Source organism: Oreochromis niloticus, linkage group LG17, assembly GCF_001858045.2.
Source record: "Oreochromis niloticus isolate F11D_XX linkage group LG17, O_niloticus_UMD_NMBU, whole genome shotgun sequence".
NCBI classification, from domain to species: Eukaryota; Metazoa; Chordata; class Actinopteri; order Cichliformes; family Cichlidae; genus Oreochromis; species Oreochromis niloticus.
This window is the reverse complement of record NC_031981.2, coordinates 33,964,468-34,169,686: the sequence shown is the minus strand read 5'-3', so window position 1 is coordinate 34,169,686 and position 205,219 is coordinate 33,964,468. Positions and strand designations below refer to the sequence as shown.

Genomic DNA, 205,219 nt, shown 5'->3' with positions numbered 1-205,219 from the left:
CCGATCTGTGTCGAGAAATGAGCCAAAGCTATTAAGAAGGATCTTTGCCATTTTGGAGACACTGACTGTTTAGATGGGAAAGGGATTTAGATTGAAGCCTGAGTGAACAGGTTTGGAAGAGATATGAGCTTTTGCAGGTGAGCTATAGTGTTGTGCTAAACTGTAAGAGTGTTTTGCCAAATGATCTTAGAGTTTTGAGAATGTAATTTCTGTTTCAAGAAATGAGCCAAACCAATGGAGAAAAACTGTAATAGGTAGCTAAGCAACTGCTGAATGCTAATGGCAAACCTAATGTCAATAAACATATCCAGGGCCATTTTTACTGAATACATGACATTAAAGTCTTTATCAATTCAAATTAAACTGGAAAGCCAGGCTATCAGTAAGTGTAAATGATACTCACTCTGTGCTGCTGATTTTGTGTGTGGCAAGCCTCCCGTAAAACAGCAGCTTTAGATTGGATATAAAACTGGAATAGACTATTGAAAAGGTAAAAGCCAATAAAAATAAATAAAGAAAAACACTCTCTTCCTTTTGCACTCCACATAAGCACTGGAATCTGCTCCACAGTTATCATAAAACTATAAGTACTTATAGGAAATTAAAGTTTGAAACAGTTAAACCGGGGTGAGGAGCTCAGGTAAATGCAGACGTGCTGGAGTTTGTTTTATATCAATGAATCAGTATCTTGGGTTTACCAACAGTTTGGCAGTTTAATGTCCACAATACCCCCAGTTTTTCACAGTTGCCTGTATGTGAGTTGCTTTTTCATGCTCAAGGTACTCGTGTTAAATCAGTCAGCTGTCAAGCGGCAGGCAATAACATCCATGTGGGTTTCTGTTTTGAGTAATGCCTTAATGTCTCACTGCATCCGTTGAGCAGCACTGAGAGCATCAGTTTGGTCGTTATAACGCCTTGCAGGGACGAATCATTTGAGGTGTAAACTTTCTTCCAGTGCCGTCCTGAATGAATGCTCTGTAGCTGTTCTTTCAAATCAAATTCTCCTGGCGCAGGTCATAGAATCACCTTTTTTATTCCAGTGTTTTCCAAGCAAAATGGCTTATTGAACCTCAAGTTATATTTGCAGCCTGAAGCTGTAAACCATTGAGGCTATCGGTTCAGTTTCAAGCTCATTGTCATTATAATCAAGCTTTCCTCCAGGCTTAGAGTGACATTTAAAACATAAAAATTGTGTAAATAATCATTTTTAATAAGAGCAAAACACTTACTGCAACTTACTGGAACTGGAACACTTAATGGAAGGAACAAAACTTCTAACCAACGTATTTGTTCACCTTTTGGAGTATAGCTTGACCTTTCCTATGGCGTTCAGCAGTGACTAAGCAGAGCTTGGTAGAAATCGGTATGTGCACGTGTAACTGCATATGGGTTTGTGTGTGTTATCAGAAAACAGATTATCAGAAAAATAAACGAACTATGTCACATAACAGCCTTAATAGAAAATGTGGCTGAATTAGTGTTCGAGAAAGGGGAACAGTGTATGGGTGCCTGTAAATGGCATATAAATGAACGAGCAAACAAAACGAGGACTGCGATAATGGCAGAAAATGGAAAAAGTGAAGCCAAAGCAACACAGAGAATGAAGCAAAGCACAGAAACTCATTTCATTATATTTATCTACTTGGAAAAATATATATATTTTCCAATAAGTGAATACTGGGTCATGCCTTCCTTCCTAGAATATTTGCACCTACATAGCTAAAAGCATTAGCATCATATCACACTGACATAAACTGATATAAACTCATAAACAGGTGGGATGAAGTATTTTGTTGTGGGACGCGCAGAACTGGAACATTTGGTGATCATATACTTCAAGCTGGTGATTCACAGAAGAGAAGGAAGACAAGCAGACACACTGAGGCATGGGAACATCAGAATGGTACGCTTCAAATTAGCCTCCTGATGAATGCCAGGACCAAAGGTTTCCCAGCAGAGCAATGCAATGTAACAAGATGATCAAAGGTATTCACATCATCCATCGGGGGTTTATCTGATCGGGGTGCTCCAAAAGAAGTAAAAGTTCTTTTCTTGTTTTTTTTAATTTAACTTAAATTTGCTGCATATATGTCAAATTTTATCTTCCCGTATCCTTTTCAGACAGGAAGGATTTGTATTTCAAATAATGCTTCCTAGGTTACTTTCTTTTTTTCCATCTAATCTCTTGCTCATCCTTTGCATCTGTCAGCTTTCAGACTAAACAGAGCTGTGTGTATCCACACAGAACTCCCTCACACACACACAAAGTTTATCTTAATGTTTACACCAAGGTAGACAGATACACAGATAGATACACAGATAGATACACAGATAGATAACACAGTGCATTATGTGTCTAGTCTAGTGTATTGTGTAGTATACTGTGAATGCAAGATCATTGCATTGAGAAATTATTTAGACGACTGAGTTTCAAGTGAGCAAACAGCATCACCATGGAGATGTCCGTAACCATTACCTCACCTTTTGCACTCAAAGTTTAAAGAACAGAGTTTGTCCAGCTGGCTTCATTCTGCATCCAGCAGAATAGCCACAGCTCTTATTGCTAACACAGACTGAAAAACTAGTGGCTCCTTCTCCAAACGCCAGCTACTAAAGTGTCGATCGAAGCCAGACTAAGCAGTTTTTTGCCTCAGGCTTGTCTGAAATGGTTGTGTGACATGGGCACCTGATCACAGCCTGAAAAGCACAAGTATAAACATGTTAGTGTTTTCACTGCTGAAGACACAATGCTCCTCTTTTGAATAATCTGCAGAACTGTGGTAAGTATTAGAAAAGATATTGTTTAGACAAGACAGAGGAAGCTTAGAAGAAGAAAACTAAGTTTAGTCAAAATTAGATAAGAGCACATTTTACTCTGAAACAGAGGGAAAACAACAATATCAGTGTCCTCAGAAAGCACACAAAAGTGCAATCAAAGCATGTGGCTCAGCCACAACCCAGCAGATCAGCTGATTTCCAAAAATATCAGCTGATAGCTTAGCTGATGTGGATCTCCACGCACATTGTTTTACATAAATGTGTTTGCCATCCAACTAGCAACAGAGCCATGCTTCCAAATTTAATACACTCCAGACAGAAATAAGTCTCCTTTCCAAACTAGTAGCCTGACTGAAATATATTATTTATTTGCTTTTTTGACAGCAATATCTGCACAATATAGTATTGTGAAAATATCCTGAATCACCCCTCATCACTTTATATTTTTCTAGGAAAATGGGAAATGGGTGCAGTGATTTATTGACACATGCAAACATACATGCACAGAGAGTATATGAGGAAAATTTAAAAAAATTCAACTTTCTGCTCATTGCTCCATAAGACCTGTGTCCACTGTGGCAAGTAACAAAGTCTCTAAAGATACAATTTCACATTTAGTTTTTCCTAAATTTTCTGTTATATGTAAACCAAACTATGTTTTCATACTTGAATGACTCATATTAAGTGACTTAACAAAAAACATTCCTCTGAAAATGGCCAGGTGCACAGACTGACTGAAAATGAGTGAAAAAGCAAAGAAAAACTTTGAAAGCCCTTCAAATAGCCAGTAATATTCATACTTACTATTCAAGACCACTTTTTAAAAAATGTCTCCTTGGAGATATAAAGAAATAAAGGATGCTTCAAGACTTTTGCATAGTGAAAACTTAGTTTGGTTTAGGTTTGGTTAGAAAAAATCAAACAAAAAAGCCAAAAAATTTTGCTGCTGATCCTAATTTGGAAACATAACTGTACAAAATCATCATCAATAGTCAATAGTCTTAATCTAGAAAGCATGTTTTGCATTTTTGTTTTGGATTCCTGTCATGACTGATATCCCATCATTTCCTGTTTTATTTTGTAATCCTTGGTTCTCATGCATCCTAGCTAGTTTAACTTCGGTACTTTGCTCTTATACCAACAGGTTTATACCCCATCTGTCCCCTGTTCCTAATTACTCCTCCTAGTGCAGCTCCCAGATGGTCATTACCCTCTGCAGTCTACTTTTCCCAGTCTCTTTTGTTTGGTTTCCTTGGGTTTTTGCAATTGATCTATTCAAATATTTTTCTTTTCATTCAAATACCAACTCACTGGCCTCCTAAAGCGAACAGTTATGCACTTTTGCTTGTGTCAATGCACGGATTGAAAATCGTTCAATCCCACTTGATTTCTGGCCACAGGTGTAACTGTGTCACTAAAATTTGGAGAGAAAATAAGTAAGAACACAGCGGATCTCTGACATTTTACCAAGACAGAAAGTTTGTAGTGATTAATTAAATTAAAGTGAACCAGGATGAAAGAAAGTGAGAAACTGTACATATAACGACCGAGGGAGGGGAATGTACTGTTTCAGTATAACAAAAGGAGTGCAGAGTGATGAGAAACACAAGGGCGATCAACCATGTATGACAGTTGTCTGTGAAGGTTCTCAGTCATCCAGGTCATCGTAGTCAAAGGAGTTTGCAAAGAAAAGCGTCTGGACTTCTTTGAGTTGCTTGAAGACGTTTCACCTCTCATCCGAGAAGCTTCTTCAGTTCTAAGGTCAAATGGCCGAGAGTCCCAGATTTAAACCCAGTGGGAGTATCCCCCCAAAGAGGGACAAAGGACCCCCTGGTGATCCTCTAATCACATGCGACAAGGTGTGAAAGCGGGTGTGGTACCTAATCAGCCAGGGTTTCGGGTGAGCTCATTGTGAAACCTGGCCCCACCCTATCATGTGATTTCCTGAGGTCAGATGGCCCAGGATGTGAGTGGGCGTTAAGGCGTCTGGGGAGGGAACTCAAAACTGGATTATAGATGGCAGACAGTTGGTGTCGTAAACCACCGCCTCTGTTCAAAGATGGTCGCTCACAGTGGACATAGATGGCCTCTTTCACTCCTCTTTCAAACCATCTGTCCTCTCTGTCCAATATGTGAACATTGGCATCCTCGAAAGAGTGACCTTTATCCTTAAGATGCAGGTGGACTGCTGAGTCTTGTCCTGTGGAGGTGGCTCTTCTATGTTGTGCCATGCGCTTGTGAAGTGGCTGTTTGGTCTCTCCAATGTAGAGGTCCGGGCATTCCTCACTGCACTGTACAGCATACACCACGTTGTTCAGTCTGTGTTTTGGAGTTTTGTCTTTCGGGTGAACCAGTTTGTGTCTGAGTGTGTTGCTGGGTCTGAAGTACACTGGGATGTCGTGCTTGGAGAAAACTCTCCTGAGTTTCTCTGATACACCGGCTACATAGGGGATGACAATGTTGTTGCGTCTGTCTTTCTTATCCTCCCTCGCTGGTGTCTGATCTTCTTTTCTGTGCCTCTTTGCTGACTTTATGAACGCCCAGTTAGGATAACCACATGTTTTCAGTGCTTCCTTTACATGTGTGTGTTCCTTCTTTTTCCCTTCAGGCTTAGAGGGAACAAGTTCTGCCCGGTGGTGTAGGGTCCTAATTACTCCAAGTTTGTGTTCCAGAGGGTGATGGGAGTCAAAGAGGAGGTACTGGTCCGTGTGTGTGGGCTTCCGGTAAACTTCAATGTTGAGGTTGCCATTCTCTTCAATGTGCACAGCGCAGTCCAGGAAAGGCAAACAGTTATCCTTAGTGTCTTCCCTGGTGAACTTGATGTTTTTATCCACGGCGTTAATGTGCGCAGTGAAGGATTCCACTTCTTGTGTCTTGATTTTGACCCAGGTGTCGTCTACATATCTGTACCAGTGGCTGGGTACTCTCCCTTTAAAAGAGCCAAGAGCCTTTCTTTCCACTTCCTCCATGTAAAGGTTGGCTACAATAGGTGACACAGGGGAGCCCATGGCACAGCCATGTTTTTGTCTGTAGAAGCCTTCGTTGTATTTGAAGTATGTTGTGGTAAGGCAGAGGTCTAACAGTGTGCAGATCTGATCGGGTGTGAAGTTGGTCCTGTCTTCCAAGGAGCTGTCTTCTTGTAGTCGTTTTCTGACAGTCTCCACTGCTTCCGTGGTGGGTATGCAAGTGAAGAGAGAGACTACATCAAAGGACACCATGGTTTCATCTGGATCCAGGGTAAGTTTCTGGACCTTGTCGGTGAAGTCGGTGGAGTTCTTGATGTGGTGTGGGGTGTTCCCCACGAGAGGTGCCAGGATGGTAGCAAGGTGTTTCGCAATGTTATAAGTGGCTGAGTTTATGCTACTGACTATGGGTCTGAGTGGGACCCCTTCCTTGTGGATCTTAGGAAGTCCATAAATGCAGGGTATGGCATCCCCTGGATAAAGCCGGTGATATTTGAGGCGGTCAATGATTTTGTCCTTTTCAAGGTCTTGAAGGCAAGCTATAACTTTCTTTTTGTAGCTGCTTGTGGGGTCTCGTTTTAAAGCTTCGTAGGTGTTGTTGTCACTGAGGAGAGTAGTGATCTTCGTGTGGTAATCTGTTGTGTTTAGGACCACGGTGCACCTTCCCTTATCCGCTGGTAATATAGTGATGTTGTGGTCTTTGCTCAGGGAAGCGACGGCCTTCTTTTCTTGTAGTGTGAGGTTAGACGGAGGGACTTTGGCACTGGAGAGGGTGGCTGAGACTTTCATCCTGATTTGCTCTGCTTCGGTCTGTGATAATTTATTAATCCGTATGGCGGTTTCTGTGGCTGTGATGAGGTCCACTATGGGCAACTGTTGCGGAGAAATGGCGAAATTGAGTCCTTTGGCTAAAACCTTCTTTTCAGGTTCAGTGAGATTCCGGTCTGAAAAGTATCAAATATCACCGGCTTTATCCAGGGGATGCCATACCCTGCATTTATGGACTTCCTAAGATCCACAAGGAAGGGGTCCCACTCAGACCCATAGTCAGTAGCATAAACTCAGCCACTTATAACATTGCGAAACACCTTGCTACCATCCTGGCACCTCTCGTGGGGAACACCCCACACCACATCAAGAACTCCACCGACTTCACCGACAAGGTCCAGAAACTTACCCTGGATCCAGATGAAACCATGGTGTCCTTTGATGTAGTCTCTCTCTTCACTTGCATACCCACCACGGAAGCAGTGGAGACTGTCAGAAAACGACTACAAGAAGACAGCTCCTTGGAAGACAGGACCAACTTCACACCCGATCAGATCTGCACACTGTTAGACCTCTGCCTTACCACAACATACTTCAAATACAACGAAGGCTTCTACAGACAAAAACATGGCTGTGCCATGGGCTCCCCTGTGTCACCTATTGTAGCCAACCTTTACATGGAGGAAGTGGAAAGAAAGGCTCTTGGCTCTTTTAAAGGGAGAGTACCCAGCCACTGGTACAGATATGTAGACGACACCTGGGTCAAAATCAAGACACAAGAAGTGGAATCCTTCACTGCGCACATTAACGCCGTGGATAAAAACATCAAGTTCACCAGGGAAGACACTAAGGATAACTGTTTGCCTTTCCTGGACTGCGCTGTGCACATTGAAGAGAATGGCAACCTCAACATTGAAGTTTACCGGAAGCCCACACACACGGACCAGTACCTCCTCTTTGACTCCCATCACCCTCTGGAACACAAACTTGGAGTAATTAGGACCCTACACCACCGGGCAGAACTTGTTCCCTCTAAGCCTGAAGGGAAAAAGAAGGAACACACACATGTAAAGGAAGCACTGAAAACATGTGGTTATCCTAACTGGGCGTTCATAAAGTCAGCAAAGAGGCACAGAAAAGAAGATCAGACACCAGCGAGGGAGGATAAGAAAGACAGACGCAACAACATTGTCATCCCCTATGTAGCCGGTGTATCAGAGAAACTCAGGAGAGTTTTCTCCAAGCACGACATCCCAGTGTACTTCAGACCCAGCAACACACTCAGACACAAACTGGTTCACCCGAAAGACAAAACTCCAAAACACAGACTGAACAACGTGGTGTATGCTGTACAGTGCAGTGAGGAATGCCCGGACCTCTACATTGGAGAGACCAAACAGCCACTTCACAAGCGCATGGCACAACATAGAAGAGCCACCTCCACAGGACAAGACTCAGCAGTCCACCTGCATCTTAAGGATAAAGGTCACTCTTTCGAGGATGCCAATGTTCACATATTGGACAGAGAGGACAGATGGTTTGAAAGAGGAGTGAAAGAGGCCATCTATGTCCACTGTGAGCGACCATCTTTGAACAGAGGCGGTGGTTTACGACACCAACTGTCTGCCATCTATAATCCAGTTTTGAGTTCCCTCCCCAGACGCCTTAACGCCCACTCACATCCTGGGCCATCTGACCTCAGGAAATCACATGATAGGGTGGGGCCAGGTTTCACAATGAGCTCACCCGAAACCCTGGCTGATTAGGTACCACACCCGCTTTCACACCTTGTCGCATGTGATTAGAGGATCACCAGGGGGTCCTTTGTCCCTCTTTGGGGGGATACTCCCACTGGGTTTAAATCTGGGACTCTCGGCCATTTGACCTTAGAACTGAAGAAGCTTCTCGGATGAGAGGTGAAACGTCTTCAAGCAACTCAAAGAAGTCCAGACGCTTTTCTTTGCAAACTCCTTTGACCATGTATGACAGTTACTTCTCCAAACAACCAACCAACGAACCGTCAACACAAAATCAACTTCAGTGACACAGGCGGCCTTTGCAGTCCGTCAGGCTTCATGCAAGATTATGTTCAGAGACTTATGAAACGTTGCAGTGTTTACAGTTACTCACCAGCAGCCCCACACCACCAGATATCCAGAAGTGAAAGATAAAAAAGTTTGTCCTCCAGCTGATATGGCCAACATTTGAAGTTGCACACGAGGAAGGGACATTTTAATGGCCCACACGGAGAGAGCGCTTTATGCGGAGCAACGTGTCTCTAGGCATCAGGTGCTATTTCTGATACAGGCTATCAGAATACACACCAATCCCTCACAACACCACACACAGGACAGGGTGTAAATACACGAGACAATCATCCATGTATCTGTTGGAGTGTGTGCTACTCAAGTGTAGATGGCATGGGGGAATCGAATACTTCTGGATAAAAGCCATCTCTATTTTTGTGTACATGTAAATGGACTGGATGTGTAAGCCTCTAGCTGTGGGCACAAAGAGATCTCAGTGACAAGCCTACCTTCTGTGAAGGGCCTCCTCAAATTTTCCCCTCTGCCTAAGCTACTGTGGGCTTTGTGTCTGTGTGTGTGCATGCAGTCCAGTGAGTGATATTTGATACCATAAATCTTCTGACGCACAGCCAAGAGCTGGCTTTGGGTTGTGAGCCATTTGCAGCAGCCCTCCCCTCACTGACCCATACTGATCCTGACAAGGCCAAACAAACCTAAGGATATGACCCTGCTTTATTTACTTGTAAGATGGGGGGAAAAACCTCTTACATGATATTCTTGTAAGTCTAAAAATACTTCCTGTTTGTGTGAAAGGGAATGTTCACTAAGCTGCTGTACTACATTCTTGCATTATACTATATTCTTATATATCATTCATACGTGATAAACAATGGTGTCTAATCCAGAAGTTCCTTAAATCTACATGTTTTCTACTGGCCAGATTGGGTCATCTCCACTGGTTACAGGAAGAAGTCTGAGTTTGTTGAATCCTAAGCTAAACTGGCTCTACTTTTTATTTTTGTGAGCTCAGTAAGCATTTTTTAAATGCGTTTATTGGTTTTGAGTCTTTTTCAGTTCAACAGCAAGAGAGAAACTGAAAATTATTTGCTGTAAAAAGGACAGAAATCAGGGCATGTGGACCCTGTGGTTGACTGGTCGCTCACACAGAATAACACATCCAGTATCCTTGAGTTTCTTACAGTCCAAGTTTGCTTGTGCAGAGTTTGGTAAGATTCAAAGATACTTTTAGGAGTTGGCCATTTATATACTTCTCCATTATGTTTTGTTTTTAGTCTGTTTTTCATTTCATCACATAAAAATCAAATAGATGATCTTTCCTGACCAAGCTGGCTAGCTAGTTCTAGCATCGCCAACTATCTCTACCATCTTATTCAAACATGGTTACAACTCCAACACGCCAAACGTATAAATGGAAGTCCAAAAACGAATGGACGACATCATCATAGCTGGGTTTACTGTTTATCTATGTTGCAGATCAAAGGTTCATTGTCCCAAGGAACCACATAAGAAACAGAGTGTTGTGAAGGACCACATCTGTAAATTGATAAAGAGATAAAATCATCCTAAAGCCTAGATCTAATAATCTAACAATAAAACAAAGGAAACTGTCCATTTAAACTCAAAGTTAAACATACATAAGACTGTCCAAAAAATCTTTGTGCACCTGCTACAAAACCTTAAGAAGTGGGAAAGCAAAATGTCAGGGTCAAGTGGCAACAAACCCCAACAACAGCTGTACTATTTTAAAGGAGATTTTAAATGCCTGTAAAAGTTATTATTATAGTTCAATTGATTTCCATCACAGCTGCAGCTGGCAGCAGAGCCAAAGAGGGGAGAGAAGTGTTATTTTTAAACTTCCAGTAAGACAACAAAACTCTGCTGAGCCCAGCAGCATTATGGGGTCGACCTCTATGACACCTGGAGTGTTTAAAACAGCCTAAAATCTTGACAACTGTTGCGCTACGATGGCTTGACTTCCTGTAACCAGCTATGATCAGTAAAAAAAAACGCACACAAGATTTATCTTTGAGTTTTCTGCTGATATGTTTTCAGAGATAAAGCTGACGTTTGGCACAGTATGTGTAAGTAAGTTAGTTGATCAGTCTCCAGTTGTCGTACATAAGGATGGTGTTCGTAATTGGTCGGTAATAATAGAGGAGAAAAGACATAAAAAAACACAAGACTGAAATAAAGAAGATATTCTGTTTCTCGTTGATGTATGAAATTAACACCCAGGCAGCAATATCTCAATGTTTTGGTATGCAAACCAGACATTCCTATTCATCTCTCACGCACATGCACATTGTATGTGTGAGTGAGAGACTAATAGGCCCACACACACACACACGCACACACACACGCACACACACACACACGCACACACACACACACACACACACACACATACTCCCTCTCTCTCCCTCTCTTTCTACAGTCTTATTGCATCAGACAGGATGTGTTGCAAAATGTTCCTTTCATTCAAGTCGATGCTTGTAGCACGGGGATTTCAGATAACCATTTATGAAAGGAAAATATGAGGGAAGAGTGATAACGAACTTCAGGGTTTAAGAGAAACGTAAAAAAACAGCTTTTAATCTGTCAGAACTGTCACCTACTGTAACAAGTGAAGAATAACTCACCAAATCATTCCACACATGCCTCTTGGCTACACACTTGCTCCACTAACAAAGAAACTTGAGGACAGTTCATTGAGGACATGGAACAAAGGGTCAAAGTTCACAGAAGTCAAAGAACTCTCAAAAACATGGACGAGCTGAACTTTCTCACCTCCTTGATGAAAATTATTTTTGGCTACAAGAAACAGAAACACTGGGGTTTACATTAGACTGATGTACATTGATCGGACACTCATGGCATCTTGAGGTTGTTATTTTTGCTTTTTAATGACTTGACTACTTGGAATTTAGTCTCACTATAATGACTCTAGTGATTCATTAAATATCAACAGAATAAATCTGGCAGTGGACAACAAGCTAAAAATCTATATTCTGGTGCTATCTGTACTCATACAGCTGTGGTCACACATTTACAGACATTTAATTTGGGGCTTTTAATTTTTTCTTTGAATTGTTCTTTTTCGTGGGTGAAATATTTGTAAAGCATACACCTTTAATAACTTAAAAAACAACAACTGGTTGGACAAGTTTGACTTTATTTTGTATTTTTATCAAATCCACACAGGATCAAAAATATACATAGACCCTCAAGTATATACACATACTCACTTAAATGTGTCTCTTAGCCAGTATAAAAAGGATGCTGTTGATCTGATGTGAGGTTAAAGATTTTGGAGGTAGTGTAAGAAGTAAGGAGCAGTAATTCGAAAGCTACAGCCTACCATTAACTTGAAACAACTACAACACCAACATCACTGTCCACAGTGATTTGAATTTTATACCACCTTGAAATGAGAAGGTGCTGACCAAGTAAGAGGTCCCTGTTCCAAGTTCGGCATCTTTAAGCTTGACTGAAATTTGACGCTGTCCAGATGAACAAGGCAAATACCATATGGAGAAAAGTGTCTTGATGCATGCTCAATCATCCAGGTAAGTAAATCCCCAAAAGTTGATTCTGTTCATCTGGACGTAACGTTTTCAGTATGAGAAACGTTTCGTTTCGTTCGCAGGTTTCCCTAATCTTATAAACAGTACATTTGCACAATGACTGAAACCAGCACCACTGAATGAACAATGGGCTGTGAGGTCAGTTCCTGCAAATTGTTGTGACCATTGATGAACAACCACTGATCAAAGACCAGCAGTATTTCTGTTGGGGACAGGAAGAGACTGAACAGGCTGATCAGAAGGGCCAGCTCTGTTCTAGGATGCCCTCTGAAACCAGTGGAGGTGGTGAGTGACAGAAGAATGGTGGCTAAGCTGTCATCCCTGTTGGACAACATCTCCCACCCCATGCAGGACACTCTGACAGCACTGAGCAGCTCCTTCAGTGGCAGGCTACGGCACCCACGATATGGGACGGAGAGATTTCGCAGGTCTTTCCTCCCCACTGCTGTCAGACTCCACAACAAAGACTTCAACTGACCAAACACACACATCCACACATGTGCAATAGCAACAACACTAAGTGCACTACTCTTTTCTGGCATCGCTGTATTATACACAATTGTATATAGCATTTGTATTCTATTTTATTCTATTTTATTCAATTGTATATAGTATTTTATTTTATTCTATTCTATTGTGTACAATATCTTATTGATATCTTATTCCAGTGTTTTTCTCTAATTTTTCTGTGTAACTTTGCACTGTCCACTGCTGTAACAAAACAAATTTCCCACGCGTGGGACTAATGAAGGTTATCTTATCTTATTGGTCATTGATCAAAGACCGTTCTGGAGAAAAGTTTTATAGTCAAATGAGATAAAAGTTCTGTACGAGCTGTTAAGCACGGCAGTGGCAGCATCATGCTCTGGGGCTGTTTTGCCGCCAGTGTTATTGATACAATGTACAAAGTCGATAAAATAATGAAGAACGACAACTTCCAAATTCTTCGGCATCACTTCAGATCAGATGGTTAAAACTTGAACACAACTTGGTTTTCCGACAAGACAGTGATCTCAAACACGCATCAAAACTGTTTGTTTGTTTTTTTAACTTAACCAGGCTAATATAAGCTGCTGGAAACCAGTACATTTAAATGAACTCTGCCAATTCTGCCAAGAGGCACATCAAAGAAGTGGTCAAATATCCAGCCAGAATTATGTCAAAAGCTTGTCGATGGCTTGCTGAGGGACATTTAGCCAAATATTAGTGGGGATGTATTCATATATTTGATCATGTATGTATACTTTTGACTCCGTTTAAATTCGAGAAAATCCTAAATAAATTCAAACTCTTGCACCCATTCCTTTGTTTTTTTAAAGTCATTAAAGATGTAGGCTGTACAGCTGCGCCTATTGATGTCCATGATGTGTACGTAAGCTACTGTTCACAACCGTATTTAAAAATATGTCTACATTAACATGAAAATCATATTTACAGCAATTTATCTCAAGACTTAAATATAAACCATTCACATTTTATTCATATTTTTTCTGTAATAATTGATTTTATGATCCTTTTCCACTATATTTTTTGATAGAATCAATTTTACTAAATGAGAATACTTATTGCATGTTGTCTTGAGTATAATATTGTTAAATACAGGGTGGGCCATTTATATGGATACACCGTAATAAAATGGGAATGGTTGGTGATATTAAAGTCCTGTTTGTGGCACATTAGTATATGTGAGGGGGCAAACTCCTCAAGATGGGTGGTGACCATGGTGGCCATTTAGAAGTCGGCCATCTTGGATACAACTTTTGTTTTTTTAATAGGAAGAGGGCCATGTGACACATCAAACTTATTGGTAATGTCACAAGAAAAACAATGGTGTGCTTGGTTTCAACGTAACTTTATTCTTCCATGAGTTATTTACAAGTTTCTCTTTGTTCACAGCCATTGACATGTCAAAGAGGTTAACACGTGAGGAGCGGATCGAAATTGTGTTGATATCTGGTGAACGCAGTAACTGGGTCATTGCAGCAGATTCCAATGCAAGACACCCTACAAGACCACCCATCTCCCATGCTACAGTTAGCAAACTGCTTGCTAAGTTTCATGAAACTGGTTCAGTGTTGGATTTGCCAACATGTGGACGCAAGAAAACTGTCACTAATGAAGAAACATCAGTGGCTGTCCTAGCTTCATTCAGCAAGAGCCCACAGCGTAGCACTCGCCACATGTCACTGGAGAGTGGCATTAGTCGAACATCCCTTCGGCAGATATTAGCTACTCACAAATGGCACCCTTACAAACTCCAGCTACTGCAGCATCTCAACGAGGATGACCCAGATCGGCGCACAGAATTTGCAGAATGGGCAAAACAAAAATTGGAACAGGACCCTCAGTTCACGCAGAAGATTTTGTTCAGTGATGAGGCAAACTTTTATGTGAATGGTGAAGTTAACAAACAAAACCACTGCTATTGGTCTGACACTAACCCACATTGGATGGATCCCTCCAAGACTGTTGGAACAACAAAAGTGATGGTTTGGTGTGGTATATGGGGTACAACGATAATAGGTCCATTCTTCATCAATGGAAACCTCAAGGCCACTGGATATTTGAAATTGCTACATGATGATGTGTTTCCCTCTTTATGCACTGAAGCTGGCACGTTCCCTGAGTTTTTCCAGCAAGATGATGCACCACCACATTATGGGTGCCAGGTCCGAGCATTCCTAGATGAACAGTTTCCTGGAAAGTGGATTGGTCGTCGTGGGCCAGTTGAATGGCCCCCAAGGTCTCCCAATCTGACCCCCTTAGACTTTTATCTTTGGGGTCATCTGAAGGCAATTGTCTATGGTGTGAAGATACGAGATGTGCAGCACCTGAAACTACGGATACTGGATGCCTGTGCTGGCATTTCTCCTGCGGTGTTGCTATCAGTGTTTGAAGAGTGGGAGAAGAGGGTTGCATTGACAATCCAACACAATGGGCAGCACATTGAACACATTTTATAAGTGGTCAGAAACTTGTAAATAACTCATGAAAGAATAAAGTTACGTTGAAACCAAGCACACCATTGTTTTTCTTGTGACATTACCAATAAGTTTGATGTGTCACATGGCCCTCTTCCTATTGAAAAAACAAAAGTTGTATCCAAGATGGCCGACTTCTAAATGGCCACCATGGTCACCACCCATCTTGAGGAGTTTGCCCCCTCACATATACTAATGTGCCACAAACAGGACTTTAATATCACCAACCATTCCCATTTTATAAGAGTGTATCCATATAAATGGCCCACCCTGTATAATAAATATAGTACTAATTGTTAAATATAATATTGTGTTAAATATGATATAATATTGTTAACAGTATATGGTGTAAATGTAAATCCACTAATCAGCTCAATAAAAAAAGGACTCTACCAGTTCTAAGCTCCTAGTATTTTTGTTAGTTGACCACTGAATGGAAAGGCCATGTGAAAAGATATTTTTATGTACTTCTAATGTTCCCACACTGAAGGAATAGCATCTCTAGAGACATTTTCCCAGGAAGCGGCAGTCGGATCACTATAAGATAACAACAGTTCGTACTGTGCTCGTGCAATTCCGAAGTTGTCTTAAATACATTTAAGACAATATTTAGTTACACAAAGCAGCACACGCACTGTTTTTCCAGCCATTCCTGACATCACAGGAGTTTCCAGCATAAATAAGTTTTATCCTTTAAACTGACGACAGTGCTTGGCACAGACCAATCTACTTTTTTTTTTCATCGTTGATGCAGAAAAACAATGTTCCCTTGTTATCATCAGTCTCTTTGTGAGAGCAATTTGTGGCCAGTCCAGGTTTATGTTGGTTATATTAAAAAGATGATTAAGACCCCCTTTTTGGGAACTGCACGTCAGTGTTTACCTTGGCTTTATATTTCATTTCATTTCTAAAATCTAGATAATCTGATTGTGCGAGTCAGGCTCAGCAAACAGCGGATCTTTTGGCCTCTTTATATATAGAGTGAATTACACGGTGCATTAAACACTGAACATGGAAATGTTCACATTGTTCACAAAAAGATGAGTAAATAATGAACTCCAATAAAAAAATAAAAACAGAGAGATTAGACTCGCTTCAGCAGCAGGTGAGCTGTGATGAAACCAAGCTGGCTTTTCTGTGGGCAGAAAAATTGGATTTACATTAATTAACTGTAATAAAAGACAACACTTTTATTAAAACCCAGAGCAAGACTGTCTTCTTACTCTGGGGGCTACTTTATTTTCCATACATAGTGGGAAACCTCTCTCAGAGCTCCATTCATTAAATTTATATCAATTTTAAGCAGAGGGCTAACAAACAAAACTATTTTGGTGGTGCCCAGGCTCAGTGACAGGATTGGCACCTCTTTCCACAGATTGGTGCAAACAGTCCAACCGTATTATAGAAAAAGGGCAAATGGATTACATTTCAAAACAACTTCAACTTGTAAGATTATGAAGCGACTCATACAGTCGATTTGCTTGCAATAATGATTTCCTATAAATTAAAAACATTTCTTCTCAGTGATCATTTTGTGGTGCAAACATGCTTACTCATTTCTAATTTCATCCATGTCCCCTCTGCTCATAGCTTTTTTTCTTTCTTTTTTTCAAACTCTGTGTGTGTCACACAGCTTGACACCCAAATGCGGCTGGTGTTTAATGGTGTAGGATATCATGAAAATAAAACATCGGCCTGTGCTGATGGTAAACATCCATCAGCACTGGAGTCTCTCGAGAAGTGCGTCAGCACTGTCAGCAGAGCAAGTTGGAAGAAGGAAAAACTGAAGTGTCCAGCAGTAACTTTGTTTTACAGTGAATCACTGATTGGGGGGGATTATATTCAATTACCCTAAATTTCCTTCTGGATAATCTAACGCTGGCACCGCAGCCATGTTTTCCCGAAACTGGGCCCCAAGGGGAGAACTATCAGCCCCAGATGGTAACAAAGCCGGAGAGGCTGGAGCATGAGTAGCAAATAGCAGCATTGTGCCACAGCTTATACTGTGATGGCTCATTAGCATCAGAGTAGTCGTGCACTGCCACAAGTTGACATTGATGATCTGATTAACGTGATTTTTCCAATAAACAGAAACAAAAACGTTGCTGCCATTGTGAGTCTGTATGTTAAGGGCCTTTCAAGAAACCCAAGAAGGTCGCTTTCTGGTCAAAAGTCAAAGCCCAAAAGCCTGTGTGAACAGGTGACATCTCAGAGGGCGGGGGATGGGGGCATGAAAGGCTGTGTCCTCGAAAGATTGGAGTTTGGTGTAGAGGGATGCAGAGTATCTGTATCTTTATCTGTGGAAAGCAGAATCCAGGATGGAGTGCAGGGGAAAAGATCAGATAAACACTGGGGAACAAGATCACGTAGGGATTTAGAGGTGAGGAGAAGGATTTTACTGGAGATTCGGGACCTGACTGTGAGCCAGTGCATGATGGTGATAAGGTTGCTGAGGAGAAAAGCCTTTTTAAAGTGGCAGTACACCATCATATTATTTAATATTCTTCTAAATGCTTATAGGATGGAAAAGGCAGCTCAGTTAACTTGGGTTCCTTTCTTTGCACTTTTCACTCTGACAGGTTTTCTTTCAGATTTAAATTAAAAGAATAAATATAAAAATAAATTCGTCTTGTTTTTAGATGTTTACAACTTGCTGCACCTGCAGCCTGTGACAGCTGCACAGGTAGTTCAGCTGTCAAAAGAAGTTTTGCCGTGTCTCGAGGCACAGTATCAAGAGTGTGGAGGGAGACCAGAAGATACGCCGTTATAAGAGACTCGGACTGCAGCAAGACTCCTTTGTGCAAGGAATATGAGGAGCACATCACCACCAGCAGGGTCCTCATGTGCATGTTTCTGGCCAAACTCTCAGAAACAGACCCCATGAGGGTGGCACCACGTCCTTTTACTGGGACTCTCAGCTCAACTGATCATGACATGTGCTGTACAATGCAGCCCTCTAGTGGTTACAAAGACAAAAGCCAAGTGAGACAGAAAAACTGAGAAATGCCGCTCACCCTCCTCCGGTTTCTGTTTACTGTTTATTTCTGTGCGCTGCACTTGATCATTATGTACATCCTGTAACCGTAAACAGAACTGAAAAGAACAACATGAACAGAATTTTTACACAGCTTAAGTAATATTTGAACAGGAGACAGGCAAACACATAACTTACAGTACTCTGTATCCAAATCTGAGCTCCTCCATACATACCACAAGTTCAAACAACACACATCCACTGACTACAATATAGAGGTTAGCTTTTTAACATAGCTGTAAGATCGCAGATTCAGTCAGCGAGGGAGCCTATGAGGGTTATTTCACATGTAGGTCCTCAGTGTAAATAAAGCATAGACACATACTACACACTTCTCATATCTTGTAAAACGACAAAGAAAGCAGTCGCCTCCAGATTAAAGTTCAGTATTTTCAGCCTGAGACCCGGAGTCTTGTTCGACGACCCAGTCAACACTTGTTTTGGGATCCTTTCGGGGTCCTCAGCCAGCTAATGAAACCACACCTCACACGATTCTCTTACGCTGCTCAGAAGTCAGTCAGCATCCTTAATGCAGATGAACAAACTGGACGAATGAAATCCAGTGAAGGGAAAAGACAGTATGATGCCAACAGAAAATCACCTTTGACCTTACTATACAAATCAGAGATCATGAAGACAGTTAACAGTTTCAGGATCTTTAACTGAGCATGAGCATGAGAAGGTAAACACTTGGCTCAATTTGCGTGTGAAGAATAAACAACAGGGTGAAACAGTTTAAGCGGATAGCTGGGGATCGTGTAGGAACATATTACTGTTTTGTGAAAACTTCATGTGCTTGAAAGAAATTGATCATTGCCTCTCTAGTTATTGCATATTTTATCATTTTCCCCACTTAGCACTAAGAACTGATTTTGTGAATCATTGCACATAAAAAGGGACCAAATGCATCAAAAATGAACAAATGTTTCTGTTAGGTTAGTACACATCAGCTGCAGCATCTACTGCTGTTCACTACTTCTAATGCATACCCCATTCCTTTATGCTGTTTATGAATAAAAGTGTAGCAAATGAAGTAAAAAGTAAACAAAACAAATCAATGAAAAGTAAATTGTTGTAAATCAGTGTTTTGATGAAAGAGAGTACGATCTGCCTGATATGAAACACTGATATACAGTAAACAGAACTCTTATTGCGTTCTTGATGGTTTGTGTTTAAGCACATTAGTGTCACTTCTGTGGTTCTGAGATTACACCACCCAGTCTCAACCTTACAACCACCTCCCTAATTTAATGCAGGCTCCCCTCTAGAACAGCTGTGACTCATCAGAGCATCAAGATGGGATGTTTTGGGGTGTCTTACAAACTCTGGCACTGGGACAGAGGCAAATTTTTTGAGTCCTCTGGTTGTGTGGAGGCGTCTGTTAGAGTGCATCCCATGGATCTTTGATCAGACGTGGGGGATCTGGGGAGTCTGAAGGATAGGTGTGATGTTAAGGGCGTCACATTCTCATGAACTGCCTTATGTTTCCCAGCAGAGAGCTGCACTGTGATCAGATTTGCTTTAACTGCCAGTGGTTTTTACTGTTTTGGCTGACGACTGTGTTTGACAGACGTTAAAAGTCTTTAAGACGACAGCCTGAAAGTCCTGAACTCTTTCTCACAAGCAGATTGATTTTGAACCAATATTTTTAAGACAAACAAAGTGATTTAATAAATTAATTCATGAATTGCCTTCCTTGAGAGCTGCACCGATTCGATTCATCAGTTTGTGCTTTCACAGAGATGTAAAGCAAAAATATATTAGTATATGAGTGAGTGTACGCGAGGCCTCAAGGTGCTTCATGTAAGGAACTGTACATGTGCTAATGCTAAAACATACAATCCCCAGTTCCCCACAAGGCTTCAAGATGTCAGACACACCAATTCTTATTAACTCTCTTCATAACAAAACCATTCCACATGATATCATATATGTCACATACCAAGTCAAGTTATTGTGTTACTGTTTTTAAAAAAAAATCTAATTTAGTTTCCTCAGCTACACTCAGCAAACGACATCTTCAGGCTAAGGTGAAACTCGACCTGTGATCAAGCTTTTCTAATCCAATCACCTCCAAACAGCCTATTTTAACTTGACGCTGCTGTTTGTGTTTGTTATTTATAGGAACATTAAATAGCGTGAAAACTGTGGATTTGATATGACGGAACTGATCTTGAATTCAGTGTTTGCTCACAGTATAAAAAAAAATGGCTTGAATGCTGTTAAATGCTTGTTGTGCCTCACAGACTTCTTCATGCTCCAAGAGCAGTCTGACAAATGCTTGCTCAGTTTATTCTCTGGCGTTTCTTTTTCCAGATCAAGAGCTCTCACTTTGTTTTGATCCGTCTCTTTGACGTCCCAGTGATTTTTAATTTTTTTGAATGGGTTGGTTCATACATACAGCATGGATATTAGAGCTACAGAGAGTCAGCCGTTCGTCTGAGCTTCTAGTCCGGGCACGGGAGGCTGTTCTATAGCCTGTCATCACTCAAGTTCTGCGTTTTTGTGGCAAGAAGAAAGACACGAGTTAAAGCATGGGTATAAAGGCAGATGTTGCAGGGTGTGGCTGCAGTACGCGGACAAGAGGTGGTAACACTTTAAGGGTTAGATGATGGAATCAGCAGGGACATCATCTCCTCCTCCTTAAGTCCCCTTACGCTTTATTCAGTAGAGAGGCTTTTGTCCTTGGGTCTCAAATTCTGACCAGGCATCATTTAGTTCCATGAAAATCATCTTGGCATATTGTTCGTATGGTTGTCCTGTCGCCTACGAAGTAGGAGAGAAAAAACACAACAGTTATGAACCCATAAGTAAAGCATATTTGGGACATGTTGGCCTTTTGAGATTCCCAGTTCATTTGTCTCTCATTTACAGCTTGCTTTACTCAAGCATTATGTTAACATTTTATTATTCACTGTGACAGACAATTCAGGTAAGACACTACCTTGTCTTTCAGTGCTGAGAGTCAGGAAGTACACGGTACCCCAGTCTTTCTATAATACACACACACTGCATCCCTGCATGGATGGATGTTTACAGGTATAATTTGAATCACATGTTTAATTCTGATAAGAGTCCATGTTAAGCCAAGCTGCGGTGTTTTAGTAGGTGCAGTGGGAAAGGCCCGCCCTGCTTCAGCTGACCACATGGTAGCTGCTGTACCGCATAGCCGTATCTTTAAGTGGATTACAAGGGAAGCTGTGGCCTGGCTTGGCTTGGCTTGAGAGTCTGAGAGTGACGCACTCTGTGCTAACAGACTCTTCACTTCACACAGTAAGGTGCAGTGTTTCAGATATCTTTGTATTTCATTATATTGTTCACACGCTCACACAAACTTTTAGTTTGGTTTGCTTGTTTTCTTGTTGCAACATCATATATGCAAAAACTTCATCCTCCAGCACTTTGAACACACAGACACTACTGTGTGTGTCTACATTTATGTGATCGGTCTATTCATTTTAAATTTGCATGTCTGTGTTTGTCTTGTATCCGGGTTCTCTTGCTGACTACAGCTACTACCTGCTCTGAATACAAAACAAAACACAACCCTTATTGATAATGCTTGTATGCTGCGTTGTATCAATGCAAATCCAATGCTCACACTCTTTTAGATCCGTTTCCCTAAGGAAATATCTGGTCCTTCACCTCTAAGCAATTCACCAACTGTGAGCTAAACCTGTCTTTCTGCAATGTGGTACAGGCAGATAAACCAGGGTTGTTTTATTAAGGATTACTTTGACCCAGGACTACAACTGGCTGTTCAGCAAACTGAAGCCAGAGCTAGAAGTGAATCAATAAATGAAAGAATAGAAAAACTGAGTAAAAAGATGCTAAAAAGTAAAAAGAAGTTTACTAAAGGGGAAAATGGTGAAACTGTGTGATGATCATACAGTCATGAAAAAACCTTGACACTTCTCTTTTTCAGCTATTGTGTTGTAGATTTGCTGTTGTGCTTGGGATCATTATTATGTTGCATGACTCAGTAATGGCCAAACTTTAGCTATTAGATAGATGTCCTCAAATTTGACCCTAGAATACTTTTGCATATTGAGGAGTGTACACTCGACTAAATGATTTAAAGGTTCCTAAGTCATGTTGCTGCAAAACAACCCAAAGCATCACCCCTCCACCACCGTGCTTGCCAGTTGCTATGAGTATGAGCTGTTTGTGCTGATACACTGTGTTTGATTTTTGCCAAATATTGTGTTGTACTTTAAATATCTCTACATTGGTCCCGTCTGTCCAAAGGAGTCTTCTGGTTCATTCAAGTTTTCTGATACAGAATTTCTCTGACCACTGCATGGTCAGAGTTTGGGATGAAGTTGGTTGGGTGTCCCCTTCTGTGAAGACTGTGGCATTGTGTTAAAATACAAGGATGACTCAGACCAGCAAACTGCCAGAACTTCTTGTTTCACATAGGTGCTCAAACTTGTTGATGACCACTTACTCAAGCACATGATTATCAGCATCTGGCTGCTACTTACCTCCTTAATTCTTATAGAAGCAATAGGGTTGTACTTAGTTTTTTACAGAACGGTACAAAGTGTTGTCAAATCTTTCCTTTTCCATCCCTGTATACGCATGCTTGTGAGGAATTATGTTTTTTCAAACCAGTTTTTATTGTCATTATCGTTTTTATATCACAATATGGCCACATCATATCCAGAATTGCTTATAAGCCTGATACAAGGAGAAGGAAGTGAAAATAAAGACAGTCACTATTTTTTCATCTGACTTTACCTTCAGTTGCTTTTAAGTAAAGAATGTCCCGTTATTGCAGCTGATTTATTCTGTATATACGGATTAGATGTAAAGTCAGCCAAGCTTCTCTCCTATTACTGCATCCATCCATACAGAATGCATAAAGATCCCATTCATCAGAAATTCTGTCTCACCTTATCTGGGTGAACAACCAGGACTGCTTTGCGATAGACCTTCTTGACCTGCTCTGGAGTAACCAGGTCAGCCATGCCCACAGGCTTCCAGCGTGTCTCTCCTTCCCAAAGCACAGTGTGCATGGTGGAGAGCAGAGCACGGATGTTACGCTCCTTCCCCTCAATCCAGTCCAGAATCTAGGGCACAGAAGAGGGAGGCAGAGGAGGGGAGCCAATAACCAGTGAGGACCTGATTTGAAACAATTATTAGCATAACTGCTTTCAGTAGTTCTGGCTCTGGTTTTATTTAAAAAAAAAGCTTTTAAAGGAGCAATTAGATGAACCAAAATTTGGTCATGGAAGACCTACATTGGACGCTTCATTAACTCCGAAATAAACAGAAAAAGTTTAACAGCCAAAGGTTTTCGAGTACACTCTCCTACTTTTGGGAATCACTGAACTGCTTCTGTTGAGCTACACTGGATAAACAGGCGACCACAATGCAGCGAAATGTCATCAAAAACTAATTGTAATCAGACACAATGAACCAAAAATCATTAGTTCAACTTCATTAGTTTCAAACAAACAGCCCATGCCTTTAGTTTCTCAGGGTCCATTTCTTTGGCCATCTCCTCCTTCCTCATCTCTGCTATAGTCCTGGGCCCTTTCTTCTCTTTGGTCCCCGCAAAGCCCTGAGCAGACAGCAGGTCGTCAAAGTTGGCATCCGAGGGTTTGGGCTTCGAACCTGACAAAGAGGCAGTCAAACACAAAGACAGAATACATACTTGTTAAGCAACAAATGCAGTAATTATAATACGGTGAGCTGAAGAACAATATATGTGTGCACAGCATGAAAATTTTAATGGATTAAAAATGCGGCGCTGTCTCTAAATGTTTGCAGCTATTTTGTTAAATAATAACAAAAGTAATAAAATATTTGGATTTAGTGGCATAAAGTGTTGAAAGTGTTTTCTGCTCCAAGAGTGCTATGCAAAGGTGAAATACCTTTTTCTGAATCACTTCAGAGTTAAGTGCAATCTATATTTTGTTTTAAAAGAAAAATGTCCTTTGATGTGAAATATACCCCAACTGACCAGCCACAACATTTGGAGCGTAACAATGAGCCTCTCGAGCTTACCCATCCCAGCCTGTGATTTTCCCCCTGCGCTGGGTGAGCCTCCTCCCATTGCGGAGAAGCTAACATTGTAGTTGGGTCGATTCTGGGGCGATGTGTGCGGCATGGAAGTGTGGCTGGGGCTGGGCTTTGGCTGCGGAGCAGGACCCTGTCCTTGTGGTTGCCACCCTCCACCACTTCCACCAGCCTGCCACGAGGGGAAAGTGCCTCCTGCGTGGGGCTGCCAGGGTCCTGTGTGCTGGGGAGATGGTGGAGGCCTCGATGGGGAGCCCATTGGAGGCAAGGAAGGGGCCGTTCCAGTAGGGGTGGTGGGCTTGCTCGAGAAGCCAGAGCCTCCTGATCAAAAGGACAGAGATTACGGCATGCTAGGTAGTAGCAAAAATACCAAAAACTTAGGAACATTTCCAGCGTCTCACCTCCAAGGCTTCCCCCCAAGTTGCCAATATCAGCGAATGGGTCCAGAGTGTTTGGCTTGGTTTGGTGGGTGGGGGTGCTGTGGACTGAGCCAGTGGGACTGGTAGTGGCTGACCGACTACCCATACCAAAACCTCCTGAATGAATTGGCAAACAGCAAAGAGGGAAAAATGAACGACACTGATGCCAATGAGTTTTACAAACAGTGTGGTATCTGTTTGTATGTGTGGCTGTGTGCTTGGGAGAACCTGTGCTTGTGGTAGCAGGTCTGTTCCAGTCCCATCCTCCCATGGCGTTTTGTTGCTGAATATTGACAGTAGGGGTGGCGGGAGGGACGGGGGAACTCCGACCTGTTGAAGCACATAACCATCGGTCACGGGCGGAGCACACGGAAAATGGGAATTGAGGCACACAAACACATTAAGCCAAATAAAATATCAACAGGACTGAGCTTCAGAGAGCTGTTGTTTCGTAGATGAGGAAACTAAATTTATAGTTGCTAACTAAAAATTGTCCACAGAAGCCAGAAGGCTCTTCTTCATGCAGACATCATGCCCTAAATCCTCAATGTATAAAAAAGTGTAAACCTGGAGTTAAGAAAAACTGTTTTGCCATGTTTAAAGTTGAAAATACTGACTGTGAGGTGAGGAAAAAAATACTAGTAGGAGCTTGTGCTGGAGTTGAAAAATCAAGCTGCGCAATCTCTATGGAGTAGCAATGAGATGACCTGCAAACACTTCACATACAGCACGCAAACTCGTGAATTACAAGCATACATGAGCAATACAACAAAAATGTGTGAGTAAGCACAGAGAAAAGCTAAAAATGGATATATACTCAGCAGTCGGGTTCGGGTGTCAGTTTAAATAGAAGCACAGATGAAGGGAAATTATCCTAGTGGCATCTTGCAAATATCTGAAAACATGCCTTACCCTAATTTGGTTCAGGCACTTGAAATGCTTTAAGTGCACCCAAAACGATGGTGTGGGAAAATGTTCAGCAGAGCAGCAAGGAGCATGCCTTACCGAGGCTTGTAGGCTGCAGGGTGGGTGATGGTGAGCGAGCAGCATGCAGGAAAGGGTCTGGCTGCCCCACTTTACCTGGTCCGAGGAATGAACCCATCATGTCCTGAGGCTTAGGCATCGGGCCCGTCCCGAAAGGATCAAATGCTGAGGAGAACCATCCACCAGTGTTATTGTCTTATGCTAAATTGCAACAGTAATTGTGCCTATTTGAAGTCTAGCTTTAGGTTGAACCTAAAGGGAAATGCTTTTTCAAACTTCTCACCTGGTGGGGCAGGTGAGGGGCATGGTGAGGCAGTGTTGGGGGCGACTTTGTGTGGAGTGGACTGGGCAGATGAAGGCCCGCTGGTTGACTGAGGTGGGCCCCCAAACAAGTCCCCTAGGAGGTCAGTGGTTGCAGCTGATGTAGATGGGGGCTTAGATGACGGACGGTTGACCTCGTCCCCATCGAGGCCGAGAAGATCGACTTCCTCAGCGGGAGCAGGGGCAGCAGAAGTGGGAGCCGGGAGGTCGGGTTTCTGATGGGCTGCACTGGCATTGCTTTGCTGGCTGGAGAGAGAAAGCATTTCATCATCCGACGGCTCGCTCTCCTCGCCACGTACCCGACCGTCTGGACCTCCGTGGGACCGACTTGGCTCTGAAAATGATGAGATGGGAAAGGCAGAAAAGAGAGTCATAAGAAAGACACATCAATCACAAACAAAGCAATGACTGAAGAGATAACAAAGCAGACAAAGGGAATTAATTTGAGGTTCAGATATAAAGGGACAAGACTGAAGCAGAGGATGATGGTAAACTACGCAGGTCATTGCTTCTACAGCCAGTACAGCTATTTGTGCTACGAGGCTGCAAACATACACAGTCTGCAAATAAATTCTAGCTAGTAGTTGCTAGTTGGAGAAAACGTCTTAAATGTGATAAATTCCAATATAAGAGAATATGATAAAAAAAAAAAGAAGAAGCTTGTACAGCATGGGATTAAACAGCTGTATAAATCAAAAGCAATATTTCACTTTGGTAGAACATTTTAACGTTGGATTTGTTTACTCCCCAGACACGTTTTCCCTTTATTTCCTTTTGGGACTATGAGTTTTCCCCTCTAGTTCTCCATATTCATAAAAAAAACCCTTAAAAACATGTTTCTGTATGGCCAGGAAAAAAAAATGCTGGTATACATATTATGAAAATTGTGTTAAAAGACTGGTGTTTATACAAGAGACAGGACAAAATACTTCTACCAAAATGATACATCATGGGCTACAAGAATGGGCTAAATTTCAATTCAATCAATGCAAATCACAGTTGGAAACCACCAAATGGATTTTCCAATAACCGAAATCCTTCCTGGGTAGAGCATGATTGAATTGAAGCAAACCCTGAGTAACTACGCTCACTGTATAGTTCCTCTAGCAGGTCTGTGATCTCCTCTACCGTCTTACCCTCAAGATCCAAGCCCTCCATCTCATCTTGCAGGGACAAAAATGAATCACATTAGTTTTTATGACTATGTGTTAATGTAAATTTATTAGCCACAACAATAAAACCACACTGATACTGGAAATATTTCCAAACATCCATATGATGAGGTGAGGGAGATCATCACAATATTAGGGAAATGGCTTTAATGTTGTGCTGGCTGGTTCGTAAAAATTAAAATATTAAAAGTAGTAAAAAAAACTAGTAGCAAGTTCTTTTTGTCTAACTTTTATTTTGGTACCAGGTAAACTTATGTAAAGTCAATCCAGGTTTGGGGTTAGAGTTTGTTATTAAGGTTAATGTAGCATTATGATTGGTTTTATGTAAGGGTACAATTACAAACTGTAAAGGCTAACAAAACAAGCAAGCAAAACTGCTTACTAAAAACATTTTCAATACAAAATTCCACATTGCTTGTTAGTCAAGCTAACTGCTAATTTGCTAGCAGCTAACCCATTTTGCTTTAGCATTCTCATCTCTTAGCTAAAGATTTTTAGTTTAATTATGTTGGTAGTAAAATCTGACAATAGATTAAACAAAGCAGTAAATGTTTGATCCTAAAGTTAACATCTGATTTGAGTTTTTAAAAAAAGTAAAACTTAATGTGTCGTATTTTATAGACTGAACACCAGTGGTTGCCCCAGTGAAACCCTCCCATTTTTACCAGCAATCGCCAGTGCATCCTGATGTTCCTGGTGGCCAGAGAAGAGCACATTTGGGCTCAAGTCTTTACAAGGAAACTGCTCCCATGGTGGTGTCAAGTCTTTCTGTTTGTCCACCCCTTCCACCTCCACGTCCAATATCACATGGAAAAGCTGGGGATATTTCTCTGGAGAGTCACAGGCATCGAGCTCTGGTCTGAGAGGAAAATCAATATGTGTGAGAAAGAAAATTGAGAAGATAAAACAGTCAACAGAGTGGAAGTCTCGCAATATTATTTTTTATACTGAGAAACCAGAATTCCCCGATTTTTGTAAGAGATTTTCCTTACTTGTTAAACTTTAACATAGTGGTTCCAGGAGCAATGAAGCCAGTGTGGAACTGAATCTGGAAGATCTGTGTGTTGGATACCTAACACAAGCAGGAACAAAGATAAATGTTAAATACATTATATTTCATCAGCACTCAGCTACCCCTTACCTGTTGTTCTGTAATGTTTTTAGGTGTTGTGTTCAAGTTTTGCATCTGATAAATCTTTGTCATGTAATAAAATAAAAGCAGGTGAGATAAGAAAATCCAGTAAAAGAAACAAAATAAAAGCAAAAATGTTCAGGAAAAAAAACAAGCCCACTTTAACCATTTTAACTGAATGGATCTTTAATTATTTTGTACTATTCATCTAGGTTTTAAAACTAATGCACTATATAGCAAGATTATGAAGAGATTAAGTTATATATGCACATATTATTATAATGCAACACATGGTGATGTACACCTATGTGCCAATAATCTGTCATAAGATTATTGAAAGACAATAATACCCAGATAAATCACGTGGACCAAACTAAACCAAGAATAGCATAAATAGTGCATAAATGCTTCTTGCAGCAGTAATGAGTGAGTAAGTAATATTTCTATAGATGAAGTAAATCATCAAGTCAAAAACCTTCATCCAGCTTCTTCTTGTCTTAAACAATGTAACAATGAGACACAACGAGCTGTTGAGGCTACCTGAAACTCTGCAGTGGCTGATACTTTAGTTCAATTCAATTCAGTTTCATTTATATAGCGCCAAATCACAACAACAGTCGCCTCAAGGTGCTTTATATTGTATAGTAGATTCTACAATAATACATACAGAGAAAAACCCAACAATCATATAACCCTCTATGAGCATGATCTCATCACCAATCGTTCTAATACTGTCACTCTGACTTAGTTGGAGTTTGCTGCTTGCTAGTTTGATTGAGATGTTGATTTTATCAAGTCTATTCAAGTATAAAGCAGATTAAGCAGAAGCGTACCTTGGCCTGCAGTCGTCCTCCAATGGTTGACCTCATGTGGTAGACTGAAACCACAACATCTCCTTGCACGCTTACACCCAGAGGGAAAACTACCTTGCCGTCCTGGACCCTGTGCTCTCTAAGCGTGCAGATAAGGTGCAGCAAAGTGTAATTGATGGAAAGTGTTACAGAGCGAGAGAATGGGGGGGGGGTAATAATGATGCTTTGATTATACTTTCATTCATATCATACTCAGCATAAAATCTCTGAGACATTTGTAGTTATTCTATTCCAATACAGAACTGCAACGCTACCATGCTCTCTGTAGTTAGACGCTGTCACATTTTTATTAATCTCCCCAGTGTTACTTACTTCATCCTTTCATACTCCTGTGCAGTGGTGAAGATCTTAGTCTCTCCGATGAGAACGTCACAGAAAGGTCGACAGCCACTACGCTGCTTGTTGAAACAGGGGATGGGACTCATAGTGAGGGCCTTGATCACCAAGGGCTTGGAGTGGGGTAGGCTAGGCTTCTCTGATACCATGCTACATACATAACCTATGTACCTGCAGGCAGAGAAAACAAAAACAGCAGTTTTCAATTTTCAGGGCTCTGAATGATGCAATAAATGTCAGTTATGAGGAGACGCTTGCACAACCATGGACTGTTAACTTCTACAAGTATGGCAGGCGGACTCGTGGTTCTTCTTGCCCAGCTGTTTAAGCTGACACAACTAATTACTGTTGGCTTCAGTGATGGCTGTATGTATATTTCAACATGTTATGCCTGTAACAGCATATGATCTGAAACTGTGCTCTTCTTCTTAAGTGTGAATGTGTTTTGACCTCATTTAATATGCGATTCTTTATTAGAAGTGGTAAATGTTCATTATCTATGAAAAATACCCTGCAGATTTATTAGACATTAAAGAATGTAACATCAGCAGAAGTGAAGAAGACAACTGAGCACAAGGCATATCTCCCACTTTTCTTCTTCTCTTTCTGTCACATTCACATCCCCATGTTCACTGATGCAAACCTGCGGTGTGAAGGCCAGAGGCCAGAACCTGGTCTTTTGGCGCTGAGCAGCTGCATGGCAGGAACTGGATTATTGAAGAGGTGGCAGAAGCAGAACATGGCACAGACCAAAACACCTGAAGGAGCGCGACCATCCTGAAAACCCAAAACAAAGATAAAATTACATGTACATCTTATCATGAGCGCAATTTGAGCCATTGGGGATTTTTTCTCTTAAATTAACACATGTGTTATTTTTCAATGAGTCTATTCATACATATGAACTCACTCTGAGTTCATTTCAGGTTACATGGATACTGTGACACTGTTGTTAACTGAGGTAAAAACACCGCTTTTTTAAAAAGGAAGTGTTTCGTGAAGATTATGCAAGAAGAAGCAGTTTGCCAAGGTAAAGCCAAACCCACAATGACTTGGTAATAACATGCCCCAGCACATGCCAGTCTATAGTAGTCAAGTCACTGAATTCCAATACACAGAAACCCAGTTTCTATTGAAAAAGTCAGAGATGGTTGAATTCCCAAATGTGTCTAATGCAAGTGACTGATATTGCTAAAGTGTTATGATCCGTGCACTAAAAGTGCCTAAATAGGACACCAAAGAATACACCATTCTACAATAAGCATAATAAAATGACTTGTATCTATCATTTTTACTGAACATCACAGACCAAGATGCAAAAATGAAATATTCCTATCCTTAGCTTTTCATTTTCTTTTCAGTACCACCTGCTAAGTAAAGTAGTGAAGAAGTTCACACGGCTGATTAATAGAGACCACAGGAGCAGTCTGAAGAGCTCCAAGCTGGAATTTATTTGGAGAAAAAAAAACTGTTACTCCAGCGTCAAAGATTGGCCACAGCCGTTGAAGAGGAAGAGCAGATTCCTAATCTGGGTGGTAACATAGCCTTTATCTGAAAGAATGATCCCTTTTGCAAAACTAGTTTGATTTATGTAGACGTGGAAAAAGAAGGTGAGTCATGTTTGGAAAGCTGTTGAGCAGTAGTTGTAGCATTTAACAACTTCAGACTTTAGAGATCAGTGTTTTGGAAGCACTTCATTTGATGTGAAAGCAAAGTTGACATTTAATCAATGTTGCCAATATCATTGTTGAGCAAAATGTTTTGGAGGGGGAACAAAAAGGCTCTGACACTAAATATGCTTTGGTCTATTTCAGACTCTTGGCTTCGATTCAAAAGTGGGTCACAGGACATCAAACAGCTCAAAAAATTAACGGATGTGTCGTGGGACCAACAAAAACAAGTCCCTTTACATAAAAATCAAAAGTACCTCACTATGTACTTGTTTTTCATGGTAGAATGATTAGTAATGATTTCATATGAATCCTTAATAAATTCAACTATACAAAGGAGGATGAAGAATGTAATATAGGGCTAATGTATGTGCATCTCCTTACCGAGCACGTGATTACACAGACGTTCTTGGGATTCTGTTTCAGCCAGTTGTACATGTTTTTGCACACAGCAAACAGGTTGTGGAGGCTGGGCGCTTGGCGTGAAGGCCAATTACACTCTGAAACCTGTATTGAAGAAGATGCCAGGAATAAAAGGAGGGAGAAGGAAAGGGATTCCAGTAAAAAGAAACAAAGGAGGCAGATCAGAGAGATAAGAGGGCAGGAAAGGGTTGGGGAAATAAGGAATAGAGGAGAGGAAACGGGAGTGGTGGAAGTTAGTAACAGCACTGCAGCAGCAGAGCAACACAACAGACCAGTTGCCATGATGAGTCATCTGCTAAAGATACAGTGACTTCACAATGCAGACAGGGGGCCAACTTCACCATGTTAACAACAAAGCCTGACTCCTAACAAGCCTGACTCCTCAGCTCCCACATGTGCCTTCTATGCAGGAAACCTAGCTGTGAAAATGTCCCGATGCTGAAAGATATGCATATACATAAAACAAAATAAGATACAATAAACTGAGTGTTTGAAGTTTTATATTTCCAAATGTGGTCATTTAGCCGTAACACTGGAATTGGAAGCCCACAAATTAAATTCTGAATAATGAAACGAGTGCTGAAATACCAAAAACTGCAGTTTCAGGAACAGCCAGATGAGGTTAGTCGCTGCTAGCTGCTTATTGGGATTTGCATCAGCTAATTTGCATCATCACACTGGATTTCTCAAAGGTGTTTGAAGTTTTGTTGTGTTTTGTGAGATTTTGAATAATTATTCGACTTGCTGCAGGGTTAATTGTATATTTAAAAAAATATCCAAGACGTCTTTGGTCCCGTTTTTGTTTTTTTGGTAAGAGTAAAATTCTACCATTTATTTATGTGTTAGCATACATTAGCAAGTACTGATGTCATGTGTGATGCAGCCATGCTCTGGTTTTGTTAGCCATCTAGCTTGTAGAAACTAGCAACTTTCCACCCTCTTGTCGAAATGTAGTCGGTTCTGGCTTCTAAAAAACCAAATGGTGACTGCCAAATTGACGGGTTATACACAAACCAGCTGATGACACTGGATACTTCATATACTGTTTGAACAACAATTTTATGGTTTGAAACTCAAAAAATTATTCTCAAGTTTAAAAAAAAGAAAGAAAAAATATCCTTTTTTAGCATTAGGCTAACGACTAGGAATAGGACTCAAGTACCGGCTATTGTAGAGAACTGGTTCCCAGTAGTTCAATGAAATTGTTTATCTACTTATGCCTATTGATTCTGCTTATCGGTTCCTCTTGCACTTGTGCTGATATCAGTTTTTGTGCTGGAGGAGAAAAACTGCGGTGCAGTCTAAAGCATTGATATGGACATTAATTTTTATTTTTATCACACAAAAGGACGAGAGCTCGATGGTAATGGCAAACTGCATTCAGGACAGGAACATCTGATCTATGGTGCTAAAACAACTTCAGCTCTTTTTAAGTACCTACACAGACAGCATGTTAACACTAAGCTAGCTAAGAATCCAGGCTGATGCTAAAAGTGAGCAACTGCTGACCCCAGCCCAGTAGCCAGACCCTGAACTTCCACAGGTAACAAACTGATGGCCTGTCATGCTGCAGTCTTCATTTCTACCTGTTCATGTTTCTAAAGTAAAATCATGAGACAATGCACTTTAGGTCATTTTACTGAAAACCTTGAAATATTTAAGTAACGTACTGCATTACTTTTATGCAAAATATTCTATGTAATATTGTGTGATAATTACCATACAATTAACACTGATTACAACAAAGAGAGAAAATACCTGCAATGCGCACAAACATTTGACAACACAGCATGTAATTAATTTGCCTGAATGTAATGCGTTTGATATCCTGCTTAGTGATGGTGGTAACTCTCAAAGCAGAGCCAGTGAGAACCCAATGAGAACCTATAAGAGATTCAATAAGGAATCGAATGAATAATACATAAAATTAGTGATCCGGTAATGAAATCAGAATCCTTAGCAATTACAGACGTGATAAATAAAGCAAAATGAAACTTTTCTCTGGGTGCTCTGAGTCTATCAAGGAACAATCACGCCTAAAACTGTAAATAAGCCCTCCTATTTCCCTCCTATGTTCATAAAATGAAGACTACAGTCACACTCACCCTGTTGGAGAATTTGGCCCCACGGTAGTTACGCTGTGATAGGTTGAAAACAGTGTAGTGGTCCGCATGCCGACTGTCAAGAAAAGAGCGGATGTCTTCGACATGGTTCTGGTAGCCAATCTGCACCGACTCAGCTGGATAGGTCATCACTGAAAAACAAACCCAAAGTTTGACATGTTCACATGTACAGTGTAATTAAGACAAACCCCGTCATGACAGACTAAAGTCTTAACTCTAAAACGTCTTGTTCAAAACTAAGCACAGCCTATAACTCAGCAGCTTGTAGAACCTCCTTTAGCAGCAATAACATTACAGCCATAATTTTGTGGATTTGCTTGTGTACGAAGGAACATTGCTTTTCCTGTTGTATGACCCAATTTCAACCAAGCATTAACTGTCAGAGATGGCCTCACACTTGACTCTAGAATACTTTTACCAAATTCACCACCATTCCTGACAGTCGCACATGTAGATCTCTACTGTGAAAGAAAAGATTCTTTTTCATTCCCTAAACTCAAAAAAGTGAAATTTGGTGGCTATTACATTTATAAGAGTCTAACTTGCAATTTAAACAAAATACTTTTATGTTTTTAAATCGTGTACAACCTGCATGAGATTTAAAAAACTTAACACTAGTTAAATTTGTTCTTGTTGAGAAGACGTGATGCGATCTAGTAAGAGTGGTTAGTTATCTGGATTCACGAGATCACGCGATCACACAAGATTTCCACAGGAAAATCCCTGGGGTTAGAAGAGGCAGAAAAGCACACACCATGTGCATGCTATTGCTATTTACTGTGGTTTAAGCTGTCAAAGACAAAAACATGAAGAAAATTCTGTATCAAACCTTGTAATCATACCTTTTCTACTTTTTCTTGACTCCTTGAATTTGAAATAATCATGGAAAGGATTTCCACGTTAATAAATATCTTTCTATTAGCATTAAGTACTTTTGTTGGACTAACATAATTTGCATGGATTGGATCAGCTCAATGAAATTATGATGGACTCAACTTAAGTTGATTCATCATTAATTAATTAAGTTGGTCCAACTCAAGTACGTTACACATTGGAATAACAGAATTGCATGATGCTAAAATAAAGCAATTTAATCACGCGGAAATCCTTTCCATGATTTTTTTTATGTTCATTCAAATAGTTTTTTTATTGAGTGTCAGTCTTCTTATAATTGTCATGAGCTTTAACATGGTAACCGAGACTTGTAGAATCGAAAATCTAACTCTGAGAATTGTACAGTCTGAGCCTGGGGTGAATTTTTTGTGACCCCCACTCCTGGGAATATTGTAGTTTTGTGTTATAAGCACAGCTGACCAGCAAACTGATCACAAATTCCACTTTCACAGAGGTGCTCACACCTGCTGATGTTCAGTTAATTACTGGCTGCTACTTACTCTCTTAATTCCTATGGAAGCAGTAAGAGTGTGCTTAGTTTTTCACAGGACAACAGAGGGTTTCTGTGAAAACTTTTCATTTCTACATAACTGTATTTTTACCCACTGTGGAGTACAGGATTGCAAAAAGGTGAGCTGAGTAGCTCTACACTCCAGCATGACTACCATTGGAGACATGATGGGATATAAAGCCCTCGAGTGACAAATGTCTGACTGACTTTGTCTTTTAAAGGGCGCATTGCTGCTCACTCAAAAAACTGGAAAACAGTCCAAGTAACATTGTTGAGGTTCATCTATCTACACACATGTGTATATACAATGCCCATTCACTAGAAATACATTTACCTATGATCCGTGATGTTATGTAGGCAATGTCCAGCTCCCCTTTGGTATAACTGTAATGAAAAAACAAATCTTTGAAAACACATTTTATTACAGTCATATATGTAAAACCAACGTGCACTGTCCACGAGCATCTCAATAAATATTTAAAATATAAGTTGTGGTAGGCTTTACAAAATCACCTTGCTTTTGTATTTCTGTGATTTAGATATGAAATGTTAGAGATTCATAATGACTGTTTCTGTGCATTTAGCTACCAAGACAAAATGATGCATATATAAAAACTTAGTATAAGAATATCCAGCATCCAAAAAGGTTGATCCACCTTTCCGTCATTCACAGGTTGAACTGCATTACAGGCATATCCAAGTGATTAACTTCAACAGGCTTTAGAGCTGAAGCATCCATGTGTCAGGAAGTGGGGAAGTTATCTTGTTCAGGCTCACCACTCTAGGCTGAACTGCCTGGGATCAAAGAAATACCATATGTGAATTCTTAAATTGAGCAGCACTGCCTTTCATTGCCAAATGTAGCTCTGCCATATGGACCTTTTTTTCGACTGTGGGAGCAGCTGTGGTGCACTCACATACAAGCAGTCCACTAGTGCTCCAGCACAGCAGTGGTGGAAACACGTGCTAATGAAACACTGCCAAAAAGGCTCAGGGTGGGGTTAGAGTGAGAGCTTAAATTTGTTTTCGGACAAATGACTCACAAAACGAAAATCTCACAACTGACAGCAGCAGAGGAAGGCTCAGCTCACTGTACTTGCATTTCTCTTTCAAGACAGGTTTGTAGGCTAATGCGAATCAAATTGAGTTGACTTGTTGCCTACTGTGAAAATCCTGCAAGCTAGGCCTAGCTGGGACCGTCATCTCCGTGTGATCATGGAGGAGTGCCATATGGGCCTGCTGCAGTCCTAGACCTGGTTATGTAATGCAGTCCTTCTCAGCTAGACTGCTAAATGAGTCTTGGGATTTTCTGTAAACAAACCAAGTGTACCATATCACGTGAATGTGTGCTTTGATGAGAACGTTTGTGTAGTTTAGCCTTAAAAAAGTAGGTAACTGCTAATATATTACAATATAGCAGACAAACAACCTTAATTAAATCCAACAGTGAGGGCGGTGCATGTAAGTCCTACATAATGAGGTAATTGGACCACAATTCAAGCTTCTATTTTGATCCCAGAGTGGAAAAGCAGACTCAACATTTGACCAATTTAACATGGAAAAAAAGATCAGGTTTATCCTTACATTACACTTTTATTAGTAAATGGGATCTGGGAGATCAGAAAGGTGACATTTCTGCTGGATATTAACACTCCTGTGTGTAAACATGTGTGGTTTTACCTGTTTCTATCCTGAATAATACATCTATTACCATGGAAACAGGTACACAATTATGAGCCAACTAAACTGTGTGTAATAGTGAAACCCATCTCCAGTATGAAAAATGAAAAATATATTAATGTGCAATCTGAACACCCACCAACTAACTAATAACAATAACACCACTAGCAACACCTAGCAAGACCAATTTAAAAACGGTAACAACCAGCTGATCCCAGCTGTGCTGGAGCATTGATCTAATTGCTGTGGTGATGCTAAATGCCAGCAGATGTTTTTTCAGACTGCTATAAAAAGTTTCTTGTCAGTCCTTTGTGTTGCACAAAGACATTTGATAAAAGCTGTTGATTTGCAGTCGATATCAATGCGCACAATGAGAAGCAAGCCCACGTCTAACAGACAGGAAGTTAAAAGATAATGACGAGACTGGTGCAATTTCCTCTTGCTGGAAAATGATTAGATACATTTTGATGTAAATTGCACATAAATAGTCAGAAGGTTTGATTTTGGACTCAGCCTTTGTTTAATCTGCCACTGAATCCCTTTTCTTTCCCACCAAGTGGGCAATTTATCTAAAGGTAGTCAGTCTAGCAACTGTGTGACTAATAATTTGAAGGACTCACTTCTAAAATTATCAGTTTGTGGTTTGCCAAGATACCAATCATGCTAGCTCATTAAGATAACGTAATGCTTATTCATTATTAACTTATCATCCCTGTTTGCATGTTAGTATTTCATACCATTAATATATCATTGCAAATCTTAATTTTCTGTCATAGGTATACTGTTACAAAGGGTGATGTTCCAATTAAACATAGTCAGAGTTTCAAATAAAGAGGTCATTTATGCAGTGTCCAAATAAGCCCTGTGAGCCACATTTGAGACTGCTTGGTTTCAGACATAGACAGTGTTAAACATGGAGGTAGCCTTGGTGACGTCACCCACTGGTTTTGGACTCTACATTCTGGCTAAAGCTCAGACATTTTGGTTCAGCTATGAACACTGCCCCTTAAGGCAGCGGTCCCCAACCAATATTTTCACAGACCGGACTTTAATGTGTCGCGGATAAATACAACAAATAAAACCAGTACTGGAACCCAAAAAAAGAAGATTTATTCATAACACATGGGAAAAGACCCAGAGAAACCGAGTTAACGATAAAAACAATTAAAAAAATAATGCTGAAAACCGATAAAAACTCTGAAAACCATAAATTTCACACCTAAGCCTCAACTCTTGTGGCCCAGTACCAAACAACGGCCCAGGGGTTGGGGACCGCTGCCTTAAGGCACACAGTGGTGGATGTAAGCACAGAAGCCCCACCCATCTGCTGTTCAAACCTTCTGTTTGTGAGTATCATCCAATAAGAAGAAACATGTCTACAAAGGGAGGCAAAGGAGAACTAAAACACTTTGTACTACTGTACTGTACTAATACTGATGGCAGCAACAGATATCTAAAAGCTTGGGAAAGGGGGACAGAAGGCTGGAATGGTTTGTGGTACTAATAAGAAACAGTTGGAGAAACATTTTGCAACTAATTAGGTTATTTGGTAACACGTTGGTAATAAGACTGGGTATAAAAAGATCATATTACCAAGGCAGAGTTTCTGAGAAGTAAAGATAGACAGATGTTTACCAATCTGCAAAGAAATGTCTCTAATTGTAAAATATTTTCGGAAACATATCCTTGATGTAAAAGTACTTTATCTCATTTTTTTCAGAACACAATAGCTGAACATCTGAATCAAAAAGATTCAGAGAATCCCAACAAATCTCTTTAAATGACAAGGCTGAAAATCAATTCTCAAGGCCGATGATTTTTCTCTGGGTCAGAGGTTGTTTGAAATGGACTGAAAGTGGAAAACTGTTCTGTGAATATGAAATACATTGTTGATAGATCTCCCAGACTGAAAAGGAGAGAGACAATCTGGCTTGCTATCAGCTCTCAGTTCAAAAGTCTGCATCTCTGATGGGATGTTGGTGCATTAGTGCCTATGAAAATGGCTGCTTGAACAGTCACCTTCAATGCTGAAAGGTATATACAGGCTTTAGAGCAACATACGTTCCCATTCAGACAATGTCTTTTTCAGCAATACAATGCCAAACCACATACTGCATCTATAACAACGGCACAACTTCATAGTAGAAGACTCCAGGTGCTAAAGTGGCACAACAAACACAACAGAGAAGACACAACGGTAAACACACTTCTGTCCCAACTTTCTTTAGATGAGTTACTGCCATCAAATTCAAAATGGGCCAATGGTTTCTTTAAAGTGGTACATTTTCTCATTCCAAAACATTTTATCTATGTTTTTTACATTCTATTGGTCTATGACACTTCCAAATGATTGCATTCTGTTTATATTTACAGTTTGCACTCTTTTTTTCTTTTATCTGACCTGAGAGACAAAACAACAATTTTTAGCAGTTAGTAATTTTTATGTGACTTTCTTATTGCTGCACTACTTCAGTCATCTTGATATTGGTATTAACTCTTGATGTAATAACTCACATTTTGTGATAAAAAAAAAAAACAGTAAAAAAACCCCAAAAGGTAAACTTGCCTGGCTTGGTGTATAGATGTACCGGTATGTTATAAAACCCATTCTGAGCAGTACAGGACCTCATGTTCATGTTTTCCTCCTAGAAAGTAAACACCCTGAGCTTATAAGACATTTTAGGCTGAATACATGAGAAGTGAGGTGCTCTATTAAAACCTCTCGAGGCTACATAAACATAGTCTCAATCAAACCAATGTAAGTGGGTTAGATCCCGCTGGATATTAGAGTCGGGCTCTCTGCATTTCCCCTATGGTCTTCTCTAAAATTCACTTGTCTTCATTTTGTTTAAGCAGGATTTTTATAGCATGTCTGCTTCATAGCTTAAACCAATTTAAGCGGCTACATAGTGTTTGCACTGCAATCATCTATCCTCAGGGCCTGATTTAGCTTCATTCACTCTTCAAAATCACAGTTTTTTTTAAATTCACCAGAGTTTCTTATTTTTGTAGATAAGATGTGTTGTAGGTTTGTGTTCCGTATGTTTTGGTATCTGAAGAATGACATGGATAATGAAATTCGGAAAACTGGAATTTTAGATGCAGGTTAAAGCTTGAAAACTTAAGAGAAAAGGCAAATTAATGTGTGTCTGATAGGGAGGTCGGTGGAGGGGGTTACAGCCTGGTGCAGACCGTGTTATTCACCAGCACAGCCATCAAGGCTCCATATTCATTGCGCTTCTCACAGACACAAGCACATTGTTGCCTCAAGTCGCCTGCTCTGCAAATTTTTTTCTTTAGCTACGTAAAGAAACACAGGTTGGTTTGAATAATTCAGCAGCTCTTTCCCTCGACTACGCATGAGAAAAGAAGCAGAGAGGAACGGACCAAACCCTGTCGGGGCATTCAAAGAAGGCCCGTTTAACAGCAGGGGTGTCACGTTATACCGAGGAAGCACAAGGGAATTTTTTTCCCTTGGTTGACATTTTTGTATCTCATTTAAACCTGCTTTAACACTTTGTCCATGTCAGTAGACATGGTTCGATATTGGCAGTCACATTTGAGATAAAGTCCAAAATTTACTCAAATTCTATTTACTCAAATCTTCTGTTAACCAACAACTTAACCAAAAGACTACGTAACAAGAAAATATGGAATGTTTTGCTGGGATAATGATATATTAATTGAAACACCTCCCTCTACAGAAATGTTTGGAAGTGGTCTGAATGCATACTGTTTAAGAAAGTGAGAGGTATGAGCTAGCCTACTTCTCCTCCCTCCATTAGCCCTTCCATTTATTCACACATGCATATACAGTCCCCACAAACACACTTCACATCGCATCACACAGGTTCCTAATGAAATTAATCCTTCTGTATCAGCAGTGCTCTGGCCATTTGGCACAATGAACCGCCATGAATAATTCAGCCAGAAGTGGGGCAATAGACACCAAAGAGAGAGGGAGAGAGGAGAGGAGAGGAAGAAAGGTGGAGCCGAGCGGGCAGTCGATCAACCGAAAAACACAAGGGGAACGAGGGGACAGGAGAGTGGGGGTTTGCCAAGATGTGAGCGACAGAAAGGGAGAGACCCTGGAGAGGAAATTTCACAATCAGACTTGCTGAGTCAATAGTGAGGGGAGCAACGTAGGGGTGTGTGTTTGTGTGTGTGTGTGTTTGATAATACAGAGGCCCCTTTGTGCCGCCCTGTGCAGATGCCTGTGCACAAACACACTGGGACGACCGAGCCGTGCCAGACTCTGAAACCTCGCTCTTTCCTCCCTCCATCCCAACCGCTCTGCTGCTTCACTTCTAAAGCTAGTCGGAGACGCTTGTGATCAACATCTGAAACAGCATTCAGTTGACCAGTTCGCTCGCTACAGAACAAGCGCAAAGCATAGATTTAAGCTGGACTTGTGTACAGTCCTCATCTTTGGCTGTACAACCCTCATAATCGTTGTTAGAAAAATATCTAGAGCGGGGATGTCAAACTCATTTTAAATTGTTTGCCAAATACAGCCCACTTTGATCTGAAGAGGGCCGAACTAGTGATGGTTCCTTTTTTATCAGGGTAAAGAAGTTTAATTACACATTTAATTTCATATAACATAAGTAAAAGAAGCACAATTTCAGCATTTTTCTACATGGTAAAGAAATGCTGCGGCAGTAAATGAAATTATGGATTATTGTTTATTACTTTGGTGTGCTTTGAATGACAATAGGGTCAAAAAGAAAATACAGTTAAAAGTCCAAAATCTGCCCTCCTTCACATTTTCCACAGCCATCCAGTGGACCTGATTGGAGTCTTTGGCGTTCCAATTCTGACCCCTGGGCCTTATGTTTGACTATACAGTGTATTTAATTCAGTGTCACATGGTGATACACTCAAGATAAACTAGATGTGATCAAATTTACTAAAAATCATATCTGTAAAAATCAAAAGCACGGAATGACCTTATACTCAAGGTCATCATCTTGAGCACTTCTGGGCCATTTTTGTTCTTTTTTCTTTTCTTTTTGTCTCTCGGTCCCACTTTGTCTCTTCAATGGCTGATCTCCCCCAGAGTGTGAAAATTACGATCCTTTAACTTGTTTTTGGGGGATTGAACAAAGTTGCAGAGAGCTGATCACTCTTGTGAGTGATCCAGGTATTGGGCAAGGACTGGATTAGTTTGGCCAAAAAATGCTCTGATGAATGAGACATGCTGGTAGCACCAGAGTTCGGATTGCTTCCTGAACACTCGCCCTCAGGTCCATCAGAATGTTCCAGCAAAGCTCTGCATTGACCGTCTGACCCAGTGAAGCACGCTCCTGGTTTTGCTCCTCACTGGATGTGCTCCCTTCAGGTTTATAAACCTCAGACTCTTCACCTGAAACTGCTGGAAAGCATCAACAGTGATGATCCTTGTTGATATTCAGGTCAGTTTGAAATAGACGTTGATGTGTGGCTAAAAGTCGCTGTCTGGACATAAACAACACAACGACCTTGAACATAAGATCAGCCAAATTTTAATCAGCTAAGAGGTTTTTTTATTTTTAATCATCATCTCTATACAGTTGCAGTAGCCGACCAAGTCTCCATTGCTTATGTTGCTCAAGTCTCTCGAAAAACAATCTTTGCTTATTAGTAAAACATCTGAGCAAAACTGCATTCATTCGTGTAATGTGAAACCATATGAATGCGGTGGTCACTTACGTAGCAACTTGATGCATGACCTTGGTGGAGGTGTCCTTCAGTGTGTCTTTCAGGTTGTCCTTAAAGTTGCTGAAGAACTTGCCAGCTCCTCCCTTGACCATATCCAGCAGTCCTCCGCCATAGCCTGCGTCCATATCTGAGAACAAAGGAGCAAGAAGCTTTTCAAGATCTGATGTCACTGATTTTCTACAAATTCCTACTTCATTTTGCTTTAGGGCACTCACTGTAGCTGATGCCACCTTTGTGGCGCAGGGAAAGTGACAAAAATTACACGTGAGAGGAGGACAGCCTTCCGCTGAAACATCCCGTCATACATTTTTGCGCAAAAGCCCTAACTCAGAGGTTTTTCATTTGACTTTGGTGATGAACATGAGTCACTGCTCTACACACCGAGTAAACATGTGTGTAGGTGTGAAGGAATGATGGAGAAGGACACATGAGACAAGACACACATTAAAATGCACACCAGCTCATGCGCATGTGTGTGTGTGTTTGCATATATTCTTAACATTGGATGAGACCCATGTGCTTAATCTGAGTCACTCAGACCCTCCCTCCTCTGTCTCCCCTCTTCACCTACCATGCATAGAAACCACCATGTCATTACTTTATATCATCTGGCAGTGCTGACTAATCTACCGACATTAAATATGATGCCGCAGAAAAACACCCACAACCGGATTTTAGGCAGTCTCCTCTTAGCATCATGCTTCATGCACAACCTGTCTTGTCTGCGGTAATGTGCGCTCGCTGACAGCATTCGGTCAGTGCTTGAGTTTATGATCTGTGAGGAGTGAAGAGCCTCTCCCAACCAAACCTGTCAGTGGGGATCATTAAGCTAGAATCATACTACCAAATTTTAGATCGGGCCCAGAGTAGGGTTGTTTTAGGGTTTGGTGATCCTCATCTATAATTCATCTTCACGTATGTGCAAGTGGGTTTTTCCCAATGATTAAAAACAAAGAAAGCTTAGTTTATATGTTGCACTAGCCTGGATAAACTAATGGAAGTCTTGCAAAATATTTTTAACAGGCAACTTCTTCTTCTACTTCAAAAAGAAAAGTCCCAGTGATCCAGGAGAAGGAACACTGCGCACTTATGCAAAAACAGACTGAGTCTATACAAAGTTTTTCTTTGGTTTTATTAGTTGGAAATGTCAGATTCACACTCTTAAAGATGTTATGGGTTTATCGGTGACCTTCATCTGGACAGTACTGGGGAAAAGGTTTATTGAGGTTACACAGATGGTTCATTATGATGAGAAACTACTGTACCACTAGTTAGTAGTTTGTGGGATGTTTCTAACACTGAAAATGGAATATGATAGGAATAGCTCATAGGAATAGCTAATGGGCTATGCAAGGACGTATTTGTTTTCATGCTGGTTGGCTGCCGTGCCTTTAATGTCAGCCATCCAGCATGTCAGACTGTCAGGCCAAGCTCAGAGCCAAACAAAAACTTTCACTTTTATCTTGAACATCTACCCACATACTTTTGCTATGTTATTAAAATGTCAAAACTTGACATTTTGCTAAATATTTTCTTTGCAACTGGATCAGAAGCTTAAAAGCATCCACTCCATCCTTATTTTAGGAGCTTGGAAAGACGCAAAGACATTACAAACAACGTCTAGGAGAAAATCTGCGTGCAAAGTTTGATATACAACCACAGAAGGCAGCTGCTTCAAACTCTTTCAAAAGAGATTCTGTCGCCACATGCATGATGTATTTGCAGCGATTCTTCACTAAGTTCCAAAATTAGACTTTTGGTCTCTGACTGCTGAGGCATGACGTGCGTGACGGGGATTTATTTTTACTGAGAAATAAAACTCTTGCAGCCTGTGACACACCAAAATTCCCCCATGCTAAAAAAAAATGAATTGAACTTTGCAAACAGCAAAGATTACCAGCGTTAAGTCAAGTTTTTATACAATGTAACTGCATAAACATGTCTTTAAGATAGCCTTTAGCTGATCGCACGCCAGATGTTCTTTCTTTAGCTTTCTTGCTGAAGTGTCTTTTTCCTTGGAACATTTCATCCTTTTTTTCTCTCTAATGTGTCAACATTTTTAAAGACAACAAAGACCCCAGAAAACATTTTTTAAAAGCAAAGCGATAGACAGGTTGGTAGTTGGCTAGTTTGTTTGATTAGTTTTGATTTCTGTGTCTTGTTTGTATTTAAGGTTCGTGTCGACTACTCTTTGCAATCCAAAAAGAATCTCAAGGATAATAAAGATTAAACAATCCAGTCCATATTTTTTTTCACCTATCTCAGAAATATAGTTGCATCATTGGGCGTGTCTACACTGAACAATAAAAGCTAAAGTCCTCTTTCCTTTTTTTAGGCAAGGCTGTGATTTCAGTAGTATGTTTTGACCCATTTTAAGCTCCTTGGCAGACACATCTGCCAGTCAGTGACCTTGACAGGATTTATGAAATTCTTTCTCTGACAAAGTTGTACTTTTGTATTTTCTTACTCAGTTGTATATAGTATTTGTATTCTATTTTATTCTATTGTATATATTATTCTATTTTTATTCTATTGTATACAGTATTTTTATTTTATTTTATTTTATTTTATTGCATTCCAGTGTTTTCTAATTTCTGCTATATAACTTTGCACTTTTGCTGTAACAAAACAAATTTCCCACCTGTGGGACTAATAAAGGTCATCTTTATCTTTATCTTTATGAAGAAAACCAGGATCCTACAGTCTACCCTGACATCAAGAACTAAGTGTATGCGTCAGTCATGTTTGATACCTGCACAGATGGAGAAGCAGCAGTGATGCTGAACGAGCAAACATTCATAAAGAAATGCCACAGCCAAAAGAGCTGTTCCACTTAAAGAAGACCAGCCCGATAGCCCACATCGCCCCTCCTCAGCTGCCTGGTATCACATTCACTAAGCTGACCAATAGAAAAAGGAGGGGAAAACAGAGGTGACTGAAGTGAGAGGAAAAAAGACAAGGCAGTTCTATTCATGTCCAGAGGGATCTGTTGGCTGTCAGCATATGTCTCCCGCCTCCTACAGCCTCAAACCTTACTCCCTCAATATCCAGCCTAACGACACAGATAGATGCACAGGGACAACAGTAAAGCTCGAAAGGCAAAAACCCTGGACTCAACCTCAGGGGTACCATAATCATGGGCCTTGTTTCTTCCTGAATTTGAACAACTGCAGTGTCAACCCGGCACTAATCTGCTTAATTATAGATGCTGCTGATAAGACGAGGAGTCTGTGATTAATCATCTACTACACAACTTAACCAGAAGTGTATTCCACTCCTTTGAATGACAAGCAAGCCTTTACATGCTGCTCAAAGCATGACACGCTGGTATTACAGCTCTGACTAAGTGTAGGAGGAAGCTGACAGAGAATTAGGCAAACTGATTCTTTTATAAAAGTTCTGAAATTCATAATTTAAAAAAAATAGTCACGACCGCTGAACCTTCAGATGCTTAATGCTGCTTGGGATAGTTAAAAACAAGCCCGACTAATCTGTGTCATCTATGTTTTAAACCTAAACATCAGTACATACAGTCTTGTCAAAAACTTTTCACCAGACCTAAAGGAAACCAGAAGCTTTGCTCAGTTCACTGGAACGGAGCATTCAAGTGTGTGTTAACACAGTGCCACAATATTCAGCACAAGGTTGGACTGTGCAATGCGCAGGAAAACAGCAAAAACCACAAGAGCTACATCTCAGATAATACAGGCCTCAGTTAGCATGCTAAATGTTAAAGTATATAACAGTACAATTAGAAATAAGTGCATAATAAGTGCAGGTTGTTTGGATGGATTTCCCTTCTCCGTAGCAGCACAGTACGTGTTGGCAAAGTTGCATCTGAGCAAACCACAAGACTTCTGGAACAATGTCCTTCAAACAGATGAGACAACATTTGGTGAAAACCAATCACAGCATATCAGCACATACACCTCATACCAACTGTCAAGCATGAAGGTGGAGGGGTGATAATCTGGGCTTGTTTTGAAACCACACAACCTGAGCACTTTGCAGGCACTGAGTCAAACCTTAAGTCCTCTATATTCCAAACTCTTCTAGCATCAAATGTTAGCTTTAGCTAACATTTAGCTAACCCTCTTAGGGACACTCCCAATAGGGTTTAAAAATCTGGGACTCTCCACCAGTTGCTCTTAGAACTGAAAAAGCTCCTCGGATGAGAGGTTAAATGTCTTCAAGAAACTTAAAGAAGTCCAGATGCTTCTCTTTTCATCCTCCTTAGCTTTAGCTAACGCTCGTCCAAACTGGATCATGCATTAAGACAACAATCCCAAACATATCAGCAAATCTACAACCGAATGGTTGAAAAAGAAAAGAGTCAAGGTGTTGCGATGGGCCAGTCCAAGTCCAGACCTCAACCTGACTGAAATGCTGCAGCGAGACCTTAACAGAGCTGTGTATACACAAATGCCCACAAACCTCAATAAGCTGAAGCAACGCTATAATGAAGAGTGGAAAAGTTTCTATGGGCACTGCAGTGTCCACAGAAACTACTTATTGTCACATGTAACACGTTTGATAAACATACAATGATAATATCAAACAGCTGAGTTATTTAAACAGATGTAAAACTGTGGTGGGGTTATGCCATGCTCTGTATAAATTAACCCCAGTAAATGGCAGAAAGTGTTGTAGTAAGATCTAACAGGGCAGATCTTACTACTTGGTTGGTTTTTTTATCCCTTCACTCAAAACAATTCCTTATTTTGGGGGGAAGTACTAAGACCCTGCTGAAGACTGAAACCAAACTGGAAAGTGAACTTGGACCAATGATCTACCATTTATCTGTTCACTCATCTATATTTTTTCCATATTCTAATTATCCTAAGTGGTTCCCTTTTTGGACAGTTTAATTGCACAGTGTCAGCTGTATCGGCTACTTTACACCAAATGACTTTTTATAAAGCTGATGCAGTGATTCTCAAACTTACTGGCTGTTAAACTGAAGCAGCATCTGCTTACAACAACAAATTGTTTCACAGGCCTGAAGATGTGAACATTTCAGACAGACTGTGAAATGCCAAACTCCACAGGACTCACAAAAAACAGGCAATGAAATCTATATTTAAGAAGAAAAATTGTATTTAACATGATTTCAATGGCCCATTAATCATCCTGTGTGACTGTAGAGTTTAGAAACACCGATCTAGATATCATCTAGATAAAATAAGACAATAAAAATCTAAGCTAGCTACATGATAACAAGCATTTAGCTGTGGTGAAAGAAAAGTACAGATTGGTGTGTTCAGCAAGATCATTGGGGCCTTTAGTTTTATTGTATTGCTGAAATATTACAATCTAAATGATACCAGTGCTTAATTAAGCAAGTTATATTTTTTTTTTTATTGTGCAGGCTTACTTTATTTTCTATATATTTCCTAGGTTGTTTTTATCTATATTTATTAGAGTGTGGTTACCTTGTAGTCATACACCCTCAATGTGACCCCCACCTTTGCTTCAGCACATTTTGTCTGTCTCTGTTTTTTTCAGTCATTATCCCCCTGCAGATCTGTTAGAATCTGCCTGTTTGCTTTCCTGTTGGTCTGGTAGCTCGTCCATGTGCCTCTGTGTCCGTGTCCAGATGGATGTGGGAGTCTGCTGGCTAGTGAGCCAGCTACAGTGACAAACCCTGCTAATGGAGACACCAGAGGAGGCTCTGATACAGGCTCTATCAGGTAATAGAGCAGCGGTTAGCCTGGCCACTCAGAGGAAGAGAGCACAGGAAATCAGCAGCACAGAGGGCCCTTGGCTTTGTGAGAAAGATCAATAGCCTGTTTGAATATGGTTCCCTCCTCCTAGAGTGCCAACCTTTACCCCTCCGCATCCAGCATTGTGGGGAAAAACAGATGGATACATAGACACACACATGCACACACACGCAGATCAAAAAGGTTGCCTATACACACTGGCAGGCCAGGCAGACATCTGACACAGGAGTGCCCCCCCAACTCCCCATTCTCCACCCACAATCCCCTTTCCTCATTGACCCTCCCACCCTCCTCATCCAGCTTCTTTTGTTTCACACAAATGTTCATCTCTGGAGACTGGCTGACTCCACAGAGTACTGCAGTGTGGTGAACACACATTCTACAAACAGGCTTCACAATCCACACACGCCTATCAGCCTTATTTTATTTTATTTTTTGCATATGCTTTAATTGTTGTTATTATTCTGTAATATAGGTATTAATAACTGTGGTGCTAATATTTTTAGATAACTGTGCCGTCATTTCAATTTTTTAAAACTGGAAATTATCTAGGGAAATTATTATTAAGTTTGAGTTGGTTGTTTACACTTGAAATGTTCAAATTATTACTTTAGGAAAAGAAAGACATTTATAAGACAAGGAAGCCTGATCAGCATTCATATTCACATTCATCACATGAGCCTATATAGAGGTGCATATGATGTTATGCTAATGTTTTGCTATTATTAAAAGTGGCAGAGTCCATGGAAAGAGCCAAATGTCTGGCATGTGACATAAATTGATATTTGTATCATGAGCCAGGTATTTGGGTCTTATCATGGAGTCTGCTATTTTAGTAATAGTAAGTATGGAAGGAGCACAGGCAACAGAAACTATCCCAAAACTATACCACCCTATAGGATTTATTTTTAAACAAAAAACTGAATCTGTCAAAACCAATGAATTCAAACAGCTGGATTAAATTACAGCACTTTGGTGGATTGGAGTACTAACATCCACCTTTATGTTTTTTGGGGGGGCGGGGTTGGTTTTTGTTTTTCTTATAGATCAGATATGTGGGACTAATAATCTGTCATCAACAACTACCAGATTAAAACCTAAACAGAGAGGATTTGTGCTTCTACAAACTAAGCAAGATTTATCCTCTCAACTGTTGACATATGATATTTCTGCTACAGTTGTGGTATAATTTTGGTCTTAAAGCCCATGTGCAAAGTAAATAAACCATGAAATGTGGTCTACTTGACAGATAGGACTCAAATTTAGCAATAAAATGACTTTGCACAGACTTTTTTCGTAATTTTTAATAGAAAAAAATGATAAGTGTTTAAAAAATTTCAGAACATAATTTTGGATACATTAACCATCTGCATCTATAGTAGCCCGTTTGAAGTTGGTAGAAATAGCTCATGCAAGAAGAGTATTTATAAATTTATATATGGCATTTATGTTTACATGTATTTTACAGTAGCAGCTCAGTACAGTCTCTTAGGTGGGGTCTGGGATTTTAGGATTCCTCTGTAGGCTACTTTCACTTATGTTAGCCATTATGTTGTCCACTGCTACCAAGACAATTACAGGCCGCGGTAACACTGAGTAAAGTCAAAACACCTTCATTAAAGCCCTCTCCGCGTCCACGAAGGCTCCAAACGCCATTCGTAAAGCAGCCGGAGGCGGTAGGGGCTCTTACCTGAGCTGTCCATGGTGCTGCAGTCCTCCTCTCTCAGCGGGCCCGCCTTCGGTCCGAGGGTGGCCGCTATGGAGCCTCCGAGTGTGCCGCCGCTGCTCCCTCTGCCGATGCTGAAGCTATCCCCTCCGCTCTCGACCAGCTGCAAAGATTCATATCCATCGTAACTGCTCTTTTTCTTGTAGGCCCCCAGCAAGCTCATTACCAAAGGACACAAGACAAGGGAAATTAAACACAAAAGAAGCCCCGAAGACGTAGAAAGCGACGCCGTCACCGCCGCTGCTGCCCGAGCTGCTGCTGCTGCTAGTGCCTCCTCCTCTGCTGCTGCTGCTGCTGGGTGCACCACATGTCCGGGGATGAGAGGGTGACCGCTCTCCTCTGTTTGTGATAGAAAACCGGGTGGTCTCTCTCTCTCTCTCTCTCTCTCTCCTCTATTGCATCCTCCTTTTCTCAGCAGCGCATTCTACTACGACGCCTGTGCTACTGCTGTAGTCCCCGACTGAGTACAAGGGAAATCCACCCCAACTCACTCACAGTCCTCCTGCGTTAAAGCTGCACTCACACTCTCTAGTAGGCTGGTTGAGACTGGAAGCATTCGTTTAAATCTGGTAAGTAATATCCCAGATCTTTCACTTGTTATATCATTAATGCAAATCATTAGGACAATTGTAAAGAACTGGGACGACTGCAGTTACTTCCAGTGTTTATGCTGGATTAAAACATATTAAATGTCCCAAAATAGTTCAAAATGCATGTCACAGTGTAACAGAGTCCATGTCTTTAAGTGGCTTGTCTTGGTCAAAACTAATAAAGAACCCAAAGGTATTAAAATTTACAATAAGACAGCAAAATATGGACTTAAAATAGACTCACATAATCAACAGATGATTTGAACAGTGGCTTCTTTTCTCCCAGTAAATCAGTTCATTTTTAAGTGATCAAGGGAACTAAACTGTTGGATTTCCACACTCGAGTCAAATGATGAATCGTGCCCGCAGTTAACAATGACATGTGCATAGTTGAGGCAGAGATTTGAATAGTCTGAGATGAATTATTGATTTAAATGAAAATAGTCCCTCACCTGAATTTATTTAACGCTGCCTTTGTTTGTGTAAATAAGGTCCAGATTAGAAGTCTGGGACCATAACTGAGAACATTTTTCATTTGACTCCTGCACTAAAAATGAACAAGGACTCCCGGCTTTGTCAGAATGAATAAGAGCAGGGGCACAACAGTGCCATGCGTTGCCACAAAAAGGAAACTCTTCCTCACAAAGAATTTCTTTTTTTTTTTCTTTTTTTTTGGACTAACTTGGATTTTAATAGCCATTAAAATTAGGCGGATCTGTCTCTTAGATCCAAATTTGTCTGTTTCATTTTTGTGTTATGACCCCAAGTCCGTGTAGGACAAAGCACTGACCAGTGATGGCATGCTTCCTTCCTAGGCCTTGTCCCCTGGCAACAAAAACCCTGCATGGTTCTGAAAAGAGGACATGAGCCTGGGAAACCCTTTTAGGAAAACAGACGGGAGCTCAAAGCACAGCGGGAACGGAATGTCCAAAAGGGAAGAATGATACCCCGGCCATAACCGGATGCAACGTGCTGCTCCTGCATTGTTGCAAAGGAGCTTCCAGTCTAGTTCCGAACCGTGCCTTCCAGTATTTAGCCAGTGATGCTCTGCATGTTGAGCACACAGCAAGCAGGTGCAGTATGAGCTCTTTGCTGTGTCATTACACATGAACTTAAATACATATTTGTAGCATGTAATGTGCTTTCATTTATCTCTTTGTGTTTGTCTTTTTGTCTGTTCTGTATCCAAATCTGTATTTTATAATATATATAATATAATCTGGAAAAAAAAGTTTTTTGGCTTTTTTTAAACTCAATTAAATTCAAATTTTAAACTGATAAAATAAATACATATGCATGTGTATGTACATGTTTAGATAGACACCTTTGTGAGGACAGAAAAATGACATGCTACTATATTTGTGGGGACCAACAGTCACTTATGGGGACTAAATGTCCGTTCCCACGATTTTGAAGGCATTTTTCAGACTCAAAATTTTGTTTTAATGTCAAGGTTACAATTAGGCAAAAAATTATGACCACCCCTCTAATATTATGTTGGTCTCCCTTTCCTGCCCAAACAGCCCTGACCCGTTGACTCTACTAGACCGCTGAAGGTGGGGTATCTGGCCCCAAGATGTTAGCAACAGATCCTTTAAGTCCAATAAGTTGTGTCAAGGGGCTTCCATTGATCAAACTTGTTTGTCCAGCACATCCCAAAGATGCTCGACTGGATTGAGATCTGGGGAATTTGGAGGCCAAGTCAACACCTCAAACTCCTCAAACCATTCCTGAACCATTTTTTCCTTTGTGGGAAGGCAGACTATCATGCTGAAAGCTGTCCATGACTGTTTCCATGACAGTTTAAAGAGTAGTACATGGTAGTACATGTCAAAGTAGCATCCAGGTAGATGGCAGGACCCAAGGTTTCCCAGCAGAACATTGGCCAAATCATCACACTGCCTCCATCAACTTACCTTCTTCCCATAGTGCATCCTGGTGCTAGGTGTTCCCCAGGTAAGCAGCAAGCACAAACCCAGCCATCTACATGATGTAATAGAAAATATGATTCATAAGACCAGTCCACTTTCTTCCATTGCTCTGTTTTCCAATTCTGATGCTCACGTGTCCATATTACAGTGGTGTACAGGGGTCAGCATGGTTACCCTGACTGATCTGCAGCTATGCACCCCATACACAACAAACTGTGATGCACTGAGTACTCTGACACTAAAGTGAGCTACAGTAGCTCATCTGTTGAATACATGGGTCAGCCTTTGCTCTACGGGCGAGCCTTAGCCCCCCCATAAGCCTGTGGTTCACCACTCTACCTTCCTTGGATCTCTTTTGATAGATACTGACCACTGCAGACCAGAAACACCACAAAGAGCTGCAGCTTTGGAGATGCTCTGACCCCGTCGTATAGCCATCACAATTTGCCTTTTTCACAGATATATCAAATCCCATTCAGAGATCTTTCTTTTATCCTAAAGGTATTAACATCATTAGGTACCATATTATGGACCCTAAATTTAAATGTTTTTGCATATGAGACATGTGCTACATAAATACAGGAGACTGGCTCACAACAAAAAGTAAATGCCAGCAATAAACCTTCAGCAGCTCTTCCCTTATTGATCCACAATATTGATATCAGGGTCATTGCAGGGCAGGGTTTTTGAACAAACAAAAAAAAATTTTAACACCTGCCTTAAGCTCTTGTATTGTCCATCCACCCATTTTCTTCTGCCTTTCTATTTCAGGCTCACTTATCCCAACTGTCATTGTGTGAGAGGCCAGGAAAGATCGCAGGGCCAACACAAACAGAAAAACGACGATTCATGTTCACATTCATACCTACGTTCATCTTTGAATGACCAATTAACCTAACCCCGTGGATGTTTCTGGACTGTGGGAGGAAGCTGGAGTGCCCAGAGAGAACTGATGCCAACACAGAGAAAACATGCAAACTCCACACAGAAAGGCCCCAACTAGGATTGAAACCCAGGACCTTTTTGCTGTGAGGTGACAGTGCTAACCACCTCACCACCATGCCGCACCACTTATATTGTTTTCCATTAAATTTTAAATGACACGGGAGAAGCCGCTATTATGACCTTCTGGGAATTCATTTCCATTTCCACTGTACTGCTATATGGCAGCTGCTGTAATGTGAAAAGAAGCCGTATCACTGTTTTTAATGGTTTTACCATTATCCTCATAGGTAGTTTGAAGATTAATCATTATCCCTATAACAGTTAAAGCAGAATCCAGGAATCTGCTGCATCAGCTGCACAACTCTGCTGATAAATCAGGTAGTAGACCTGAATCAACTGCTGAGCAGGTGTTGCATCAGTTCTTACATGTCTGAGTAAATATTGTCGCTGCTGGAGTGTGCACTGCTGTAGCTTTCATCAGCACTGTCATGAAAAGCTACAGAATGATGCAGCCTGTTTATCTGAGAATCTCTTCACTTAACCATAAAAAGCCTTAAAGCCCTTGTGCACACAGTTTTTACTGAGCCATAATGAAACCATTTACGCCTGTTTGCATTAAACAAGTCATCAAGTTATCTAAATCCTGATGGATGACTATAACATCCTGGTGCGAAAGGTGAGGCAGTGGTTAAACATCAATCCATGCCAAGTCCTGTAAGCCGCTCACGTGGTGTGCGTGACGTTTGGTGATGTAAAGGTACGCTATTGGATCAAAACGGAGGAGCCTTCCTCTCAACAAGAGCGAGCCCTGGGTAATAAATATGGTGCATGTGATGGACAACACATAGCACCCTTTCCTCCTACAGCATTATTTAACATCGGTGCTCTGACTAAACTGTTTCTGTTTCTTGAAATTTGTCCTGCGAGACTGAATTGAGGACGGGACATACAGGATGTGCTTTTAACTGATTTCCGGAAATGCAATTATGGTCGAAATCACATGCTAATAGAAAAATCTAAATACTACTAAAAAACTAAAAGTGCCAGTCCTCGTGATGCGAGCCAGTCACCTCAGGTCGATGCCAGTACGAGTAAAGTAACAATAGCTGTGATTTTCTTGCAGAAGGGACACGATGTCTTATATGCAAAGGGGGGAGGGAAAAATCGTTGCCCCTGACAGAAATAACCCAAATGATGTCATTTATATTCATCGTGAGCGCATCTTGCAAAATATAGGCCAACTGCACAGAAACAAGTGTCTTTTAATATGTTAAACTCTAATCAATCTTTCTCTTATGCTAACTGGGAGGAAACATTTCTCCTTGGAAGCGAAATTTGTCCACCGAGCAGGGATGAACTGTCGGGGAAGTGGCCACAATCTCCGGAGGTAGATATTATGTAACATCCACACACGGATCGTGATGCTCTCCGCTTCTCTTCCTGCTTTGAGGCCAAAGCAGAGCCCGAGATGATAAATTGTAATTCTCATAAACTCAATCAAAGAGTGCGAACAGAAAATCCAGCTGATGCCTTTACCTTTCTGAGCGCCTTCTACCATCCTCCCGGGAGCGCCGTCTTGTGCCGAGGTAGAGATGCGCTTTGCGCTCCGCTCACAGACACCGACCTTTGATTTGTCATTCGCTGCCAGTCAAAGGTCAGTGTGTTAACAACGCCCTGTGAGACCTTCTGTCATGTAACAACTCCCCGGTAACTCCAGGTTAACCCGTAAAAAAATGACAGAAACAACAGGAGGCTACAGCATCATCATATAATCACATTTTGGAACATGATCAACAAACAAAGTCCCGCGATGGCGATTGGTAGATCTGTAGAAGATGTGGATGAGTTAAAGGCGAGGCGGTGGTGGGAGCGTGGATGTTCGTGAATTTGTACAGTAGAAACTGCGCCGCTCAGCGCAACCTGCCTGAACTGAAGGGGGAAAACCCGGAATGGACTGCACGGAGACGCGAAGAGCAAGGAGAATGTGTGGAAATAAAGATGCGTTCAATAACTGGAAAAATCAGCCCTGGTGACCGGAAATTAATAAAGCAGATTTTAAAAAACGCAATAATCACGAGACAACTAAACGACACTAAAATGCAATACATGCTTCAGGTTTGGCACACATTGCGATAAATAATAATAATAATAATAATAATAATAATCCTCGTGTTTTGTTTGGTTTGTTGCAGGTGAGAACATTGTGCATCATCCAAATCTGAATAAGGTGTGCACAGTTGGCCCTGCTGCGCCTCCCGTCGAAGGTAAACACAGCAGATGAGACGGTAATCCGCGACGGTGGAGAAGGTCTTTCACCCAAGCTCTAATTCACGTGGGGTTGATTTACAGATCAGAGAGGATTAGACACGATGGGAGGACAGAGATAGTATTCCTAAGCATGCTCGTGTGGTTTTAGTGTGTGTTAGCGTTGCCCTGCAGCTGGCACACGTTTAGATTTTGGGTTTTTGCTTTCCTCTGAGGATTTGAGAGATAAAGAGTCACACATTTATATTTTCAAGAAAGAAAGACAGAAAGGAAGGAAGAGAAACTGCCATCGTATAAACAGAAGCATGCACTGTATATTTAGAGTCCTAGGAGTAACTATTGCATAAGTTGTTGTGGTCACACTGCCCTCTTTATTAAGTAGAGAAACAGTTTAAAGAACGCACTGTACACACAAGGTGTGTGTTTGTACACCCATTATTATCATTCATTTAATTATCTCCTATCTCTCTTACACAATATTGTGTGATCTTAAGACACTTATCTAGGTGTGCACAAGTGCATGTTGCTAAGCAAGTATCGCAGAATAACAATGAAAGCTGACATGGGAAAACAGATTTAACATGCCTAACATGTTTTGACAGCACTTTATGAACACGGGGCAAAAAACTAATTGCCACACCGATTCATTTAAGAAGCATTCAGTCCTACACAGCACAATGTAAACCCACTTCCCTCTAAGAGTCTGGATTTGTCCTACATTAACAAACATGTATCAGTTTATTTCGCTCCTTCCCCAGGCTCTGTTGCACTCTCATGTGTACTTCCTCATGGTCTTCTAGTTACAATATGAGAGTCAACTCATTGTACTTTTAAATCAAATGTACAACATACCCATACCCTCAAAACACAGATAATGAAAAAAAAACTCATTACAAACCTGGGATGTAAAACAAAGAGAAGCTTGTGGGAAATATGCTGCAGGGAATAAAACAGATGCTAATTTACATACAAGTTTTTAAAATGGTTGGATAGCACTGACAGAGTTACACCAAATATTTTAAAAATGTTTTTGATGATGGAGGTGTTGGTTACTCTCTTAGTCAGCATTTCATAAGCTATTCTGTATTGTGAATAATCATTGTGACTTTCAAACAATTACATGAAACAAAAAAAGCTACAAAGCAAAGTCTGCAAAGGCCGCAAAGGCCTACTACATTTTGTTCACCCTGCAGCACTGATTTATACATTCAAACAATCCAGAAACGAGAACATCTTTGCATCTATGACCATATCAGAATCATAAAAGTATTTAGCTGAACAACCACTGCAAAGTCATTGCAGCATATCAAAAATATCACATTTTGGAGATCAGAATCTCAAGGCAACCTCATGGCATGTTTTAAGGAATGTAACAACACTGAAGGCACTAATCTTCATCCCAGTGCTGCTGAGTCACTGTACGGGATTCTTGTACAAGTCCAAAGACGACTAACCAAAGTTAACAGCATTTCTGCAAAAGATTAGCTGTTTGATACAGCTTGCACTGTCTGTGTAACTGATGGATATAGTGTACAATCACAGATACATTTAAAGAAAACACAGTTTTGTATGTAACAGATGACTTCACATGTAGCACACAGGCTTTAAAGGTTTCTAGTGTATAAGAAAAAAATAACTCAAATGATGTTTTCATATAAGAGGCGATGATGAACATTACTATTGCTCAGTTAAGGCAATTGCATAAGAAGATTTACTCTTTGTGTGTGTGTTTTCTAGGCAATAATGTGATAATATTTTATGCTGTGATTTATATTTTAAAAACTGTAAGTGTTTTTAATCATGTGACTATTATTTTCCCCACCGTTTTTTGGATTTACTATAAAATAAAATCACACATTAGTGTTTACTTTTTCCATATTGGCTTATTCAGTGGTTGGATTGGAGCAACTGAAGATCAAAATTCATGTGTGATAAACTGATTAATGAAAATGTTGTGCAAAATTTGGATGTTTAAGCATTTTGGTTTTTAGCAGGCTTGAATGATCTTGAATGTTTGACTGTCAGGATTCTGAATCAGAATTTGTCACAATCTTCATTCTATAAGTCTTTGGAAATTTTCATACAACCTTTCGTTTGGAAAACTGGACAGTTAATGAGAAACATGTGTGTCAGTGACCTGGTCCATTGTTCCAAAGCTCATTCTTAATAACAAAACCGAAAGCTGACACCAGGCCAGTACGTAAAGGCACCACTGCACTTCCTCCCCCCCTTCCCCTTTGTTTTTTGTTCATTCGGGGTAGACTCATGGTGTCTGAGCCTGGCAGGTATCTGATGGCTGTGTGTGCATCTTGGTGCTGAGGAGAGAATTGATATAAGGCCAAATCCGGTCTGTCTCTGTACCGGAAAATGAGTGCAGGATTCCTTGTGACCTGAGTGAAGAAATATGAGAACAAATGAGAGGGAAAGCAGGTTGTGGGTACAGTTCTTACATTATCTGGAGGCTATACCACAAAATGGACAATTTAGAACGGATGCATCAAGTGTATTGACTTTTCTATTAGAGGCTCAAAGCTTATTTCCTACAGTCCCCACATTTCAACTGAACTGACAATAATTTGAGAGTCAGGCGTGCCATGCTAACTGTGACTAATGCAAACTTGACAATGCAAAGATGAAGTAGGGTAATAAGAAGTCACTTATTTGTAGCTCTGTGACCAAACATTTACACACATACAACTGTAATGTTTAAACCCAAGCTGTATTACTTATATTAAATTATCATACTTTATACTTCCTTTAGAAGCTATTTAAATATGACTATGATTAAACAAATGTAAAAAATAACAAAATATAAAGTAAGATCAAATGAAGTGCAATTATTTACTGACTTGTACAAATCAATTACGGGTTTTGCCACATCTTTGTAATGTCTCAGTCTGGCCATCAGAGCCTCCGGCTTGTCGTCATCGTGCTGAATCAGTGGCTCTCCTGTGATGTCATCCTTACCCTGAGGAAGGCAATGCAAGGTTACAACAGTGCAGCAAAGGCAAACACAACACAAATCACTGAAATGACATTTGCAAATGGGATTGAAGCACAGCACAATACACTAAATTAGCAAACAACAGTGCATTTGCCTGCGTATGCTGCATTAAGTCCACAATATGCAGTCAGCATGATAGCCATATATTGATCTTAAGGAGCTCACATATTAAGAATATATGAGGTGATAATGGGTTTCATCCACCCACTCTAACAGCTTTCAGGAATATTATAGTCAACATAAGATACTAATATGGCAATCTGATTCCATTGTAATTAGTTCATGCTTACAATTTGCAGTTAATTTTAAGAACACTTTAACCATAAGAAATACTCCCTAAAAACAACAATGTCATATTTGTGAATCGCTAATGTGCGCTGGAGTCTTCATATCTTCACGTCACACTACTATGAGTCACACAATGTTAAATATTGCATATTTAAGATAATGATAAGTCAGTTATATATAAGATAAGATAGCTATGATTATGTGCTAACTGGGACTTTGGAAACTTAAAAAAAAAACTGAAGAAAACTAATCACAAAGTTGTGGTGGTGGTGGTGGTGGTGCGGGAGGGTGGAGTGGCAACAATCCTCCCCCTCATCTGGTTTCAGCGTTTCATTTTGGCAGGTTTCCACCCTGTAGAAGGAAAGCACTATATCCCTACCAGCTTTAAAAAACCCCGCAATGACACAAAACCCGTCAGGAAGAAACATCCACACAAAAAATAAAAATCTAAATTCCATATTTCAACTTTGTGGCTATGTTGCCACTTCCAAACCGCTGACACCTGCACTTGGGGAGGGTTGAAGCCCATGTTGTAGACTCTGCCACTGGCTGGATGGATCCAGCGGTCGCTCAGTCTCTCCTTGAGAGTCTCATAGGGGATGTTAAGGCTGATAACCAAGTCTAGCTGATACAAATTGTTGAGGGCCAAAGCCTGTCCGAGTGTGCGGGGGAAACCTAGGCACAGTCAGGGAGAGGGAAGGAAAAACATGAGTCATTGAGTGGTCAACCAGGAAAAAAGCAATGTTACACACACTGAGTTACCTAAAAGACTAAAAAGTGTACGTGCACTTTTGAAGGTATGATCACAGCTCAGTCAATAGCATGAGGAAGAAACACTATACACATGAAATATTCTGTTTCACAGTTTCAGACGCTGTTATTTCCTCTCGCTAATATCACCAGCTGGCAGAACGTGTTTCCAGTTTTCCTGTGGAATGGCTTGCAGTCATGATATTATATCAGGATTTTGCACTTGTGAATGAATGGGGTGAAACAAAAACCCAAAGCTTTCAGTTACACTGCTTTTATCAAGCACCAGCAGAAACGACAAGTCAGCACCTTACATTCATGCTGGAGGCAGTTGTGAAGCCGTATTTACAGGAATACACTGCTAACATAAACAAGCTAACGTGTTCAGATCCGCAAGAGTAACTTCTTGATGTTTTGTGGTTTTAGTACATTTTATAGTTTAGTTTGTTAGTGTTTTAATATTGAATAACTATGTGACAGCAAACGCTCTGATGGGATTGTCAGTTTTGAAGATCATAAAAGAATCACTGTGGAAATTTGTTCATGTGACGGCGTTTAAACGAAGTCAGAGGATATACCACCTGCTCGTGATCGCCAAGTATTCTCTGTGGGGCACAAACATCTCTACAAAATGTCACGACAATCTGTCAATAAGTTAATGAGATATTTAACTATGAAAGTAAAAAAATGCTTCCTAACACTGCCAATCCAACTGCTGCACCTACAATCACCATGCTTCAAACTTCTGATGTTTGCAGACAACATGACCCTTATTAGGGTCATCTCAGGTGGGGATGAGTCTGCCGATAGGGGGGAACTGACAGGCTGACAGCCTGATGTAGAGACAACAACCTGGAGCTAAACGGTGTCAAAGCAGTGGAGACAACTGTGGACTTCAGGAGGGGCGCAGCCCCTATTATATGCCATGTTTTTGTTATGACACTTGCACATTAAACGTTTGTTTTGGGTGCTTTGATCTTTATCTGGACACTTCTTCCTTTCTCTTTTTTTACTCAGAAACCCTAAGCCAAGAAAGTCAATACAAAATTTTTCAAGGACGTACGATGGCAGAAGTGAAATCTACAAATGGATTCTGTATTTCTAGTTCTGTTGGCTATGACAACGCACTTTTTTCCAGTTGACCTTAAATGTTACATTACACAGTGTCCCCGGTTTGTGCCTTTCCTCTGTGTCCAAGAATTGACAGTTCTCGAACACTCCTGTTCTTTTGTTTGGTTAGTAAGGCACCGTTAAAACTCTAACCACCACGGTTAGAGCTGCCATGCCGGAGCCCACAAATGAATCACAGAAAAGCACTAAATCAAAGTTTGCAACACAGAAAGAGACACAAAATAGTGAAGACATGCCAAAGACTTTGGGAGTCTATAGTGCACGTATGTAGCTAGGTAAATAAAAGCATGACACTAACTTTGAATGGTAAAAACCAAACACGCCATTCAAACAAATATCCAGTTGGCACCAGCAACACAGATTATCAAAGGCATGATAGAGGCATGATCGAGGAAATGCAGGCATGTCTGTGTGTGTGTGTGTGTGTGTGTGTGTGTGTGTGTGTGCGTGTGTGTGTGTGCGTGTGTGCATGTGTGTGTGTGTGTGTAACCTTGATTTGCTTTCCCTCTTGCTCAATTATTTGTTTACTGATCATGCTTCAAGGTTTGAATCGGTTTAACACCCACTAGCTTGTTTCATCAATGTTTTGCATTTCTCTTGATGGCAGTGGCTAATATTCAACCTTGAAAAAGACATGGTAACCTGCAAAGTCAGCGCTTTATTCATGTAACAAGTTCCTCCAAAAGTATGAGTATCCTGTATAAAGACTGCTATTAATGACTGGCTGATGAAAAGTATATGATTATTAGCATATGATTAGAATATCATAAAAAAGTGATCTTTTTGGAGGGGTTGTGAGGGTGAAACGTAACCGAACAATGTTATTGCCTGTAAATGCTTAAATAAGCAGGGGAAAGTGTTTTTTACATTTTATTTTACCAGTGAAGCGTGTACACACACCTGCAAAATCAGTACCTTCAGTAACTTTATTACTCACACATTTAGAATAGTGAGGAGAGTATTTTTTAATCCCCTCAGATTTAAGTAAAGCCAAAGCATATGACTCTTTGTGGTAAATTTCTGAAAATGCAGAAGTGTGTCTTTGCTTTCTTTCTTTCTTTCTTTTTCTCTAACTTTCAGAGTCAGGATTTGAGGGGTGGCACCGAGTGGTGGCCAATCAGATTTGAAAGATAGCTGGCAGTTCCTAATACTGCCATGAGGCTGCATCATGAAAACATCCCTCCCAACCTCACTACAAACAATAAAGACAGAGTAGTGGAGGAGGGTGCTATATGTAAGTGTTAATAAAAAAGAAAAGAAAAGAAGAGCAAAGAAAAGAAAGAAGCATTCATTGTAACAAAAAACAACAACCCAGTTCTTCTTACCATCCAGCAGCCAGCTGTGACCGCTCAGCTGTTCCAGTCTGGGCAGCATCAGTCTGGTCATCACATGGTCAGGCACCAGCATGCTTCTCTCTACATAGGTCTTCACCAGCAAGCCTGCCTCTGATACACAACAGACAGGTGAAAACAGACAACGGGTGTCCGTTTGTGATTCCTGATTCTGAAGTTCATAAACAAAACAGGACAGGGCCGGTTGTGCCAGTGTGGAGGTCTCACCAGACACTCTACAAACCTGGAGCCTTATCCATTTGAAATTACAGTGTAAACTCTTACTCTTTCTTAAAGCACATGTGCTTTTACTTAAGCCCTTCATAGTGAACTCAACCTTATTGTCACAATGAGGAAGTGCAGAGGTACACACGCACGCAAAAAAAAAACGGTTTTAGGCTGCTTGAAGAAAGTGCTGGAGTTAGTGCTCTGGGTGAATTTGACTGAAATCAGATACAGTTGGAAATAACAATAAACGTCATGCGCGGTGCAGTTGGGATAAAGGGCTCCAGGTTTGCAGTGAAACAACTGTGGACACAGACAAATGCGCACAACTTCCTCCTGCAACCTTAGCAGGATTGGTATTTTTGCGATATTTGCAGTCACGGGAGAAAGGGGATCGTGAAGTTAAGATATGCAGCGAAGAAAATTAAGAGTTTCATCAACTTTTCCCTCTGCGCACGGTTTCTTCCTGTTTACACCACAGTATTGCCGTTTGGGTTGCTGTGCATATCCTACCTGTTTTTGCCGCTATGCCCTCTCGTAGAAAATGACCACTGGACAGATACTGCAGGCCAAAACTTTGCGCAATCCTCTTGGATATCGTTCCTTTCCCTGATCCCGGTGGACCCATGATAGCAGCTCGGAATAACTTGGCCATGTCTTAAAAGCTACAGTGAAAATAAAAACTCTAAGATGCTCAGATGTCACTTCTGCCAGTTGTGCGCAAGAGACAGAGACAGGCTCACTTTTTAATTAAATTCCTCATCAGTTGCAAGCATGAGCAATCAAACAGATCTAAGGTTAGGACGGTTAAAAAAAAGTAGCTCTGCCAATGTAAATTTCAGCCTGTCTCTGGAGTCTGTGGATCTTTACGCAGACAGAGCCCACTTTCTGCGCGCGGTGGGACTATCCTGGTCTCAGACTCGGATCAAGTCGAAACACCCTCTTTTCTTTTTTCTTCAGGCTCTCTTATGCATACGTTACGCTACGCCTACGTCTTTAAGAATAGCGATTTGTCTGCAAATGAATGAGGGAGTCTCCAGAACGCCCTATTTTACTGCGCACATTCATCCAGAAAAAATGCGGATGGGAGAACGTCGCAGGGTAAACTGGTTACTGTAGTTTTTTTTCAATATACAGCCCACAAACATATGTAGGCTAATGGGTCACTCTAAGACAGAGGGGGGGGAAGTTTACTTTTTTAAAAAATTATATTTAACAAGGGCATGAGTGTAGAAAAGAAATACTGCTGTTCTATCCATCCATCTATCTGCCAATCTATCATAGACACGTGTTAAAATATTAATATTTACCTCACGTAGGCGCGTCCAAATACATCGAAATAAAGCAAAAAAAAAAAAAAAAAAGTTAAAAAGTAAAAAGATAATTTAAAAAATAAAATAATTATTGTCGGTCTTAAAGTACATAAGATGTCCCACCAATGTAAAAAATAATAATAATAATAACATTTTAAAAAGTGGGTTTATTTATATTACACAGTTGATTGCTTCGCAGTGGGAAGGTCACTTTAAAAAAATGAAATTAAATATTTACCAATGGTAAGAGTTCTGCGTTAAAATCGTGCTCGTTCCCCTAATCATTAAAAGTAGTGGGTCATGCTTGGATTTCACCACTTGTTGACAGCATTTTCAGCCGATCGGAGCCTTTTCAACGCCGCTTAATTTCTCACGCTTTCGCACTGCTGGCATGAGGCGCAGAAACAAGCAAACGAGACGCCGTCATTCCGCGAAACATTTGCGCACGGGTGGAATCTAGGGAGTACTTGTTGCGAGCCATACGGCGGCGGCAGCGTCCCGGAGCTGTCAAATACTGCGCACAACCTTCAGTCCTCAGTCAGTGGAGTAACCAGACTAATCCATCAGACCAGCAGCTCAGAAGATTAACCTTTTTTTTTTTCTTCATTTTATTTTTCTTCTATTTTATTATTTTTATTTTTTAGCTTCGGAAAACTAGTTTTTGTCCGCGAAACCGGAAACCTGATTTTAAAATCACGATCTTTTTTTCTCTCTTTTTTTGTCACATGGCTTTGGAGAATTCAATAACAACAAAAAATGGCGACAATCACGTTGCTCTGTGTGGTCTTGCTGCGTCATTAAAAATATTCATGTAAACACGGGGCGTTAAACAGGGGGATTGCAGGTAAGCGAGCTCGTTGTTCGTCACACGTTAAATGCGAGTTGGATGCAATTAAAAAGAAATGATTATATTTAGATTCCACAGCATGCTGATTGTTTTTTCCCAGAAAAGGGGTGTGTGTGCAACGCTGGGCGTTAACGTTTGGCTGCACAATATTCACTGCGAACGTTGCACTTATGTATAAATATATATGTGTGTTTTTGCATGAAGTCGCTTTTTTCACGTGCACATTTATGCTAGTGAAAACAAGCGTGCATGTTTGCGTGAGCTGACGTAAATAACAGTGTTGTTTCTGTTTGGACAACTTTTTAATTTTTTTTCTTCTTTGAGGGGGGAAAGCAACGACAAGCTTCGACAGTGCTTATTCCTCTTTAGCTCGCTTTGCTGTCTTTACTCCTGGTCTCAATGCCTCCCTGCTGCCTTCCCTGTTAGTGGGTTATAAGCCATTCCTCGACTATTTACATTAGGGCTTTACGCAATATGGACGCGCTTTCATCACAGGGGCTGTTTTTATAGTCACTACCGACAGCAGACGTCGCTCCGAGCCTGACACCGCTGCTCTGTGTAGTTGTTACACATGTTGCTTTGCTGTCCACGTCTGACACGTCCATTTTTTTTTTTTTTTTTTTTTTTTTTTTTGCTAGTGCCCCTGTGCAGCGGGGCTAATGGAGTTGTTTACATGAAGTACAGAGGGCGGGCAGACGACGAGGAGGAGGAGGAGCAGCTACGGCCAGCGACGCGACCGGACTGCTCGAGAGGCTTCTCGCGCGGCGCGCGCGGGAAGGGAGGGGGAAGGGGAGGAACCCGCGAGGAGAATCATAACAAGTCTGACATCACTCGGCCTTGTGGCTGGTATGAATAGCCTGTGTACAGTAGTTAGTTTGTGTCGAAGAAGTCATGGCGGGAAGGCGGTGAGGGAGTGCAATGTTGTTGTTTCAAGATGGGAAACGTTAGCCAGCCTTTGTGTGCGGCAGCAAAATGGAAACAAAGATGAGAAACCTGAGTGGTTTTTGTTTTGGGTATTTTTTTATGTGGAACGAGGACTCTGACTAACTAAGCGGGTCAAACCGCATGCGCAGTCTTGCCCCCGGCCCCTTTTCAAGACAGGTAAAACCCCTGTAAAAAAAAATTAAATCGTGTTTCCTTATGAAAACCGCTTTGCTTCACGTTTCACAGCTCTCCACCGAGGCACCTGTGACTCTCACTGTGCAGCTCTCATACCTGAGCAAGGAAAAAAGGGTGTAGAAACATTATTAGGATATAGCTTAATGCATAGCAGAGTCTGCCTTTTAAAAACATTGATAACTGTAGGGCATTAGTTTGATTGTGCAGGTGGTAAAAACCTCATAAGCCTGAATAAACTGACACACTACTGTAGCATCACCTTGCTCTCAGATGGATTTGAGACAGTAGACGCCTGGATGAGGAGGATCCTGTGACTGTAACTGTCTGCAACTTTACACATGGTCCAGACATTTGTTTCTCTAATCAGCTGTAAAATATAGTTTGTTTTGTTTGCTTTTTTCCCCCTCCCTCTGTCTGCTTTATTATTTTACCAGTTTTCTCATGTTTAGAGAGCTGAAGACCATTGGTGTAAAGGACACTTTATAAATATCACATGTTACGTTACATGGCTGTTAGTGTGTAAATGAAAGGTTATTTCAAATTATTCATATCTAAGTAAGTAAAAGAAATTTGCAAAACTTGTTTTGCATGAGGAGAAAACAAGCTGCAAAAGAAAAATGCAAATGGAATGTTGTCTTTGCACCTGCTGACCTACAGCAAGGATTTTATTGGTGGATGACAAAGTGGAGTGAAGTCTTGGACTGCTAGATTTGACAGGCTGCCCTGGTTCAGTTATCACAGTGCTGATGCTGTCCCCATCGAAGGTACAGTACTGTGATAACTGAAGGATGGCTGCCAACTTGACACTAGTGCAGTGGTCAAAGTGGCACAGTCGGCTAACGAGGCAGAAGAACCAAAGAGAAGGTGGACAAGTGTGGGTATGTAAACGGCATTTGTTGTGATATGCTGAATAATAAAGTTTGTAAAGGATGTCCAAGTGTCTGTCTGTGTGTTTTCATTTCCAAAATAACGTCCCGATGTTGAATCTAACAGCACATTTATGACAGTATTCAGCACTTCAGTGAAAAGCCACGGAGCCAAAATCCGTAGTTTAGGATCATCTTCAGTGAGTTACTTTCCCCAGCAGTACAATATTTATAATATGCCTCAGATTTTCAAAGGTCAGTAAATATTTTATCTTTATATCGAACAACACAAAAGCAGTTGAGTTCAGATGGATGATTTTTTTTTTCTTTATAGGTTTTTCATCTCTTGCGTGAGAGTCGACTGAACATTAGTATCAAATATTGAAAAGCACATTAGATAAGAATGCAAGCATCGTCGACCCAAGCCAACTTCAGAGTTTGTTTTTTGTTTAGTTCTTTTATTAATTTGTTAACAATTTTTGGCCCTTCTTGCTCGTCATTGGCAGAATCAGCGCTGTTTTCTCTCAAAGTTCTTCTAAGATAAAAGTAAAGGTAATCTTAAAGGAAGAAAAGAAAAATTTACAAAAATATGAGGGCAGAACCACCCCAGGAATGTGACGCAGTGAATTCCTTAGAAGCAAACAGACGCATTGTACTTACTTAACACACCCAAAACCAATGAATCCTGCAGTTTAGCCTTCTTCTGGAATTCATAAGCACAAACTCAGTTTATGGAGCTCCTCCTGACTATGACCATATAGGTCTAATAAGCATTTAAAACACTGGAAACATGAAGCCCTCTCATTCATCACCTTAAAATAAATGAGCTTTGCATTGCTTGATCATTTGAGAGTGATTAAAAATAACAGCTCAAGTAGAAGAAGCTGTATTTGGTCCCGATGGAAACGCTGGCGGCAACTAGTTTCACATTGCTACCAACAGGGGTCGCTACAGATCCATTATTATTAGTCTTATTACTAGTATTATTATAGCGCTTTGTGGTGGGGTTGAAGCAGAAGCACACAAATGTTTCTGTGTTGTGTAATCCGTTTGTGAACCCTTATAAAGTAATGAACTGCTGCTGAATTCCTCTTAACTAAAGCAGGGTTCACTTACAGTGACTCATGTAAAACGTGAAAGGACATGAAACTGTGGGTTTTTGTTGTTGTTGTTGTTTTTGCTCAGTCATCCGGTTTTACTAATAGAGGGACACTACTCATTCCTTCCATTATACTGCGTGAACAACAACACAACGGCTTTGAGTGAGTCTCCATTTTAGTACGAACTACCGAGTTGTTGTTTTGGTGACTCAGTTTGCTAATCTGCGATCTATCGATGCCAGTTCACTCCAAAAAATGAATCGCACTTCTTTTTTTTTTCGGAACATACTATTTTGAATAATGCAAGCACTGTTTGAGTCATGTCTGATAAACCGCGGGGTCACTCTGCACCTGTCCTTCGTATGTAAAGGGTATATGCTGCCGCTGAAAGCTGCGGAAAGCCCCTGAAGAGTCATGATACTTATTTTGTTTTTCTCTCACGTTAACCTCAATCTGCTAAATCCCGCCTCGAGTCGCGTGTTTTTCTCACTCGGAGCTATACATGCTGTATTGTGGCAAGGCTGTGTTTTGATAACAAAATACGCAAAAGCAAAAAACATTTAAAGTCGCTTTCGAGACGAGGACAGCCTCTTCCCATGACCCTCCACCATGGGGAATTTTTCTCATACTTCCTTTAATGTGTGGCAGTAATTGAGCTTGCTTGGATGTGCCAAGGGAATTCCCTCCCCTTGATATGAGCCAGCCACTTTAAAAAATGTCTTTCAGGACCTTTCCTTTCCTCCTTTTTTGTTGCAGGGAGAAATGTTTTTCTTCTTCTTCTTTCTTCTTTTTATCAACTCTGATCCCCATCTCAGACAGTGTTGCATCAGTAGTTCAGGTGGCTCAAAGCTGATAACTGCTGCTGTGTTGCCAACTCTCACCGTTTCATTCATGTGAGAGGAAAAGGTTGAGATAAGCTCACTTTGGCTACGCTTTCTGCTGCTGCATTTTTAGCATTCATTTGCACTAGATCAACATTTTGATGTCCTGTAAATGCAATTGCATTGTAGCCACACAAGTCGAGCTTTGTGCTGTGAATAAACCATAAAAATGTGTCTCCATAGGACAAACACTATAGCATTACTCACTTAAAGTCTCCTTATAGATGCAAATGCATTTCTACATTTGTGTTTGTGTGGTCTAAACCTGTTACAAGTGGTACACAGAGGGGCTTAAAGTCAGTGTCTGTGTTTACAAGGACACTCGTGACAGTGCAGTTTAAAAATTCTGAAACACATAGCAGTATCTGCACACAATCACCCAGCATCACTGTTTGATCCTTTGTCTGCACTCAGCAGGGAAACTCCATTTTTCTCTGAGCGCTGATATCACCCAGAGACGATGACTCGCTGATTCTTAGCTCTAAGAAAACAGTTAGTCACACATTTCTGCACACTTCCTGGATTCTGTACCTTCCAAGGAAGCCTCTCTCACTGGTTACAATTGTAGGACACATGGTTTTAGGTGTAAACCGTGTTTGAGTTACTCTTTGTGTAATCACAGAGCTGGCGCAAATGTGGGCTGCCAGTCAGATGATTGCAACAGCCTTACAGCTATACTTGAAGGAAAACAGAGAAGGGGAAGTGCTTGCAAAGGGAATGAAGTGACATTCATAGCTCGCAGGTATTTCTTTGGTATGGGAATGCACTGACAGAGAGGCTGTGGACAAACCACAATCAAAAGAACACAGCGTCGGGCCCCTTGGTGTTAGTTACAAGAAAAAACTGGGATATTAACGCATGCAATATTCTGGAAACACAATCTGAAAATAGCGGTCTAGAAGAAACTGCCACCTACAGAAAGGCTAAGATGGAACGATAAGCCTCGCCGTCTGTACCACAGCAGTTGGTGAACTTGTACTTTACATAGCTTACTGTACATCTCAGCTTTTCTGCTGAAGTCAGGATGTTCTCCAGTGCTCACATCAAGTTTCGGCTAAAGATGACTAAACTCAAATATAGCTAATCACAAGCAATGCAGACGAGAAGTCTGGCAATATGAGTAGCAGGAGTGGATGGAAACTAAGCCTCTGGCACATGCACTGAAAGTGGGCTTTACAGTGAAATGAATGAATTCAAGAGATCAGTGGTTCTAAGAACGCCAAGCTTTTGATTTTCTTTTTTCTATTTTCTTTGTTGTTGTTGAGGGATTTAACTCTAAAATGAACACTGAGTGCTCATCATGGACCTTGAATTGGGGACTCAGCGAAGGGGATTGGGGCAGTCTCCTTATTGTGTTCTTAAGGGTTTATTATTATTATTATTATAGTGTCATTTATAGTATTTAAGTTCAGAGTTGAATTGAGAATATTAAGGGGGTATAATAAAGTCTTTTTTTTCTTTTTTTTTTCCGCCTGTCCTGTTTGGTTCTTTTGCCATCAGAATTATTGTCTAAAGGCAAAGAAACATGCCCAACGGATTTACTTTACCAAATGGACCATCCCAGCCTTGCCATATTGGTCTATTTGATTCACCTTTGCTTTTATTGTTTATTTAATTTTATTTTTATTTATTTTATTTATTATTATTATTATTATTATTATTATTAAATAAAATAATAATGCCTTTTTGAGCAAAGTGTCATCAACTGGGTTATGAAATCAAAAACATCAATGTTGATACACTTCTATTAATTCTCCTCCTCTTCGTCCTCCTCTTTCTTCTTCTTCTCTTTCTTTCAGCTGTTCCTGTAATGGCTGCCACAGCAGAATGTCTGTCTCCATCTTAGCCTTCATCCTTTTATCACACCAACTGTCTGCATGTCCTCCTTCCTTGTACATCCACAAATCTTCTCTGTGATGCCTTTTTCTTTAACTCCTGCCCGGCAAATCAATCTTCTGCACATCCCGAAATCATCTCAGCCTTGCCTCTCTAACATCCTTGTAATGTATTCATTTCTTATCCATCTTGCTCACTCCCCATGAAAATCTTAACATCTTCATCATTGCCACTGCCTCCACACATTATATCACTGCAGGGTCCCACAACCATCTTGTAAACCTTCCTTTTTTTTCTCTTGCTGCTATCCTTCTTTTTGCATATCACCCAGCACTCATCTCCACTGGCTTCACCTCTCCTGTGCACTCTGTTCCTTTGAATGGTCGACCTCAGTTATTTAATCTTATCCACCTTCACTTCCTCCACATCATACATGTTTACTGTTACACCTTTCTCCTTCTCATTCACTACATTTCACAAATAAATAATTTATGAATTTACTCTGCTTCTACTCGTACTTTTTGCCCCATTACGTGTTTTTGTAGTAACTTCATATAAGAACTTATATTGTTGTTTCATTGGAGACCAAAAACTAGAGTTTTTCATACAAAACAGACTGTTGAATATTAAACCAGTGTTTTCCAGTCTTTTGGTTTGTGATTGACCTTATTATTTAGGGGGTTGAAGAAGCTGAAGAAAAAGTATTTTGAAATATTTCCTTTTTTTCACTATTTTATAGGTAGTTCCATCTGTTCTAATTGCTGGAGCACAGCAGTTACAAGTAATGAATAAATTAATATATTTCCCAATCTTTCTTTTTTATATACATTTGGGCTCATCTATAAGATCAATCTATAAGAAGCTTTAAACGCAGGGCTTGTAATGGTATAATTTTACAGTGTTGTATTGGTTCTTAGGTGGAGAATCAAAATTCGTCCTCCATAGTTTTAAGCGGATAAGAAAGTGGATGAGTGAAAGCTGGGTTTTACTTTTGCATAGTCACTTACATTACTGACATTCTTTGGCATTTTCTGCATCGAAGATATCAAATGCAGTAAATAAATACATCAGATCATTGTTTAATTTTACTTGAGTTTTTTTTCTTTCTGTATCATCATCATCATCATCATCATCAAGTCATTTAAGCTAAACCTGAGGCTGGAAGTAACGCAAAACGCTCAGAAAATAGGAACAACAGTTTATGTTTATGGCCGCTCAAGGACTTGTGTCGTCATCTCCACTGAAAGGTCTCACAGCCAATCAGCTGCCAGCTTTTACCGCCAGCCACTGCGTCGTTTTCGGGAAGGGGACGGTTCTTGTCAGGAAGGGTTAGAGCTAGAGTAGAGGAAGGCTGTTTTCTCCTCCGTTAAAAAATACGGTATACTAACGGGAGAAAACCGTGGAATTAACTTCGCACCGCTTTTCTTCGGGATATTTATACTTTCTTGGGACGTTTTGGAATTAATATACGGCAGCTGATACTTACAAAGCTTTTAGAGAAGGCGCGCCGACTTGGTCGACGCGTCTAATGTACAAAACGAAACGGAAGTAACTTGCCAGCTGTCTGGCCAAGCTTGATAGGTGAGTAAATAACCATTTATTAAATATTTCCGTCGAACACGGAGCGCGTCTTCTGGTCTGTTAAACACATCCTGTCGTTTGTCATCATTCTCCGATGCTGCCAAGAGTAAAGATGTTGGTGTTGGGCTTTTCTTTGGCTATCTAAGTTAACTTACTAGCTAGCATGCTCACGTTAACCAACGTCAATGCACTTGATAGGAATGGCACCGCCTCCATTATCACTGTCACAATACAGGAAGATGGGTTAAACTATAATTATATTATTTAAACGATACAGAAGTACGGTGAAGGATGAGTAGGCTTAAGGAAAGCGAGGACGAATTATTAGCATATGTATTACACAATTTATGTAATCCGATTTACCGTAATATACAAAAAGAATCTGATTATGTTCCATTAAAACATTTAACAACATGTCAAGGCAAATCGTGGATTAGATTCACATGAATATTCTGTGTTTAGGATTGTTATAAAGGATTTGGTAATAATGGCTAAGCTCAAGTTTTGTATCTGACAAAGTGGACCCAGAGGTGACTAACACAGAAAAGGCAGAATTACATAACATGATTGGCTTCGGCATTTTTATGAATTTTGTTCATTAAAAGAGAACAAACACATGCGGGATTAATTTGGTATCCTCCACATGAAATTAGTACACTACAGTCGACTGGTCAGTTTATTGCCTTTAAAAATCAAATCTGTACGTTTAAAAAACCGTTTCGTTTTTTACAGCAAAAATGACAAAGCCTCTAGTTTCATCTTTTCAAATGTGATTATTTCTCTTTTTTTGTCTGTGATTCATGCTACTGCCGTTGTTTGTTTGTTTATTTGTTTTTTCATTGTTGTAAACAAGACATTTAGCTTGGATTCTGGGAACTCGTGATGGGTCTTTCCCACGATTTTTGACGTTTTGTATAACCCACACAGTAGACCAGACAATTAATTGACGCAGAAGCCTTTGGTCCAGTGACAGTAAGTGAAAATAAACGCCTGTTTCAGGCTGGAAATGTCACATTAAGTAAAATAAAAAGCCAAGCAGTGAAAGGTAAGTGGCTTTGAGGCTGACAGAGGTGGGCACATTTTTTTTTGATCCACAGCACACACAAAAACACATGAACAGAGAGGCAGAAAAAGGTTTCCGACGTTATCACGACTTCCTAAAATTTTATGTTGAACATTAATTAGAATATAGTTCCTAGAGCTTTTCCCCAGCTGTACTTTTGGTCGAAAATTTATTGATCTGATTGAACAAGTCACAGATTTATCTACAATGATAACCAGAAATGATTAACAGATTAGTGTAATTCAAAAAGATTGTTGATGACATTTTTTTAATGTGCATACATATGGAAACGTGATCATAGTTGAACTTTACTTTGATCTCGTTGATCTCGGTATGCCCACCTTTTGGTATTCACCCTGATATTTGACATCAAAGAGCACGTTATGATGACTTTTTCTCCTGATAGCTAAGTGGCACTTTTGATGGTAATGCTTGACCATATTTGAGTTTTTCTGTATTGTTATTTAAGTGAGACACTTATGTAACACATTATTGATTCTTTTTGTTTTAAGTTTACTTTCAGTGATTACCTACTTCTTTTCTGTTTTAAAGTCTTATTATTAGTTTCTTCTGAAATCTTAAGTGCAGGTACTGTATGATAAAGATTTAATTCCAGTAATTACATATGGATAAATGTTTTAAAAATATGGTCTGGAATGTATTTTTTTTTTCACCTTCTAAACTGCATAACATGGGATTCAAAAATAATAACTAACCTATAATAAAAACAAAGTCTTTATCCCTTGCCATCCAATCACTTAGTCATGCTTCCATAAGTTAACAGAAAATAAAACAGAGCCAGGTTAATGAACAGTCTATGAAAATACTTTTATCTTTTGACTCATTGTGTTGTGGCTTAGACACAAGTCATATGATTATGACAAAAGTAACGGATTGAATGTGAATCATCTGAAACAGAAAGTAAAATGTAAGTCTTTTGTAGGATTCGGCGCTAGTTAAATGATCTTTTAATTGCTTGACTTTCCTTAGACCCTTATAATGGATTAATACTGCTGTCACAACCCAGTACTTATTGGTCTTACAGCATTAATAATTAAACTGTAATTGAGCTATAGCTGAAACGTCTGGCCAAGTTGTTGATCAGTAGACCAATTATTTGAGAACTGATTAATCATTTGAGCTGATTATAAACCCATAATGAAATGGGTGAGAAGCTAAAAAGTTTTTTTTTCTGACAGGATGAACTGAGGGGATCCCCAAAATAAGATGGATATTATTATCATTATTTTGAACTATGAAGCAAAGCTACTTTGTAGACCCAACTGTAAACTGCAAATAAGCTGAATAGGTTCCTTTCTTGGGCACTGAATGTACTTGACGTTTGAATAGAATTCAACTGAAGTAAAAAAAAAAAAAAATTAAAAAAAGAACGAAAAGGTAATGAGATGGTGAGAGAAACCACATCATCCGGTGGGGTGTGAGGCCCAGACTAGGGAAGGCAATTGTGTGGCCTGTGTACTCAGTCACAGGTAGGGCCATGGGACTTCCTTTTGTTTGATTCTGAGATAATAGGTTGGTTCCACCAGTCAACTGGCAAACACATGTTTACAAAATTTGTCCCATGCAGGACTTTGGATTTTGGTGTTAGTCTACATTGTCAGTGTTTGCAACATTCTTATTTGCATGTGTAGCACTGGAGTTACATCTGATAATCCAAGTAACATTTTAATTGCACTCCATAAAACTCATAAACACCTGTTCTTGCTTGAATGTAGCTATAATATGTGTGCAACAGCAGGATGTCATGGGGGAAAAAAGCTCCTTTTTTTCCATTTTCATTTTCTTGATATTCACATGAATTTGTTCCCATGGTGCTTTTAATCCATATTTAAATACATTTTAAATCGGACTGTCTTAGTTTTCAGTCATTAGGGAAAAGTGACCTCATCATTTTGAATTCATTGTGGATGGTTAATGCATGTACTGTAAGTTATACAGTAATGTAAAGTGTGCATTTACCACCCTACTCTGCGTAAGTCATCCACAAAGCATTTCAAATGTAATGTAATAAAAAGTTTATAGGGACGTAAGTAGAGCTGGGCGATAGAACGATAACGATATGTATCGCGAAATAACTTTTTCTCAATAGAAAAATGAAACTATTGCGATAGACCTCATCTCTCTCTCTTCCTGTCTTAAAAAAAAAAGAACAGCCAATCCAAATTAAGTAGCGCATAGCCGAACCAATCACAGCTGCAGCGTCACGTCACGTGACTTGTTACGTACAGCACAAGTGCCAAGGCGCACATGTATATTTGTTTGGGAAGCAGCCAGCCGCCGTGCCGGCCGGTTAATGGAGAAAATGAGTTTGCCCGCTAGAGAAAAATCAACCGAGAGCTTGGGTGACCAGGTTACCGAAGAGAACACAGATGACGGTTCCAATGCCGGAGAGATTGTCGTAAGGAAGGGCCAGAGAAGTTCCGTAGACTAAAAGCACTAATTCGTCATCGAAAACAACCAGGAGAATCCCTGCGAAGCAACAACAGTCAATTGAGTCGGCTTTCTCCAGCGTCTTACCATATGACAAAAAAGCTAAGAGACATAGCGACATAACGAATGCCATAGCCTACCGTCTTGCTAAAGACATGCTACAAATAAACATGGTCGAAAATGAAGGATTCAAGCAGCTAATTGAGGTAATAGCTAAGCTATACAACAAGGAGAGATTGAAAATTTCCTTTTAGTTCTCAGCTTATTTGATATTGACAAAAGTTAGTCAATTTTGTCTGTTCTTCTGTAAAACAAACTAAGATTTATTTTTAGAATTAATATTTTGTTTCTAAGTGGAATTGACAATTTAGTGGTCTGTGTTGTTTGTTCTATTTTGAAACTTAAATGCTTTAGCGGCTGCCTTTTGTGTAGTTTGCAATATTTGCCTTTATTTATCTGAAACTGAAGTCTCATGTTCTTTAAGTACATCTGCCCTGTTGAACTTATTATGGGAAATAAATATTTAAATCAAAACAAGCTGCTGATTATTTCACATTTTACTTGTGAGCAACGGCACATTTAAATCTTACAAATATAGTTAGATATAAGCCAAAGCCAAATATCATATTATATCGTTATCGCCTGAAATGAAAAAAACATATCGTGATATGAAAAAATCTTATATCGCCCAGCTCTAGACGTAAGTAAAAAAAATGCGTACCCTGTATAATAGCCTGTGTTATGTTGACCTGTGTGGACATATCACAGACATAAGGATGTGGGTGGGACAAATATATGTGAGGAAATCAGGAAACGGTTTCATCCCATAGTTTGTCCACCTCCAACTCTGTTGTTTGTAATACTTTGAGCACAGGTAGCAAAGTATGCATCACATGCTGAGCCTGTCTTCACGTTATTTTTTGTAACAAATATCTGAACTACATTGCCTCATCATTTTCCGCATTCAATAGAACTCGTCAATAGTGATACGACGTAAATAAAACTCACTTCTGACACTTCTCCAATTGAATAAGAACCCGAATTGTAGTTAGAGGAGTCCTGTCAAGCAGTTTGCAGATATATTGCTAGTGGTTTTCACACATGAATCATATCAGGGCATTGCTCAAAGTTTTTCTTTCTCAGTGTAGTAAACAATGTAGTTTCCTTTAAATGTGTTACTATTAGAAATGCTGGAAAAAACAACTTTATTGTTGCTTTATTGTTACACTTGGACACACACTCACAATTGGACTTTGTATTTGCGAGTTGGGAGATTAATGACAGTTTAATGGGACTTGGTTTGACTTTTGCATTGTCACATATAGTTCTGCTGGATAATGGTGAGAAAAGTTCAGGGCTACAGTGCTTTCGTCAAGTATGACTCCTGTCTGCAGAACATCACACAGGAACATTAGCAACAAGGCTGGTGGTGACTAATGCATCCACTGTTACAGCTTTAAGGCAACACATTTTGTCTTTTTTTCTGTGAAAAATGTGGGCACAGGTAGAGGCATTCTTTGTTCTGATTTTTGTGAAGACTTAATTTTACCTACATTTTAGAAAATTCAGCTTTTACTGCCAGACAATAGTAACATTATAAACTCTTCCAAAGTCTTGTTTTGTTTGGCTCCAGACATAATGTAGACATGAAGTTACCAAGGGAATCAGCTCTTAACAATTTGTTTTTTCAACTGCTGTGGAAAGTAGTGGCGTAATCATTGCACAAGTCTCATCGAACTGGTGTCACAAGTTTGCTGCCACGTCATTTGTGTTTGCTTTATGATAAACTTTGTGATAAACTGTGTTTATCATTAGGATAAACTTTGTTTATTAGAAAATGTATTTCTCATAAATACATTTTATGCATTTTTACATTTTAATATGAAACCAAAAAGCGATAGTGACTTTCTTAAGTACTGATGATAAATGAAGTGCGCAGAGGAACACTGACTGAGTAACAAAAAAAGAATGAGTCATTGAAAATCTCTTCTTAAGAAATTCAGCTGTAACATTGATGAAAAGTGATGAGAAATGATAAGTGCTAGATGAAAGCTGGTGTAGGGAAACAAGCTTAATGTGGGGGATATGGCATTGAGTGGAATTATTAAACACCACCACCAATAATAATAACAATAACAATAGTAATATATACGGAAATTAGCTTGATGGGGATATATAGCATTAGGGGTTTAGCGTTGTGAAGTGTAGCCATAGAACGATGAATAAATGGAAGTTTTTCTCTTTTAAGTAGCTCAAAGAAACTTTAGAAGGGAAATGTTCTCTAAATAGAGGCAATAAGGAGACTGAGACGTAAATAGATAAACAGATGCAATTACCTATGTAAAATATTTGTTTTTAATGCTACAATAAAAAAAACAAAGAAATACGATTAACGAATGACTTTGAAACCAGAGCATGCAGGGAAAAATGTGCAGCATAGTTGATAAATGCAATAATACAGTAATTTTTTAATTGTATCTATACAGAAAACGGAGTTAACTGAGAACAAGGCACTGGTGGTGCTGGTGTGTGCCTAAGCTGGGTGCTGAGTTGTGGTGAGGTGGGATTGCTGGAATGTCAGCTTCTTGCAGGATGTTGATAGCTCTTTGTAAACAAAAGAACTCAAAGTTGCCCAAGCTCATCATGGCGCCAGTATATGTGAAGTATTGGCAGCAAATTCTGGAAACCAAATATTATTATGCGTTTTTCCCCTGATGACTTCTTTGTTGTTAATTTGTCGAGTGAGGTTTAATTCAATCTTTAAGGTTAAATTCAAGTTTGTTTGTCTTTTTTCCAATAATTGTTTTTTCCAATAATTGTTGATCCCTTGCCTTGGCTTTTATGCAATATTTTACTTAGGAGTGTGCTGTATTCTATGTGGAATAATAGTTAATTGTTTTGTTAAGTTGAGTGTATGTTGGGAGCAGAAGTTCTTTAGGTGAAAAACTGAGAATCAGAATACTTTAATAATCCCTAAGGAAATTATGTAGACAAAGACACTAAGTACTAAGTTAAAGTAAAGAGAAAAAGCAGGCAGAACTGAAACAGGCTGCATGCTGGTCGATGCATGCGCACTTGACTTGAGCATTGCATGGTTAAAGCCTTTCCCCACTTGCTGTACGGGAATCTGCTATAGATAGAAAGTGCTGTGATTTCACATCTCGTGGCTCTCTGGGGTCTTAAAACACATACTTTCTTGGTTTGTTGGTCTGCTTCTGTAGTGAGAGCGAGAAAGTGTTGTCCCTTTTGAAGGTATAAAGAACATGTCATAATAATGGTTCTCCTGGACTCTGCCAACATTAAATAATCTATATAGCACATAGACCATGTTGTTCAAAAAAGAATTGGTGAAAATGTGACACTTTACATTTTAAATCCTAAACCTAACCTATTCTGTTCAGCACATCTTATTGTGATAGACATGATTTCAACAAGGTGTTAGAAAAATTCCTCAGAGGTGTTTGTTCTTATTGACATGATTGCATCACACCACTATTGGAGAACAGTTGACTGCAAATCTTCCATTCCACCACATCCCCAAAATGCTCTATTGGGTTGAGATCTAGTAGCTGTAAATGGCATTTGTGTACAGAGATCTCATTTTCATGTTTGGGAAATCTGATTGAATTGCATACATAGTGATATAAAAAGGAATGGACAGCAACAATACTCAGGTAGACTGTGGTATTTGAACAACGGTCAGTTGGTACCAATGACCCCTAAGTGCACTAAGAAAATATTCCCCACACCACCACCAGCAGCAGCCTGAATCTTTGGTTTAAGGCAGAATGGAAGGTTTTCCAAATTATGACCCAACCATCTGAAAGTTGCAGAAGAAATAAAGACTCATAAAACCAGGAGGCATTTTTCCAATTTCCTATTGTCCAAGTTTGGTGAGCCCTTGTGAATTGTTGCCTCAATTTCCTGTTTTTAGCTTACAGGAGTGGTGCCCATTATGGTCTTCTGCTGCTTTAGCCTGTCAGCTTCAAGGTTTCCTGTGTTGCTCTTCAGAGTATGCTCTTCTACATACCTTGGTTGTAACGTGTTTTTATTTTAGTTACCGTTGCCTTCCCATCAAATCGAAGCAGTCTGGCCAATCAACACTGACAACAACAAGACACTTCTGCAGAACTGCCACTCAATGGATATTTTTTCTATAAACTGTAGACATGGTTAAGTAATTGTCAGCCCAGCCTATGTGATACCAACATCCATGCCACTTAAATCACCTTTTTTCCATATTCTGATGCTCACTTTGAACTTGAGCGGCTCGTCTTGACCGGCTGACTTTAAGGCCAGGTCGCTGTTGTGGCGTTCAGTAACATTATATAATTACTTATGCTGTAATGGGAATGACTGTTAAGCAACTACAGAGTTAGTTCTTGTGCTCTCAAGCTTATAATGGTTTTATTTAGTAATTAGTTTAAGATCGTGAACTTCCTTTAAGCCACCACAACCAAGTAGGAAGAACTAAAGTTTGAAACCCTGTGACCATTAGTGGAATATTGAATATAATTGAAGTTTTCAGTGAGTTATCATGTGACTGTGGTCACAATGTTATAGCATTAGAGCTGCCAGAGAATAAAATGTCTATTAAAATATCTACAGAGTAACACATTACAAGATAACTAAAAATATTAATTAGATTAAATGTTATAGTTTGAATATGTGATCCCTGGCAGTGGCAGAGGATGAGAAATATGTGTTCCTCAACTAGATACAGGAAGTAATCATTAGGAACCTGCGGTACATGAAGCTTGTATGAGTTGCCTGTTCTTCATTCTATCAGCACAGTAAATTTTCACAGTTTTGCTCTCTACAGACCAAAATTTGAAGAATTTCCAAATGTGATTCTAACATTCCCACTCCCCCCCCCCCCCTTTTTTTTCTGTTTTTTTTTATTTCACTTGTCTAGGGTCTGAATGCCAACTTTGTACATGATGGAGTTGGGCAGGCAACTCTGTTTGAAGATGAGGAAACCTAGGAAACCCCAGACTTCTTCCTCACCTGCTTCCATTAAAGGCCTGGAAATCCACTTTTACAGACCCGACATTGACCCACTGAAATACCCAAAAGGCCACTATACTGCCGAGAACCTCTGTGTGGAAGCTGCCAAGAAATGCTGTAAGTGGCTAACTTGTTTACAGAATCATCTTTTGCCAGTTCTTTGATTTAATCTATTCCTGTTGCAGTAATTAAGAGTGTATTTTACTTTTTTTTGTAACTGAATGTAGTGTATAGTAAAATGGGAGATCCAGATTCAGAAGACAAAAGCATACAGTTATTAATAATGATTAGCTTTAATCTTATACCTGTTGGCTGTGCAATCTTAAATATGCTGACTGTCAAGTTTTAGATTTTGCCAAGAACAGAATTATTAAGCAAAAGTACACTTATTTTTGTCTCTGTTTAAAAATGGATTGTATTCCACGTCTCTTAAACACTCATTGCCTTTACATGTATGCACATTTATTTCTCTAACTAACCAATAATACTCCTAGCTACCTAGCTTTCCTTATCACAATGGTGGGATTTCAAACTTGATACCAAAAAACAGGAACATACATGATTTTATGGAACTTTGGTATTAAAAGGTACCAGAAGCTTCAGTTTTGGTGACAGCCAGACAACGCACACACAGAGATATGTAAACAAATGTGAACAATATATAAATTTGAGGCTGCAAGAGGGAGTAAGAAAGATATCAATATCGTCATTTCAGCTTTTTACCTGCATCAACTCACTTTAACCCACGTTTGAGGTGAAAATAAAAACATATGAAACATACAAAATAAAAGCTGTTGTTGGTGCTGTGCAAATGTAGCTCTGTAGTGTGAAATGTCTCCCAGCTGCTGTCCTTTTACTGCCAGCTTCCTCCATGCTATGTTAGCACTCTGGCTAACAGCCAGTACCCTGCTGCTGTTGCATGGTGTAGTTAACTGAATAGAACTGCTGTAGATCAGTGCATTTTCTCCAGTATCCTATCCAGCTAGTCAGGATCCAACCAGTATCTGATCCAGCTAGTTGGGATCCAACCAGTATCTGATCCAGATATCAGACTGGCGCATCCTGAGTCAGAACAACAGATGGACAGAGTGGAGCCTTTTCTACGAGTCATAAAACATTTAATTTTTTGCACAGACATAGTGGGATCATTGCTGTCTATGTGTCTGTTTAGAAGCAGATTGTATTCCACATCTCTTAAACACTCTCTTTAAACAGGCTGTAATCTTCTTCCAATGTCATTATTCTAATAGCCTGAATATTGATCCCCCTCTGCTCTTCTGTCTCTCAGCTATCTCTCCCTTGTGCCATAACCTATTTGCCCTGTACGATGAGCTCACTGACACTTGGTATCCCCCAAACTACGAGTTCGAGGTCACAGATGAAACCAGTATCAAGTTGCACTATCGCATGAGGTAAGAATGATGTCACGGCAGCAAATGACCGCTCTGGAGTTGAATACTATAATTTTCCATCATTTGTGAATTATTTCCTGTGTTGTATCAGAGGGTGTACATTTTGGTGATACCAGAAGAGAATATTGCAAATAAAGTTAAACACTGCCAGGCTTTCTTTGCTTTAGTTGACTTGATAAACCTAAAACCCCAGCAAGAAGCAACGGGTTTCACGTTATAAACCTTCTCTGTAAGGCAGCGCAATTTGCTTCAGGCTCTGTGCGTACTCACATAAAAAGGGGCATTTCATGGGTCATTCAAGTTAATTATTTTATTGCTGAAAGTGCTCTCGGTGCTATTGTTTTTTGTTTTTTTCCCTAAGGTGGTGACTGCACATTAGAGCTCTGAAATGGAGACATTTAAACATTAAATATTATTGCCCCCCATAACCTGACAAACAAGATATGGAAATTGCTTTTGCTTGTAGGCAAATCAAAGACAAATTAATTTTATTGACTGAACAGGTATTCTTGGCATGTGTTCTGTATTATGCAATGCAACACACAGTTTGTAATCAATTCTATGGTTCTGTTAAGGTACAGCTTAACAGTTTTCACATATAAAACATATTTCCCCTATAGCGACTCAACTGTATTTAAAACAAGCCGTAAATCAAAGAATCAGCTTGTGCTTTCAGCTGATTTTAAACTGTAACTGGTCATGGGCAGGTTAATGTGGTCTTTCGTGACACATAATACTCTGAATTTAAGCTCGACATAGTTTGCTAAGCTGTAATCCCACGTAGCTAGGAACACTGGCAACTAGGTGTTCCTAGCTAGGAGGAGGCAAGTGAAGGTTTCCGTCTTTAACTTCTGCCTAAGTTGCAATGCCCAGATTCCAGCACCTAATACTCTGTCTGGCCTGTAAAGACTTGGTTGGACCAGCTAGGACAAGTTGCATACTGCATGATGCTCCAAGATATAACCTGTAATCTCAATCTCGCTTTGTAGCCCATCCCTCTTCAGTCAGGCTTTGTCGGGCTCGGAGCATCATTAGGTGTGGAATCTCTCCTCACTTGTTGGGATAGAGCAGTGGTTCAAACTGTATTAAACCAACCATGTCCCAAAAACCAAAAGACACTATTAAGACTAAGTTATTTTGTTTCACTTTAGTTTAGCACAAGCTAAGAATCCAGACTTCTTCATAGGGCAGAATTGCTTCCTTATATGGTTTTTTGTGTACTTGTAAGCCATTCTGTGTGTTCTGATTTAAAACAAAAACTTGTCAGCATCAGACATTTTTTCATAAATAAGAGTGCTCTTTAAGTAAGATGATAGGATAACATATTTCACAATAATAGAATAGAATAAAAATGTCTGGACCAAATGATCTATTTGTGATTTATTGGGGAGTTTGGTCATCTCTGGCTTACAGCTTTAGTTTTTGCAGCGAGAATTTGTTGTTACTGTGGCGTGTTTTGAACCCCAAATTGAAATGAAACATTTGTTAGACCTTATTTTAAAAAAGACAAAGGAAAGCCAACACAGAACTCAGCCAAAGGTCAAGGTTAATGAGGGAGTTGTTTTGCTGCTCATAAAATAATATAATCTTACAATAGCTATAAAAGGAACTAAAAATAGGAACAGAAAGCAGTTTGTTCTACCGTTTCGCATGATAACAGCAAAGTATTGCAACAGACTTGACCCAGTGAAGAATGCTTCAGTGAAGAGTTTGTTTATTTTGCCAGTTTTTAAAACCAGTAAAATAATGCCATATTTGTACTCTACTACCCCACTGTACAACTTCAGTAGCATGTCGTGCAAAGAGGAAAAAAAAAACACTACTGTGGTGTCAATTACACTTCCTCTTTATCTGTGCTCTGTTTTGACAATAGCTAGTAGAGGGAAAATCTAGTGTACATAGAGCCTAACTGTGGTGCATATTTTGTGTATGAGCTTCTTGTATCAAAGTGTAGCCAGCTAAAAAAAAGTGAATTATTATGATCATATCATGATATGAACATGGTCTTTTGCATAAACAAAGCACTCAGAGTTAAAAATACCATCAGGATAGATTGACATAAATTCAGAAAGTGGCAAAACAGAGCGTAGATACAGATATTTAAAAAAGTTGCAATATTAGAGAATATCTGATGGCATATTTGAGAGTATTAATATATCAGGTTGATCAGGTTTTATTAAATTCATGAGCTTTTATTGAGCCTTCATTATTTGTTTTTATTACTTTTTACTCTTTTTTTCATTCATTTTTCAGTGTTACTTTGATTTAGGTTACTACTTTTTTGTGCATTGCCCTTTGTCTATTGTTGTTCTTTGGAGGATGTAGACAGATACATGTTGTACACGTATTTCCTCTGAAAAGCACAGGCTAGCTTTAAAATTGCTTCGTTTCAGAGAAAACAGGAAAATGGGTCAAAAAGTAAAAGGAAGAAAAAAACCAAACCAAAACCTCAAAACCTGAGATGGTGGTGTCACTGCCCAGCACTGAAACGCTAACTGGAAAGTCAAATGGAGATGACAGATTGAGTAAAGGTCAGCACGGACAAAACTGTCCGTGCTGACCTTTACTCAGTCACTCATCATCACTAATGTGTTTCAGACCCACATAAAAAGAAAAACGAAGAAACCAGAGCCATAAATTCCCTCATGTGTATTTATGCTGTGCTGTTAACCGGTCCTCTGTCTCTCTGCTGTCAGGTTTTATTTCAGAAACTGGCATAGCTCCATTGAAGGAGAGCCATATGTCTGGAGGCACTGCATCAGTAAACTCAAAGGAAACAGCCCACAGAAAATACCAGAGGGAACACCGTTACTGGATGCTGACTCCTTGACTTACCTGTTTACTCAGGTTTGTGCTTGCAAGGTTTAGTTTAGACCCTGAATTATTCAACTGGTTTTTATATACACGCTTTTACCCGTTCATTGTTGCATATATCAAGAATATATTATCTCAGATCACAGAAAGATCTGCTTTGACTCCACTTAACACTTTGAATGTTTTTGGTGTATTATTTTCTTCTTAGTTTTACTTTAAAATCCCATGAAAACACATTATCAATGACGCTCATTTTAAAACAACATCAGCTGATACTCATGTTTTTTTACAGTGTATACAGTCCCTTTTCCATTAGAGTTCTGTTATGCTCAGATGCGTTTGCTGTTTGTCTGATTATCTGCTAAGGATAAATGTATATTTGTTGCACAGAGCCAAAATGACTTTCAGACTGGCGTAGTTCCACTCAGGAGCCCCCAGTCAGAGGCAGAGCAACATGAGATAGAAAATGAGTGTTTGGGCATGGCTGTGCTTGCAATCACTCACTACGCCATGAACGAGAAAATGCCTCTGTCCACTGCTTCCCATGAAATCAGGTAATGCATAAATTAACAACAGCTTTTTGATTATTGCCAAAAAACGACACCTACTACTAAAATCCAGAGAGCAGCACAGTGTTTTATTGTATTGACAAAAATGTTTATGCATTCTGTCTTGATCCCCTCCTCCCCCCATTTCCCAGCTACAAACGTTTCATCCCAGATTCGCTGAACCGCAACATTAAGCAGCGTAACATTCTGACACGGATCCGCATCAACAACGTGTTCAAGAAATTCCTCACTGAATTCAACAGTCGCACAGTGAAAGATAGCAACATCACGACATACGACCTGAAGATCAAGTACCTGGCCACATTGGAGGGCCTGGTCAGCAGCATGGGCAGTGAGGTTTTTGAGCCTTCTTCACTTAGTGTAATTCAGGAGGGAGACTTATGCAATGGAAGTTACTACGGTAAGTAACTGGAGTGGTGAGAAGGTGCTAATCGTGATCTTAGTTTCCAAGGGAGCGTTCCCAGATTTGTGATATACAACAGCTCAGGTTGTTATTTGAGATGTAGAACATTTCCATCCATCACAACAAAATGCTAATCAGGTGTTGTATACATCAGGATAGGGCAGTTTACTTCATTCGTCCAATTGTCCTGTCTGTCGCTCCCCTCATGGCATTTCCTATGGCAGATAGCATCACCGCCACAGAGGAGAGCAGCTTACCGCTATGGTGCCGCTATCCACCCTCTGTAACGTACAATGTGTGGCCCAGACATGCGCAAAAATGGCCCACAGATGAAAGAGAAAAAAGCACCCTGGGATTTTATTTTTTCACTTCCAGCATGACCAAAATTTTCAGAAGATTTTCTGTGACGAAAGATTCAAACAGTTACTGAGTTAATCCCTGTTAGAGTTTGAGACCAGTCAGAGAATAATACGTATAATGAGGAAAACTCTTAACTGCTACTCTACCACAAAAATGAGATAACTGCTTGCCTTTACTGTCCTCTGACAGTAGTTTAATTAGCTGCACTGATCTATAGTTGGCAGTGGTTTGGTATGTTTACATGTAGGGTACCTGTGGTGTCCCACTAGCAGATCTGCAAGAGAGAGAAAAAAAGGTTTGCACCTTGTTGACATCCAAATATACCCAAGACACAGTGAGAAATTTTGCAATGGCTAAAAAAACAAAAGTGAAAGAAGATGTTTACACATTGTAACATTAACCCACTTATTACTTAGTAGACCACACCCCGTACTTTTCTAAATAACATGTGAAGATTACAAACTCTATAGGGCTGATTACTGAAAGTAATCTGGGGATCTGAGTTTGTTTGTTTGTATGTTTGTTTTTCCCTTTCAAACATAAAGTCACCATAGTTAATAAGAGATTATTTTGTAAACAATCTTTGTGTAAAATGTTATGTTTCTATGCAACTACTGCAATATATGTTTGCTATGTTTACCTGTTTCCAGGATATTATAATCAGAGTCTAGGACACGCTCAGAGTCAGAACATGGAGGTAAGCCGTGACATGCAGGTCCTGGTTACCGGCACCACTGGTATTTCCTGGAGGAAGAAGCCCGCTACAGTGAGTAAAAACCTCAAGGGCCTTTAGTTTCACAATGGTAAACTGAGTAGCAAGCAAGTAGCAGACAAGTCTCTAACCTGTTATTTAAGAATCCCAGAGACAGGACACACATTTAATCTGGCCTTAATTTATAAACAAATGAGGAAAACATCGGTCACTAACTGTTGGGTGTTAACAAGTTCATACAAGCTTCAGTAAGTTAGGAAGTGTGTGCAAAATTGATAAATGTAATCAGTTGCTTTAATAGAATTATTAAATATAAAATATTGTAATATTTAAAGTATTTTAGTAAAACATTTTAACATCGCTTAATCGCTCGATACATCTCTGATGCACTGAGATCTGTTACAGAATGTCATTGAGTCTTTGAAAAGGTGATGCAGTTTTCAGATTGCTAAGAAAAAAATTATATTCATGGTTAATTTGGTGATTTGTTTATAAACACTGTTATGTTTGGTTTGTAAACAGTCGTCCGTGGCCTGTAGAGAAAAAGGAAAGTCGAAGAAGAACAAACATGATGCAAAACAGAAGACTGACAAAAAGAAAGATGCAAACGAAGGCTGGGTGGTCTTCTGTGACTTCCATGAGATCACGCATACTGTCATCAAAGAGGCAATGGTCACCATCTATAAACAGGACAACAAGAAGATGGTGAGACTAGTGTGTGTGTGTGTGTGTGTGTGTGTGTGTTTAGTGTTTGCTATAATGATATCTTAAATAAGAATTGTACAAGGATTCATTGTTGAGAAGCCCTGTTGCTTTTTTCTCGCATTCTCTACATTGGTTGTGTTTTTGTTTTTGTATTGTTTTTTTCACCTGTCAAATCAAAGATGGCGTCTCGCTACATTTTATTAGCCATGACAAATTATTTTATCATACTTGATTGTGAAATTAAATTTGAGTTTGAGAGTGCTGTGGAGTGTTTGTAATAGCTGCTACTTGCTACACTTCTTCCCTTCCTGCTTTCCTTCATCACTCTTTGGATGTCTCTGCACTTTTCAGGAGCTACTGATGGATACAAGGGCAGAGGCTCTGTCCTTTGCAGCCCTTGTGGACGGGTACTTCAGGCTGACCGTAGATGCCCATCACTACCTGTGCAAGGAGGTGGCTCCGGCTTCAGTGGTACACAACATCACCAATGGTTGCCACGGACCCATCAGGTTTGTACTGCCAGTTTTATTTGAGGAGGAGAATGTGTCACATGCAGTTTTATCAAACAAATTCATCATTTGTTACATGTCATGTTACTGGACACAGTGATTAACTCACATTGTAATGTAAAAGTAAAACCTCGTCTAAGAACCTCCATCAAATATTTTCTGTAGCTTAATATTTCTGGGATATCTTGATTGAACAGCCGTCTCAGGTCAGGTCAGTTAAATCAAATGTCTTGTTGTTTTTCTTTTTGCAGTACGGAGTACGCTGTCCAAAAGCTGCGTCAGGAGGGCAATGAGGAGGGTGCCTACATCCTGCGCTGGAGCTGTACTGAATACCAGTACATCATCATCACTGTGGTTTGCAGTGAGGTACTATATATCTACTGATTAACTGACAAATTCACAAAACACTACTTACCTAAATTTTATTTACTAATTTTTAAATGAGAGCAGCAATTTTGGGTTGAGGGGACCACTGTAGACCTGAAATGTATTCAAGCACACACCCATCTTTGTTGGTCTCTGTTAAATTTTTACAAGCCTGTTTGCCAGTCAAAAGCTTAGGAAAAAATACTTGAAAGCTGAAGAATTAGCAATCGTTAAATTCTGGCGCTCTTTTCTATAGTTTGCCTTTTTTTCTTTTCTCTTTTCTCTCATTCTCAAGCGGTTGCAGCAGATGGCTGTCCACCCTGCTCCCTGAGGTCTTTTCCTTTTAAAAGGGAGTTTTTCCTTCCCACTGTCACCAAATGCTTGCTCATAGAGGGTCTTTTGATTGTTGATTGTTGATAAAAGAAATACTTGTTTAAAATGGAAAAAAATGTTTATTGTTCATCCAGATTGACTTGAGGGAGTCTCGTCCTGTGCGCCAATACAAGAACTTCCAGATTGAGGTTACCCCCAGTTCCTTCACTCTACACGGCACAGATACATCACAATCCACTCTCAAGGAGCTGCTTGAGCACCTGGAGGGCCAGAATCTGCGCAGCGATAACCTTCAGTTCCAGTTGGTTCGCTGCTGCCCCCCACAGCCAAGAGGTAAGCTTAATGAAAAATAAACAAAGGCATTCACAGTAAATGAAGACAAGCTCACAGCATTGCAAATTTACATTATTATTTTCAAGACAAGAATAATAACACAAACAAACAATGAATCTGAATAGGAACTCTGCATTTTACATCCATAAATTGACTATTTTTAATACACAGTCTTAATGCATACGCTAATTTTAACAGTGTAGAATTAATGACACAATAAAGTAATTTCACTGGTTCACAGCAGGTTTTTTTCATACATATTGTACATGTAAAAGCATGTGGCACAGTTAAGTCTATGCAATGTGTTCGTTTTTCCATCATCGTCATAAAAAACAAACTCCAACTTTAATACTGGGTAGGATCAGACATACAACAGATTTTCAACCTATAAAGCTCAGGGAAACAAATCAGTGTTTATATCAGTGTGATATAAAGCTAGATTTATTTTTAATTTTAGGATATATTGAAATGATACTGCAATTGTAAAAACTGTGTGTCGTCTACTGACGAGACCAAATTTAGTGCACAGACATGAGTAACGATCAGTCTATTTTACTAAGAGTGGTGCAAATTAGCAGGTCAAAAACTTAAGTAAGACCTTAAGCGAAGCTGGTGATCTACAAAAAACAATGTCAGAATGATTCAAATTCATGGAGACGATACATGTAGGATTGGTGATTATTGCAGCTGGACTCTAGATTAAGCTGACTCAGGATGGGAAGAAGAACACTGAACAGTGTTTGCTGTCAGATGCCGACCGTGCCACTTGTTAATGGCACGATCTGATATCCTCGTGTTGGTGTTGTCACATTGTTCAATCACATTGTTGTGACGTAGTACTTTTGCAAGCCAAGCCATTCATCATTCATTTATGAAATTCCAATGTTGCAAGGACAATATGTATAATGCTTACCGTTTATTAAAGAACAGTATACTGAAATGCAAAGAATTCAAATTGCTGGATCGGCGGACAGAGGCGGTTTCTCGCAAGTTAAGTAGATTTGTTTTTTACAGCATTTTTTTCCGAAGTCGCAAAAGTATGACGTCACAACAATGTGATTGGTCACTTGCATTGTTGAACCTGGAACAACATTTATTATGATGATGTGGGAACAACACCAACATGAGGATATCAGATCATCCTTGTTAATGGTTCAATAAAAGGACTAGATGTTGCAATCACTGATTGCTTCAAATGGAGAAAGTCTTGAGGAATGGCAGCCCGGAAACTTTACCTGTGGGACACATCATTGTGTGCCTCAACTTCACAGGGTGTTTCGGTCTTTTATCACAAGCTATTCTGGCATTTTTTAGTTTCTTTTTACCTTCCTTGGTTATGTTTCAGGATTAGAAATCTGATCTAGATTATAATATTAACATTTTGGGACACATCATCAGCAGTGGACCTTGGATTCATTGGGTGTTTTGGCCATTATCACTAGACACCCTCATCCAAGGAGGCCCTGCCCAAGTTATATCAATAATTCTACGTGCATTTCCTTTTTTTTGTCCCCTGGGTGACACACAGCCACCTGTGAGCAACAAATCATTGTAAGATTGAGACGTAATTCTAGCTCATTCTGAGTCATAATAATGGCTTGGCTTGAAAATTGATTTCGGATGTTTCAGAGCTCTGTGAGTGTGCACTGCTGAGTAACAACAAGCAGTGACTTCTGTGCTTTCTGACACGTTCTTCATGGATTGCTCTTTAAATAGAAATACACTGGCAGAAAGCAGCCACAAAAGAAACTCTGTCCCTTACTTTAATTTGTGAACTTGTCATTGCAACTTTATAGTGAATCCCAACAGTATTTTTTTTTACATCAAAAGACAGTTTTGCACTTTGTGCAGACTCTAAGTTGTGGATTGCTCTTGAAGTTTAGGTGACTCACTGAGAGTGAGGGGAAGCAGGTCTGGCCTGAAAAAAGGTGTGTGTGTGTTTGTCTCTGTAAAATGGTGTCAGAGAGGAAGAGAGTTGTAAATGTGGGTTTCCGGAGCCAATCTAGTGCTCTTCTGTTTACTTCACTCAGGGAAAGGTAGAGCCATTTATGCATGGATGTGTTGGGCTGCTTGTGTTTGTTCAGGGTGTTGTGGTTCTGATTGTCATCTAAATGCTGGCTGTTTTCGGTTAGTCTTTGGTCAGGATGAGCTTTAGAGGAAGACAAAAGACCGAAGTGCTGTGTTGTCTCTGCTAAAATATTTATAAGGCGTTGCACAACGCTCCGTCTACCACAATAACACCCTTATATGCTCACTTCCTGGGAATAGTATGCAGTTGACTTATTTATTGTTATTTTGGCTCTACGCAGGTTTTTGTTTATCTGTTCTGACAGTAAGATAAATTATGAAAAATGCTGCAGGGTTTAAGAGTGGGTGAGTATGTGTTGCTTCGTAAGTATCTAGATTAAGGCAGGTTTTTAGAGGAGATATATATATACATATAATATTCGATGGGACATGTGGGCGCATACTGTGTTTGGCTTTTTGCATGAAAACCCAGATTACATGTTACAGAATAGTGCTCGAGATGCTCTCCAAAATGATGGAGCGCAGATGCTGGGTTTTTTTCTTCCCCCTTAAACCACAGTGCGTTGGTTTTGTCACAGCAGTAGACACCCACAAACACACATGCATATAGGTAACAGGCACAAAGATACATCTTCACTTGTTCCTCCCACATGTCTCTGTATACGCAAAAAATAAACTGAATCAGTATGGTAGCCAAATACGAATATCTGTTCACATCATTGCCACATTGACGTAATTCTTGAGTGCCTGTTTTACCACATCTAAACACAGTTCTTCTTTTCATTCAGAGTGCCAGGGCATATATGATCATCTGTACATTTGTGGCTGTTGTAACATAAATTACTTCATTGTAAAAATCATTCTTGCTTATACTTTTAATGTTATTGGATATTTGTACATTTTTATAATAAAGGCATGGCAGTTTATCTTATTAAACATCAATAATATGTAATATATTAAAGATATTAAAGCATCTACAGAGGTAGATTTAAAGTTTTCTAAACAGAATTTAAAATTATAAATACAGAATAGACACACATGCCATTTTTATACGAGGGGACACAGTTGTTCGCAAAAATAAGAACCTAAAATATATCTTTTTACTATGTAAAGCTTACAATCAAATCTGCGTTCTTTATGTTACAGAGATTTCGAATCTCCTTGTGGCCACCAAAAACAGAGCAACAGCCCCTAAGAGACACATGCCAGGCAATCAAGTCAGCTTCCCACGCATTCTCAAAGAGGACATTGAACAGGTACTCCTTCTCTCTTCTGTGTTTGTTTCCTCTTTTTTCTTTTTTCTTTAAATAAATTAATAAATTACACTTTTTTACATTATTTTAAATACATTCCGTTGCATTTTATAGTCCGGGCTCTGTTTTTGTTGCATGTGTAAGTGAGAGTTACAATGTTTTTGAAAAACATTGAAAAAATAAAATGCTGCAAAGGCCTTTCTTGCAGGAGGTATACTTTTGCTTTAATACTTTACGTATAACACTACAATCTTTTGGGCTCCCTGTTGTGTCAACCAGGAGGAGCACCTAGGTATAGGTACAAAAACCAACATTTACTCGGGCACTCTGAAGGTGAAGGGTGAGGAGGAGGAGGATGCAGGATATACATCCTTCCAGGAAGTCAAAGTGGTCCTAAAGGTGCTGGGCTCTGGACACAGGGACATCTCCATGGTGAGCGCCTAATGATTTGGAACATCCTGGGAGAATTCCATCAAATTGTATCTATCCTGTAACATCTAACCATAATGAAATGTTTGTCTTTCTGTTGACAGGCTTTCTTTGAAACGGCCAGTAAGATGCAACAAGTGTCCCATAAACATATTGTGCTGCTCTATGGAGTGTGTGTCCACCACCAGGAGAGTAAGTGCATATTAGGAGTGGTGTGGTTGTGTAATGAGGTTCTTGTTCCTGTTATAAGGTTTTTGACACCTTTCTCTTTATGTACCATAAGATATCATGGTGGAGGAGTTTGTCCAGCTAGGACCACTGGATGTGTTTATGAGGAGACAACAGACTCCACTCAGCACATCGTGGAAGTTCCAGGTGGCCTTGCAGTTGGCATCAGCCCTCAGTTACTTGGTAAGAGAGGAGAACAAAAGACACAGTCCACGAAAACTTATTTTTAGCCATGGATTGATGTTGATATTAGTTTCTTCTATAAAAACTTAAAAGTGTATCCTCTTGATTATGGATGAAAATGTGTACTGTCATGTGTTTGTTGTAGGAGGACAAAAAGCTGGTCCATGGCTTTGTGTGTGCTAAAAACATACTGCTGGCCAGAGACGGACTCGGTAACGATGAAGGAGGGCCATTCATTAAGCTCAGCGACCCAGGAATACCAATCACAGTGCTCACTAGAGAGGGTAAGTCCACATACAGGCAGGCTCAGTTTGGATTACTAAAAATGAAACTTAAATGGTTACAGAATAGCTGCCATGGAAAATTTCACAGTAACTTCCACTTTTCTAGTCAGCTGTAACTGAAAGTAAAACCAGTGGATGAGTGTCAGAAAGTCATTGTGCAATCTATGAAGAAAAAAAAGAATGTGTAGTGTCTTTCTTAAAAGTTGTTTATGTAGCATATTCAGTTCGAGAAACATTTCACTCAGCCTCTCATCCAGGTGACTAATATAGTAATACAATAGTATAGCAGTAATAGTGCAAGCTGCTAAGAGCCAAGAGGTTTGTTGTGAATTATACATCGGGGAAATCAAACAATCTCTGGCTAAGCGGATGGCACAACACAGAAGAGCAACCTTGTCTAGAAGGCTAGGTCTCCTTAGCGTATTTACATGTAAAGGCCAGTGGCCACTCTTCCAGTGCTGAGAATGAGCCCATCCTACACACGGAGGCCAGGAGGCCATTTACATGAAAAGGAAATGGCCATCTCTGATCTGTGGAGGGGGCCATCTTACAGTGCTGTGGTTGTGGCCATTCCCTAACTCTCTGTGAATGGTAGTCATGACCTTTGATCAGTGGTCAAGACAGTCTGCATATTAATGATCATGAAACTGGCCTCACGTCGGGGGTGTTAGTTTCGGTCATTCTGCAAATGTACTACTTAGGAGGTTGGGGAAATCTGGAGTCAGCTGAGGCTGAGGAAGTCACTGAGGTGGGTTACGAAAAGTTTCTCCCACAAAATCAACTTTCTGGTATTTCCTTACGTGGATGATTGAGCGTGCATCAAGATGGATACAACCTTTGCTCGCTGTGGGGACAAAGCCTCCAGTCGTGTCCAAGTGGGTGGAATTGTAAGCAATAAGGAAGTTGGCAGAAGAGGGCGAGGCTCTGTGCTAAATACAGGCACTAGGAAGCTGGCTCTGGGCCATCTTGCTCTAAGTAATTACCTTAGAACCTCCTCATCCTCATCCATTATCGTATTTACTTTTTCCATTCATGACAACGTGTCTTTTTGCACGACACTGATGTTAGAGCCATCTGCTTGCTGTTAGTCTTGTTATTACAAAGTGTATGTTTAAGCCAAAATAATCCAAAATAAAACTGCAAACATAATCAGATGATGTTTAATTTGGCATTGAAACCAGTTTAAAAACAAACCAGGACAAGGTTTATGGAAACGACGACACATCGATGTTGGCTTGCTTGACTGACACTTTATCTAATAAACAATTTTAAAAACCTATTTTTATTCCTGCTCATCACTTAAACGTGTGGTGACTACTGTTAGCTTTCTCTCTTTTTGCTTCTGTCGTGCCCTCATTTTCTTTCCACTCAACATAGAAAAGATACAAAATGAACATAATATTTCTGATGAAGTACAGGTAGTTGACCGCTTCTGTCAAAGACCATAATTTAAGGCTAGGTCTTGGATTCAATTCAATTCAATTCAATTTTATTTATATAGCGCCAAATCACAACAAAAGTGGCCTCAAGGCGCTTCATAATTATACTCAGAGAAGACAGCACAACTAGGACTCATCTACCTTCAAATGGCTTATGTTTCTGTTTTTCTGCAAGAGCTAAGTTGCGTGATGACCCAGTGCGCTTGTATAAATCACAGAACAGTTAGAAATGTTTCTGCACAAATGCCCACTGCCATATTCTCCTGGGAACGCTCCTCCCTCACCATTTGTTCCCGGAACTTTACTGTTTTTTTTCCCCATGTCTCCATCACTTTACTGATCAACTGGTTTTCCAGTTAGACATCGATGTTCTTGTACATGGATTTGATTGAACATAATGGATAAAGTGCTCAGAAACCCACTGGGAGCAGTCTTCCGTGCTTCCCAGCAATTTCAGATCACTTTGCTCAAAACCCTCTAATCCATTGTCTTCTTTCTCCCCCCCCACATTCAATTATCTAATTTCCCGCTCAGATATCTGTTCGGCTCCCCCACCGTGTCTTCCCTTCTTGACCTCTTAGTACTTACACTGCTCATCTATCTAGTGGAGGTCAGCCAATCATTTAGCCCGTCTTGCAGTCAAAGTTACATATATATATATTGAGCTGGCCGATACAAAGCCTTTTTTAAAAATTCACTTCAAGCAGCCATTTAACATTTTATGTCGGCTACCTGCCAACTGGCCTGTCAGAGCTAGACTGTAATTCATTTTTATTCTTTGGAATTGGGGCATGGTGAGTGTGTAGGCTCATAACCTGCCCTGAGCTGTCTTTAATAGTGTGAAAAGTCCACACACACATGCATATGCTTTGGGTTTTTTAGACATTTATTAAGAACAAACTGGTGTCTGTTACAGCCATGATTCGATAATTAAGTAAAAACATGTTGTTCACGGTTGCTTTTTTGCTTCATGAAACTTTCCTGATGTCATATTTTAACATGACAGCATTTGCACTTTGAAGCTTTCATCAGTTATCTTTACTTACTTTAGCTTCACCTCAGTATATCTGGCTTGATTTATTTACTTTTTTAAATTTTAAAATGTGTTTATTACAAAAAGCTTAAGCCTGTCTTCACTGATTTACTTGCAAGTGTAACTTTTAAAAAAGTGGAGTTTGTTTGTGTCCACTTTGTGCAGAGTGTGTGCATCGTATCCCATGGATCGCTCCAGAGTGTGTGAGGAATGCTTCGTCACTGGGTGTCGCAGCTGACAAATGGGGATTCGGTACCACTCTGTGGGAGATCTGCTATGATGGCGAGGTTCCACTCAAAGACAAGAAGCTCACAGAGGTAAAGAGCACACACAAGCACTGATGATAATCCAACCAAGTGTCCCTCGGCTTCTTTCTGTTCTTTTTAACCATCTCTGTCCATCCGTATCAACAGGTCAGTTTTCATGCAGCACCTTGTTCATACGTGTTTTCATGTCTGTTCTGAGCAGAAGGAGAGATTTTATGAAACAGAGTGCCAACTGGCCACCCCGGACTGCACAGAGCTAGCTGAACTCATGACCCACTGCATGAACTATGACCCCAAGAAGAGACCTTTCTTCAGGGCTATTGTCAGAGAGATGGATCAGCTCATAGAAAAAAGTATGTCTGAGTATGTCTGCACGTCATATAAAAACAGTTTTTGCACTTAATAAAGAGGCTGCACATACGAAACCTGAGCAGCATTAGATTTCAGTCATCGTATTGCTACTGTGTCCAGCTTTTATTCTTTCTAGATGCTCGAAGTTGAAAAATGTCCAATTTAAGCCATTAACACTGCATAAGACTACAAAAGAAGTAAAGTACAAGTTTAAACATTGTGATCTTTTTTGGGTTTGTTTGTTTTATTTTTTAAATATCGGTATGTTACCTGAATATGAAGCATGCTTTGTATCACATGGAGTATCAGGCTGTGAACAGAGTTGTTTACACTACTCAGATGTTCTTGAGGAAGTTCACTGAGTGCATTGTCAGAGATCAGCCCCTCAAATGGGCCCCATGGCAGCATATTAGACTCTCTTCTTCCACCTGCTGGCTAGAATTGGATACTGCAACCCATTTTACTCAAGCCAGTTTTATCATATAATGAAACCCTAAAGGACAAACTTATTTCAAGCATAACACTACTATAGTTCTCACTGTTTGTGAGTATTTGAATTTTTTGTTAGAATTAGGTAAATATTCAAAATGATGACACCTAACAGGTTTTGCCTGAGTGATACATTGTCCTGCCAGAAGTAGCCATTTATGTGGAAACATGAGCAAACAGGTAATTACATAACCACACCAAGTTCTAGTGAAAACGTCGACCACAATAGACTTCCTATGACGCAAGCGTGCATGTGCTGTGGGAGAGACGTGCTGTACCCTAGTGTGCCTAATGAATATGCCTCTTCTTATTCTTTCAGACCCTTCTATCAAACCCCAGCCAACACCAGATGTTGACCCAACCATGTTTGAAAAGAGATTTCTCAGGAAGATCAGAGATCTGGGAGAGGTACAGTGCTGCTGTGTCTATCTTCATTCGTGTTGAGCCAATCATAGGATTCATTTTGTTAGCAATTAGACTGACGCACAAAAAACCTGGCCACTCAGCTGACATGAACAAATGGTTTCATTAAATATAATTTAAGTCTATTTTGTCCAGTGGGTGTAAGCTTACAGATATATAGATATATATATATATATAGATATATATATATATATATAGATATATATACAAACATACATATATATATATTGCAGTAGCCCCTCTCTTTAGGGGTCACCACAGCAGATCATCTGCCTTCATCTATCCCTAGGACCTTCACAGCTTCTCTGTGATCTGAGCATAACAGAACTAGACGAACTAAACGAGCCAATGGATGAAGCCTCCCATGTAGTTGTTCATTTGCTGTTCAGTACTTAAAATTTGGTTCATGTTTCTCATGCAGGGTCACTTTGGTAAGGTGGAGCTATGCCGCTATGACCCTAGGGGGGACCGAACGGGCGAGCTGGTGGCTGTGAAGTCGCTGAAGCCTGAGAACCGAGAAGAGCAGAGCAACAACCTCTCCAGAGAGATCGACATCCTGAAGGATCTCTACCATGAAAACATAGTCAAATATAAGGGCATTTCCCAAGAAGAAGGTATTCTGTCCACTGCACGATGATGATGAAGATTTAGAATGTGTTTTTAAAGTTATGACTTTGTGAAGTGTTTGAGAGAGAAACTGACATAACCGAATATTAGAAGTTAACTTTTAGTTTGACTCTATAAATTGAGCGAGGACATACTTGTTGTTGAAGACCATAAATAGATTCTGGAATAAACCTTCAGACCAGCAACGAGTGTTTCAGTTTTTCAAAGATCAGAATAAATAAATATAATTTCATGTATACACAAAGTCTGACTGCATGTTTTTATGAATCTATAGGTGGTCAGGCTATTAAGCTGATCATGGAGTATCTTCCACTGGGCAGCTTGAAGGAGTATCTGCCCAGAAACAGAGCCAGGATTAGCATCCCCACCTTGCTCAGCTACTCTGTGCAGATATGCAAGGTAATGCACCTTCTCTTCAGTTCCTTCATTTCCTTTTGGTCACTCTGAACCTGATCAAACGTGACACTGTGTTTAATTCATTTTAGGGAATGGACTATTTGGGATCTCAAAATTACATCCACCGTGACCTGGCTGCCCGAAACGTGCTGATGGAGAACGAGACGACTGTGAAGATTGGAGACTTTGGCCTCACGAAGAGCATCAAGGATAACGAAGGTTATTACACAGTCAAGGACGAGAATGACAGCCCTGTTTTCTGGTAAGTCAAGTGGACAACAAAGAGATAAAAGCTGAAAACCAGTGTGTGTGTGTGGTGGTGACGGGGTGTCAGAAGGTAAATGAAATGGATTGGTAGGATTAATATAAAAAAGGCATATAAGGGCTTTTCTTTCTAGCAATATATTGACTCTGGTGTCAGCCGGCAGATAATTAAGCCTCAAGGATGTGTTTGCACTAAAATGATAGGAAAATGCACACCATGTCAGTCCAAGTTCTTTTATTCTATGAGGACATTAATCTCTTTAAAGCAGCTTTAATTATGTTTTTTTAAACTAAGATAACAAATAACAAGGAAACAGTGTTTAATAGTGGTGAACTATTACTGGCCCATTGTACCTTCTGTTCTCCAACTCACACACACGTCACCAAAAGTGACGTCACATCCGTTGGCACAAGCCGTGCTTTGGTGCTGTTTGGGCTGGGTGTGTGCACCTCTCAGGTTTTGTAACCTTGTGACAGTTCCACAGCGACACAAGTGTAATATTTAGCTCTGCTGTTAACATACAGTTGAGGACACTATATGTTGCTCAGTAACCTCTCAGTATAGTGGGAGCGTGAAGAAGGAACTGTCACAGTGACTGAGCCTTTATGCTTTTTGTGTTTCAGGTATGCTCCAGAGTGTCTGACTCTCTGTAAGTTTTACCTTGCTTCAGACGTTTGGTCCTTTGGGGTGACGATGTATGAACTCCTCACTTACTGCGACTCTGCCAAGAGCCCGATGACGGTAAGTGTGCAGCACTTTCTTACTAATATTTCCTATCTGCGATTCTGCATTAAGTACATGTACTGTGCCAGTCGTGTAAAGTAAATGGCAAACACATATTTGTATGTAGCAGATGGTGTTGGTCTTTGGCCAGAGTGGCAGATGATAGACTCCACCGTGAGCTTTCCAAAGTAGCTCGAGCCAATGCTAAGAGCTCATTTTATCATTAACATCTTTTTACATCAGGCTTTTTGCTGCTTCCAGAAGCACTAATAAACCTGCACAAATTAGAAAGATTGAAGAATTATGGAAGCTAGAAAATAAAAGCCATTAAACCTGCAACACAGAGTGTGTGTGTTCAGCACTGCTATGACTAAAGTTGTATTTCCATGGCCCACATCTAAATAAAAGTAGAGAAAGCTCAGCATGTAGCATATTTTCCATTTGTAACCTCCCCTTGTCCTTACCCTCACAGTGCTTCCTTGAAATGATTGGTAAAACTCATGGTCAGATGACTATCATCCGATTGGTGAAGGTGTTGCAAGAAGGAAAGAGGCTGCCATGTCCTAAGGACTGTCCTGACTCTGTAAGTATTACCAGCAGTAATGACTTGGCTTTTTTTTTTTTTTTTTTTTTTTTTTTTTACACAAATTCAAATACAGCATATTGAAAGAAAAACAACAGCAACAGTAGGCTTCAAGAGAAGGTAAATATGGGCCTTTTAATGTGTGATGCGTTGTATTCATTCATTGTGAGTTTTTACCTTAAATAGTTGACATTCATCTTTGCATTGCTGGGTACAAAAATGAGACGTTCTCACTCGTAATCCAGTAATTTCTTACTGCAATCACCAGTTTTTCACTCACAAACTGGGTTCCTTTCATAACGTTGCTCTTTAAAGAAGAACCGTTAACCACTGATGCTGGTTTTAGATATCTTTTTCAGACATTTCTACAGAAACTGCTGATGTCGGTTTCTGTAGAAATGTCTGATTTACATGAGATGTGGATTGACTTCCTGAAATATTGCTAATAATAGCAGTATCCTCACTGTGCTTTTATGGCATACTTCAGTAAAGGGACACTCATTTCTTTCCTGACCTATTTAAGCAGAACTAAATAGGGAACGGTTTTAATGTAATCTTTGGTTTTATGTTAAATGAAAATGATTCAGTGAGTTTTAACATGCAGTCAGGTCACGCTGAGGTTTCAGGCATTTAAGCATCCCTCCAAGGAAAACTGACAGCATCAGATGTAAAAGTGTAGCGAGTCAGAGCTGCTGCAGTTTTGTTAGAGTTTTAATTTTTAACGAAACTTCTTTTGATTGCTGTTTCTTTTTCCCTGACAGGTGTATGAGCTGATGCGAAGATGCTGGGAGCAGTCACCCGAGAGGAGGATCACCTTCAAGCGCCTGATCGAGGAGCTCACCACCGCTCAACAGCTCGCCCAACAGCAGCAGCAGCAACAAAACAGCCAACCAACTTTCTGAGGCGCTCGCAGTGAAGCGGACTTTGCTTGCCAGTCTGGATGCAAATGGAGATCCTGACCCCTGCCCCTCCTTCAGATCAGCATCTGCTTGCGCAGCTTTATTGTAAAGTCACGCTCCTTCATACTCACGTTTAAACTTTTAACTACCATGGCATAGTCGGCTATATTTTTTAACGTTTTTATTTCACATTTATTCAGATTTTCTGTTTTCAGTTAAGCGTATTAGAAAAATATTTTAGCCTTATTCTATACTACATGACCTGATCGCTTACTTCCAGCTGTCTTGAATATTATAAACAATTTGCACTGTATTGTGGCCCAAAGACCTTCGAATTATGCAGGACTCTTGATGATGGACAATGGAAAGATAAAAAAAAAAAGCCAAGGAAGGGACTCTTTTTTTTGCCTGCATATAATGGTTACATCACAGCCTTATTTGGGATGGCTAGCTGGCAAAATCACGCTAGAGAAGCTTGCATGGATGGATGGATGGGATAAAGAAGATGGAACATAACCACAGATATCCAAGCTGTGGCTTCAGAGTTTTGTGCCACTGCTGTTTTGTTTCATGGACTCCTCTTTTTGGGAGAAACTTGCCAGATTTGAGCCTAGGAATTATGTGTGATAAACATCTGGATTTGCTGTTCGTGATGTGCACATGCAGTCACAGAGAAGTGGCATGTCATTAGAGCCAGTAGTCATTCAGCATTTTTTCTTCCACCCCACTGTCGTGACTGTTTTACAGATTAAATACTTGCACGGTTAAAAACCATCAGTTCTTACTTGTAATTTCCATGTTTTTTTCCTGATTAACAAGAAAATTAAAATCTTTTGAGCGTTTTGGCAATTTTGTGGACCATTTGAAAAAATGCAAGCACTGCGTTTGCACAGGAACTGAAAATCTGTTATTTTTTGTGTTCTTTCGATGTAATGGATGGATCTGTTATAGCTTAACAGTCGAATGTTATTTGTGAGTACAATACTTGCGAGAGGCACTTGAGGGCAGTACAGTTTTACTTTTACTTTTCTCTGCTGTTATGGGGCTTTTAGTCAGAACCACAAATACTATATATCAAATATATAGATTCATTTTTTGAAGTAGAGCCAATTCTCACTGCTGCGGATTGTCTGTGAGGGACGTTTAGATGATGTAACAATAGGAAAAGTGGTGATTTTATACATCGTGTGCAAGCCTTTTCTCCCCCCAATTTGCTAAAAAAGTATAATTTCTCCAACAGTCATATCGTCTGTGCATTTTACAGTGTATATGTGCATTTATCCATGTGTATGTTGTAACATTTGAGCAGAGGGCTTTAGATATGCAGCAAGAAACTTTACGCTCAGTCATGTATGTCAACCCCAGAAACAGTAGAGTCTACATAAAGGCGACAACAACAGGAGAGGGATGTGCTTCAGCCCACATTTTATTTAGGAATGTAAAAGACAATTCCTTCTGCTCTAAATAAGACAAAAGAAATATATATTTTTCAAAAAAAAAAGATGTAAGTATGACTTATGGAATTTAAAATTATCCATAAATACACCATGAAAAAATAAATAAAATCAATGTTTGTGTCGTGTTTTGTCTGTCAGTCCAAATTCAGTATCATCACCTTCTGAAAACAGTTGGTTCTGTACATTACAGTTTGCAAGTAGGCATGCTAAGATTGCTCTAGAAAGACCTTATTCACAGTAAAACAATATCAATGTAAGTGTGATATAAAACTTTTGCAAAATCTACTGTATATTTCAGGTCAGAAAAAAAAAAACACAAAATAAACTCCACATACTTAAAAAGCAGAAGCTGTTTACAAAGCAATAAGCAACAGCAAATCCTAGATTCATCTACAGCCATTAAAATGTGTTAGAAAAAAACCCTCAGAAATACTTGAGTATTGCAAAGCTTTGTGATCAACACACGCACGCAGTCATTCACTATTGCAAAGTCCAGCATCAACGCTGGTCTTGTGTAATACGCAGGATACATATTGAGTACAGTGGCATCGCACTGATGCTGAGAGGGAGCTCAGTTTACACAAGAACAGAAAGAAGAAAGAAAATTGTGGATTTGGCTGTGTTTGTGCAAATTCTACAAACAAATAAATCACAATTCAACTAAACTGCACAAGACACAACATTTTCTCTTCTAATGGAAACGGAGCTCTCAGACAATCAGCCCGACTGTTTTTTCATGTCATTTATATAGCTCCAGTCTATTAACAACTCATTTGTTTTTTCTGTTAAAGTTGTATTTGCACATAGTTTATCCAGAGCTCTAAAGTCTAAAAATCAACCACGCAACACAAGACTGGAGAGCATCCTTCAGTTCGTGTGTACAATCGTCAGGAGGCCGTCACATGTAGCTGGTGGTACAGAGAGGCACAGAAAATAAAGAAACTGCCCTTTATCTTACCAATCTAACCCATATAACAATACCCGATAACAAAAACAAAGGAACTGGAACTCAACATTAGTGAAAGCCATAAAAATTGGTATTTGTACTGTGAATATTGGGAGGAAGATTATAATATTGCAACACAGGTTCTTTTTTTTTTTTTAACAACATAGAGAAAAGAGAAGTGACACCAGTGAATCTTGACCTGTAGCTTGTGATGGGAGGCAAATGACAAAGTCAAAAATGTTGAGTTATTACACTGCACCAAGCGTTTAAATGCACAAATTAAAAACTCTCCAGAATGCAAAGGTTTGGTTTAGGCACAGTGAAACCAAAAACCTGTAATTCTCTCCCAAAATCCTACTGGACAGCACAAATGATTAACTATCAGCAATGTGCCTTTTGTCCTGTTTTCCTCATAGTCTTCCTGTTAAAGGGGAGTTTTTCCTTCCCACTCTTGCTCATATGGGGTCATGTGATTGTTGTAGGGTCTTTACCTTAATATAAAGCACTATTTATATGAATAAAAGTGAATTGAACTGAGCCAGCACCACAGCACCCCCTGGTGTATGTGTTTACAGACGCTATGCATTAACTGCAGTGTATCATTTTCAGCTGTGTTAAACTGCCAGTCAGACATGTCACAGTTTCTACTTTCTGTTTGAAGGCTGAAGGCTGGTGGCCCGTTCCCCCCGCCCTCTCACGAACTAAAGGTGCGTTCAGGTGCCTCTTGTCAATGTAGAAATCATTTTAAAACTTATAAGGGCCAACCAACCAATCTCCGTGTAAAACCCAGATGGGATAAACATACTTCCCAGCTACTGTAAGCCCTCGTTTTTATCCGACAGCACATTCAGTTCTGCTTTCTTTGCGTGATAATATAGGCCAAACAGTCCCAACACATGCCTTCTCAAATAAAACCGTCACTACAACCAGGTCCAGGATTGCAAGGATCTTTTAAAATCATTCTTTGAAGCTAATGGGATTGCAATGGAATGGATGACAATAATAGAAACACACAGTCTTATCCTTTAAAATGTACCTGGTACTAATTTAGTTGGATTGTCCTGCATAAAGCTGCATTTGAAAATGTTCTGAGTAATCAGTCATGTCCAAGCCACGTCTCTGGGTCCACAGTTAAAGCTGCTGTAGAACCTTTCTCAGAGCACATGAATGTTTTTCTGAGTTTGTTGAGGAGGCTGGATGATTCACTCTAACACGCCTAATTATATGAATGTCTTATTATGTCTTCATTGAGATTCTGCTCTAAACAGAAGAACTGCGCCAGAGCGAAGTGGGAAAATGGTGTTTCAGAGTCCATCTAATACTCATATTCTACCAAATGAGAGGAGACATTTTCCAGTGTGCTGGAGTATGAGTATGTGTGTGTGTGTGACAGCTCTACAGGTACATGCAACATGCAGGAGTCTGGCAGACAGAAACACTTCACTGAGCAAGCAGACAGAATTTTAAAAAAAGAAAAAGATATTCCTGCAGGCTGAGTAGCTGAAGGCAGCTGGAGTTGTTTATCCATCGCTCTCTTTCTTTCAGCCCGTCTCTCCTTACTCCCATTAGCTGTCAGAAGCCCATTTTCAGAGAGCTTCAGTCCCATAAGCGCGTACACAGCACCAGCTAAAGTCACCCCCCTGGCTCAACTCATAATGTGCAAATTCAGTAACGTTAAGAGAGCTTCGAAACAAAGGAGGTATTTACTGAAGGGGTGACAAATGGAAGTTTGGAAGCTGTGGCAAACACAGTTTAACGATGCATATTTGCTATTGGTAGACGCGCAATGTTCATGATCAAAGCAGAAGTGAAGGAAGAGCTTAAAAAATAACACTGGGCTTGAAGTTAGGATGGTGTAGCTGTTTCTCTAGCAGCCCCAAAGGACAAAACAGACAGAGAGGAAAAAGAGAAAAAGCCTAAATCTAGACATCCCAAAACAAACAGGTGAAGCGCTACAAAAACAGACACCAGCACACAGGATGGACTCTTTGACCTGCGCAGACAAGTGAAGACAGGGAAGAGGAACAACTGTACACTGTATATTAAGCAAACAAAAATGGATGCTGTTTTGTGGGATAGTTTTCACAGTTTAGTGAAGCCACAATGGTTTGAAACGTGAGTGCACTGCATGACCACACGGCAGCAAGTCAGTTACAAAGTCAGTACTGAAATCATATCCTGCTTTTTCATTTCACTACAAGAGAATCACATTTTACTAAAATACACACGTTGAAGACGACCTGAAACAAGACAGTGAGACCTCGAGAGCAAAAAGTAGGATCGTTTTCTTAGACCAGACGAGTCGCCCCCTACTGGCCATGAAGATTTTAAAAAATGCAGGTTGACTTTTCACAGGTCCATCTTTTATTTACAGTTTATGAGCCTGATGGGCCTTGTAGCACTGCTGCTTATTAGTGCCCTTAAAAGATCCTGGGACTGTAACAATTTCTCTTTTAACCTTTGGGTTTTTGCATGTTTAATTTCATTGTTGTGCTTTCCCTCTCTTATGTGCTTAGTCTATAGGGGCCTCTGCACACTTCTCTTAGATGCAAATGTAATCAATAACTGAAAAAAACTTCTTGCAGAACACGTTTGCTCTGTTTATCCCAAGTGGCTGACGAATAACAGCTTGAATAGTGGAAGGACAAGGTCTGTGTGAACTGGGCAGAGAAGGACAGCGGGGCGCGTTAGCTCAACAATGCCACCTGTTTAATGTTACACCAGCTAACATCGCTAACGCTGAAATATGAGAAGAAGAATAGAATTACTGCCAAGTCTTAATAAACCAGTACATTCAAACAATGGCACTACACTGAATCTCATTTCTTTACTTAGCTCACTGGGGGCTGAGTTCCAAACTATTCAGACAATTCTTTCCTGACTTTGAATACATTTTCTGGGAAGTTTTATAAATGAATAAAAATGTTTTAAAAAGAGCAAAGGTACTTCTGTGATAGAAAACAAGGTCTAAAAGATCCAAGCTTGATGAAATCGAAAGGATTTAGTCCACAGTTTTCAAACGTTCTGCAATATTGTACATAGTAACAACACTACGCAGACAAAAAACAACTGATGAAAAACCACTAAAATAATTCAGGCGTCACTGACTTTAGTAAGAGGATCCAGACTGGACAGTTAGGAAGACACAGACAGATAGGCAGGCAGGCAGGCAGGAAAGCAGAAAAGCAAACAGTGCATTTTAAAGTCTGCTGCCTCAGCTGTTCATCTACACAAACAGAGGCCCTGCTCATAACACACACACAGAGGCTGACACAGACGGGCGCTTCTAACTTAAAAGAGGTGGAGGTGAGAGCTGTCACCTGACAGAAAAAGAAGAAGAGCAGAGCTGGAGTCCAGCTTTTATTTTTATTTTAAAGCACTCGGTGCAAATCAAACTGTGGCCCCGAGACAGGCCGCACAGCCAACTAGTCCAGACGACCACGTCGCCATAAAATCTACTGAAGCAGTTTGAGCTGATTCACAGGAGACCCGAGCAAAGCACAGTACAGCAGGGGGGAAAGTAATCTATTAAAAGAAGTGCTTGAGAGGGTCACGTGGAAGTTGATTGACTGTTGACACAGACTTCATGGGCCAAACGAGGTTCACTCTCCTTAATTTCTAACAAAGGAGCCATCTAAGAGAACAGCTCAGCAGATATTGAACTTATCTAATGTGCAAATTCATATTGCTGCTGTGCTTTTAAATTTACAGGTATGTAACGGGAAGGTACTGGGACAGACATATGCTGTGACAATGCTCACATGATTTTAATTACTATACTCCTCCACCCCTGTGCCACGCAGCTCTCCAGGTATGCACCTTTTGTTTCCCAGAACCGGCCAATCAGGGTGGTGTTTTTAAGTCTGTGGCTGAAGCCCAGTGTAAGCTGTGAATCATGCAAAGCTACTCTAGAGTCCAACAAGATCAACAATGTGGAGGTATGAGCAGAATAAGTGCACTTTAATCATTTGGATGTGCATGTGTTTTGAGTCTCAGCTTTAGTTACAAGATTTCTGCCTGGTGACTTTTCGGTTTGTGCAGGCATATAAAGCTGCTGCTGTATTCAGGGTTGTACCCATGTTCTCAAAATGAACTTCAAAGAGAGATTTAGGGGAATGTTTCAGCCCATCTTAAAGTTTCATAGCCTTTAAATGGCTAATAAAATAATAAAGATAAGATAAGAGGCGTTCCGATAAAATGGGGTGGAGCTGTGAGATGGGGAAGTTGTGCGACAGTTTTCACTGGCTTCACTGTAATCTGAAGACCTGCGACATCACGGAGCATGTGAGAGTCCAATTTATTGCAAACCAGCAGAAAAAGACGGAACGGAAAACAGGAAGGTGAGCGTGTCTGTTTATTGCCCATAATTTACTGTTTTTTTTTCCATTTTAAGAACAATCTTGACATTCAGCACACCCGTCACACCGGCGGCAGCAAACTCGCACCAGATTATCTGGACTAAACGAGCGTGTGAACATTATCTGATATCACCAGTCACTGGTGTTCACACCAGTTGGGAGCATGTGTTTTTCAGTGTGGTTGCCATAACAACATGTGTATTTTTCTGCACGGGATATTAAAAAAAATTGATTTTGAGCAGAACGTGAAGACAGACAGGAAGGAGGAGGAAAGTTTCACTTGGCGCTGCGTGAACGGCAAAATTGTTGACACTGCAAACTTCTGCACAAGTTCTACATTCAACCTTCCAGCAGGAGAAGCAGGAACCTTAGTTATTGCCAGTTTGTTAGACACAGACACAGCATGCACAAACCTAATATCCAAACCATTATGAAGAAAAAAAGTAAGCCCTCTCCTCTGTAATGAACATTGCACACATTGCCTGGATACTGTCTGTGCCACAAATATCTCACCGGCAGAAAAATGCACATAAAAGTGGACCTATTATGGTTTTCTTCATAAGAACACATTTTCAAATAATGAGGTATTTTGTTTTTGAGGACCAATCAGAATAAAGTCGACCTAAAGAGGGGGCGTGGTCTTTTTCAGTAAGGGGATGAAGCCCAATGTAAGCCTGTAAATCATGCAAAGCTACTCTAGCAGAGTCCAAGATTGTCAATGGTGGTAATGAGCAGAATAGGTCCACTTTGATAATTTACCCCCAAACACACACATAAAAAAGACCCTCCCTACAAGCATGAAATTAAAGTGCAGAAACTCACATGCAAAGCAGCATGTTAGTAGCATCTTGTGTGCAAAAAAAGAAAAAGAAAAAAGCGCTGAAAATTGTACAGACCATCTTATACAGCATACTATCTTACTGTTTTATTATAACAGCGACTTATGCAATATGCACACCATGCAAATGTATCCAAAATGACTTTCAAATGTCACTGCCAGTTAAATCTCTCAGTAATGACTAAATGCTTTTGTTTTTGGCTAAAAACAAACCGCTTATATTGTTTTTTTAAGGTGGCCCTGAAGCTGTTTCACCACCGCCAGCCATCAGTTGATCATTTCATCCAGCTAAGTTTTGCTCCTCACGAGAGAAGCAACAGCACGTTTTTTATAGCGATTTGAGTAAAACTTTATTCGCAAAAGCAAACACACTCGAAACCTGCTTTGATTACTAAATTATTTGAATTGCCTCGGAATATTATTATATTACAAATATATAACAGTATAGGTATAAACAAAACAAATCAGACACTAAAGGTTTTACCTTCATTCATGTTGTACAACAGGCTCGCAGAGGAGCTCAGAAACATCCATTGTATGTGATATTGTCTGTTACACATGGCTTTATATATTCTGTATTACACTGCAGTATTTACACCAGCCTTTTATTATCCATCCAGTCATTGTAAGAAAAGTCCATTCATTGAGGGAAGCTTTAGTAATTAAATTAAGGGCTTTGATTGGTTTAGGCCCTTTTTTTCCTGATGTGCTCCCAAACCTTGGGATTGAAATGGCTGACATTTCCTACAGATACAGCAAAGCGGCACACACACACGTGCATAAATACGCACACACACGTACTCTAATTCTCAGCGGGGGAGGGGGGTTTAAAGAGAAACCTGGTCTAATAAAAAGAAAAGAGAAAAAAAGAGGGAAGCGAGAACAAACAGATGTCAGACTGGCTGACAAATCAAAGGGCGAGTGTGCGACATCAGACACGTTCAGTCTTTTGAAAAAAAAGGGAGACTGGGATGGGGGGGGGAGAGAGATAGCTGGCTGCATGGCCAGTCCTAAGACAGTTTCAGAGGCAGACGGCGGGCCGCCCTGCTTGCAAATACAAAAGCAGCTTGTACGTACAGATGCAATATACTTCAATTTACATGATATATTAGAAAAATTGTACAAGATAATAGTAGTTAAGTACAGTTAACACACTGACTGTGAAACAACAGCTTAAGTTAAAGAGTTAAGGCTTGAACAGGACAAAAATAACACTGTGTGTATATATATGTGTGTGTGTGTGCGTGCGTGCGTGTGTGTGTACATACGTGCCAAGATCAAAGAGCACTATGGCTTCATTTCACTCGAGCCATCTGCAAACCTAAATCTTCCAAACTCAACACTGACTTTTGTAGGATTGCAAAATGGCAGCCACAGAAAGGCCACTAGAGGGAGCTGTGACATCCAGCTGTTTGCGCCTCCCTCCCCTAAGCTTTTAGGCTTCAAGGTGGTTCGGTTCAAACTAGAGCCTCTTCCTCTTAAAGTAGTCAGCGTACTGCCCTCCCAGGCCTTGCGAGTGCTGCCCGATGTAGGCCCCATCTGATGCCGTCACTTCCTGGACTGCCAGCTGAGGATACTCCCTCTTATGGCCCCTCGTCTGGTTCTGATGGGTTAGAAACAAGAAGAGAAGGGGAGGCAGAGGTGAGGAGGGATTATGGACGTTTGACCTGGACGTGTATGAAAAAGTTGGAAAGTCACCGATAAAAACCTTATATTTCATTTTCAAATACAAAGGAAATCTTTTTATTGTTTATCCCAGGAATATTACTCTTGGTTTCAGACCATTTTACCAAAATAATATTGTCACAACTGCCACTTCAAAGAGACACGCTGAAAATTTTGTTTTTATTCATTTCATTCATCTCGGGACTTCTTGGGTTGTCCGCTACTATATGTTTCTGCAGTCAGTGCATTACTTGACATAAAAAAAACAAGTCACTAAACATTTTGTTTTCTGCATCTTACTGAAACAAGTGCAGCCATGCTAATGATCTGCAGGAGATTAACCCTAAATTACTGAAATGATCAACTAACATAGGTCGGTGACAAAGAAGCGTACAGGTTTGTGCAATTTTGACAAATAAGCAAAAATCCTGAGTTTGCATGCATTCATGTGTAGTAGCGTAGAGGTCTTTGCCTCTGTGAGACAGGGCTGGAGGCTGGCTGCACAAACAAATGTAAATCTTTGTGGAGATGAGGCTTAGCTCAGACGTCTGGCCCCGGTCTGTTTACGTCACTGTGCACTCTCTCTCGCTCTGTGAATCTCTTCCACCTCCTTGTCTCCTTGAGTGGCTTTAACGGCCTTCAACTATGCGGGGAAAAACATAAATAAAAGCTGCACTGAATGGTAGTCTACTGGTTAGACTTAAGAGAGAAAAAGGAGGAAACAAATTCTAAGCAAGCAGGCTTTATAACACTGCACTGTTAGGTTTGAAAGCAGAAACGTGTGGAGCTACTGCAGCTAATACAGACCAGCATAGACCTTCAAATGGGAACTGGTATTTAAATCAGTGGCAGCACTGACATCAATCTGTACACATCACACTGCTGCCTGGAGCTCAGCTTTATTGTTTTTAGCAACTGTTTTTGTGTTTGTTTCAGTCTAAAGTGCCTATTTCCTGTTCTTCTTTCATATTAAAAGGCCTATAAGGAAAGGAACGGATCCTAATGTTTGACCCAGTATAGCAGCTTTTAATTTGAAACATCTATGCAGGGAGCATCCCAGCAATTTCTCTGCTTTTATTGTAAATCAGTCGCACCCTCAGCAACTCTTTTTTTTTAAAGCTAACCACAGACAAATACTCCTGCAGTACAGACAATAATCTCTACACATATTTATTATACTAGCAACAATTGCCCTACTACACATAAAGGCATACAGAAAAGGTTAGCCCAATATATCACTTTTCAATTTAACAGGATGAGCAGCAACCCCCTCCTCCCAGATCCCCACTGTCAACAATGAGTGCAGCGCTCTAATATCAGAAGCTGTGGAGGAAACTGGGAAGCACTTAGCTGCAATATGAAATGTTGAATTGTTGTTATTTGGCCCAAGACGAGTGTGTCATGATTTCAAAAGGAAATGAAAAGGAAGGAGAAAAAAACCTAAAAGAATGGAGACAAAAAAATGTGTTTTGTGTCTCGTACGGGATCATGGATTGTTCTTTACTTACATAGTAATAGGTGCTCCAGTCCGCAGCAGTGGTGTGTGCGTGTGTGACAGGGTTCGGTGCGGCCGCAGATGGGTGCGGCGCCCCGAGGAAGCCGGGCATTAAGGGCAGCGTGCTGTAAGCTGGGAGCACGGCGGCGGCAGGTAGGACGGCCGGGGGAGGAGCCGCGCCATTACTGACCGCGTGCAGGGACACTCCCAGAGGCTTACACACCTCCACCTCCTACAGGAAACACAGAAACAAATGGTAGTAGCTTATTTATTGATACGATTCAAAGGTATACTCAGGACACCAAGGAAAATGGTTTCTGAAGCCGTTTTTTGTTGGCGTGTTAACATTTAGATGCTGACAGAATCTTATAACGTGAGAAAATAACTGACAAAAGTGTTAAGTGTTTTCATTCATGTTAGCTTTTCTGCCCTCTAGTGTCTGTTATGAGGCATATCAGTGTTTACTACAGGCAGGCTCATTCATACCGGCTTCCTGTCGCAGGGGCTTACTCCCCGGGGCAACCAGGCCAAATCAAAATACTCATGCCGACATGTACACAGCTCAATGTAACGCCTTTGTCAAATGATATGAAGGATTTCTCAGGCAGAGTTATCAAAATTTCCACCCAGAGCGAGCTCAGGAGGCCAGGGTGCAAAGCCAGCTGTGCAATAAGATCTATGACATCATCTTCTAAGAAAACATCTTACATGCAGTCGTGTTTCCATTACGTCAGAGGACATTACTTTTGCCTTACACTTATTCATCCTGGAGCCTTACTCTAACTAATTATTCCTCCAAAAAGCATTTATGATTTACCTCAAAGGGACTTTTAGTCCCCAAAAGGGAGGCGAGACCCGATTCATCACAACGTGAAACTGATCTATGTCCCCCCACGAGTAACGCACATATGCTCACATCCTCCAGCAGCAGCAGCAGCAGATAAGCCTGGATTTGGCTGCTCATTGTGTGTGGAGATGGCTGGCATCAGCTGCTGGGTGCAGAGTGATGCGTTCCCTCTAACAGGGTATCGGTGTCGCCGAGAGGTCAACCTCTCCAAATAAACATGCGGACGAACTTCATGTTAGTGCCAGCACGCGTAGATAGCTTACCCTCTGTCTGCAGGATAGGAAGCTGTTTGGATTTTTCAAGAGCTTCACTTTGTGTGTGTGTGTGTGTGTGTGTGTGTGTCCGTATGGTCCCGGACAATCTAAATGAGCTTATCTTACGCTAATATGAATTATTTGTATGTTCTAACTAATTTAAGAAGACAAATGACTAACTTGTGTAAAAATGCTTATCCCTGGGACACGCTGGGTTCTTCGGCTTCGCTGATACATGCATGATAACTGAAGTGAACGGATACGGAGGCTGTGTGTGTGTGTGTGTGTGTGTGTGTGTGTGCTTGTTCATGCGTACACTTGTGCACAGGATTTTGTTTTCACTTCTTCTCCAAGCAGCTAGTTGAGGTATAACACCTGGTCAAGGGAGCAATGTGTGTTTCAAAGAGTTTATATTGTGTGTGTTTACCTTGCTGGCGTAGCCCTGATTGGCTGTTGCAGGCTGGGAGTAGTATTGAGTGACTGCCTGCATGTAGGAACTGTAATCTCCATAGGTGGACACAGTTGGAGTCTAGAAAACAAGATTTCACATCCATTGTAGTTTTGTTGTGTTTTTTTTTTTGCACTGCTCAAAAAATTAAAGGAACACTTTCATTTTTAAAGGAACAAATTAGATCTCATAGGGGAAAAAAATCATGCTGGATATTCATACCGAATTTGGACTGGGTAACATGTTAGGAATAAAAGGATGTTACATTGTTTGATGCAAATGAAAATGTTAAACCTACAGAGGGCTGAATTCAAAACAAACAAAAATTTTTTTTACAAAGTGAAAAATGGTGGCAGCCAGTACTACCCCTCCTACGTCGCCTTGTTCTCAAACTTGACCTCTGACCTTGACGTTGAGGTTGACGTCACTGAGACTGGAATTCATCCAAGATTTTAAGTAGATGCACCTATGGTAGCAAATTGAAACTCCTAAGTCGCCCTGTTCTCGAGTTAACACATTCACAGACTTAGGTTGTCCGTGTTAAGGGCCTTGTATAGCCCCGTCTCTGGAATCTCTTTCATGTTCTTGAGACTGTGCGCTGGGAGACACAGAGAAAACCTTCTGGCCATATACCATCCAGGAGAAGTTGGATTACCTGTGCAACCTCTGCAGGGTCCAGCTATCACCTCACGCTAACAGTAGCGACACTGACTCTAGCCAAATACAAAACTAGTGGCAAAAAGTCAGAAATGATGAGGAGGGAAAGACTGTGAGTGACCTCCAGCTGTAAAACCATTCCTGTTTTGAGGGTTGTCTCATTGTTGCCCCTCCAGTGGACCTGTTGTTAATTTCATTAACACTAAAGCAGCTGAAACTGATTAACAACCCCCTCTGCTACTTTACTGACCAGATCAATATTCAGAGGTTTAACTGACCTGATGCTACACTCTGATTAAAAAGTGTTCCTTTCATTTTATTTTTTTTTAGCTCTGTAGCTCCTTTGTTAGTTGCACAATATTTTAAGTTGCTTGCACAAAGAGCACATTTACAGCAAACTCAAGTGGACAGGACTCTGACGCGAGGATGGAGAAATGAAGGAAATACATTTACATGGAAATACATGGATCATTTCTGGTGAAACAAAAAACAACACTTGGCACAAATCCCACACGGTCACAAACAGGTGTGTGTTTGCCACCTGAGTGTGCTCCTTGCTGTAGTCTGCGGCCGTGCTGTCCTGTGGCGCGGCAGTGCTGTAGCTGTGGGCTTGTGCCGCCTGATAGTGCTGGTACCACTGCTGCATGGCCTCCTACGACACACACACATTACCAAGCATCAGGTGAACAGTGCTTTCTTGTCTTTGCGTGATTGTTTTTTTTTTTCTTTGCCACCTTTTAATTTTTTTATGCGTCTCCCCCTTTGTCATTCATTAAGTATTGTTCCTGCTCTCCAGCGTTTCGCTCCTCTGTCTTTGTCTTTCCAGACAAATTAAACCGACCGTTTTATTGGTTATCTAATCATGACTCATTTGTTTGGATGAGTAGAGTGTAATTAACATTTCAAATGGGGTTTGGTACTTGCTGCGAGCATCAGATATGTCACCTACTGCTGGAGGAGGAAGAAGCGCAAAAAGAAAGAGAAAGAAAGATGACAAACAAGCAGTAGAAGGGCTTTGGGACTTGTTCTGAGTGGAGTGTTAGGCGTGAGGAGGAGAGCAGGGACAGATGGAGACGCGCAGTGCTCACTGCCAAATCCACTCTCATTCTGTCTGTCCAAATATCCATACCCATTCCCATCTCTTCCACCACCCTGCCTCCCCTAGTTACAGCTCAGCCTGTCGCTGCTGCACCCATCCAACCGCGCTTTGTGTATCCATCCATCTACTCAGCAACACATCCATCAATAGCATATTTGAGGCCCAGTAATGCTTGTTCACACTAACTGAATGTACAGACCCCAAAATTCAGCATTCATATTTGTGTAGTGTGTGTGTGTGTGTGCACGTGTGCATGTGTTGTAGGGCAGCACCTGTGTGTATGCTTGGTTGTACTGGCTGTAGTCAGTGGAGGAATCTGTGCTGTATGGGGCAGCGGTCGTAGCTGCTGCACTGTGGGAGTAGGAGCCGGAGCCCTGGGAGACCACAGGAGCGACTGAGCTGTTGTAAACTGCCGAGCTGGGCTGTCCTCCTTGGGCTTTGCTTCCCACTGAGCCTATGGAAGAGTGGACGACAAATGATGTGTTAATAATTATAATGGTGTGGGTTATCACACAAACTGCCCTTTTTTGTAATTTAGTGTATTTTTATAATATTTCCCCACACCTCTACACAATAAGTTAAATACGGAAGAATTAGAGACAATTCAGTTTATAGAGACAATTATAATCTAGAACCTGTTTCATGTTGTTCATGATTGAGATGCTTTTGGATACGTGTCTGATATGAGGTTTCCAACTGATTTTATTTTATTTTAGTGTTTAAAACTGATCTGATTAACAGAGGTGGTAGAATTGATCACCAGCTGACCTGAATTGCTTTTCTTGTATAAAAAAGCTTGACTAATAAATGAGCACAAAATGCTTTTAAGTGCTGCAAAAGCCAGGACGTGAACTCTGGTGCAAAAGCTTTATGGTTGTTGTGCGATCGTGTGCTCACCTTGCAGAACTACTCCTGGCATTACACTTGCCAGGTTTAGGTAAGGATTAGAAGGCAGCCTGACTTCTTTAGGAGGATCGCCCAACAAAGAACTCTGCCCACTGTTTACCTACAGAGAGACAGGTGAATATAAAATGTATTATTCACACTGCCACCAACAGGAACTGCAAATAAAGATCAAGTTTTAGTTTTTAGAGGTGTTTGAAGGCAAGTACAGCTGCTTTCCTTTGCTTCCCATCTTTATTCCAAATATGTATCACATTGTGGATTTAATGAAAAACACTGCGTTACATAAATTCTAAAAAATACTGATTATACAAACTTTACATGAGGCTCTAAAGCTGACTTTTGTGAGCTACTGAAGAGCTAAAGTGGTGGTGGAAACCTGCGAGGATTGTCCTCTCTAGTAATTACACTTTCTCTCTATTAAAGGGACTTCAGAGAAGACAGTACTGGGACTGGAATCGTGTCCCCTAAGAACCTCAGCACTGTGATTATCTCTGTACACAGACTTATAAGAGATAATGATGTTAGTGTAGCCGTGCTGTATTTAATCCTGGCCCAGTCTAGGAGATTTAGTGAGGTGTTTAAAGAAAACAGACAGGTGGGTACAGGTTGCATTACAGGCATTTTCCAAAGGTAAAGTGCTCAAGGGACTGAGGCTGTTTATTCAAAAAGCTCCCTTGGTATTGTGTGTTTTCAGTGAGGTTAAAAGCAGACAACGCTAATCAGGAATAAATACTCCCTCCCCCCAAGAAACAGAGAGACTGCAGGGTAGAAAGAGTTAGGACCATAACAAGCATTTCTAGAGATAAGTTACAGATCGGTTTCACAGAAAATATCAACAACTTGCGTCACAGTTGGAGTTCAAATATTAATTTGTGCAGCAACGTACACATAAATATATAAATTAAAGAATTACACCAATATCTCTAGAAACTTCCACCAAACTTTTGATCAGTTGACAATTATGTAATACTGACAACGAGGGCCAGGTAATGCTGCCTGGTTTGTCAGTCTGTCAAATTACACATTTTGAAACTTTATGACTGTATATAAATGATGGACGTAGCCACTGGGACATCATCAAATGCTTTGTGAGCATTTTGACTGTCGCCATCTCGTTATTTTTTAAAGCACACTTCCAATTAAGGGGACGATACGGGTAAGCAAGGGCACTGCGAGGTCATAATTTTCAATAGCTCCGCCCTAAAGCATCCCAAAATAAATATCATGTTGTATTAAGTAAGAACTGAAACGGTGTAATGATTAGAACATTTTTTACTTAGATCATACGTCAAATGAGACATACAGGCCCAGTCTAGGTTTACAACTGGACTTCCTTTCAGACTTGGAAGGCCATCTTTTATTTACAGTCTAAGTATTTTGTATTTGCTTCACGCATGCAGTTTTTCGGTCGATGTCCTCACCAGGGGGCAGCCGTCTGAGCCGTTGTGCTGGCCTGTTGTCGTGTAAACTCCTCCAGGGGGTTTAGGCGGAGGCGGGCCAAGGCTTGAGTTACTTATACCCAAGGAATAGCTCTGTCCCTGCTGTTGGGCGCTCACCATCGTCCCTGGAGGAGCTGGCTGCCTGTTGTCACAGGAGGTGGAAGAGGAAGAAGAGGAGGAAGAAGAGGAGGAAGCAGAAGGGGTCGTAGTCACAGAATGGGTGCTGTGGCTAGGTAGGTCTCCTCCTACAGCCCGACCCTGGAGGTACGGCATGACACCTGCTGCTGAAACCACTACTGTGGCATTGTGGGTAGATGCTGGAACTGACTCCTGTCCCAACTCTGTAAGGGGAGATGACAAGAAAGAAAAAAAAAGAAAAAAAAACAGGAGGAAATGAAAGGAGAGGTGAGTGATAACAGAAAGTTGAAATTCAAGAAACAGTAAAGTAAAAACATAGTATACAGAAAAAAAGGAAATAAAGGCACGGTTGGGAAAGATGCCAGATAAACATGCGAAATGGCTTCCACAGATGACCATCAGTGTCTCCTCAGGACACAGACGAATCGCTCAGACGGCTGGAAACTCAGCCTGGCCGTCTTTGCAGAGCCAGCTGTAATATTTGAGAGCAAGTTTCCCGCTCATACATCACTGCTTATCGTGTTTATTTACAGCCTGCCACTTAGCTCTCCACAATCCCAATATTTCACTCACTCCAGGGTTTAATAATACAAATATGTACACATGCAACATAATCCCATACAAATGTACACAGGCCAAAAAAAAAGCACAAACATATAAGTAAAAGATGCACATACACACTAAACGTGAACATACACGCACAGTAGCACTTATTATAAATCCAATATTGCTGTGACAAATGGCCTCCATCGCACAATAAACGAATCCGCTCTAACAAGCCTTGAGCCAACATTCCCCAGCAGACACGCACACCGACAAGAGACACGCACGTTCGTATGCAAAATTGCAAACTCATGCATCCAATCAAAGAGGGACACACTCACAGTGGTGCACATGGGCATCATTGTTTGTTTTTATGCACATAAAAAGTCTACGGTATATCATTTCCATTTAAAACAACACAGCTTTTCTCAGCTGGAAATTTGAATTGTAAATCTGCTGCAGCTTCCTGCGCCGCACTGTAACGTACAGCTGGGCAAAATTCAGCAGTCTTTACAGGGACAAGCCTGACACATGGGTAAGAATTAGGAAAAGGACGGGGGTGAAAACACCCACAAAATTTATGGCTTTCACTTTAACGTGAACAATATTTTTCTGGGACCTTAGAGCCTTCATTATTAACATGTAAAAGAGAACAGATTCTGGATTTGGCAGAGAGAACAGAGCAAAAGGTTACACTGTAAACAGTAAATCATTGATTTTTAGAAAACTGGTACGTGGAAAAATAAAGGTTGTGTTGTAGGAGCGCTACCAAGTTAAAATGTTAATAAGACGCTACTTTCAGCTGCTCCCTGGAACTGAACCAGCGACCTTCACAGACCTTGCCAAGCAAATGTGTAAACCGCTGCACTCTGGAGCCACACAGCTAGTTAAACTATTAATATGTTCCCTCTCAAGAAAAAGACAAAAGTAGTAGAGCAAGACAACCAAAAACAAACACACTAAACTAGGTATTAACCAAAGCCTGAATGCTTCAGTGTGATTTAATTTGTTTGCAGTAATTAAATGAACTCATCTGATCAGGGTGCTTGTTACCCATTTACCTGCTATAAAGGGGTCGCCACAGCTGGTAATTAACATTTTGATTTCTTACACCGGACGCACTTCCTGATGCAACCCCACAGGGATTTGTGTCTACTCTTAAATTGTGGATGTTTAGCTTGTTAGGTAAATGTGTAAACCACTACACAATGGAGCCCGTTTACCTGTAGGAGAGTCTCCCAGGAGGCCTTTCCCCAGCTGCACGAGGCCTGGAGGTCGCAGAGACAAGGCTTTCTGCATGAGCAGTCTGGACGGGTCCCCGAGCAGACTGGAGACCTGATAAAGGGGAAATGAAAGAGGAGAAGGAAGAGCATTACAAAAAAATGGAACAGAAAAGCAAAATCAAAGAAAAATATATTAAAAAAAAACTAAACTGGAGGAGCATGAGGGAGATGGTTGTTATAAACCAAACAGAATCCACCATAGAGGGCTGTGCTAAGTATACAATGTTGTGTAAAGCAGATCCAGAGCATCCAATCCACAAAAGTTTTAGAATTACCAGGACCTGTGCACAGATTTCTCAGAATATGCAGTCTCATCTTCATAAAAGTCCAAGTGCCAATCTGAAACCTGAAAATGAAGCCAGCGTTGAAGTTCCCAGAACTCTAGTTTCTCCAAGACCGACACCAAGAACGAGTCAATCCCCATAGACTCCCGAGTTCAAATGCCCAACTTCAGAGATTAAATTAAAATGTCCTCACAAAAAATAAATAAATCAAAATTAATAGTGATACTTGGATGTTCCACAACAATTACAAAGCAATGAAAATAACTCTTGGGACATGGAACTTCACCTCTTTGGTTGGGGAAGAAGCCAAAGCTAACACGTGAGGCTGAGAAATATCAGCTGGATGTAGACGGGCTCACCTCAATGTACAACATGGACTCTCGAGCCTCCTGGACAAGGGCTAGACTTAATGTTCCAAACTGGAGTTGCCCTTGGCAAAAGGAGGTGTGGATAGACTCTTATCTCTTGCAGTCTGACAGAGGAAAGCTGTCGATTTACCCGTCAGTCTCCCTACAGGCACGTATGGTCACAAACTCTGGGTAGTGACTGAAAGAATATATACAAGGGGTGCAAATGAGTTTCTGAAAGGTGGGTGGGCTCTCCCGTAGAGATAGGGTGAGGAGTTCGGCCATTCAAGTAGGATGGAGAGCAGAGCCGCTACTCCTCTATATCGAAAGGAGCCAGTTGATTTGGCTCAGGCATATGACTTGGATGCCTCCTGGGTGATATATTCTGGGTATATCCTACAGGGAAGAGGCCCTGGGGCAGACCAAAGACATGCTAGAGAGATTATATCTCTGGGCTTGCTTGGAAACACCTCAATGTCCCTCTGGATGAACAATAGGAAATAGGACTGGATTTGACTGCTTAGACTGGAACCTGGACCCAGATAAGCAGTAGAGGATGGATGGATGGATGGATGGACATGCCAATTGAAAGCTTAAAATGGTCCTCCTTGTTAAAGTTATGGGTTGATTAAGTTTTAAAAAATATGTAGAGATAGTATCCAGTATGAACTCCAATCATTCAGCTTAAAAAAAGAAAAAAGATAAAGAAAGAAAAAAAAAAACATCAAATACTCCAAACATCAGTACCCATGACATTTAACTTTCACTTCAGCAACACAAAAAATATGCAAATGAAAACACAGACAGAAACTCATCACCTCAAGGTCTCACTTTAACAAGAAAAGAAGAAGCAATTAGGTTGCATGATTTCGATGTGGTTTCATTTTCCTGTGCATTAAGTGCTGGAGATAAAAACATAAGGGCACATATGCACATGGCCCCAACTATGTTTAACCCTCAGCGCTAGCATATGCAAATCATCACACACAGACACACAAACAGGTGTCTTACGCTGCTGATGCGTTTGTCTTTGATGTGTAGAAGCTGTTGCTGTGCCAGCTGCATGTGCAAAAGGTTCTGGAGGACTAGTCCATTTCCAAACATAGCATTCTGCAGGGTAAAAGGAAAGGACATCAGAATACGCACACACACACACACACACACACACACACACACACACACACACACACACACACACACACACACACACACACACACACACACTAAACAATTCAGAGATTTAGATGTTACTGTGACCTGGTGTGCTTTTCCCAGTGTGAGCAGGGCTGTAGTGAGTGGAGGTCTGAGGAACGGCAGGCTGGTGTGACGCCCGTATTTTCCTAAAAACATAGTCAAACAACAAAGAGAAACACCAGAGCCTCCATTAGTGATTTGCTTTTTTTAAAGTCTCAACCAAAGTACTAATCAATCATCATCTCAACAGGCACACACAGGCGAAATTACAAGTCAGACAACCGATCCATCAGTCATTTACAACACATTTCAAGCAATCACACAGCTGGCTGTTTTATAACAAGCACCAGTAAAGCAATACTGGGATATTATGCAAGCACAAAGCAAATTACCTCCCACATAACTTTAACTTTTTTTCCCCCCAAACTTAATTTCTATTTTGGTGTTGAAGACAGATTTTAAAAGGAGCTCTAAAAACAAAAAAACAAACAAAAACAGGAAAATGCTCAAATTTCAAACTTCTTCATAACAGTCACTGGCACCAACAGTTTTCTCAAAGACAATAGTAACTGTAGATTTTGCATCTCATTACTAATGTTCACAAATCAGACGGTGAAAAATCCTTCATCAAATACAAAAAAGATGAGAAAATGTACAGTAAGCACATGTTGATGGATTGATGAGGCGCTCGGGAAAACAAAAGAACAACTATGATAATCTTCACCACATTTCACAGATCAGCACAGGCCCCTCACACCAGCATGGCCCCCATTATCAGTACAGACACCATGTCTCCGTATATCAATTTAAAAAAGGACAAAGAACAAACCACAAGACTTCTGGAACAAAGTCTTTTGGGCAGAGGACACCAAAGTGGAGTTGAATGACCCCAATGCACAACAGCATATCAGCACAAAAACCTCACGACAACTGTCAAGCACGGCAGTGGAGGGGTGATGATTTGGGCTCATTTTGCAGGAATATGACCTGGGCACCGTCCAATCTTTCAATTAACTGTAAACTCCTCTATATACCAAAATATTCTAGAGTCAAATGTGAGGCCAATAGATAAGCTTGGCCCAAACTGGCTGCTGCAATGGGACAATGAAGCGCAGCAGCAAATCTGCAGCAGAATGCCTGAAGAGTAAAAACAATCAAGATGTTGTAATGGCCTAACAAATGACAAACAATTAAGCGGGTAAATAAGTGTTAAGATCACCAATAGATATTTCATCTTGAGTACTTTTGCTCTTGTATTTATACATGCAGAGTATATTAGATTAATTACTGTCATACTTCCTGATGATTTAATGTTTATCTTCCACTGATATGGTCTCTTCCTGGCATTAGAGATTTACTTTTCAGGACTTGAGTCCACTTTCATGCAAATCACTTTTGCAATGCTCTTGGTCTTATTATTTTCTGATTTCCAATCTCCAGTTAATTTGTTGTCCAGTACACTTCTCACAGTAAACACCTCCAAGGCCAGCTCTCGCTGTGAAAGTGACACCCCACTTGATAAGACATCCAGTGAGATAGTTGACTGTATATTTCTGGGCTCCAATAACTCTTCCAAACAACACAGAGTAATGCATAAACAAGTTTCCTTTTGCTCCCCTTGAGCAATACCTCCTGTAGTTTTCTATACCCTTTTTAAGGGCAACTACGTGTTTGTGAGGAGAGAAATTTGTGCTTTCTTTAATGCACCTTCTTTAAAAATACATCACAAAATCCAGTGCAATCCCAGTTTCTACATTCACCATACTTCCTGTTTGTGATTCATAAAAACAAAATCGATCACACTGATCTGCACCCATACAACAGATGCACGGCCTTACTTCTGCTTCTTTTGTGCATGCGTGATAACACAAGCCTTGGTCATAATAAATGTAAGCGTCAATGCTAATGGTAGCTTCCTCCAGAATAAGTAGAGAAAGTTTAACATTTAATCAAGATCCTAATTTTAGACTTTAATTGTGCATACTCTTCTTTAAGAGAGCTCCCCCACCTCTCTCATTTTCTCTCCTTCCTGTTCTCATTTGTTCCCTTAATGTCACACGATTTCATTTTAATACCTGATTAGCCATTCATCAAATAATGAAGCCACTGCCGAGGTGATTACAGTATATAGGAAGGCCTGGCAGAGGGAGACTCATTCAGCGGAGCTTTGATTGCCAGCCATGCCCTGTAGTCATGATCTAGTTTCTGCCCAGATCCTTATCACCAATTTCATCATTTTATATTTGTCTAAATGTACATATTGACTTGTTGTATAGTGCTTACATTTGTTATCCCACCTCCCAATGTAATGTTTATGCCACAGCTGCCCTTAATTAATAGTATTGCTAATTACCAAAATTACTTTTTATGTTTCTATCATGGTTAATCTGCCAGTATGCACAATAGGCCTGTGACATCGTCCACAATAACACCAGTATAAATTACTGATGTGATATAAAAGTGCCATATGCCAACAAGATGAGCAGTTACAAGGTTCAGTTACTATAATTATGCTAAATTTAAGTGTTAGCAGTTATTTTATACTTATACTTAAACATTTCCAGGGAAAATACTGCCTAGGCTACTTTTATGCTTACTTTGAAAATGCTCATCAGCTATTTACATTTATAAATGCTGCTAACTGCATGCTTTTTCCAAATTGATAGAAATATTGATACTGCATAACGTTCTTTAAATATTGTGACAAAATGTTGAGCTTAAAAATCACCCACCCATAATGCGGAAGCTCGTTAATTAAAATTTTAATGCTAAAATATCATAATTTTTAAGTTTGATGGTTTTTCAAAAAAGCTGAAAAAATAGTAAACCAACTGCTGAAGTTTCTGAGACCTGAAGCTTTTCCATTCGTGCTTGATGCAGGTTAGGCCCCCATTTTATAATGCGCAGAATATTTTTTTGATGAATGACAGCTGTGGACTTCAAGCAGGCCACTTTATCACCTGGAATCTTTCCCTGTGCAGCCATGCAGGTTCAATGTGAGGCGAATACATCTGGCATCATCTTATAGCATTAAGCAAAAATGTATCCACCAAAAACCTGTTCTAAAGCTGTACATAGTATTTCAGCATTAATAAGGCTTTGACAGATGTACATGTGAACTAATGCACTCGTACACCTGCAAAGATGCAGGCTTTTTCAGATTTGATTGGTCAGGTCAAAGTACAGTTTTCCCCTTCACCTCACCTCAGTCCTTTATAGTTGAGGATGATGTTCATCTGTTTTTTCATTGCAATATAGAGTTTTAACTTTAATTTTCAGATGCCACAACCTGCGTTCAGTCTTGCCAATGCTTGGATTTCCAATCCACCATCAGATAATCCACTATCCAGATGTTAGGTGTTTTTTGGTTTTTTTCCCAGATGTACAACTTTTTCAATGTTGCCACAATCTCAGCTTCTTTTGTAAAGCGTTGCTTGCATGATATTTAAAGAGAAACCACTTAAAAAAATAAAACACCAGTTCTAACTCCTCATATGTTGCCTTTCTTCTGTTTCTCAATTTTTTAAATATATAAAAATGATTTCTTACAATTAAAGTCATTTTTTAATTTCATCATAAAAAGTTTAAAAATTATTTTGGAAAAAGAATTTATAAATTTTGTGACATCCCATCCTGAGGATTTTCCCAGCCACTCAATCTGTCAGGAAATCATCATCGTGCCAACACATTTAACAGGAACACAGAAATTTACATATTTCTGTACAATACTTTAGTTTCACAGTTTTGAAATGTATACTGTCCAGCATACCTCCTCTTTTCCCAGTGTGGTACGGTCTCATGAGTATCTGCAGAGCAGCGGGGTTCGTCATACTGGTCAGCAGCTGAGCCAAGTTTGGTTCTGGTAGCAAACCTTTCCTGTTACTCAGAATCTGGAGACAAAACAAAAAACACAAAAAACAAGTGAGTGCAACAACACGTGACTATGTGTGTGCATATGTGTATCTGTGTATGTGTGCAGTACAGTATCTGTTTTGATCTTGTCATTAGGAGCCCCTGATGGCTTAAGTAATCATTACACTAGCTTACATCATCAGGATATGGCTGCAATGTCAGCAGAGGGGAGTCTATCTGGGAGACAAAAGAAAAAAGGCAAGAAAAAATAGAAAAGGACAAAGCTGAGAAACTACAGCAGCAGGAGGGAGACAAAGGACGGGGGAGAAAAACAAGGACGAGAAAGAGTCTGAAGGAAAAAATGAAAAGTTTTTTAGAGACTTGGGAAGGCCACTTTTATCCAAAAGTTTGTATCATATTTGAAAAACAGCTTTTTTCACAGTCTGCTGCTGTGCTGGAACCTGGCTAAAGAATAAATAAAAGAAGCCACATTATGACACATTACATGAGACTGCCGCCTTTCCAGCATCAAATTCTGTGCTGACACAAGATGACAGCTTATAGTGAGATGGCCAATATTTTTTTATTTTTTTTTAAAGGTTATCAGAGGGCGTTTCGGTCATTTCAAAAGAAACGGGCACAAAGAAAAATCTTTCTAAAAATGTCTGTCACACATGTAGTGTTTGTGAGCGTCTGCCTTGAACTTAAATACGTCACTTCAAAAGAATATCTGATCAAAGCGCAGCGTTTTAAAATGTAATCCTGCGTCTTGTGCATGGCTTTCACAAATATATACATAACAAATAAGTCTGACGCAAGAATATCATCCTGTTACTGTTTTCATTGAAATTTGTAAAGATGATTAGTAAATCATAGTATCGACAGAAAGTCATAGACCAATAAAATAAGGGAGAGGGAGAAGTTTGATATGCAATCGCCTAGATTGCTCATAGAAAACTGCACCTGCAAGTCTAAAAAGAAAAAAGAAAAAGACGAGACTCCATCTTAGGCCTGTGTTGCCTTTGGTGTTTATCAGTCCTCGAACTACAACAGAGTTGTAACAGAGTTATAAGCACCGTTGGCTCACAGCAACAAAGTCCTAGGTGGCCTGTGCCTGTTTTCTTCCAGGAGTTCTGGTTTCTTCCGCCCTCATGCCAAGTTAATTCTCCTGTCAGTGTGAACTTCCACCAAGGCTTACAGCTGGAACTTGTCCTCCAGCCCTGCACACTGCTCCTGATACTTAGAATGTGTAAAATGCAGAGAGCAAATTTCTCTACAATGACAAACTGACCCCATCACTGACTGCTGTGGAATTCATTTGTTTAAAGTGCAACAGCTCTGCTTTTCCTAATGTTCTGTCATATGTACAATGGTGGATGTTCAACAGAGGCACATGGTTCCACCTGTGAGCACAGAAGCCCCACCTACCAGCTGTTTAGGCCTTCTGTTTAGAAGGAGCAACCAATCAGGAAAAAAGTGGGCAGGCTTAAATCAGCTTAGAGGCGCTGCACCAAAGATTTACGAGGTCTATTGTGCATTACTCAGGTTTTTGATCTTTACCATTTTCTTTCATATATATATACAACATTATGTTTAATTAAAGCTGCCCTTACCTCACACACAACACTTCTCAGAGTCGTGTTAAACTCTTGTTTTCTTTCCCATTACCAATAAAGCTTCTATTTCATTTGACATTAAGCTGAATTTCCTGGATCTGAACAGTTCTCTGCTGACTTGCGTTTAATCAAAGGAGCTACTGTAAGGCACATTACCCCAAATAAGAATTCAATTACTCATTATGCTGAGGAAATTTCATTCAACAGACAAAATGAAATCCTATTGAATTAGACTGCATCAAATCGAATGGAGCTGCCCGTGCTCTGGTAGATCCTCCTCAGCACTGACAGTGTGGTGGCGGTACGCGCTGGCTGCCCTACAGACACGGCTATTTAAAACAACATTAGCAAGGACGGTGATGTTTCCTCCTCGCCTGCCCCTGAGCTACAGCGTGACTTGAGCACAAGTCAACCTTGTTTCCTCCCTGTCGCATCCCGGAGCCGAGAGCTTTACTGATGGGGATGGGCTGCGTTTGACTCCGTCCTGTCAGCAAGTAAGGAAGAGGAGAGTCTAGTGCGCACGTACAGTATTTGAGTGTTCCGGTGAGGAAAACTATTGTTTGTGTGTGCATGCATTTGTGTGTGTGTGTGTGTGTGTGTGTGTGTGTGTGTGTGTGTGTGTGTGTGTGTGTGTGTGTGTGTGTTGAACAAGGCCAGTCATAGCTGACAGCGTCTTTCAAGGGAAGAGAAGGAGGAGGAGAGCTCTCTCATTTCTTTTCTTTCTGCTGGAGAAAATGTCAGCATGCATCAGTCTGTTTGGCTACTGGCACAAAATCCAGCCACACACCCACACACTATAACGCACACACAGACATGCCAGGGAGGTAAGGAAGCCGCGAAGAAGGGAAGGCGAGAAGTATCGTGTAAGGGAAAAAAAGGACGAAGGGAGAAGAAAGGAGGGAGGGAGGAGGCCATCTGGTCCTCAGCGTTCACACTCACTCACACTCGCATCACACTAACTGAAGAAATGAGAGAATCGCCTCAGAGAACTGTAGACAGGAGCAGGTCTTGAGCTCTTTCTGAAGATCTGATGTTGCTTTTACCAGCTGCTCACATTCACAGCTATAATGCTGAAGGGGCCTCAGGGCACTAATGTAACCTCACAGTCCTCACAGGATCTCTTTCTGTCTTACCTCTTTCTTCTTCTCCTTTTTCTGGTCTCCTACTCAAATCACCCCCTCCCCTTTTTTGGTTTCTTTTACCAATTGCATGTCTTCCTTCCTCCTCACATCTCCCCTGCTAATTTATTCAAAAACACATTTTCTCTGTCTTTCCATCCTCCTCATTGCAGTTCAGACCGTTACTGCGGCTGTTACTGCGTAGCTTTTCAACCTGTAATTTCCAGCCCATCCGTCACGGCTATAACCTCTTTACGTGCATCTGATAATTCACGCTCTGCAACAGCTGTGATGCCATCAGAGAAAGAGAGACTACAGCTTTTAGCTAAAGTGGAAATTTAGCACTTATAACAGCTCGATAAGGGCGATCCAAAGTATAGAGGACACCTGTGGAGAGTTTGTTGTTGCACATCAAAGTTGCAAATAAATATTAATATCATTCAGAGACATAAAAAGATCAAAAGATGAAATCTTGATGGAATCTTGAATTACATAAAATATATTCATGAAAACCTACGTGACATACTTCGAACTTCAAATACTGTAAATTGAAAAATCTTTAAGATGCAATTTCCCGATGAGCGCTCTTTTACTTCTTGCCCCATCATTCCTGTATTTTAAAACATGATTACGGTTCCTCTGAAAACACTGATGAAAGCCCTGAAAACTCATCTCTCTTCATCAAAGTGGCATATGTAGATGTTCAGCCTATGACAATGATCCCTCCAGGTCTTCAGCATGAGCTGCCATTAGTAGGTGCAAATCTGTGAAAATTGCTCCCCACCTCCAGCTCCACCAACGCATCCAACACCCACCCGCAGCATAGGCGGTAGCTGCTCACCTTCGACTCAAACACCAAACCTTCTACACAAATGTAGGTTTGATGTATTCTGATAACAATAATTATTCTCAAACCTGATTTTGAAGGAAAAGACAAAGAGAGAACCGCCCACAAGCTGACATATGAGGTAGTGATGGGTTTCATTTATCACTCTCTACTACACAGGAAACATATGAACAGGTATAAAATATTATGTGTTCGTCTTAATGACATTATAATAATTATGTGTTGCTAATGTTGGATAATCCTTGCTCTTGATTGCACGCAAGCAGGATACTAACCTGGCTGAGGTTTGTTACAAGGAAACTCTCTGAATCAAGTGATTCTGACGCAGTCATTGCTGCACTTCATGTGAGAAACAGTCAGTCACGGTGGTGACTGCTTAGTTCATTCATGATATGTCTACTAGCATGAAATAAACACCATCTGGACCGGTCTTTAAGTAGCCATTAACCGTTTCCCTTCTCTGTCCCTAGATTCCTTCCATACCCACATACACACAAACCTGTCAGGACTCAGTAGCTGTAGTAAATCGAGGTACCCACAGGGATTAGCAGGAACTCCTCCTTTTGGGAACTCTCACTTCTCACTTACTCTCACTCGCTGTATTTACATGCCGTGTGCGGGTTCGCTGGGGTGCATCTGTTTGAATGGGTGCACGAATGAGTGTCATAGTGTGTCACTAGCTTGTGGTTTGGTTTATTTCAGGCTGCGGGAGACAGCGGAGGAGCCCAATCAGTCTATAGGACTATAATTAACATGTCAGTGCCTCTCTGCTACCACAGCTCTGTGTAGGAGGGGTATCACAGCTACAAAGACCTCGGCTGGAGGGTGTTCGTGCATGTGCGCCACGTCAAACCTCTGTGTTTCTCAGCAGCGGATGTGCAAGAACCACCGGGCACTGGCATCACAATTAGATGGAAAAGTAGCTGTGAGCATATCCGCTCTTTTTTTGTTGTTTTGCTCAGTTTTTTTTCCATGAGAAGTCCAGTGTTGTAGCATGTGGTCCTCCACGTATGAGGGAATGATACAAAAATATTTTGAGATAACGCTTTCAATTTTGAAAGTAATATTAGGGTTTATGATAGGAAATAGCAAAGGGAATGTTTCAATTCATTTACAGATTTTTAGGGGGTGCGGTAAGCTGATGATGGTCCAAATACAGTCATTAATGCCAAGCAACATGAATATTGATTCCTGGATGTGTCTTGAATCAGCTTCACCAGCTAGGATTTTTGCTACTGCCGGACTTGAGCTGCGGCTTGTAGCTAAAAAGAGAGATGAGAGTAAAATCAGCGAATCAGATGATGAAATTCAAATGCATCGCACCTCACTGGTCCACCTGTGTCAGCTAAGTGGCGGTTAGTTGCCATGGTGACAGCATGTTGTGTAACTATAACCAAGTGTCAAATAGTGATTTGAACTGTGTTTGGCACTTCTCTTTCAAAACAGCTTATAACTCCACCTGGTTTAAAATCCCAGAGAGCCCTGATAACTTGTTCCATACAGTAAAAAGAAAAAACTTTTTTCCCTTTAATTTGGTGATAAAACCATGCCCGTAGATTAATAATTGTGGGCTCAGCAGCAGGTTAGAGATGAAAACATGTCAGAGAAATTTTCCAGCTTCTGTAGGTTAATTTGTTCACTTTAGCTCTGCACACTTCAAATGGCGTGAAAAAAACGAAAGCTCACATTTTGCAAATCAGCCGGTCTTTTTGGTGTTTAAATTGTGTTTTTATGTGGGAGCAGTTGGGTGAAAACCTTTGAACATTTTTTATGTGGAAGATGTAACTGTGAAAATCACTGACATATCCACACTAAATATAATTGTGATTCATCTCTCATCGATTCTTCAAGTCTGTAATAAGTACAGTATGGCTGGGGCTTAGTCTAAATAACACTTTGGGCAGTTATACTTACATTAAAACTGGTGGCTAGTGAACTGTTATGATTGCTACTAAACCAATGCTGGTGCTAATATTAGCCTCTTCTTGCGTTAACAGAAGGCGACATTAAATCCCGTGTACTGCCGTCTGCGCTCTCTTCAGTACACTCTGTGATGCGTCTGTGATGCTGCTTTCTCCGTAACATACTCACCATACCCTGGGCTGCAATGAGTGCAGCCAAGGTGCTTCTCCCTGAGGTGCCGGGGGTACAGAGTGACAGACGGACCTCCTGTCCTCCCACCAGGGTTCGGTCCATCTCTATCAGCACAGCTTCTGCCTGCTCGGCGCTCTCATATTCCACCACGCCAAACCCTCGCACTGGACTTCCCTCATCCTGAGCAAGCTGGAAGAAACACACGCATAAAAAGACAAAGCATTTATTCACCAAGTCATTCTTTTTGATTTTTTTTCTGTGGCTGGGCTCTAATGTGAAAAATTATTTGAATCTTGTTTTTTCCTCGTGTTTGGTTCTTCATCTAAACTCCTAGTTGGCCGGGGAACCGGCAACGTCAAGACATTGGTATTGATCGAATCCCACAAATTGTGTAAACATGATGAATTGAGCTAATTTGTGCAAAAAATCACTATTGACACTTGTAAATGTGGAGCACAAACTCCAAAAATGAAAAGAAAAAAAAAGAAAAAGAAAACAACTTGTATCTCATATTTTATTTTAGCTTTCATTTTTACATGTCTTACTGGGGCAGAGTAGTCTTCTTATGCTTCCACTTATTACCAGGATTGCATTCATGCCATTATCAGATTTATGCCTGATAATGGCATGCCTTTTGCAGATGCTCACCTGCTGAAGTGTCTGATTAAAAGCAGGCGCACTCCTGTCATCTGTTTGTTGTTCCTGTTAGTTCACAGGAATGCTCCAAATCTACTTAACAGGCTTTCACTGATATACAGTATACCTTTCCACTTCCAGGCATGCCACATTAGCTGTAAGATGTTAGAACTGTCTGCTCACTGGTTGGTTCATAAAACATATGGAATAACCTGTCCTGGTTAAATGCACACAGTGGGCTGGAGCGAGTTCCTTCAGGAGAAAGCGGGTCGAGTGATATAAGGGAGAAATGCCACCGGTAGCAAGAGCAATAGTCCAGCATAAAATCCAACATCAACTTCTGAAAACGATCTAAGTTCTGACACTACAAACTAACGTCACCAGCACTTCAGACTTCAGCAATTATCTGTAGGAATAAAAAATTAATACGCCACCACTGCAGCATTATCGCCAAGAGCTGTTTAATGAAGTAAATGTGTTTTAAAGTGGATTTTTTTTCTTCAGCACGCAAAAGGAAATTTACTGACTTCTTATCAGCCAGTATCAGCTGCTTACTGCTTGATAGGTGTGCCCCTCCCCCCTCACCAGAGACCTAAAAATACTTGCATTTACTATCTTTTAATAAATCATCGGGACAAACAAAGGAGGTCAGACACGTTTTTATATCTGCACTTTCTCGGCACCATCTAGGAATAGCAATATCATTCATCTAGAAGACTGATTGGCAAAACACAATCTTCTCCAGTGGCAGTTATCTGTGCAGCCCAAGCTACCGTCGTGATGCACTTTGACTAAGAAAATGAGACGCCAGCATGAGGCTGCAAAGACAGCGACGAGTTATCCGAATCCTAATCCGCCCAGTGTTTTCAGAGAGTTTTAGACTAACAAATGCACAAATCAAATGCGACTTTAAACAAGAACTCATGCATGCATGTGTGTGTGTGTGTGTGTTTTTTTCTGTGCATGCCTGACAGACAGTGAAGTGACAGATAACAGTGGAGTGGAGGTAGAAGTGCTTCCCTCAGCTTCTTTTGTCAAAAAGGATAGATAAAGAAATGACATGATGTAAAAGATACATCCTTTTGCTCTTGCTACACCGCTCCAGGGACGTGCACATAGACAGAGATACACACAAACACAACCTAACGTGTGTGTCTGTGGAAAAGACAGCTCCAAACTACAATAATCTCCTACTTAGGAGCTGGATCGAATAATGGGCCTTTTTCAACATATAAACTTGATAGAGCATTATTATCACACATTTATGGTCAGCGGTCAATAAAGACATGTCTCAGTGCTAGAGTGTACTGCTGACAAAGACTGACTCCTCTGTCAAGAAGGCTGAGTCATTTCCATCTTCTGAGCTCAAGCTAAATAATGCAGGCAGGCTAATAGCTTATAGCTAATGGACTTTATCAGATAATGACTATGTCCACAAAGTAATGGCTTGTGGTTAAAACATACCACTTAACGTATTGTTAGCACTGGTTCGATTCATATGAAATACAGCAGGAATAAAAAGCACAGGAACTCAACTCAACTTCTCTCACATTTTAAAGGATGTGTGAACTGTTAGAGACCATTTGAAGGTTTGGTTTGTTAATTGCGACGTCACTTGCACCATCGCTGCTAAAGGTGCACAATTAGACACCAAAAAGGGTTTTTTAAAATGAATTCATCTTCATTCCAGACAGGCACAAACAAAGAGAATTTTGTGTCACTGTTGGAAGTTACATGCAGTGTTACTTGTAGTGTCTACAAAATATAAACAGCTGTGTTAAAAAAATCTGCATGTTCATAAACTCTGGATATTTCAGCCAAAGAGAAAAGCATATCTAATTTCAGGAAGCTGCAACTATATAAATGAACACTTTTATGAAAAACCCTTATCTGATTTCCATGTGGTGAAAGGAAGGTGCACTTTTGCATCCATTCGGTACATATTGTGTGGTTTGCTCCCTCTGAAATGCAGCATTTGTGATAGACTTGGCCAATATCACACATGGCTCTGGCCACATCTCCCCACTACTTTAAGCCGCAACCAAGTGATCAGCCAACACATTACTGACCTTTTTACTCTGAAGAGTAAAGAAGGGGAAAATTGTGCAAAACAAAGCTGAAGAGCTATATTTGTGGTTCACTTTGCACACAAGGTCGCATAAGAGCATGTGAGTCATGGAGGCTTTTATATCTTCAATCAACACAGTCTGTATCGCACAGGGCAAATGTACCTTGAAAGGTGCAGATGCTGTGAAATACCAATCATGTAGCAAGCAAAACAGCAGACCAACGTGAATACTGGTCCTTAGCCATAGCGTGAGATTTGTCGTGTTAATCGTGGATTAACGTTATTTTGACCAAGTACTTTAATAGTACATCAGCGCAATGTTGTTAATGAGTGAAGTCAGCTTTGGTTTCTTTTGAGACAGTAGCATAACTGTGAGGTTGGAGTAATTTCTATGGAAGAAAAGTCTAGGGGAACAGAATCTGTGGGCATCTTTCTCACCCTCAACCGGTCGCAGCAGATAGCTGCTCCTCCCTGATCCTGGTTCTACCAGAGGTTTCTTCCTGTTAAAAGGGAGTTTCTTATTTTCATTGTCGCCAAGTGCTTGTTGGGGTTTTCTCTCTATCATTGTAGGGTCTTTACCTTACAATTTAAAGTGCCTTAAAGAGACTGTTTCTGTCATTTGGTGCAATATAAATAAACCTGAATGAAATTTATTTCTGTCAGATATTGGTCAATTTCCTGGAGCAGTCCCTACCATAGGAAACAAAACCAAAAGTTCCCAACTTTGGGCCCAGTGGTGACACTGTGCTAATGCCAGCTTTGTCACAACAGCATCAGTCTTCTTTGAATTTTTATTTTTTGAATCTTTACTGGAAGCAGTTCTAGATGTGATACCAGCACCACACTGGTGGAAAAGGGCTGGCTACTCTCTTGTAATGTTGCAATAAACTCTGATCTTGAGGGTATGCAAGTCAATAAATCCAAAGTCCAAGTGACAAATTTCTAATGTGAGAGCAACGAATAAGTCCTTCAGGGTTAAACAAAGCAGAACGGGACAGAACCACAGAGACATTAATACGAATAATGATCAACAATCAGGCAGCAACAGCAGCGTGGAGCAGCAGGTGGTTTTAATGATACATGTTCGAAGGTAATTCTGTCCGTGAATTTGCTGCCTGAAATAACGCAGTGTTAAATACAAGCAGAGCTGGGAAAGAACGAGGAAGAAGGATGATCAACAGAAAATTAGCACCTATAATTTCAACTAATTTGAATGCTCATTGATTCAATTATTCTCAACCAAATGTGCCAGATACTTACTGGTTTGTACATTTGGATTTGTAGGTTTTCAGCTTGAAATTCTTAGAAACTGGATGTCTGGGTTTTGTTTTGTTTTCTTTTTTTTGGGGGGGGGGGGGGGGGGGGGTGGGGTGGGTTAGTATTTTCTGACATTTTAAGGTAAACTATTGTTTGAATACTAAAGAAAAACATTTTTAAGCCTATTTCACCTTCCAAGGCTAATAAAAGGAAAGCCCTTCAGAAAGTTTAGTTGAACATTAGGAAAACATGTTCAGCAATAAATTAAAAATAAAATACAATAAATTCAACTAAATGCAGCTTTTGCTAATGTTTTACCACTGTTCGCTAAGTGGTGAAGATATCTGAGATTTCTCAAGTCTCAGTTTTGACCTCTGAGGGCCAGCATATGAATCAAAGTACATGACTAAGGTCTACACAGAAAATAAACACTATGAATAAGTCTTCTGATGCCTCCACATGCAGCATAAAATCAGGGAGGTTATAAGAATTCATACACAAAGACTTTCACATTTATGTGGGGAAATCAGAACCTTGATTATTTATTTTCATCTGCTGCAAACAACTAAGGCATTGGCTAAACTCAAAAGCGTTTTAAACTCTGCATTTATATTGCACATATGTATATACAGTACTGTGCAAAAGTTTTAGGCAGGTGTAAAAAAAAAAAAAAAATGCTGTATACAAAGAATTCTTTCAGAAATATAAATGGTTGTTTATTAGCCCCAAATGTATTCTGCAGCAGGACAACGACCCCAAACATACAGCCAAAGTCATCAGAAGTACTGGAAGTGATGTTATGGCCCCCACAGAGCCCTGATCTCAACATCATCGAGTGGGTCTGGGATTACACGAAGAGACAGAAGGATGTGATGAAGCGTACATCCACAGAAGATCTGTGGTTAGTTCTCCAAGATGTTTGGAACAACCTAAACCGCCGAGTTCCTTTGTTGTTGTAGTGTAGCCAGAAGAAGAATTGATGCTGTTTTGAAGGCAAAGGGTGGTCACACCAAATATTGAATGATTTAGATTCATTCACTGCATGTTGCTGAAATAAATAATTAACACTTCCATTTTTGTGCTGTATGTGAGTAGTTTATGTAATCATTCAATTTTTTCTTTCCTTTCTCTTTGTTGTAAAAATAAAGGTATTTTGAATCAGTGGAAAGCAAATGCATTTGTACTTTTTCAGCCCGAACACTGATGCCTGTTAGCTTCAGCACTCAATCAAGTGGCCCCTCCACTTCCTCCCACCTCTCATTCGTCTGCTGTTCCCTCCAGCCTGAACAGGGGGATGGAGAGATGGATGGCTGAATGAATGCGGGGAACACAAGAGGAATATGCACGTATGTGTGGAGGAGTAGGTCGATAGGCTATTATCATCAGCATATATTAAGCAAACTGTATGGAAATGACCGGAACCACTTTACCATTTGAGATATGGATGGACGGACGGATGGATGGAAGTGGGAGAGGGAGAGAGAGTGGGAGTGAGGAGGGAAAAGAAAGAAAGTAAGTGGGGGAGGAAGGGGACACAAAAGTGAGGCAGAAAACATCAGTGATTGATTAAGTGACTGATGGCTGGAGAGAATGAGGGGAGGTGGGCTGACAGAGAATGTGAGCCAGAAAAGACAGGAAGAAAAACACATAAAAACTTGCTAACCATTATTTTTTGTGGACACACACACACACGAACGCACACACAGACACACGCACACACAGACACAGTCGGGTATTCATATCTTGTGAATCTAATTCAGCGGTCCCTTTTTTTGCGCCACGGACCAGTTCATGTCCGACAATATTTTCACGGACCGGCCTTTAAGGTGTCGTGGATAAATACAGCAAAATAAAACCAGTACCAGTACCAAAAAAAAGATTTATTCATAACACACGGGAAGAGACCCAGGGAAACCGAGTTAACGATAAAAACAATTAAAAACCCTGAAAATTATAAATTTCAAACTCATGGGGACCGGGATTTTGGTCCCCATAAGGGGTGTTGATCCCCACAAGTATAGTAAACTATAGTAAATTTTTGGTCCCCACAATGATATGAATACACACTCATACTCTCACTCACACACACACACACACACACACACACACACACACACACGAGTGGAAGTGGGTAAACTGTGAAACAAACATTATATATCAAATTGAATTCTGTGAAAATGGCATTCAGACTGTCATCAACTTGTGTTTGTGTGCGCATTCGTGAGTAAGGATGCAAAGACTGAGTGAGCTTCTCCCTTTATTTTTTTTCTCCATCTGCACTCACACAACAGAAGACTGGAATATATAAAACATTCAATCATTATTCGAATCTGCACAATTATGCAAATTTAAAATGGGCTTGTGCGTACTGTATCTGAGCCTTGTGGATGCCAGTTGTCATTTAGCTCTCTTTCTCTGTCTGTTTCCATGTGTACAGTCTCTTTAAAAACCCCAACTCCCCTCCAACAAAGACCATAATTTCTGGATCATGGTTTGAAGATTGAAATGTCCTCTTACTGCAGGAGTGTTCACATTAAGACTACTAGACAGAAAAAGACAAAAAAACGAAATATTTCTGATCTGATGTCAAGTTTCCCAGATTTTCCTTCAAAATTATGCTTTAAATGCCTTTGGATGACAAAAAAAAAAAAAAACAGATTTAAGATTGAAATTAGAAACTGTTCCCATTGCAATGATCCTTTTTTTTGTTTTTTCCTATCACATGTGGCTCTACCTTGTCCTCAAGGCGGACTTTGAGAACATTAAAGAGTAATTATATGAGCATATTTAGCACTTCGTGCTTCATCCTCCAAATTATTCTTGATGCAAATCAAAAACAGATTGGCCCAGAAGAAACTCCTTCTCCTGCAATATGCAATTACCCTGTGCCAGTCTAATTACCACATTTTTTTCCACACTTTGGCCAATAGGTAGTTATGTTTGAATAACAGATTACGCTAACCCACTGCACAAACTCAAGTCCAGGGAAAATATGGATTTGTGACTAAAAGCACAGTTTTCTTTGAGCAGTGCATAAAAGAATGCCAAACTGTGATGCTTAAGCCTTCAAATTTCACTCATGCATGCAATACGCTTAGAGTTTTCATCTTTATGTGTCGGAAATCATCATCAGTGCATGCACTGACATGTTTCTTTTTGATGCTGTTTGACTCACCAATCACTATTCGGTGCCCAGTTCAACTGCTTAATACAAATATCTAATCAGCCAATCACATGATCTTTCTTTTAAGCCACACATTGAAAATCTTATAAAAAAGTTCAGATTAAAAGTAAGGTGTGAAAAAACAATTTGTTGCTGCCACCTTCTTACATCACATTGATTATGGTGACATTATTTATTTGAGGGCTCCTGTTAGCTCTTTACAGATGTTGCATGCTGTTTATCATGGAGTGGTGAGATTCATCACAGGATGACCTCGTGTTTCTTCACTGTTCACATGCAGACTATTGCACTGGTATAGTCCAGGGGTCGGCAACCTGCGGCTCTTTAGTCCTTATAGTGTGGCTCCGCGTGGTTTGGGAAAATAAATTAGAAGTATTTAGCTGAAGTGTATTTTGATTATGTTAGTTCTTTTTTTTTAAACTTGTACTTCTAAATTGGAAGATTATTGTGATAGGCCCTAAATAAATATAAAAATAAAATTATATTCTATTATTTTTTTCATCCCTCAAAATAAGCGTCACACTCGCGGAAGACGGTGTAACCGCCGAAACGCCGTGCATTTATCGAGACTTTCGACACCAGGTAGGCCAATTATGGATCTGGATCCACATTATGTCGCCAGCTGTTCTCCACCGTGAACTATGTTAAAAACAAACACCGCTCAGGCCTCACAGATGACAGCTTACAGTCCTGCGTAAAGATGAAAGCCCCGATTTGCAGACGCTGTGCGCAGAGGTTTGGGACCAGAAGTCTCATTGTAAACATATCACGGCAGACCCGACGATGTTTGCATGAACACGCTTTTCAGCATCTCTTTATTGACCACTTTTCACACACGGTTGCTGTACGCATAAAGCCGGCTGTAGCTTTTCAGCTCACACCCTGACAACACAACAGCAGAGAGAGCACAGGCTTTAAGGCGGCGAGGCGTGATTGTGGGTGCTGCTCAGGTGCGTCCGGCTCCCCTGCAGCGGCGCTGCAGACCACGCCCCGCCACACACATTAACCAGGTAAAATACATATTTAGGCAGAATTTTGCAAATATCTATTTTTCATCTTTTAGCACCATAGTGCTTTTTTCCAATTATTTTTTTAAAAGTCAGGTCAAGGCTCCAACAGCCCAAAGGCGATATAAGGGTGGCGGCTCACAACAGTTTTTGTTTGCTACATGGATCATTTTAGTTCAGCTGGGTGTCTTTCCTTTTGTTATATTTCTTTAAGAGTTCAAAATGTGTTAATTACATAAATAAAATGTAATTTTCTCTGTAGCACTTCATGGATTTTATAAGCAGCACACCTTAGTTGTTCACACAAAGCATAAAGGTAAAAAACAATATATACAGTGTTATCTTCATTTTAGATGTCAGAAAGTCTTTGCGGCTCCCAGTGTTTTCTTTTGTGTGGAAACCGGGTCCAAATGGCTCTTTGGGTGTTAAAGGTTGCTGACCCCTGGTATACTCTCATCTATATATCAATAATTGGCTCACTACCACTTCCTATATGTCACCTAAACAGAGTAATTACAGCCTCTGCTCACAAGCCTTTAATACATTCACTCTTCCTACATAACATGCAGAACTTGGGAAAAAGGTATTTTCTTACAATGCTCCTTATACTTGGAACAAATTACAACAGGATTTGAAACTGTGCAGCTCAACTGAACTGAAGGGCTTTAAACTAATTTTAAGGACAACAGAGAAAGCATTACTGGATGTCTGTTCATGTTCTTAATGTGTTATTGTTACTGTCTTTATTTTATTTTCAGGTGCAATTTTTTTGTATGAATTGTAACAACTACAGTATGTTTTAATATGTTGTAGTTTTGTGTGGATATTTAAAACAGGACGCTCTTAAAAATGAGACCTTGTGTCTCAATGAGACTTACCTGTATAAATAAAGGTGAAAATAAAAAACATGAGAGAAACTGAATTAGGCATGTAGATACACTCAAGATGACCTGCATGGAAGTTGATGCAGACAGGCTGGTCTGAGTATCTCAGAAACAGCTGATCTACTGATCTACTTCCACACAACTATCTATAGGGGGAAAAAAGAAAAAGAAAAGAGAAAGAAATAGGAAAACACTCGAGTAAATGGCCGTTCTCTGGGTAAAAATGCCTTGTAGATGCCAGAAGTGAGAGGAGAATGCCCAACAGATGGTTTTGAGTGGACAGAAAGGTAACAGTAACTCAAAAACCCTTCATTACAACTAAGTTATGCAGAAAAGCATCTCTGAACCCACAACTGAACCTTGAAGCAGATGGGTTACAGCAGCAAAAACCACACCAGTTGCCCTTATGTCATTAACTGTAAGAACAGGGATAGGGTTCCCGAAAATGAACAACAGAAGACGGGAAACCCGTTGTCTGGTGTGGTGATTCTTGTTTTCTGCTATCAGATCCAGAGAGTAGGGTTAACATGACATGAAAGCATGGTTCCAACCTAGCCTTATATTAAGGCTAGTAGCGGTGGTATAATGGTGTGGGAGATAACTTTCGTAGCACACTTTGGGCCCTTTAGTATGAATTGAGCATTGTTTGCATTTCACAGCCTACCTGAGTCTTTCTGACCATGTGACCGTATGAGCAGTCTTCTGATGGCTGCTATCAGCAGGACAACGTACCACGTCACTGGTTCACTATACTCAAGTGGCCTCCACAGTTACTAGACCTCCAGTGAAGCACCTTTGGGATGTGGTGGAACAGGACATGTGTGCAAAGAATTAAGGTAGTTCTCAAGGCAAAAATGGGGTACAGCCTACAACTAGTAAGGCACACTAATAATGGGACTGGTAAGTGTATATTTAAATTACTACGTAACATACAACATATTCATGCGAAAAAAAGACACCATGTCTAAGCAAAATGATAAAAGGAATATAAATGCAATATGGCTGAAAATCACACTTATAGCATTTTGCTACATGAAGCACTCTCATCATATACTCAAACATTCCTTACTAGCCAGGGTTTTGACAGCATAATCAGGCATCTATGCTAAATGAGTCAAGCCAAAGTGCTGTGGCACTTGAGGCAACTTCAGTTTCAGCATAATTAACAGCAGCTGATGACTCTTTTTTTTTTTTTTCTTGTTCAGTACGACAGCAAATTTTCACAAAGATATGAAGCACTACAGGCTAAGTTTTCAAGTGGGAATTTACATGTAAAGGAATGCTGCTGATTGAGAACAGCATTTTAGCATTAGACATGTTGGATTTTATTTGTTAATTTTTTTTCCCCACAGGTCTTGAGCTGTATTATTGGTGCTTTCTGTAAATGTGTATAATAAGGTCCATTACAAAAAACACTCAATTCTAACCTAAAAAACTCATCATGCATGTTAAACAGCATATCCAACAGGAACCTAAAGTTCGTCCATATTCAGCACGGCAAAGTGAAAAACAAAATGTCGGGGGACCCGGACTGCCCTCTTGTTGCTACCCACAGACACTTACGACAGACATCACACATGTTGTGAATGAGAGCGATTTATGATTGATTGTTAGCAAACACGTAGTCTGTTATGTGTTGTGACCAAGTCATGACACACATTTCTGACTCAAAAGATCTCTAAAACTTATTTAGATGTACACAGATATAATGCTTTGGTGCTTCCATGCTAATGGCTTTGTATTTTTATTCTGTTCTTAATGTTAAGCCCTTTGCTCAGCACTGTTTTGAAGCGCTTTATAAAAGAGTTGACTTGGCTGGCGGCTCTGCATTGAAGAAGCCTAGAGTGCAGAGAGTTTTGGCAGGAAATTCTTGCTCACTCACGTCTGTATCTCAGCTTGCTGTGCTAAATCTTTTCAGTTTTATTTAATTTCATTATATGATGCCAGCTGAAAACTGGTTCATCATTATTCTTAATTTTTTTTTCCACTGATCTGCTGTGTTTTTTCTTATTCATTTAAACTTGTATTTACCGATATGTTGCATTACTAATATATTATAGATTTTTCTTTATTGACTTCTCAGATCATCAACGGGGAATAATACACAATCCACATCTGAGTGTGGTTATTTATATATCTATCAAGCGTCTGATCAGTGTAATATATGGGTTTTGATTAGATATCATGTCCATGTGATGTGACCATGTGACCAACAACATGTGATTCAAGACTACAACTTCATTATTATCTGATGAAGAGCAGAAGTGCTTGAACTGTTTCATCTACCAAAATCAGAATCAGAATACTTTAATAATCTCTGAAGAAATGATGTGGTTACAGTTGCTTCAAGACAACAACAGTAACAGACTGAACTAAATTAAATAATACAATATATAACAAAATATAAGAGATGGATATAATATACACAAATAGCTCAATTATAATTATAAATATCCAGAAAGGATGCAACAAAGAGGTAAAACTACAGAATGAGAGTTGCTGATTTTCTCAAGGTAAAGACTTCAATATTAACGAGAGAAGACCAATCATTTGGTGATGGTGGGGAAAAAGAACTCCCTTTTAACAGGAAGAGACTTCCAGCACAAAATGACTCATGGATGAGTAACCATCTGCTGTTTGGAGTTGGGATCGAGTGAAAAGAGAAGACAGGAAAAAAATCCCATTGCATTAACATGAGCCAATGGACTGCCTGGAATCACAGTATCATCAGTAAAAACAATTGGCTCAACATGAGAAACGGCAAATATGAATTTAAAGCGGATTCAAAGAATTAATGCTGTCAAGCTCAATACTGCAAAGACACCTTAAAAGCAATTTTTAAAAAAAGCAATTGCCTGTCTACTCTTAAATGATGTTACTATACATGTGACTGTGCATGTGTGTGCACGCACAGCTAGCAATCACTGTGTCCGACAGCTCTTGACCTCCAGTCGTGGTCCCCAGCAAAGCGATGCAGAATGCATCACTGGCAGGGCTCAGGCTCGGGGGAGCACCTGTCAGTTTGTTGGTTTGTGTGTGTGTGTGTGTGTGTGTGTGTGTGTGTGTGAGAGACAGTTTAAATGGTCACGTCAGTTGTCGGGACAGAGTGATGAGGTCAGGACAGCCCTGTCACAGCTGTCTTTGAAGAGAGGTACACGGCCTATCACAGAGACAGCTTTAAGTGCAAATGTCTTTATGACGAGTGCTGGACAACGTAGGGAGAGGTGGAGTTAATCTAAGTAAGCCTCCATTAAAAAAAAAAGAACGTTTGTGGTGAACTTCTGCTAAATCGAATGATTTCACAGATTTATGGTCACCTTTGTGTGCAGCAGGAAGACGTCACTGAATGAGATCATCTTTTCAAATAAAACTTTGAAACACTGCGTTTCACCAAAGGGGGTCAATAATCGTGTCAAGAATCTTATGATTGTACTTGGAAAGATTTAATTAGCTCTACAAAAGCGAGTGCCAGTGATTGAGAGAGTAAAAAAGTACATATTCAAAATCAGCAAAATTAGCTCTTTTTTTTTCTTCCTGTTGTACTAAATAAGGCAACTGTCTGGCTCCCGACAGCAAAAGAAAACTCATTATTTTCATTTCCCTCTCAAGCTCTTTCTGGTTGATTGTCAACAAAGTTGAAGGTGCCTTGGGGATTTTTCTTCTAAAAAGCAGAAAACAACAAAAAAAAAAAGTTAAAAGTGGCCTAACAGCACAAGGAGTGCTCATATCCATCCTCATAAAGCACTTATCATGAAAGCTCAGATCCATGTTCAATGCTTTGCGGTTAACTTCTCAGCTTTTATTCTCACATTGCTGCACATCACCATCTATATCACTTATACACCACTGATAGTGCACACAGATTAGACCTGCTCATATATGCAACCACTAAACCAAGCTCAGTTTAAAACTCAACTGGGAACCTTTAAGTGGAGGCTGCATTTCCTAATTTTTATTTAACCTTCATTCTAATCCCATATCTACTCATACTCTCTTCACTTGGAGCTGATAAAAACATTGAGTTACTAGAATTTTAATCTAACTGACGTCTTAGTTTTTTGTTGTTTTTTTTAAGTTAGCACTAGTGTGATGCTTTGCCTTGTCCGTACTCATCTAACACTGCTCTGAAGGAATTACTTTTTTGCAGCAACATTTATTTCAGCACTGCTTTAAACCATCCATCCATCAATCTTCTTAATCAAATTACTGGAAGTTATATCCTGACCTGAAAGAAAAATCAAAGCTCTTAAAACAGAACTTATCCACTCTTTGAAAGACATTTTTATGTAACATTTGTTCTTTTTTAGTCTCCTGCCTATAAATGTGAGTATTCAACTTGCTCTTAGTCATCATTATTACATCAATAGTTGCATATATGCCACCAGTCATCTTCCTTTGATTGGCATCGTACGCCTCTTCGCTATTTCACCTCATTGCTCCACGACTCGCTGTCCCTCTATTAAGCCTGACACTGTCGGCTCTCCTCCTTCTCTCCATCCTCTCTCTAATAGTTCTGGCATTCTTAGCGCCGTCCTCCTTTACTCCCATCCCTCCTTACATTTCCAACCTGCTGTCCTTTCCTCTAATATGGTTGACATTCTTTACTTTCTCTTTCTTCCATTTCTCCTGGCTGACTCAGGCTAAAGTGCTGCCTGGAGGGCCCTTTCATGGGTAGCAGAATTATAACGCTCGGGGCCAAGGCCACAGGTTAAGTGCACTCCAAACAAAGAAAAAGTGACATAAGGGCTGAGTTCTACTTATGTGCACAGAGGAGGAGGACGGTTTATGCAAGGTGAACTGGAGCTGCTGGCAGTAAGGCATTAGGGAATCATCTTAAAGAAATAAATATGCAACAAACAAATGACCAACTCAGAACAGCTCCTCTTCTATTCTGCAGACAGCATTGATCTCTGACCTGTACGGAAACACATTTAGTATATTGATATTATTAAGTATTAATATCCATGTTATGTCTCTCTTGTAGAGAGCCTGGCTCTCTTGGCTCTTGATGGAGGAGGTCGCATCTTTCTCCCTGTCCCTCCCTTACCTTTCCTTACTTAGCTTCTTTTGTCCTTGTCTAATCTTGTCTAACTCTCAGAGAATCTCTCAGTCTTGTTCTCTATAATCAAAAAATTATGGATTTGATCAACTGGTCTCTTTTTCACCCTAAACCAAACCCAAACAACCACTAATTACATGCAGCCTTCCCTCACCAGCTGGAAGCTCCAGGGCGGAAGCTGGAACAACAAATTCTCCCAGATTACAAGACGGTGTATGACCCTATCCTCCTACTTCCTCAAGGTCACCTGCGATGGATTGGGGATTGTTGGGATTTTCCTTAAAACTGGGTGAAAGAGCACTCTCTCTCAAGTTGGATACAGGATACACACAGACATGTATGTACTCAGACACAGTTATACAACCCCCCCACCAAATGCATTCGATGCTTACTTCCACCTGATGCAGACAGGCGGGTCTGTGTCCACCGCCAGGGTTCGGCTGCAGGACCGGATGGCTGTTGTCTACATCGGCTCTCTCCCATAACCCCTCCCCTGTCACAAGTCGCGTGTTTTTTTATGTTGTATGGTGTTAAGATTCATGTGCTTCATTGTGCTGAGGGGTTTTTTTCTGTTCTCAAACTGCTCTCCCATTAGGAGCTCAGTCTGGGTGGTTCTTATTTTTCCCTCCTCTTCCCGCATGTATTTGTGTATTTCATTGTTTTTCTTACCATCCTACCTCTCTCTGACCTGTCCTAGCAACATCATGTTTGTGCAATGTATGTACGGTCGGAAGGGGTCCTATTTCACTCTGTGTTCGTGTAACATTGCTAGTGACAATTAAACGGCTCAGTCTCAATCAATTATGCTACAGCCAAACAGGGAAAACCGTGGTTGGAGACTGCAGCATGACTAAAATTATTGCGGCTGTGTACATGCAGTCTGCTTGTGATAATATGGCAATAAACTGCGATACAGGTGAAAACTGCACATCTGTTGATGAAAAAGTCACATTAACAACTTACAGTCAGAGTTTAGCCAGACTGATCACAACGTGCTGGCAATCTGTCCGCATTTATAGGTTGCCTACCACCAGGTGACCTGTGGAATCGCATGGTGACTGAAAGTGGTTGCTCAGGTATTGGGGGTGTTGTAGGGTCAATCTCTGGCCAATCACCTGCTCACCTCACCTGCTTTCAATTGGTTGCTGCATGTGAAATAACTGAATGGAATCACCGAGCAACCGCTGAGATTTCTCAGTCAAACGGAGGTTGCTGTCCTATTTCTACTTTAGTGTGAATGAGCTATGATGCATAAGCAAGACTAGCTAGCTAGCAACAGGAGCCAGACTAGCTACAGAGATTCTACAACCTTACCATGGTACCACACTAAAAGCTTTATCAGGCATGCAGCATGACTAAAGGCATGGCAATGTCTGTCAACCAGTGCATCATTTACTAAAATCTGGTAAAGAAACGCACAATCTAAGTATCGACTTTTCTTGTAACGTCACTACCAGGATGGCATCAGAGAACCAAACCTGCGTGGCATTCAAAGCTAGGATTGTGAATGTGGAAAACATACCTGTTAAATGTTAAACAGTAAGATCACTGCATTTATTCACATTGCTGTGCCTCAGCAGACTATTACTAAACTACTAATATGACTGTAGACTCCAAGTCCCTGAATTCAATTCAATTCAATTCAATTTTATTTATATAGCGCCAAATCACAACAAAAGTCGCCTCAAGGCGCTTTATATTGTACAGTAGATAGCACAATAATAATCCATTCACCACAGTCACTATAAGCAAAAAGGATGAAATAAAATTGCCAGTCAGGTTGCAGTTTCTATCCATGTGTGTTCTGACTCATATATCTCACAGTTCCTGAGGTTTAGAGTTAGAGAATATCACAGTAAGGTGACCTTATGACCATAAATAAACAAATAAAAGAAAGAACTCTTGGGTGTTCCGATATCTCTTTTGAATATTGAAACAGAGATATTATCCATACAGACAAATGGCAAACGCAGAGGCCTAATACGTGCCCATCTCTGCCATAAGGAAAGAGATATAATAAATAAACTGTACCATCATTAACATTACACTAGCAAATAATAGCATGAACATTTACATATTTCTTTGCATCCTATTAGATGGTGCAGAGCGTTTCATAAGCTCTTATCCTGAAATATTCTGGTGCATACATGGTGAAATGCAATAATACAACTGCTCTCAAGCACATAATGTACTGTACATAAAAAAAAATGCTGAACTATAGGTCAAAGCCTGCTGGCTTTGCAACAGTGAAGCAACATGAGCTAAACACCCACAAAGCATCATGGGACTAGGATGATGTGGGTGTATTGATTTTTATGTGGGAGTGGGGCAGAGGGGTGGAGCTAAAACTGGAAATGCAGTAGATGACAGATACCGATTGAGTGAACTTCAAATGGGCATGTGGGGGAGGAGTGGATATAATGGAGCAGGGCGAACGGAGCAAGTGAAAAAAAAGACAGATCAGAGTGGGATGGAAGGAGGGAGGGATGGTGTTGAGGGGTGGAGCCGGTATCACAGTTACCACACCTCACCATAGAGACGGTTGCTTAGTGATATGGCGAGGCTGACCAATAGCGATGCTGACCGCTAGAATTTTATGTCAGCAACTCTCACATGGAGGTATTTTTGTGATAAAGAGGTGTGTGTGTGTGTGTGTGTGTGTGTGTGTGTGTGTGTGTGTGTGAACAGAGTGTTTCATATGTCATAATGAGGTGCACATTCATCTGTAAAGTCCTTTCAGCTTCTGCACAATATTACAGTTTTACACTGAAACAGCAAAAATGCATAGCTTTCTGTGCACCGTGATCTCACCTGGCAGAAGACGGGTTTATACGTGTCGGAAAAGAGCTGGGTTAGCTCCTCAGAGTCACAGAGGTCCAGGGGCAGTCTGTCCACGCACAGACACTTGGAGTGCAGGTTTTCCTCCTGGCTCAGCTGGTTGACGTCCATCCACTGCACCATTAGCGAGCGATCCCCCTGCAACAAGCACCAGTGAGACACAGAGTCAGACAGTAAGGCAATGTTAGGTCCACTTATGTGCCAAGTGCATTTGGTGACACTATACTGCAAATTAAAAATGTTTGTATTGTACTCAATTTATCATGGTTACACTTTGTGAAGTTATCCCACAGAGAGTACAGCGCTGTTTGTACATGTCTACTTTACTTTCAATTGGAAAAAAAGAGCCTGTTTGTGTTTTTACAACATATTTCACCTGATTTGAAAAGCTGGGATCCGTGAATATCTTCCCAGCTTTACAGCGGTCACATATATAGCTCGCTTTTTTGTGTGTAATGTCTTGCTCTCTGCTGTGTCTGGGAGTAAAAGGGGTGAAACACCAGCTCAGAGAGTAATCTAATTCATTCAGCATCTGACTGATCCGCCTGTCTGGACACTTGAAATCGGTAGGTGGTTGCCAGGTCGTGGTGAAGGTGGTACAGACTGTGTTTAACCGACAATCTAGCAACTTGGTAAGATTAGAGGAACTAACCAAACATAGGCATGCGTGCATTCCAATTATTCATTAAAAAAATTGGGAGGACACCAGGAAATGTTCTCAAAATACAGAAGAAACTCAGGAAAAACTGGCATGTTGGCGAGTACTTTAAGATGCTCAGCTGGCGTCACGGGCACTTGCTAAACTCTGCAAAACATTAATGCGAGATACAGTCTGTGCTCTTGCCTCTGTAAGTGCTGGTTTGAAAGCCTGTCAGCCCTTGAGCTCTACTTCCATTTGCAGATTCTGATTCACTTTTCACAAATGTGAGGTCATAGATTATTGTATGCAATAAACAGATTCTGATGCACTTAAATTTAAGCGATTATGATTTCAGCATTTCTTCCCACAGATAATTTTAGCACTTGGACAAATTTTCTTTGTGTGTTTGTGTGTGCGTGTGTGAGTGTGGTTTGTTCAATTCATAAACTGAAACCAAACTCAAGCAGCAGGGCCTGCATTTTTACTGATTATGTTTTTTTCTCTTCTACTGCCAGTTTCCATCAACCTCAACAAATGGTGGTCGTCGATCGAAACAAGTTTCAGTCGAGCTTTGTCTACATAAACCATGCATAAAGTATATAAGACAAAAGAAATAAGCAGCCTGTGTTGTCTTGGCAACTAGTCTAATCCAGTATAATCAATCCCTTTGTTGAATATTCGATGTTTCAGTCCATGTAAAGAAGATGCTTTGTGGCCTAAGCTACTCCTTTCCCGTCTCATTACATGTACCTGCTGCAGTAGATTTTTAACACTTGCTCTGACATACCATTGGGCGGCCCAGGAGCTCCGAGCGGGCCCGTGAAGCAGAATCCTTCTTCATGTATTCAACAAACCCGTATCCTTTGGAGTGGCCCGTGAGCTCACTGTACACCAGGAAGGAGCGCTCGATGTTCCCATAGGAGCGCACCAGCTCCTCAAACTGCTGGGCGGTGAAGGTGTGGGGCAGGTTGGTGAGGCACAGCAGGGAGTCGGTGGGCTGCAGGGTGACGTTGATCAAACGCCCACGGACAGTGCTGTGGTGGAGGGAGCGGATGGCATCCTGAGCCTGGTCCCCGTTCAGCAAAGTCACAAAAGCTGGAGGAGGGGACATTATGGAGACGGCGACGAGGGGAAAAGACGGACGAGGAACAAGGACACACACAAAGAATAGGGATACACAGACACGGATGGACGGGAGGACCGGGACAAACACAAACATACATTTAAAGCGGACATTCAAAAAAACGTGCATAAAGAAGTTTGCGGGGGATGCGGGATGGAGACACACAGTCAAAGAACATGCTCAAAAGAACTCACATGAAAAGCAAAGAAAATGAGCGACAGGCCAAATGTGGCGGGGTTAAAAAAAAGAAAGAAAAAAGGGGGGATGAAAGAGGAAATTTAGGCACAAACAACCAAAACCACAGACACACAGTCATAAAAGACAGACAGACGCACATACACAGAGAGAAAGACAACACATTAGCTAGAAAGCCAATAGGGAGGCACTATGTAGGGGTGGGGGACCCAATGTGACACACACACACGCACCCACACACACACCTCACCTCACTCTACTTAAAAACATCAACCTGATAAATGAGAGAACCAACAGCACTAACAAATGCAATGTTAAAAGTAGAATTTAATGAGAATTAAAAAGATCTACCTGATAAAATATCAGCTGTTTTCAAAATAACTTGAAGCAACAGGAGTTCTGTGCACAGAGGCTGTCAGTGCTTTGTTATGTTATTTGGAGGAAGGAAGACGTATTAAAATCAGAGAAAGTGGCATGTCCTGAAAGTCTAATGAAATTTGAAGAGCTTTTTCTCTCCTATAAACTGTTCAACAGGGAGAAGAAAAAGACGTAATAAAGGCCATCACACACACATACGCACATGTGTGTGTGTGTGTGTGTGTGTGTGAGAGAGTGAGAGAGAGAGAGAGAGAGAGAGAGAGAGAGGAAGCAAGAGAGAGAAAGAGAGAGAGACGAAATACAAAAGGCATCGTTAAAGGGAGGGTGAAAAAAACGAACCTCCAAAAACCAATTAAAGCCAGCATTATGTTAACTGATCTCAGGGGGACTGACTGCAAGGAGTGTGTGCTGCTATTTAACTTGTTTCCAAACGAGGGTGTTTCACTTGTGTATCCCACTGCAGATTGTTTATTGGCCTTGCAAAGGGAAGTGTTGATCCTAAATTAATAAATATTAAGTTATTCACATTTGAGAAGATGGGTTTGCTCATAGTAATATTAGCTTACTATTTTCACAAGTTTCTGACCAGTACTGCTGTACAAAAAACATAAAATACTAAAATAATAACACAAACTGATTTGAGTTAATAAAGCTTCGCGAATAGGACCATGCACTGTGATGCTAACAAACAACTTAGTCTAATCTGCCACATTTGAACTGAACTGCTTAACAGATGAAAAAAATAAATGCATGACATTTTTACTTTGCTCAAATGCACAAGGTATACCCCGTCTGGTGCAGCAGAATACAAGAACTGCACGACTTTGCACGCTGAGCCTCGGTCAAAGTTTGATTTAATCAAAATCCAACAACACTCTGAGCTCTTCACCTGGAGAAAAATACCACTGTGCCTCAGGAAAATCCTGCTTTGTTGATGCACTGCCACCCCTGCAGTCACGCACCTGTGTGACAACCTCTGGTCTTTTATCATAGCTCATCCTCACCAGCTGTGATCCTGACCCTCAATTCATGCACATGTTGTTCCTGAAATGGTGTCTTAAGAGCTTCATGATTGTACATCATTCACCGCCTTTATGTATAAACTGACTACTGATGGCAAAGCTACTGCTTGTTTTTTTTGTAAATATGGTCCTATTACATACATCTCCACTGTCGTCACACTGGTTGAAATGTGTTTCTGTTCATAGTTTCAAACTTAATCTTTTCTGCTTTCTTATTCCACTGGGATTGACCAGTACTGTGAAAATAAAATACAAATATAGAATATGTTAGTCATTCAGTACCTTGATAATAGTAGTCAGTCTACTAATATGTGATGGTTCAAATAATTAGAAATGAAAAACAGAGGCAGTCCGAGTCTTATTTTCCCCACACATTTCAAACTACTATCCCCATTTGTACTGGTTTCTGAAGTATCCTTTTTAGGCTTTCTCCATAATAATGCTACATTATTTGAAGTGAAAGTCAAAGCCTGGCATCTGGTAATGTAGAGCATTAGCTGAGTATCACTTTTAGCCCTCGTCTCAAATTACTGGTGACAAGAAAGAATCCACATCCAGCCGAGCTGGTGTTGAAATGCAGCCCTGTTGAAGCAGCTGAAACCAAAAAGGCTCAAATATTAGAAGAATTCTACCTGTATTTAAATGATACAGGCTAAATCTAAGATAGAGGTCACAGTCCTGGATCTTTTTTTCTTATGTATATACAGCGAAATAAAAGCTAATCTAATGTCCTTCAATGTTTTAACCGTATTTGGTAACAAGGTCAACATTAAACCATGTTATCAGTTGTCAAAATCACAGATTAGGTCACTGTGAATGTTACCAGTGATTCAACATCAAGCTGAGGGTGAGCTGTGCTCCACTGGAATGTGTTGTTATGTTTTTACCACCAAAGCACAGTAGTTCTGTTCTCTGGTACAATTTTAAGTGTTAATCAGTGTAAAAACAAGTATGCAAATCTGTGCGCTTCTACAACATAAGTAAGGAAAAACCTGATTGTTTTTTGAGCCCTTCCAGACTTCAAACAGATCATTTACAACCTACACACCTAACTCTGCATAAATATACGCTGCTATTCAAGAGTTTCGGGAACTGCTTAGATTATTATCCATCATGCAGCACTGTCAGGGAGGCATCTGACTGGTCCCAAATTCATTTTGCAGCATGACAATAATTGCAAACGCACACACAGAGTCACAGAGAACTAACTAACAACAAGAAAAACAAGAGCCCTGCAGCAGATGGTGGCCCCCACAGGGCCCCTGTTTCTACACCACCGAGTCAGTGTGGGATTTCACGAAAAAAACGGAAGCAACGAAGTGTGGAAAGTTCCTCAAAATGTTTGGAACAACCTTGAATGACTACGTGCAATTCTACCTCAGAGAACTTGGACTGCTTTAGGGCCACAACACATACTAATCTACACCATCAACGTGTGCAATCTTTTAATGTCGTCAATTAAAATAAGACAACAGATTACCGGCTACCGCTACGTATCTTTAGTCACCTTCAAAACAATTCAGGATCAAAAATAGCACAGCATAATGCCAAGTTTCGTGCCTGATCTTGAGTGCACAACAAGTAGTCTGGCTCCACAGGCAATGGAAAGTTCAAAGCTGGAGTTTAGGTACCAGGACCACAAATCACTGAGTGATTGTTTGTTCAATTATTCAAATGAAAACACTGACAGCTGGTGTTTCTGCCACTCATCACAGGGAGCAAACGCTGACAAGAAAAAAAAAAAACGGAATTACAAGTGGTTTGTGGTGCTAAAAAAAAGGTTATTATCAATCACGTCTAAGTGATTACACAGTCAAAACTCAATACTTTTCTGTGGCTTTCTCAAACCATTCCTGTATTAGCATCTTCACCTTTAGTGTATGTTTCAAACAATCCTCCCGAGTTTAAATTTCAAGAAAACCTCACGATCCTCAGTGTTCACTCAATCAAAAACCTTGAGGTTTTTAGTGTCGTTTTAAATTAAGACACACTGTTGGCACTTAAGTACTGCGGCACTGGGGGAAATAAGTAGGAGTAAGTAGGTTTATCCTAACTGTAAAAGGTAAATTACAAAAACCCTCAATTTCATTTGCATTTCAGTGATGGAAATAGATACTTGATCATTTCCGTTAGGTGTCTTAAACAACAAAAAAATAAAGCTTTACCAAACCAGGATTCAGTTTACTTCATATGCACTATCAATGAGTGAACAGTGGGGAACAGCCCCAGAGCTACATGCGAGGATCACGGTAATGATTTCAAAGCAGCTGGTTAAACATTTGTAATACATCACGCTGTAACGGTCTGAAATCCTGCACTGCCTGCAAAGTTGCCCTGGTCAACAAAGCCCATGTTCAGGCACATGTGAAGCTAACCAGTGAACACCTGAAGGTTTCTGATAAGACTTAATGTGTTGTGGTTGAACGATGGGACATCAATCCACTCGCTGCATTTGGGAGGACAAGAATCCTGACTATGACCTCCAAGAACACCACCCAAAACATCACACAGGGTGGTGCAATCATCAAACTGTTGGAATGTTTTTGTGCTAAAGGTACGGGATGACAACACGGCATTGAGTGAAAGACACAGAAACAAACACAACAAGGTCATGGCGAGACCTAACCAATCTCTGGACCTTAATCCAATAGATGACCTATAGAGAGAAATTTAGCTTTATGTATCCAAGTCACAACGTAGAAAACTGGGATTCCAATATCTGCAGAGAGGAGCGGTCGAATATCCCTGCTGAGACCTGTGCAAAGCCTAACAGCTATGCCTGCCACAACACTTACTGCACCAAGTCCTAACAGCATGTATTCCAAGTAGATCAAATACTTTCCCTCACCAAAATGCAGATTTCATACATTAAGACAAAGTTAGTCATCCTTCATGAAAATTATTTTAAATTTAGGTTACATTGTTAAGTAATAAAAATGTAAATAAAACTAATTTTTCAGTGGACGACCCAAAGGCATTTACTTTGCTATATCATTCCTTTTGTACCACAGAAAAAGGAATTCCCACACTTACAAACATAACTCACCATCATTAATCAGAGTTGTTCCGTTTCAGCCAACTGGACTAGAACAACAATCTTTCTACAAAGGTGCAGTGTGTCAAATCTATTTATTGCATGCAAAGGCATCTCAGAGGTGGTGCAAAAACATCTGTAGTGCAGGACGCCCCCACTGACCTGCTCATGACTTCATCTTTCATCTCACATCAAAGCTACTGTAGGTACCTACATACTATCCTTCAGAAACAGGGCTAGGCACACAGAGATCAGACACAGTCTCGACAATTCTTTCATTCTTTACTTAAAAAACTCCAAATGCCACAAAACCATATGCAGTCATTCAGGATGGAGTTTATGTGCAGGCCGTGTGGGCACTGAAATCCGGAAAGAAAAAAATTAGCCAAAAAGAACGCTGAAATGAGCAACATCTGCTCCACAGGCTTCTTTTTATTTATTTTTTCCAGAGAACATAACTGTAGTCAGATCTAATGCAAGGTCAGGATCATTCTCACGCATGAAAACAAAAATCTATCGCAACTTCTGTCCGTCTTTGTGCCTTCGTGAATCAGCCTGCCTGTATTCATCTTTCTCCCTCCACTGCATCGGTATCTCTATTGATCTCTGTGTATTGTCTTTTCTGAGCCTGTTCTTCCCACCTCGCTCCAGTCTGACTCCTGTATTTCTTCACACCTACTGTCTGTTTCTGGTTTTTTTGTTTTGGTCTCTCTCGCTCCTTCTCACCGAGCATCTCCACTTCCATGCGCCTGTGTCCGACTTCAGATTCCTCCTCCACCCGAATCAATTTCCTCAAACCCCATCTAATACTCTTACACATACACACACACACACTCACACGCTCAGTAATGGATCTCTTGCACTGAGCTGAAAGCCTAATCTGGTTTTAACCCACTAAGTATGCTACCTAACATTAGGCATTAGGAGGAGATGGAGAGAATATGGTTGAGGTTTTATGCTAAAGCCCTCTCCCTCTCTTTCTATTGCCTTTAATGACACAGTGCAGTCTGACAAGCGGGGGCTGACGTCAAATTCTGCTCAATACTTTCTCCACCAGTGAAAGGGAGAACTCTAAGACTCCTAAATAGCTTAGAAAATAATCTTATAATTCACAGCGTGGCAATCACTGAGTGGGCTACCAAGTGAACCTTTGACAAAAACGAGAGAGCGAAAACATGAACAAAAAAAAAAAAAAAAAAAAAAAACAGAAAGAAAGAAATCACAAAAGCTCAACGTCTTAATTATGGGTCTCTTTTGAACATGTCGATTATTCCCTGTGTTCCAATGAAAGAGTGTGTATGGGCACAGGAAAAGAACAGAAATCTTCCATTGAAAATCACCTCGAAGGCTGCAATTCAGCTGCCACCTTCCCCCGATAAAGGAGCTAATTAGAAACAAGGGAGTTACGAGCGACGCAGCGGACCCCCCCTGAAAACACGAGGGGCCGGTTCTCGTGCTGTGTGCCAGGAGGTCCCGCCGTTTCATCTCGCCCCTGAGGCCAAGATGAAAGTCTCAGGTGGAGCGCGGAGTCTCAATAATAAACAGTTCAGTAGGTTGAAAGGAAAAGCTCCAGACTACGTTCAATCCACACGATCTTTGTGTAACACTGTGATTTTAGATAAATGGCTGCAAGTAACATCTACGTTAAATAGTATCACAGTGGCTAAAAATGTATGAGTAATATGTAGAATGTAATGGAAATGTTAACTTAAAGCAACATAACATATTGTATCATATAATGTAATATTGAACAATAACTACTGTTTCATCTTATTCACAACACTTCTGTTATCAGTACACATATGATCAGGGTTTTTTCGGCCTTTAGCCATGCCGCAAAGGAAACTTCACTAGCACTGTGGAGCTAAACACATTTATATTTCAAGGTCATTTGTATGGCACATTTAAAACAACCAGAGCTGACCAAAATGTTTCACAGGGACAAAATTAATAAAGAAATACAATTAATTATTAATTATAAATGTATAAATTAAAGGTCAGAGAGTAGAAATGAGTCTTAACAAAGTCTTAGAAACAGTTTGGGCAGTTCTTATATGAAATGGTAAGACTGAGGCAACAGCTGAGAAACTTTCTTAAAGTATGGATCCTGGAAAATTGAGGATCAACTGATTACCAGACCAGCCCATCCAGAATATTAAAAAAGAAACAATAAAATCTTAATAATCAACCCTAAAATTGACAGGAAGCCAATAAAGTGAAGCTAAACGGTCAAAAATATATCAGAGGAACACTTACACTCATATAGTATTGGTCCACATATCAGATGTAATGCATTCTGAGTAATGATACACTCATTCTAAGGTTGTACATCTACAACTTACTGACATTTTTCCTGCATTTAAAGACCCGACATGAAGAGAACACATTTCAGTCAGTGAGCAATAATTAGCTGGTTAAATGTCAAAAAATGTCAGTTTTGGATCACTGGTAAAATAAATAAATACATAAATGGTTTTTTGGGGGGTTTTTTTTATGTTAACCTCCAGATGTACAGTGAACTATCCAGTGACCGAACCTAAATTCAGTTTTTTTATCCTGCCTGTACGCTCTCACCTCAGCAATAAAACAAGGCTGATATTTTTCATTTTAATCATCTTAGCATGTTTCAGATAAATAAAAACACAAACCTTTATTTCTTAAAGGCTATCATGTAACAAATTTATCATAAATTTACTCCTGTTCTTCCTGCTAAAGATGAGAAGTTCTTCAGTCAGAGTCAAAGATTTGCTTTAGAGATAAAACGCGGACAAGAGGAAACCAGGGAGGTGAAGACAGTGTTTAGAAACTATACCTTCATTGCTCTTTCAACTTAAACTAAAGTCATATTATCTTTATATGAGCTGACGTTAACAGGCTGGAAAGGATGAGCTCTTGATCTGTTTTTCTCTCTCTCACTTACACACACACACACACACAGACACACACACACACACACACACACACACAGTAGTGAAAGTCTCCTCTGAATCATACTATGACTCCCTGAAGGATATTCTTGACTGAACTGCGAAGTGTATAAATCCTCAGATCACAGCACACAGCATCTTTGAGAAGATCACAGGCTATCCCAACATTTACATTGTCTGAAACACGCACGTTACAAAAAGAAACTCTTCGAATAAAGATTGGGGGATGTGACAAGAAAGGAAAAAAGGTAAGTGGGCTACTTTGCCAGATAGTCAAATACCTGTGGTACTCCACCATTGCTAAGTATGACCACAAATATAAAACCCACACAAAAAGACACTAAAACAGCCTTTATGGTGCCTCTTAGATCTGTAGCACTGATAAACTCTTGTCATCCTTTTGCATCTCTTCCTCCGTGCCTCTCGCTGCCACAGTGTCTACACGAGTAAACACTTCAGACGAGCTGCATCCTCCTCGCTCTCCAGCGCTCCTCACATCCTCAGAGCCCTTTGTCTTCCAACACATCGGCCCTCCCACACACTCCTCTCTGTCTTCAACACCTCTTCTTGTTTTTCTCTCGTCTCTCACACATTTCCATCCATTAGTACCCCTACAGTCTTCCAGCAGATAGCCACTTCCATAGTAGTCTCAGTGGGCTTCAGGGTCTCGGCTCAAGTTGGGTAAATAGATTGAAAAACGTATATTTTTTAAACAGCTCATTGTGCTATAATGTTTGAAAAGATCACAAGCATATCAGAATCTCACTACATTTGAGCAGCAGTGCAATAAAACCTTCTAACTTATAGGTTTTTGCTTCTCTTTGACATCATTTTATAGCCAAATATGCAAAAGATAGAAGCTATTTTCACACATGAACTTCAAAAGTGGTTTAAAGATACCATATTGAGTGCAGTGGCCTCATAACACTGGCATTAATCTCCCATGTTAAAATGCTCTTCTTCCATTAGCAGATGGTTTGTTTAAAGCCGAATAAAGAGTTCTGGTTTCCAAATACAAGTTCAACCTTCATGAAACTGTACAGAGGGCAGTTCTTTGGGTGGGTGGGTTATTTAGCTATTTATTTTTTAATAGCTCATCTGTTTGTATTTTGACAAGACTTAAGGTTAGAATGTAGCTCCTTTAATTTTCGGGTATAGGTGCACGTGCAGCTATTTTTCCTGGCTCGGTTACTGAACCGGACAACATCTAGCAACATCCAACATCCAGCAACATCCTTGTGACTAGAGAGGAAAATAATTAAATAAATAATTAAAATTGCATTGAGGTTTTTTTGTAATCGGCGACTGATTGTAAGTAGCTGCAACAACCATTTAGTTGCAGAGAAGCTGAGCATGCAAAATCCTCAACATCGACCACTTTTGAACACGAGGAGATTGTACAAGTCACCTGGTTGGAGGCAAACTATCTCCAAACAGTTGTGGACCAACTGAGGATTGACTGCAATCAGTCTCAGACAGACTGGTGAAGGTTTGCAATAATTGCGCTCTAATTTCTTATATAAAAACAAAGCTGAGAGCCTAACTTCCTGCAACGACGCTGGTATTTGTGGAGGAATTTCTGTGTGAATCTGTGAAGTTGGGGCTGGGCTAATGTGAATTTCTGTATATAACAGATTTATGGTTTTCACAGATTTATCTCAGTTGATTATCACATATACTGTAGATTTCACGCAATAACAAACCTGACCCCATTCAATCACAAATCAATATCAGAATGATAAATAAAGCAAAAAGGCAAAAGAGTGAAAGTGGTGGCCCCTGGTTGTCATCTTCAAAGCAACGAGATCGCAAGGTCAGTGCGTCGTGCGCAATAAGTTTGATCATGTAGCTTCAATGGAATTGACAATTGTGCTGTGAGGTACAGCTCAAGCTGTGTGTTCCAGTTGTGTTTTTTTCTTGGTAGTCGTTAACTTAGAATGAACTAGCAGGTATGTGTTCCTGTGTGAAGCACTCACAGTCTATGGATGCAGCTTGTTAAGCAAGCTTGCTAGAATTAGCTTGCTAACATTAGCTGGTCATGTAGCACTGACACATTAATGCTGTAATGGTTAGTAATGGTGTGGCTTCAAAGTACGGATTCCAAAATTCCAAAATACATTGTAACGGTTGCATATTTTATATACAGATTATGAATGGGGCATGGAAAAGAAAGGACATGAGGGACTCTCACTTACAAATGGACGCTGATGCTGTACGAAATTTGTACTGGTTAGCTTCAAATAATTAGTGCAAGACGATTCATATTTTTGGGTTCTTCTAAACAGCTCGTCCATGGATTCTGAAAGACGTTCAGGACCAAAGTCCCTTTTTAAAGTACAAAGAATTATTTAAGGAAATATTGCAACCATTGAGAACAAGCGTGGAAGAATCTGGAGAATCTGAGCTTAAATTTACCAGGAATAAGAAAAGCAATGGCGGTTGACCAGTGTGAGTGTATCTAAATTCACTTTTTAAATAATTAATTTTACAGAGGAGGATATCAATAAGTAGTGTTTCATCATCAAACCTTGTGGTAAATGCAGGATATCGGTTTTAAAACATGAATATTGAAATTATATAGAAAAGTATTCGAGGTTAAGGGCAGAGGTGCTGTGTTATATAGATGGATAGAGGTGGAAAGATGAAGGGATGGATGGATGAGATGCATAAGTGGCGGTGCTGAGTGGATCTAACACCCGGCATCTCTCAACCAGCCGCCCACTCTTCCGCCCACAGCTACATTGTTCACTCAGCTGCTCTATCCCTCTGAAACATTTCACTCTAAAAATTCAGTCATCTTTTATCATTTGCAAACATTTTGTAGTACACACATAGACATTTGCATTTCAAGGGCAAAGATGGCCATGGAAAATGTAAAGATGTTTAATTAGTATTTAGTACGATGACTCGAACAGACAGTGCTTTGTGGAATCAGCTGCAAATATTGTGGACAGTAAATAATTGAATGAATTTAAATTGTGCCCATTATCCCTCTCCTGCTGGTCATTCCACCATCAGTTCATCACTTATTGATCCTATGAACAGATCACTCCGTCTCTATCATTCATTCTGCGGTGTCCAGCCCTCCGTCTGTCTCCTTTATCATTAGTCACACAACCTGTCATTTTAAGCCAATCCTAACCTTCAGCCTCTATTTATCAATTCACTTTCTTCACTTTCTTCCTCCATGCATACCTCAAAATGTTTCTGTCACTCCTCCCATGTTGCGTTTTGTGCCACTTTCTTACTCCTTTCTCTTGTAGCACCTCAGCCCGGAGTAAAGGAATAACTGCAAATAAATCAGGCTTTTCAACATACCACTGACCCTAGAACTACAGACTCTACAAAGTTTTTCAATCCAGTTTATTTGCAGAATAAGTAACAACATAAATTTAGGTTTAAGTAAGTTTTTGACTGATTAAAATATAAAAATATGTGTGATTTCTTGTTTTAATGAAAGGCGGTCTAATTAATTTGTTAAGCACTGTAAACATTTTAAGATTCTCTCAGTGCAAGAAATTAGAAAAGACAATAGTTTTAGGTTATCTGAGGCAGCGCTGTGCTTTTAATGAATTGGCTCCATAGTTTCAATGCTTATCAAGTAGAATTAGGTTGCCATGGTTACAAATGAGAAGTAGGAGGAGCGGTGGTTGAATAAAATAGGAAATCTGATGATGATGATGCTAACCAGATGACACTCTCGGGTGTTTTTTTTTTCTTAAACTTTTTACAGATAAGAATAATTAACAGATTAACTCATAATGACTATCATCATTTGTAGCATCATTTGTGTATATTGTGTACTGACGTAGCTCCCACACATATTAGTGACACCACGCAGAAGCACCTGTGGAAACATTGCACTGAACAAACATTTCTATGCACCGCAAGGCTTTAAAGAAATGGCCGGTAAAAAAGACAAAAAAGACAACACTGGGACATACAAGAAAATATGAATATTCAAACTACATCCTGACAATACCTCGGGGAGACACACAATGTATACTTCCTCTTTTGTGTTTCTGTAGACAGCTGGTTATCACAAGCTGTTCTAATCTTTTGTGTGCATTTGTGCTCTCAGTGAACAACAAAGCAAGGTTGAGCACCCTGATAACGCCATGAGTATAAGTATCAGACCTTATCAGTATGTGTGTGTGTAGTGGGCGTAGCATGTAGCCGTCTTGTGTGTTTGCGTACAGACACTTGATTTGTACAGAAGCGTTCCACCAAAACGAGCATGCTCATGTGTGTCCTTATGTATGTGGGTGGCTGTGGGGGTTTTTTTTTTATATGCATTGGTGTGAGCTGCAGATAAGGCAAACACCATCTCTGCTCAATGAAGATATGAGTTGGGGTGAGGGGGGAATCCTATCTTCAGATGTTTATGAATGTTTGTGAATTAAAGTAACATCTGCATTTTTCATATTTTAGAGATGCCTTTTTTTTGACAGGATAATTTCAAGAGCCTTAATGTTTTTTAAATGATTTGCACCGCAGCCTGTACAAATCATTAGACTCATCAGTATCAGACCAAGACACCATGTTTCTATGTCATGCTCAACCCTGCTGTTTGCCATATGAGTTATTTTCAATATCCCATAATCATTCTTGTTGAGCTAAAAGGGTATAAAGTAAATCCTGCTGGAAGCATAAAAATCTGGTTTCAGTGTGGTAGTGGATAACTTTTTTTGGGGGTATAAGAGTGCTTTGTTGATTCTGTTAAGAATTACTCGACTATTTAAAAAGGTCAGCGGTTGGATGGAATAGCTTTCAAAACCTGTTTTTAATAGCTTTTGACTTAAAAGGCTTCTATGTTGGTATAATTGTGCATTCTCTACATAAAGTAGGAAAACAACAACACGAATTTACGAAGGCAATGGGATAAGAGTTAGTGGCAAGGATTTGATGTCAGGCGGCTCCACTGTGATAAAAACTAAAAATACTTTATCCTAAAACTTGGGAAATTACGACGTTATATCAGCCAAAACATAAAAAATCAAAAATAAATCAAAATAAGTCACTAAGTGTAATATAATACTATAAGAACGATGTTACAGAAGTTGGTTAGGATCTATTAATTATCAATAGCCACCACATTATGACGACCTCTGTGTCAGCTGACGGAGGAATCTAGGAATCAGGATTCAGACAGCAACAGCAACAATGAATTTCCTTGGAAAGTAATGCGGATACATTACAACAGCTAGCAGTTCAAAATTCTGGGCATACAAACGTTTGCTGTAACATATCTAGGATTACACCACTTTCCAGTCACAACTACTGCAATCCCTCCACATTTCTTATTACCACTAAGATTAACTTCCCTGCCTGCCCAAAATATCCTGAAGCCAGATACGGTTGTACGGTGATACAGTGAGGTGGGGGTGGCAATGTCTCAACGCAAAGCTGTAATGCTCCAGGAAGCACCCTGTTTCCTCTCGTCTTAATCATCCGTATTATTATCCAAACATTTCACATTCCTCACGATGGTCACTGGAACAGCTCTAGTACTAAAACCGCCACATTTCCACTGTAACTTCTCAATGACAGCAGGTCCTCCTCAAGTCTGCCAGCCTATTTGCCACGTAAATGTTATTTACTCTAACGGCCTTTTCAATTAGAAAAGTCCAACCAAAGTCACCCCAAGGTTCATCTTTTTCATCGGGTTAGTGTTTGTTTTCTCTCACTGCACTGTTTGAAATACTACTACAGTTCTGTCACCCTCACCAGCAGCCGCCAGTGGTGGCAAAATAACTGACTTCTCCCCGGATTAAAAAACAAAAAGTGACAGTAGAAACAAACAGGAAATTGAACAGCTGGAACTTGAGGATAATGGCTCTGCTCAGTCAGGTTACAGACATTTTCTCTATTGTGGAAACTGTGAAAGACCATGTTATGTCATAATGTTAAATTGTTTAAATTCTAGTCTTGCATCTGTCCAAAGTAGTAGTAGTAGCTGACACTAGAGAGACAGCTGAAGAACGGTGAAGGAATTAAGGCCAAGGAGATACTTGTGTACAAGAGACGAGCTGTGAGATGAGCCTCCTCACATACAGCAACAGTAAACAGGGTGAAGTGAACATAGCGTGTTACTTGAGTCTGGCAGGTGTTTTCAGCAAAGGTTTGAGAAAATGAGACCAAATGAAGTTGGTCTCAAAGCTGCACTCCACAACGTCAGTATGGGAATATTTTTGGATTAAGCCACATAAAAGAGGAGATCCCATTAGCACCAACGAGCCAGAGTGCTGGCTGTGGCAGTACAAGTAACTCTGTGTACCTCTGTGCCAAAAGTCTAATATTCATTTGCATGTAATTCTTGTTAATAGAGCCACAAGTCCACTTTGTTTGTTTATTTTTTAGGTGTGTGGCTTCATTGTATGCTTTATTTTAGAGTAAAACTTAATTACAGTTTATATTCTTCTGACAACAGACTAAGAAGCCTAAAATAATAACAATAATAATAATAATAATTATAGTAATGATAACAATAATAAAAATAATAATAATAATAATAGTAATAATGATAATAATGACATCACTGCTGTCTCACATTTGTCCTGGATATATTTGGGCTGTATTACTGTCAGTCTTCTTTTAATGTGATAAAGGCAAAAGGCAGAGACCTTTAATGGTGATGAGACTTGGCAAATGAAAGAGAACCATCAACATCAACATCATCGTGGTCTCCTTTCTAGGTGTCAGGTTTTTTTTAAGCAAGCTGAAGTGTGTGTGTGGGGGAGTAAGAGCTTTATTAACTCATCAGCTTTCTACAGCACACTTGGCTCTAATGAAAGTCTAAAGAATTTTAAGTAATTGACACCCAAAATGAAAAAAGTACACAGACAAAAAAACCCACGATGACATCTTCACAGTCAGCCTGACAGCAAGAGGTAAAAGGTGCAGTAACACGGTGAGTGCATTGGTGTGTGTGTGCGTCCTTGCGCTCTGTGTGATCAAAGATAACAGTCCAATCACATTTGCGTGGCCTGTGCTGATTTGCATTTAGTGATTCACGAGGAGACAGATGGACAGATGATGACAGCGAGGGAGGAAAAAAGAAAAAGAGGAGGAGGAGGAAGGTACAGAGAAGAGGGAGTGAGCCAGAGAGAAAAGAAGGGAGAGTGGTGACAAGCTGCTGTCCAGGGAAGCAATTAGATGGACTCTGCTACTGTCACTTAAGACAGGAGGACGGAGAACAAATAAAAAAGTGAAAAATAGGAAAAGAGCTGTGTTGAATCTTATAATGATTCTGTTAGCTCGTCTTGTGTAGTCCTGTGAGAACAAGTCCAGAGATGCACAGGAACAGGCAATGGCTAAGCTTCAAACCACATGCAGTGGCTGTAACGTCAACAGCCCAACTCCCATCTGGATGACCTCTGTTGCACATCCCCCACCCCCATCCATGTTTTCTGTCACTACACTGAGAATAAAGGCAAAAAGCCTTACCAAGGTGCATATTTTGCTCTGTCCAAGAGCCAAATGCTCAGCTCCAATTACTAATACCCTAATATGAATAATTAATCTCAATGTGTGGTAAAGCAGAAGCAGTCACACAAAAAGGCCTCCTCACAACACCAGTCACGTATAATCTTCTTCAACCCAGTCATTACAAAGTAAAATGATGGATGATGACAGCCGACTTGCATAACCCTGTGGAAATGCGTTTATTAAGTTTGAAGTTATAATTTCATTACGCCAATTTTAGAAAAGGTGGATCAACAGTTACGCTCACAATATCATTCTAGAGATGATTTGGCAGCCAAATATTGTAATTCATGCCACCTTATTTCTGCACAGCCTATTTAAATGGCTGTACCCATTTACATGTTTAGTTTGCTTTTTGTTGGTCTCGATAAGATTCAAAACACAAATGTAGGAACATTATGCCAGATGATCATCAGTTTAGGCAATTTTCTGATGATTAAGATTGGGCACTGCTTAGATCTAACTTATATTCAGTCAGCCAACCTCAAGTTCTTATCGAGTCCTCAGTCCAAGAAAGAAAATGGCAAAGTGATGAAGCAAAAGAGCTTAAATACACACACGTTCATTTGTAACTTTTCCATAATGCTGTTATACATTATTACATTATTCAAATGTGTGAGGTATTGAGTTGTTGGTTGCACCCTTTGTTTATTAACAGGTTCTAAAATATATTTTTCCTTCACTCCCACCAAAGGGCAGAACTACACTAAAACGTTGGTGTTTTTGGGTGTTTTTATTATAGCACAATGATGCCAGCCTGTTATGGTGTTATTGTGACATCATAGGACATTGTAAAAAAAAAGCTCTCTCAATGTCCTTCCCACTGTCGCCAAGGTGCTTGCTTGCTGAATCGAATTTATTGAACTGAATATGGTTTCTTAATTTTTCGTTTTTCCCATGTAGACTTTGACCTTGGGAGCTAACAATGAAGGTCCAGGTTAAATGCTGAGCCAACCGAGGTAGTCGTGTCCCCCAAGGCCTATTATGTTGTAAACTTTGAAGACAATCCATGAAAAGTGTGGGTGATATAAAGTTTATCTGATTTTCACATTTCGTATCACCTTGACTGGATTTTCACCAAAATAAAATTAGCTTGAGCTGTTTTTCTGTTTCTACTATAATCACACAATATTGGAAAATGATATCTTAAAAACTGACAGACCGACCGACAAACAAACAGAATTGATTCCACACTCCGTCCCGTTAAATTTGACTTATCATTGAGAAAATTTGTTGAAAATTAAAAAGTTAACCTTTTCAAAATACAATTTCTTTGCAGCGACTTATGTTGTTGAAGGATGGGGGTAAAACCCATGGCATTAAAAATGGCATCGATACCATTCTTAAAATTCTTGCAGAAACTTCCAAAACTTTAAAAGAAAAAAAATCTAAATATCTTTGGAACTGCTGCTGCATTTACTGAGCCTAAGCCCGAGGCAGTTATCGTCAAGCTCAATGTTCCTGCTTCCAAACTAAATACACCCTTCTAGACATCTGAAGCAACTAACAGCCAAGCTAATCAACTTTCCATTCAGCAACACCATTACCAAACCACACAAACCACCAGCAACACAAGTCAGAGATATTAATCTCTTGGAGGAATGGAGACAAATAGAAGGGAAGAGAACAGATTATGGATTTAAACACTGACAAAAAAAGGATAAGGAAAAGCTTGCTGAGCGTTTTAATGGCAGTGACATGGAAAAAAAAGCAAGGACTGCTGCAGGACAAGTTACTGAGTACATCCCTTGGCCTATGTATTTTGGTATTTCACCCACGCTGTCACACATGCATACTGTCAGAGCAGCAATAGGCCAGTGAGCTTTTTGCCAGCATGTGCTGTCTTCATTGGTGCAACAACGAGGACAAAAGCCTCGATTGAAAGACAGGGATTCCCTGGATAACCCTCACTATTGTTTTCCAACACCCCTGGTTCCGCAGCGCTGCCGCATCAGTACACATACCTCAGCATCGGCGGTGTCACGTGAAAGCGACAGGCTTACTCTGGATGGTGTGTTGGATGGACGGATTCATGCCTACAGATTTCTAACAGGCTGTTTAAAGCCTCACACCATTTGTCCATGGGTGCGTATGTAAATGTGTACAGTCCTGCCTGTCTGCCATTCTCACTCTCTGGCTGAAGTTTCATGTCAGAGCTGAGTTAAGTTTTAGCAGCAGAGACCTGAAACCAAACCAAAACAAGCCTCAAAGCGTTTTCCATATTTAGTGAAAAGAAATTAAAGTATGGCCAAAAGTCTTCCTGACCTGAAATTGTAATTATATCTGGAACCATAATAATTGTCTCGAGAGAGAGAGAGAGAGAGAGAGAGAGAGAGAGAGAGAGAGAGAGAGAGAGAGAGAGAGAGACAATATTTTTTTTCCATCCAGTCTGTGTGCTCTCAAATTAATTGTGAATATAAATAATAAACAGAGTATTAACAGTGATGACACAAATCATTTCTTTAAGCTTTAGAAATGCACGTGTGGATGCAGTTGATCAAAGACTGACTCAAAAAGATGACAATTAAAGCTCGCCGGGCCACGAATCTGCGTGGAATTTGCTCACACCGTTTTGTTCGAGCAACGGAGCAATGCATTAAAATTAAGCAGGCACAGTGGACAGGCCAATTTAGCGATAAACACATCATCATTTATCGAGAAAGCCTCTGGCAACAGGTGAGCCGTAGCATTCGGGACGCGAAGCCCACCATTTAAATTAAACACCAAATGAGCTGCAGTTCGAATGTGCCAAATTTGCAGCCAGCTCATAATCTGCTTTGATGAGATTTTATCAAGCGCTGGCGATCCCACCAGATAGTAATGTAGGCATCGAGGCTGATAATAATGGAGGCTTAACTTTTAAAATGCAGACCATGGGCCAGCTAACAAGCTGCCGGTAAAGTGCCTCCAATTTGCTAATGGCGAGGAGAGGCTGTAAGGAAGGAAAGTAGGAGAAAGAGGGACAGATGGAGAGGCTGAAGGCAGCGAGATGTGGGAAAGCAACAAAGATCAAAGGATGTGAGAGGTTTAGAGACTTTTTTAATGGAATATCTCCGCTGTAATAAGTAGGAAAATTAGGAGAGCAGGAGAGGAAGGGCAGGGTGTAAGTAATGATGTTACAGGTACCCTCCTTATTTTATGTGTGTTGGGAGGGTGGGCGTTTAAGGGGGGGGGAAATCATTAGCCAAGGAGCTGAAGCAACAACAAAACCACAAATGGAGACACCGAGATATGCGCACACACACCAAGACACACTTAAACACACACGTTAACACAGATTTGTGCACTGCAGGACACGCTGACATAAACACTCTCATCAGTATGGCCTAATAAGTCCAGCGGTGGAGGCTGGCTCAGTGAACTGATATGGTCATGAGGTACAGATGCATGCCAAAGCTGTTCCAAGGAGCACATTTCAATTACAACAGAGGTCGGGGGGGAGCTAACAGAGGCTAACACACAAGCAGTAACAAAAACACCTCAGAGAATCATAAAGCTGAGGACCACTGGTTTGTAAAAGCAATCTCTGTTGTTATACCATATGAAATAAAACTGAACCAAAGGCTGGGAAATATGTGTACTTAGGAGATCTAAAGATAGATCCACAAAGAGTTACTCTATCTTTATGTAATCTACAGTACAAGCCCATTAAAGGTGTGTATGTACAGCTCAAGGAAAAGAAATGACACTGAAGTAAGTTAATAGCAATTACTAAGACTGACACAAGAGAAGTTTATTAATATGACTGATACATAAAGCGGCGAGCTATAACGATCGCCTTCCTCACCAGCAGAGATGGGCAGTAACGCGTTACTGTGATCTGATTACTTTTTCAAGTAACGAGTAAAGTAAGGGATTATTATTGCAAAAAAGTAATTCGATTACTGTTACTTTCCCGTAAGCACGCTGCGTTACAGCGTTACTAAACCGTGATTTTGTTTGTGAGAGTGTCTCATGACGATGTGGGAGTGTTCGACATCCATGGCAGCAACAGACGTGTGTAGATCAACAATGGTTAATATGGAGTGTGTGAGAGAGTACAGCGTTTAAAGCTTGGAAGTACTGACACGCTGTACACTCTGCATGGGAAAAAACTTCTTTCTACAGTAAAATATTCAAATCTGAGGAAAAACCGAGCACGTTGCAATCCATGAACTTTCAAATGTACTATTTTAACAAAAAAGAAAAAAGTTACAGTTGCAGTTATTTACCTGCACTCCGAAACAGAAAAATTTGTTTTAGTGGTTGAATGTTATTAATATTCTTAATATATTTATGAGTCAAATTTGGATATAAAAACAAATAGTTTGAAATGTTTTTTTTAAACATTTGTATTTTCTTCTTTTTATGACAGGTAGTCTAGCACCTGTATGTTTTGTTACATAGTAGAAATGATGGTGAGTCCGCACAAGCTTTTCCAAATAGAGATGATTTTGATTCTGTGGTCCACGTGGGTAGAAGTGATGTCAATTTCTTCAGCAAACGGTGAGTGTGAAAGCTGAAAGCCTGCCAACTGCGCACGCACACACACACACACACACACACACACACACACACACACACACACACACACACACACACACACACATATATCAGCAGAGACTTTACATTAAAATCAACCAATTGCCCATGTGCCCACAAGGCGGATTTCAATTTTCAATTTGAGGTATTTCATAGGAATGACAAGCTGGCCATCGTGTCTCCAGCTGTCTAGGCTTAAAAACTACCTGCTAAATACCAAACAAATACAGTTAATGTGTGTTGGGGTAGAGTTGTGTGTGGTTTTTCATTTTTAAAACTTTATTTTAGTGCCTAAAATGTTTGCACAGTGTTGTACATTAATTGGATCACTTCGGGTACACATACCATATTTAAAGTGAAAATGAAACAGTTGTTAAAGCCGAATCTCTGCGTCTTCTAAAATGATGCAAGGATTGGCTCTCTAGAACAAACAAAACACACACATAAAACCAACAGGCTCTCACACTCCCCGGAGACCATCCTGGTAGTGAAAATTATTCAACTCCTGTGCACGCTTGATAGTGTATTTGAGCCTGCATATTTGATACACTCACCTCAGGGAATAAGTCTGTATTTCACACCAATTATTGAAATTCCTACACAGACATTTTCTGTTCTCCCGGGGACATACATGGTTTTTTTTATCCATACTTACTTGACAGCTGTGCCTGACCCTTATAGGTCTTTTAAATACCAAAATTGATGTCTGGAGATAAAAATGACTACGGATCAGGGATGACCTGGAGGACAAACGTCTATGCAACATGTTCTTTGTAGAGAGGTCTGAATGTGGCTGTAACCTTGGTGAGTGAGTCATCTCTGCTTCTCAGTTCCTGTATAGCCACTGTTTTGCTTTTGCTTGTGGTTTTTGCTCATTGTTTTGCGCAAATGAGGTTTTGTCATTTAATAACATAGTAACTCTGTGTATTTGAGAGGACCATTGTGAAAGAGAGCAGAAATGTTTTCCCACACTGGGTAACACATCGTTTAATTAAGATTCATTTATGTGGTGACGCAGACCTTTACGAAAGAAAAAATGAGGTTAACAAAGGAAGCCTCAGTTTCCTTTGTGTGATTAATATTTCATGGCGTGTTTATTAAAGAGCCAAGGGTGGTGATATCAACAGCAGAAACATTCATGAAACCAATATAAAGCCCATTTCCTATTTTAGGCTAATTTGAGTGATAACTGCTGTGTTCAGTATTAAAGTGTAATGAAATTTGCATTAGGGCTCAATATTTTCTCTGTTAAAATATTCAAACGAATCTCTTTGATCAAAGTAAATTCTTCGGGAGGTCCAGTTCAAACTTGATAAAAGGCATCACACAAGGACCACCCTCCTCGTCCCTCAAGATAGATGAACAGATTACTTAGCCTGGCTGGTCCTGACTGAGGACCAGAGGAGCCAAGACTGATTATAGTGTGCACCTTCAATTCAATTCAATTTCAGTTCAATTCAGTTTTATTTATACAGCGCCAAATCACAACAACAGTCGCCTCAAGGCGCTTTATATTGTAAGGCAGACACTACAATAATACACACAGAGAAAAACCCAACAATCATATGACCCCCTATGAGCAAGCAATTTGGGGACAGTGGGAAGGAAAAACTCCCTTTTAACAAGAAGAAACCTCCGGCAGAACCAGGCTCAGGGAGGGGCGGGGCCATCTGCTGCCCCATCACCTTCAGTCTGTCTCCAAAGTACAGCACTACACTTGTCTCAAAATGTAATCATTTTTAAATAATTATTTCAGTAATTTCTGTTGGAAAGTAAGCACATTATTTCTGTCTATATTCTTTTAACTGCTGTAAATGTCATTCTGAGTACCCTTTCATATATATAGATGTATAGTTATTTTTTTGTGTTGTTTTTTTTTTGGCAAGCCAAAAAGTAAAATACTGTACTAGCAAGGAATCAAATGAATTAATTCAGCAGTCATTTCAATAATAACAGCTGCCACAATGATTTACCACACGAGCCCTTCATGTATACACAGTGGCCAACTCTCATCAGATGTAATTTTTTTTCAATTTTGTGTTTTTTTCATTATTTTAATGGTTTTCTATCTTAAATAGAGAGTGTACACGGTTCACTGACTAATTTCCTCAAAGTCTACAACATTACATAGATAATACTGAGTCTATTACCACTTACGTGTCTCCTCACCCAAAGTGGTTATCAGCTTGTAAAATGGATTTCCAATAAACCTATTTTATATTGGCAATCACATAACACATTTACATTTTTAACATGAAAATACAACTGAATATAAGATCCATCTATCCAGTTTCTTAACCAGCTTTTCAAAGGGATTGTGATAAGGATTGCAGCATGGCTGGAGTCACTTGTCAAAGACCAAGAGGCAGGGTAGGCCCTGGACTGGTCACCAGTCTATTGCACAGCTAACGCTCAGATTCACAAAGAGAGAGTCTGACAGTGGACTCGAACCAGGACCTCCTTGCTGTGAAGCGACATAACCACTCCACTGACTGTTACTCCTTCACTCCATGTGACGGAGTAACAGTCACGCTGCAAAGCTTGACCCATACTCCTTATCAATACCCATCAATCTGCCACCCTAGAAGGACCGTGAGAAAGTGTCATTCAGTTTTACTGCCGTAAAATCATATCCAATGTTAAAAGAGCAGTCTCATACAGCTACGTGCATGCTGAGTTTTTCATTGATTAAAATGCTATTAACAACTTACACCAAGTACATGATAAGTTGTTGACATGTAACACCCTCAACATCAAAATATATTGTTTGACCAACGATAGGAGGATTCGGGCTGTCAGAAAATGAGGGCTGCACTTTAGCTCTACAAGTTTCATTCCCATAAAGGGACAGTAGTTTTTCCTGTTCAGCGAGGACTGTGTGCCTCCATGTGCAAGAATCATAGAATCAATGCTAAAAATCAGAGAAACGATTCTGCTTCCCTGAAGCAAAAAGACACAAACACACATGCAGAGGCCTTATGTGAGGCATAAAAGTAACAATCGACAACAGTGAGTATCTTTATGTTATACTTTCAGCTGCAGTTACATTTTTGGTTTCTCCAGATCCAAACTGCTGCTGAGTTTACAATCCTCTCTCAACTGAAAGCTGATAAATCTTTTTTAAATGGCATATTTTAAGTTGTAAACAACGGAAAGTATACACTACCACGTGTCACTAAGAGTGCTGAGGATTCGGAACTTGAACCTTAACTTTGTGACATTTCCTCCCTTTCACCTTGACATCATCAACCACTGCAGCAAAGAAATAAAAAAGAAAAGAGTAGCAAAATCTTGTTATTCTTTCTAAGCTGTAAGATTGGAGTGAGCGTAGGTGAAAGAGAGACACAGGGAAGGGAGCAAAAGAGAGACAGGAGAGGAAGGAGAGGGTGAGTCAGACTGTAAACACTTGGTTGGTGTGATGTTATCCAGCTGCCATGAAAACTGATCCAAATGGCTGGCAAGTCTGAGCAACCAAAACACAAAAACAGATACACACAAGACCAACATTACTCTCCCTATAAAACACAGCAGTACATTTGTTATGACACACACTAAACATATGCAGACATGTACACAGTACGTCACCGCAGAACCATGCGCACACCAAGCACAAAACTACAGGAGCTAAATGGACGTGTGCGTTTAGCTTAAGTGACAAGGCGACAAGCCAGGGAGTTACTGGATCACAGCAAAATATTCAATCCTTCAGCACACACAGACACACACACACACACACACACACACTGGATAAATGCTACAGTGGCTTGAAATCAATCCTCCACACCTCTAACTGAACACGCACGGACACACTAACACCAGCTCAGGAAGCATTTTCTAGCCTGTCTGCTGAGGCTGCAGTCCACCTACAACAACCCCATTTGTACTTATTTCAATAAGATTACAGAGTTAATGGGCAGAATAACAAGGTTTAAGCTGTGAAAGCTTGTCTACTTCAACTACAACACGAAACACAAAGACACACCAACAGCCCAGGCTCAGCAGGACTCAGCAGGACTAAAAGAGGTTTCATGACTAACAGTGGTTATGCTTAATGTCCAAGTTGTAATCTGAGAACAGCCCCAGTTGCATAAAATCTTGGGTCATTGTGCAAAAATGTAAATGAAAACAGAATGCAACAATTTGCAGACCTGATTAACCTATACGTTATTTACAACAGAAGACACAAAGCATATCAAATGTTTAAATTAAGACATTCGATTATTTCGTGACTCATTTTTAATATGACGACAGTAGCATGTGTCAAAAAGATTTGGACAGGGGCAACAAAAGGTTGGAAAAGTAAATGGTACTAAAAGGAAACAGCTGGAAGAACATTTTGCAACTAATTAGGTAAAGTGAAAACAGTTCAATAACATTTAAAGAGCAGCTTAGAGAGGTAGGGTCTCTCAAAAATAAAGACTGGCTGAGTTCATCTAAAATTTGCATCTACATATCATGGAAAAATGTCCAAATAATGTTCCGCAAAAAGAGAAATCTTTGTGTACGCTGCATTCTGTCATGCAGGTTAAAGCAGATTATTGAAAGAACAAGCCATATGTGAACATGATTCAGAAACGTCACCAAAATGGGCCAAAGCCAATTTAAAATGTGCTGAGGAAAAGTGGAAAACTGTTCTGTGGACACATGAATCCAAATGGAAAACATTAACAACCCATCATCTGAACTAAAGAGGAGAGAGACCGTCCAGCCTGTTATCAGCGCTCAGTTCAAAAGCCTGTACCTCTGATGGTCAGTAAGTGGATTAGCTCCTAAGGGAGCGGCAGCTTGCACATCTGGAAAGGGACCATAAGTGCTAAACGGTACGTGCACGATCTATATTTCAGCACGAAAATGCGAAACTGCATACGGCATCTATTACAACAGCACGGCTTCATAGTTAAAGAGTCCGGGTGCTTCTTCAAAAAACAAAACATAAATGCTCAATGAAATAAATATGACAACACAGAATAGCTTAAGAAGATAAAACCTACACAAAAGATAGAGCACATTTAAACTGACATAAAAATGAAAGAGCTCATGAATCTGAATATTAATATACAGCCGATAGGTCACACTACAAACCTTCTTCCACTAACAAACTTACGCTACCATTTTTGTGTTTCACTGAACAGACAACTCCACAGTGGGACGTCCACTAAAGATCCCTGGTACATAGAAAACAACCGGCTGGAAAAATTCAGGCAGTGTCAGAAATGTAAAGATTGAACTTTCAAGGTGACTGCTGCTCTGACCCACATCACAAACTGATCAATCCAAATATGATGTACAACAGGGGTCCCCAATCTCAGTCCACAAGGGCCGGTGTCCCTGCAGGTTTTAGATCTCACCCTGGGTCAACACACCTGAATCACATGATTAGCTCATTACCAGGCCTCTGGAGAACTTCAAGACATGTTGAGAAGGTAATTTATCCATTTAAATCAGCTGTGATGGATCAAGGACACATCTAAAACCTGCAGGGACACCGGCCCTCGTGGACTGAGATTGGGGACCCCTGATGTACAAGAACATCAGTGACACAGTAGCTCCGACTCCTTTGGCCAATGAGCTAAAAATGACATGCGATATACTAACAGGTGCTTCATATGTGCTGGTTTTTCTTTAAAGTTTAGGGAGAAAAGGCTCAAATTTGAAAAACAATAGAAGCAGAAGTGGAAATACAGTGAGCCTTTGTTCTCACATACTATTATCTAAATGTATCACAATGTGAATTTCACCACACGTTCACTCCGTCACTACAGAAATCCCACTTCTCTGACGAATTAAACAAAGCAAACCACACTTTTTTGACCAGCTTCAAGCTAAACAGGAAAAACGCAGGAAAAATACTGTCTTGAGAAAAAAAACCCTTGCTCCTGCTCCTGCCTTGGAGCAAACAAACCTCCTCACCTGCCCCACCTTTTCTGCAACGTAGCACCGTTGAGTGCTTAATAAAAATTGATGACAATATTACCTGGGAAAAGCTGTTGAGGAAAAAAAAAGCTTGCTACCTTACTTTCACCTGAGGCCCTCAGCAGAGCTCTGTGAGGCTGTATGTTAATGCTCCTGAAAACATTCTCCTTCTTAATTCAATCAGCTAATGCAATATTGATACAACGAAAAGTTCCCACATTATTTTGTGAAATTACTGCAGTAAGCTCTTGAAATAAAACTGAGTGGTGCTTCACTGAAGGAGAAAGAGACGGAGAAGAGAAAAAGGAGGAAGGGTGAAAGTGTTGGGTTAATGGAAAACAGAGACCATGAGAATGGCAGGCGGCAGTGTGACAGAAGGAACGGCAGAGAGAGAGAAAGAAAGAAAGAAAATGGGGGGAAATAAGAAGGACATGGTTGCCACCGGTAACATCATGGTGTTTTTTTAAGAAAACTTAAACTTTATCTAAAACAGCCTCTGATGTTTAATTCTTATTCCGCTCCTCCCACCTCATCAGTGCCTAACACTACCGCAGCGGCCTAATTAGTACAGCGCCGTGGCCGCTGGTCCGATGAGGGCCTGTGTTTCATCAGGCTCTCATTTGCTCTGAAACACCATTAACCTTTTGGACAGGCTGGTGCTTTGATATCTCAGCTGTTTACAGCTCCGCTCGACTTTCCAAAAGTGTTTTGTTTCAGGTGCTTGGCTGACTGCGGCGACTAAATATAGGCACTATGGAAGATTTCCCTGGAAAGGGACACACTCTAAGGGCAGGGGGTCGTCTGTGTGTGTGTGTGTGTGTGTGTGTGTATTTAAGGTCCTCTCATATTTCCTGACTTATGAGGACTTAATGTACTTAGAATTTGGGGAGGATGTGGAAAATTGTCGTTACAAGAAGCTCAGCTTTAAAACAGCAGGAGGAATTTGAATTATTATAGAAACTGCTATTATATGCAAGAAATATATAATAATTTGGTTAAGTTAGACATGTAGTGGTTGAGGTTTAATCGGTTAATACTTGGTAAAATAACAGTTTTGAACAAAAAAACCCCCAAATCATTAACTGAATGATAGTAATAGCAACTACTCTGGAAAATCCCCAAGCTTGTTTTCAAGTTTAACACACACACACACACACACACACACACACACACACACACACACACACACACGAAAACCTGTGAAACAGAACTAGTTAGTTCAATTGCTGAAATCAGACATCCATGAATTTTCTTGACTGCAGGGAGGGTTGGTGCCTATCACAGCTCTCACTGGGGTACACCCTGGACAGGTTACCAGAGCTATCACAGGACTGACACAGAGAAACACAATCACTGATGGTCCCATTCACACCTATGGCCAGTTTAGAATCACAGATCAATCTAACAAGCATTTGTTTGAAGTGTAGGAAGAAGCGGAAACTACCTGGGGAGAATCCATGCAAGGCACAGAGAGAATGTGCAAACTCCACGGCTCATATGGAAAAGGCTTTCCAGACAAACGATTGTTTAACAATCAATAGTCAGAGAATAAGTCAAAGTACAAGTAAACAGGGCTGCTGCATTGACGTCGTCCTATTATGACGCTATAAATACTGTAATGTACAATCTAGTTGTGGAATACAGATGGCGAGTGCTCTAGACTTCACATGTAGGTTATCAGCGGATATCAGTGAACTTTTTGTGACAGTTCCAAGGACCATGAATAAAGTCAGACACTAGGGATGGCATTCAAGAAAGAAACCCTGGTTCTCTGGCACAAAAACAAAGGATTAATGTTTTCTAAGAAATAAAAAGAAGCCCGATGGGTACTGAGTAGACACTGGGAGCACACTGAGACCAAGATAAACTTGTCCAGGATTTTTGGCATAAATTTGGTCAGGACTACTACACTGAAAAACAGTCACAATAGTGAGGCACAGAGGTAGGTGTGCGATGACATGGGCTGCTTGAGTGCAAAAGGTGCTGGGTAGATGACATTTATAGATGGCAGCATGAATGTCTGTGGATATATCAAAATACCATCTGACAAGATGGTTTCCAGTCTCCACAATTCTGGCAGAAGAAGAATGTTCCAGCAAGATAACGATCCAAAGCACACTGACACAGTCAGAGAAGGTAAGAACTCTGACCTGGCAAAATATCTCGCCTGGCTTGAATCCAATCAAACACCTTTGAGGTATTTTTAAGTGAAACCAAGAGCAACACACACACCCAAGATCTCTGAAAAGTAGCAAGATCTCTCGAGAAAAAGAATACTGACTCAGTCAACAGAATAAAGGACGTGAGGTGCTGAAAAAAATTAGCTATTCAAATCTTATTGACAGATGAAATGAGATCATGTAGGGTTTTTTTTAAAGTATACCTAACCTATTAATTTTTCATTTTACACAAGCACACACACTCTAGAAATGAACTTAGAAGCATTAAAGTTACACTGTGACAGGTGATACAAGTTTCAGTCATTTGATATTTTGGTGATATTGCACTCGGGTGTACTCACTTTTGTTGTATATTGTAACTATAAATACAAATGACCTATGACAGATATGGGATAGCTGTATGTTTACGGTACATGTACATGTACATTTACAATTTCAGCCACAGGACAATTTCGTCACCCATTACATCCTGAAATAGCAGTTAAGGGTCAGGTTAGAGTTAAGCATTGAGTTGGGGTGGTTATTATTAGGGGATAACTATGGTGGTTAAGATCTTCAATAGTACAAGTACACAAGTGTGACTTTGTGTGTATGTCAAGTTAGAGTTGAGTTTTACCTGTGCCTTTGTTGCGGTCCACAAAGCAGTACTTCAGTTCATATTCTTTCAGAATTTCATGGACTTCCTATAAAAAAAGCAAGGGACAATTAGGTCAAACAGAATGGTAGAAGACGTTACTGTAAAACGAATAAAGAAAAAAACTACAAAACTCTTGATTATACAATAATCAAGGCAGTATCAGTAAACCACAATGATCTTAAAAAGCTGCTTTGGAAAAACAGAGTAAATACAAACACATTAAAAGACATAAGCAGTGAATATACAAGGAAAGAAAGGTTCTATCTTAAATGGAAAAGTAATCTATTACATTCCAGTACACAAACTGTGTTTGAAGAAACCTTTGCATTATTAGCATGTGACAGATGCTCATGATCTTTCTCTACTGTAGTCTAGTAACAGCTATTGACTCAGATAAGTAAGCCGAAATCCATCGACAAGGTAAGAATAAATAAAAAGATGATGTTATTCTTATAGATGCTAAAAAACCATCTAATAGAAGATTTAAATTATGTAAGTTGAAAACGTTTTGACGTAGCTGCTTAGTGTTTATGCACTGAATTACATTAGCCAGCAAAGCTAGTTAACCTCCAGTGAGTTAACATTAGCAAATGCTAATTAGCATTAGCATTGGCTCAGCAGCTAAACAAAGGTAAATTTTTGTCATATATAATTGTATAGTCTAATGTCATAATTGATACAGGGCTCAATGTTAACACAAGTTAGTTTTACCAACAACTGAAATAAACTGAAACCCCAATAAAAACATCTCCTTTAATCCACAAATGAAGATTTATTCTTTGCATAAACAGAAGTAAAGCTTTTTTCATTAAATGTTGTGCTTTTCTGGTGAAATTGAAAGAATGGACACCGCACAAGAAAGCAAAAGCAAAGCTTTGAACAAAGTTGTGGGATAATGGTACAAAACAACTCAAAATAACGCAAATTTTCAAAATAACTTTAACAGCAAAGAGCTCAGACAGCACTTACACCCTTTAAAAACTTAGACAGAACCCTGATAATGTCAGCATGATTACTTGAAACTCCATTTTCAATCACTTGAACAAACTTCTCTGCGATAATGTCTTTGATGGGAAGTTTCCATATTTGCACTGATTTGTTTTTTTAAACAGGTAATTGTGTTTTTGGGAGTGTATTCTTAAAAAAGAAACGATTCTATCTGGTGTTGGGCTAATACAAAGATCAGCACTCTATCCAACTACACCAGGGACACAAACTAATCCTAAAGTACAAAACCAGATTCCACTCTCCAGCAAAATGTGTTATTTGTCTTTTTAGTGGCAGGATGTAATAAAGGTAAGTAAAAGAGAAAAAAAGATCATAACACAATACGTTACAGCCTCTGCTTTCTACGGCTGACTCTGTTAGCCTTCCTGTTAGAGTTTACTGATTTTTTCTTTTAAAGATATGCAACAAGCACCCTTGTGAATTTAGTCACCATCATACCTGTCCAAGAGGCGTGCATAAACGTGGAGGTATTCTCTCCCTCTACTTTTTATGTTCCTACCCAGTTTTATTCAAACGCATAGTCAACAATACAAGCTGGTTTTTAGAAGGGCTTGAGCATGAAAAACAACACAAAAGTGGCAACAGTCTTTCATGAATTGATAAGCATTTGTAAGGACACAGCAGCTCTTTATTGTCTGCTAATGCTGCCTATACGCCGTGCTCTTCTTTCCTGTCATTTAATGCTGGTTAGTTTTTGTGCTTCCATTCAAAGACAGAAAACAAAGAAATCACCTTTGCATAATTATAACACTGGAGCTCTCTTCAATACAATACTCGCACAAGAGCAAATGTAGCTTTGGCATTTGTGGGAGGTCAGGTGGACAGACACTTCATAGAAAACATTTCCACTTTCATTTATCGCATCAATATTCAGTCAAACACACGACGAAGGTGATTAGGCTTTCTAACGTGTACAGTCTTCTTTCTTTCTACCCTTCTAACAGCCCACTCATGCACACAGAACAGCCATGTTCCATATCAGCGAAGGCCATGCAAGGCAGCCCACACAGAGGGTCAGCTCACTCACCCTTAAAATCAGTGCAGAGCGACTGTAATCACACAGAGGGGGAAAGAGCCAAAGACATAAAATCTATATACAAAGAGGTATTTTGCTTTGGATTTTTGGTGATTCATCTGTCTTGCTTAAGACAGAAGTGGTTTCAGGGTATTGCCACCATTATTCTGAAAGAACACTGAAGGGTAAAAAAATTCACCTGAAATTAAACAAATTAAACTTGTTCGATTATTTCTGTTTGTACTGCGAAATTAAAAAATATCATCTTCTTAAGCATATTACGAGAGTTTGCTTCATTAGAATCGACAAAAATAAAATTGTATTTTAAAAAATGCAGTAGAAAAATACACACCGGCATATTTCGTTAACTGTCAGGAAATGAAGACTGCATCATGCTTTCAAGGGACTCAATTATAGTCAAAAACGAGCTGGTAAACAAAGATTTTTTTGTTTTTCCTTGCATTACAATGCCAACACACAAGCATATCATTACAACACCAGTTACAAGCAATTAAATAACAAGATAAACATGGAATTCAACAGGAAAGCCACCTAAATATGTCATCATTTCAACAAATGATTCCCAAAGCTCTAATTCTTTGTCCTTTGTTTAAGTGCTTGCATGTTTCTATTCACTTAAAGCTCTGTGTCACAATTGTTGATTTTCTTCTACTCTTCTTGGTCTTTGTCTGGCATTAATGGCGTGTGTCTGACAAAAAAGCAGAGCTCTTATATTAAGAGGAACACCAACTTGAAGCTAGAAATCCCCCCGTGTATGTGATGAAGAAAAATGACAAGTAACAAAAACAGGACTTTTCACAGGATGCGGAGGCAAAGAAAATGTAAAAGTTATTCATTAGTAGTTACTGCTCTGGACAGCATACGGTCAGACACTGCAGTGCACTTTGGCTACGTTCACACTGCAGGCGAAAGCGCATGAAATCCGATTTTTTTGACCCTATGCGACCCATATCCGATCATGGTATGACAGTGTGAACGGCACAAATCCGATATTTTCAAATCCAATCTGGGTCACTTTCATATGTGGTACTGAATACGATACATATCCGATGTTTTAGAAAGCGACTGCTATTTGAACGGTCAGGTCACATTAAATCCGTCTTTTACGTCACTGACACAAGACAGACGCCAATTATCAGCGCCGGAGAAGCGCCTGAGAAGACATCGCGAACGCTTCCTGGCCATCCAGTGTAGATGTCAGTGAAACTGTTGGGAAGACAACGTTGGAGAAACGTGAACATTTTATTTGTACTGTATAATCTGCAGATTCTGACAGAAATCTGCAACTATCCTTTGAAGCACCGCTCCTCTAAAACAGCAATAAGGATAATTATTAGGTTATTTACATTATTATGTAAATAACAAAATAACTTAAAGCAAAAATTGGGAAACGTAAAGTCCGAAGTCTTTATATTAAGGGCCATCAGTCAAAAGCAGACAAAAAAATCAGATTTGATCAAAAAATCGGAATTGAGCATTAAGACCTGCAGTGTGAACGTAGCCTTTGTGACACTGAGACATGGCTAAATTACACCACTCAGTGACCATCTTTCTCCTAAGCCATTTTATTGCATGGTCCTCTGCTATTCTGTACTTAAATTGAGCTGAAAGTTTGTTTCTCACAGCACTGGCACATCACAAGACATTTAAAGACTATTTTTAGGAGGACAAACAATCCAGCCTCCCGTCTCAGCCGTACAATTTACCAGTTGAGCACACCAGGCTGCTCCTTTTTTTATTTTATGAAATTCCAGTTTGTTTCACCCCATTTCCTTTTACATTCCATGTTTTAATGATCTCTACTTCCAATCATGCTGTTCAATAATGTTGCTCTTTGTTTCATTGAGAGTCCCACTACGCTATTTCAACAGCTTTCTAATTAGCACTTCTGTAAGTGTTTCAAAACAGCCACTGGGCTCAGTACAGAGACACAGACAGGCAAACCTACAGACCGGATTGGCACTACGGCTGAATAAATTTGTATTATTCTGTCTAATGGAGGATTCACAATTTGAATATTTTCATCTTGCACTTCATCAAGAATGCAAAACAAAATAGAATTCCTTATTAAACTGCCCGCCTTTGGGCTATTCAGCGTGCGTTCGGCGATTGGATGCGTATATCAGAGTCCATCTGCTGCTAGTCTTTTAGCGAGGAAGCTTTGACTATTCCCTGTTGATTATCATCATTATTATTATTATTATTACTTCATCAGAGCTCAAACATGGCATTCAGGACAGCCCTAGTGAATACAGATGGTTTTCCTCAAGATGAAAATCACTAGTAATCCTCAAGAACAGAAAGACCAATTTTGATTCCCCCCCCCCCCCCCCCCACTTCTGGAACAAGACCCTTTGAGCAAATTAAACCATGAATTGTTCCCACATGATGTGAAGAGAAGAATATAGAAAAGGACAGGAAAGGCTTGTGATCCAAAGTCTGTGGAGACACAGTGTAATGACATGTTCACGCACGACTTCCAATGGAACTGGGTCCATAAGAAATTGTGATTTCTTATGGAAGCAGTAGGGTGGATTCTTAAGTGTATACAGGTCCTTCTCAAAAAATTAGCATATTGTGATAAAGTTCATTATTTTCTGCAATGTACTGATAAACATTAGACTTTCATATATTTTAGATTCATGATACACAACTGAAGTAGTTCAAGCCTTTCATTGTTTTAATATTGATGATTTTGGCATACAGCTCATGAAAACCCAAAATTCCTATCTCAAAAAATTAGCATATCATGAAAAGGTTCACTAAACGAGCTATTAACCTAACCATCTGAATCAACGAATTAACTCTAAACACCTGCGAAAGATTCCTGAGGCTTTTAAAAACTCCCAGCCTGGTTCATTACTCAAAACCGCAATCGTGGGTAAGACTGCCGACCTGACTGCTGTCCAGAAGGCCATCATTGACACCCTCAAGCAAGAGGGTAAGACACAGAAAGAAATTTCTGAACGAATAGGCTGTTCCCAGAGTGCTGTATCAAGGCACCTCAGTGGGAAGTCTGTGGGAAGGAAAAAGTGTGGCAGAAAACGCTGCACAACGAGAAGAGGTGACCGGACCCTGAGGAAGATTGTGGAGAAGGACCGATTCCAGACCTTGGGGGACCTGCGGAAGCAGTGGACTGAGTCTGGAGTAGAAACATCCAGAGCCACCGTGTACAGGTGTGTGCAGGAAATGGGCTACAGGTGCCGCATTCCCCAGGTCAACTGGCCACTTTTGAACCAGAAACAGCGGCAGAAGCGCCTGACCTGGGCTACAGAGAAGCAGCACTGGACTGTTGCTCAGTGGTCCAAAGTACTTTTTTCAGATGAAAGCAACTTTTGCATGTCATTCGGAAATCAAGGTGCCAGAGTCTGGAGGAAGACTGGGGAGAGGGAAATGCCAAAATGCCTGAAGTCCAGTGTCAAGTACCCACAGTCAGTGATGGTCTGGGGTGCCATGTCAGCTGCTGGTGTTGGTCCACTGTGTTTTATCAAGGGCAGGGTCAATGCAGCTAGCTATCAGGAGATTTTGGAGCACTTCATGCTTCCATCTGCTGAAAAGCTTTATGGAGATGAAGATTTCATTTTTCAGCACGACCTGGCACCTGCTCACAGTGCCAAAACAACTGGTAAATGGTTTACTGACCAGGATATAACAGTATTACTGTGCTCAATTGGCCTGCCAACTCTCCTGACCTGAACCCCATAGAGAATCTGTGGGATATTGTGAAGAGAAAGTTGAGAGACGCAAGACCCAACACTCTGGATGAGCTTAAGGCCGCTATCGAAGCATCCTGGGCCTCCATAACACCTCAGCAGTGCCACAGGCTGATTGCCTCCATGCCACGCCGCATTGAAGCAGTCATTTCTGCAAAAGGATTCCCGACCAAGTATTGAGTGCATAACTGAACATAATTATTTGAAGGTTGACTTTTTTTGTATTCAAAACACTTTTCTTTTATTGGTCGGATGTAATATTTTTTGAGATAGGAATTTTGGGTTTTCATGAGCTGTATGCCAAAATCATCAATATTAAAACAATGAAAGGCTTGAACTACTTCAGTTGTGTGTAATGAATCTAAAATATATGAAAGTCTAATGTTTATCAGTACATTGCAGAAAATAATAAACTTTATCACAATATGCTAATTTTTTAAGAAGGACCTGTAAAAGAATGCTGCTCAGATTATTTCAAATGTTGTTAAACTAACAGGAAACCACTTCATAACACAGATGAATAGTGACCTAAAGCACACTGAAAATAAAGCCAAGGGCTTCTCAAGGCAAACTAACAAAATGTCAAATGGCTGAGACGGTCACCTGCCCTCAGCCTAATTGAGCCTGTACAGATAACTGGAGGCAGAAAGAATCACAAGCTGAAACTAAAGATGGGTTCAGCTTGGAAGTGAATCTACTGGCCTGACTCTTCTCACTTTAGATGCCTGGCAGATCATCTTCAGAGAGAAAACTCTGTATTTTGTCATCTCCTAGGGTTCCAAAGTTCAGATAGACTTGCATCCAAGCATTAAAAATAATCCTTCTTATCTACATTTATGTTAGTCCAGTTACTGGGATACAGAGCGGCTCAAGAGATAGAGTGAGTTGTCTACTATTCTGCAGATCAACGTATCCTTGGGCAAGGTACCGAGCCCCAAGTTGCATCTGATTAGTGTGTGAATGTTGGGTTAAAAGCACTTCTAAAAGGCACTTAATTAAGCTCGTTGTGAGAAAGGCACTTCAAGTGCTGAAATAAAGTAGAACAACACTATAAATGTACCAGTTGATTTACTATTTTACCATATCACCATGCCAAAAATGTAGTAGTGGGTACAGTGGAAATACATAATTCTCAATTCCAAGTTCAAAGTCAAAGCAAGACGATTATCTCATGTACTTAAATATATACTATTTTATTAAAAAGTTGTTTAAAACTCCCTGACATGGTTATGGTTTATTTGAAATCTTAAGATGGACACAAACTGAATTGTTAGTAGGCTACTTGGCAACCATCGTAACATTACTACACAGTTAGCTACATTAATTATCATCTTACTTTAATCATGTACGTATATATGTTCCTCCTTAACAACCCCCGGGCCTTATGTTTGACACCCATGCCTTAGAACATGGTTGATTTCACAACAGCAATGCCAGCTGTCTTAAAAAACCTGATGACATGTATTTCAAGTTAACGATGCAAAGTACCTTCTTACAACAACATGGGTCGGAGATATCACAGCAGCTGGACTAGTAGCACTTGTAGCCCCCTTCCATTCATGAAGAATTTCTGTCCCAGAGCATACACTGCCTACAGACTACAAAAAAAAAGAACAAGAACCCAAACAAAAAAAAGAAGCACTATTGCGTTTTCTGGTGACATCCTCAATATAAACACATCACCAACAAAAGACAAACACCTCTAGCAAATTTTCCATATTGTACTGTCTGAAAAGAAGAATAGCAGCAATAGGAGTGACAAAGAAAACTGATACACTTGCAAAGGTTTCCACATCATTTCTGAAATGTCATGTTGAAAGTACAACAGTGTTCTGTTGGACTGCTGTAGGGGGCTCTCTCATCAGTTACACTTTATTTCAATGTTGTGAGTTTCTGGGTGATATACTTCAGTGTACCTTTTAGTTCGACTCTACAGTTTAAAGTTAAACAGCACAACAAAGACGCAAAGTCACCTAAAACCAAACTTTTCAGCTGCTAGCCACAAATAATCCAGATTTTAGCAGTCCCACTGAGCTGCACTGTGTTCTTCTTCTTACTACTACAAAGATCAACAAAGTCAAACAGTTACTTTACATCCAACAAAACATGCCATCCACTTCATTCGGCGCTGTAACGTTCCCTGTGCATGTTTGAACACTTTAAAACGCTGACATTTCCAGCAAGTCCAGTCAGTACCCAGCACTTGCTACAAGCCCACGGCCAAATCAGTAAGTGCATGTGTGGGTGTACACTTGGTGGAGCATTAAAGCAAAGTGCCCTGAGAGACAGCGCTAGATAAAGAATTTGATAGCAGCACTGTCTGACTACTATTAAAGGGAAAATTAAATGACAAGCACCACCTGAAACAGCCGATAATCATCTACACACCTGTGGGCACCCCACTCTGTATGTTCCAGCTGCGTTCGCTGATCAACAGCTCCGGCACAAAACGAAGCGCACCGCCCATCACCACAGATCAAGCTACATGACATCCATTTCAAGCTACTCACAAACTGACAGAGTCGGGTGAAACTGGTGCTCGCAAAGATACGAGTGTTGTTGCGTATCTATTGTGTGCCGTGAACGGTGTTAACGTGAACAAGGTGTAGGCTTACAGGCATACCTTCCCATTTTAACATCTCATGCAACAAGGAGCATTAAACCAGCGCACTAGTCGATCCAATCAGTAGTTTCTATAGCAGGTATGTCAAACTCATTGTACACTGTGGGCCACATACGGCCCACTTTAACCTCGAGTGGGCTGGACCAGTGATGTCTTCTTTTAAAGGGGTTATCTATTTTTCTGCATAACAAAGAGATGCCGCTCTAGTACATCAAATCTGTATCAAATCTGTCACTTTTGGGGCACAAATTGTAAGAAAAAGATTGCAGTAAAAGTTCTGATATCTCATCAAAAAGACTGTCCTGTAATTGTAACACTTTTTATATTAGTGAAAAAACAGGAACGTTTCTGTTTTTTAACTATTACTAATTACTTTGTTGTACTATAAATGGCCATGGGGGAGGTCTTTATCAGTAGTAAAACTGTAAAACTTGTAAAACTTGCACTTAGAAGCCCAAAAATTTACATCCTCTCTCACATTTTTTAAAGCTGTCCAGTGGGCCGGACTGGAGTCCCCACTGGGTCGATTTTGGCCCCCGGACCTTCTGTTTGAATCCCCTGTTCCAGAGGGTTTGTGAAACAGGAAGGAAAAAACAAGAAACTGTCTCATTTCCCAGCATTAACGGCACATAATTATTCTAAAATGTCCTTTCATCGCTTTGATGCCTAACACATGCTTTGGGCTTTTTCAGCATCACAGTTTGTGAAAACAGTCAAAGTGGCCCATCTTCAAACAGATTACTTCAATTTAGCTTCGGCGACTTTAAACAAGACACCGAATCCTCAACAGCACTTCTGTGGCTGACACTAACCGCTTCAATTGTCCCAGGAGGCAGGCTCAGAGAAATCATTTCACATTGCGGATTAATCACAAGTGTCACAAGTGCTATATTACTGTGATGTCCGTAATGTGAAATGGCATGCTTCATCACTGTTTTTGTCAGCTACTGTCCTTTAAATCTCACCTTCAATCAATCCCAATGTAAAGAGCTAGCAGACGGCAAATTGCTTCCCTGGGTTTGTCTGGGCGAACCCTTCTACTGCTTTCATCTGTCGGTTTAGGTGTTTCCAATTCTCCTGTTACAATCTGAAAGTCGCTGTACGCAAGGTTCTATACACGGGAAAGTATAAAAGATAATGGAAAACATAAAGGTCAGAGTACCAGAGTAGGACGATTTTTACTCGTCAGACGAGGAATGACAAGAGAAAAATGTGTTTACTGTGACACCTGTCATCATAAATGAGAAGGCTTAAAAACACAAACAGGACCACTCGGGTAATGTAGCAGTGGGACATTGCTTCAACTTGGCGTGTCTGTGTGACAGAGAGATTGAGGGATTAGGGGGACAAACGCGCTCTGCCTGGCCTCCTTACCGGCAGTGACTGCGTGATTTATGCCACAGAGAGGAGAGGGGTTGAAGCCCAGGGCCTGCCAGCAAACAGAGAGGTGCTCCCACACTCGTGTATTACCATTACAATGACAGCGTGATTACCAGTCACATTACAGGAGCTATAATCGTAAACGCTAAAACTTTGCTGAGGTTTGAGACAGCGTAAAATTTTGCCCGTGCCTACTGTAACGGCTGCATTCGGCTACAACACAGGCTCTTTGGGGGAAATTAAAAACAGGGCATGTCTAACCCATCTCAAATACTTTGTTTTCCATATCTGGTCTGAGATAAGCTGTGTTTGTGTGTGGGTGTGTGTGCGAGACAGGTGGCTCAAACCATGCACAGCACGGTTCACTGGCCCATCAAATGGCTGCCAGGAGAGCTTCTTAGAAAACATGCAAACTCACATATTGTTAGCAGACAAGCATAAATACACACGAGTGCGCACTTCTCCTTTTCTTTGAGCCTTTCATTCTCTCTCTCAAACACGCTCTTTGAGTTTTCACACCTTGTTCTGGATGCTAGTTCTACGCAGTCACACTGCACTGACACTGCTGAAATTCCTTTGGTTTAACAAGTTTCCTCCTTCAGTTCGTGTTTACGCTTTTTTTTCTTTCCCCTCTACATCCAGCCTTTCCACTCCATCTACTTAAAATCCTCGCCTTGCTTTTTCTTTTTTGGTGCTGGACAAAACTTCAGCCCCAGTCAAAATTCCATGCCAGATTAATGTTACCCTTTAGGGAAAAACAACCAAAAAAAGGAGAATCTCAAATTTAATTTCTCAATATATCCTCTTCCCCCATTCCCCTCCACATTTGTAAGACAAAAAAATAATAAGAGTTCACTCTATGTCTTCATTATTCCCTTTCTTACCATTTTGCATTTTTTTTGCCTTCTTTGGATGCTTTTTTACTTCCAGTTGAGTAGAGACAGCTGATGCAGGGAAGCAGCGCAGCAGGCTCAGGGATTCAAGCCCATCATCAACCTCAGCCGCCGCAGGCACGTGATCAAAGAGGTGCACAGTGCACTGGCTGCCAAACTCTTAATGTGGAAGTGCAGCACACAAATGGAAGTTGTTGAGAATTTTTTTTTGTGCTCCTCAATAGATGAGCGTGTGTAAATAGCTGCGTTCTCCATCCATTCTCTTCTCTGCTCATCCAATTCAGTTCTGTGGCACAGCCAGTTCCAGCTGACTTGGGTTTGGGTGAGATCTCTACCTTACCTTTATTTTACCGGCAAGTCCCAATGAGATCACAGTTTTATTTACAAGAAAAGACATCAAGTCAAAACATCCCAAAAATGCTACAAATAAAACATGAAATCGACAACATAAAACACAATATAAAAAACACCCATAACTTAATTTTTAAAAAACAGAGTGGCTTCTCAAAAGAAACACCTACAAGTCTCCTTCACTGCACATCTGCTTTTAATTTTGCTAATTTTAATAATTCCATGTCCAAGGAGTGTAGTAAGAAAATGCAGATTTCCCAGATCTGTCCGAACTCTAGGTACATAAAAAAAAACAACCATTTTGAGAGGCATAGCTTGTATAGCTGGGACAGAGAAGGGTACAGAGGTAAACTGGACATTTACCTAGAACGGATTTAAAGAACAAAAATTTCCATGATCCATGAAGCAGGATGTATCTGCGGCCAAGTGTGCCAGAAAATCCATTGGTTCAGAGTGAAATGTCAGGACAAGGAGAGACTATTATTAGTACCATCTAAGCAAGAAGCCTACAAAGCCTTTTCTTAACATTAATATCATATTAAAGTTGGCCAAAGTTGAAACTAAAGTTTGTGCACATACGCTGAGAAAACAGCTCAGGCCTCAGCTCAGCTCTAAATGCTTGGTTTGATCTACTTTTGGATGCATGTAAGTTCAAAGAGAGGGGATATCTTAAAGCCCCACCCACTTGCTGTTCACAGCATCTGTTTGTGAGAGGCAGCCAATCGGGGGGGGGGGGGGGGGGGGGAACAGAAGCCTTCAAGGGAGAGGAGTTAAAGTGGCTGATTTCAGTGGGTGAGCTAAAGAGTCACACACGATAAGCATTCAGCGCCACTGCACCAGATCGCCTGAAAGAAACAGATTCCTTTAATACCTCGAATCACCTATTAAGCCTTAATGTGCTGCAATGAAAAGGTACTGTCCTTTTATTTCACGTGCAACTTGGGGGTTTTCCATGTCGCTTTCATGTTACTTTTATGTCTTCGTTACACAATCAAACAGAATGAGTCTGAATCAAAATGTCTGATTTGAAGTAAAACTAATTCGTAGGGAAAAGTTTAGCTAATGTCCTTGTTTAAGCGTTGAAATCCTCGGTTAATGAACAAGAGACAAATCCTGTGCTTAAGAATGTTATGTTTGAACTGGTGTTTTGTTCATTTAATGCCATTTTTGTCACCTTAAAGGTGTTAATGCATATTTATCAACCAAATACACAGGTTCAAGCATTCTTGTTATTACCGACTGAAGCTGCGTTTCGAGGACAGAACGACGATATTTAGCCGTCTGCCTCTGTCCATTTCTTCACTTCACTTTTTCTTCCTTGAAAAGCTGACTAATTTGATCTCAGCCAGCGCAGAACCAGTGGGCTGAAGGAAGCAGGTGGCTTGCCCCGAGACAGGACAGATTCTGCTGTCAGCCAGGGTGACCCCGCTTCCCTCCCCCTTTTCACACCCACCCGTCTCTGCTTGTCTCCGGCCCTGAAGCGACAGGGCTCAAATTTTGAGGTTATTTTTCCCCTCACCGAGCCCGCAGCCACTCCCACTCAACACAGCAACAGACTCCTGCCGTCACAGGGTGAAACCGTCATTTAAAAACATCCATTATTTTTGTTTGAGTTGGTTCGTGTGGCGTTTCCCCACTTGAGATACTATAAATTAAAATGTGCTGAAGCGCCTACACAATGGTGACGAAGTATTAGAGCTTCAGCTGTAACCAGTCTACACTTCTAAGACGTCCACAATCAGGCTTTGAGTTATGGTGCTTAAAACCCATCATCGTCACGGCAACATAAGCAAAGCAACTGCAGAGAAATGTGAATGCTTGCCGAGAAGCTCTTAGACATAAAAAGCTAAATGGCCTCTTGTACTGGGCTCCAGCAGAAGCACTCTGCACACCAACAGGCTGGATGTACAGCAGTGCACACTTAAAAAAAAAATCATTGCCAATCTTAATTAATCATAACAAGGATCCACAACCTGGGTTTTGTTGTGTTTCCAGCTTGGAAAATTCCATTAGTGAAACAGTCTGAAACACAGTTTAAATATTAACGTTGTAATAGATTTATTTTTGAATTGCCGTAAGGCGATGCAATCCCTTTGAAGGAGCGATATTCACCTGTAGCTGATGCACCCAGTGGCTGCTAAAGAATCTGTGAGAGTATCCACCCAGTACTTTTGACTCCAGCGTGACTTTGCATCAGTTTAATAGACACAGAACAACCAGGGGCGATTACATCTCCAGACTGAATAGAAGACTAAATAGTGCCAGACTTGCATAGAAAAGAACACAGGAATTTGAAATGTGCAAATTCCTTCAAAACTGTATAATTACATCCTTTATATAACAGAATCAGTCTGTCAGGTGGACTTCATTAATCAGTGGATTTTCCTTTCATGAAGGCATGATTATGTTTTGTTTTTTTTGCTGTTTGTTACAGTATAATTGCAGACATGGTGACAGATCTCATTGTTCCCTGTGGCAAGATTAAGCCTCTGGAAAGTGATTTATGGGAATAAAGCAGGGATGGATGACTTCAAGCTGTTAATGCACAGAACAAAATGAGACCCATCAGCTCAAGTATTCTTCACTTCCTGCACTCTAGTTGTCACTTGCTGGATTTAATGCGTGGTTTCTCTTCTTTTGGGTGACAGATGTGGAACCCAGCGAGCTTTACAGTCGTCATCACAAGGCCTGTGACCTTCGCAGCGAGGTCAAAGTTCATTACATCAGCAAATCTCGCTCCAAAGGCTCAATCAAGTTGCAGAGGTTTGTATTAATGCGCAGCATCCAGAAGTTTAGTTAAGAGCCTCCGGGACAATGTCAACTGTCACACTTACAAACACACACATTTAACACACTACCGTGGCAGCAGTTGTGAACAGCAGGGCTCCTGTGAAGTCCAAACACATGTTAACCAGTGCTGAGGGTTAAGATCGTTTTAGAAGTCTGGGAAATTATAGTCACAGTTCAACCAAGGTAGCCACTTTGCCTCGGGACTCCTCAAACACACTCATTATTTCCCTTTAGCCTTTTATCCAATTAGTCTGCCATCCATTATTCCCGCACTCATCCAGTCAATGCATTTCCGTCCAAGTTACTTTGAAACCTTTTATCCAGTCAGCACGATCCCGCTTTTGTTGTTTACTCTCAAACATTTCAGAAAGAAATACCGTAAAAAAGAATCCCCTTTTTAACTTTCAGCTGAAATATGCTATGACATAAAAATAACCGTGCCGTTATCAGTTTACAAAGTGCTTTGATGAACAGTTTTTTACTGTTTGTTTTTTAAAATCAGCCCTCTCAAACCATCAGTTACAGCACGAGCCTTTTTCCTCTCCACCATCTTTTGGACCCGAGCTCGCTCAGCGTCAGATCTCCTGCCAACTCTATTATCTCACCTACATAATGTCACCTTCATACCCGACTCCCAGCCAAACTGTGCCGTAAAACATGCAAAAAACAAAGCTGTAGCATCGTGACAGTGCGCTGGTTGTACGAAAAGTCTAACAGGTGTGTCTTCAGATAACTGTGACACGAACATGTGCAAAACTTCAAGGTGACTAATGCCAGCATAAACAGCTAATCACAACAGCGCGTTTGCACACTGGCTCGATAAAGGCCGCCCACTGTCAGGAGTGGCAGATTTCATGAACATCTGCTCATGACACAGACACACACACACCACAGCATGCAAAGTAAGGCGAGAAGGTGGGTGGAAAGAGCAGCTCAGATGCATGCTGCTTTGTCACATTTACATGTATTTGTGTTTACCTGTACATATGCAAAACACACAAACACACACACTTTCATGGTGTTCAACGAACATATCAACACACGCACGCACGCACACACCTTGTAAAAAAGTTTTGTGTTCCTTTTTAAGCTGATTAATTCAAGAACCTGGCAGAAGACCTTGGAAGTTAACTTCCTCTGTGCAAATAAAACCACACTGCCCCCGTTTATTTTACACTGTTGTGCCTCTGAAAATCATTTTAGACTTGCTGCTTGGAATTATTAAAAGTTGCGTCAACTTCCGGCTGTACTTCCAGCTACTTCCAACTAATTGCAGGTTGAGACTACACAGCATCTGATACAAAATAGTAGCCCTGTCAGATTACGTGTTCATAGTCAAATCTTTGCCGTTGCTTCCCCGTCTTTTACGGCCTACATGATGTCAGTGGGAAGTCGAACGGGGTAGATTTCTGCACACGAGATTGTAAATGAACAATGACACATGTGTGATGTTGGCTGTTATGTGCTTAGAAAGGCCGACGAATAGGAAGAGGAAAGCAACTCTGGGACTATATTAGGATTGCACAACGCAGACGCTATGAATTTTAAATACTTGAGTTGGGCTATCATGCATACTATAATCTGAAACTGGCATTATTCATCTGCATGACTGGCATCTTATTCACATAACCCTCGCAGTCCAATATTAGCAAATCCCTTTTACGGAACCTTTTAGCTCCCTTTATTCCCATTTCCTGGAAGCAACAATGTACTAAACATTGAGGTTTTTCAGGTTAAAATGCCACAGCTAGCAGGTTATATCTGCTGTGACGAATGTTTTAAGGGGTAAAATGAAACTTGGGTGTTGTGTGGTAAATGTTTTGACTTTGAGCTCATTTTCAGCTGCATTCCTACAAAGATCATTTGTAAGGAAAAGGCTGCATCACTGTGTAACACCACTGTGCAAGTCACAGCTAACTGTGCATGTGGCGCCAACAATTAGTTTATCAACTTAATAGTGCTTAATGGAGAAATCGGGGTGTGTGGATCAAGTGGCTCATAAAAAAATAATGTGTTTTTAAATCTGGACAAAACGAATGACTTTCAGAGCGTTTGTCAGTGTCTGGAAGTCAGAGCACTTCTTCGTTTTTTTAATCTTACCCAGACCCAAGCGTGATGTTTTTCAGAGACTGCATGTCTGGACGGGTTCCAAAAGGTGGAAATCTGTCCTGGAAGAGGCATGTTTATAGCCGCAGGGTCGAGGCACATCATCAATTCAACGTCCTCTTAGGACCACTAATTGAATTTATTTTGACACTTGTGCCATTTGGAGTGCATGTGAGCCACCTCTCCAGGACAGGAATGGCGCGGGAATGAGGTGGAACAAACTAAAACTGTCAAACATGACATGTTTGAACAATAGAATACGTCTATATGTGGATTACACCGACAGGAGAGCAAACCATTACAACAAGACACAGAACTACTTATGTAGGTAGAGTACTGTGGAAATGTCTCGAGCTACAAGCCTGGAGAACTATTTAAAACCCGTTTCTGTTCGAGTTTTATGAACCTGCTCTGCCATCATTAGTTTACCAAAATTTAAGTTTCAGTCAATAAAAAGCGAGAGTATGTAAACATGCTCTCTGGGTTTCAAACAGCATATCACAAACACAGGCTTAAGAATCAGTGAATTCAATGTTTTTCAGATCCCCCCCCCCCCCACACACACACACTACTACTAAGATTTTTAAGCCACTACTGTTAATTATTCACACATATAAAAACAGCCTGAAAGAGACATCTGCATTTTTAGCTCTAAAAGAATAAAAAATAAGAACAAGAAACTACATAATCTTAATGGCCTTGCAGCATTCACCTTCCAGCTGTGTATTCAGCGCAGCTAGCACACAGCCACTAGTAGTACTACTATTGGTGCTAGTAGTCCCCTCCACCAACACTACCACCACTGAATATCAAAATGTCTATTTTTCTGTATTTGTAATCAGATTTATTCACCGACAGCCCTGAACAGACACAGCACCCCTAATCAGCCCACGCAGCCTTTCCACTGTGGTGTAGAATCCACCAGGCTCACAAAGTTACATAATAACTGAGTGACTTCAACTGCAACTTAACAACAGAGAAGCCAGATGATTGCCGAGTTTCTATTTGTTGTGAATGTTATGCCGTTTGTGATGCTTGTGCGAGCAGTGGTCTCCTGTTGTTCATCTTTTCCCCAAGCGGGCTCTGTGTCTGCTCCAGGCCGTTAACATGGACACTGCAACAAGGTGGCATCAAGTACAAGTGAGGTAAGCAGAGTGGCACTTTGCGAAATCTGTAGATAGCTGCAGATAAATGTTAATATCATATACACATCAAAGACAACCTGAAGGGTCATCAGGATGCCACCCCAAAACTGCAGCGCATCTAACATCGTCCAAAAAACAATGACCTCAAGATGAGATCTCAACCGAGCCCTGGCTTTTAATATATTAGTATACAATATATACACTGGACGCTTAACCTGCTTAAATTAAAAAGTGCAGTTAGACTCCCACCCAAGGAAGGAGATGACTGAAACCTACAATCCTACAATAACTGCCTTTTTTCTGCCTTTCCTTCTTTTTTTTTCTTTTTCTTAACACACAGCACTTGCTGTGCTCTGAAACCAACAAACTTGTTAGATTATTTACACAGCAGTCGAGGCGCAACATTATTATCTGTCTCTCGGTCCGCTAAGTTAATATAAGACCAATTTTCATGCCCTTTTAGCTCTGGTATGTACCAACACCTCAGGGAAATATCTGGCTCTTTAGCTGCTCGCAGAGTGTCCGCTAGCTCGATCCTTGCTCCGGCTCTTTAGCGCTGAGCAGGTATTCTACAGTTGTTGGGTTTTTTTGGGGGGGGGGGGGGGTGAACAGCTGCATAACAAGAGTGATTTTAAAAGGATTAAAAAAAATGCAAAAAAGAAAAACAATGAATTGAAAACTGAACACAGCACCATAAAGCTGATGGGAGCTGTGGCTTTCTGTGACAATTCTCCCCAAGTTCATTACCGCAAACACACTGTACCCTTCCTCTGTTCCTCCCCCTTTCCCTTCCCCCACTCCTCCCCTAAAATGAGGACTGTCAGCGGGGCCATATATCTGACACAGTGTACTGTGGACACACACATACACACACACACATGCGGCCTGCGATCGAGTGTTCAGTAATGGGGCAGCGGGAATGAGGGGAATGGGGAGATGGAGACGGCTGGGTGCTGCTGGGTCTATCAGTCGGGTTATATAAGACTGTAATGAGGACTTTCCTTTGCCATAAATCTATAACCTCACTGAAGATAAAATACAGTAAACACCAGCAGAGTATCACCGCATCTCCGTACAGGACCGAACAAGAACAGCTGCAGGTTTTTTATGTCTTGCGCACTAACAAGATGTCTCCGTTTCAGTGCTCGTGGGAGTCAGATTGTTTATTGACTGATTAGTCTTGATTAAGATGTTAATGAACTGCTTAATAAATTAAATCAGAAAATTGGGGGGAAGGGGGGGCTCCAGGTGGTGTCTTGGAATCGCATTTTAGTCCAACCAACTGTTGAACAGGGGAGTCCAAACAAATGAGAAAGACACAGAAAGTTCACGTTTAAGAAGCTGACACAAGATTTATGTTGGATCGACCCAGAGGCTGCTCCACACAACGCGATACTCGCCATAATGGGGACAGTATTTATGAGTGCTGTGATGTCATTTGAAACACTTTGGGGGGTTTTTCCTCTTCTATGCTGCTCATTTCTGAAAATCTAAAGGCCGAGCTCGCGTCAGTCCAACTACATCACCACCACCTCCACCAGTGGAAACTCACACCGTGTCATGTCTCAGTAAGAGACACTCCAGCAGTGCTCCTTTAAATGGACAGATTTATGTGGCACATTCAGCAGCGCAGGACTTCACGCCACTGAGCTCCCGCCCCCCCCCCCCCCAGCACATCACGCTCCATCTGACACGCCGACAATGTGGGGGGAAAAAACACACACACACACACACATATACACACAAACACAGAACTTCCAGTTCTGCTGCTTCACCTGATCCAAATGACCCCCCACCACCACCGCTCTCAATCTTACCTCCACTTCTCATTTCTCACACACACCATGCATTCTCACCCTTTCTCCCCCCTCTTCTTCCACGCGCAGCGCGCAAACACCCGGCCGAGGTACTGGCTCTCTTTGGCTGAGAGCCTCTCAAAGAATGTGTGGCGGTACGAGCCTGAAGGAATACACACCATCAGCGCCCTCGACACGCTGCCTCATAAAGGCTCGCGGGCTGACACAAGTGATGGATCACACTTAGCAGGAGAAATTAAAAAAAGAAAACACTCTGTGGTCCTCGGTGAACATGCAAAATTTAAATGATGTGCTTTCTGTCTTTGGGAAATTGGAGGAAACTGTTTAGAACACGCAGAAGTCAGAAATCCACACCTGTCGTGGCCACAGTAGAGTACAGTATTTGTACAATATTACAACAGTACAACTTGCTGTCGATTGCCAGTCTGTAGATCTGATGTTAAACTTTACGCAGCACAAAGCAAAAACACGCAGAGAGTATAAAGCTAGAAGCAGAAAAGGCCGCATGCATTTCATGATTTAATCAGAGTGTCTGCAGACGACAGACTGCATTTTGCAGCGTCTCCTCCTGCTGAAAAACACTCCACTTTGCATCCTCCTGGCTACTTTTCCAGGAGCTCACCTGTTACACGTGTCTGACTGCACACAAGTCAAATCAGGCACACCGTTTCACTTATAGCAGCAGCCAAATGATGCACTTCCAGCTACAGTGAGGTGAGACCCATGGGAAACGCAAGTCACACAGCAAAAAGAGGAACTTCGAAGTGACTCTGCCCGTGGACCCCCCCCCCCCCATCAGATTGTGACATCATGTTGGAAAAAACACGCAGATTAGATAAGTAAGCCACATACAATGATAAGTTTACCACGAGCTATTCGGATACACTTTGAAAGTTCCTTGCAAAGTTTATATCTGATCAGGGGGTGATGTGGTCAAAGTCATGACCTGAGACCGCGATCACACTCGCAGGTGTCAGAACTAAGCAGTGAAATGAAGGTTTAAAGGCTTAAAGCAGGAGTCCGTGCGAGCGTGCGTAAAATGTTGGGGGGCTGAGAGAAAAAGAGCTCCACCCTGTTATTTTTGCCTCAGTTTCTCCACCGTAAACTGACATGTATACCTGGTTGGTGGTGTCAGGCGGCAGGTTCTTAATGAGGATTTTCCTCCTGTTGCTCAGCTCCTTGCGAGTTTTGGCCAGCCTCCTCTCGATTTCCTCGGGCTCCAGGTCCGGCAGGTCACGGAGGCTAATCCCGGAGTCCGGGGGTTGCGCTGCCGCCGCCTCCTCGTCCTCGTGCTGCCGGCTCTCGGGGCTGTCCATCTCCGGGGAAAGTGCGCTATCCCGGGCTAGAGAAGAGTGAACGCTCGGCGGCTGGATGGATGAGGCTGCCGCCATCTTGGGAAAAGTGTGAGGAAAGCGAGAGAGAGAAAGAGAGAGAGAGCAGGTGGGAGGTGTGTGTGTCGGTGGAAGAGAGAAAGATTTTTTTTTTTTAAAAAGAGAGAGAGAGAAGAAAAAAGACCGACAGCCAACAACACACAACAATACTGCCAAATTGCTCTGAACTGTTTCTTTTAAATCTTCGCTTCGCGTCTGTATTTGGCGTCAGTTTGTATTCTGTTTCTACTCCGACCGATGCTGAGCCGTGATAAAGAGCGACAACACAGCAGAGCTACAAGGTTTATATTAACGTTACATTAAACATAGCATTTGTTTAAAACGGGGCGTTTAAGACTCGCTGTCATCTGATGAATGAAACTTGTATATGGACACTTTGACGCACACATGGTTCCCAGCATGTCGGGCTGCACTCCGGACTCCTGGCGACCCCAACTGTCTGTTAACTGCATTGGAGCCAATCATCATTGGTCAGTGCGAATTAGTGCGCTTTTGAATTGGCTTGCCAAGGAGCTACGTGTCGTGTGGCACCAACCTGATCCTCCAAACAGCATATGTTTCCGTATTTTTAGGAGGGAATTAAATTATTATTATTTTCATCATCATCATTATTATTATTATTATTATTATTGTTATTGATCACATGTTGAACCTGCAGAATGCTCTGTCGTCTTCACCCTGCACCAAAGTGCTGTATGTGCGCACATTTCTTATTTCGGTGCGGCGGCCCAATTACAGCATTTCTTCTTTTGGTGAAGGAGAGAATTGGAGAAGATCCGCCAGAGCTTTCCTGTTCCCCATGTGCATAATGTTACCATGAATGGCTGTGTGCCTTCCCTCCTTTCTACCCAAGTGATCCAGTGAATGCCAGCCCAGCCTGCACGCCTGCCTGCCCACCGTGGGTGGAAAGCTGCTCCTGGCAAACACAAGGGGAGCAGAGCTCCCTGCCGAGTCCTCACAATGCCCGTGTAGCTTCCGCAGGCAGAATGAGTCGCTGAAAGACACACACTGTATGCTCACACTCATAAAGATGCACTTACATTCACGTAGGCACACAAACATGTCAACAAGCGCACAATCAACCCACTTAGGAAATATTTAGAGCGCGCTTATTGCCGGGGCCCTCTGAAAGAGAGACGGAGAAATCAACCTCCGTGTTCTCTCTCTCTCGCCATCTGTGTGGAGCGTTTCTTGGCAGATCCAAGTCCAGACAATCACAGTTGTCGGTGGGTGAAAATGATCTCGCATTGCCAAGTGGCTGAAGCAGTGTAACCGGAAGGCAGCGAGTGTATGCAGGCTGTTTGTTGCTTAAATGCTTCAATCAGGCGTGAGCGCAGTCCACTCCAGAGTGGAAAGGCCAAACCAAAAAGAAGGGCAATTTGTGCAACTGCAAATAGAAGCAGTTTATAAGTCTGCATGCACTTCATGCATCAACTCAACATTACTGCTGGGAGCTAAGAATCCAAGGCACAAAGTCACACTGTGTCCTCCTGACAAATGCTCCTGAAGATGCAACCTGCTATGTATCAATGACGAGTAATTCACACACCAGACTGCCAGACTGTACTGAATATCTTAAAGGAATGCATGACAGTTATGTCCTTTATTTAGCAGATACGAGGCTAAAGAGATCGCCTTTTTTAAGAGAGACATAGACAAGAGAGTGGCCCCAAACTACTGATCGTTTTAAATTCAGTTGTTAGTTCCATTCCTCATTGGACTCTTATCATCTTAACATCGGATATCAGATACTTCAGCTCAATTAGGCCTGCTACACAAACTCAGTAGCAGGCCTTTTTATACCATCTCTGTGGTCTCTCAGGACGTTACAGGTGCCCTTAACCCAAGTCACAAACTTATCATCATCATGCAGGAAATCAAGCTGAAGCGAATGCCCCTGAGAAGTCGTCCTACATGTAAACTGTGTTTTGATCCAACTGCAGCTCATACAATAGTCGGTACTGGCTGACAGATTGGGGGACATGAATCATTGAGCAGTAGTTCTGTGAAAAGACAGCAAGGACTCGCCTGTCACTTGCACAGGCTGATTTTAGAGACGCATGAATCACTCCACTAAGTGCTAAACAACGTTTTCCATGAGAGAACAATTAATTTGTTCTCTCTGTCCCCCTGGTGCATACACACACACATGCCAGCACCATCGTTTTACACTTAGAGACACACACTGACACACTCAGACATTAACTCGCGTCGGCCTGTAACCTCCTCGCATGGTTACACAAACTCTGTAGCTATCTTTCAAAGCGTTTTACCTAGTCCCATAATAATAATGCGCTCCGATACACAAACCAAGGGGGAAAAAGAGATGTTGGTTGCTGTACCATCTTAAAAAAAATATAATAATAAAACACGAGAGCCCTGCTGGTGCTTCAGTGTGTCAGCCAGTGATTCACAGCCCCTTTTGGAGTGGGTGGCAGCAGAGAGGAGAAGGAGAGAGCGCAGGAAAACGTTTGCTGCTGCTCGGTGGGACTGAGAGTGTGAGGGCGTGGGTGGGTTGAGTGGCTGAACAGGCAAAGCAGGCACCTGGGACGAGCTCAGTAGGCGTGAGGATGGATGGGAGGCAATGAGAGGGATTGGTGAGGAGGAGGAGGAGGTATCAGGAGAGTGAGGGGTTAACCCCAAATGCTGAAGAGTGCAATGTGATTATGGATATGTCATCCTGTGCTCCTGTCAGTAATGCATGAGCTGATGCAAACAGCTGGCGTAATGCTCTCGCAAATGATCAAGGATACAGTGTGGTGGCGTGGCTGCTTCCTCTGATGGGATAGGAGAGATTTAGGGACATGTGACCTACTAAAAACAGCTGACCTGAACACATGGGGGACAATATGCACAAGAGCTCCCTGCCCAATTCTTGTCCTAATTACAGTGGTCATAAGCGTACCTCTTCATCATTACATGGGGAGAGTTGCTTTTATGTGGCAAGCAAGTGACTGAGTAATGAGAAAGTCTCATTTTGTTTAGCATTTAAGTGCCCCTTGCTTTCTAACCAAGCATAATGTGCATCTTAATCCCTCCAAAAGCTCCATTTAGATATGATTTTACAAGCTTGCCTTAAAAGTTGTACCTTTGAGCGGGAGACTGTCATTAAATCCATAAGATTTTAGTGCAGTGTTTAATTGTGTGTTTAAAAAAATCCGTATGCTGAAGGGATTCCAAAGCGCTTTAACTTGCTTGCTCGCACGACTTGAGATGATCACACAGCAGAGATGTTTTCTGGGGGAAACTGGGACTCTGGACTGCACAAAAATATGCTGCAAGTGCATGTCTGCTGTACTAGTTGGCAGAGCGGAGACTGACTGAAATGACCCGAGGGTGCTTGGACACGAGCTCGGTGCTCTAATTCAGAGAGTTTCCCTGGCAGGGAGCAGCAGACAGCTCAGGAGAGAGAGGCACAGCGGAGGAGATACGATGACAGTGGAAAAGAGATAAAGACAGCCCCATGTAGGGGTGGTGTGAATGAATGCAGACAAACTGATTAGGTTTATGGGACATGGAGACAGGTGGGCAGACAAGAAATGAGGAGGAAGTGCCCACCTTCTTCAGCTCTCAGCACTGCTGAACTACATCCCTGCTTCCCCAGTGTGCACATCTCCATTTCCACCTCAAGGTTAAACAGCATACCTTGCTGTTCTCTATAGCCTTCTCTTAAAATAGACAAAACTACAGTACCATTAGATGTATCTGGATTTATGCACTGATTGCTCTTGAAACAGGCAAAGTAAATCTGACTAGACTAACAACGCAGCATTGTGTTGTTCATGTTTTTTTAATGTTTTCAGATATTTCAGTCTAGACATGAAAAAGTAAGTGAATTCACTTCATTTAGTTTTATTTATATAGCACCAAATCATAACAACTGTCATCTCAAGGAGGTTTATTATGTAGACTAAAGACGTCTCAATATTAGAGGAAAAACCACAACAATCAGGTGACCCCCGATCAGTGAGCAAGCTTCAGGTCATGGACTACAGCTTTGGTATTCATCTACAAAAAATCTTGATTAAATTCGGAATTCTTTGTTCCCTCAAGGACCGGAAAGCTCTTAGGTCTTGATGTAGAAATGCAGCACCAAACCGTGATGCTCCCTCCACCATGCTTAACAGTTGGGATTAGGATTTGGTATTAATATGGGCACCCCTTGTCGGCCTCATTTTCCTTTATAGTGAGAAATTTCAATTTTGTCCCCACGAAAAACAGGTGTTTTATTAAGCAATATTTTAGCTAGTGTTTTTGCAAGGCTTTTGGTGTTACTCCAGTGTTCTCTTATGTGCATGTTGTGTTCTTGGTGTAATATTTGCAGGATTTTCTCCGTAGTGAGAACAAAAAAAGTCCAGAATTTTCTCAATTTGTAGATATGTTGTTGGGATCAAGGCATGTTTCATACAATATATTTTTTCTCATGAACAGCAGACCTTGTCAGAAATCAGTTTGTGTTCTTTTATTAATAGACAATCTAGAAAGCATTAACAGAGATCTACAACTCATACTTTCAATCTCCTTAATAGGAACACTTGAGTCCAAGTAACTTTTGGGGAAGTCATGAAAAGTCTGTTTGTGTGTCATTAGTTTACTCAGAATGTGTTTGTCTAAGATTATTCTTTATTATTTTGGTAAACTTTATTTAAACCACCAGCATTACTAGTGAAAGGAGCATAAACACGCAATTCCAGTTACATCTGCTTACATTCACCCAATAATGTAGACCAAATTTATTAAGAGTGCATAGTTTATATTTTCTTTTATTTATTGGTGGGTAAAGTAAAGTGGAAATTATTTTGTAAGCAGAAAAGACAGAAAATAAGTTCAGGGACCAATGAGTTGTGATGTGTTGGACATAAATGTTGACTAGTGCTTAAAGCCTTGATTTCTTCATTAAAAAAATGAACATTCATACTGCTCTCCCACCAACCAACCAAAGCAGCTTCTTGTTACATTGTTTTGTTCGAACTTGGTTGCCTCTCCATCTGGGGCTACTTCCCAGATCCCCTGGCAGAAACCACCATATGTATAGAAAGGCCCCATAAATAACTGATAGGGCCTTCCGGGCAGTATCGCTGTTCTTCTTCCTACAGCCTGTGGCTTGACCTATGACCAGAAGCTTAAAACATATTGAAAAAAAAAAGCTCTTGCGGAGGAAAAAGCAGATTGTGGCTAAGTCACCACTTTACTTTGCAACGATCAATTTCTTAATGGGGGGGTCAAGAACTAGAATAAATTAGAGCTGAGGTTCACCAGGATATCAAGAAAATCTTTCGATGGAGCTATATGTGCTGTACCTCTGAATTTGTGAGTGTAAAGGATGATACATTTACTAACTAGGTGATGTTTCTAGAATGTACACAGATTTTCGTTGTTTTATTGTGAGAAATGCTTGCCATCTGCAGAGCTATGCAGAACAAATGAATCGATTTTTATTCATTATTTAGACTTCCAACTGGGTGGAGGCTGGCTTTCATCCACCTCCGTCCATGTTGAGCAGTCTCTCCAACTACTGGGCTAGACAACAATGCCAGTTCAGACAGTTCTACGTGTCATTAAAACAGGGCTCCCAAAACAAGGCCAAAAAGCCTCTGAAGAGCAGCTTTTTTGGAGTGCCGGTGTCCTAAATGTGCACGCGTGAACCGGAGAGAATAGCACAGGATGAAAAAGCATCAGACAATATTAGCCTGCTGTCAGTGAGTGTGAATGCTGAGCCAGGTATTGAGACAACGCAGACACACACACACACACACACACACACACACACACACACACTCACAAACACACACAAAATCCCCTACATATAATCTCCCTGGCTTACTGAGTGCAGGGTGGTTTGTGGATGACCTGTCCCATGACCTTCTACAGTAAAAAAAAAATGGTCCCAATGGTAATTGAAAAACACAATTAGCACAATTTAGTTCTAAATATCAAAGCTGGGAATTTTTTTTCTAAGTGCAGCTTTTGTGTTTTGCACTAATTATACTAACTTCTTGCCTTTTAACTGCAAGTCAGTTTCATTTTATTATATCTAATCTGTTTTAATACTTGGTTATGGACGTTACACGTCATTGCTTCGTCTCAGGCTGTGCTTGTAGAGAGTAATTTCATTGACATTTATCTATGAAACTACAGTCATGTAACTAGAGTACAACTAATACTGAACAGCAAACTCCCTTTAGGTCAGATATGTCATAGCCCTTGATGACTTTGACTCTACAGACTTTAAAGCTTCACAGTGACGTTATTTCTGACTTCTGATGTTATTTGGCCTTAGTTGCACCGACAGTCTAGTTAATGTGTTTTATCTTTATTGGAAAAGTGATTTGCATCTTAGTGAAACTACCTGATTAAATGCAATTTAATCAGCTTGGGAGGATTGTGCAATATCAGATTATTACATGTGAAAGTGTGTGTGTGTCCTTCACAATTTTATTTGACTGCTTGTTATTTATATTTCATGCTTGACAAAACATGTATTGTGACGTGTTCAGTGTTTTTTTTAGAGCTCTAATAGACTACAACTGTAACTGTAAGGCACCTCTTATTACAAGTTAAAGACTCTACAATATAAGAAGGAAAAGCCTCACAATCCAATGATGTCCTCACTTGGCGACAGTGGGGAGAAAGAACTTCCTTTTAGGAGGAAGAACCCTCCAGGAGAAGCAGGCTCAGGGAAGGGCCTGACTCCAAGATTACTTACGATCTAACTGGATACCAAGGTAATGTCATCCAGAACTATTTCTGGTTAGATGCCATGTTTCTAGAATTTGTAGGGCCAAACAGTAATCTCAGTCACTTCTTTGTACTGACTAGACTCTGTATTTATATATCAAGTGTCTCATGTTTAATGCATTGTAGTTGTTCAATGACAAAGTGAGCCCTGACATCTTTGCTTCATACATTGTTGTCCAGCACCTCTACTCTATGACCACATACACTTCAGCTCAGCATTACTAGCCAGTGATCAACCTCTAATCAATAAGTCAGGGATAAATTAGCTTCCTCTCCTCACGGCAACATGCAATGTTAGCCATGCAGGAACAGCTTCATCAGTTTAGAGTCAGGGTAAAATGGCTAAATGGCTAGTTTTTATGACCAGACCCTTTAAAATCTAAAAGCACAGGTTTACTTAGAAATAACAATAACAACGCTTTCATTAGAGCTTCCTAAACTATGTCAGCAATTTGTCCCAAAAACTAGGCCACCAAAATCAAATAGAGCCCGTGCTTTTTAATGGTTTCATACACGTCAGAATACCTGCTAAGACAACACTTCTGCACAGCTTTCTGGCTTCACTTCATGACTTCACCAAACAGTGATGACACAGCAGGTGTTTAAGCAGCTGCTAAATCACTTTCCTTCAGGACTTCAAAAGACTGCACTGTTCTCCCATTCACCATTAGCAGCTAAATAAAAGAAAGCAGTAACCCAAGAACAATGAT

General features: G+C 40.5%; 4 protein-coding genes and 2 long non-coding RNA genes across 13 annotated transcripts; 3 read left to right on the top strand and 3 right to left on the bottom strand.

The window, feature by feature from the left end:
• Positions 1-18,141: 18,141 nt before the first annotated feature.
• Positions 18,142-55,448, bottom strand: dnajc6 (DnaJ (Hsp40) homolog, subfamily C, member 6). 5 transcript variants are annotated; one of them, XM_019346971.2, is made up of 20 exons: positions 54,869-55,446; positions 52,373-52,439; positions 49,831-49,969; positions 42,409-42,544; positions 35,372-35,421; positions 33,615-33,763; positions 31,471-31,593; positions 30,060-30,193; positions 29,393-29,587; positions 29,042-29,159; positions 28,069-28,148; positions 27,742-27,935; positions 25,867-26,238; positions 25,605-25,748; positions 24,828-24,929; positions 24,582-24,716; positions 24,169-24,501; positions 23,627-23,775; positions 23,052-23,228; positions 20,785-20,922 (listed from the first exon to the last, which is right to left on the bottom strand). In XM_019346971.2, the coding sequence occupies exons 2-20, from the start codon at positions 52,388-52,390 to the stop codon at positions 20,821-20,823; spliced, it is 2,850 nt and encodes a 949-aa protein (XP_019202516.1). In that variant the 5' UTR covers positions 52,391-52,439; positions 54,869-55,446; the 3' UTR covers positions 20,785-20,820. The 5 variants fall into 5 exon arrangements, with proteins under 5 accessions (XP_013131281.1, XP_019202516.1, XP_005457141.1 ...); XM_005457084.3 differs by lacking the exon at positions 52,373-52,439; XM_013275827.3 differs by lacking the exons at positions 52,373-52,439; positions 54,869-55,446 and having other exon boundaries at positions 18,142-20,922; positions 49,831-50,060.
• LOC102077761 (uncharacterized) lies at positions 50,299-57,572 on the top strand. Of its 2 annotated transcripts, XR_003214456.1 has the most exons (5): positions 50,299-50,435; positions 51,272-51,529; positions 51,980-52,412; positions 53,159-53,420; positions 55,525-57,572. It is a non-coding gene; the product is annotated as an uncharacterized LOC102077761 (long non-coding RNA). The 2 variants fall into 2 exon arrangements; XR_001225053.3 differs by lacking the exon at positions 55,525-57,572 and having other exon boundaries at positions 53,159-54,862.
• Positions 57,187-64,022, bottom strand: ak4 (adenylate kinase 4). Of its 2 annotated transcripts, none has more exons than XM_025899442.1 (5): positions 63,878-64,022; positions 62,096-62,215; positions 59,392-59,564; positions 58,447-58,565; positions 57,187-57,987 (listed from the first exon to the last, which is right to left on the bottom strand). In XM_025899442.1, exons 2-5 carry the CDS (start codon positions 62,175-62,177, stop codon positions 57,861-57,863), a joined length of 501 nt encoding a protein of 166 aa, XP_025755227.1. In that variant the 5' UTR covers positions 62,178-62,215; positions 63,878-64,022; the 3' UTR covers positions 57,187-57,860. The 2 variants fall into 2 exon arrangements, with proteins under 2 accessions (XP_025755227.1, XP_003452388.1); XM_003452340.5 differs by lacking the exon at positions 63,878-64,022 and adding an exon at positions 62,840-63,318.
• A 328-nt stretch (positions 64,023-64,350) lies between these two features.
• Positions 64,351-66,542, top strand: LOC102077994 (uncharacterized). The gene is made up of 2 exons (XR_266786.4): positions 64,351-64,483; positions 65,125-66,542. It is a non-coding gene; the product is annotated as an uncharacterized LOC102077994 (long non-coding RNA).
• Positions 66,543-71,597: 5,055 nt separating this feature from the next.
• jak1 (Janus kinase 1) lies at positions 71,598-102,378 on the top strand. Its single transcript, XM_003452341.5, has 25 exons — positions 71,598-71,869; positions 80,299-80,507; positions 81,679-81,802; positions 84,499-84,649; positions 85,007-85,170; positions 85,317-85,585; positions 86,599-86,714; positions 87,183-87,365; positions 87,717-87,874; positions 88,126-88,240; positions 88,708-88,906; positions 92,081-92,190; positions 92,467-92,619; positions 92,721-92,808; positions 92,900-93,027; positions 93,173-93,311; positions 95,949-96,100; positions 96,252-96,402; positions 97,209-97,297; positions 97,734-97,926; positions 98,214-98,338; positions 98,425-98,597; positions 99,224-99,341; positions 99,796-99,906; positions 100,668-102,378. Exons 2-25 carry the CDS (start codon positions 80,306-80,308, stop codon positions 100,806-100,808), a joined length of 3,552 nt encoding a protein of 1,183 aa, XP_003452389.1. The 5' UTR covers positions 71,598-71,869; positions 80,299-80,305; the 3' UTR covers positions 100,809-102,378.
• raver2 (ribonucleoprotein, PTB-binding 2) lies at positions 101,154-198,313 on the bottom strand. 2 transcript variants are annotated; one of them, XM_013275819.3, is made up of 16 exons: positions 197,499-198,308; positions 177,498-177,564; positions 148,891-149,198; positions 147,437-147,601; positions 130,528-130,719; positions 124,773-124,893; positions 121,067-121,149; positions 120,821-120,919; positions 119,119-119,230; positions 117,197-117,555; positions 115,767-115,875; positions 115,142-115,323; positions 114,312-114,422; positions 113,093-113,194; positions 111,578-111,796; positions 101,154-110,007 (listed from the first exon to the last, which is right to left on the bottom strand). In XM_013275819.3, the coding sequence occupies exons 1-16, from the start codon at positions 197,769-197,771 to the stop codon at positions 109,867-109,869; spliced, it is 2,643 nt and encodes an 880-aa protein (XP_013131273.1). In that variant the 5' UTR covers positions 197,772-198,308; the 3' UTR covers positions 101,154-109,866. The 2 variants fall into 2 exon arrangements, with proteins under 2 accessions (XP_013131273.1, XP_013131272.1); XM_013275818.3 differs by lacking the exon at positions 114,312-114,422 and having other exon boundaries at positions 197,499-198,313.
• Positions 198,314-205,219: the final 6,906 nt, after the last annotated feature.

What these genes read in the sequence shown, in the direction of transcription:
- jak1 (XM_003452341.5), top strand. Translation starts at nt 80,306, where the DNA reads ATGCCAACTTTGTACATGATGGAGTTGGGCAGGCAACTCTGTTTGAAG. An exon ending in AACAGGACAACAAGAAGATG is followed by an intron (nt 87,366 to 87,716) that starts GTGAGACTAGTG and finishes TGCACTTTTCAG; the next exon opens with GAGCTACTGATGGATACAAG. An exon ending in AGATCAGAGATCTGGGAGAG is followed by an intron (nt 97,298 to 97,733) that starts GTACAGTGCTGC and finishes TTTCTCATGCAG; the next exon opens with GGTCACTTTGGTAAGGTGGA.
- raver2 (XM_013275819.3), bottom strand. Translation starts at nt 197,771, where the DNA reads ATGGCGGCAGCCTCATCCATCCAGCCGCCGAGCGTTCACTCTTCTCTA. An exon ending in TCATTGCAGCCCAGGGTATG is followed by an intron (nt 124,894 to 130,527) that starts GTGAGTATGTTA and finishes TTTTGTCTCCAG; the next exon opens with ATTCTGAGTAACAGGAAAGG. An exon ending in ACAACCAAGCATACACACAG is followed by an intron (nt 114,423 to 115,141) that starts GTGCTGCCCTAC and finishes TGTGTGTCGTAG; the next exon opens with GAGGCCATGCAGCAGTGGTA.
- ak4 (XM_003452340.5), bottom strand. Translation starts at nt 62,981, where the DNA reads ATGGCCAAGTTATTCCGAGCTGCTATCATGGGTCCACCGGGATCAGGG. An exon ending in TCACAGCTGGCTGCTGGATG is followed by an intron (nt 59,565 to 62,095) that starts GTAAGAAGAACT and finishes GACTGTGCCTAG; the next exon opens with GTTTCCCCCGCACACTCGGA. An exon ending in TCAACCCTCCCCAAGTGCAG is followed by an intron (nt 58,566 to 59,391) that starts GTGTCAGCGGTT and finishes TGCCTTCCTCAG; the next exon opens with GGTAAGGATGACATCACAGG.
- dnajc6 (XM_013275827.3), bottom strand. Translation starts at nt 50,029, where the DNA reads ATGAGCTTGCTGGGGGCCTACAAGAAAAAGAGCAGTTACGATGGATAT. An exon ending in ACTATGTTAAAGTTTAACAA is followed by an intron (nt 27,936 to 28,068) that starts GTAAGGAAAATC and finishes TTTTCCTCTCAG; the next exon opens with ACCAGAGCTCGATGCCTGTG. An exon ending in TGGACCCTGAGAAACTAAAG is followed by an intron (nt 23,229 to 23,626) that starts GCATGGGCTGTT and finishes TCTGTGCCCTAG; the next exon opens with ATTCTGGACTGGATTGAGGG.